Source organism: Sylvia atricapilla, chromosome 18 (assembly GCF_009819655.1).
Source record: "Sylvia atricapilla isolate bSylAtr1 chromosome 18, bSylAtr1.pri, whole genome shotgun sequence".
Taxonomy (NCBI): Eukaryota; Metazoa; Chordata; class Aves; order Passeriformes; family Sylviidae; genus Sylvia; species Sylvia atricapilla.
The window spans coordinates 2,859,846-3,087,573 of record NC_089157.1 but is presented as its reverse complement, the minus strand read 5'-3'; the positions used below and the strand labels follow the sequence as shown (position 1 = coordinate 3,087,573).

General features: G+C 52.9%; 9 protein-coding genes and 1 long non-coding RNA gene across 24 annotated transcripts; 7 read left to right on the top strand and 3 right to left on the bottom strand.

Moving 5' to 3' along the window:
- Positions 1 to 13,298: 13,298 nt before the first annotated feature.
- Positions 13,299 to 29,592, top strand: CYGB (cytoglobin). The gene is made up of 4 exons (XM_066332060.1): positions 13,299 to 13,843; positions 23,933 to 24,164; positions 24,861 to 26,667; positions 26,702 to 29,592. The coding sequence occupies exons 1-3, from the start codon at positions 13,701 to 13,703 to the stop codon at positions 25,023 to 25,025; spliced, it is 540 nt and encodes a 179-aa protein (XP_066188157.1). The 5' UTR covers positions 13,299 to 13,700; the 3' UTR covers positions 25,026 to 26,667; positions 26,702 to 29,592.
- An 8,728-nt stretch (positions 29,593 to 38,320) lies between these two features.
- Positions 38,321 to 58,018, top strand: RHBDF2 (rhomboid 5 homolog 2). Of its 2 annotated transcripts, XM_066332059.1 has the most exons (19): positions 38,321 to 38,408; positions 48,008 to 48,115; positions 49,657 to 49,806; positions 49,895 to 50,001; positions 50,292 to 50,484; positions 50,556 to 50,768; positions 51,319 to 51,444; positions 51,781 to 51,914; positions 52,150 to 52,362; positions 52,479 to 52,590; positions 52,922 to 52,996; positions 53,334 to 53,495; positions 53,652 to 53,752; positions 54,212 to 54,275; positions 54,401 to 54,495; positions 54,716 to 54,791; positions 55,142 to 55,242; positions 55,435 to 55,588; positions 56,175 to 56,730. In XM_066332059.1, the coding sequence occupies exons 3-19, from the start codon at positions 49,681 to 49,683 to the stop codon at positions 56,592 to 56,594; spliced, it is 2,472 nt and encodes an 823-aa protein (XP_066188156.1). In that variant the 5' UTR covers positions 38,321 to 38,408; positions 48,008 to 48,115; positions 49,657 to 49,680; the 3' UTR covers positions 56,595 to 56,730. The 2 variants fall into 2 exon arrangements, with proteins under 2 accessions (XP_066188156.1, XP_066188155.1); XM_066332058.1 differs by lacking the exons at positions 38,321 to 38,408; positions 48,008 to 48,115; positions 49,657 to 49,806; ... (2 more) ...; positions 50,556 to 50,768; positions 51,319 to 51,444 and having other exon boundaries at positions 51,579 to 51,914; positions 54,162 to 54,275; positions 54,691 to 54,791; positions 55,458 to 55,588; positions 56,175 to 58,018.
- A 1,085-nt stretch (positions 58,019 to 59,103) lies between these two features.
- Positions 59,104 to 60,775, bottom strand: AANAT (aralkylamine N-acetyltransferase). The gene is made up of 3 exons (XM_066332057.1): positions 60,619 to 60,775; positions 59,775 to 59,929; positions 59,104 to 59,430 (listed from the first exon to the last, which is right to left on the bottom strand). Exons 1-3 carry the CDS (start codon positions 60,773 to 60,775, stop codon positions 59,125 to 59,127), a joined length of 618 nt encoding a protein of 205 aa, XP_066188154.1. The 3' UTR covers positions 59,104 to 59,124.
- Positions 60,776 to 71,155: 10,380 nt separating this feature from the next.
- Positions 71,156 to 133,352, top strand: UBE2O (ubiquitin conjugating enzyme E2 O). The gene is made up of 18 exons (XM_066332056.1): positions 71,156 to 71,570; positions 104,358 to 104,417; positions 109,473 to 109,583; positions 110,260 to 110,357; positions 111,805 to 111,868; positions 113,554 to 113,697; positions 114,331 to 114,440; positions 115,216 to 115,366; positions 116,142 to 116,647; positions 119,329 to 119,483; positions 120,377 to 120,489; positions 121,569 to 121,694; positions 122,678 to 122,767; positions 125,049 to 125,706; positions 126,573 to 126,709; positions 127,219 to 127,422; positions 128,083 to 128,140; positions 129,581 to 133,352. The coding sequence occupies exons 1-18, from the start codon at positions 71,199 to 71,201 to the stop codon at positions 130,333 to 130,335; spliced, it is 3,912 nt and encodes a 1,303-aa protein (XP_066188153.1). The 5' UTR covers positions 71,156 to 71,198; the 3' UTR covers positions 130,336 to 133,352.
- Positions 133,353 to 135,195: 1,843 nt separating this feature from the next.
- SPHK1 (sphingosine kinase 1) lies at positions 135,196 to 142,374 on the bottom strand. The gene is made up of 5 exons (XM_066332041.1): positions 141,840 to 142,374; positions 137,606 to 137,755; positions 137,261 to 137,355; positions 136,913 to 137,028; positions 135,196 to 136,401 (listed from the first exon to the last, which is right to left on the bottom strand). The coding sequence occupies exons 1-5, from the start codon at positions 142,357 to 142,359 to the stop codon at positions 135,627 to 135,629; spliced, it is 1,656 nt and encodes a 551-aa protein (XP_066188138.1). The 5' UTR covers positions 142,360 to 142,374; the 3' UTR covers positions 135,196 to 135,626.
- Positions 142,375 to 142,401: 27 nt separating this feature from the next.
- Positions 142,402 to 146,959, top strand: LOC136369298 (uncharacterized). The gene is made up of 2 exons (XR_010744992.1): positions 142,402 to 146,245; positions 146,399 to 146,959. It is a non-coding gene; the product is annotated as an uncharacterized lncRNA (long non-coding RNA).
- A 1,014-nt stretch (positions 146,960 to 147,973) lies between these two features.
- Positions 147,974 to 174,890, top strand: PRPSAP1 (phosphoribosyl pyrophosphate synthetase associated protein 1). 13 transcript variants are annotated; one of them, XM_066332046.1, is made up of 13 exons: positions 150,227 to 150,361; positions 151,761 to 151,911; positions 152,207 to 152,315; positions 156,290 to 156,386; positions 158,141 to 158,193; positions 159,860 to 159,926; positions 164,317 to 164,489; positions 164,899 to 165,014; positions 165,710 to 165,765; positions 166,270 to 166,415; positions 172,329 to 172,399; positions 173,070 to 173,216; positions 173,813 to 174,890. In XM_066332046.1, exons 4-13 carry the CDS (start codon positions 156,334 to 156,336, stop codon positions 173,969 to 173,971), a joined length of 1,041 nt encoding a protein of 346 aa, XP_066188143.1. In that variant the 5' UTR covers positions 150,227 to 150,361; positions 151,761 to 151,911; positions 152,207 to 152,315; positions 156,290 to 156,333; the 3' UTR covers positions 173,972 to 174,890. The 13 variants fall into 13 exon arrangements, with proteins under 13 accessions (XP_066188140.1, XP_066188148.1, XP_066188141.1 ...); XM_066332048.1 differs by lacking the exon at positions 156,290 to 156,386 and adding an exon at positions 153,196 to 153,251; XM_066332047.1 differs by lacking the exon at positions 151,761 to 151,911 and having other exon boundaries at positions 150,229 to 150,361.
- Positions 174,891 to 187,493: 12,603 nt separating this feature from the next.
- On the bottom strand, positions 187,494 to 192,514 carry UBALD2 (UBA like domain containing 2). 2 transcript variants are annotated; one of them, XM_066332038.1, is made up of 3 exons: positions 192,303 to 192,514; positions 191,646 to 191,708; positions 187,494 to 188,666 (listed from the first exon to the last, which is right to left on the bottom strand). In XM_066332038.1, the coding sequence occupies exons 1-3, from the start codon at positions 192,420 to 192,422 to the stop codon at positions 188,346 to 188,348; spliced, it is 504 nt and encodes a 167-aa protein (XP_066188135.1). In that variant the 5' UTR covers positions 192,423 to 192,514; the 3' UTR covers positions 187,494 to 188,345. The 2 variants fall into 2 exon arrangements, with proteins under 2 accessions (XP_066188135.1, XP_066188137.1); XM_066332040.1 differs by lacking the exon at positions 191,646 to 191,708.
- A 4,051-nt stretch (positions 192,515 to 196,565) lies between these two features.
- On the top strand, positions 196,566 to 218,174 carry RNF157 (ring finger protein 157). Its single transcript, XM_066332037.1, is given in 20 exon segments — positions 196,566 to 196,762; positions 201,825 to 201,943; positions 205,880 to 205,968; positions 206,402 to 206,548; positions 207,069 to 207,186; positions 207,294 to 207,360; positions 207,517 to 207,560; positions 207,929 to 207,976; positions 208,237 to 208,308; positions 208,807 to 208,966; positions 209,131 to 209,243; positions 209,524 to 209,762; positions 209,851 to 209,959; positions 210,157 to 210,268; positions 210,696 to 210,904; positions 211,037 to 211,102; positions 211,404 to 211,452; positions 212,928 to 213,038; positions 218,064 to 218,131; positions 218,133 to 218,174. Coding segments are annotated over 20 exon segments (2,064 nt in total). The 5' UTR covers positions 196,566 to 196,674; the 3' UTR covers positions 218,169 to 218,174.
- A 4,452-nt stretch (positions 218,175 to 222,626) lies between these two features.
- Positions 222,627 to 227,161, top strand: FOXJ1 (forkhead box J1). Its single transcript, XM_066331820.1, has 2 exons — positions 222,627 to 223,440; positions 226,168 to 227,161. Exons 1-2 carry the CDS (start codon positions 222,943 to 222,945, stop codon positions 226,966 to 226,968), a joined length of 1,299 nt encoding a protein of 432 aa, XP_066187917.1. The 5' UTR covers positions 222,627 to 222,942; the 3' UTR covers positions 226,969 to 227,161.
- The last annotated feature ends 567 nt before the right edge of the window (positions 227,162 to 227,728 follow it).

The following is a 227,728-nucleotide window of genomic DNA, read 5'->3' as shown; positions in this document are numbered from 1 at the left end:
GTTACGTGGTGTGAGAGTCAGAGCCAGCCTCTCTCCGGATCTCTTCCTCTCCCTCGGAGTGCCTGGGGACAGAGGAGATGGGGTGAGTTGTGGGCAGTGGTGGTGATCACAGCCCCTGTCTAAAGGGAAGTGATAACTTGCTCCAGTAAGGGGAAATTTTTGCACTAAAGAGCAGAACCCTCAGTAACAGCAAACCCTTCTTTTCCCCACATCCCCCCTGCTCTGCAGAGCATCATGCAGCAGCAGGGATGAATCTCTCTTACAGGGGACCAAGAAGCTCAGCTCCAGTCCCACAAGGAATTGCTGCAGCACAGTTTAGCCTAAAGTATGCTGATTTTATCCAACAATTCTTTTCTTCTTCCTTTTTATTTCCCAGGAAATAAATAAATCATGCAAGCCTTCCATCACCCACTCTCCAGGCAGCTGTCCCCGTATCACGGCCCATGCTTCCCCTGAGCTTTGGAACTGGGTCAGTGAGCTACATCCAGCACTGGTTCTTCCCACTGAAATTCATAGAAAGCAGATATGGCCCCTGGCTGCTTTGGAGTAACTTTGCCTTTTGAGCACAAATCTCAGCCAGCCTGGGGTGGGCTGGAGGAGAAGGCCATGCCCAAGCACAACCCTCAGAGGGATCAGGGGATCTGCCAGCAGCACTTCCCTGCATCCCTCTGCCACACTGGTGCTCATGGCTTTGGATGTTTGCTGCCTGGTGGGGAATGGACGTCTTTGAACTTCCATCCCCTGCCAAACTTGCCAGAGCTCAAAAGCAGGCTCAAAAGCCATCTGGGGGAGCAGGCATGGACAGACACAAACAGAGCACACAGCACTTACTGCTGGGGAAATGAGGCAAAAGAGGGAGTAGCTTCATCCTGTGATTGTGGCCCTGCTCTTCTGACAGTTTATTCTCTGCCCTGTTATGCCCCATGGTAAAAAGGATTTTGTTCTCAGTGGGTTGTAGACCAGATCTTGGGACAAAGCTTGTCTCATCATAGGGAACGTGGCTGAAACAAGTCCAGAGACCTCCTTAAGCTGCCAAAGCAGCCCTGCAGAGACCAGAAGGGTGTGTAAAGCCTATCCCTACCTCCAGATACCGTTGGCTTTTCCACTTGTGCTATTTTGCAGTGCTAGAATTTGGGGTCACTTTCAGTAACTCACTCCAAAATCAGAAGGAAAAGCCAGAGACACTCTCTGAGTCACTGGCATGTTGTTACCAAGGACACTAAGGTTCCTGATTTTGAAGAAGAGATTAATTACATTCTACAAATAGACATTTTATCTGCACTGAAGAGCAGCAAGAGCAAGTTCTTTTAGCGTGGCTCATTATGTATCAGCAGGTAGTATTGTGACAGATGTAGGAATGCAGTCGTATTGTCACTGGGGTTTAATCATCAGAGAGCTGTCTTCCCCAGGTCAGCTCTCTGTGAGGATTTGTAATATTTACATAGCACTTGGGGCTGGCTTCTTTATTGCTGGAGTCTGTATTCACTCGTCAGTCTCTCATTATGCATGTGCCAGTATTAATTGCATTTAGAAATGAGATTCTAAAGCAGAAGTGAGAGCTATTTAGACCTCCATTCAGCTTGAAAGACAGCAGCCTTCTGTGTGACAGCTCTCGAGATGTTCTTGTGCTCAGCTCTCTCCCCAGCTGAAAAGCAGGTGTTGGAGAGAGTTGGTGTCAGAGCCACTGTATCAGCACTGCCTTTTGTGCATGCCCAGACATTTATATAACCAACAGGATAATGACTCCACAAAAGTGGCACAGAATTGACCCTTCTGGTACTGGATTGAAAACAGCCAGGGAGAGAGTGGATCTGCTCAGCTGCTGTGCAGATATGGGGGAAAGCAATGCTGAGCCCTATCTCCTGTGGAAAGAAGAGGGGTGTTCCTTTGGTGGTGGGTTTGGGGGTTATTTTTCGGCTCGCCTGTGCCTGCAGCACTTTGAGGTTGTGTTTGTGGCCTTGCTAATGTATTTAAAATGTACAGAAATTTGGCTGACACTTGTTTGTGCCTGCCTGATGCGAGCTGATTGCTCCAGCCTGGAGAAGCAGAGCTGTGTGCCACTGCTGCCGGCTGCCAGCCGTGCCTGGCCAGTGGAAATGAGGAGGTCACGTCCTGCTTCCCAGAGGGAAATAAGCTGGAAGGTTAATCTAGATAATGCCAGGCTACCGGCTCTGTTTTCTCCAGCCTGAACTGCAGAGGGTCTGGTCTTGCCTTGCAGCACAGTGTGTGGGGTATGACAAGGGTGTTCTGGGGGGAGAGCAGCACAGGCACTAAGCACTCCCTCTCTCCATGGCCCTGGCTCCCAGTCCCAGGAAAACAACCCCTCTGGGCCCAGGGGAATCATGTCCAGCCTTCTGGGAGGGGACTCAAAAAAACAACAGTAAAGCAAACCCATGTTTCTCTTCCCAAAGCACCTCTTTTGCTTTGTCCAGCACTGTCCCACCAAGTTGAGACTCCCGAAGAGCTCTCCATGGAGGACATCTCACAGACCTGATTCTTTCCAGCTAGCTTCTTTGTGTGACCTGTGCCCCTTTGGGTGCTCCTGTACTCCCTTGTGTGCTCAGTCCCCAGCATCCCCCTGTGCTGGACCAAGACCAAACCCCATGTTCCATGCCAGCAGCATCCCTACCTCCACAAACCCAGGAGCAGGCGGTGAGCTGCTCCTGCCAAGAAGAGACTGGAGGGGAAGAGCATGAGAAAGGCAAACAGAGCACACATCCATAGCCAGCCCTGGCGCCCAGCCAGGACCTTCTCGTTAAATATCACACAAAACAAAGAATAAATCACTTCTTGTTGAGGAAATCCAAGCACTGGAGCCCAAGGAGTCCCTCTTGACCTTCTTGTCCCTTGACAGCAGGTTAGTCCAGGATAGTGTTCCAGTTTGCTCTTCAGCTCCAGCAGGGGATGGGGATAGCAGACCCTACAGCTGGGATGCTGGGAGGAATCCCTTCAAACCTCTCCGTTTGAGGTGGTGGCAGCCAGCTCCAGTGGCCAACACTAATCCCATGGCTGAGCCCCCAGCTCTGTGTGGGTGGGCCAAGGACAACCTGTGCCATTCCTGGCAGCCCCAAGGTATATAAATAGAAGACAGGGACGTGAAGGAGGTCAAGTGAGCAGGGGATTTCACATAATCTGATCTTGCCGGTGCTGTTCATTTGTGTCCTTTGCTCAGGATGCACGCCCTGCTTCGCACACAGGGACGTCAGAGGCAGAGGGTTGATCCTTCACCGAGCCAGGTTTATCCTGTGGAACATGTGGGCTCCTGACTTTTTCTTCACATGTGCTGTTTCTCAGGGATGTCTTTAATCCAGCAATCATCCAGAGCAGTGCAAATATGGAAAATTCTGGTCTTTTTTCCTGTACGGGGTCCTGGTGCCTGAGCAGTCTAAGCCTGGTCATCTAGCTGGCCAAAATCCAGTTGGATCAACACAGTACTGAAGCTCCAGTGCCTCAGGTCTGTTCCTGGTCCTGAGGATGCTGCCTGCTCTTCATGAGATCCACTGTGCCTTGGTCTCCTGTACCACTTCTCCCCAGTCCCTGCCCAGCAGCACATTTTTCTCTTGCTTCTGCTGCTTTCCTTTTCCAGGACATGAAAGTCTGGAAACAGAATCTCTCTTGATGTAAAGCTGTCAGTGGAACAGCTCTGATTTATGCCAGCGCCAAGCAAGGCGAGTAGATGAATGTCCAAAATAGATCGAGTAGAAAAGCTGTTAATAGCCCCTGGTCCTTAATGGTGAGAGCAATTAATCACCAGAAGAACTAATCTAGGAGTGTATGGCTTTTCTATGGGCTGCATCCAGACCAGGTGCCTGTCTGAAGACTGCAGCAGGGCTTGGAGGAAGCTTTTTCTGGCCATCCAGCGCTGAGTCTCCCTCATGCTCCCAGGTCGATGCCATGATGGGAACCCTTGTGCTCATTCCAGATTTTGCTGTTGGTGCTGGCACCAGCCACATTGTCCCGCTATGCTCTGCTGCTTCTGATGATGATGGTGATGAAGCCATTGGGTGACAGGACTGACCAGGCTACAGGCCCACAGTTAAAATGTGATGGAAGGAGTGCCAATCCTGCCTTGAGTGGAAGTCGCCAGGGCAGCACCATGCCTGTCCCAGCCCCAGCCTTTTCAGCGCCAGGCTCCTTCCTATCTCCTCATGCACAGATTTGTGCTTTATTCATTGCTTGCTCCTGCACACTGACCCTGCACACTGCTCCCCAGGCAGGGCTTTTGCTGCAGCTGGATCTGCCTGGCCAGGGCTGGGGCACTGGGCTGTCTGCACACTGCCAGTTCTGGTGCCATCATCCCAGGTGATTTGTCGCCCAGCCAGGTACCTGCCCATTCCTCCTGCAGCTTCCCAAGGGATGCACCTGCAGTCTGCCAGCCTTGCCAGTCACCCCTGTACCCTCTGCCCAGAGACAGTCCCCACCTCTGCAGCTCATTTGCACAGACACTTAATGAGTGTTTAATTCAACCTGTGCAGCAGGTAGCACAGGGACAGCCGGGGGCACAGAGGCCAGGAGGTGCCTTCCCTGCTCTGAGTCTTGTTTCTCCCTTCCCTGACTTAATCGGCTCATTAAGTGCCAATTTGACCTCCCCACCTTCAGATGTCTCCAGTCTCCACTGGTAAATAGATTTGTGCGTCTCCAGCGGAAACCTCCTGAGCTGAGCTCGCTGTTGGAGCAGGCGGCTGCACGGCGAGCGGGGGCGATGCTCGGGCTCGCCGTGAGCGCGGCCCCGCTGCCACCGAGCTGGAGCCAAGCGAGTGCTGAACGGCAACGAGACTCCCTCCCAAAAGACACGGGGAGCTGCAGGTAGTTGGAAGCCGCAGCCGCCGGCACCGTGCCCATGGTGCAGCGGGGATGCACCGAGCAGGAGGTGACCCTGCCCTCCTGTCGCAGCTTTGTCATTGCCTTGGTGTGGGACTGCAGCAAGTCCCTTCCCATCTGCTCCCTGCCTTCGCCTTGGAGCCAGGATGAGTGTGAGCGTGTGTGTGAACACGGAGCGCAGCGCAGCAAAGTGTGGGGTGGTCGCTGCTGACTCTTCTCAGAGCCAACATTTAGCTAATGATCTCCAAGCATTCCACATTGCCAAACACTCATCCAACCTCCCAGAACTGCGAGGATGCAGTGGGACCTCCCCCGGGCTGTTTAACACCAGTTGAGTATCAATGTCAGCCTGGTGATGTCCCCACAGCTGAAATCACTGCTCAATCTCCTCCCAAGGCGAGGCATGAAGACAGTCAGACAGCCAGGCTGCAGGACTGCTCCATTTGAAACGCCTTGATCAGTGCGTGTAAAAGCATCCCAGTGGTTCATCCCTTTGCACCAGACAAACAGGAGGACCAGTCCTGCATTTCCTCCTTACTGGCACTGGTGAATCGGAGGGGAGGTGAGAGCACATCACAGACGGCTCCTCTCTACCCAGCTCAAGCGAATGTTCTCCTGGTGTCATCCAGAGAACCATAACCAGAAGGAAGCCAAATATCTCCATGAATACAACATAGATTGAGGAGTGAGATCCTCCAACCCAGCCCCCCCCTCACCCTTCCATCCCCAGCCCCAGAGCCCTGAGGGGACAGGAGGGGGACAGGAGAGGACATACGGTTCGACTTTGTTGCAGAAGCGCCGCCGCAGCAGGAGGACCAGTGGACCCAGGATCAGGATGGTGGTGCACATGGCGCTTCCTCCATCACCACCAGTGCCCACAGCCCTTCACATCCCTCTGGAGGCACTGCTCAGCCCAGGGCTGTCATATGTGCCTGGCTGGCCTGCCACCCCAGCTCATGGGCACCTCTCCCCAGCAGCTACCTGAAAGCTCTCAGGGAAGGTTTTAGGAGGAATTAAGGCAGGATCAGATGTATTTAAGAGGTAGCAAATGAGGACGCTCTCTTCTGACCTCTGGAGAGGAGGGAGCCCTGGAGCTGGTCTGTGACCCCTTGAGCATTTAATTGGTTTTGGTGTGGGGTGCTCCTGCCCTGGCTGGTCCCAGCCCATCACTTTGGCCAGGTGGGTGCTGGGGGTGACGTGTCATGGACCAGGCAAGTTGCCACTTCATCCACCCCCACCACACAGCACCAGGGCTGGGTACTCCCCTCTTTCCTCTGTGCCTCCTTCCCCTCAGTGCCCACTTTCCCTTGCTCCTCTCTTTCCCTCCAGCTCCTCCATCCCTCCTCCTGCCAGACCTGCCTCAACCCACTCCCCCCGTTCCTGGCTCCAGTAATCTGACAGGCTCAGATCTGCCTGTAATTCCCTGCGGAGTCGTCTCAGCCAGCTGATCCCAAGACCTTGTCTGCATCCTTTCCTCATCCGGGCTGGGTTTGTCTCCCCCTCCCTGTTCTCCTATGGCTCAGCAGCACACACACCTTTCTTCACAGAGCTGCTCTAGCCATGTGCTCTCCCCCAGATCTCCTTGCCCATTCCATGCTTTTGCCAGGGAAGCCTTTCCCTCCACTCTAAGCTCCATGGGCAGTGAATCACCTTCACTGCCCACGAAGCCCAGAAATCACATCTTGTTCCAGCTCAGCCCTTTGCAAGGCAGAACACGTTCTGGAATGACTTTGTGGGTTTGGGCTAAAGAGAACAACTGGGAAGCACCTCTGCAGGAGGGGGAAGGCAGCAGAGTGTGCCATGCAGATCTGTGGATGCACACATGGGGCTTGATGGTGGTGATGGTGCTCAGCTGCAGAGGAGCCCTGGAGCAGGCAGAGAGCTGCAGACACTGGCTGTGGGGTTTTCCTCAGGTGGGGTTTTGCCACGAGGGCCCTCCAGTGAATGCTCTCTGCCTCCACCCCCAGCACTGCCTGTCCCACATGGACACCGTGGCAATGGGCTCTGATTCATGGAGTCTAACACTGTTGCTCATCAAAGTTGGGATGTGCCTCCCTTTGGGGCTGTGCACACAACCCTGAGGGTTCTCCTCATGCCCAGCTCCATTTTGGCCCCAGGGCATGAGACAGGGGTTGACATGGGATGGATATTGGCCTCAACAGGGCAGCTGAGAAAACCTCCAGTTTTGAACATTCCCAAAACTCTGACAGAAAACAGCTTTCTCCTGCAAAAGGGTTTTGAAACCAGAGCCAAATCCAAGCAACCTGGATGAGTCCAGGTTCATTGAGTGGTTGGGTCTGAAAGAAAGCAAAACTGAGCTTTCCAGGAAGCCTGGCTTTCCATCCCCATCCAACCAGGGCCAGAGATGCCCCCTAAGTCCAGCCATGGCAGGGGCCTGGGACAGCTGTGGTTAATTCTCTCCTGGTGGACATGTCCTCTCAAAGAAATCCAAGCCCTGAAAATAATAGTCTCAAGAAACACTTGAAATGTCAGTAAAACCAAATTCCTCTAAGGTTATCCAGTAAACAGGCCCCATTCCCGAACTTGAGGGTCGGCCGAGAGCAAAGGGGATGGACCTGGCCTCGTTACTGGCAGCAGCAGGATGGGAAACCTTTGTAAGAGTGGTGGAGGAAACATCCCAACTGTGTCCTGGAGCCAGATGGAGACAAGAGTGAATAATTCCTTCCTGAGTGTAAGTCAGGCCGGACGGAGGGTGCGGAGCTGCCTTACGCAAGGCACCAGGGAGCGCGTGGGGTGGCCCAGCCCCGTGTCCCAGCCAGCCGCCCTGGAGCACGCTGAGCCCCCAGGAGCAGGGTCCAGTATGCTGTGAAGTCATTGGAGCCAAATAAACAGTGGCTTCTGGCTAAGCTGAAGCCCAAGAGGCTGGAAGGACCTTCTTTTCCCTGGCAATCGGCAGCCTGGGTTTCGTAATCCCTGGGAGGACGTTGCTGCTTATAAAATCTTCTCCCCTTGCTGAGACCCAGCCAGGCTGATGCCAGCAAAATCGCCATTCTTGCACCCCAGATGCTGCCTGAGGCCCTGAGTTTTGTCCTTTAGGGACTTGTTTATAACCAAAGAGGGCACCATCACTGGGCTGCTCAAACACTGCCCTGTGGCCACGAGCCCTGGGTGCCCGCTGAGTGTGAAAGGCAGCCCAGTGCAGCAGGCAATGCTTGAGTGCTGGCCCCTGCACTCACTTGGGTGACCTCTGCAATGCAAAACACTTCTTCTGGAATTGATTAACTTTGGCACTGAGGTCACTGGGTGACCTTGGCAGCTAAAACTCACCCCCCACGCAATAATGTATCACCTCTAAACATTCTTGATTGATGCTGAGAGGTGCTTGGTTCAAAGGCAAGGTAATGTGAGCAGATTAGTTAATGCTTCTTGCCCTGGCCCTTGAGAGCAGAGCTGAAATGACAGGGCAGGCAATGGGTTTTGAAGGCTTTTCTTTTTAAGATATGAATCAATGAAGCTGTACAAGGAGCATGGATAATGTGATCAGAATAAGAATCAGGGCTCGTCTTTGAACCAGAGCGAAGTCCCTGACGGTGTTTACTTCATGTCCTGGCATCAAATGTGAGATGATATGAATATATTAGCTTATTGGCTTTCCTGAGCAACCCCTGCCATGCTCAGACGAACTTCAGGAAGGAAAAGAACAGCAAAGAGAATCAGTTTGGAAGTGTTGACTTGTTTCCCAATAACCCTGTCACCCTTGCTTACCAATGAAGGGTCTGGCAGTGACAGGGACAGTGCTTCAGGGGGGAAGAGCTGGGCACTGGGGGTGAAGGGGAAGGTGGTGACACCAGAGGCTGTTCAGGATCTGGGGAAGTTTACCAGCTGGCTAATGCCTTGTTCATGGAGCTCTGTGGTGCTCGATTTGTCATCTGCTTCCTGAGTGTCTCTTGCTTCATGTCTCCCAGTTGCATCATGAGGTTTCAGTTTCTTCAGATCCCAGTGGGGAGCTGGGAGTTTTTGCAACATTCCTAGCCCAGGAACAGGTTGGTCCGTGTTGGAAGTGTTCTCCAGGGTTGTCTTGGTAGTGTCTCACCCTGCCCTGCCCTGTCCTATCCTGACAGAGAACCCTGGGCAGCACCAGCCCTGCTCCCAGAGTTCCTTTCTTCCTATTCCCCTGGATTTCCTAATCCTTGGGGGTTTTCAGATTGTGTAGGTTGGTAGGGACTTTTTGGGAAGGAAGCAAGAAAAGCTGTCATAAGGTTTAAGGTCATGGGAAGGCTGTGTTGCTCCCATCACACCCAGCACCTCCACCCTGCCTGCTGCTGCCAAGGGTCCTCATCCCATACTCCCTTCCCAGGCATCACCTCAGTGCCGCTGCTCTCCCAGTCCCCAGCATCCCACACCTTCCTGCTCCCACACATGGGGGTGGTGAGCTGAGATTGGAGTGGGAGTTTGGAGTCCCCTCTGGGAGCAGGGGGTCTGGGGCAGAGTGCCACTGGAAGGTTTGCTCTGGTGGCACCTCGGTCTGCAGAAAGCCACATTTATTGGACTTGTACCCCAGAGCAGAGGAACCCTGTTCCCATATAAGAAGGGGCTGGTCGTTTGAGCACATTCCCCACAGCTCGGGCAGTGTTGCCTGCAGGCTGGATTCCTTCAGCAGAGGAATGTCTGCTCCTGGCTTTGCCTCTCACCTCAGCCCAGGTATCACAGAGCTGCTCAGGGCTGGGAGGGGACAGCAGCTCCTGTCATTGTCACTTCCCTGGCACATCTCTTCCCAGTCAAGCTGAAGACATGGAACTGGGGAAATCCCAGTTTCTTGGTACTTCAAGTCTTTCCGAGTAAATTGGTGACACAGCCTTCCAGCAATGTGGACAATGACTGTGATTCAACTGGGATCACCCCCGCCTTGGGCTGGAGATTCAGGCAGCAATCCAACCCCAGCTGGATCCGTGGGGTGGGTCCTGCTACCTGCAGCCCCTTTTGTTCTCCAGCCTGATCCTGCAGAGATGGCTCAGGCCACAGGTACTGCTGGCACAGAGCTGGAGCAGCAGGATTGCACACAGGTCTCCTGAGATCAGAGAAGCTGGGGGAAGGAAACCTGCAATAAGCACAGAGCATTTATACAGGCTTTAGGCTAAATCCTTCCCTCCCTGAGTAGCAGCATTGCAAAGCCAATTCCTAAAGTCTTGTTATTCCTTTTCAGGCCGGGACTTTGCAGTTGGCAGCTGGGCTGTATTAGGAAAGAGAGGCCTGGACTGCTGAGGGCATTGCTGGGTGAGCTTGGCTGGCAACCAGAGGCTTTGTTTCAGCAAAGGTCAGGGTGACAATCCAGTATCTCCAGGTCAGATACTGCAGCAGCCCGGAGTGGCTCTGGGAGGAGAATGAAGGAGGAATACCCAACCTGGCGTGCACCACACTGGTGCCTTCAGCCTTATTCTGCTCACAATCCCAGGACTGCTCCTGTTCTGGCCGGGTTAGTGTCTTGAGGTTCTGGAGAAGGGATCCTCACTGCACCCCTGGAATCCCACCAGCACCAAGGTCTTGGGGCAGCTCCTGCAGCTCCTTCCCAAAGCACTCCCTGATGGATCTCATGTGTCTTCCTGGGACCACCCCAAGTAATGGTGTCTGTCAGAAGGTCCCAGGGAGCTGACATTGCAAGGGACACAAGAAGTGACCATTTATTCTCCAGGAACCATATAACAAGGCTGTCCCCACATACCAGGAAGGGCGGACTCAGACCCAAAGGTCTGGCTTTAGGGTGTCTGCCTTCACCCAGAGACAGTGGAGAAGTCAAAGGTGGGGATCTACCATCATCCACATCCCACATGCTGTGCAGCTAAAGTCCTGGGTTTTTTTGCCTTCACCTCCCACTCAAGGATTAGGAGCCAAGTACATTTCTCATTGCACCCAGCACATGAGGAGAGGAGAGGCAACATAGGAGGGCACGGAGGAGTGGGAGAAGCCATCAGCAGGTGGGTACAGACCCCTCAGGACCATGGCATGCCACAAACAGAGGCTTGGAGAGTCTGGAAACCCATCCTCACCTTCTGCAGCCGGGATGAAGGATGGCTTGAACAAGCACTTGATCTCTTCCTGCTGTGCAGAAGCTCAGGCAGAAGCAGGCTCAGGCTCAGCAGGGACAGGGCAGCACATTGTCACCACATCACAGGGACAGGTCCACAGGAAGGAGGTGGAAAGCAGGAGGGCTATGATGCTCTGCTGGTGAGGGGAGAGAGATCAGGGTGTTGAATCAGGATCAGAGAGAGATGGATTGATTTCTTCAGTACTGATTATGCAGGCTGACCCCATCTCAGTCTCTGCACTGGCCATGGGGACCAAGTTCTCTGTTCCCCTCCCTGAGCCCCATGGTCCTGGACTGCCCCCCAGCTCTCCTCTGGGCCAGCAGGCAGCAATGGTGTCAACGCAGCATCTTTCTCCTTCTGGAACAAGTCGCCTCCTAACCCCAAGCCCTTGAGAGCAACAGTCATGGGAAACCATGGAAACGGGTGGCAGGCACGTGACAGCGTGTGCCTGCACTCCTGCCCTTGATTTATGTCCCACGTCTGGGACGAGACGCAGAAATGCAGGGCTGTTGGGATTTTGAGGCAGCGGAGAATCACCCCTGCTTTACTCCCCATCTCCTTTTGTGGAGCAGGATGGCAAACGGGAACGGGGCTGGGCTCCTACCAGGGCCAGACATGATGAGCCCAGAGAGGGAGGCAGAAACCTGGAAAAGGCTGGGGGATTTCTCACTTTTCTAATGTTTTCTAATATTTTTAAATCGAGAATTTTGAGCTGAGACTTTTAAGTCCAGGCATTTTGACTCCTGGTGCCAGGCAGTGAGGAAAAGCACCTTCTGGTACCCAGGAACCACGTGCCAGGCTGTGAGCCTGGGGTGGACTATGACACCAGGTACAATAGCTCAAAGATTTCTTTTCTTTAAACACACAGCAAGCGATAACCAATGCTTGGCCCAGGTTATTCCCCAGTGTTCATATTGGTCAGTATTTGATTTTTCCCCTTTTTGAAAGCACTTGCACTGCACTGTAATTTTGCTCTGGGTTTAAGCTGGGTCTCTGGGCTTAAGCTAAGTCTAAAGCACCTCTTCCCCTGCACATCAAGGGAAGGTGATAAGCTTGGCTGTGCCATTCCACATCCAGAGGGGTTTGTTTCTCTGGGGGCCTGGTGACCACCTGGGGACATTGTAGTTAATGTTTGAGCTGGGGCTCATGGCCGTTCACCCCAGCGGCTAATGAGCACAAGGTAAATCCACACTTGGTGAAAATCTGATGATTCAGCAGCTGGTGGCGGTGTTATTGAACGATTCCTAACCTCTGGCCAGGTCAGGCTGGCCACACTCATCGGTTGTCACACTGGTGGGTTCAGCAGCTCGCAGCTGAGTTTTGTTCTGGAGCCAAAGGGGTTCACAGATGTGTGAGGCTCCCAGTCTGTCCCAGCACATGTTCCCTGGGGGACCCACAGTGGGGGATCTGTGGGCAGCGTGTTCTCCACCAGCTCTCATTAGCTCTGCAAGAGCAAATTTGCTGACACCACCAGTCTGGCGGCTGCTAATGGGGGAGGTGGCCAAGGCTGGTTTGGAGGAGAAATACAGCAAAAAGCCTTCACAGCTCTGCAGTAACAAAGCTCCAGCCCCTCTAGGGGCTCGGCCACCCCCCGGCCTGTCAGAGCGGCCCCGCAGCCCGTGTGTCCGTGTGTCCGTCTGTCCGTGTGCCCTGGCAGGGTGCGCAGGCTGCGGGAGGCGGCGGGGCACACTCTCTGCTCCGCTGGTCTCTGATCCCCCCCTGGGGGACTCGCGGTTATTACAAGGCTCCGTCGGATTTTCCTGCTCTCTGTGCAAATGGACTGTGCTGTGAGTTTAACATGCCGGATTGTTAGGGAACTGGGAATGGCAATTGGGTAAAAAAACCAGCCCCAAAAGCACACCCACGAAGGCGGCGGGAAGCCTGGAGTGGAGGTGTTCCCTGCCAAGGCGCTGCCAGGAGCGATGCAATCGACAATACCTTCATTTCACAAGTGCCTTAACTCTGGATGCCTTTCAGCTGGGTCCTGCCACAAGAAGGGAAGGCAAATTCTCAGCATTAAAGAAGTCCCTATGGGACAGACCATGATCTCTTTTGGGGGACAGAGATTCCCGCAGTAGGGAAGCCTCATGCTCCCCTCTGAACTCCCCTCTCTTTGCAGCCCAAGAATTGGAGGTGAGGGGTCTGTCCTTCCGAACACCACCTCCTGCAAATTCAGGGAGTGCAAAGAGCCCAGCCGGGGCAGAACTCGGCGCAGCCAGCGCTTGGGCTAACTTTAACTCGGCACTCTGGATTCTGAATTTCCTCTGAGCTGTTTACGAAGGGCTGGAAAAAAAAACTTCCAGCACTACCTCCCCCCGCCAGCCCCGTCCTGATGTTGCCCAGACCATCTCTCTCATCTCTCCCTTTCAGGGAGGGAAAAGAAAAGAAAAAAAAAAAAAAAAAAAAAAAAAAAAAAAAAAAAAAAAAGGAGGGAGGAGTGGGAGAGAGGAGGAGAGAGGGAGAAAGTGAGCTCACGTTCACACATTGGTGAAGAGGCTGGTCTCGCAATGCCTTTGAATATTTTACTTTTAGGCAGTTCCTCATCAGTCAGCCACACACATCCGAGGCGAGCTGAAGCTAACTACAGCCATGGACAGCACTAGGAGATCTCAAATCTAATCGCACGCATCATTCCTCCGGGATATTTTTTAAATTCCATATCTAAACACGCTGACAGGCAGCTGCACTCACACACACACTCACACACACACACACATCCACACGTCGCAGAGCTGCCGAGCAAACACCTTGTCTCCTCTCGCAGGATATACCCGCTCACACACATCTCTCTTTATCTCCTCCTGGCTTCCCGGAGGATCCTGCCGGCTGTTTTTCATGGAGAAAGTCCAGGGAGAAATGGAGATTGAGAGATGGGAAAGAAGTGAAGAGATTTCAGACGCAGAAAAAAAGGTTATTCAAGAGATATGGAGCAGAGTATATGCAAACTGCGAGGACGTTGGGGTCTCCATACTCATCAGGTATTTAAAAAACAAACCAAAAAAAAAAAAAAAAAGAAAAAAAAAAAAAGGAAGCAGCAAATCCAACTGAATCTCTTTATAGCTGAGAGAGGCAGAACAATATATAGAACTGAGTGGAGATGAATGACAGCGAGTGGGGAGCTGGCTGGGTGTATTTGCTGCCTGGGAGCAGGGAGGGATTCACAGCGCTCCTCGGATTCCCACACCTTTGAGCCGAGTGGCAGCGGGAGCGGGGGGAACCTTGCCGGGGACTTTGAGGGAAGCTGCTTCCATGCAAAGGTCACCTTAACCTGGGGCTGGGGGGCGGCGGAGGCGGCGGGAGCTCAGCCCCGGCTCCGGGTGGGTTGGGGGTCTGGGGGTCTGGGGTCCCCCCCCGGGGAGCGGCGTGCGGATGGCACGGGTCCGTAACAGGCTGGCGGGTGAAATAATGCAAGTTGGGAGCCAAGATAAAACCCAAGCAGGTGTGTCTCCGAGGGCACCATCTGTCCCTCCGGCGGCAGCGTCGGCGGGAAGGAGAGCGCTGAAGTTGGCGGTGGAAGGGGGCTGTGGGGGGCACAGGCGGCAGAGGGGGGCAGGGGGGACAGCAGCCCCCAGAGGGGCGTGCAGAGCATCTCCCGATGGCAATGGGGCACAGACAGCACCTCAAAGCTCTGCACCTTCAACCGGAGCAGGGGAGATGCTCTGGAGGGGGAGAGCAGAGGTAGGTAGAGGTTCTTGGGTTGTCCGGGAGTAAAACCATGTCCAGGTACACTGGGAAGGTGCCAAGTAGAAATCCCACAGGGTGCCACTGGCACTGGGAGTTTGGGGTGTCAGTGGGGTATGGCACCAACAGACCATTTCCCTCATTTAGGAGGGGATGGGAGGACGGGCAGGGCGAGGAGAGGGGCAGGTGAGATGCCTGCAATGACCTATTGGCAAAGAGCAAAGGTGCTGCCCAGAGAGCCACACCACTCATCCCTGGGGTCAATAGTGCTGGGTTGTCCCCGGTCAGACTCCCACCTGGACCAAACACCAGGCACCCCAGGTAGGAGACCTGAGACTAGGTTGTGTCCTTCCCATTTTCTCCTGCAGCAGGGGACTGTGGGTGCACAGGGAACCCCTTGGATGGATGTGCTGTTTACTACTAATAATCTGAAAGTTTTCCAATTGACTGAGCTAAAGCCCTGAGCTCACGGGGTCTGCAGGGAGCAGAGCCTCCCTGGACATCACAATGAGCAGAGCCAGTTCCCCTCCAGGCTCACTGCCAGCACTGCAATGAGATTGTCTTACCAAGACCCCTTTGCAGATTCCAGAATGACATTGGAGCGCACTCTCCACCTCCTTCACAAGTATTTCCTTCTCTCAGAGCCAGCTGATATGTGAGCCCTCATGGCCCCTACCACGGGGCAGTCTGGGCAGTCAGGAGGTGTGACAGCTCCATGGCTGGGGACACCGAACCTACCTAGGCTGGGTTTGAAGCAGAAATGGCAAAGATCTGGGGGTTACAAGATTTCCCTCAGCCCCAATGAGGTTCAGCTCAGGGCTTGGCCACCAGCCCCTTGCCCAGCGCCTGGGTCATGCCATGACCCCAGCTGCCAGCACTTCCAGGTGCCCACTGCCCACAGACACAGGGAGGGTGGCTGTGTGCCCACGGCTGGCACCAGGGAGCTCGTGGCAATGCCATGGGGGATTCACCCAGGGTAACTCATTGCTTTTGGAGTCCCCATGGTGCTTGGAGCAGGGCTGGGCATGAGGGGAATTGAGGTGTGGCAGTGGGGACTGGGGGGCTGAGCTCTGGTCCCAACTCAAACTTTCCCAGCAGAAGTTTTTGATCCAGTTTGGGTTTGTTTTTTTTAATCCAGGCAGAGCTGTGCACTGTGGTGAAGGTTTTCTCCTGCTGTGACAGCAGGGCAGGACAGAACTCCCTGCCAGGGTGAATCCTGGCTCTTTGGAAGCCTTTACATCCTTAGTCATGGCACATGCCCTGGCACATCCCAGCTAAACCCACCACCTGCTCCCTCAGCCAGAGCTTCCCTGGAAAACTTAAAGCGAGGTCTGGCATGTCCCCGGGGATAGTGATGCAATCCGGGAGAGATGCCATCCGCTCCAGCAGCACCGCTTGGAGCAGCACATCCACCCGCACCCGCAAGGCACAGCTGTCCCCCGGTGACAAACCCCGCTGTCCCCAAAGAGCTGCTGGCCTGAGCGGTGAGCTCTGACTGCGCCTGGGCTCCCCGGGGCAGCCCGTGCCGGGCGAAAGGCGGGCAGCCGTGGCCGGGGCCGGGAGCCGCCGCTCTCTCAGCTGCTTTGGCAGCTGGCAGCAGCCGCCGGGAGAAGTGGGTCATGCGTGGAGGCCGCCGGGAGCCCGGGCCGGCGGCAGCCGCTCCCCAAGACATGATTCAGCAGCTCCAGAGGTCGGGGCTGGGGAAGGGGCAGTGGGCGGCCGCTGGTGGGGTCGGTGCGAGGTGACTCGGCCGGCACATTTTGGGTGGGCGCACACGCAGCGTGCCGGGGGCTGGGAGCTGCCCCGGTCAGCCTGCTGCACCAGTGCCCGCCTGGTGCTCCTGCTCACCTAGCTGGGGAAACTGAGGCAGAAAGGGGTTTGCGCAGGTGTGGCCAGGGAGAAGGAAGGGGGATGCGTGGCTGTGGACCCCTCTTTGGTGCAACCCCCACGGGCAGAGTGGTGAGAGACAGGTAAATCTGTCAGCACTTCTGTGGTCGGGGTTGTGACCAGGGACTTGGCTGTGTCTGGTGGCAGAGGGTCTCTCTCTGCTTACCTGCTCCATCCTCTCTCCATCCCTTCAGAGCTGCTGAGGGTAGGGAATTACATTTTCCCGTGTGGGAATGGTTGGGGGTTTGCAGCGCTTCTGAAATTAATCTGATCCTGTGCCCCAAGGGTGGAGGCAGGGAGGCAGCAATGCCCCCCAAAAGGTGATGGGGGGTGTCTGCAGTGCTGCCATCCTGCAGGAGCCCAGCCCAGCTCCCTCTGCCCTTAACCACCATCCTACCCCTCCATCCCCAGCCTATCCGTGCTTTGCAGGTGGGGGAACTGAGACACAGAGCTGGGCATCATGTTCCCATCCCTCGTGGCTGCTGCTGGTGCTTGAACCCACAGCAAGCCCCTGGGGTCCTGCCCTAGCACGATGGGTCCTTGATCTCACAGAGTTCTGGGACCCCGGGGGACACAAACAAGAATAATGGGGATACGGCTGAGCAGCCACCGGATCCTGGGAATCTGCGCTCTGTGGTTAAAACTATGTCGCTAATTGACAATTTCCTCGGTGGGGAGCCTCGCCCCGGAGGAAGCAGAGTCTCCTTGCCACGCTCATCTTCCTCCTCGGGAGCTCAGGGGCCTCTGCAGGCTCCATCTCACAGCTGCCTTAACCCTTGCTGGAGCTGGAGCCTGGAGCTGCTCATCTGGGGCTGTGCCTCCCGGCTGAGTGGTTCCCAAGTGGCCCAACTGGGAGCCCTGGGCTGAAGCTCTTCCGTAGCCTCCCCATGCCCCTAGGCTCGTTGCTGCTCCTCAGTTTCTCCATCTGTTATTTAGGAATCAGTTCTTTCTTAACCCTCGCTCACCACAGAGCTCACAGCAGGAGCAGAGCTGCCTTCAGAACCTGCATTAGCCCTCACTGTGCAGTGCAGGAGCCCTCCAGCATTCCCCTGTTTTTCCTTCCAATAGTTTATAGGCAATACTCTGAGACAGAGCTGAGGGATGCAGACACCCGGGGGTTGCTCAGCTCTCTGCAGCACACAGGGGCTGAGAGCACCCAGGGATGAACATCAGAGGAGGTTTGGGACCCTCTCTCCTTTGCAAGCCCCTGCTAAGCCCAGCACCCCAGGGCTGAAACCACAGCCTGTCCCGGCCAGCGCTCCCACACCCACACACACGTACCATAGGCACAGATGTGAGACCACAAAACTTTATGGATTCCATCAGGGGATAAAACCCAGGGATAGTTTCTATGAGATCCCAGGAGAATCTGGACCAAATGTTAATGCCATGCCAAGTGCAGGCAATGCAACCTGGCTCAGCCACCACAGGCTGTGCTCTCTCCACAGGGCTTCTCCATCACTGTTCCCTCCGTCTGCAATTCAGAGCCATCAGCTTTCCAAATTTCCACCTTCTCCATCACTCCTGATGTGCTCTTTCCCCCACAAGAGGTGTAGAAGGGGAAGCAAAAGGTTTGCCAGTGCAGGATCGGGTCCCTGGATTTCAACAGCTGCTTAGTCTGAGCAAACACACCTGGATTCAGACAGTTTGCAAAGATCTTTAAAATATGAAAGCACTCCTTGGATGTCAGACATTATTGAGGAGAGTTCTAGGTTAAAATAGCGAAAAATCTGAGTAATGAGTCTGGCAATGCAGAAAACCTTCTTTTTTTCCAGCTGAATCAAAAAAGTATGGGTTGAATCTACCCAAAAATAGCATTTAAAGAAGGGATTTTGCAGCTGCCCCCAAAGCCAACATGTGTTTTGAGGAGGCGTCCATAGGGAAAGGCTCCATTCCTGGCTGCTGAAGGACACATTTCAGGGCAAAGTGGCTCAGAGAGATGCAATATCTCTTTTTTTTTTTTAAAGGCCAAGTGAAAAGACCATCAGCAGCATCCCTGTCCCCCGCTCACAGAGGGTTGTGGTCAAGCTGGGGAGATGTTTTTGTGGGGACAAGGAGAGTCAGAGAGCAGCAGGGCTCTGCTCTGCTGGCACAGACAAGCGTAAGGGACATTTCCCAACCCAACAACCACTCCATGAGCAGTGAGGGGGCGAGTGAGGGTTTAATAAGCTCAGCCTCAAAACAGCCCCTTCTCCTACGACTGCGTTGTCTCTGATCACAGCTCCCGGGACCAGCCCTTCTGGCTTCCTCATGGCCAAGGCAGCTGTGTGGGGATGCCTGTGCCCCATCCTGCACCAGCCACGACTTCAGGGCTGCCAGCAGCTCTTGGGACGTCCAGACAAGAGCCTTCCCCATGTCCCCTGTCCTTGTCCTGCTCTTGCATCCCTTGCCAGCCACGTGGGGGTAGAAAAATCCCACTCACCACCCCGAGAGTTTGCCCCGTGACCACGGCAAGCAAGGGCACAGAGGACGAGCAGTTTCCCCAGACAGTTTCCCTGGCTGTGGCTAAGGATGGGTGGGTACCAGCCGTGACAATCCCTTCTCCAGAGCAGGTGGCAAAGGCGAAACCGCGGCTCCACCAGCCGGCCCCATTAACGAGGCTGCGGCAGAGATTTAGGGCTCATTAACGAGCGGCCGGGAGATGTCGGGACTGCCCTGGCCCGGCTGGCGGGCGCTGGGTGTCCCTGGGGAGCGCAGGGTGCCGGCTGGGTGGTGGATGGCCTTGGCCGAGCACAGGCAAGGCTGAGCCGGGGCCGCTGGAAATGGCCAAGGGATGGGAGAGGTGGTGGTGGACACCAGCAACACACAGGTTCACAGTTGTGGTGGAGCATGGACTACATGGTGGAATATGGTCCTTGTGGATGTGTGTCACCCACCTCTCTGCCCAACCAGGGTCTTCTTCCAGCTCCAAGGGAGGGAGGTCTCCAGAGACACGTGGGAAAGCCACTTTGGCGCTGTTAAATTAATTCTCCCGTGAAACTGTCCTTACCCCTACCCTAAAGGTTCATCTGTGCTGCCAAGTGGCTTTGGGCTGAATCCACATACGTGGTGGGAGTAAAGAACAGCAATGAGGACTTGGAGATGTGAGTTGTGCACACAGAAGTGAGCAGGACATGTCCCTGGGGGTTTCTAGCACCTGTATTTGGTGGAAGCTTTACTGCCGAGTCCACTCCCAGCCTCACTGGGGTGTCCTGGTCCCTCTGCCTGGGGCATTGGGATGTTCGAGCCTCTGAGCACGGTTCAGTGTTGTGCTGGATTCTACTCCCAAGGCTTTGCAGCGGGATGTGGGCTTCACATGGAGGGAGGCCAGCGACACGTTTCTCTCAGCTGTAGAAGGAGTTGAATTTAGCATTAGTGTTTGGATGGGGGCTTGGCCCTTTTCCCTCCAGTCCTGCCGTGACAAAGCTGGAGATGTTGCTCACCACCATCTCCACCTGTCCAGCAGCTTTCAGAGAGAGGACACAGGAGCAGCCTGGCACCACCCTCTTCCTACCCATTAGATTTTGCCTTTTTCTGTCTTGCTGAGCTGTGGCATCAACACGGCCGAGACCTTCCTCGCCCTGGGCTTGGTGAGCACCCAGGCAGCACCCAGCAGCGTTTCCCGAGCCTGAAAAGGAGATGATGGGCTACAGGTGGCTGTGAGGAGCAGGGGGAACATGCAGGCAAAGCGGTGAGACAGCCCTCGGCATAATAAATAGCAGCATCACACACCACCTGCCTACCCATTATCAGCTGCTTTGTGGGCACCCGAGCAGAGAGGAGTTGGAAGGAGAGGTTTGAAAAGGGACACGAGAGGCTCCAGGCTGCCTTAGAGTTTCTCCCACGTAGAGGGACGAGGCGAGAGAAAACATGAAAGCATTGGTAGGTTGAGTCACCAACCCTGGAGGGATTTACGAGATGTGTAGATGTGGCACTTGGGGACGTGTTTTAGTGGTGGGCTTGGCAGTGCTGGGTTAAGAGTTGGACTTGGTGATGTGAAAGACCTCTCCCAACCTAAATGATTCTGTGGAAATCTAGGAAAAAAGCAGTCTCCAAGTGCTGGCTGGGGGTTCAGCTGAAGCCTCCCAGCAGATGGGAGGGTTCACGAGCATTTTCACCCCACAGTTTGCAAACAGGGGAAGTGAAGTATCAAGGGTTTAGGTGCTTGGGGGGACCAGGCAGCATCCAGGTGTCATCTTTCCAGCTGGGGAGGCAAGGAGGTAGGTGGCTGAGCCTGAGGGTTTCCTCCTTGCAGGGTTTGCTCTGCATGCTCTGGGGAGAGGGAGGAAGGTGGGGGAGATGGAGGAGACACCACTCCCCCCTAACAGAAAACAGGTTTCCAGTAACTGCAGTGGGTTTGCACCTTAATTATTTCCTTTGGCTCTGCTACTGGGAATGGTTGTGTCCTTAAAGTTGTTATAAGGGCAAAAGAGAGAGGCAAAGCAATCCTGACATCCTGTCCGCTGGGTCCAGATGTAGCTGGCAGAGTACAAATTAGCGGGTGGAGAATGGAATCGCTTAAAAAGAAATTTAATGAGATCGGTATGCAGGCATCTGGTTCCTATCAATCATCATTTTGTGTGATATGCAATGGTAAATATCATCTTTTAATGACTCTGATGGAGCAAAAAAGCTCAAACCACACACACACACATGCATAATGATCCGAAAAACTTCCGGAGCCTGAGAGGTTTGAGCTCTCAAAATTTTCTGTAGATGGAAAAACCCCAACCAACCCCTCTTCTAACTCACTGTTCTTGGAGTTATTTTATTTCTTTTGTTTTTCCTCCTTTCCTCTGGTTATATTTAACCTTTGTGTTAAATTAATCTTCTCTGTTTATTAACAACTACCACGGAGTATGAGCCTCCTTCCCTCTTCTCTGTGGTTTGACAGCTCAAATATTTGCTGCAGGCAGAAGTTCTTGCTGCAGGCGCCTGCTGCCAAGGAGAGGTGGCTGCAGGTCTCTGGCCATCCATGGGTTTGCTTGAAGCAAAGATGTTTTAGGGCTCCTCTGTTTCAGTTCTCCACCAAAGAAATCCAGCAGTCACAGGATTGGACACATGAGCTGGGGGTTTGCTGGTTTTACATCCCCAGCACCGCTGCTGCCCTGATGGCAGATCCCCTGGGAAAGCTGCTGGGCTCAGCTCCTGTTCAGGCCTGAGGGTCTGCAAAGCAGGGAAAGGTTGGAGACCAAGTATTGGGATCCTTCATTGGCCTCGTCGTACCCCTGGTAGGTTGGGGTATTTTGAGGGTTTAACCAGTCTTTGCTCCTGGCATATCTGGCCAGAAGTGGGGAGAGGTGGAGGTGACGGTCTCAGGGTCTCCTTTTGGCCCTTCTCTTGTTGGGGACACACTGTTAATCGAGGAGATGTAGAGGTCAGTCCCCCCCTTGCTATTCCCTTCCTAGTTCAGACCAGGAATTTTTCTCAGCTCATTTCCCATGCCTTCAGAACATCCTGCCCTTCAGCTGAGATAAAATACAGCTTTTCAGGGAGCTCCCTGTGGTTTGGCGTTCAGAGGCTGAGGCATGCAGGGACCAGCTGGCAGCCTCCATCCCCTGGCTGGGGCAGCAGCTCCTACTTCCAGTGACATCCCCTGCTCCCAGTGTCTGAGGGCAGCATGTGAAGGGGAAAGAGCCACTAGCAGGGATGGTAAAACCCTTAGCTCTGACCCCAGCAGGATGATCCCTGTTGGAGCTGGAGGGCTTTGCTGGGTGACTGGAGCTGCAACAGCTTGAGTAGAGGTGGGGAGGGATGGGATGGGGGCAGGAGTCAGCACCACTCAGAGGCATGCTGAGTCCAGCTGGAGAAAAATGGTTCCATTAAACCAGAGTGAAATGTTTGCCCTTCTGTGGGGAAAAGTCCAGCGCAGAAGCCTTAAATCCTGGGAATGATGTTATCTGTGCAGCTCTGGCCAGCTCCATCCCCCAGCACGGCTCTGACAGCTCTGAGCTGAAGGACCAAACATCTCTGTGGCAGCAGGAGCTGGAGACAGCCAGGCCTGGGAGTGATTTCTCCTGACAGGGACCAGATGTGTCAGGAGGAGCTGTGCCGGGGGGAGGAGGCTGCACAACAACAAGAGGAGTTTTGTCATGGGTCCCCTCTGAGTTTTAAAAGCAGCACCTTGTCTCCCCCTTCCACCTTCCTTCCTCCCTCACTCTTTCTACTGCACACTCTTCACACCTCCAAAACCTATTTTGGGCCATCTGATGAATCCCAGATGCCTTGGGGAAGCAACAGAAGTGGTGGTGTACTCCAGGCGCTGCTTCACGCCGCTTCCTTGGCAATGCCCCCAAGCTTTCACAAGCCAAGGGAGCGGGGGAAGGAAGGGAGGGAGGGAAAAGGAGGATAACAAATTGGTAAGGGAGCCTGGTACTCAATATTGTGATTATTCATGGAGTGGTGAGTGGGGAAGAGGATCCCACCTGGTTCTGGAGAGAGGTAGTGATGGTTGGAGAGAGAGGTGGAATGGGTTCGGGTTCCCATGGTTTGGGATGGTGCTTGGGAAGGGGAGCAGACAGTCTGCTGGGAGCCAGGAATGATGAGGGACAGCCTGGGAGCACTCTGCTGCCTCCTGAGCATCCTCCACCAGTCCAGGAGCCAGGGAGAGCCCTGTAGGAGGGAGGCAGCTGGGTGAAAGCAGGGAACAAACACTGACGTGGTTCTCTTCTGCATAAATTAGGTGGAAGGGGGTGGTTAATGTGACTCAAGTGTCAGCCCCAGCTGCAATCCTGGCATGGGTGGTGTTGCCATTGGTGGCTCCAGTCCTGTTCCCTGTTACCTTGTGCCCTTCAGCTCCCTGCCCCCTCCAGCCCTCCACCTCCCCGGGGAGCTCAGCATACCAGCTGTGACCACAACTTCATTTCTTTCTGCTGTATTTCATTGGGGTTGATTTCATCCTGCAGAAAAGAGGATCCCCAGGCATACCCACCCCCCAGAGGGTGGAGAGTTTTTGGAGTATCCTTGTGCTGAGAAAAATGTCACAAGTGAGCAGTGACCTCAGCTCAGGTCCCGCTGGAGACTCTGGTGGGGTCTTGAAAGATGGGGCAACTTGGACTACAGGAGACTGTGCTGTGTGGCAACGGAGAAATAAAGCCCATGGGAGCAAGGAAGAGGGGCAAGGAGAGGCTGGATGGGATAAAGAGAGGTTTTCATGCTCATCTTCAGCTCTCTGAGGCAGGATGTGATGTTTTGATATATGTGGGCACACATCCAGCATCTGGCACGCCTGACTGGCATCTCTGGGCATCAAGAACTCAGTCTTGCTTCTGCTTTGTGAATATCCAGCTGTGATGACCTTGTAACAGATTTTAAACAGGGTTGGGGAAAAAGGCATCAACCTTCTGGTTTTCAGACAGCTGAATGCTGCAGCTCCTGGGGAATTTGATGGGAAAATCAGCCCTGGCTGTGTGAGATGCAGGGGTTGGCTTCCAACCAATCTCCATCCCTCATGCTTTGCTTTGACCCCTCGGCCTGCTCTCCCCCTCCTGATGACATTTCATTTCTGTTCTTTCTGGAAGGTTTTTTGTGAACTTCCCCTCGGCCAAGCAGTACTTCAGCCAGTTCAAGCACATGGAGGACCCGTTGGAGATGGAGAGGAGCTTGCAGCTGCGTAAGCACGCCCGTAGGGTCATGGGGGCCATCAACACTGTGGTGGAGAACCTCAACGACTCTGAAAAGGTCTCCTCTGTCCTGGCCCTGGTGGGCAAGGCCCACGCCCTCAAGCACAAAGTGGAGCCCATCTACTTTAAGGTAAAGGATTAGGAGCAAAAATAACCTTTGGGCTGCTTTAGGAAGAGGGCAGGGGAGCAAGAGCTGTGGTGAGCTGGTGCTGCCTGTCCTTGGCTGGAGAAGCTTGGCTGGATGTGGGGCTGCTCCCCACACAGCTGGAGTGTCCCACCGTGACACTGTCCTGTGGAGACCACCGTCCCCACATACAGCCAGTGCCAGAGGAGCCAGTACATCCCCCTGCCCAGGGAAACCCACCTGGCTGTGTCCATGTTTGTGGCTCTGTGCCCCTTCTTTTGGAAATTTGGCACAGTAGCAGGGACTCAATTAGTCGGCTGATTAACTGGTTAAAGTAATGACACCAAGATCACAGGTTTGATCCCCATGTGGCCATTCATTTAAGATTTGGAGTTGATGATCCTTATGTGTCCCTTCCAACTTGGAATTTTCTGTGATTGTGTAAATAATTTGAGGTGCCCAGACTGTGGAGATGTTTCAAGCTGCAAACAGCTCCCTCCTCGTGTCTGCGTCTCTGCCCTGCTGCCTGGGCAGGCTGGTAACCTGTCCTGTCTGCTCCCAGGGTGTCAATAGACCTCCAGGACATCTGTGTCCTACAGACAGCAGCAGGGTTCAAGTGTTTTTGTAGGAAAAAGCTAAATTTGCTGCGAGCATCTCCCTGGAGAGTTACTAATCCCTTGCTTGCTGTCTGCCTCCCCTCAGAAACTCACTGGGGTCCTGCTGGAGGTCATTGCTGAGGAATACCCCAACGACTTCACCCCAGAGGCACATGGAGCCTGGACCAAGATGAAGACCCTCATCTACACCCACGTGACAGCAGCCTACAAGGAGGTGGGCTGGGCTCAGTACCCCACTGCCACCCTGTGAGCGCCCAGGGGGCCACGAGAGGGGCAGGGAGGGCTTCGCTCACCCCAGGACTTCACTCTGGTCTCTTCTCAAGATCTTTGCTTGGTTTGGGGCGCCCGGTAGGGCCAGTTCTGTCAGCTGCCAAGTCACAATTTGATCTCCATGGGGTTTTAAAACAAACTAAATAAGCCAAAAGAAAAACCACAGAAGCATGAAGGGTGTGGGTGGGTCGGGTGAAGCAGTTGCAGGGGACGCTGGAAGGAGATGCAGAGGGCGAGGGGAGAGCGTTGGTTGTTGGCTCCATCTTCCTGTCCTGGCCTGTCCATCACCACCTCCCAAATCCTGCACCTCACTTGCACCATCTCAAAGTCCCTTGTTCAAGTGCTGCTGCCCCGTTCACTGACGAACAACACAACCCTCACTTTCCACGCGAAGCCCTGGGGTAAACCTGGCTTTTGGGGGCACACATGGAGACCTCCGACTGGCACCGAGAATGCTTTGCTTTGCACTTTCTCTATCACCTGGCAGGGTGGCAGGGCTGACAGCCAGAGCCACGCTGGGTGCCCATCACCCTGTGCTCCAGGTGGGCAGCAGCCCTCACCTCTCCTGTCCCCCACAGTCCCTGTCCTTGGCTGGCTGCTGCAAACCCTCCTGGGGTGGGAGAGGAGCGCTCCCACAGCACCAGAGAGTGGGAAGGAGGGGGACGCCTTTGGGCTGCCTCCCCTCGTGGCTTCAGAGCATGGTGTGTGGGTGGGATCCCTGTGCCATATGTGGGGAGCTGGTGAGCCCACCCACTGCCCTTCAGCTCCCTGAGGATGGGCTTGGGTGGCACACGACGTGGCACTGCCCTGGGAGCTGGTGGGAGTCAGTCTGTCTGCCCAGCTCTGCCCTCTCAGTGAGAAGGGAGATCAGGCTGTAACCAGGAGGAGGAAAGCTGGCACTGACGTATCAGGAGGGATTTCTGGCTATGAGGAAAGGTCCCTTCTCTGTTAAAATTAATAAATACCTTGTATAGAGCATTCCTGCCCCCGTGGTAAAACTGGGTTCCTCCAAATGAAGTGCCTGGTAGAAATCAGCTCACGCAGGAGCTGTGTCCCTCCTGGGGACAGCAGTGCTCCTGCCTGTGCCTGACAAAGGCTTCTCCCACACCCCCCAAAACGTGGCTGCAGGGCTTGGAACACTCATCCTGCCTCCAACACCACTCCTCCTGAACCTCGGGGTGAGTCTGCCTGCCTTGTGCCTCAGTTTCCCCTGCAGTTATGAAAAAGGGAAGAGAAGCAGCCCCGTTGCCTCCTGCCCACATGTGGTTGGATTTATAAGATTTCTGGGAACTGAATAGCAAAGGATTGAGGATGAAATGTCAGATGTGCTGGGAAGCTTTGGAATCCTTGCCACCCAATATTTCCCTAAAGGCCTCTGCTATTTTTAGAGCTGTAGCATTAAGGGCAATGTTATCTGTTGAAGCTGGAGGAGGGTTCCCTTCTGAGATTTCCTCTGGCCTTGCTCCACCACTGTCCTGGAGAGCTGGCAGCTTCCTGAGAGAGAGCAGCTCCTCTCCTGGATGCCAGCTGAACAGGCAACAAGCCCACAGTTCCAACTGGGATCCCCCCAGCCACCTTGGGGACATCCCTCCACTGTGGGGACACTGCTGGAGGGGGCAGTGGTCACTCTCTCAGGCTGACCTCCCTCCTCCAGAGCAAACAGAGAGAGAAACTCCTGCTTTGCTCACCTGTGCTTTTAATCATCCCCAGGAGCAGGTTTATTATGTCCCAAAATACCCCTAGGACTCCAATAATGTCACTACAGCCACTCTTTCCTTCCTACATCCCACATTACCACTGATGGAGAGGAGCAATGGAGCCAGGAGCAGTGGCATGTCCTGGGCATCCACAGAGGGCTGGGTGGCAATAACAGCTTGGGCACAGCTGTCTCCTTGGCTCGGCAGCCTGCAAGATCCGGGGGGTTGTAAAAGGAAGGCACAGGGTGACAAGTGATGCTGCTTTGCTCATGGGAGGGGCTGTCATTTAGAGTCAGCACCACCAAAATTCAGCCCACCAGCCTGCACTGGGGAAGGTGCCAACAGCTGCTGCCTCCAGCTCCCACTGGAGTGTCACAGCGGCCGCTCATCCCTCGAGGGCCAGTGGAGGCATCCCTAAAAACCGCTGCTGCTGCCTGGGGCAGGGGTGGATGGGGAAAACCTGTTCAGCCATTGACTTCCCTCCAGTGCAGGACTGGAGAGGGATCACTTGGATCAAGACTGTTAGATGATTGTTGTGTGTGTGCACATCACGGGACTCTCACGAGCACGGCTTTACTGACTCCTGCCAAGGCCTTGAGGCCAGCAGCACATATTTCTGATGAGTTCATGTACTCCCTGTGCTCCGCGGATGCTGGGCCGGGGATGTTTCCATACAGGGATGTTACATCTTTAGACAAAATTTGCACATTAACCTTTGAGGTTAATAATCTCCAGGTGGGATTTTTTTTATTTTTGCAGCGCAAAATAAAAATTCCCCTTCCCACAACCAAAACTGGGCTCCCAGTCCACAGAGAAGCCACTTTAGAGTGTCTGGAAATTCTCCATGTTCATACCTTCATACCCAACCTACCCGTGTGCCTTGGCTTTTGGGGAGCAGCATTAGGGAGGTCCCCCACCTCCCCATCGATCAGTGCTTTGGTTTCTCCTTTCTTTTTTTACATCCCTAGAAGAAGCTGACCCGTGGGCTCGTGCGCCCACACGTGTGCACGTGCTGGGCTCGGGGTTTTTTTTCCAGGCACTTTTTCCTAAAGCAGATCCAGATGTGTGCAGCTGCTGTCCCTCGAGGAGCACCCCCCATCAGCCAAATTGCAGGCCGCTCCAAGAGATGCAAACGAAAACATGTTTATTTTTATCAGCTTCCTAGGAAGTAACATGAAGCAGGAGGGCAGCCAGGGCAAAGCTCGGGAGGGGAGGAGATGGAGATAAAACGAACGCCCCCTCTTTGCCGCCCACAGCAGAGGAGGCATTGCTTAAATCCAGGAACATTCTCATCTGGGGAGAGATGAAGATCAACAGAATAAGGAAAAAGTACCATTCCAGAATGACAGGGCTGATAAATGCCATGTGGAAGAGCAGAAAGGGGGGCCATGTCCTGGCTCTGTGCGTGGCTCTCTGGCACACACACATCCTTGCACAGCCATTCCCTGTCACTGCCAGCCCACTGCTCTCCCCCGATCCCACCACAGCTGACTGGGGGCCCCTTTAGCCCCGTTTTGTTCGGCTCTTGCTCTCTGGGGCTTGACCTTTCACTTCCTGGCACACTGAAGCTGCACTGAGGGCCCTTTGGGCTGAGCTTTGCTCTCCTTGGTGGTGGCAGGTAGGGACCAACTTGCAAAGTCTTTTCCCCAGAACTCACAGGTGGGAAGCTGAGGCTGAGGGCATCATTGCCAGCACATGTTGGGGGCTGGGGGGGTCTCTCTCCCGCCCTGTGGAGGACCCTGTGCCCCCCAGACCCAGCCAACCCCTGGCTCAGCCATTGGCATTATCAGGGCTGGGCTTGCAGGTGTGATCCAGGTGGGAAAGCCTTTGTGCCCTCTGCCAGAGGCAGAGAAATGCTGAGAGAGGGGGGGATTCACTATCCCTGGGGCAGGGTCTCCCTTGAGCACCTTGTCCTGGCTCTCTTTGGCAGCACCTGCTCACATCAACCAGCTCTTGTCACCTGCCCTGAAGGTCAGCCTTTGGCCAGAGGGGGTTGAGCACTGGAGGGAACCGGAGGTGCTGGGTTAGGTTGGGGCACAGATCCCCCCCACCATGTCTCCCCTCCCATGGCCAACATTCATGGCAGGTTTAGCTCTTCAGGCACCCAGCTAGAGACCCCCCACCCCCCAACACCACCAGAACCCTTACGGGCCTCGTGCCACCGACCTCATCTTCTCTTGGGGGGTGACAAATCCCCGAGGCAGCCGAGCCCTGAGCTCCCCCTGGGGAGTCCTCTCACATCTCTGCCACTTTGTCCAGGAAAGAGGTCGCAGTGTCTCCCCGCTGTCCGAGGGGATGCTCAGCGACTTCAGGGGGGACCAGATTTCACCTGGCTGCACTCTGGTGCCAGAACTCAGCCTTCCCTGCCCCTTGCCATAGGGAAGCTGCCCTGGTGTGGGGATGTCAGAGCGAGGGCTGCTCAGGGCCAGCACCATCAGACAGAGGGATAAAAGGGAAACCCATGTGCTGACCTTGGACCAGCTTAGGGGAAGGGAGGGACAAAACCACCCGCCTGGCTCCGAGCTCTTCGCCAGGCTGCGGCGCTGATTATTTTCCATAGCTGAAGTTGTCTCTAATTGTGAGTATGTCTGAAGCAGCCCCAGCGTGACCCACAGACATGAGTGTGCACGGTCTGATGTAGCTCCGTGTCTTTCCTGTTCCTGCTGCAGACCCTGTTCATGTTCGTGTTCCCCGGCGCTTCCGTGCTGGTTTTATACCTGCGTTCCGTGTATATGGGTGTAACTTGTTTTTTCTTTTTTGTAGGTTTTTAGTATGTTTGTAACCGGACAAAATGGTGTTATTAAACTGAAACTTGTATCTTCAGTGGATAAATCAATCAAACTCCCTCCAGCTCTGCTTGGTTTCTTTCTGATGGGGTGGCTGGAAGGTGAGGGGGTGTTGGGGGGCTGCTCTATGGCTGTGTGGGTCTGCAGGTTCCTGCTCACTCTGAGGGGGGTTTCTGGCTGGAAAGCAGCAGCAAAGGGAGTGGATGTGCCCACCTAAGGGTGGTAGAGGTGGCTGGAGGCATCTTAGCAGTGCACTCAGGTGGGGAGGGAAGGGTCTGCCCCTCCTCCAGACTCTTCACTTGATTTCCAGGTATGTTGTACAAACCAGCTCTCCCTGGATCAGGAGCGATTCCTGTGCCTTTGGTAGCCCAGCTAGTCCAAAATGTTCGCTGATGGCCACAACATGCCACGACCACCAAGGACTGTGAGCCTGTTCCCAGCCTGTAAAAATAACAAACAGCTCCCTGAGCAGCAGCAGCCCAGTGTTCTGCATCTCAGTCCCTGGTGGCTCCTCCTGAGCCTCTCACTGAGGCTGGATCACGTTGCAGGGGGATGGGTTCAAGAAGGGTTGGGTCACTTTGTGGTTTCCCCCCATGGGTCTTTCCAGCTCCCTCGTTTGCAAAACAGGCCCTCTGAAGTTCAGTTGACACTGGCCAACCTTTCCAAAGTTGTTGGCAGAGGATGGATGGACAAACACACTCATGCTATGGTCCCATAAGCTCCATTGCGTGGGATACAAGGCTTGGAAAACAAATTCAAACAATCCTGTTTATCGTGCTCCTCTTTACCCTGAGTACAGAACAGTCTTTCAGGGATGGGAAAACCCATCCCAGCAGGGTTGTAGAAAACACCAGCACCTGGCCACAAGCAATTTTAAGGGGAGCAATTCCAGTTTTAGACTGAAGCTGGGGAGAAACAATTCTGAGAGGGAGGAGGGCAGAGATTAGTGCCTTGGAGGCTGCTCAGGGGTCTTGGGGAGGCTGGTGTCAACTTCTCCTGTTGGCCTGAGGGCAACAATGCTGTTCTCCAGCCCTGCATTTAGGAAAAAAACAGCAGTAGAGTGGTAGTTTAGCATGGGCAGGCACTTGAGCTACTCTGGAGTCCCTAAACCACAATTACAAGGGTGGCCTTGCAAGGGGAACCTTTTTTATTCCTTACAGCTTCACAAAACTGAGCCCAACCAGCCATGGCCACAGAGAAGGGATCCAGAGAGAGGTCTACTCATGTGGGGAGGGGAATAACTGCCTGGTTCAATCTGTGGGGTAAAAAACCACTTGGTGCTGTTAATGTGATTAAGAAGCCATCCTTGGAGTCCCTGCCACATCCTGCACACACTTCCAGGCGGAAGTGAACAGTCAGCAAAGCCTGCACACTGCTCTGCTCCAGATGGGAAACAGCAGCTGGGAAACCACGAGCAAAAGGACTCAGCTCTGGAGTGAGGAGGCTGCAGTGGGGACCTGAAGCTCTCAGACCTTTGCACGCTGAGCTGAGAGTAGCCGGGACCAGCAGTGGCCAGAGGGTGCGAAGATGGGGCTGTTTTTTCCAACAGCTTGTTGAAAAGGAGCAGAGAATTTCAGCATTACCTTGCAGGGAGAAAATATGTACACAGCCCTTCACTTCGTACTAATATTTACCCCCAGATCCTGTCACGTCAGGGTGGCTGTGACGATCACGCCGTGACCCTGACCCTGTGGCCTCGCCAGTGCTCTGCAAGTGCTGGTGGAAAAGGAGATGGTGGGAGGTGAGGCTCTCACCACAGCAGAAAATTGGCCCAGGGGTTGGGACAATGGGTTCACACCCTCACTGCCCTGGGCTCCTGGAGTGCTAAACGCACCCTGTTCCCCAGTGTCCCGGCCTGGGGGTGCTGCTCTCCAGGAGCCACCCTTCGCCCAAGGGTGCTGGTGGAGATCCAGCTCTGAGAAAGCACCTCGGTGGCCCCGGTGATGTTCTGTGGGCTGGGAGATGGAGGGAAGGAGGGATTTGACAGCTAAGGCAGGGCACAGGGCGTGCTCCTAGCCCACTTGTCATGCCCCAGCTCCAGGAAAGCCCCTCCATCCACACCAGTAGCCCCAGGTCCAGTGCTCCTGCCCAGTGCCTGTTACAAGCTGGGGGAATGATGGCTCCACCACCCTGGTGCTGGGGTCAGAGGGGACACATCTGCACCGTGTGTCTGTTTCCTGCTGGCACCTGGTGACAGCTGAGGGCAGGGCTGGGAGGTCACTGTGAGGGCCAGGCAGAAATACAGCTGCAGGAGGGAGAGAATATGCAATAACTGCGCTGCAGTTTTTAATATGGCTATTGAAATTCCTGTGAAACCCCATCCCGTGGAAGCTGGCAGTAAGGAGAAGTGCTCCCATGGGTGTGGGGTGGCACGGGGTGAGAAGCCTTGGGAGACAGAGCTTGCAGATTTCCACCACCTTGAAGGACACGTCCCTTCTTCCTATCTCATGATAAAAGCCAGCAGCTCCAGGCTTCATTGTATGAACCCCGCCATGGCCACCTTCACCAGCGTGGCAGTTTTGGTGGCTCCTCGCTCTGAGTAAAAAGCCCCCAGGGAGAAGAAAAAAGGCAGGAAAATACCCTGGCAGCCCAGGGGGGCTGACAGTGAGCAGGAGCCAGCCCTTCCTTCCGCGCCCGGCTCCTCTTCAGCTGCGCCGGCTGATATGGTTTATCTGAGCAGCGCTGAATGTAAACGCTGTCAGCGCCGGCCGGGATTAATTCCCGGGAGTTTGGCAGCCGAGATGAAATAACAGCGCTGCAAGGGAGGGGGCAGAAAGGGGGGAAGTGCACATCTCAGACTGAAAAATCCTCCCGGGTAATTTACAGCCGGGTTTTTCTTCTCCCAGGCACTCGTGAGAGAAAGCAAAGCCGGGGGCAGAGGGAGGATGGGGAGAGGACCAGGAGCAGGAGGAGGGTTGCTGTAGCAAAAGGCTGGGATCCCAGGGAGAGGGGAGGACTGTGAAGCCACACTTTCCCCACGGGCAGCAGCTGATCCCATTCTGCCAGGGACACGGCGGGGGTGGGGGGCATGGCCCGCAGCCCCCAGCCCAACCCAGTCACCCTCAGGAGCCCCTGGATGCTGCTGGAGGGAGCAGAGCCAAAGGCAGCGGGATGCTCCAGGACACCTGAACCTCGAGAGGCGGCACCGTGCCCGGACAGGAGCCCCCTCTGCTCTCCTCCTCCTCCCAGCCCCTCTCTGACAACACCCACTGCCCCCTCCTTGGGGAAAAAAACCACCAAAAAAATCACATTCCCACTGAATATCCCCATCTCTCACCAAACAGCAAGAGATCACCCAAGGATTTTGCTGCTGGGGGAATTCCCAGCCCAAATTAGGTGGAACTTTTACTGCTGTTCGTTACAAATCTTTTTCATTAATTGAGAAATGTATTTTCTTTAAGGGAAATCTTTGGAAAACTGCCCCACAGACGCTGTTGCTTCGAGGCTGATGTTCCAAACAGGTCCTGAAATAAAATAATCATCTTTGCCACATTGCTATGGTTTATAGTTATACAGCAGAGGGATTTGGTTTGAGGATACTTTTCTAAGGAATAGTGTGGTTTTCATTTACTTTCCTTGGACATTTAAGTAAATAACCACAAATGCTTTCACTTATTTTCATTGTTTTCTTGGTAGAGGATTGGTTGGACTAAAAGCCCAGCAGTGCATGGGCAGATAAATTGATTTATTTTGAACTTAGGAAAGCCCATGCCCCATCTGTCTGTCAAGAGCTTTGCAGCCAGCAAATTATGATTATACTCAGGATTTAATATGTTTTTATATATTTTATATCTATCAACATAAAATGCAGTCCCTGGCCTGGATCTGCCAGGGCACTGGGTGACATCCACACCAGGTCGAGAGGTGAAGAGAGGGTGCAAAATGCAGGAAGCAGATCCTGGAAGTGGTACTGTCAGCTTTGGGAACCTGATTGAAAAATAATCCTCATGGTGGTGGCTGAGTCAGTGAGACAGTGGTGGTTCCCTGCTAGAGGAAAACCTCCCCGTGCCATGGTTCCCTTTTGGATCAGGGGCTGGCAGAGGGTTTGAGGCGATAAGACAAGGGTTGGGATGTCTGCAGAGGTGCTGTGCCTACGGGAACTGGGGTGCCTATGGAGAGAAGGGGCTCTGGCAGACAAGTGGGGGCTGCTAACGATGCACAGGGGAAGTGTCTGCCTCGGCAGTCCAGCCGTGCTCTCTACCGAGCCTCCATCTCCCCGGGATGTTGAAGCTCCGCTGGTGCCCCGGCCAGGAGGGGCTGATGGAGCTGTTCCCACTCCCGCCCCAGCGCAGCTGCTGGGGGCAGCTTGGCTCGGCCCCGGCGGCAGGCTGGAGGGTGTCCGGGTGAGTCTGCAGGTAAAGTCCTCGCTGCAGCCTGTGCCCGGCCAGCCGGGGGTCCGCCCAGCCCCGCACACCGGCAGCCTCGGCAGGAGCAGCACCGGGAACGCTGGATAAATAGCAGCGGGCGAAGAGGATCGCTTCTCAAAGGTCAGCGCTTCCTCCGCGCTGCTGTCAACTCGCCCACTTCGATCCCTCCTCCTCCTCTCCAGGGCAGCATCCTCGGCCCCAGCCCCGCTCCCAGCAGCTCCCGCTGACCCAGCCCCAGAGCCAGGGCAGAAACAGGTCCTCACCCAGCCAAGCTATTCCCAGCTTCTCATCGGACTGGGCAGTCATTAGAAGGAAAATTCCCAAGGCTGGACTATCCTAGGTTATTTCACCGAGTCACAGAATCACAGATTTTGCTGACTTGAGGGAACAGGCAGCTCCCAGCCTCCTGCCCTTTCCTGCTCCACTAAATCACTCGAGTCCTCCCAAGTGTTTATTCTTCGAGAAAGCAATAAAAGAGGAGGAAACCCCAGAAGACAAACTCCCACCAGCCTGCCTTTGATTACATTGGATATTGTTTTATTTCCTAATGCTTTCCCACTGCAGCCGGCCGAGGAAGGAGGGAGGGCCAGAGGGCAGGAGGAGACAGTGCTTGAAAGGGGTAAATACACGACTTTTCCCACTGATATCTTTGGCTTAGGGTGGCTCAGTCAGGATCTGAAGGTATCAGTGGCTCTGAGGATGGGTGTCAGGGTCCTCCAGTTGCCCAGACTTGTGAACTTGAGGTGATCAGAAGCATCCCCATCTCTGCAGGGTGCCAGGGCATGTGGGCTGCTGCAGAGCACGGCACGAGTGGGCAGTGGGTGCCTGTTCCCATGTCCCAGCCCCTCGATGGCTGAGGCAGAGGAGCAGCAGGGACAGGCAGGTGACAATGACACCACAAGCTCCATCTGCCACACGGCCGGGTGGCACCGCCGCCACCAACTCAGAGCCACAGAATCACAGATTTGTGTGATACAGTGGTGCCGGTGGGAAGCTCTTGGAGGAGCTTTTCCGTGGGCTCTGTCCCTCCAGAACCAGACCCGAGTTGCCAGTTTGCCCGACAGGAAAAACTCCTGTCTTGGCAAGAGCCACGTTGTCCCCAGGATGTCACCAGGAGCTGGGCAGGGGTGACAGCTGTAACACCCGGCGTGGCACCAGCAGACACTGCTGAGGAGGAGGTGAGAGGGAGGGAAGGGAGCGCTGAGCAATGGCAGAGGCCGAGCATCCCCTGCTGCTGCCGGAGCAGCTCCCAGGCGCTCGGAGCGCGGCCGCGGCCTGGCCTCTGCCGTTCGCAGCGGGAACAGCAGCGCGGCACATCCAGCTGTGCGGCCGCAGCTGCACAGCCCCCCCAGGGCTCCGCTGTCCCCTCCCTGCAGGATTGTCCTCCCAGGTTGTGTCCCGACAGAGCAGGGGATGAAGGGATGTAGGGGACAGGTGCCCGGAGGGGCTGTGGGGATACAGACCAAACCCATCTGCCTTCGTGTGGGAGCAACTCAAAACAACCAGAGGGGTCTCGCATCCGTGTGGGGACTCATAAAAAGCCAATATTGGGGAAAAGAATCCTGGAGAACCTGGACACTTATGGAATAAGTTGGAAAGACTGGAAAACCTTGGACTGCAGCCTTGTGATGGGAGTGTGGAGTTTTTACAACACAAAAACTCTGAGGCTGTGGAAGCTGGGATCTTTTGTCCCAAGCATCCTTGTGATGCTTCCTCTGAAAAGTCACTGGAGTTGATTTAAAGCTCCTGGAGCTCCTCCACATGTGGGAGCCCACCCAAAACACCATTCTCCCAGTTCCATCCAGTTCTAGCACATCCCATAATGCTGGTCCTTTCCACTTGTGTCCCCCAGACAGGGCTGGAGGTTTCTGGTGAGGGGGAAGATCAAACCCACACGATGCAGAGCTCCTTTTCCACAGGGAGCAGGAGCCTCTCAGCTCCACCAGCTCTCCCAAAACACGACAACTGGGTTGATGCCACATGTCACAGCCTCACTGGCCCCTGGGTTGGTTCAGCAGCATGCTTGGGAAGAAAAACTAGCTGCCATGCCTTCTTACAACATACCTGAATAGTAACAGAATCATAGAATGGTTTGGGTTGGAAGGGACCACAAATCTCATCTGCTGCTACAGGGCACAAGGCCAAGGAAAGTAGGGCTCAGTTTGCCCTTAAAAATCCTCTTTTAAATCCCCTGAAACCTTCCCTCTGTGGTTTCTAGAGAAGCCTGATGCTGCTCAGATCTCCTGCAATGCTCCTCCACACCCAGGGACAGAACCTGCCCCAGCAGCAGCCCCCTCCCAGCTTTGGGTGGGCAGTGAGCAGCAGGACCTTGCTGGCTCTGGGCTGCCTGGGGACAGATCCCACCCTAGAGGGTTCCATGGCATAAAAGGGAGGAATGTCTCTTGCTGAGATATATCCCAGCCCTGGGCCCAGCACATCACTCTGGGGGCTCCCAGCACCCTGCACAGGGTGGTCTCCCAACACTGGGATACACAGGGCTGTGTCCCCTCCTTGCTTTCCTTGGAATACAGACCAGCCAGAGCACTTCTGGTCAGGCTGTGGAGCCGTTTGCTCCAAAAAAGGGAAGTGCTCTGCACAGCGTCTCCCCAGCAGTGACGCAACACCCTGTCGATGCCGCCTTGGGGATTTTCGGTCATTTATTTCCTTCCTTATTGCTCAATGCTCAGCAGAGTTGGCACAGGTGGCGGTCACCCTCCTCTCTTCCCCTCGGTGGGCTTTGCCATCCCACCTGGCTCCTCCGTGGAAGGACACATTCTACAAGACTGTAGGAGCAGGTTGGAGCAGGATGCCCAAGGCAGGGCCACAGCAGTGACGGTTTTTTTGTCAGCCGTTGTTTATCCCACCCAAAGGTTGTTCTGTCCCTTCCCAAATGCAGGGAGAAGACCTGGTACCTTGGCACAGGTCCCTGCTTGCCACCTGCACCTCACCCTTTGCTCACCCCTGAGTCACGGGCAGGGAACACTGCCAGCCCCCGGCAGTGCCCACGTCGGGCTGTCTGTGCCCAGACACTCAGCCAGCACCTGCCGGGCTCTCCCTTCTCCACCCGCTTCAAACCACAGCTTCAAAGGAACCGGCAGGAACCAAAAGCTTCCTCCGCCCTCCTTTCTACCAGGAACCGGGAGCAGATTTGCTGAGCACAAAGCCGTGGAAGGTGGAGGGCGGATGAGAGCACAAGCTCAGTGCCCTAACAGGCATCACTGAACCCAGGCTGCACCACCCAAGGTCAGGTTTAGCACAGTGGGTGTGCAGGTAAAAAATAAATACAAGGGGAAATTGTAGTTTTGGATAGTGAGGCATAAAATTCCTGGTCCTGCCTGGTCCCAGCTGTAAATTCAGCTGGTGCTTGCATGGAACCTCTAGCCAGTTGTGAATCAAGAATTCATTCTGTGGCAAAATCCAGGCCACATTGTCCTGTATAGACCCCTCAGCGATACTGCCGTGCCAAACCCGATCTGCAAAGGTGTCTCCTCAGCCCCCACACGGTGCCAGCACCGAGTGTCCCCCTCAGGGGTGGAGGGGAGCTGACTGTGAGGCTGTTGAGGAAGAGGCGCAATGCAGTGCCGATGGTGATGGAGCAGGTGCAGCTCCCGAGGGCTGAGCTCTGCCAGCCCCGGGGTGAGTCAGGCTGTGAGAGCGGACAGGACCGGCCCTGCGGCCGCTGCCCCCTGCCCCAGCCGTGCGTCACCTCGGCCAGCGGGGACACGCCTGGGCCTGCAGAGCCCTCGGGGCTGTGCCAGCCTCCACCGTGCCTGCCACTGCACCCCGGAGTGCCCATCGCTTGGGTGCGGGCTCAGGGGCCATGCCTCAGAGTCCTAATGCTGGCCAGTTCTACTAGTGATCGGTCCTAACAATGACTGGCCCTAATACCGAGCAGTTGTTATAGTGACCAGTCCAAATGGTGACTGGTCGTAACAGTGATCGATCCTAAGAGTGGCTGATCCTAACAGCGACCAGTCCTAATAATGACCTGTCCTAATGGTGACCAGTCCTCATAGTGACCTGTCCTAATAGTGACCTGTCCTATTGGTGACCAGTCCTCACAGTGACCTGTCCTAATGGTGACTGTTCATAGGAATGACCACTCCTAATGGTTACTAGCCGTAATAGTAACAGGTCCTGAGAGCGGCCAGTTCTAACAGCGACCAGTCCTTATGGTGACCGGTTGTAATAGCGTCCAGTCCTAACAGTGACCACTTCTCACAGTGGCAGGTCCTGATAGCCCCCAGCGGACAGTGCCGGTCCCGGCGGTGCCGCCTTCCAGCGGGCAGAGACCCGGCCCGGCCGCAGGGGCTCATGCCCCACGGGGGCTCCCCATAGCTGAGGCCGGTACCCGGAGTGGAGACCCCGCCCCAAGCCACGCCCCGGACACGCCCCCACCGAGCCACGCCCCGGCCACGCCCCAGGCCACGCCCGGCCCAGGTGGAGGCGGTGGCGGCTGCCGCGGGACCGGCACCGGGAGTGGCAGCGAGGGCAGGAGCGGGACCGGGCCGAGGTGAGCGGGGCCGAGCAGGGGAGCGGAGCGGAGCGGGGCGGGGCGGGGGTCCCGGTGCCTCCCCGCCGCTTCGCTCCGTGACCGCCCGGTTTGTTGCTGCTTTGTGAGCGCCGCGTCCCGCCAGCTTCCTCCTCCGCCCCGCGCCTCCTGCCCGGCCCGGCCCGGCCCGGCTCGGCCCCGCGGGGCTGGCTGAGCGCTGCCCCTGCCCACCCCGGACCCTTCTGCGGGACGGGGCCCGAGCGAGGATCCCCCAGCCCGGGGCCGTGCCCCGCGCCCTGCCCGGCGCCTCCAGGGCGGGCACCCGGGCGGATGGCGGGGGCCGGGCGCTTCCTCCTCCTCCTCCTCCTCCTCCTCTCCATCACGGGGGAAGTGGGTGCGTGTCCCGGAGGGGTGACCCGGCCGGAGCGAGGACCCTGCCCGCTCCCTGGCTGGGGCAGGGAGGAGAGCTCTAACCTACTTTCTGGCGCCGATGGCCCGATAACCAGGCGGGCGGGCGGTTTTTGTTTGTGTTTGCTGCTTTTCCCGCTCCCCAGGTGAGCGGGGCTGGCGCCCGTCGGGACCCGCAGCAGCCTCGGCGCCGCAGGCGAGGGCAGGTGGGCGGTGGGGATGCCGGGTCCCTGACCCCGAGCATCCTCCCGCCCGCCGGGGCTTTGTTGTTGTAGCTGCTTTGAGGTTTGGTTAAGGGCTCTGGGACGCTCGCACGTGCTGCCTGGAGTGGCGAGTGCTGCCCCCAGCCCTTTGCAGGCGAACAAAACCCTTACAGAGCAGGGGCGTCGGGTCATCCTCGGTCCGTGTGTACATCCCGCCAGGAGCAGAGGGATGCTATGCTTGGGTATTTTACTCAGATTTTTGCTGTAGGTCCTTCAGGTTTGGGACGAGAGGGGTGAGGCTGAGCTCTACCCCGTGCTGCCCTGCCTTGCTGCCAGGCCAGCAGGACTAGGCAGAGACCGTCCTTCCAGGCTTCCTACAGCCAGGTTGTGGTGCCCACGGTGATCTGAGACCCTGCAGTTCTTGCTCAGCCCCCCAGGCCCACGTTCTGCAGGGGGAAGGGGACCTGAGAGGCTGCATTGTGACCACTGGGTCCCTGTGGCAAGAGGAAGTGTCTGCCTTCTTCCCCAGCTTGGCGTCATCCTCCGTGCCACGAGGAGCCAGGACATTGTCCTGCTTGCACATTTCCAGTCCCTGGATGGCTGCTCCTGGGGATTTCCAGGGTGAACTCATCATACTGCTGCTGTGCTGGGCACACAGCCTCCAACCCAGCTGGGGAATTGGGGAGGGCACCCCACCACGGTGCTGTGGCTGTCCTGAGCAAGGGAATGCTGCCCACTCAGCTCACTCCATTGTGCCCTCTGAAGCAACATCCTTTGGCTCCTGCCTTTTCCCCGAGTGGGAAATTACCAGCTTGGAATTGTCCCACCTCCAAAATGAGCTGGAGGGTTCCACTGCAGCTGAGCCTGGCAGAAACCAGAGCTGCCTGTGCTACCCTGGTCAGCTCTGCCTTCACGTGTGGCTCCCGGGCTCCCACTTGCTGCACCTGGGCTCTGCCCTTCCCAGCTCCTTTGCAGTTAATGGGGTGATCAGCGTCTTTTGCCGCTTGCTCATGTCAAGGACAGCTTCTGCCAGCTCTGCTCCAGTTTGCCATAAAGCAGGTGACCCTCTACCGCTTCTCTGTGGTGGGGGTTCTCTGGCACCGCTGCAGCTGCACTGAGGCACCTGGAGGTGCTGCAAGCCCCGGAGTGAGAAAGGGCAAACCACAGAGTGGGGTTTGACACCCCAACAGAGCCTTGATGTCGATTCCGTGAGCGGGGCCGAGCTCGGCGTTGGCTCTCAGAGGCACGTGTGGGTGCTCAGTGTGTGAGAGCGGCGCTGCCGGAGCGCGGCGGCAGGAACAATAGATGCCTTTGGATGCTGGGGATGCCGAGCACGGAGGCGTGAATCCGGTGGGGAAGAGACTGCCTGGGTTGCCTCAGGGAGAATTCGCTCATTGGGATGCGCTGGGGGACCTGGGGAATGTGGGCTGTCTTTGGGCTGCGATGAAAGACAAGCATGTGGCTGTCCTCTGGGTCCGTGTTTTGTTCTTGGATGCTGCTCCTGTTTGGCTCTTACAGTGAAGCTGAGGGATCCCCCAAAATACATCCTTATTCCTTCCCTTAAGTTGTTCTTGAGCTGAAAACAGCCCTTGGGACAAGCCAGGAATCAGAATGGAGCCCATTACCAAAGAAAGGAGGAGACAGGTGATGGAGAACCAGCTGCTGGGGGAGTTGCAGAGCTGCCCAGACCAAAATGGGGCTTGTGAAGCATTTCCACATTTCCCACAGGCATTGGGAGTCCTGCAGGGACCTGACCTGGAGGAGCGAGTGCAGGCTTGGTGCTGTCAGGGCCTCAGCACTGAAGGAGTCAATTAGTGAAAGCTGAAAATTAATTACTTAAATTTCTATGAGCCCACAAGTGATGGGATCATGAACTCTCCTCCTCTCGAGGAGCTTTTTACCTAATGACTCTTGGTTTCCGCTGTCCTGCCGGGCTGTGAGATGTCTAATAACACAACAAGCTCCCAGTGGGGGTAGGCACAACTCCTTTTAATTACAGGGATCCAGGAGTTATGGTCATTTGGGAGTGTGCAGTGCTTTGAGTTATGGTCATTTCCTGGCCTCGAGAGCTCTGTGTGTGCTGCTGGCTGTGGAGGAAACCCCAGGCACTGGTACACCTTTCCCCCACTTATTCCCTGTTACTTAAAAAAGAAACCAACAAAGAAGGAGTTATTTGGTGGTTGCTGTCATAATGAGGCATTTAAGGTGGAGAATGGACCCAGGCAGGACCAGCCCTGCCCTCTGCTTGCCCACCACACAGGAGCCCTGTGTCCCCCTTGTCCTTGGGGACTTCCACTGCAGGGTGCTGGCCACATCAGCTGAGCACAGGACGGGGCAACCCCCAAATAACTGCTCTAGGAGGGCAGGGGAGCAAATATTTGTGGGGTTTGCATGGGAGGGCTTCCTCCTCCACCCTCATCCTCCAGGAATTAAAAACTGGGAGAGCTGTGTGGGTTTCTGTGGAGTAGGAACCAGCTCCCTGCCTGTGGAGCAGCAGCAGAGTGAGGAGGCAGGGAGCCTCACTGTATTGCAGTGCCTCAGTTTCCCCCTTATGAAATGGCACAAAGGAGTCAGAAAGCACAGAGGTGTCCAGTGAAACCACAGCTCATCACCTCGGGGGCAGTTGGTGCAGCCACAAGAGCAGGGCTGATGTTGTGGCTGTGCCTTGGGGGTGGGGATGTGCAGGTATAGAGCAATCCACTTGATGCTGTGCTGCCAGAGGCTGCAGTGGGACCTGGGACACGAGGGAGCAGGACAGTGCCCAGGGATGCTCCTTGGCCTTTTTCCAAGCTGCTGACTTTGGATGGGAGGAAGAAATCCACCAGTGTGGAGGGCACATGGTCTCTGTGCTGAATGTCCAGCCCTGTGAGGAGCCATTCAGACGGGTGGTGTGTGGTCACTCAGTGACCTTACAGTCATCCCACAGGACCATCCCTCCCATCTGCAGACACCTTTTTCAGCTGCTCTAGCTCCGAGGGCCATGGAGCCCACCTTCAAGCAGCCTCTGTTGGCTTGTGTTTTATTGATTTCATGCTTAAAAGTAATATTTCCTGATGTAATTCCTCTGGTCTGACCGACTCACTTGGGGCAGAGGAGATGTGGCCAGTGTCCCTCAAGATGCCCAGTGTGCCACTGCCCCCTCCCATGCCATGGGGCTGGTTTCACTCCCTGTGTGTCGTGCTGCAGCTTGTGCTGAGGGTCTGGTAGAGTTATTCCTGTAATTTGCCAGCCTGCAGGAATGCCAGGCAGGGCTGGGAGTGACCTCCTGTTATGTGTGTGCCCGTGGGCAGCCACAGAGAATCCCCAACCTTTGGCATTGGCATGTCCTGCCCAGCCTCAGCTCCTCCATGGAATGAGCAGAGACTATCACCAGGGCTGTGCTGCTGTCATACAGCTTTTTCCAAAGGTGATTCCCATAACCAGGCACCTCTTGTGTGTGGTGACTTAACCCAGTCCAGGCTTCCCTGGGGAGGACACAGAGGTGGCTCCTTAAAAAGCAGCATCCCTGTGCTGAGCTGCTGGCTTCCCTGTGGGTGCAGCAGCCCAGGGGTGGGAGGGCAGGCAGGAGGAGGATGAAGATGGCTGAGCAGACCCCATCTCCAGCTCTTGGCAGCTGAGAGGCTGCAAAGTGCCTGGCTGGCACAGCTCCACGGAGATGCTGTGGTGGGAAGAGCATCACATTCCACAGGTAGCAGTGAGAGGAGGATTCCCTGTGCCAGGCTTGCGCTGTGCTGCATGGGGATGAGCTGATCCCAGTCGGGCTCTCCTCTGCTGGGTGTGGGTCTGGGTGCTGCAGGCCTCCTGCAATCAGGAGTGAAAGGAAGGAAGCCGAGGAGTGGCCCACCCACGCTCCGCTGCTGCTGGCTGGGAGGAGGGAGGAGCAGCTTCCCCCAGTTGTCGTGGGGCCAGGGAGCACTGGGGCTTAATGGGGTGTCTGGGGGACAGCCTCCAGCCCCCTGCCTGCCAAACACAGCCCAAAGGGATGCCACAAGGTCCTTTTCCCCTCTCCTCAGGGGAAAAGGGCCCTGGAATGGGAAAGAAGGAGGCTGCTGGTGTCCACTCAAGGTTCCCCCTTCGCACAAGGGCTGTCAGGGCAAGCAGCACTTTGTACAAGCCTTGGAATGGCTGTGTTGAGATAAGGAGTCTGTTCCCAAAGATAGGGAGCTGCAGCCAAGGGGGCTCATCCTGCCTCCAGCCCAGGGCTCATCGTGTCCCTGGGATGAGCCAAATTCCTGCGCAGGGCTGAGTGCCACCTCCCACTGCTACATCCCACACAGCATGGGCATGGTCAGAGCCCAGTGCAAGGGAGCCCTCTGTAAATATGGGGCATTTCTGCCAGCCCTGTGCTGCTCTGAGTGGCTCAATGTGCTCTGAAACAGGCGGCAGGGGACTGGGGAAGTCTGCAAGCCCAGCCAGAGCCCTGGCACCAAGAGCTGCTGGGAGAATGAGTGTTCAGCAGAAGAACCAGAGGGAGGAATGTCCCCTCCAGCCCCATTAACCTTTCAGACAAAGAATTTTGCTTCGAGGAGGGAAGTGAGAGTGAACTCAGTAATGACCTGCAGCATGGGGATGGCATGTCCCCTTCCCTTGGGTAAATACCAACCTGGGACCCCGCAGCTCCTTCCACAAGGTGCAGCCAGGGCTGAAACACTTGTACCATCATGTCTGTGCACTCAGTGTTTAAGCCAAGCTAATAAGGAGTTGGAGTAGATTTGAGTAATTAATCAGTTCTTAGATAAAACCAAGTTAAATCAATCCTCATAGGCTGGGGAAAAACGGAAAAGAGCTTTCCTTGTGTGTGCTGTGACCCTGCCTGTGGAGCAGCTGACCCCTCTGCACATTCACCAGTGGAGCTGCTGTGCTTCTCTCTCTCCCAGAGGAGACTTTGGCCCTTTGCTCTCCCCAAAGCCCTTGAGTGACTCAAAGTCTCCCTGTGCGTGTTGCTCACGTGGCTGGAGCCTGAGGAAGGGACCAGTGGGCTGAGGGTCCCCTTGGGCAGCCACAGCCCCTGCAGCAGCACCCACCACCCTGGTGTGCCTTTGCAGGAAGCAGAGAATGGGTTTGCACGGTGCTGACCAGTTGGGGTTGTGCTGGGAGAGTGTGTGGACCCCAGGGAGGTGGCGAGATGTGGGGTGGGTGGCCAGAGGGACCCCAACCCACTGGGACTTGCCACCCACCCCAGCAGGTTGGGAAGCCTTTGGGTGTCTGCTGGGCTGGGTGGGCGTTGTACTGGTAAAAATTAACGTGGGAAATGAGCTGTGCCTGGGATGTGGGAAATCCTCCACCCTCTCCCAGGCCATTGCAGGCAAATCCTTCCCTCTCCATGCCGATGGGAATGGCATCACCCAGGGCTGCCAGGGAGCCCAGGGCTGCGTTCCTGGCCCTCCAGCCCTTGCAGCAGGGAAGGCCAGCCCGGGCTGCTGTGTGCAGTGGTGCGAGTGGCCCCACTCTCAGTGTCCCTCCCGCGGGCAGGGCTTATCAGCAGGCCCAGCACAACTCCCCCGCCTGCCATGCTCCATCTCCCCAGCTGCTTTCCTTCCTCCTGGGGCGTGCCCGGGCTCAGCAAACCTGCTGCCATTGCCCAATGTCCTTCCCGACAGAGGAAAATGGGAGAAGATGTTCTAATGGTGGCGTGGGTGAGGTGTGTGCTGGCTGCCTGCACACCCCAGGGATCTGATGGGATCTCAGCACTCATCTCTACCCTATCTTCCTACCCTAGCCATCGTGGAGATGTGGATTTAAGCCCCTGTGGGTGTCCATGCTGACCGTGTTGCTCAGTGATAAGGGTAACCATACCCTCTGAAGTGAAGAGGGCCTCTCTGAAGATTCAGGGGGAAATCCTGTGTCTCGCCATCCAGTTCTGTTGTGACAGGGTTGGGACACGCGGGGAAAAAATGGAGCATTTTTCTTTTTTTTTCCTCTAATAATATGTTTTTATTTCAAGAGCTGTTTGTGCTTTGACTCCTTTTCTCCGGACCTGAAACTTGAGACTGCAAAATGGCAAAAAGCTTTTTGAAAGGGAGCAGAAGCAGAGGAGGTGCTGGGTCTCTGCTTGGCTGTGAGTCCACAGGAGCTTGATGCTCAGAGCAGTTGCACAAACTGAGTTTCCTATCCAGAGCTCTTAATAACTGGGAGCACCTTTTAAGGCGGCTCCAGCCTTGAGAGAGGTCTTTAACGTGCTTGTGAATCATTTATGGGCAGCAGCAGCAGCAGCAGCTCTGCCTGATGGGCTCTTGGGTGCCAGCCGTGGCAGAGGCTGTGGGGGTGTTTGGGGGCTCTGTGGCATTGCTGGCCCCTTTTTTGCTGCCCTGTGGAGGTGGAGAGGAAGAGCTGGGGCTCATCGTGCTCGGGGTGATGGGTATGATGGGTGCTCATGGGGTACCCACTCCCTGCCCCACAGCCTTGGGTGGCTCAGAGCTGCCTTGTCCTCCAGCTGAACTGCACCAGCCTAAGACACTGTTATTCCAGTAATGTGCCTTCCCCCAGTGCCAACAAGCCCAGGGAGAACGATCCCAATCCTTCTCCAGGCATCCATGAACCCACTGCATACACCTCCCTCCAGCCAGGGCTGCTCTGCAGGGTTGTCTCTGCTGTCTTGTGCCAGGGCTGGGCTTGGCTGCCCGAGTTCTGCTCAGCTGACCTTGCTGATGGTCCCTTTGTGTTGCTTGGACCATCCCAGTGTGTCCTGCGGTGATGCTTTGTATGAACCACATCATTTTCTCCATCACTTACTTCCTTGGGTGTGCTTCCTCTGGTCAGTGCTTGTGATTTTTCCTGGGGCTGGGAGCCAGCCCTGCTTATCATTACGATTTAGGACAGTTCATGTAACAACACATAGAACTCTGATTTCTTCAGAGGGTTTAGAGCAAAGTTTGTTGAAAGACAGATTCTTTTTATACAGTGTTTCGGTACAACGAATAGGATTGGTCCTTTAGGGCACCACCTTTTTGTAAGCATCTCTACCAATAAACAAAGTTGGAAAAGCACCAGGTGTCAGGAGGACAGTATCTATAAGATTGTTTTGGGCTCCTCCTTGTGATTTCCCAGGCCAGACTGAGAGAGTTCAGTCCTTGGCTTTCCCACAGGCTTCAGTGCACTGCCTGGAGCCTAAGAATCCATGTTCTGACCACTGTCACTTCCCACACCTGGACACCTTCCTTGTGCCTTTTTTGGTTGAAGGCTCCAACTCCTCCCAGTTGGTCCCCAGTGACCCCAGCACATCTGTCCTTTTGGGAAAGGGTGGGGCCTTCACCCCCCGTGCTGCTGCTGGAGCACAGGCTGTGTCCCTCACTGCTGGACATCAGACTTTGGTGGTGCCAAGAGCTTTGGGAGGGGGGATGGTGATAGTGGGGGATCTCTTCTTACCAACCAGACCAGGTGCTCCTCCCTCCACACCCTGCCCATTTATCGTGCCCATTTATTGGGTCAGCTATGGCAGGAGCCACAATGCATGGAGATATTTTCCATCCTGAAGTGACAATGTGCTGCCCCTAGGACTTTTCTTCCAGCCCAAAGCACAGCTCTTACCAAGCTCAGGACATGCTTGTGGCTGCCAAGTCCCATGCCCGTCACCTCTTGCTGCTGTGACTTCCCTTGTCACTGCAACAGGGCATGTGCTCAGCCACCCTCCCATGTCAGCTCCGCACGTCGCCTCTCACTTCCTTTTTCTGTCCCCAGGACAAAGCTACCACGTCCACCCTGAGTGTCCAGGGACTGGGCTGAGGCTCCCTGGGGACCTGCAGCCGAGCTGTGCCCTGTGATGGGGCAGCTGGTGCCAGGGCTGCCGGGCAGGGAGCCATGCTCCTGGTGACAGAGCTCTCCATGCTTCCGTAGGGGGTGACAGGGACCTGGGACTGCAGGGGATCTAGAGGGCCAAGCCTGTGGCAGGCTGTGTCTGGGCGGAGGCGCCGTCTGGCCCATTCCCACACTGAGCACACCAGCTCCAGAGGGCCTGGGTGCCAGCAGCAGGCACGTGGTGAGCCGGAAAACACTTCCCAGCACCGTCCACTGGGGATTTCTCCGCCTGGCACGGGATAAGGCTCCTGCTGGCTCAGGATCTGTGCTCAGGGGGTGGCTGTTGCCTCCAGCCAGTGTGGTAAAAGAGCCTTGAGCCCTCGGGGTCCTCTGCCCCCCTCCCCCTCAATGCCAAAAGTGCCGATGCACTGACCGTGACAAGCGCTCCGGCCACGCCGCGTGACCGTGACTGGACAGCAGGTGCCTGCCGGGCTGTGCCAGCTCCCCTGGGACTGAGTCACCTCGGGGGAGGCTGGTCCTGCCCTCCACATCCCTGCACGGGGAGCTGCTGGGAAGTGAGACCAGGATGTTAAACCTGCTGCAAACCTGCTCTGCTGGGAAGCACAGAGGTCTGGGGCTGTCCAGGGTGTGATGGGAGCGACTGGGGATTGGATTTTGGGATGCGGGTGTAAGAGTGGGGCTGTGTAAAAGTTTGGCTCCAGTTTCTGTGCTTCAGGCTGTGCTGGTTCTCACCACTTGAGCCATCCCCCCAGAGCTGGAGAAGGATGAGGGTGCCCCAGGGATTGCTCTGACCCCAGCGTGTTCCCGTTCCTGGCTCTCCAGAGCAGCTGCCATCCCGGGCTCATTGCTGGCTGCCCTGGGAGGAAAACAAACAGTCTCCAGCTTACCAGTGGGACGGAAAGTTTTACTTGCTGGGGGCTGGCACTCTCCCAGTTTAGCAGCTATGAAATACCCAGTGAGGCACTCATGTTCCCTGCCTGCTCTTCCTGGGTGTCTTGCTCCCCAAGACAGCAACAGGGGAAACCTCCCTGCCTGCCCCATGCTATTCCCTGCCATGGAGCATTGCTGTAAATGGGGGATTTTCCTCCTGCTGCCCTGTGCCAGCGGCTGATCCCTGTCCCTGGTGTCCAGCCACCTGCAGCCCTGGCCCCAAGGTCTAGGGAGCAATGAGCTCAGCTCTCCCTCTGCCAGGATGTTCCGCAGCTCTTGCCTGCTTTCCCATGCATGGCTTTTCATCACAGCCTCTCCCCACAGGAGAAATTCGGCCGTGTCCCAGGGCTTCTGTGCGTGAAGGACGGAGGCAGAGGAAGGCTGCCGTGGGAGTTTGCCATCACTGCACAGGATCCCTGTCACTCTTATGAGGTGAGGAGACCCTCCTGAGGACCAGCACTGGCTGAGCCCCCAGGGGGAATTTGGGAGTTGATTGCTCCCAGCACCCATTTTAATGCAGGAGCAGAAGGCTGTCACGTGGCCCAGGAGCTGATGGAGGGCAGCAATTCCAGCTAGTTTTGACTGCAGGTTTTCCCATTCCTGGGGAGCTGGGTCTGGACTCCTGCATCCCCATGAAGCTGGTCCCTTGGGCACCCCATGCTCCTTAAGCCAGGCTTTGCTTGTAGAGTGGTCTAAGGGGAGGGTCGTGTTCAGGACTCCAAGTGCTAAGGGAGCTGCAGAATTGTTCCTGTCCCTGATTCTTGCTTTGGGAATGGGCTGCCAATGGGATCCTGTTGCAGAGGGGACTGGTGGGACCTCAGTCACTCATCTGGTTTGCTCAGGTGATGTTGCCTAAGGAAAACAGAGCTGTAGAAGTCTGGTCGTTGGGATCTTGAGCAGGGAGAGCAGGCATTTTGCAGCCAGTGGCACTGTGCAGACGTGGCAGGTGACACTATTCCCATGGCCATGGGTGTGCTGGGGGACAGAAGATGGTTGTGGGACTTGTGTGAGTCCCCTGGGCACCGACACATGGTCAAGGAGGACAGGAAGAGGTCAGAGAGGGCTGTGCCTCCCTTTTGATTACCCTCATAGCCCCTAATAGGATCTGGGACTTGTTCTCTTGCACTCAGATGGAATTACTTTTCCTGCAAAGCCCTACCTGATAGAGCTGGCTGCAGGGACCCTCTGGAGGGGATTTCTTGGGGAATTAACCACGTCTTGGCTGTTAAGCTTCCCTCTCTTTGCACGTGGTGCCAGGAAGGATTCAGTCTCCCAGCCTGGTGTGTGCCTGCACGTGCCAGAGGGGAATATCCTGCATTTCCCCTTCACGGGGCACCCCAACACATGGCGGGTCCACATGGGAGCTGTGGTGCATGTGGGGATGTGGATCTGGTGTTTTCAGGCCTTATCCACCCCCTCCCTTCCCATCCTCCCCAAGCAATAGGAGCTCTTTGCAGACTTCCCCTGCAATCTCCCCTTGGCTCCCTTGCCAAACTGGGAGGGCTGGTGTTCCCATGTGCTTCAGCTGTGTGCCACGGGCCTGGCCAGGGCTTGCTGGGATCCCTCATATTTTTGAGACACGTGGTTAGGCTCACCCTGGCAGTGTGTGAAACCTGGGTGTTTCACAGGCATGTGCTGGGATGATGGGGATGCTCTGACCTGGTCACTGTTCCATCCCTGCCCTACTCCCAGCAGGTGAAGGGGTGATGTTGGTGACCCCTGGGGACTGGGACTGAGTGGTTAATATAAGCCTTCCTGTCCACCCAAACTCGGGGATGGAATGTGGATTTTGGGGATGCAGCAGCTGGGTTCATGATGGCAAGGTCTCACCAGCACAGCTGGGGACACGGGGCTCAGTCTGGTGACGTCCCACTGGTGAGGCCCCATCTCCTACTGGGACCCAGCCTTTCCTCACACACAAGCTCCTGGGGGAATACTTCTCCCCCTGTGGCTGAGTCCCTGCGCTCTGCCAGCCTGCCGACCACCACCGGCCCGAGATGTCAGCCGGGGACAAGAACGGGGGCAGCCGCTCCAGCAGCAGCCGCCTGCAGAGCAAGAAGCCGCCCAACCTCTCCATTGTCATTCCCCCCCGGGAGGAGGAGGAGGATGGTGCCCGCAAGGAGGTGAGTGGTGGGGCTGTGTTCGTCCCACGCTGGGCTCAGGGGGCTGCCAGGTGCCATCCTGTCCCTAATGCCCTGCTCTGCCTTCCAGCCCTCCAAAGTGCCCATCTACCGCAAGAGCAAGAGCCTGCAGGAGCCGCGCCCGGAGCGCCGGCCCGGCTTCCGCCGGCAGACATCCCTGTCCCAGAGCATCCGCAAGTGAGGGCAGGGTGGGCTCCAGCCATGGCTGGGTCACTCACAGGGGACCATGTCAGGACCTTGTGGGTACTGGCAGAGGATGTGGGGTGGGGTTGGAGAGTTGTGTCTCGGAAGAGAGTGCAAGAATCACTTTCCTCCACTTCCCTTTGACTCGTAGCCAGGTGAAATCTACCCTGCTGCAGGCTGGGCTGAGACATCCCAACCACCTGCCCGAGGGGACCCCTGGGTGGAATGGTGGTACCTGGTGTGGGGGACCAGCTGTGTGACAGGTGTGCCCACCATGTGTCCAGGGGCACGGCGCAGTGGTTCGGCGTCAGCAGCGACTGGGAGGGGAAGCGGCAGCAGTGGCAGCGCAAGAGCCTGCAGCACTGCAGCATGAGGTACGGCAAGCTGAAGCCTGCCTATCGTGACATGGAGCTGCCCAGCCAGGAGGTGCCCTCCTTCCAAGCCACCGAGTCGCCCAAGCCCGCCAAGATGCCCAAGGTAGAGCTCGGGGTGAGGGGTCTCACTCCCAGCCTTGCTCTCCCAGCGCTGACACCTCTTCCCTCCCCTAGATCGTGGACCCTCTGGCCAGGGGCCGTCCCTTTCGCCATCCTGACGAGACCGACCGTCCCCACACGCCCCACCACGTCCTGCCCCCGCTCACCCCCGGCGTTGTCTCCTTGGCATCCTTCAACAGCGTCCGCTCGGGCTACGGCCGCCTGCCGCGCAGGAAGAGGGAGTCTGTCGCCCACATGAGCTTCAAGGCGGCCGCAGCCCTTCTCCGTGTGAGTTCTGGGAGCGTGAGGGGGATCATCTTCCTAAGCTGGGTTTCAGTTCTGTCCTTCACCCATCATCTTTGTTTCTTGGCTGTTTGCTATGCATGGAGACTGCTGTCTCTCCAGGGCGGGTTTGAGGGAGGACATTGGTTTTTTTTTAACCTGAGCTCTACTTAAAAGTAGAAGTTTTGGTGAAAAAGTGGACAATCTGAGAAAAAAACTACTTCTGGATTCCACTGCTTAGGAGCAAGGAAACCTCTCCAGCAATTTTCTTGCTTCTGAGGAGCCCTGGGCAAACCTTGGGGATAGGTTTGTGGGTATGAGACCAGATGAATTCAGAGGTCACTTGTCATGCTGACTAACATGGCAGTGGTCCAGTGCAGATTCTGAGGAGCTAAAGGCAGCACCATCTGCCAATTCCTTCCCACACGAGGGGCTATGGTGGCTGGGATTTAATCGTTTCCACTTGGCTTTGGAGAGGGAAGATCTGAGAAACCCTCAGTGCTGCAAAAACTGAGGGCTTCTGGGTGCTTACCTTCATTTGCTTGCACTGCCAAAGGGGCGCTCTGTCCTGGAGCCACTGGCTCCCAAGCGGAGGAGCAAGAGGAGCTTCCTGTACCCCAGCTTCATGGATGAGGACATGGTGGATGCTGCTGATACCCTGGACTCATCCTTCTTCAGTAAGGCAAGCGACATTCCATGCTGGATGCTGAAGCTGGGGCATGTTCCAGTGCCCTGCACGGAGGGTTGGGTGTGGAGCAGGGCTCTCACAAGGACCCTGTGTTGGCACTCCACTCAGCAGTGACAGAGGCATCTGTGGCTGCTGTGCCCCAGCCTTGGTGATGGCCCTTGGGCATGACAGGGAATGGTGTTGCCATCTGGGCACATTTCACACCCTGTGATGGGCCATTAGTGGGATGTCACTGGGGATCACCCACTCCCCCTGGGCAAGAGGATGCTCAGTCAGGGGGCTTCTGGCCCATCACACTTATGCAAGGACAAGTATCCATCCCTTTTCCAGATGGACATGCACGATGAGACATACTCCATGCCCGATGACGTCTTTGAGTCACCTCCTCTATCAGCCACGTACTTACGCATGCACCAGGTGGGGGAGGATGCCAGGGTGTCCCCCGAGGTGGAGCAGCCCACCCCGTGAGTACCAACCCTCAGCGGGTGTTGCCCCCGAGGCTGCCCAGGTGCCCTGCTGCAGGCAGGACAATGTCCCCAGCCACCTCTGCCACGGGCACCAGGCACTTTGATGATGATCCTGGGAGAATGGAGCCAGGAGGTGCTCAGAGTCTCATCTCAGGGCATCCTCGGGGCTGTGGCCATGGGTATTTCTCAGCTGGTCCATTTTGGCAGGTGTGGTGGGTTTCTCTCCCCGCAGGCGGGACGGTGTCGGGCTCAGCTCGGTGTCGGGCGGTGCGGGCGCGGCTCCGCGGCGGGGCCGGCGCATCGCCTCCAAGGTGAAGCACTTCGCCTTCGACCGCAAGAAACGCTACTACGGGCTGGGCGTGGTGGGCAAGTGGCTGAACAGGACGTACCGGCGCAGCCTGAGCAGCATCGTGCAGTCCCAGCTGGAGATCACCGACAGCCACCGGTGAGGGCACCCGTGGCACGGGACACCGTGTGTCCTCCTCAGTGCTTGGGGATCAGGGGTTGGGGGACTGCAGTGTCCCTTTGACCAGCTCCAGTTTTGGTTCATGTCCCCTCCAGGCCGTATTTCACATACTGGATCACCTTTGTCCACATTCTCATCACCCTGCTGGTCATCGGCACCTACGGCATCGCCCCCATTGGCTTCGCCCAGCACGTGACGACAGAGTTAGTAAGTTTAAGAGCCATCTCTTGGCGGGGACTGTAACCACCAGTGTCCCATGGTGTCATGCTCCCTGTGAGGACTGGGAGTATCTTGTGGAGCTCCAGCATTTGAGAGGCTCTGTGAAATAACCAGGGCAAGGGGACGAGCAGCACCGTGTTGCAGTGGAATATGTGGTGGGAGCAGAGCTGTTCTGCTGTCCTGCCTTGCTGGTGGGACCCAGCAGCCCTTCCCCTCGGATGAAGGGGCTGCTCAGCCCCTTTTGAGTGGAGGGAGACGGGGGTGTGCCCCCTCAGCACTCGCCCCTTCAGTGGCAGCTGACTCTGGCCTCTCTTGGCAGGTGCTGAGGAACAAGGGTGTCTACGAGAGTGTGAAGTACATCCAGCAAGAAAATTTCTGGATTGGGCCCAGCTCAGTAAGGACCCTGCCAGACCCTTGGCCCCTGGTCTCACACTCTGCCCTCTGCTTCCCATGCCCTGAGCTGCGGGGGTTCTCTGAGGTGTTCCTCTCTTCAAGGGGACACAGCTTGACCTCCTCACTGCAGCCTGCTGTCCTGGGCCCCTGGGCCCCCATCCCACTGGGACATGTGGCATCACAGTGGGATGGTCCTGCCTTCCCTCCACTGGGATGACAGAGATCTTTGTCTGTTGCCTGTGGAGACTCCATGGCCCTGCTAAACTCTCCCTGGGGATGGCTGGAGCAAAGGGAGGTGCTCAGACAAAGCATCTTCTTTACTGGCATCTCTCTCCCAGATCGACCTGATCCACCTGGGAGCCAAGTTCTCCCCCTGCATCCGGAAGGACCGGCAGGTGGAGCGGCTCATCCAGCGCGAGCGGGACCGGGAGCGTGGCTCCGGCTGCTGCGTCCAGAACGACAACTCAGGCTGCATCCAGACCCTGCCACAGGACTGCTCGGTGTGTGCCCCTGCTGTGGGCACCAGGGAGGGCTGGGGATCCCTGGGGAAAGCAGGGAAAACTATCTCAGCCCTGCACTGCACCAGGGCCAGATGCATGTGGGGTCAGAGCCGTGCTTTCCCTGATGCATCCTCAGTCTTTCCATGCTCCCTGCAGGAGACACTGGCAACATTCATCAAGTGGCCGGGCAGCAACGCACCAGCCATGGGCTCGGGGGAGAGGCGGACCTCGGGGGCTGTGTGTCACCAGGACCCCAGGTAAAAGTGGCAGCTGGGTAGAGGTGGCCCAGTCACCTGGCTGTGTGTGGGACACAGCAGAAGGGGCTGCCTTTCCAGCTTGGATGACTTGAATCTTCTTGTCTGAGGGGATGGGAGAATTTTGTACACTGTAGGAAAGTGATAAAGAAGAGGGAACCAGTGGGGAAACTGAGGCAGGGCCTGTGCTAAACACAGGCAGCAGCAGGTGATGCTGTTATGTTGTGTTAGTCCCTGTCCTGCTGGGATGAAAACATTCGTGGGCATTGGTGGGATTGTCCAACAGTTCTGAGTTTTGAGGAGTTCACCTGCAGAAGGAGCTGCTGTGGGGTGTTGTGGGACCCCCCACTGGTGGGCAGGATCCAGGCAGGTCCCAGAGCTGTCTGTGCCTGAGGGGGTTACTGGTCTGCAGGGGGGATGTGTTGGGGGGACCTGCCGGCTTCACCCTCCTCCTCCTGCCAGGACATGTGAGGAGCCAGCATCCAACCCACCTCATGTGTGGCCAGATGACATCACCAAGTGGCCGGTAAGAGCCCAGTGCCACCATCAGCTGGTGACTCCATGGTGGCAGTGGCAATGCGCCTGGCAGGGGGCTGCAGGGACAGCCTGGGGCCAGACTCTGACCAGAGCTCCTTTCCTTCCTGCTTCTAGATCTGCACCTACGAGACCAAAACCAACCACACGGGCTTTGCCCACCTGGACTGCGAGATCAAAGGCAGGCCCTGCTGCATCGGCACCAAGGGCAGGTGGGTCGTGGCAAAGGGGGCACCTGGCTGGGCTCCCCCCTCTGCACTCCTGCCTCGTGTTGTCTCATCAGTGTCCAGAGCTGTGCCTGGGGGGAGAGGGAGGTTGCAGAGCCTGGAGGGGTGGGAAGCACAGTGGCGGCAGGCTGGGAGCAGAGGGGGATGCTCAGGGGTGTCCTGAGTGTGCCCTGTCCCCAGCGAGCCCCCTCCTGCCCCCTGCCAGCTGCGAGATCACCACGCGGGAGTACTGCGACTTCATGCACGGCTATTTCCATGAGGAGGCTACACTCTGCTCACAGGTGAGCAGGGCCAGGGAGGCATGGCAGGGCACGGGGGATACAATGCTAGCAGCCATGCTGATGCCAACGGGCTTTAGAGTATGCTGCCAGGAATGGGACGTGGTTGGGATGGATGTGAGCAAGGGTGATGTAATGTGCAGGGACTTGCCCAGCTATTGGCCGGGCTCCTGCTGCCGTGCCCACCTTCCTGGTGTGAGGCCAGAGGCACCTTTTGCAGCACCATGGCCATGTGGGTGCCCCACACCTTCCGGAATCCCCTCACAGCTGCCACATGGTATCACTGGCAACCCATCCCTGTGACCTATCCTTTGCTCCCTGTGGCTCTGGGGACAACCCACGTGTCTTTGCAGGTGCACTGCCTGGACGAGGTCTGTGGGCTCCTGCCCTTCCTGAACCCGGAGGTCCCTGACCAGTTCTACCGCCTGTGGCTGTCCCTGTTCCTGCATGCCGGGTGAGCCACAGCCCCCATATCCCAGGGCTGGGGGAACTGGGCACTGGAGCGCCCGTCGGGATGGGATGGGAGAGAAGAGGGAAGGGCACTCCCAGACTACACTGACAGGTGCCTTCAGTGGGGGTGTCTTGTGAGCTGTCTCATGCCCCGGTGCACTGGGCAGGGGTCTCTAACACAGAGCCTCTCCCCCAGCATCATCCACTGCCTGGTGTCAGTGACGTTCCAGATGACAGTGCTGCGGGACCTGGAGAAGCTGGCAGGCTGGCATCGCATCTCCATCATCTTCATCCTCAGTGGCATCACGGGCAACCTGGCCAGTGCCATCTTTCTACCCTACAGGGCAGAGGTGAGGGTTTGGGGGCTCTGTCTCAAGTTGTGTCAGCTCCCAGGGACCAAAGGACACCCCTCTCCATCCCCATCCTGGGCAGAGGTCTGGGGAATGGGCTGGAGCACAGATTCTGACCCTGTCAGGGTTTGCTGCAGGGAGAGAGGGAGGGGGTGTCCCTGCCCCACGTGTGGTGTTGGCACATGCCATGTGTGTCACATGTCACCACGTGTCCGTGAGCGTGTGAGGTCCCTAGGCAGGCAGATGGCTAATCTGCTGCCAGCCAAACCCTGTCAAGCTTTAAATGAGGTCATGCCAAGGGCCCTAATCCCCTCATGGGTGTGCCAGGATGGGGCTGTGGTCTGGGAGGGAGCGATACTCTCTGGCTGCTGAGTCACAAAAAGTGTCAGCTCTGCCCAAACAGCACCACCCTGCTCCCCTCCTCATCCTCCAGTGCCAGGGCTCCCACCCCTGAGCCCCGTGCAGGATCCTGCTCAGGGATGCAGGAGCCAAATGCACGTTGCTAGGGGAGGAGATCATCCCTGGGGGACGTGGGGTGTGTCTGAGGTGACACAGTGTCCAGCCCTGATTTCCCCCACCCCTGCAGGTGGGCCCTGCCGGGTCCCAGTTCGGCTTGCTGGCCTGCCTCTTTGTGGAGCTCTTCCAAAGCTGGCAGGTGCTGGAGAAGCCCTGGAAAGCCTTCCTCAACCTCTTTGGCATCGTCCTCTTCCTCTTCATCTGTGGCCTCCTGCCCTGGATCGACAACATTGCTCACCTCTTCGGCTTCCTCAGCGGCCTGCTGCTGTCCTTCGCCTTCCTGCCCTACATCACCTTCGGCACGGTGGACAAGTACCGCAAGCGCGCCATGATCATCGTGTCCCTGCTGGTCTTCGTGGGGCTCTTCGCCTCGCTGGTGGTGTGGCTCTACGTGTACCCCGTGAACTGGCGCTGGGTGGAGTACCTCACCTGCCTGCCCTTCACCAGCAAGTTCTGCGAGAAGTACGAGCTGGAGCAGGTCCTGCACTGACCCTGCCGGCACCGACGGGGCTGGCTCGGGAGATGTTTTCCGTGGGGTGGGTCCTCGCCAGCCTGTGGGAGATGGTGGTGGCTGCTCCAGGATGGGGCAGATCCTGGGCATGGCTCCATCCTCAGGGATGGTGGGTTTGGGGTACCCCTTGCTCAACGCTGGGAGTGCAGGGCTGAGCCAGCCCTGCCTTTGAACCCTTCTGGGGCTCCATCCTGATGCTGGAAAGCCGTAACTGGTTTGGGGACTGACTCTGGCTGCTGCCTGTGTGGGGAAAGGGCTGAGGGAAGTGGGATTTTGGTGTATCCGTGGCCAGGCTGGACTCCCAGTCTTGGAGTGAAGTCGCTAAACTCTCCAGCCTATGCCCCTGCCTGCCTGGGGACCCATCCCACCTCGGTGCCCTGCAGCTCATACTGTGAACACAATCCCCTTTTTGCAGGGGCACTTTTTTTATCCACAGCTCTTTAGGCCCAGGGCTTCCCCGTTTTGGGCTCCCTGGAGTCTCTGTCGTGGCTTCAAGATGTTCAGAGCTGAACTTTAAAGATATTTTTCAGTCCTGTTCCCCCTGAGGCCCCCAAGGAGGCTTGTGCCTTCCCACCTGGCTCCTCACTGGATGGAAAGGCAGGACTTGGGAAAGAGGAGTTTTCTTTCCCTTATTTCAGAGAAATTCTCTGTTCGGAAGGGAAGCAGTGGCAAGGACCACATTTGTAGTGCCATGGTGGGAGGCAGACATGGAGAAAAACCCCCTGGGGGGTTTCATGTGGCTGCTTCTGGAGCCCACAGACCTCTCAGGAGCTGTCAGTGCTCCCACCTTCTGCCTTGAGTCTCTGCTGTTTCCCCTTTCCCTATTTCAAAGTGTGGAGACCTGGGTAGCCCTCTGTTCCTCCAGTGGTGCTGGTCAGATGGAAAAGTGCAGGATGGGGCAGTCACCTTCCCTCTTCTCTGCCCGAGGCTGCACATTCCCACCTGCCCCCAGCCCTGGGCTGCCCTCCTGCTCCTTCCCACCAGCGCTGGCACGAAGGCAGGTCCTTCCTGGGGTCCAGGTGACCCCTCTGGGCTGGTCTGGACCCATGCTGGTGCCAGGCTGTCTCTCCCCTCAGATGTGTTGCTTTGGTGCTGGAGGCCTCAGTGCTTCTAAATGGGGGCAGGTGGGAATCCCCCAGTTGGGATGTCGTGGGATAAATGTTCAAGGGCTGAGTGCCTGGCTCCCTCTCCACAACCACTTGCTGAGTGAGCCCAGGAGCATCTGCATCCATCCCTGCATCCTTCCCTCCACCCTGGGCCAGTTTTCAGCCCCACTCTGTCCCTTCAGTTGCTGCTCCAGCCAAAGACAGACACTTCACCTCATTTGTCTCTTTTTGATACTTTTTTTAAAAGCTGTGGGTTTTTTCCCTCCCTTAATAAATTTCTACCTGTATTTAATGAGATGCACGAGGCCTCTTCTCCGTTCTTGGGCGTGGGGACACAGCATTTTTTGGGAGTTCTGGTTGTTTTGGTGATGGCTGGTGTGGCAGGGAGGGAGGACAAGCTGGGGCTGGTGCCCTGATGGGTAACTCAAACCCCTCTCTGAGAGGAGACGGTTTGGAGGGTCTCAAAGCAGAAGGAGAAGCCAAACACTTGGATCCCTGGAACCTCCTGATCCTGCCTGAGGGCAGACATCCCTGCTTTTATCCCACCCTTCACTGAATGACCCAAGGCTGGATTTGCCCCTTCTCCCTTGAGGCTGAGGTGTCCCAAGGGGTCCTGGATTGCTCCCTTCATACAGCTGGTGTCCTCCCTCCGGCCGTTGTGATGAGGTCATGATCAAAGCAAGGCAGGAACACACATGGGCTGTGTAGAAAATCACCACCACATCTTTATTTGCTGCTTTCCAACAACCTGAGTTGTTTGCAGAAGGCTTGTCCTGGCCTGGGTGTGGGTGTGGGTCTGGGAGAGGGAGGACCAAATGGTTTAGACTGGTTCCCTGGGGAGGCTCTGCCATGTGCAGCTGAGGACGGCCATGGCTGGGAATGTGCTCCAAGGGGTCTGGAAGGATGTCTGTTGGCAGGGGGGTGGCTGCCAGGGCCCCTGGCTGGTCTGGGAGCTGCTCAAGGAGGACTTGGCCATGGTGTGCTCCACTCATGGTGGTGATGGCGGGATGGGGTGCCAGGCTGGGGCACGGGTTTGCAGGGGCTCTACTGAGTGTCTCAGCAAACTGCTGTGGGTGGAAGTGCCTTCAAACCAGCAGAGCCTCCAGCCACTGCCAGGGCAAAGCCTTTCCATCCCAGGGGTCTCATAGCCCTGCAGCCCACTCAGACCTGCCAGCGCAGCCCTGGCCAAAGCAGAGCCCAGGGAGTTGATGCTTCCAGCAGGATCTGGCAGGAATTTCTGTGCCCAGCCCTGCAGGGATGGGACGGGGCCAGGCTGATGTGGCTGGAAGGCAGATGTGGCAGAGGGAGTAGCTGTAAGGCAGGACCAGCCCAGGAAGATGGATCACAGCTATGGGAAGGGGTCGCAGCCTCTCACTCCCCGGGCAGGCCAGAGCAGAGGGCCCTCAGCAGCCGCTGTTCCTGCGCATGAAGGCGTGTCCCCGCACGGGGTGCTGCATCTCCACGAAGGCCAGGTCCCCCACCGTCACCTGGCAGGGCCCCAGCGGCTCGAAGCCGCACTTCTGGTAGAAGGGCACGAGGAAGGGCTCGCACATGAGCAGGGCGCGGCGGGCGCAGGGCAGGCAGCGCAGGTGCTGCAGGTAGCGCCACATCAGGATGGAGCCCTTGCCCTGCTGGCGCACGGTGCGGTGCACGGCCAGCACGTGGATGTGCACGGCCGAGCCCTGCGCCTTGTGCAGGGTCAGCGCTGCCTGCGAGGAGGGGACGGGGGTTAGCAAGACCCGGGGGTCCCATCCTGCTTCTTGTTCCCCGCCCCAAAGGAGCAGGGTGCACATCCTCCCCGTCCCTGTTCACCTCCCTCCATTATCCTCGGAGGGTTTTTAATTTTAAAATGAATGTTGAGGGGAATTACTTGGCGTATTTTTTTTTAACAGCTTCGTTTAAATTAATTAATGAGAAGGTTCATTTCCACCAGAGCAGCCAGTCCTGGGAGAAGATTTTGGGAGTAGCCTCAGGGCCCCAGGGAGCTTCTCCTGGTCCCCAGGCCCTGGCAGTGCCTCTGGCAGTGCACAAGGTGGGAAGGACTTGGTCTTACCTGGCTGAGCCTCTCCTGGTCCCAGAGGGAGCCGATGATGAATGCCACGAGCCGCCCTTCCTCAAACCAGCCGAGGGACAGCTCCGGGCACAGGTTCAGAAAGTGGCGGATCTCATCCAGGTGCAGAGGACAGTCCCCAGAAACTGATATAAAGGCTGGAGGGGGGCAGTGGTGAACACGGTGAGAGAGACAAAGCACACCCGACCCAGAAAATCTCCCGGCACTGATGTAGAGGAGGGAAAGTGGGATGTGATGGGGAGAGATGGCATATGTCCTGCTGCCTACTAAAGCAGTTCTGAGGGACACAGATGGTTCCAGAGAGCAGTTCTGCTTCTCCAGAGGCAGTTCCTCATGGCCCAGTGACCAGCTCCTAACTGCTGATTGCAGAGCTACAGCAGCAGGTGCTGAATTGAACCCTCCCTCTCAGCATCTCCCTGGCTGCCCCTGACCTTGGAGAGGATGAAGAAATGAGCTGGGTGAGTCTGGCTGAGGGAATGTACCATGAAGGGAACAAGGAAAGGTTGCCAGGAGTGTCCCTGCGCAGTAGGAGGCAGAGTGGAGTATCCTTCCTCCCACTTCTCCTTTCCCTATTCTGTCTCTCACCTGGTCCTACACACCATCACCTCCCCCCATCCGCACCCCAGGGTGAGCTGGGGCCGTGGTTCTCCAGCTCATTAACCACACATCCTCCAGCTCCTTAGGGAGCCCGTGGTGACCTGGCCACAACTCTCGGCCACTGCATCCCTCCCAGGAGAGCGCACAAGAGGGGAATTCGCCGTGACAGGGAGCACAAGAGACTGCAAACAGATGCAAAGCTGCTGCCACCAGAGAGGATCCCCTTTACCTTCGCGCTCGATCTCGAACACGCTGACGGCGTCCTCGGGGCTGAGGCAGCGGAACTCGCTGGCGGGCAGCGTGTGCCGGCGCTGGCCCCCGGGCGAGCTGCGGGGCGAGCGCAGGTGGACCGGCTTCAGGAAGGGCAGAGCACTGAGCGCCGACATCCTCCTCCTCCTCCTCCTCCTCCTCCTCCTCCTCCTCCTCCTCCTGCCGGGCTTCCCACCGCTCCCTCTGTTCGGGGCAGCCTCTGCCGGCTCCCACGCCCTTTATCCCAGCCAAGCTCCTCCAGCACTGTTAGCCAGCGGGAATACCTGGTGTTCACAGACAGGATTAGGCTGCTTGTCCCCTTTTTCCCGTAGATGTGTGTATACAGCGAACACCCGCCCACAGTGACACCAGCTGCCCTCGCTGTCATGGGGAGCACGGCAGGCTGGCACCGGCTGTGAGCTGAGCAGAGCCCAGGGATCAGGGGACAAAAACACTGTGATCCAGATGGTGAGACAGAGCAGGAGAAGGGCCAGAGCTGTTAGAGCTGGAGTAGGTGAGGGGCTGAGCATCCTGCCCAACATCGCCCAGCCCATGACAGCACCAGGCTGTGGGATGGGCAGGAGAACTCTGGAGAAAGTCCAGCTGCTCTCCTGGGGACAGGCAGGGTGGGATTTGCCCATAGGAAGCCAAGAGCTGTCAAACAAGCATCTATCTGTGTGAAAGTTGCCTGTGATGCTCTGGGGTCTGTGGAACAGCACAGCTGGGCTGGAGTAAGAGGTCAAGGCCAGGCCACAGAGGTGCCCTGCCAGGGATACACGTCAGGCAGCCAGAGCCACCTCCTCCAGACAGCACAAACTGACAGGATTTACCCCTTTCTCTGACTCACTGAGTGACACAGCTTAAACTCTGCTGGCTTCTTAGGCCATGTCCACACTCACAGATGTGGGTCCCTGGCAGGGCTGAGCAGGTGACTGAGGCTGACAGCCTTGGGTGTCCTCCCTGGTGAGGTGCCCTCAGGCTTTGCCCTGTGCCCCAGGAGCTTTGGGTAGCAGGATCCCACCAGACACAGCCCAGACCAGGACACTCCAACACAGGCTCCCCAAGAGGGTCACCAGCACCCAAGGTCATCTGGCAGCACCCATCCTGCAAAGCCCAGACAAATCCCTTGACCTGGATCAGAGCCTGTAGCTTCAATCTGCCTCTGCTTCCACGTGCGAATGAACCGAGCTAATAAACCCAGAGAGAGCCATAAACTGAGTGAATAACTTCACTGAGCATGTGCACCTGCAGACAGAAATAGTGGTAATGGCTATCAGAGCCATCCATTCAACCATCCATCCAAACTCAGACCAATATGCAAGCAATTTCCAGCGAAGGCAGAGCAAAGCTGGGTCATTTTTGATTATTGTTTCAGAGGTGCCGGCTTTCCCTTCTAATTATAGGCTTGCCTCCAGCTAATAGGATTTATGGAAACAAAAGCATTACCAGCACAAACATTGCACAGGGCACAACCAGCGCAAGCTGGGAATTTTCCATCCCAAAATGCCAATGGCTGGATGCTTGAAATGCCAGTCTTATCCAGTCTGAGGTGAGACAGGGGGGTCTGGGGATTTATTTTCAATGAATCGCTGTTTTGGCTGTGGGTGTGTATCTAAGGGATCAGATCCATCAAGGAGAGAGGGTTTCCTTGGCAGGGGAATGTTTTAGCATCCCCAGTTCTCATTCCAAGGACTGACTGACTGAACTCATGCTGGGAATGGGTGGTTCATGCTTCTGCAGGAGGGAAATAAAACAGAGTGAGCAGGAGGGGAGAGTGGGGTGCTGGGGGAGTGGGGGGTGGGTGTAGTGTTTGTAGAGCTTATTATCAAATCTTCTGGAACTCCTCATCCTACTAATTGGATTAGGGACTCATCTGCATGAATAAATCCCAGAGTAGGCAAGAGGGTAAGCTCAGGGGGCCTTGGAAATGCAGTGGTGGTTTGGTCCTGGGGGGTGCTGAGTGCCTGGGGTGAGTTCTGGGGATGCTACTGGATCAGGCTAGAGATGGCTGTGCAGGGATGGCAGGGCAGAGAGGGCTGTTGAATATGGCCTTAGGCAGGGCTGGCATTTCAGTTGCCATGGGAATTATGGATTGTGGAATCATAGAATGGTTTGAGTTGGAAAGGACTGTTAAAGGTCGTGTAGTTCACCCCCCTGCAGTGAGAAGGGACATCTTCCACCAGCCCAGGTTCCTCAGGGGTGTTTGTTCTCCAACAGCCACCAACAGCAAGTGCTCATTGGCCAAGAGCAAGTCTTTATCCCAGAGCATATGAAGGCTGGAAACAACTGAGTCACAGGAAGTCTCTACAGGGACATCCATGAAGCTGAAGTGTTCAAAACCTCGTCTTTAAGTGGCTGCTCCAATCCCATTAGAGAAAACTGGTAAAGGGCAATCAGATCCCTCCAGCTATTTTTAGAAATTGCCTGAGACTCCAACCAGCAACACCCTGGAGCAGTAGCGAGAGAACGGGAAAAGTTGCTCCTTGTTTGTTTTCCTTGTATTTTTTCCCCTCCAGCATGTTATTGCTGTATAACCTCCCAGGTTATACAGCTGAAGGACTGATATATTTACGTTTGCTTTCTGGAAATGAACTTCTTGCTTTACTTCTCAGCTCCCTAAAGAGTCGAAGGTCTTCTGGGAGGGGGAGGATGCATAGAACCTGCAGAGCACAGAGGAACCAACAGTGCTCCCTACCCCTGGAGAAAACCACAAACCCTACACAGCCATGGGGGTACCATGGGAAGCATCAAACCTGCAGAAGTGAAGGAAACTCTGCCCAGGTCCCCGAGTAAGTAATAAACAGTGATGAGGAAAATTCTCTCTCCATGGCTCATGTGTCCTCTGATGCTCCAGCAAAGCTTCCTGTGTTTGTTCAAGTCACTTATACCACAGGCTGAATTTTGTGCTGTGACTCCTTGCCAGACCTGCCTGAGATGAGCCCACTATGTCTGTGTATCATAGCAGTGAACCAAAAGCTTGATCTGTAAATTTTCCTGTCATTACTTGTGTTTGTGCATCAGAAATCAGACAATCCCCATGGTCCAGAGAGATGCTCACAGGTAAATAAACAGGCAGGTGCACACTACCCCCCTGGCAGCATCTTTTACTAAGTTATGAATCGTCTGCCTTGGTTTGGAGCTGGATTTTTAAAATCAATTGACAGTATAGAGTTGTTCACTCAGTCTTAAAGTCATATACTCTGTGCAAAAGAGCTCAAGTTCTTCCCACGTCCAGAACATGGATGGTTTCAGCGAGAAGAGTCCCTTCAGCTGGGTTTTGGAAGCACATGTTGGAAGCGTAGGGGTGAGAGAGGAGCTGGGATGAGAGTCACACCCTTCCCTGTGCCCAAACCACTTCTCAGCAAGCTCAGCTCTGTACACCGACCTCCCAGCCCTCTGGGGAAATTCCCCCGCCCTGGGCTACAGGAGCAAGTCACAGTGGCCAGGGGAGCAGCAGGTGTCCCCAAGGCTGTCGGTACCCCGGGGTGTGACAGGGATGGAGGTGCTTACCAGCCGGGGACCCCGCGGCGCTCCCTGCCCGCCTGCCTCCAGCGGTGCTGCCTCGGCGCCGGCAGGACAGGAGGATCCGGGGGTTTGCCTCTCCTCTGCCTGCTGCGTCCTCCACGGCCCCTGCTTATATATATTTGTTATTTATGGAGCACGTGATGACATCCTAAGGAGTTTAAAACTCCGATGAAAGACAGGGAGAGGTGAGAGGCTTTACGGTGTCAGGCCAGCAAGGGGATCACCTCGGGCTTCTTTTTTTTTTTTCTTTTTTTTTTTTTTTTTTTTTTTTTTTTTTTTTTTTTTTTTTTTTTTCACTGGCGTGACTGGCTGCAGAGGGATAAAGCATTTAGCTGATTGCTCTGCGGGCTGGGCAGGGAGAGCAGGGGGCTTAGACAGGAAAGGGAGCACTGTCCTGTGCCTGATCCTGACCTCTCCAACAGCATCAAAAGCCTGTAGGAAGCCAACCCAGAGTGGATGAGCTTTACCTGGGGAAGGATGAGGAGGTTGCTGGTTGTTCCAGGCATGATCATTGCTTGGGCTTGAGCAGGGAGGAGTTTCTCAAGGGAATCAATTGGCTCCTCGAAAGATGGGGAGTCAGACCTAAAGTTTCTCGCCCAAGGAGCTCATTCCAAAAACCAAGCATGTCTCCCCCATGCAGCCCTCTGTCCCTGGGAGCTGTTACATAAGAAACTGGACAGGCAGAACCAGCAATGTTTGTCCCCGTCAGGACACGTGTAATAAAAGGGGGATTATCCCAGGCAGGAGCATGATGTTGGAGCATCATCATTATCATTGGGAACCAGACGCAGCCCTGAAAGCCCGGAGCAGGAGGCAGAGCTGGCTTTGTTCCACTGGAGACATTTCCAGGGCAGCTCTGGACCTGCTTTAGCTTCCAGCCATGGGCAAAATAACCTGGAGCTACGCCCTTATCTCTCTCTTTTAAGTTTTTTTCATGGAATCAAAACAGAAATATGACCCAGCAGCTTTTTGCTCTTCAGAAATGGCATTTTGGAGCAACTGCCAGCCATTAAAACAGCCCAGCAGAGCAGAGGTTGGCCCGTGGCTGGAATAGTCAATCAGGGATGCTGCATTCCACAGTTTTAGCTGGGTCTGCCTCTTCCTGCTCCCACACAGCTGCAGAGGGTCAACAACTCCATTAAATTAGAGCCACAGCAGCGTGCCTAGATTTGCATATTTAGCAGCTCTCTCAGCATCTTCAAAGAGCCCCGAGCCGTGCCAGCGGCCCCGCAGCCGGGCTGGTCCCTCTGTTGGAGGGACACTCAGGAAAACAGCAATTATCTCCGGGTAGGATTTGCAGCGAGGGGCGACATGTGGGAGGCAGATGAATCACGGCTCGGCCCCCCCCTGTGCCAGGGCTTGGGAATGAAGCCACGCACACACAGCTCAGGGCTCCTCAGCTGCACCGGGCTGTGTCCCCGGCCCCGCCGCCGTGCCCCATTAGCCCGGTGCTCAGCGGATTAAGCTGCTTGTGGTGTCTGCAGCCCTCTGGCTTTGAGGCTGGCTCTGCCATCACGGGATTCAGATGGCGTCGGGATCCTTCCCTGTGTGACGCCATTGGGGAGGTTTCTCTCTCAGGCTCACGTAATTGCATAATTCCCAAGCTGGACATTGTTTTTTTACATCCCTGTTTAGCACCTTTCTCTGCCTTGGCCATGGAGACCCACATTTCCAGGAGGGTGATGCTTTTCTCCTGGCAGTGACCTAACAGCAGGGCTCTGCAGTTTGGCATTGCTGCAAGGTTCAGCTGTGGGCTCTAATTTCCTTTTCCCTCACCTCCTTCCTTTTCATCACTCGTGCTGGTGCTTGTCGTTGCTGTAACTTCCCAGCAGGATGTGGCTCTTTGGACATATCCAGTATTCTCAGCACTCGCCAGGTTGTTTGCCTGCTGCTTCTATCCCCCAGTGCTCCCTCTCAAGCTGCCAGGAGTGGTTTTAATTCACCGGCAGCTCCTGAGAAGCCAGTGTGCTTCCAGTCTTTCCTCTGGAGCAAGACATTGTGGTTTAGGAACCTGCCAGCTGCTGCTCTTTCAAAATAGCAATACAGAAGAGTGGCCAGTCCCCAGCCCCACGCTCTGAACAGGCCCTGGAGGGGCTAGTTTGGCCCCGTGCTCTGAAGTGTTTATATATATATATATATGTATATATATATATGTATATATGTATATATATATATAATATGAATAACATGCAAATATACATGTGTTTCCTCCGGCATATTCCCTTTGGCCTGGCAGTGGTGGGACTGATTCATTCCACAGACACTTTCAAGGAGCTGAGGAAGCGATGAAAGGATGCAAGGATAAAAGGATGCTACTTCACAGCTTATTTGTGTTCTTAGCAATGGTTAGGGGAACAGGCTTTGAACTCTGGCTTTGACCTGCAGTAGATAAACACGTGCCTTTGCAGGGCTGGTGTGTCTTGCTGCTCTTCTGCCCTTGAGAAAGGAGAACAAGCAAACCTGCCAGACAGTTGCAGCCATGTCTGCTTGGCCATGGCAGCCTCAGCCAAAAGCTGGAGATTGGGTGCCAGGACCCAGCCAGGAGCTCTTTTGTCTCCTCCCCGGAGCACAGCACTGCTGGTGATTTACCTCCTCTCCTCTCCGTGATCTGGGGTTTGTAACTAGGTCATGGCCACTCCTGGCACAGTCCTTGGGGAGAAGGGGGTCAGTGGGGGCTGCAGGAGCTTCTCTCGGAAGAGAGGGCTGGGGATATGGGAAAGAGCTCAGGAGAGGAAGCCCCACCCTCTAGACCCAGGCCTCCAAGCGGTTTAGAGCAAGTCCAGCTTCGGGAAGAGGAGATTCCAGCAGTGTGGCAATTGTTGGGGCACCCTGTTTCTTACAGGAGCTATCCTGCCCTCGCTCCAGCCCTAACTCTGGCACACTGCTGCTGAGAGCCACGGTGACTCCTGGAAATGGCTGGGGACCAGATGCCACCCACGGAGAAGAAAAATCCTGGAGGGCAAGGCTGAGCCTGGACAAATCTCATTGGGAGGGTTGTGAGGTCTTGGTCTCAGTGAAAAGGGTGAGAGGAGGGAGCGGGGGAGGATCGTGCTTACAGTGAGTTGTCCATGTACAAGGTGATGCTGCTCTGAGTGTTTTGTAGGAGAGCCAGCAGTGTTTGGTCAGGGCAGCAGAACCGGAGAGGGCAGGGCTGGGTAATCACGATTCCTGCGGGATCACAGAATGGCTTGAGGTGGAAGGGATCTCACAAACCATCTCATTCCCTGCCCGCCCAGCCCCCGGAGGCTCTCCGGGATCACGGAGACAGGATGAAGGATTTTGCCATATGCTGCATCACTCGCTCATGTTTCTGTTCCCTGATGTTAATGGGGACACAGGGACTCCTGCTGATCTGCTTGTCAGCACGATGATGAAGATTAACCCCAGGCTCTCCCTGTGGGACGGTCTGGGAGCATTCCCTGCGCCACGAGCTGCTCTGAAAGACCTTTCCTGAAGGCACCAGCTCTTGCCAGCAGGGAAAGGACAGGGACTCCGTGCCTCTGCGAGGCAGCAAAAGAGGGAAATACTGGGAGGATTGGCCGAGGAGGGGTTACAGAGCGCTCACCTGCACCTGAGCGCCGAGCGGAGCTGCTGCCCCTGGGGACCCCATGTGTCATCCGCTCCCCCGGCAGAGCGGAGCCACCGGGAGGCGACAGCCCACGAGGTGGCACCAGAGCCCCGCCGCAGCCCGGCATCGGCACCGACAGGACAGCGCCCGAGCCTGCCAGCGCCGACCGGGCTCCGGCATCGCGGCACCCTTGGGCGCCTGGCACCCTCCGGGAATCCTCAGTGGACATCCCGGCACCCAGAGGTCATTCCAGTCCCTGTGGACATCACAGAGCCGGGCAGACATCCCCTACAGCCCGCAAACATGCTGCTGGCATCCTTGGCACCTGCCGCGCCTCTTTGGATCCTGTGGGTATCCCCAGTACCTGGGAGACCCCCCAGCACCCTGTGGGCACCCAGCACCTGCCCTTAAACCCTGTGCAAAGGTGCCCTGTGAGAGAACCATGGAGGAAGGACAGGGCTGGCTTTTCACCAGGATCTCTACAGGGAGATAAAGGATATCCTGGGTATCCCAGCACTTGCTGGGCATCTTGGCACCCTCTGGGTATCCTGGCACCCTCCGGGCATTCCGACACGCCCTCTGGGCAGCAGTATCTCAGCAGGGAGACGCTGGTGATCTAACCTAAGTGCCATAAGGTGGTTAGATCACAGGCACAGCTTGGTTCCAGGGAGGATGTTCTCCTGCAGAGCAAAGGCCGTCCCTTCCCAAAACAGCCTTACCAGCAAGAATTGTCCCTAAACTGGGCAGGGAGGCTGCTTGACACATGTCACTTTGCAGAAGTCCTGCGTGTTTTGCTGGGTGGTGTGGACTTGCAGCGGTGCCTCAGTGGACATCTGAAAAGTGATGTTAAATAGGAGATGCTCATTTTGACACCCAAGCACCGGAAAATCTGAAGGCTGTCAATATTGTGACAGAGCAGGCCCTGGGCTGCTGTGTCCTAAAAAAGCAATCAGTCCTCCTTCAGAGCTGATGGATATCAGGGCTCCAGCTGGGATCAGAGTGCAAAAACACACCCTGCTCCACTCCTGCTAACGAGCAAACAGCCCTGACTTGTCCCCATTATAATCCCCCTGCCGTGAGCCCGGCCAGGGGTATAATGTGATTGTTTTCATGGCTATTTGTGGCTACCTGAAACCCCACCACTGCTCTTCAGCACATAATTGCCCTGAAGAGGGACAGTTTCCATCTCCACACATGATGATGCCCATTACTGTATCTATATTTTATTAGTGGCTGTTGCAATGTACATTAAGGAGATGATGAGGAGCATCACTGTGCTGGATAAAGCTCTGCTTTGAAACCTCAAGACATGGCATCAGATTAAATGATGCGTTTCTCAGAGGCCTGATTCTGCTTCCACAAAGCACAATTCTCCCTGGCTACAGAGGGAGAGGGCGTGGTACCTTGTCCACAGCTCCAGGTGGGCTGGATGAATGCCCTGGGGAGAGGTGTCATACTCCCCTCTCCAGCACAGCCATGGGCAGAGGGTGAAATCCTCATGCCTGAGGTACTCATGTGCTTTAGAAATTCTGAATGCTGCATATCAGTCCTACACCTTGTCCACTTCACAGAGATCAGGGCATGTGGATGCAGGTCTGTATTCCCAGGAGCACATCCCTAGAAACAGCTGTAAACCCACAGTGGCACTGGCTGGATATTTAAACTGCCTCTCCCTATGGGGCATGCTGCTATTTAGCCACCCAATGGTCCCTTTTAGCTCTGTTCTGTTTCTTATCCCTGGGGGTGAAGCCAGAAAACGCTCCAGCAAGGAATCACATCAACACGCTGCCTTTCTGATTAACAGGATGCTTTGGGGTGTGATTAAATGTGATTAAAGGTGGAGGCTGGATTGGCCTGGGAGAAGACAGGGGCTGGAAGGCTTCACTGCCTGCAGGTCCCTGATTTGGGGGCAGGACAGGGAAAGTTTGTACTTCTCCATCCCTTCGAGCATCCTGCTGCCCTGCCACCCACTCAGGGGTAGTGAGGAGCTGGGCAGAGCTCCCAGTGCACCCACCGCCCACAGACTGCCTGCCCCAGCCTCTCCTCAGCTGCTGCCCAGGGCTTTAGGGCCGTTTGCAAGATTGGAAAATCCCAACCTTGAGGAGAAGGTTCCAGAATTTAGGAGGCAAGCATGGGCAGACTTTTACCCAGGCTGCTTTTCCTTAAAAGAGAAACCTTGGAAGGTGGACTGAAAGGCAGCTGGTTGATCCAGCCAAGGTGGAGCAGTCTGGGAGGGAGAGGGCAAGGGGGAAAACACTGCTCTGCTGCTTCTGGGGTCTTTTTTGGAAGAGAACAAATTAGGCCGAGGATTTCAGGCATTTTCTTGATATACAAGCCAGTGTTGCACAGGCAGGAAGGTCTAGGGAGAGAAGAGGCAGGATGTGTTGTGGTAAAATATAGGCAGTGAAGGCTATTTTGGATTCCTTTAGTCCTTTGCCTGCCAGAGCAGCAGGACCTGCTCAAAAAAACTTTTCTATTTACAAAATCTCTGCAGACAGAGGGGAAAAATCCTTAGAGCCGATGAAGCCAAATATTCAGCTCATTTGCACACCCTAATGAGGGCTTCTAGGAGCCATGAAAAGCAAGACCAGGCTTTGATGTCAGCTGGAGAGCAGCTCCCAGCATCGAGCAGTGCCCAGTGCCAGGATGGCCCCCCAGCTGTGCCCACGCAGAGGGATCGGAAAACAGCACAGCCCCGATCACTGGGGAGCGGGACATGATGCAGGGCAGCCCACGGTGACTGAGAACTGGGGCATGATGCAGTGCAGTGTCCCCCCATCACTGGGGCTCAGGGACACTGCAGTGCAGCCCCCTCTCTCCGGGGATCAGGATAATGTAGTACAGGCTCCTCCATCCCTGGGGACGATGCAATGCAGCCTCTCCTCCCACCCCTGGGGGTCGTGGGATGATGCAGCAGTGCCCTCATCCCTGGGGTTCAGAGGATGATGCAGCCCCTCGGCCATCCCTGCGGGTGATGATGCAGTCGCCCCTCATCCTTGGGGATGATGCAGAGCAGCCCCACATCCCTGGGGGTCAGAGGAGGATGGCGCCCCGCATTCCTGGGGACGATGATGCAATCCCCCTATCCCTGGGGATTAGAGGACGATGCAGGGGCCCCCCTCCTCAATCCCTGGGGCAATGGCGCGGCGCAGCCCCCATCCCTGGGGAGGATGCAGCCCCCATCCCTGAAGACAATGCAGCCCCTATCCCTGGGGACAATGCAGCCCCCATCCCCGGGGAGGATGCCGGCCCCCATCCCTGGGGACGATGATGCAATCCCCCGATCCCCGGGGATCAGCACCCCCCGGCCCCGCCCAGGCCCCGCCCTCCCCTCAGCCCCGCCCCAATGTGGGCGTGGCCCGTGGCGCTGTGGGCGGCGCTCCCTGGCCCCGCCCCCGGGCCGTTACTTGCCGCCCCTCCCCTGCCCTCCCCCTCCTGCCGGCCGCGCGCTCCCGCTCACCGGCGCCATGGCGGAACAGCCCGAGGAGGGGGCACCGGCGGCACCGGCACCCCCGGCTCCCCCCGCCGCGCTGCCCCTCTCCGCCCCGCCGGGCGGCTCCCAGCGCCTCCTCTTCTCCCACGACCTGGTGTCGGGCCGCTACCGCGGCTCCGTGCGCTTCGGCCTGGTGCGCCTCATCCACGGCGAGGATTCGGAGGAGGACTCTGAGGAGGGCGGGCGCGGGGCCGCGGCCGGAGGCGCCGCCAGCTCGGGCGGCTCCGAGTCGGGAGGCCCCGGCGGCGGCGGCGGGGAGGAGGGCCGCGCCAGCCCGCTGCGGCGGGGCTACGTGCGGGTGCAGTGGTACCCGGAGGGCATCAAGCAGCACGTCAAGGAGACCAAGGTAACCGGGGCGAGGGGCGGCCCGCGGCCTGCACGGGCCCGGGTCCCTCCCCGGGGGGCTGGCGCCGGTTGCGAGACCGCGGCGCCGCCTTGGAGGCCTCCCGGGGCAGGGCCTGCTCGGCCTGCGGGGTCGGTGCGCTGGAGGCTCCCGGGCAGGAGGTCGCTGCCCCGTTTCCCCCGTGACCGCCGTCCTTGCCCGCCCGTGCAGCCGGAGCGGGGACGGGGGACGGGGTTCTCCCGAGTGTGAAATCCCCGTCCCTCCCTTCATCAGCTCCCTCTGGCAGCCCAGCATGGATGCTGCTGCTGCCTGGCGCTGATGGCAGGGCACGGCTGCTGTGCTGAGGCAGTGGGGCTTGCTGGCATGAGGAGAAGCGTGCCTGTGAAGGTGATTTGAGTGAACTTCCAGACATCTCTTACTTGCTGGAGTTGTAGGCCAGTATCCCAGCCTTTATTGCACAGTGTCGTCATCGGCTGTTCTAGGGGAGTCAGCAGTCGAGCAGGGAAACCACCCCTGGATAAAGATTTCAGCAGGAAGCAAAGACGGTTTGGGTCTGCCCTTGTTTACGTGAGCATTTGCCCTTTGCTAATGAGGTGCGCGTATATCTGTGGCATCTTAATTATATCTGACGAGCCACAAGGTGTAGGTCTGCACTGGAATATTCCCACTTCCCAAAGTTGCTCTGGCCTGGGGTTTTAGCCTGGGGTTTTAGCCCGGGCTGACTGACAGTTCAGAGACAAAAGCGGGCGAGAGGGGCACTGTAATAGAGCACAAAGGGGCTGCCAGGGATGGGCGTTGCACTGAGCAGAACCGGTGCCTGCACTGTCCCTGCAGGGTCCCCCTGCTCCTCGGGGCTGGCAGGGGGAGGCAGGAGGCTTCTGGAGAACCGTCTGCTTTGCTGTTTCAGACACGGCCCCACAACACTGCAAGAGAGAGGGGAGAGTGAGAGGAAGAAAGGTGTGTTGCAGTCCTAAAGGCATCGCTAGGATTGCCAGTGCTACAGAATGAGCTAAATTTAGGTGGTAGTGTCATTAGACACGTGACCGCTTGGAGATAAGGAAAATGAAAACAGGTATTCTGAAAAGATACTGCTACCTAAAAAAAAAGCCTCTTTTCTCTAAAAAAATACCCCTCCATAATTCCGTCACTGCAACCTTCCAGTAAAATCTTGGTGTGTTGTTGCAGCAGAAATTTGTCCCAAGTTGAGTTTGCTTTTCAGCATCTAAGCAAAGCTGCCTCCATTTGGGTGAGTAAACACAGGTTTAGTTGGTGCTGTTGGGTTCCCAAATCCAGGAGTGTTAGCTCTGACTTCAGTCACTGGTAACTGCACCCATTGCAGTGTTAGAAAAAGCTGGACTGAGGAGCATCAGAAATCAAAGGCAGTTATGTAAACAAACAGTCTGTCTGTCTTCCCTTTTAGTGCTTCTGCCGTGCTGTAGGTGCCTTTACCACTTGGGTAATGGACCCTGGGGAGAAGTTTCCTCAGTGCTTCAGAAATTTAGGTGTACTTCTATTGATTTTTTTTTTTTTTTTGGAAAGCTGCCCACTAACCAAATTGAGAGGCGTTGTGTACAGTCTGCACTGCAGTTTGGGGTTGCTGAAAACAAACCTGACACCACTGGAAACATGCAGTGAGACTGATCATGGTTTGGTGGTTATTAATTGGGCATTTTAGCTGCCTGCTGAGCCAGCCCCTTTTGGGTTCCACTGATGTGTAAGAACCAGCCAGGTAAGCCTGGCATGCTTGTCATTGTCTGTGCTGGGAGGGTACAAACCGTAGGCATTACATGGTTATCCTACTAAAGTTTGTTGGCTTTTTGGTGCTGTTACCTACAGGTACATCTTTTGGCTGTGCCTGACTCACTAGCATCTTTGGCTGTGAGAGTCTTGTTTGATGTCCTTAAAACATTAACATGTTCTGGTGACAGCTAAACCCTGGACTCCAGAGGATGTTTGTTGCACTCTTTTATTTCCCTTAAATCTGAAATGGGCAGAGGGTAAAGGTGCCAAGGCTTTTGTGTGTCAATTTAGTGTATCAGGTCCTGATTCCACACAGAAAGCTGGCTGCATGTCTGCCTCTTGTTTGTCAGGTGCTTCAGGATCTGGGAATCCTCGTGTGTATGTTGGATAGAGCGAGTGTTGTAACTGAGGGAGAAATAAAGTTGTTGGAAATTTTCAGTCCAGGGAAACAGCACCTTTGGCTTCCAGTGCAAAGGTCAAAAGCAGCTTTCTGTACCCAATTATAATCCTCCAGCTTTCCTGTCCAGTCGTGTTGCATCTGGAAGTTCAACACTTGCTGTTGCTCTGTCCTGTTGGGAATGGTAGGCAGAATGCCACTTAAACCCAGGCACACAATTATTGATGTTAATCAATAACAGAAACTTTTTCTTGAGATAGAGCTTAGCAGTTGATGCAAAGCCCCACCAGCTCCTCCAAGAATTGTGTATGTGAGCACATTCCTGCCTTTGGTTCCCCTGTTGATAGTCATTAGCCACACAACAATGATGTGAATAAAAGAAGAGCCGGAATTTCTTTCTCTCTGGCTTCAAGTGCTCCTTTCCTGCTTTCTGTGGCCATATCAGCCATTTAGGACACTGGGAAATAACTGTTGCTGAGTATCGTAAAACCTAAGCAGACCTGGAAGGAGAAAGCTTCCCTTTCCAGATAGATTTGCCATCCATGTCTTTCCTGACCCAACAAATCTGCAGAGCAGTTCCTCTGGCTGGTTAAAGCTAAATCTGAATGTAATTTGGGAGGCAGGTCTGGAAGTACTGTGAACTGCTGTGAACACCTGATGCTTTTTCTAATGAATTATCAGGAGTACTTGGGACCCAACTGAATTTTAATTTCAGGATATCTCTGCTGTAGTCCAGCATTCCTACTGCACATTTGAGCTGTCTTTGAGAAGTTTATGGAAATGCCTGAACATACTAGGTATTAGTCAGGCTCTGGGGACTTTAAAATGCTGCTGCCCTTCCTCCTGCCTCTCCCCTGAAAGCCTCAGAGCTCTCTGCCACCTTTCATTTTCACAAAGCTCTGGGTGAGACAGATAGGCCTCTTGTGCAGCTGGAGGAAATGGAAAGTGCAGGTGTTGTGTTTCAGCACCTTATCTGAAGGCCTTCGGCCAGCCAGGCCTCCCAAGTTCCCTGTGCCTGCCTCTGGGAGTGAGAGCTTGGTGTGATGCTGTGATCCACAGACAGTGCTGGCTGATCTATGTGTAGGGACAATTGCAGGACCCCAGCTTTGCCTTAAGAGTCCAGGTGCAATTTTAAAGCAGCCTTTTTTATAAGGTCCGGAATACGGTTTAGCTTGGATTACTCTCTTAACCTCATTCAGCTTTGCTTTGGAAACAGATTCAAACTATCAGGACTTCTCAGACATAAGTTGGTGGCTGATAAACTCATTACCTGGAAATTGCCTGATGTTATCTCCAAAAGGCTCTCCATGAATTCGGCTCTGCTTCATCCTACAAAGACCTTCTGTTCTTTTCCACCCTTCACTTCTGTAATTTCCTGACCTCCAGATATTGGGTCATGGATCTAATACAAGGTCACAAGAGGAGTTTCTGAAGATCCTCAAGGTCTGTGTTTTCCCTCTGTCCATTCACAGCCACTCTGAGCCCTCACTGCTGGGATCCCAGCCCCTCAGCTTGTGCCCTTCAGATGTTAATCCTAGCTAGTGACTCTGCAACTTATTTACAACTGAGGCATGAAAACAGCCTTAAAAATGTTCCATCTTCAAGCCTGGCGAGGTGTTGGCCATCTGGAAGTGTGGTGATGCAGTGTGGGTACATTGGGCAGGTGAAGAGGGATAGCAGGATCCTTTTCAGGGCCGTGAGGAAATGCTGACCACAGTGCCAAACTCTGGTTCTGTTGCAGCACACCAATTCCATGCCCATAAACTATAAATAGTGGGTTTTACTGAGTGAGGAAGCTGTGTCTAACCCTCTTCTTGCATCTGACATTTCAGTTAGTCTCCCAGGGGAGTTCTTTGAAACCACCTGATGTTTGTAGCTGTTAGAGACAGAAGAGAAAAGGCTTACGGGAATTTTTGCAGTTCTGCATAACATAGAACCAATTACTGTGTGACCTTCCCATCCTGTGAGTATCCATTGCAAGGTTAGGTACCCTTGGGTCAATTCCCCATTTTGCTTTGATTTATTTGGCTCTTGTGATATAGACTTGGGGATCGTCATTAATATTTTACTGCAAAAGTGGAATCCGGCACAGTTCACAGTGTGGAGGTCTCAGGAGTACTAAATATTGTACACAGTTACTGCTTTGTGTACTGTGTGCAGAGTGAATTGGTAATTCAGGAGTTGAAAGTGGCCATCTGGGCTAAGCCATTTTTTATAATTATTCCAAATGCAGACAGGAGTGTTATTTTTAAAATGGATGAAGCCTGTCCTCAAGCAAAGCAGTGTTTGTGCTGTGCTCTCTTCCAAGGTGTGCTCCCTTTCAGTGTGCTGCTATAGCTTCAAAAAAAACCCCAAACTAAATTAGTAATGCTTTTAGGACTAGTAAACAAACTAATGTGCACTAAAAGCTTTAGAAGGAATCAATCAATGCCCATGACAGGCTCTAAAATACCTGTGTGGGTGAGACATTTTACTTCAGCTTTCTCATACAAGTTTATTTGCTGATGCGATGCAGCTCGGGTGCAGACTTTGGCAAAAAAAGGGACTTCAGGCAATTTTATAAAGTTTCTTTTTTGGCTGCAGATTCTTTATTGAAGTTAAAGAGCAGCAGCTTTGGCAGATGCATTTTGGGACAAGGTCTTGCTTGCTTATGGCAGCTGTCCTCAGCACCTCTCCTCTCTTCAGAGGAAAGACATTTTTAATGTTCAACATCTGTGTTGGTATGGGAAATAATTGGTGTTTGGAAAGCTAAAAGCCTCTTCTCCTTTGACTGTTTAATTGCTTGGGGGATTTCAAAGGCTCAGAAGGTGATGACACCTTCCTAAATGCTACTTAGGAAAATCCTGCCTCATTTTTTCCATTCTGCTGTTACCTCCCACCATGTGCAGGGTCTTTGCCCAGAGGGACCTGTGTTTAGGTCATCCTAAGTACAGGAGCTGATCATTTGAGCTGAAATCCTTGTGCTTGCTTTTGAGGTTGGCAGTTCTGACTTTCCTGGAACTGAGAGATGTGAGATGATGGCTCAGCTTCTGCATTTTACATGGTTCTCCAGAGTACTTGACCTGTAACTCAGCTCAGACTCTGTGTTGCTGATGTGTCCCATTCCTGAGACCTTTAGACCTGTGGCAAGGTATGAGAATGCTAACTCCTAGGGGGAAAAAAACCCCAACAACTGAAGGGAGACTCCATGGTAATGTTTGGGCTTTCTTCCATCTGCTAGTAGGCTGCTAAATAGAAATGTGCATGTTTATATCTGAATCAAAAATATTCTGCTAACCTGAATTTGTGAAGTTAAGCAAAAGTAGTTTTCTCTTAATGACAATGTCCCAGGACTGGGATAGGGCTTTTTCTTTCTGCATGTTAAATGCTTCTTCTCTAAAAGGAGCAGGAAACTTTGAGGGGGTAATGGTTGTTAGGGAAGATTAAAAACATCAAATACTATGAACAGCGTGTGGTTTTGACAGTAAAGATGCTTGGGGTTGCTGGTTACTGTAATAGCTGCAGCACTTTCAGATGTGCCTGAATTTCAAGTTGACAGGTGTCTTTTTAGCTTTAATGCTGTTTCTGGTCTGTGCTGACTGAATTTCAGAAGATGCTGTGTGCCTGTGGTGGTACAGCTGGGGACTTAGATACTTGGATGCATTTCTTGATAGCAAACATCTCTTCCTGTGCGTTTCAGGGTTATTGTTACCTCCTGTGTGTGTTTGACTGCACATCTGGCCAAAAGAAAGGGATGGAGTCATATGTCTGCAGTGCTTTCTGCCCCGTTTTTGTGAGCTCTTGAACCAGGCCATGGAAGAGGCACAAGAGAAAATTGTGAACATTTACTGGGCTCAAATCTTCAGCATGTGGTGTAGATGGAAACAAGTATGGTGGTGTTGGATGTGGATTTGATAACTATGTTGGATATGGGTGTGTGCAGGAGAGGTCAGGGGAAGTATAGATGATGTTCTCTTTGTTTTCTGCCCTTAAGTGTGTTACAGTTTAGAGCAACTAAATGGAGAGACAGATCCAATAAGTTCCTGCACATGGAATTTCTTCCTCTCACAGAATGACCTGTAGATCAAAGCCAAAACCATGGGTTGAGAGTGAGCAGATTTGAAGAAGTCTGTCCCTCTATACATGTTCTGGATTGCTTTTGAAAGAAAGGGCATCACTTTTATGGTTTGTTCAGCCTTCTCCATCAGTCAGGTGCAGGTTTTACCAGAGAAGCTCTGACTGCAGGGTGCTGCAGTTCAGTTCAGGTCACTGGGAAGACTTAAGCTAAATAGTATTGATGCTTCTATGAGTGTGCACCATGTACTTGCTGACCTAAAATTTAACAAATGAATAGTTAGCGTGTTGAGGTGGTGTCTTAAACCAGTATCTTGATGAACCTCTGTAGTTTTAGTGGGTTTTTGGATTTGCTTGGTGTGTTACCTGCTGGCATGGTGTATGAGGTTGCTTGGATATACAAAGTGGAAGCCAAGATACAAAATGCAGTTTATGCACATATGCTGAGATCTTGAAAGTGGGACACATCAAGCTACACCATAAATAATCTGTCCAGTTTTTCAAAGGGTTTGAACAACGAGCTCCCTGATGATGTATGTTGGATGCTGTAGGTAGCTAGGCTTCTTTGGGATTGCAAAGCTGGGTTTTTTCCATGCTTTTGCCATTGTCTTTAAAATCATAACCTGTTTCTTTCCTTAACAGCTGGGGCTGCTGCTCTCTGTGAAAGAATGGCCAATGTGAAAGCTGTTGGCAGGAGGTGAGACCAAGGACTGGCAGCAGAGCAGGCCAGGAGAGGACAGGAGCACTTGGTATCTCACTGTAGCTTCCAGGCCAGGAAAAATTAAATTCACAGGAGTACATTAGGAACAAGGAAACCATGCTCAGCTTGCATTTGCAGTGGTATCACTTCACAGCCTCTGGTTACAGCCTCTTGAGTTGAAGAGAAACTGCATAGCCATACCCTTGGTCCATTAAGCAGGATTGGTTTTGTACAATAAAACTGCAGCAGTGGTACCGTGTGGTTCTGTATTCAGCACACATCAGACAGTCTCAGTGGTTTGCTCTTACTGCTGCCTGTAAAACCTTTAGCTTTCCTGCTTGTGAGGGAGGGGTTTGGAGACAGACAAGTGAAGAGGGCTATTTAATCACCAGCTGAAAAGTTGAGGAGCTTAAGGCTTCTGAATATTTTTCTTAGCCTGGAGCTGGGGGTTCTGGTAACTTATTCCTGTGGAAGTGACTGAGTACAGTTGTCATTTGTCAGTGGGTGATGAATCTTCTGCTTAGTAAAATACACTAATACGGTGAGCTGGAATTAGTTCCATCATGACTGATTTATTTTTTACCTACTTTTGAAAGGATATAACTTCTTTGAGAATAAAAGAACTTTGTGTCTGAATCATTTGGGTGTAAGAAATGGTGCTGCTTTTCTGCTGATAAAGGATACTTAGCAAATAAGTAGCACTTTTCATCTTCAAAGCGTTTTCTGGCCTCTGATGTGGCAGTGGGTGTTGGAAAGGTGACAAAAACTCTCCCCTCAGGTGACTCTGGGTAAGACAGCCAGCATCAGTGCTGCCAGGTGGTGTTTTACTGGTGTGTGCTTAGTGCTTTTTCTATTTGACCATTTCCAGGGCTCAAGAGCATGAGCTGGCTGCTCAGTGGAAAAACTTTGACATTCCTCAGTGCAGTTACAGCTAGAGATTTATCTGGGGAAATTACTTCAGGCAGAGCCACAATACGTTGGTTATTTGGCATATGTGTGAAATCGGATGTTTGGGAACTCACCACTTGGCATGGAGTAACTCAAGTTTGATTTGGTTTCGCTTATGTGAGGAGCTAAACTGAGTAACGCAGTGTTTTAAAAGTTAGTTTAGGTGTAAATACAGTGAGCTGGAGGTTTTGCAAGGCTGGTTGAGAAATGTAATCAGTGAAGAGCAGCCAAGATTAACTCTTATGTTAGCTCACAATGGTGTTTCTTGAATCAAGTGGGGATTTCAGACCTCTTAGCTCAAGATCTGTTGTTAGAGAACTGGTCTTAGGTCTCAGTCCTCAGTGAAATTGCTGGCAGCAGCTATACTGAAACAGTTGGAGCCTGAGTAGTACTGATCACCAAGGAACCTTTGCATTTTCCTTTACCCTCATGGCACTAAAATGACCATTCTGCTTGCCCTGCTGCTGGAGAGGGGTCAGAGATGTCAGTGAGGGGTGCTGCCCATCCCAAGTGTCCAGTGCTGCTGCTCTGCTCTCTGCCCGCACATCTCTGCCTTTCAGTGTTTGGAGTGAGTGTGCACAGAGCACTGCTTAATATTGTTGTTGTGAGTTGATGGGATTTCCAGCAAGGCCCTACTTGTCATTTGGCTTTGTCTGCTTCTGAAGATAAAAGTTGGGGTTTTTTTCTCTTGGAAGTTGGGTTATGTATCTAATCCAACCAAATAAATTTCATGACTATTGCAAGTAATATTTATGCTTCTGTTCAGCCTCTGAGTCCAAGTTCCTTGAAACAACATTAGTCTTGAGACAAAATAGCCACATTTTCTAAATATAGAGTTACTACACAGTTGGATAACTGGCTGGAAATGATACATCATGAACCGCCTCTTCAGATTTTTGTCCTTAGCACATGCAACTTGTGCCCGAAGTCTTTTCTCTGGCCTTGTGCTGCAGGTTGTTGAAGTTGCTCTGGTTTTCCGTGCTGTGGTACTGCCTTGTCTTAATGAACTGTCCATGGGTTCAGTGTAAAGCAGAAAATGGGAGCAGGGAAGAGAGGAATCTCCATCCTTTGTTTAAAATGTGCCTTTGTGGTTCTTGGTTCTTAAAGTCTGCAGATGTGGATGATTCATTTGCTTCCTGTAAGGGGTGGTCTGGCCGACTTTTCAAGTGTATTCCAAAGAGCTTGAGAAGTTCTTCCTAGTTGTAGTAGTACATAATCACAAAACTTCCTTGACTGTGCATCTCTGTACATTCCTGAAATACAAGAAAGAAGAGAGCACCCTGTGGAATGCCACAGCAGGGAAGGTGACACTGTACAGGAAACACCAGCATTCCTGGCTGCATAGTTGAGGAAGAAACTTCACAATGGCTTTCTTAATTCATTAACTGATATTATCATCCTGATGTCAGTGTTGTGGGATCTCACTTTGTGTTAAAATTGGACAAGCAGATCCAGAGTGTGTCATTGGCTCAGCATGGACTCAGTAACTACTTTTTCACCCACAACATCTGACCTGCGTAGCTGATTCAGCTTTTTGTTGCTTTAGACTCTGGGGCCAGAAACGTCCTCTGTTTAGCTTTGTGTGATGGTGAGGATTGTGCTGGTACATGATGGAGAAAGTGTCGTTTGGTTCACAAATGGAATCTGCCCTGTAATGATAAAGCAAAGCACAGGGTAACTTCATTGTAACAAAACGTGTGCTGGGCAGGAGCTCCCTATGAGCACTCTAGGTGGGTACTGCTGAGGGCATCACTGCAGGAGCAGCCTGCTCTGTCTCTCAGAGAAGTTCTATTAAAGAGTTAACTCTTTGCTTTGATTCCTTGAATTAGGAACCTGTCCCAGTCTGGATGAGAAAAGTTGTAATTTCTCGCATAAACACGCAAATAGTTTACGCCCATCTCCTCTGGTAAAAAGCAAATCTAACTCCTAAATAGCTGCTTGTCTTTATAAATGTGCTATTATGTGCTCAAGCCCAACTCTTTTCTCCCTTTTCACCCTCAGACTGTGTGTATATCACTAACTTCCTTCCCGGAGAGGCTCTTTCCCCTCTGCAACCCTTGTCCACGCTTACTCCAGCTCACACCGTGCTTTCTTCATCAGAGTTGGCTCTGGCTGCCCTGAGCAGTCTCGAGTGCCTTGTTGAATGCTGTTCATGTTCTTTTCCTGAGCCCAAGTGTTAGATGAAAACAATTCCCACATCAAGCGCTCTTTGTATTTCACAGGAATATTATGTGATCTGTTCTCGTGTTTCTTGTTCTGTTGTGGAGCTTAGAGAAAATTTAATTTATAGAAAATAAATATCACCCATATGGTAATTGCTCTAGTCACTTGAGTGAATGTGTAAACTCTTTAGTTAGAAGAGTCTTTCTGGTTTTTTTCAGTGTTGACACTCTGAACTTTGGAAGAAATCCAGGCTGAATTCCTGGCTTCCTCTTAATTGTGCTGTCTGTATTTTTTTTCTATTTTCAGTAACATAATTTAGTACCAAATTACCATCCATAGGTATTGGTTACCATTTGAAATCTATTCGCTTGTGCACAATGGTTAAAATAATTATGATTTGAATTTCCTCTTATTTTAGTGACTGCAGCCCGAGTGTGTGTATTGCACTAATTCCCTGTACTCTGCTGCTTAATTGGCACTGAGTGCAAACACACCACGTGTGTTCACACCTCATGTCTCCCTCACAGGGGTGCTTTGGTTTCTTTTGTTAGTGCACCACGCAGTTGCTTTCTCTTGAGCTCCAGCAGTTCCTGATTAGCATATATACAGCCGAGCAGGGCAGCTCTGGAGGAAATGCTCTTATCTGAGAGCTCCCAAAGCTGCCATGCTCGCTCTGCTCTAAAGTGTGCAGTGCAAACAGGGAGCTGCAAAAGTGATTTTTTTTTTTTTATCCCTTTAGTGGTTATGCCAGATTGGAAACTGGCAGTGCTGGAAACCCGGCCTGTTGAATTTGACAGTGTTTGACTTTGGCCATGATCAGCTGGGTAGAGAGGTCTCATCACCCACCGTACCTCTCATAGTAACCATTGAGTGCACTTTACTGTCCTGGTGACTGACAAGAACCTTAACTTTCTCTTGTGATAATCTCTTCTAATCTGGCAGTGATAAGTGCTTGCTGTCCGGAGAGCTTTGATGAGAAATGAAGGGACTAAAAAAATCAGCTTTGAAGGTGGTGTTTGTAGGGCAGATTCCCATCTCTCTGCTCCTGTATCTGTGTCTCTGAATGAGTGTTGTGCTCTTGTACTGCTGAGAGGGCAACAAACTCAGGGTGGAGAGTTCTTTTCCAGAGCAGGGATCTTTGTGGCTGCTTGGTACTGTTTGGGCTAGCAAGCTGTTCTATAAAAGCATTTATGAGCAGTCTTGGAACTCTGCTGTTTCCTTTCTGCATCTTCTTGGTGCTGGAAGAGTTTGTGATGGTGGCAGCAAACTGAACACCCCAGGACCTGAGGAATTCATGATAGTTTTTCTGGAAAGCAGCCTAAGGAATCTTTATGAAGTGCCAGTTATTCTTGTTAGTGCTGCTAACTTAGCCCATCTTTAGCACGGTTCAGGTTCCCTGCCTCTGATCTGCAGTGCTGGCAACGCTTGAATAAAGCCTTAAAATAAAAGATCAAGGATTAGAGGCAAAATGATATTCAGAGCATCACTGTCCAACCTGTATATTTAACTGAGCACGGTAGAATAGACACCAAATAGCAGTTCTTAAGTATTTGGTAGCTGGGCTCTTGGCTCAGCTGGCTCCTGCTGTGCTGTAAGAGGATCAGGTACTGCTGCTGTACACAAAAGTTTGTTGTTGTAGCAGGTTGTTTTTTCATAGCTCTCTCTTTCTTTGGATTTTGATACCATTTGGCTGCTTCAGAGCTCCTGAAGTGTTCATGCCCTTTGATTAGGTTTGGTTTTCTCTCCACACCTGGACAGACTCAAAGACCCTTTCTTTTCACATCTCTTATCTCTGCTATTTTCATTGTTCTCTGGGAATTAAGTTATTCAGGGCAATAGCATATTCATTGCTCTTGAGAGCAGTCCCTTCCCTGCTCTGGGTGGCTGGCAGGCCATCCATTTGCCCTCTCAATTTTCCAGTTTCATCAGAAAAAGATCCCTAGATATTCTCAAAATGCTTAACTGGTTAATTATGACCTTCTAATCTGTGAGTGTTGCGTCTGAACCGAGGAGTGATGCTGAGCTGAGCTTTTAGGTTTTCCTGCTAGTGAACAGCATTAGCACGTGAGCTAGAAGGGCAATCCTCCCCCCCACTAAATTGCTTTAGGGTGTATAAAATGAAGCAGCATTATCTGTATTCTGAAGAAGAATAAAACAAAGGATGTTTCTTCTGTTCTCATGGAAATGAGGCTCTGGGAGGAACATTGCAAGGTTAGTATGTGCTGTGTGCATACCTAGTGCTGCTGCTTAAGCTTAGTCTCATCCAAACAGTGCCTTTGAGTTTATCTCCTGCTTTCAGGAAAACCAGGCACCTGCCATATTCAGCTGCAGTGTGATTTAGCAAAGTGGCAAATCTTCATTAGAGACCAGGAAGAGCTTTTAATCAGAAATGACAACATGCAGTCTGTGATTTACACCCAGGCCTCGAGTGATGGGTGAAATCACCCTTCTCAACACCCACCTTGCTATAAATAGCTGTTTTCACTGGAGGCAGGTGCTACTGAAATGTCACTTGGGTGACATCTGAGTGGTGTGTGTCTCAGAGCTGAGAGGCATTGTCTTCCTCGGATGTACTGAAACGTGCGTGTCTCTGCCAAGAGATGTTGTAATGGTGAGATAGGTATCGATCAGAGCTACTCTTGAAGTGTTTTGAAACTCTGATCCTTCCTTGAATCATCTCAGTGCTTCCATTCACAAAAGCTGCTCTTGTTAAAATGTCACACTGTTCAGTATGTCTTGGTTTTATCCCACCCTATTCCACCACCATAAGGGATTTTTTTTTTCGGGAAACTCCATACTTTTCCAGTTCCCTACTTTTGTGCACATCACAAGGGTTTATTTTCTCCCCATTGTTATGAACAGAAGTGTTGTTTGAGTGCCCAGACAGTTGGTAACATCTGGCAGTCTGCTTTTTAGTGGAGTGTTAAGTATCTTCAGAGTTCTGTTTTTCTAATTGTCCTCTGAAAGAGTGAGCCATGGTGACTTTCCCAATGGAATATTTATCTGTCACGTGCTGTCTCTGCACTGTTGTTGTGGGACTATACTCCTGACACTAATGGCTCCTGCAAGAGGAAAATTAGTTTGTCTTGTTCCATCCATTCAGCCCTGGAGTGTTCCTTGAAGTTGGTGGAAGGGTTTGAGATGGGTACACGTATTAAAAGAAAAGCAGGATTCAATTGCACATTGCCATTATTACAATCACTTTCTGAGATGAACTCTTATCAGTCATCACTTGGTCTTGAGATGAGAGCGGCAGCTTCTTTTTAAACTTCATTGCCATCTTTTTTTAAAAGCTACTTTATGAAAAACATCTTTGATAGATGAAATAGATTTGGGACTTTTGAGTTACAGGCTTTGATTTTAAGCAGACTTCAGAGCTTCAGGCTATTCCTGTTAAAAAAGTGCATGACACTTAAATGCTTTAACACTGAGGCGTCTGAGCACCTGGCTGGAGAACTTGGACACCCAAAGCCCATTGAAGTTTTCCTTGTGTTGCCCTGCTTTTGACTGTCAAGGAGTATTTTAATGCAGCAGCCTGTGTAGTGGCATTGTGGTGTCAATGTAATCCTGAAAAGGATCTGGAGCATGGTGGTGGCAGACTCAAGCACTGATGGGCAAGTGTGTACCACACCTCTGTATAAATGATTTAGAGTAATTCCTGGTTTTGTCCTGCCATCTATCTCAGGCTGGCCTCATGACCAGACTGAAAGCTATAAAGAGCTCTGAATTTGGGGCTGAAGCAGCATGTATGTTGTACAGAGTGAAGGTGCCTGCTTGCACACAGCTGGGTTTGGGAGTTTTGTTTCATTTCCCCGAGTTTGGCACACAGGATGGAGAAGTTTTAGAGTAGGTGCAATGCTGAACAGCACCAGGAATCTGAGAAGTGCTGGTGCTGCAGTGAGGGGGTGGATGTCGTAGAAATGGTGTCTGTGGTGCTGGGTCCTGCTGCAGGGAGACACTCAGGTCTGTCCTGCCTTAGGGAGCCTGGATTTGGATGTGGTCTGGCTGCCAGACTTGCCTGACCGCTGCCTTAGTAGTTCGTTTCACTCATATTTCCCAGCCAGTGTCTCAGAAGAGCTGCCTGAAAAAAGGAAGGAGTTTATACCATGAAAAAGGAGAGGATGTGATTGTTTCCTTCCAATTACAGGGAACCTTTAGCCTGATCTCTCTTTAGTTTGTTCTGTTTGGAGTGACAGGAACCAGAGGAAAAATCATGGGATTTTCTTCATCTGTGATTTTTCTTACTCCGCCCCTGGTGATCTCATATCTGTTTAAATCAGAGACCTATTTCTGTGCAACATAATCCTTGGTTTGTGACAGCTTATTGTATGTACATTCTGTGTGTATCTCCTGCTCTTAACTGCTTAGTGTGTACCAAAGCAGGAGTTATTTTTACTGCTGTCAGTGGTGTGGAGCTTTGCAGCACTGGGCGTGTCCTGTTCTGCCTCCTGCATCCACAGAGCAAGCAGCCTGCAAAGGGATCAGGGACTTGTACTGCTGCTGGTGATGGAGAGGGCAGAAAAATGGTGAGGTTCAGCCTGCAAAAACCATTGGGTTATTGAATGTCTAAAATTGATCTGAGATTGAAAAACGTATCTGAAACAAATTCCAGTGGGGAAAATACACTGCTCAAATGTGTGTTTTCCAAAGGATGTGACAGTGAGGTGTGTCATTCAGTGCTTTTTCTGCCTTCTCTCTGTTCTTATTGCATTCTGATGACCTCAGTGTGAGCTGCTGTCCCTGATGCCCTGCTGACAGACAGTGGCCATGTCCCTGGTGTGCCCAGGGGAGGCTCTGAGCAGCTCAGGCTGCAGCTCTGAGGGATAGGCCTGGCTCCCTGGATATGCTACCCCAGAGCAGCTTTACACAAATTCCTTGTCTTTTGAACTTTCTGTGTTTCATTTTTGGTTTCTTGGGGACTTTCTTAGGGACTGTGTGTGTTTTGGGGGGTTGGTTTTTGCTAGATCTGCATTAATAGAGGCTGGATCTTGAAAGCAGTTTGAATTGCCCAGAACTTTTGGAACGCAAGGGTTAGGTGTAATCTTTACACGTGAATTCCTGTTTTTTGAGTTTTGGTTTTGTTTTTGGTTTTTTTTGTATTTTATTGCAGCCCATGAGTCTGCTTGTCTTTGTTGTCTTCACTAATGGCTCACAAGCTCCTTTCCTGTGGAGACAAGAAGTGAGCTTGCTGAGTACCCCAAAGCCACCTTCTGAATTTGTCTTCCTCCTCAAATCTGATCTGGACTGCAGTTTCTCCAGGAGACAAGCCCTTGTCCCACAAGGTAAAGCAGCTGGCCAGACTCACTGGTGGCATGTGGAGGCTTTGGTCTTTGTCAGTCCTGATGGTCTCTGGAGCAGAGGGTGCCCATCAGATCAGATTGCAGGTACTGCCTGCCATTATTTGAACCTGGCAGCTTTTTTACCACTCTCTCATGGAGCTTCTGTGAGCTGTGTTATCTGAAGAGACATAAGGCCGCTCCATCCATCCCTGCTGAACCCTGAAAAAATGCTGGAGCTGATTAAAGAGGCACATTCCCTCTGGAGATGGGGCTTCTTGGAGCAAAGGAATGTAGGTCATGGTTAAGTATATAAAATGAAGAACTAGTCCATTATAGTGGCAGCATGTCACCACAATAATCCAGTAAGGTCCTTGCACTAGTAGAAAACCTGTTCTTATATATATATGCTATTTAATATGACTCATTAAGCAAGCCTAATTAAACAGCAGCTTCAACCTTACTGAATAACACGGCACATACAATCCTTAAGGCTTTAGTGTTGGCATCCTGGGCAGTTCATCCTCCTGCATGCCATGTTTTGCCTATCCAAATCACAGTTCTCTGGTGTCAGAGCCCCAGGCCAGGGTAAAGGAGAGCAGTGAGGTTTGAGTCTCCGTTAAGTGTCTGATAGGATAAAGGTAACATTGCATCCCTGGCAGTCTGAGCCAGGCACAGAGCTCCGGGGTAATGAGAAATTAATCCAAACGGAGGAATTAAGTGGGATGGAAGCTGGCTGTTTGGGGAGAAGGACGTGCTCTGTGGTCACTGCTTGACTTTGTTGCAAAGGCTTGTGTTGTTACATGCAGGGGACCACCTAATGCACACCTGGTAAGGGATGTATCCCCCAAAAAATTCTGACAGGAAGATGAGTAATGCCTGTCAGCAGTAAGCCTCGAGATGGTGGTTGTCATGCAGATGTTCATGGTTGAGGACTTTTCAATAAAGATTCTCCTGCATCAGGTGCTTTCTGGATTTTGTGGGTCAATTCATATTCCTAGCAGAAGTGTCGCTTTTGTGGCTTTTTCTTCATGGTTAAAAAGCATGTATACTCAGCATGCTTTTTAATCTTGACAGTATCTTGAGTACATGAGTAGATACTTGAGTATATGCAGAGTGTTCACCTTTGCATGGAGAAGTGCCATTTCCTTGGTGTATTGCTGTCTCCAGTTTAATAGTACACCCGGTTTTTCGTAGGTGCCATGTTCAACCCCAGTGCTGCTGGATTTCAGTGGCTGATGGCACAGTACCCTGCATATGCCTGCAAAGCTCAGCAACCTTTTTTAAGTAAAAATCACTGTTGTAAGCCTAGGAGTGTCCTGACAGAGCCTCGTGTGACTTGGTTGGAGTTGCTGCTGGGGGTTGCATCTCCTGCTCAGGAGCCTGCCACATCTGGGTAGTGTACAATGGCAGTTAATGAGCAGGGGCAGTTTTAAGGAGGAACTTAGTTTGTGTGTTTAATTAGGGATGACAGGCCATATAATGCAGCCTAAGGCTTATCTACCCATGGATCCTTCCCAGAACATGGCTGGAGCTCAGCACCTCGGAGCAGTTCTGCTTACGGTTGTGCTATTGCTGTTCAGTTCATGCCATGTGACTTTTCAGCAGCTCTGAAATCTGCTGTCCAGTCATTCCTTTCCTCCATCACAGGCCTGCAGCTTTGTCCCTGTTTCAAGGCTTTTCAGAACAGTCCTGACTGTGGCATTTTGTCAGTGCTGGGTAAAGACAGAGTTCAGTTAACCTCAATGTTTTTAGAAGATGAAGAGGCAGAGCACTGTTCCACCTGTCAGGAGAGCAGAGCCCTCTCAATCATCTTGCAAGGGTATTTTTATAGTGTTTGCAGATCTGCTCTACCTGTGTTTATGGCTCAGTGTTTCACTGGGGTTGTGATGGGCTGAAATCCCTCTCTTAGAGCTGAAGTCAGTAAAGCAAAGAACACGTTATGTATGTAAGGCACATAACAGAATCTGGTGTTAAAGCAAAATACCCACTTAGCTGCTGTATATGTGCATAGCAATATATCTTCACAAAAGGTAATTTCAGGAAGTAGGCATCAAGTGGATTATAGTTCCAGGAAATATGGGGCTCACTGTCAAGGATAACACTTGGCTTAAGAAGGTAAAATTTATTTTGCAGAGGAGGAGACTATTGATTAGTTGTTCACCAGACTGTTTTTGTTGTTTGATGTGTAGATGCAAAGGCATACAGATGTACAAAGCATGCACTTGGAGTCAAGCCACTGCAGGGACAGGGATCAGTGACTTTGTAATGGATTAGCTTTATGCCCTTAGTGTTTTTTCTTCTTGGTTAAGATACTTGCTGTTAGCACAGGTACAGTGCAAGACTCTGTATTGCATCTGTGCTAGGACCTGGTACCTTTCTGCTCTGAAAGGTGCTCTGGATGCTTGTTTTAGAGGGGGGAAAAAAACAGCCTCTCACTGCCTGGCCATGTGGCCATGTGGAGGCAGAACTGCTGACTTTGGGCAAACGGTTTTACTGCTTTTTGCTTGTGCTGTCTAGAGTGAGCACTTACTCCTCTAAGGGCATCTCAGTTGAGCTGCTTACATGCAGTTAGGTTACACCTGAGAGTCCACAGAGGCAATGAAGGTGCTTTGGATGAAAGACCTTGGCTCATCTCAGACCTTAGGCTGAGCTGGCACATCTGAAGGAGGGGCGGGAAGGACAGAAGGGAAGCAAGTGCACTTTGTAAATATGAAACATTTGACAGTTTCCAAGTCAAACATGACATCTCCCATTGCTATTTTAGTATCTTCTCTAACCAGCTCTGCACTGAAGTACCTTACAGGTGATGTTACTGTGTGATGTTTGTGACATTGGGCCAAGAAGACACTAAAGAATATTTTTTTCCACTAGGAGCGGCTTCTTGATCTGTATGCAAGGTGAGGGATGCAGCAAAGCATTCCTTAAAACAGTTTTAAACCTCGGTTTGGAAAACTCTTTAGTCTTTAGTGGCTTTAGTCTTTGACATTTATGGGGAAATAGGCAGCTTTGAGGTGAGTTCTGCTAACAATCAGTCTCACCTTGCATGCCTGTAAGGGGTGACCTTTGAGAGATGTTTTTCAGAGTGAAGGGGCAGTTCCAGGTCTCAGAAACACTCCTCTTGTTAAAAATGGAAAATTTCACAGCTTCCTGGTTGGTCTAGAAGTATGTTACTCCCCTGGGGACTCTTTGGATGCTGGGTCTCCTAAACACGTAAGTCTTCCTTGAAAACTGGATTTGAGTATTCTGGGAGATTTTTTCCCCAGTAATTTGTGGTTGCTCTATAGCTGTTGGGCTGTAGAGCCTGTGCAGAGAAGAGGAGCATAAAGATGTATTTGTACAGGAAGTTTGTAGCTGTCTGTGTGTTATGTCCAGAGGAAAACCACGCTGGCAAGGATTAATGCACATAGAATGGATTTTGCCTTAAAAGATAGGTAGAGGAGAACTTAATAATCTGCCTTCAGGCAGGTTTAGAATGGGAACTGTGTGTACCTTACACAGAACTGGGGAACATCTGGGTTGATTGCTCCTGTGGTTCCTGTGCCATTGCTGTAAGTGCTTGCTTAGACCAGGGGCTCAGTGAGTTCTGTGAGCCATCTCTAGATGTGCTGCTTGGTTGCTTAGTTCCCAAGGAAGAGATGAGGAGAAACGAAGATTCCCCGAGCTATAACCTTGAATTATTGTCGCATCAAATATGCTGCTGAGTAACTGAACCTGCAGAGTAATGTGGAGAGGAGAGTGGTGTTTCCATGCCGATGTTGGGTGTTCTGCTGGGCAAATCCTGTGCTGTCTCAGGCTGCTGGCAGAATCTGGAGAGCTTACAGTAAATGGTTCAGAAGTCAGCCAGGAAAACACCCAAAGGCAAAATGATACAGGAGTGTTGTATGATGGCATTGATGAGTTTTAAATATGGCATTGAAAGCTTTGTGTTCTGGCTGAGATGGGAAGGAAGAAAAAGTCAGTCCAGTAGACTTACCTGGGCAAGGGGGGAGAGACAAAGCTGTGCTCCAAGGGTATTAAGTCAGACTCTGCAGGGCTTTTATATTTCTGTCTCTATTGTATCATAACTGTCACCACTTCTTGTTGAGATTCTTCTCAGATTTATTGAAAGGAATTGAAGGTTGGTTGCTTTTGTATAATAGAGTGCATAAGCAGAAGGCAGTGAATTAAACCTGCTGTGGCTGGGAGATGTTTTAGTCTTCCCTCAGCCATTCCGCAGGTGGTGGATCCACCTCTCACAGAAAGGGATGTCACAGTGCAGGGATTGCAGAAATCCAGTCGTTAAATATCTGAGCTTCTGCAGCTTGGTGTATGGATTCAATAGGGGCTCTTCCTCCTTTTTTGTAATGGCCAATACAGCATTTATGTATGTGTTATGTATTTATGTATGTGGGGGATAACCGAAACTCTTTCAGTGAATAGAAAATGCAGCTGAGGTTTTTTGGGCAATGATGCAATTGTGCTGCATTGTCCCAGTAGCATTCACATACTCTTCTGCAGTGTGAGCTGGGGGAGTGGCTTTGCTGTTTATCAGGAATAAATGCATGCACGGGGTACCCACGCTGTCCCTGAATTTTGGGTAGATTCTCTCTAGCATTCCAGAGGTTGCTTCAGCTAATGTAAAGGCTTTGATTATTTTTTTTTAAGTGATGTCTGACTTAACTGTAGATAACAGCTGGCTCAGAGGTGTGTTAACAGGAAGCCTTTGCAGAATGCTTGCTCTGCCTTGGAGCAAGCATTGGCCATTGTACCTCTTAAAGCAGTGTTTGCCTTTGCTCTGTGCCAGGAGGGAATGAGGTGACCCCAGACCTCTGCCCTGGCTGTGTCCCCACAAGGAGGCAGTACCACTGGTTTCCTTGTCAGCTAAATTTGAGTGTCCTCAGAGTGCTCTTAATCACTAGCTGTAGAAACTGCCCCCAAGGCCAGCCTGAGCATCCTGTATTTCTCAGCTAAGCCAGCCAGGTCCTGATCCACCTCTGGAATCCACTGCCCTCCCTCTTCTCCTCGAGCTGCAGGCAGCCTGTCTGTCCATACAGCATTCCTCCTGTGTAACAGAGCACTAAGGCACTGCAGTGTGTTTGGGGAGTGTGTTCTGCATGTGAGATCTACCAGGAATATTTCTCCAGGGGGATGTTCTGATTCCAGAGCAAGCATGAAACTCACAGAAGGTACAAGGGAGGCTGGGCAGCTTCATGGGCTCGCTGCCTGGGATTGACTTGGGAATGTGGCATGACACAGCATTTGCTGTGCTTTCAGCTACAGCTATTTATACATTGCTTTTCAGGGTTATTTTGTCTCCTCTAGGAGTTTCTGTACTTGATAAAATATTCTTGCTCGAGTTTATTAAATTTGCTGATAGTCGTTAGACCTATTTGAGTATTTTGGTTCTGTGGCAGTGCTCTAGCTCTGAATCCAAACAGGGCTGAATGTGAGGGAATTTTTTCCTTAAAGATATATCTGGATTCAGTCCCCTAAAGTAATTTGACCTGCAGACTGGACTTGCATTGAGTCTCATATGTGAACTAAAATAGGCACACTAGGGATTTAAAGATAACACACTAATGTCTTCCCTAGGAGAGAAAATTGCAGCAATTGTGAAACATTGCTGTCTGTGGGGGAAGGGACTCTTGTGAGGGTGGTAGTGGAGGCTCTGGGTGAAAGAAAGGGAAAGGAGAGTGGGCTGTATTACACTAACCATCCTGTGTCAACCTCCCACACTTGGGTGTCGCATGGCTGACATCCTATCAAAGAGCTCTGGCTGTGTCCAGAATTTTAAGCAGCTTTATAAATAGTGTTGCTCAAATTGCCTATGTGTGCAGGGACTGTGAACGACTGGGGTAGACCAAAATATTATTGGTTTAATTTTTGATCCAGTCCAAAAATGGGAGCAGGAAAGAGTAGAAACCTGAAGTGTAGAAACACCCATGGATTATCTCCTTCCTCTGCAATCTGGGGGGTCTGTGAGAGAGGCAGCATTGCTGGAGATGGCAGGCTGTGAGACTTGCAAGGCATGAATATGTGAATCTTGTCAAGGCATCTGAAACCATTCTTTCTCTCCTACTTGCCTGACGTCTTCCTGCTTGCAGGTTATGCTGTGTCTGAATAATTGTGAACAATTAGAAGCTAATTTAAATGGCTGGTTTGTATTCACAGCAGCAGCAAATGAGCTAACCAGCTGGAAAGCAGACACGGTGATTTTCTGTTGATATGTCTCCCTCTTGTTGTTCCCTGGCAGTTTTTGCAAGGTGGATTTTTTGCTGTGGGCTAATAAGGAGTTTCTGCTGCCAACCTGATTGCAAAGGAGAAGGAGTGTGCTTTGTGTCCTAGCACAGAGTTAGAACTGTTTAGTTCAGCAAAAGAGCCCACTCTGGTTTGCTCCAGGAATGTGGAGCGAAGAAGTATTTTTTGTGGATACACTCTTTACTTCTGCTCTCAAAGATGTAGAAAGGTGAGGTACACATCTTGTGCCTTGGGAGTGAATTGGCCAGCAACAGTCACACAGATTTCCTCACAGTGTCCTTTTTATCCTCTGAAAGGCAAATGGAGGTCTGAGCAGCCCCACTCTTTCCTCCAGACCTGGCAGTATGCCCCACATGCAGCTCAGAGTGGCCAGTGACTAATTTCTGTGCTATTGATGCTGTCCAGATGGCATCCCCATCCATCCAGGTCCAGCCAGAACCTGAAAAACCTGTTGCATAATAACTGCCATCTTCCTCCCAAGACAACAATTTGAGGAATTCTTTTGCTTCAGGTAAATGAAGGAGCTACTGGACAGACTATTTTTGCACACAAGGAGGTACACAGTTTAATTGGCAAGTTAAAACAGTGGGCTGTGGGGAATCCTGGGAATCCAGACTGGAGGCTTAAATGGGATTCTCTTTCTTCCTGTCACACTGGCTGCTGTTGGCATCCATGTGAGCTCCTCAGGGAGTTTCTTCTAGCAGTCAAATGCATCTCCGTTAGAGCTTATCAGATGCTGCCAAAAGAGCAGCACAGCCACTGCTTTCACCTGCGTGCTCAGAGTTCACCAGGGTCTCTGCAGCCATTCCTTAGGTCCTGTTGGAAGCAGGCACCTCTTAAAACACCAGGCTTGAGGGTCTGTGGAGCTGCTGGGTTCCTCACATTAGTTTCTTCCTGGGGAATTGCTGGCTCTGATTTGTGCTTTGGGCGAGGCTTTACTGTGGGAACAGTGTTGGCTGATGTATAGGCAAAATGTTGTCCACTTTCCTGCTTACTTCTGTCAGACAGCTTCTGTGCCTGTTACTCTGGTCTCCTGTGGTTTTCCTCAGGTAACAGTGCCATCTGGTGCTGGAGCACTGCTCTTGGTCAAGCTTTCCTCAAATACTTAGGCCGAGGTGATAGGAGGGTAGAATTGCTTTTACTCAGCCATCTTACTGTAAGAAGCTGGAAGAGGGTTTCCTGTAATAATCTCTGCTTTTGGGACATTACAGCTGGAGATGATCTTTTTGTCTTCTCTATTTAACAGCTGATGTTCCCAGAGCTGCTGTACCCAGAAGACTGTGTACATGAGACAAGAACTGTAAACACTGAGAAGGGAGATAATTTTTTACTATAAACTGCTGCTAAGAATGAAAATCCAACATTTAGATTAAATCCTGTAACTGAGGACATCTGTAAAAGATTCCCTGCAGGATTCTAAGTGACTTCCTAGTCACTAAATATTCTCTTGAAAGATCTTTACATGTTTTTAATTAGAGCCATGTACTTTTAAACTGAATCCTTCTATATCTTTATGCTGAGCATCATTACATTCATGCATTCTGAATTATATTTACGTTATTTTATTCTTTTTATTTCCTCTAAAGTTTTGTAAATCTTTTTGCAGACATAGGATTTGATTGTGTTCCCAGCTGAAAGTCCTGGCTCTTGGTTGATGGGAGTGAGTATGGAATGTACTATTTGAACAAACAGCACTTGATGACAAGGTTGGCAAAATTCAAATTCTTCTGTAGTTTTTCTTTAGATACCAGGTTGTCTTTGCTGCTTATACCTTTTTTCAGGCATCCAACCCAGGCTGGCACATGGGGCTGCGTGGTGATGTCGGGCATTTACACACCAGATAGAAATGTGAGGCTGAGGATACTGAAAAACTGAGAGTTGCTGTCATTTATGCAGCTTTGCTTTTCTGCCTCCAGGATCCTCCTCTCTCCCAACCACATTCTCTCTTCTGGGAAATGCTCCCAAACCTACTTATTTTCCTTTAAATCATAACAACCCAGCAGCCTTCCTGTTGTCTTATCTTCTTCCCTTGAACTTCTGCCTTGTACTTCATTTTCAGAGTTGTGCCTTCACTGGATCAGGGAGTCTGTGTTGTAGTGTTTTCCAGTTTCCAATGCAGAGCCACAGAAGTGATGTATTGCCAGTAAAATAAATAATACTTGTCGGACAAGGGAAATCCAAGTATAAGATGTACTTCTACTTAGCAAAAAAATTCTGTTGTAGTGAGGTTCTTCTGCTCCAAAGCACAGCATTTACCCATGTTATTATTACAGTAAACTTCGGTGTCATCCAGTGATTTATTCAGACTTTTTAATCAAATTCTACCTCTTGGAAAAGGAAAATAGAATCTTTCAGTGTCTTTCTGCCAGGAGGCTCAAAGGTGATATTTGTTGGGAGGAGGGGAGGATCCTGCATTGTTTGGCTGTGACCGAAAGACCAGAACTTTGCTGTGGAAGGAGTTTTGTACTTTACTGCCCAAAAATAAAACCAATAGGTTGTGTGGTCAGAAATATGAACAGGAAGAAAAGTAGCTACAAATCCATTGTGGATCAGTGCGAAAATAGGGGAGACTCAGGGAGCTTCAGGCTGAGGTTGGAAGGGACTCAACTGAGTGACTTCAGGTTTCTGTGTCTCCATAATATGTCATAAAGACAAATTACAGAGCTGTCACTTTGTCTTGGGAGAGCTGCAGGTCGCCAGGGAGACTTCACAGCACTGGGAGATTATCAGAACTAATGACACAGCTGGATTTTGAAGCTGCTGTGTTACAAGTCTCCCTGCACCTCTAGCAGTGTCAAAAGGGAATAGTGATGTGGAGGAAGCAATCTGGTTTTCATTTTTCAGATTGCCTGGTCTCTTGTGAGTGTTGCAGAGGCTTCTCTTCTTTGCTGCCTGCCACAAACTCACTTGTTGTTTACTCAGTGATTCTACATGATGGCAGGTGCTGCCTGGCCCTGGCAGCCCTGGATACAGCTTGTGTGTAATTAGATAAAAAAATCATGTTCCCTTAGTAAAGGGGTTTAGAGTTTTGTAGACATTCAGCTGGTTACAGGCAAGTGTGTGTTAGAGCAGTGTGTGCTGGCCTGGGGCTGGAAACTGCTGTGTTCATCCCTACCACTGATGGAGTCTTCATGAGCTAATTAGGAAATTCTGCTTTAGGCCATGCCTTTTTCTTGTTTTCTGCAAAAAACTGTTGTGTTCAAACTGTACTATTAATCCACAGTAGTTTGCAGGTAGCCCAGACCACTTGGGGTTAGCTTAGTGGTGAATCTTAGTTTGTGCTGCTGTGGATGTGCTGAATGTTGGATGATTGGCAGATTCAGAGCTGCTGGTTGCATGAACAAAAGAATTGTAATCTGTGATCAGGTGACTGCCTGCAGGTAGAGCTGCTGCCATGCAAAGCTGTCTTGGTTTCATCTTAGCCTCTGTGAAGGGTTTTAAAGCATTTATTTCAGATCAGGGGAGCATTTTAGCACCCCTGCTGCCTACCTCTGTTCTGTCCCTCTGTACCTGAAGTTAATCATCAACCTGACCTTTCACAGAGGGGTGTTTTGCACTGCCCAAAGCAGCCTCATGAACAAACTTTTGGAGTCTTGCACAGAATACAGGAAACAAAGATCCTGCTCGCTGTCCTTCCCCTGCTTTGACCAAACCAAATGGAACTGTGTGTTCCTGACTCACTCAAGGCTCTTGAGAGTTAGTTCAGTTGTTCATATTGAACAAATTTTTAATCTCCTGATGCAATTCCTAAGTAACTTAAATGTTTTCTCCTTTTGTGATTCTTTGAGTGCTTTCAGATGACAAGCAATATCATAACATTATGAAAATGCAGAATGATGCCAGAGTAAAATGGGTGAAAATCTCCATGTCTCTACAAGTTGCCCAGAGAAGTTGCTGCTCCTCTGTCCCTGGAAGTGTTTATGGCCAGGTTGGACAGGGCTTGGAGCAACCTGGGGTAGTGGAAGGTGTCCTTGCCCATGGCAGAGGGTGGAACGTGATGGTTTTAAAGTCTCTTCCAGCCCAAACCATTCTGTGAATTAAAGGTATGAGTTATGTGGCAGAGCAATGACCAGCTCAGTTCTGTGCTGTGTAGGAAGCCACATACTACTCTGACATTTAATATTTCTGCAGGCAAAAGTTTAGGCCTTGCTCCAGAAGGGTTTAGTTCTTCTGTAAGTAATGCAGGAGTCTCCACAGCCTCCTGTCTCCAGCAGATTTTGAATTTTTTGTCTGGAAGGGCTGCAGACTACTTGTGTTGCCATGTAGGAGTAGCCAGGAGGTGTCACAGGCAGAATTTTTGTACCAATGAGTGCAAAAGATTTATTTTCATATTTTTGCAGCTGCATCCCTCAAGGGCGGTTTTTAAAACCCTTTGTATTGTGTAGCTCATTGTTCAGCTCTTCTGGGTAGTAGAATTTTAGTTCTCAGGAGTCTAAAGTTTCTAGTAGTCTGTCTTTTTTCCCATTTGCCCATCTTTCCCATAAAAACCCAGCATGGCTGGAAAACCCCAGTTAGAAGTGACACAACATGTGCCACTTCAAATGTCACAGTATGAATCAACTCTGAGCTTCCAGAGGATTCTCTGCTATTGCTTTATCTTCTCTCCTCTTGCTTTTTACAACTGCTCATGTGCAATGCAGTCTGATCAATGTAACACAAGTCCTTCACGGGGAGTGAATTTGGATATGGAACATATTTTTCCAAGAGTACTATGTGATGCCATTGGTAATGTGTTGATACTGAAAAGATATTAAAATAGCTTGACTTGAGATCTTCTGGGTCATTGAATTTCTGGACTTCTGGCATGTAACTTGGTGTATCCCTGCTATATTTAGACAGCTCACTTGCTTTTTAGACGCCTCATCTAGATGTAAAACAAAAGCTGCTTCTGAGTTGATTGCTATACTAATGTTGTAGCTGCAGTGAATTTGGGTGTGTAATCAGACCTTAAAATTTAAAAAATAAGATCTGTGGGATGCTGAGTTGGGTTGGCTGTTGCCAGTTGCGCTCCCTCCTGCCCATTTCCATGAGCACCCATCCCACAGCCATTCCAGTGCCAAGGCAGCTCTGGAGCTGCTTTGTTTTTTCCTACTGCCTGGGGTGGGAACTGGTGGTGGCCAGCAGCTGCTTCATGTAGTAAGGAGGTTTCCTCTTAACCTCCAGTAAGAGCCTGGCAGTGGTCCCAGTCACAAACCAGTGCATCTGCTGGAGGTTTCCAAGTCACAGCTTCAGGACTGGATCTATTTGCTTTCAGGTTTAGAAACCAGGCATGGGAACTGTGGTGCATCATGTCCTGTTTCAGGTGCTGAGAGGCTCTCCAGGTCTTTGAAATACTTCCAAGGAGCCTGTCAGTTCAGTGAAGGAAGGTTTTTACCTTTTCCCAGCATCAGGCATTAGTTTTAGCATCAGGATTTAGTTTTAACTGGCTGTGGAGTGTAGTACTGAGGTTTGGAGAGGTCTGTTGTGCCTTCTTACTTGTTGGTGCAGTAGTTGCTTTGCCTGTGGTTTGCTCTTAACCTGTGTGTTTTCTTCATCTTCTGACCACTGATGTTACAAGTTTCCATGGTAACTTCCAATCTCTCCAGTAGATGCTGTCCATTCAAAACAGAATGCTGATGTGGGGAGTGTGGGACACTGACAGTCCTGGTGACCCTGGAGGAATGTCCCTGGGAGTGGATTAATTTTTAACTCCAGAACAGATTCAGGTGTTGACTTGCCAGGAGAGCTCTCCAGTGCAGCTTTAAAAACCTCTCCATCTGTGGGAGCCTAAAGTCCTAACTGTTGATGTTGGATAGAAATCAGGTACCTAGTTCATGTCTCCTCCATCACAGTGTTTGTCCATTGTCACAAAAAGACAAGTGTGACATGTTTTCTATGGATACAACATTGGCTTGATTATAAAGGAGGCTAGAAAGTTATAATACATCTAAAAAAGGCGTTGTTATTTTTCCCCTCACATTTTCTTTCTTAGTCCCATTGAGAGAATTCAAAATAGGCTTCACAAACTTGCAAGTAATTTCTTCTTTTTTTACTTTTTTTGTTTACAGTTGTAGGCGCAGAGCCTGGGAGCAGTGCTTTAAATGAGATCAGTTACACAAGATGTGCAAGGGGAGGGCTGGGACCTGTGAGATGGACAAGAAGCCCAGACTGAATAGAAGTGACAGGTCTGTGCCTGACCTCTCTGCCCTTGTGGTGGTCACTGTTGTCCAACTCCTTGTTTAAGTCAAGAGGCAGGAGCAGCTTTCATAATAGATAATTCACTTTTGAGTCAGCTGGATAAATGTGTCCACCATCATACAGCAGTTCAGGTCAATGTGCAGGGTTTCATATCCAGTACTGTGCTTTTTTGTGGTGCCTTGTATTCTCATTTTTATAAGCAGATACCAATGTGTGCTGCTTTTTCTCCTCCATCTGTACGAGCTTGTTTCCAGAGCTCTTGTTTTGGAGGATGAAATTCAGAATGGGTCTGGAATAGACAGTGACGTTGTCACCACAGTGATTGTCTTGGAGGTGAAGGCTGTGGGATCACACTATCACCCTTGAGCAAATGTAATTCTTCATTGGTCAGACATTGGAATTCTTTAGGTTGGAAAAGACCTTTGAGTTCAGCCATTAACTCAGCACTGCCAAACCCACCACTAAATGATGTCCCCAAGTGCTACAGCTGCACATCTTTTAAATCCCTCCAAGGATGGTGACTCTGCCACGTCCCTGGGCAGCCTGTGCCAGTGCTTGACAGCCCTTTTGATGAAGAAATTTTTCCTAATACCCAGTCTAAAGCACTCCTGGCACAATATGAGGCTGCTTCCTCTTGTCTTGTTACTTGGGAGAAGAACCTGAGACCCCCCACCTGGATACAGCTCCCACCAGGGAGTTGTAAAGAAGGAAGAGATCCCTCCTGAGCCTGCTTTTCTCGAGGCTGAGCCTCCTCTGCTGCCTCAGCTGCTCCAGATCCAGAGACAGCACTGGCTGAGCATGAACTTTAACACGGGGAGTTGGCATTGGCAGTCATTATACTGGATCAGTCCCCTCTCCCACAGGCAGGGTGCTCTCTGTTGCTGGGCAGCTGAGCAGAAATGCACCTGTAAAACCATGACTGATCTAGGTGAAAGGTGTGCCCCCTAAATCTGTGTGTAGCTGAGTGTTGAGTCACAGTGCCAAGGCCTCCTGTCCTTCCTGGTGTCCCAGTGTGGGTTGAACCTGCAATGCAGCTCCTTTGAAGGAAGGTCTGTCCTGGCATATTTGAGATTGAACAACCCAAGGACTCTGTGTTGATGCGTTCAGGTTCCTGTGTGTGTTTAAACTTGTCCTCAGCTTCTGTTCTTGGGATGTTTGGAGCAGTTTTTTCATCCCTACCTCCTTTGACAGTGTTGTCTACCTGGAGTGCAATGTGGCAGTAACAAACCAAAATGCCATTTGGAGGCAGAATTACCACCTGCTGTTTCTCCTAAAGTGAAATACCAGGACTCCTGCCCCATGCAGAAAAGAAACTGTGTGTGAATAGGAAGGGATGGTATGTGCTGGCAGTAAGCATGAATGAGTTGCCCTTCCTCCTTTGTTGGAAAAAACATTCTGAGGGATGATGACACCGGTAGCTGGAGCCAGTGTGGAAGTGGTTTTATCCACTGTTGGGTACCAATGATGTTACAAGCAAACCTAAATTGCTAGTTAGTGAATTTAAGCTCTGCTTTAGGTATGCAGAGAGACCAGGGATTTATGCCTCTACTGAGTATCTCCAATATTCAATTTGTTTGTATACACACCACCCTGTATCAATCCCAGCTGGTTGTCCTTGTATCCAGCCCAGAAACTCCTATATTATTTGCCACTGAACTTGAGAAATAATTGTTGCTTGTTTACTTGCCACAATACATGGCATTTGTGGCTAGTCCAGATTATCAAAGTAAATTGTTCTGGTTTTGAGCTCTTGTCAGCAGGGAGTTGTTGGAGAGGAAAACTGGCACTCTATCTTGAATTTGCTCAATGGATTTGAGAGATTACACCCAGAGAGTTACAGTGGGAGTTTAGCCCACCCCTGCCCAGGAAAGTTTGCACCTCACTGCCAAATTGTTTACTAAAGTGAGGATCCAGTTTTCTGTCACAGACATCTCTTTCAACCTGTGCTGTAAGTTTAAACAAACAAAACCCAAACCACAAAGATTTTGTTTCAAATTACAAGTTTGTAATAAAAAATTAGGCAAGTGGATGAAAGCAGAAAGCTCCCAAGGCTTAGTAAGTTAATGTTCAGTGGAAATGTCTGTCCTTTCCCAGTCTGCCCCGTTCCAGGTGTGAGCCCTCATGGCTCCCTCATTTCATGTGAGGTGAGATGACTCAGCTGAGCAGGGGAATGTGGCCCCATTGGTGTTTGTTCGTTATGCAGAAAATCAGAATTTGTGTACCCCTCCTGCTGTGTGTGGTTTGAGAGCATCATCAGCCCTGCTGAAGTATCAGGTGTTCTCCAGATTGCAGCTGCTGCCTTTTGATGAGTAAATTTGCTGTGGAGCTCAGGCACTGGTTCAGTGCTGAGCACCAAGAGAACGTCTGAACAGCAAAGGAAATAAATGGGGGCCAGAGCTATTCTGCCACTTCTTTTTGCAGTCAAGACTAAGGAACATAACTGACCCCGGGGTGGGTGTGTCATCCCTCTTCACCTGGCTCAAATGTGTGTGTAGTGATGAGTGTCTTTGGTTTGCCTTATTTAACGTGTGCAATAGTGAATTATTTTTTAAAAAAAAGCAACACAGAACACATCTGGCATTTGAGGAGGAAGCTCAGCTTGGCATACAGGAGTATAGGGTTCCTCAGAGCATCTCTGAGAAACTGTTTCTCATTCTTTGGACTATTACTGAGGTGCATGGCTAGGACATAAACCCAGCCATGTTAATACTGACTTTCATAGAGGTAAATATAGCAACTGAGCTGTGAGAACCTATTTTTAAAGTGCTTCTGCAACAGAATTCCCTCAGTGCTGCGGGACGGGGCTGTCCCTCAGTTGATGATCACATTGCTCTGGGTGTGACAGAGGAAAGGAGGAATGAACTGTTGTGTTCATCAACAGCCATTACAGTTTATTCTGGTTGGTTTCTTGTGGGTTTTCAGTCTTTTGTGACATGACAGACCTGTGAAGTATTTATTGTTGATGCTGGCATTCTGCCTGCTCCTTGGCTTGCTTTTCCTCGCAACTGAGACAGGTGGGTCTGGCACATGAAGCTGAAAATAGTGCTGTCTTTAAAAGCCAAGAGACCTGAAAATAGGTTAAATATAGACCCTCTGTAGAGAAAGCGTTATGCTTTGCTTTGGGAAGAATTTGGATGATTATATTCTTGAGGAAGGATAACAAAATGGGAATGCTGCTGATTTACAGCTTCTGTGATTTACCAGCATTGACTAACCCAAAGATATTGCTGCTGCTGCTGGGTAACAATCGAATCATCTTCATGATCCGGGTTCTTCAGAGGCTGCATCATAGGGAACAGTGTGGCTCAGTGATGTGTTGAAACATAATGCATCAATTTAAGCCCTAATGCATTTTAAAATGAAACTATCATCATACACTTGAAGCTGTGCAGTGAGAATACTTCAGATACAATACCCCAACTGCTGCTCATGCCTGAGTACTTACTGAAATGTGGATGTTGCAGCCTGATTCTGAATTTTTAAAGGCTGCCTATACAGTATTTACTTCAACAAATAATTTTAGAAAGCTGTATAAAAATTCATAGCTATCTATATACCACAGTGGGATGTGGGAGGCAGTGAAAACACTTCTACAATCTGGAAAAGTACTGTGGGCTTCAGGTTTCCCATTCCAGTGTGGTTCTGACTCCAGAAGCTGGGTCTAAAAGCCTGCCTGGCTGGGTCTCTTCCTCTCTTGCTGAAACACACAGTCAAGAAGATGATAAATACTCAGGCCCTTTGGTTTGATTCCAGATCCTGTTCTTGGATTATGGATTTGTCTAATTTAGTAAAGCAGGCTGTAAGCCAGGGAGTGGGTTTGGATGAAATGCTGACAAAGCACAGTGGAGTTCAGGTTGGGGATGACCAAGGAAAAGCCAGGAATGCAGCAGCAGTGGCACGGTTGGTTCTGAAAGTGACACACGAGAGAGGCTTTGTCCCTGATGGTGCATTCATGTGGCACTTCCCAGAGCATGAGGTGTGTAATTAGTGTGTTTGCAGGGCTCAGAGCAATGTACCAATGCAAATAACTTCTGGACCACTGAAATGCAGATGAGGCTTCTCCCTGTTCAGCAGAGGGAGCTTTTAGCTGAGTTATTGGGAGGCTGAGCAAGCCTGAAATTGGAGTTCAGTCTTGTGTCCTCCTGTAGGACATCATCCCTAATGTAGCATTCCAGTGTATTCAGTGGCAGCTGCCTTTTGTAGTTTTAAGCTTGTTGAAAACACATAATGAAACAGCCTGCAAGTAGTCTTGAGGTCCCTGAAAGGGATGGATGAAGGACATCACTTGGTTAATCACTGGAGATTGATCAAGTGATACATTCCCTTTCCAGGAGCACTCCTGGTGCCCACAGGTCTGTGTGAGCTGCTGTAGGGTAGTAAGGTCCAACCACATCCTTTGTTGCCAGAATGAGCTCTTTGCCAGCAAGTGCTTTAGCAGGGGCTGGAATAAGCAGTGCTTTGACTTTTTCCGTGGTCTTATTGATGTTTTGTTACCCGTGTGTACCTGAGAGCTTCTAGGTGCAGAAACAGCCATTTCTTTTCATTTTTTTCCAAGACAAATGCTTGCTGCAGCAGATTTGTCACCTATTTTTTGCCAGCCAAGGCTGACTGTACAGGCCCTTGTTTTATGTGTCCCAGGCCAAACAGGCTTTCCACAGATATTTGGGGGTATCTTGGGTGAAAAGCGTGCAGGATGAGACACAGAACTGTGGTGTCATGTGCTGCTTCATGTGTCTCCTGTCTTCTCTACTGCACTGACTGGATGTGGGTAGGGAATGATGTGTGGTGCAGGCAGAGAAAGAGGAGAGGGAGACTTAAGGGAATGAATGAGTCAATGTCTGCACCCTTTTTGATGTGTCTGCTGACTTAGAGCACAGTCATGGATGGATCCCCTGGTTGCTGATGTCAGATCTGTCAACTGGATTTTGCAACTGTGCCGAGGGGATTAACTCTGTGTACAGAAGTGCTTCAGCATCCTCTGCTGCAATCCTCCTCAGTCTGGAGGGTTGGGATACTATGCATTTGTATTTGTCATGTTATTTCTGACTGTCACCTGGGGTCATCACTAAAGCAAATCTCCCTCTCTCTCTCTTTAGCTGAAGCTTGAAGATCGCTCCGTGGTCCCTCGAGATGTGGTCAGACACATGAGCTCCAGTGTAAGTGGTTTTTTTTTTCCTTTGTCCCTTTTTTGATTGTGATACTGCTGCATGGTTTTCTAAGACTTGCCAAATTGCCTGGATGGAGCTGGACAGTAATGCTTTGAGCACATTCTATTTTTAGTGTGTTGGATAGACTTAGCTGCATTCAGTGAAAATGGAATTCTGTTAAGGCTGCCTCTCTACAGTCGCATATCTGCAAAGGTCTCCTGAGCAAGCAATCCTGGTCATGGTCAGGGAAGGAGACAAGAAGCCTGTCCACTCTGCCATTCTTAAAGTTTTACATGAATCCCTTCCGAGATGTGGGGACTGTGGATCTGCTCTCCCAGACCTAGCAGGGAGGTTGGAGTGGGAGCAGATCCCAGTTCCACTGCTTGCATTTGCCTCTTTGTGTGCTCTGGTAGAGAATTTGGAGGGAATGTTTTCTGACACACCTCTCAATATGCAGTAAGCAGCGTCTTTTCCAGCTTCTCCCAGAAATGCAGCAACGCTGCTGGAGCATCCAGCACAGCTAGGCTGACATAAAGCAAGCTGGTTCTTAAACAGCAGCTAATAATTGTTCCCTTTGCTCTTTCTGGATGCTGTTCTATGTCCCAGCCACTCTGTTCTAGTTGTATGACACTTGTGTCTATCACAGATGCGTGGATTTGGGTTTTGTGTAGGGAATACTGGGGAGATTGTTGAGTATCAGTGATCAGGGGGGATGTGCTCTCTTTCGGAGCTCAGCAAGGTTGGCAGTTTTTTGCTGTGGCTCAGAGCTAACCTCTAACCCTGAGCCATATGGCCCTGCCATGTGCTTGCCTCTGCCTTCCCTTGACTTGCTTCCAGCAATGTGGCTACCAAGGCTGTGATGAAGGAAGCAGCTGGCCACTAACTGCTGCAGTTGCACCACATGGTGTGTAGCCTGGTGCAGGGATAGAGAAGGCTTTTCTCTGACCTGCCTGGCTTGTTTGGGTTTTTGTTATTTTTAAATAAAGCCTTTTTTTGTCAATGAATAAAAATAAACCCACCCCCTTTTTCAAGAATATTACAAAGGAAAAAAAAAAAGGAGTGAAAAGCTTGAATGATAATTTGAAAATTGCTGAAGCAAAGTATTTCCTGAAGATATTTAGTGGTTGTTTGAAATACTTTTCTGAAAATGCAGTTTTATGAAAGACTTCTCATCTGAAACAAAGAACAGGTAGAAACTGGAATTATCAGCTGTTCACAGTGTTGTACCTGGCACAGCTGGAGCTGTCAGTATATTCTTCTCACTCAGGGGGATGCTTTGAGTCCTATCTCTCAACTGTTTGTTATCCAGTGCTTCTTAAAGTCATTTTAAGCTTTCAGGACAGCAGGTTGTTCTCCTCTTGGCAAACATGGATGTGCTGCTTTTGTTTGCAATTTCCATTCTCATTTGAGCAGAAATTGGCCCCCCTGGCTTATTGCACATGTTTTGGTAGATATGTACCCAGCAGTTGTCTTGCACATTCATTTTTGTTGGTTTGCATGTTTAAATGGTATATTTTTGACCCTTGTGCACAGTAACTTTTTTTTTAATTGATGGAATGGTGAGATTATAACTCAATTTCTCTCTTTGTTAGAAAATGTAACAAATCTGATCTATCTCCTCACCCTCAAATGTTTTTAAATTAAACTATATGTGGTAAATTAAACAATAAACCCCCTTTATCCCAAAGAAAACCTTCACTTGCTAACAGATATATTCCAAAAATTGCAGGAGCATTTAAAATAGAAAACCTGCAGGTGTCAGCCTGCCAAATTCAGGATGTGGGATGGTTGCCCTGCGCCAGTTGGCCTGGCAAACGGAGAGTGTGGAACTTACTCTGTATTCAACACACTCTTAAGGCTTGTTTTTAACCTTGAGCGGGAAGGACTCAAAATCCTCTGTTCCTCAAGAGAGGAGGAGAGCTGACTCAAAACCGTGTGTTTCTCATTGAGCACTGAGTGTGGGAAAAGACTGCTTCAGGGGGAAGTGCATAAAATGAGGTCATTTTCACTGAATGCAGTTGGGCCTGAGAGTCTAATGCAGCTGGATGAGAAGCAGGAAAAGTGGAAAGTTAATTTTTCCAGGTGATGCTAATTTGGGAAAAAGGTAAGAAGTAGATCTGTAATCTGTCAGACCTGGATTTTGTTGCTTCAAAGGATGCTGGGCTTACTGTCCCTTTTAAACAAAGGAGTGAGGGTGGTGTAAAGATCCTCTTAGTAGAAAAGAGATTGCTGAGGGAAAGAGTAGAAGGATGGGAGGTAGAAGATAGGGGATTGAAGGCTGTGTTTCCAGAGCTGCTGCACTCTTGGATGGGAGTTTGCTGGTCTGCCTTAAAGCCTTGTGTCTGATGGGGAAGGAATCCATTCACTGCTTAAACATTCAGTATCTCCAGTGTGGTGCTTTATGTCAGGGTACCAGAAGCAGCAGGAACAAGGTCTAGGGGGTGCACTCAAATTGTGGAGTGTGGCTTGAACTCATCAGCTTTCTTCATTCAGTTCAGTCACCTCCGTTTTCCAGTTCTGCTGTTGGAATTGATGGAAATTGATTTTGGTAACAAAACTCTGACATGTCAGCTCGTTTCATTTGGCCCCTCCTTTAATGGGATCAGCTAATGAAAGGATGGGTGTGTTTGTGTCCTGGATGATGAGACAAGTTGGCAACGTCTCTTACTGGGACTGCACTGCTGAGCACTGCTATACACTGAGTGATTCAGCAGAACCCCTCAGCCTGCAAATCTGCATCCTCTGTTGCAGGCTAATGTTTTACTGAACCTTCCTTTATTATGAGTTTTACTTTTTTCCCTATATTTCATGTAGGGAAATAAGTAAACTCATAGTAACTGAAGGTTCAGTGGCAGATGAGGGATGAGAACTGATTCAACAGCCCCATAGGTCCTGGGGTTGCTCACAACATTGATCTTTGCTTTCTTAACCACAGAAAGGGCTCTGCACTTGCTCAAGCATTTTATAACTAGAAGGAGAAGCCAGCTGAGCTAAACCTGTTGCTCTTGGCAGTGACAAATTGTACCCAACTGTGTTAGGTGGGAGGCACCTTTAGAGTGGCAGAAGTACCTTCTCCATGGAGAAGCTCACTTAGAGAACAAGCAGAGGGTGCTGAAGCACATCAGTCACTCCAGTCCTGGTTTTATTGCTTGCTATACTTTCATAATCCATTAAAGGGGTTTTAGACCAGGAGACAGTATGATCCACAGAAATCACAGGTGTTGAGTTGTGTCCTGTCTCAGAGCTGCTGTCATGTTGGCTGCTGATAAAGAAAAAATTAATTCTGAAATGCTAGTGTGGGGCAAGGAGTTTGTTTCTGGAGGGCTTTCGGTTCTGACTAAGAAACAGTCTAAAATACAGTGCCTGAACTGCAAAGCACAGCTAGAGGATGATGTGGGTATGCTTGTTTTAGCTTACTCTGGAGGGAAAGCAGGGCGGGTGGCTGTGCTGTAGCCTGCAGAAGCTGTGGGTTTGTTGAGCAAGTGCCACTTCTGAGCAGGCCTCACTCATCCCACTGCTCAAATCATGCTGGCAGCAGCTGTTGTGAAGCCAGTGTAGTTCTGGCCAACCCTTTTCAGGTGAGAGTGATGGTACAGCTCTGCTGGGCTCTTTCCTGGCAGCCTGTGCAGACAGCAAGCATAGCTGCAGTCTGTTGTGATGGAGCTGAAGCTGGGAAAGGCTCCCTTTACTTCCCAGCCCTTCTGGAAAGGAATGGGAGTGATATGTGGAGCAGCTGGAGGGAAGGAGCCTCTGCTGCTTTGGGGTCTGCCAGCCTGGCTCTCCCAGCCCCCCAGACTGTGCTGGCACAGCTCTGCCTGGGGCACATCCCACTCTCCTGATCCCATTGCCTTGGGAGCCTCAGTGCTGCCGGGAACTGCAGGGCACTGGGCTGCTGTGGTGTGAGGAGAGAACTAGCAGCAGGCAGGTGGAAAGCAAGCCAGCCAAAAGGGCTGAGTGGTCTGTCCAGGAATTACCCTGGACTGTCTTTGTTCCAAGTGCCAGTCCTCAAGATGAAACTGAATGAGTTGAGCATCAGCAAACTCATGAACTCCCTCACGGGCTGCCCAGGGCTCTCAGTGAAAACCTTGACTAAACATTTCCTGTGTTTGAAAGAACAGAACTGAGCAAAGAGTTCTTGAGGGTGTAAGCCCTTTGAGTGTTGTGCTCAAGTCCTGCTGGAGCAGAGACCTTGATGTTTGAGATAAGGACAGCTCATACCAGGGCATTTGTCATGCTGGTCCTCAGTCAGCTTTGATAATGGACTTGTGGTCTTTAACAAATAAGAATATCGATTGTCCCAGCTGTCAGGAGGCAAAGGCAGCTGCTGCCTTTGACAGTGTTTGGGTTAGCAGCCCTTCTTTGCAGGCCTCCACCATATGTGTGAGCAACATTCACATTGTGTGCTCCCTGCCAAGCTGCCCCCAGAAGGCTCCTGACAGCATGCCTTCTTTTCTTGGGGGCAAAAAAGATTAAAACTTCGTATAAAAGTGAGGGAGATAATGACAAACCATGTTATAATTAGACCAACTGTAAATTATCTGGCTGCAAACGTTGAAATTTGACCACAGGTGCCAGATTTTTTTTTTTTTTTCAGTATGACACAAAATAAAGACCATTTATAGCATCCTGCAAGATTATGTGAGTTAAAGTCAAAAGAGCTTTAAAGAAATTCTGGGTTTGTTGCTGATCTAACCCTGCTGACTCACTGTAGTATCAGCACAGTGGTCCTGTGGAGCTGGGATCCGGGCAGATTTTTAAAGCAAGTAAATACTAATCATCTGATATAGTATGGTCTTATTTGACCAGGTGCAGGAGTCTCTGCTTTTGCAGCCATTTCAGATTCTAACTGGGAAGAAAACACTACAGGTCTGTAATAGTGAACTCACCTTCTGAGCTCTCATAGCATTGTGTCAAATGGCCCTGCAAAACAAGGACATGAAGGGTAAGAGGGGATTTAGTCTTAAAGTTTGTCTCTGAACTTAGGACTTGTACACAAAACACATCCATTTGTATATGTAGGACCTTCCCTAAGTAACAAACCTTTTTTCCCTTTTGTGTTTTCAGGACAGTCAGTGTGGAACCGTGATTGACGTCAACATTGAGTGTGCTGTGAAGCTGGTGGGAACCAACTGCATCCTTTACCCTGTCAACAGCAAAGACCTACAGCATATCTGGGTGAGAACACAGCCAAAATACACAAGAGCCGGGGCCTGGTGGTTTGGAGGGATGCTGCTGTACTTCAAGTTTCTCTTGAAGGCAAAGCATCCATGTAGTGCAAGATGCATCTGCAGTTTGGTTTTATTTTAAACTTGCTGCAAGCCACCTCCATGGCAGAAGATAATGCAGCATCTCCTCGTCTGCCCATCTGTTCTGTGTTTGTCATCACATTGCTGAGACCAAATTGTCTGGGCCAGACTGACATTAAATTTTGTGAGAACTCCTGCACTAAGTGTGGAAAGCTTTTATGGCAGCCTGACCAGGGCAGCCCATGGCTGTGGTGCAGCGCTGCTGAGCTGTGACATCACTGCTGTTTAGAGAGGCTATAAAAGTGCTGAGATGAGTCAAGTGTGTTTCTGTTGAGCTGGAACAGTCTCAAACATATCTGTTTCTCTCTTTGAGTGGATAGGTGATTTCCAGAGACAAGGTGGGGTAGGATTTCATCTTCCTTTTTCCTCTGAGATAAACATAATTGGGGAGCGGAGAGCAGAAATGTCATAACTCATCCCAAGTCACAGCCTGGGGGAAGACAGTAGGATGAGCTCCTCTGGGATGAAAAATTAGTCTTAGTGATAAAAATCGGCTCCAGCTGTAACAGTCATTTATAAAGATTTGTTTCCTGTTTTCATCACAGCCTTTCATGTATGGTGACTACATAGCCTATGACTGCTGGCTCGGCAAGGTCTATGACTTGAAGAACCAGGTCATCCTCAAGCTCTCCAATGGAGCCAGGTACTTCACTCTTCCTATGGAAGACTGTCCCTCCTGGCTTTCACAACTCTGATCTGTTTTAGGAGAACAAGAAATAGTTTGGGCTTCATTTACATAGTGATAAGTTATCTGCTTTGCATAATCTTCAGATGTAGAGCAAGAGAATACATCTATCTCTGAAAACATTGAGATTCATTCACAACCCTCTGGAAAACCTCTAGTCTGAAAAGTGACAAATTTTTTCAGTCTCAGCAGATCAGTGCTCCAGAATTAAAGCACATTGGTCTCAAACTGTACTTCTCTCCTGCAAAAGTAGCTGTTTAAGATGGATGGTTGTTCCAGACTGTTACTCAGTAGGAGAGCATAACTTCACCAAGCTGCAGGGAGAATTCTTACCTTAAAAAAGGGTCTGTTAAGTGGTGGAAATTTGAAGTGGTTTTTATCAAAGTGTGAAAAAGCAGCCCAAGATAGAACACCTTTCTTTTTCACTGGAATTTTTATAAATGAAAACAATCCAAAGTCTGGAGAAAGATTTAACCAGAGATACTGAAAGAAATACATGGTGAAATTTCTGCAAAGCCAGCAGAAGGATCTGAACTCTGTTCCTCTTGCATGTGATACAGTGACTTGTGTGCTAACCCTTATGAACTCACTATGTTCACTCTGTTTACTGAGACCTGTCTTATCCTACAAAGCTCTTGGTGCGAGGAAAGGAAGGAACCAGTGGAGGGCCAAGAGGGGTATGGGCCTGGCAGCTGGGGAATAACCCATCTGTCTTGTAAATTGAGTGTTCACATTGATGTTTAAAACACAACAATCAAATCCCCAATCCTGCAGGCAGCTCTGAGTCTAAGAGAAGTGACTAATGTGGGAGTTATAGCAAATGATTGGTGGATGCATCTGAGACTTTGACTGTGTTACTATGCAGTTAACCCAGGCTGGAAGGTTCTTAGGTGTATGTTAAATTAGGAGTGAAAAATAGTCCCACATCTCTGTCTGTAATTCCTGCAGTTACTGGTGCAATTTAAAACTTTGACATCTTGTACCAGCTCCTGAACAGCTGTGTAAAGTGAGGTACTGTTTGCAAAACCTCTTCCTAATGAATCATTTGAAATGCCACCAGAAGTTCATCTGGAAATGAAGCTATTACTGAAGGAAATATGGCCAAATTGCCTTTAAGTCCCCGCATGGCATGAGTAACAAAGGGACCTTTGCAGCAGACAGATCTTGTCCAGCACCCAGCCTGTTACTTAGCATGTTTTTTGACATGTTGAGTGGGATCTTTAGGTACCTTTAATGCTTTTACAGTTTGTCTATAACCAGTTTTTCTCTGACCCTAAAAGCTTGGTGATACACTGCTGGGTGTATGGCCAGATGTGCTCAGGCAGTGTCAGTTCCTTGGATGCTGCTTGCTTTTGGGGTGGATGGCTCTGGAAATGTGACCATGTGTCTCCTGTCTGCTTTCCAGGTGTTCCATGAGCACAGAAGATGGAGCCAAGCTGTATGACGTTTGTCCCCACGTCAGTGACTCGGTGAGCTGCTGGCTCTCCTGAGGGTCCTTTTGACCAACTTTGTCTTGGAAACTTTTTGTTTGGGAGGGAGGGAGAAGACAAAATTCATAAGCATTTGTTAGTCCTAAGAATGTATCAGTTACAGTAACAGTTTAAAGGTAATGTTAGTGATGAGCAGGGTTTGAGGAGGTATTACAATTAACACATCCAACTGGTTTCTTTGTAAACAACTTGTGTAACATGCTGTCAGATGGCTGGTGTCAAGGCGCTTCACTCACTGCTCCTATCTGCACGTGCTTCTAAAGGCTCTTACTCCATTAACTGCTTTAAAAACTGCTCCTCTTCTGGAAAAAGGTATTTTGTTTAACAGGTGTTCTGCTAGAAGCAGGTTTTCAGGTCATGTAAAATGATGTCTCTCTTTACTGCAGTCCATGGCATTTTTTGAACAGAGAGCTGCTACCATACTGGCATTTTCCAAATCACATGGCAGGGAAGGTTTTGCTGGCTTTTGGGTAAAACAGTTTGCTGTGTGATGGGATCTAACCTCTCTCACCTTCAAAGGCTGATGACAGCTTGCCTGTTCTTCCAAAGGGCCTTGCTGCACTCCTGGCAGCAGTGCTGGGAGATGACAGAGGATGACGTGTGATTCTTAGGAACTAGCAAAGCACTGAGCTCTTATCCTTCCCAGCCTTCAAAGCAAAGGTCCCTTTGATCTAAAACTGCACTTCTGCTAATACTTGATGCCAGCTTGTTGAAGAGTAAATGGAATATCAGTTCAATAGGATGTGCTGCTGTGGTTTTCTGGTTCTGTACAGAAAAGGAGTGGTCTGTCGCTCGATATCCTTCAATACCTCAATCTCTGCTACTTTGGGTTGTGCAGTGTGTTTTCTGCTTGCTAAATCAATGTTGTAGCAACATTCAGCTTCTGGTTACCCAATTTTGAGATGGCTTGTTTTGAGTCAGGCTGCCTTTAAAGTGTACAGAGTCCTCTGGGGAGATTCAGCCAGGACTGAATCACAGGCTTTTTCCAGTGTTACTCTTTATCCTGTACTCAGAATTGCTGTGTGTTAGATGCTTTCCTGACTTAGATCTTGTCACACTGCTCTTATCCCTTCTGACAAATTACAAGACTCGATGCAGTTTTGTGCTCAGTATTTTATCTACCCTAAACTGCTCTGTCCGCCCCCACACTCTGAATCTCAGTATCAGTGGGAAGGAGCTCTAGGAAAGCAATTGTGTTTACTGTCCTGTTTTTGTTTTCAAAGAACTGTCTGTCATATTAACTAATCCACCTGAGACAAGAATAATACTTACACACTTAATTTGACAAGCAGAGTGTGAAGGCACACATCTGAAAGATGTATATGCTTGAACTAGAGCATGGAAGAGAGAGATGTCCTTGCCCAGCTGACTTTGCCTACCTTGTTACTGAGAACCTCTGTGTGGAAATATGCATCTTTTGTTTCTTGCAAGCACCTTTGCTTCTCCTGCACCAAGTCCTGGTCCTGTTTGGGTGTGTGACAGAGCAGGTTGCTATAGGAACTGCTGGGCTGCCTTCAGGAGAGGATGAGCTACAGGAGACGGGCATATTGCAGACTGTACCTTCATAGTTAATTTTACTGATCACAAAAGATTGAAGGGAAATGCTGAAATATTAGATCTTAGAGTCCTTTATGCTGTTTTTCTCCCCTCCATTTTTCCCACAGGGTCTCTTCTTTGATGATTCATATGGCTTTTATCCTGGACAAGTCCTCATTGGGCCATCTAAAGTGTTCTCCAGTGTGCAGTGGCTCTCAGGTGTGAAGCCTGTTCTGAGCACAAAGAGCAAGTTCAGAGTGGTGGTGGAAGAGGTGAGGACTGACACCCTGACACATGGCCACCTTCTGCCTTGCATGGTCCCTGGCTGGCTGTTTGGAGCAGAGTCAGTTTGCCATGGTAACCTCCAAAGAGCAAATGTGCTGTGGCTGTGGTGTTCTGAGGTGACAAATTTCTCCTTGGGGACTGGCAGGACTTTTGAGCATCTAGCAAGGGTCTCTGCTGGCACCCTGTAAAGTGATCATGTGTCAGCACACTCAGAGGGCAATACTGCTGATCATTAGGGCACTAGGAGCACATCTTCTGTTGAAACTTAGTGTCACATGCTGTCCAAGAAGGGAGAAATATTGCTGACTCTTTGCTCAAAGAAGGAGCAGCTCCAAGTCCATTAGCACATCTCTTTGTGACATTGGACTGCTGATTTATATGTACCATAGCTTCCTTCCCAAGCCACCTTTCCTTGAAGTTAAAAGCTGTAGGATCTCTGTTGTCAGGGGTCAGGTTATGATTGTCTGGGATTGTCCTGGATGTGGTGAAACTGCCCTTGCCCATGTTAAATGATAAAAAGTAGGCTGGCCACTTTCCTGTGTGTAAACTTTCAGATCTGAGATACTGGTCTGGGAAAGTCTCTGAAATGTTAAATTTTCTTTTCTGTCATGACATTGTAGGTACAAGTGGTAGAACTAAAGGTTACCTGGATCACTAAAAGCTTCTGTCCTGGAGGTACTGACAGTGTGAGCCCTCCTCCCTCAATAATCAGTCAGGAGAAGCTGTCCAGGTGAGATCCCTTGAAAGCCCCTTTCCACTCCCAGCACTCAGGCCTTGCAGACTGTGGGTGACAGACCTACCAAGTGATGAGACACAATGCTGCTGTTTCCAGCATATCCCAGAGCTTCGAAAATACAAGAGAACAACTTCTAGATTAGTTTAGCTAATACTTGAGTTACCAGCACGAGGGCAAGCATCCCGCTAATGCCAAGCTCTCTCCAGCTGGCAGGTGCACAGAGCAGTGTCTGGTAGCAGCTTCCTTCTTCTTCCCCTTTGACTCCTGCCTGGAGCAGGCTGCAGCTCGGGGTGGGGCTGGCTGGGGCTCAGGGGCGCGGCTGCAGCCGGGGCTGGTGCTGAGGCAGTAACTGGTGCCCTCTGCAGGCTGCAGCTGCCGGATGGGCTGGGTAAGCTCAATAGACGAGTCAGATGAGCAGCAGCGCTGTCACTGTGGGGCCTGCCTGGAGCTCGTGTGCTGGAAGGGAGCAGCTCTCAAATTACAGCAAAAAACCCCAAATGCCTCTTTGGCAGCTCTCTCTGGGAGGAATGGGAGAGCTGCAGGGAGAGGAGTGACTTGTGTCCTACCCAAACCCTTTGTATCCCCACCCAGTCCCTGGTGAGATTCCCACTCCTCCTTTAGAATAGTGTGCCTGGAAATGATTTGGTGTGGTGCCACCCCTGAAGCAGCACTGTTGGTGAGAGGCCATGCCAGCCTTGTGAAGGCCCTGGGCACTGCTGGGTTCTGTCACTGTTACTGTTCTGTGCTCATGGCTCTCCTGTTCTGCCAGGGTAAAGCGTCTGGGGTGCTTTGACCATGCCCAAAGGCAGCTTGGAGAAAGATGCCTCTACGTGTTCCCAGACAAAGTGGAACCTGCAAAAATCACCTGTGAATGCCCAGAGAGGAACTGTGTCCTGGGTGAAGGATCAGTTGCCAAGAAGGTAAGTGGAGGGGTCGAGGGAGGCGTTGACTTTTCTAAGCATTTGTGGTCACTGTGGCTTTTAAAGCAGAGATCTTCCTGGTAGTCATGTGGTCTGAAATGTAACTCCTTAAGTGGTTGTGAAGAGCAATGGCTTCTTGTTGCCAGCAGGGAAGTCACCTTGTGGAGCAGTCTGACTGCTCTGGGTGAATGCAGCTAACACCTTGAGAGAACATGAACAGGGCCTGAACACAGAAGTGTCACCTTGCAGGGGGTCAAGTGTGCTCTGACAGCTGGGACTTAAAAACATGTTGTTTTCCTTAGCATTCTCATGGAGCTGAAAGGTTCAGTGAAATCCTTGCTACAATGAAACAAGGAAGTTGTTTTTGCTTCCTAGGCTAAGTGAGTCATGTTATGGTCTGTAGCTGCTGGCTGTAGAGCTGTGGTGTTCCTGGAATAACAGGATGTCACCAGTGTTTAGGTGGTGACCTCTCTGCATGTCGGTGCCTGTTACATGGATTAACTTGTGCAACTTCTTGTGACCTTCCATAACAAAAGAGTTCCAAACACGCTTGAAATAAGCTGAAGGAGCAAAGCTTACTTTACTTGGGCTAGTGCAGTGCTGCTCCTGCACAGAGCACTGTGAGATGCTGGTTTGCAGAGTAGTCTGGGGCAGGTGAAATTTTCAGAGTCCCATGGGTGCTGTTTTTCCCTGCACAAAGTTGAGTATTCCCCAGGCTGGCTGGCAGCCTGCTGAGTGTCCAGGCACAGCTCTAACCCACATCTGCTCTCTCCAGGTGAGACGGCTGCTGAAGAAGCAGATCGTGAAGATCATGTCGTGCTCTCCGGAGTCCCAGGGCACCAATGAAGCCCCTGACAAAGAGTCTGCTGCAGCTGCTGACCAAAAATCAGAAGAGCTTAAGCCTGAATCCAAGTGTGAGCTGGATGAGTCTTCCAACAGTGCACCAAGTCCTGGGGAGAGAAAGGAGGAGCCGCCTGAAGAAACAGGGAAGGAGAAAGGAGGAGCAGCAGCTCGGCAGCAGCAGCAGGCTCCCTTTCTCCTGAAGGATGAAGGGCTGCCTGACTACCGGCTTCAGTCCATGGAGCAGGATGCTGATGATGAGGCAGCTGATGACACTGATGACACCAGTTCTGTCACCTCTTCTGCTAGCTCCACTGCCTCATCCCAGAGTGGCAGCGGCACCTGCCGCAAGAAGAGCATCCCTCTTTCCATCAAAAACCTGAAGCGGAAGCACAAGAAGAAGAAGACCAAGGTTTCACGAGAGTTTAAGCCAGGGGACAGGTGAGCTGGATTTCCACACCCACGTGTAATAGCCAGAATCTCCCTTACCCAAGTGCTCAGCTGTAAAGCACCACCTGAACTCGGGTGCAGGATGATGAGGACTTTGGGCACCACTTGATAGTAACTGGCAGCAATTATCTTGTGATGACTGTGCAGTGGCCTGTGTGGAATCAGCTTGGTCTCATTCCAGCTTCTGATGAAACTGGGGCCATGTGACCTGACACTGATGCTATTCCATTTCAGCTGTGCCTTGGGGCATGGACAGCATATCTGTGCTGTGTTAGACTCTGTGTGCAGGGAAAGAGGTGAATAAAGATCACACAGCTTAAACATGACACTAATTGGTTACCTTACTGGCAGCTTCTGCAGAGAGGCTGAGGACAGACCATGCTAGGAATGGACAGCTTATCCTAGAGAGCTGTCTCCAGAGCAGCATGAAGCTCTGAGCTGGCAGAGCATGGTCTCTGTTATCCTGGCCTTGCTCTGCAGAGATTTGCAATTTTTGCCAGCACTATACTTCTTAATATTAGAATTTTTTAGCAAATAAATTGCACTCACTCCTTGAGACCCTTGGAGGAATTGATTTCAGTAGCTTAGGGGAGGGAGCACTGCATGTATCTGCCCATTTCTAGATAAAACTGGATCTCAGCAGCTTTTGCATTTAACTTAGGGATGTTTAAACTGTTTTCTTGGGATGCAAGGACATCTGACAATTGGTCTGCCTCTTTGCTGGCTTCCCTGGGTTGCTTAGTTGTGTACAGATCCTGCATCAACTGGTACAAGAGAACATGTGAGAATCTTCCCAGGAAAGTGACATTATCAGAGACTATTCAAGAGATCTAATAGTTTGAGAATGTCTTGAACTTCATTCACATTTTTTATAGGTATTTAACTTTGCCTGTATGCAAAGGGAGTGGTTCTTGTTGTCCTTGTGAGTTCTGGAGAAATGAGATTTGAAGGTCACAAAGCCCAGCAGAGCAGTATCCAAGTGTGAGAAATAAAATGGGAGTGTGTGATAGAGCTCCTGGGAATGGATTCTTGTTTCACTCTTCATGTCTCACTCCCCCACTGAGTGTCTCTGTTTTCCTGAAGGTTTTGCTAAGGAGAGCTTAGCTAGGGCACCTGGTGGTTCCCTGCACCATACAGGCAATGGAGAGAAATTCCTGTGGCAGCTCCAAGAAATTCCAGTGCAGGATCAGGGCAGCTCCATACAAGGAAATGCAGAGACAGCCATGACACAGAGAGTAGGAGATAGAGGCTTTTTCAGCACAGACTGAGAGCCCCCAGCTGATGCTGTGAAGGGTGCATGTGGCAGCTGGGCACAGCTCAGTGTGAAGGGGCCAGTGCTGTTGAATATTCCTCTGGGGTGCTGAGGCCATCAGAGATGTTCTGCCAGGCACTGCTGAGAAATGCTGAGTGCTTGGGCTGCCTGCACTTGGTCACCACATGTGATTGTGTCAGCTCCTGGGCAGTCTGGCTGCAGGGGCCAGCTCAGCATGTGGCTTTGCTGTCAGTGAGTGACCTCCTGCAGCTCTCTGTGCAGCACACAGACTACTGGATATCTTTTAGTGATGGTATGCAGGAATTTTTATCAACATCAAGTCTTGATTTTTGTTTGAAACCACTGCTGCAGAAAAGAGTGCCTCATTTCCTTGCACACTCTTTCCTCTCCCATCTGCAGCTGCACATGTCCCCCAGAAGCCATCTTGTTGCATATCACACACACACTTGGCCTGTTACAGAACCTTCTCTGATAATTTCTGCTATTGAGTGCTGGCCCTACTAAAAACTTCAGCTTGTTTCCACTTAAAAATATTTCTCTGACATTCATAAAAACAGGGCTGGTGGCAAACAGCTGTATTTGCCCATTGTATCTTCTTTCTGATTTGGTTCTGAAACCAGCATAAATCCAGCACATGTGTTATTCTGGAAGGCCTGGCCAGCAAAGTAAAGGGAAGATTTAAAGCCAGTGTGGGATTTGGTTTGTTCTGTGCTGTAGGAGAGATTAAATTAGTGGAGGGTGTATTAGAAGAGTGTCCAGCTAGGCTGTCCCTCCTGCCACAAGCACTTTTGCCTTGTCAAGCCCCACAGCAGAGAACCAGCATGTGGTCCATTGTGGCATGTTTGGGTTTAATTTCTGAGCTGCAGAGACACACATGTGTTTGAACAGCTGGGAAGGACATTCTTCTCTTTTAAACAAAATGCTTTTGCTTTACCCACATTCAGTGTGTTGCCTCTTTTTGTTTTGTTTTAGTTTTTTTTCTCTCTGGAAGGGCTGTGGTGATTTATCTTTCCAGTCATGTGTTCTTCTAGTTTCAAAGACTCCTCAAAACTGTCCGGCTGGACAGTGCCCCAGTAGAGAAGAACTCAAGTTTCAAACTATTTGAAACTCCTGTCAGGGGCAGAAAGTGGGTGCTGGTAGATGTTAATTTGCCTCCATAGGAATAAAAGTGAACTCAGCAGGAGCTCCCTGGATAGTCAGTCCTCCTTCAGCAGTGTAACACCTGCAGGGGTGGAGAACCCATCAGAACAAAGCCCGCTGTGTAGCTGCATCCATGGGCTCTACATGGGGTTTCCTGACTTGCTTCCCAGCCCCCTGATCCATGTACCTTTGTGTGGCTGTAGTCCATCTTGATCCCTGATGTTCCCTTTGGTAACTCGGTGCCTTTCTGTGCTGCCAGGGTTGCTGTGGAAGTGGTGACCACGATGACTTCAGCTGATGTGATGTGGCAGGATGGCACCGTGGAGACAAACATCCGCTCCAATGAGCTGATCCCTGTCCATCATCTGGACAACAACGAGTTCTGCCCTGGCGATTTTGTGGTGGACAAAAGAGGTATTGGGTGTCAGAACAATGCTTTTTAATTGCAAAGTATTTTTCAGTTTGGATCCCCTAATTTGCTCTGTAGTTTTTAGTGCTCACTTGAGGTAGGCACCTGACAGGGACAGCAGTGATTCAGCTGGTTTGGTGGGAATGGCAGCAAAGAACCAATATTTACATACCAAAGGTGAACTATGACAACAGGAAGGATGTGGGAGGAATGAATACCAAGGAGCCAAACTAGGATTTTCAGTATTTCTGCAGAGCAGGGGTTCCCCACCTTGAAAGGGCCAACAGCTCTGAGCTCTGTCCTAGAGTGAGGGGAGAAACAAACAAAGTACCTCAGGCTGTGTTCTCTATATGACTGATCTATCTTGACCCTCATGTTTTTTTCATGGAGAGTTTTGGGATCCAGAGGCATCTTCTTGAATTCCTTTTCTTCACCAAACCAATTGGTGATGCTAGTGAGGGCCATGGGACCAGTTCAAGGACACTTACAGGTTTTGGATATGAAATATTGATGACACCATCTGGCTCTCAGCTCTGTTTCTAGCAAGGGTAGACCCTCAGCAATGGGGACCAGGAGACACTCAGGTTGGGAAGCAGGAAAGCTGGCTTAACATAAATAGAGGCTGTTTTATGTGGGCATTTCTGATGAGTAATAGTCTGACTGGTCTTCTGGGTTACTCGTAGTCTGTGGAAACTAAAGTAACCCATCCGCTCGAGCTCTACCATTCTAGTTTGGCAACAATTTTCACTGTGTAGGAAGAAGTGTTTTTCCTCATGTCATTCACAAGTGGAAGGCTTCAGCCATGAAAGCCCAGGAGCTGACAGCCTCAGTCACTGAGCAAAGTCTGTGATCCTTTGCCTGATTTGTCTGTTTTCTTCCCTACCATTTTGACCAAAAGCTCAGAGCTCCCAGGATCCTGGGTTGTATGGAGTGGTGCAGTCTGGGGACCACATCGGCCGTACCTGTGTGGTGAAGTGGTTCAAGCTGAAACCCAGTGGAGATGATGTGGAGGTAAGTGCAGAAGCCAGTGCCTGCTGCAGCCAGCTAAGAGAAAGCAGCCACAAAACAACACAGGCCTCACAGATAAACACAGATAAGCCTGGAAATCAGCTCTGCATTGATTGTTGGTCCTTGAGGAAGGGAACAGTGCTTATGGGCCTGGGAGACTTAGCTAGAGCTGATGTCAGTCCATATTTGTAGATGCCTGTGAGGTAGCAAAGACCAGGCAGATATTTACATACCATGGTATCATCAGGCTCTGGTATGGATGAAGTTTTTTGCTAAAGTCACAGAGAGTTGATTTCTCGAGTTCACAATAAGAATTTTTCCTCCTCATGTCTTTGCATTGCTCATAGAAAGAGGATCAATCTATTGCACGTTGTTGTGCTTGCCTCTGCAGGTACTATTGCCCATGGTTACCTTAATGCCTTTTCCTTAGGAAACACTTGTAGGGATGCTGTATTTTCCAGAGTGTTGATAGACTGCAATCTAGTTGGAGATGAGAGGGAGGAGCCTTAACATTGCTTTGTCTTAGCCTGCTAGACCACACTGTCATAACTGAGCAGGGCCCTTCACATGCAGATGCAGAACATGAGTCTGGCCTGGGGTCGTGCTCCACTTATTTCTCCTAATTTGTGAGCCCCTAGCTCTCTTTTCTCCAGGAGAAATCAAAGGAAAGATGTTTCCCGTTAAGTGACAAGTTTTTTTGTCATATACTTCCTGTTGCCTTGAATAATTTCAAGAGTAAACTCTCTCCCTTTGGGCCCCAGTGAACTGTTGTGAGAAATCTGGATGTTCAGAAGGGAGTAAAACACTGTGGTTGCATGTCTCCTTGTCATGGTGACATGGACCCTGAGGTAAAAGTGAGGGTGAGCACATGAGATAGAATATCTGCTTCCTTTCATTGTTGTGCCTTGATCCACATGCTGCCGGATGACGTGACAAAGAGAGACAGCAGCAGCCCCTTGCAGGCTGTTGGAGCAGCTGAAAAGGGACAAAATAAAACCCCAAGTGCTTTGGAGCACTGGAGGTGTGTTCTGGGGGTCAGTGCAGCCTCCTGGGGCTGACTGTTGCCCTGTGTCTGGGTGCAGCTGATCGGGGAGGAGGAGGATGTGAGCGTGTACGACATTGCCGATCACCCGGACTTTCGCTTCCGCACCACCGACATCGTCATCCGCATCGGCAACTCCGACGGCGCCGCGGCCAAGGAGGATGAGGTGGGTCCTGCCACAGTGCTGTGACCATCCTGTCACCAGGTATTGGTGGAGACACTTGGAAAAGGTGATAGGAGGGCTTCAGGCCCCACATGGGCATCCTGCACTCCCTAGCTTACTGATTTTGTATTGGTGTCCCCTGCTGCCATGAGTAGCACATCAGATCTTTGTCTGGTGGAGATGTAACCTTGAAATCCTTTGACCTTGATGACAGTCTGCAGCAGAGCAAGAGTGAAGCCGAGACAAGAGCTGAACATATGCCTGAGGGCTTCTCATAAAACTCTTGCTTAGGATTTCAGAGTATCTTGTAATAAAAGGATATTCTGTGGGCTCCTGAGCAACTGTGAAGGTGGATTTGTCATGAAACTTGGCAACAGAAGACTGGGGTTCAGCTATGGCGACTGAGCTATGTTCATGTTATTGACCTGATTGAGCTCCTTGGGGGAAGAAGGAACAATTTATATGGTAGAGGAAACACCCCGGGAGAGACCTCCAGCTTCTGAGCCTGCTGCCCTAAAAAAGTATTAAAAGGTGTAGTGTGGCTCTTACAGCATAAAACACATCCCAGCCTGCTCAGATGACCTAAATAACCTGCCACAGACAAGGTGCTCCTGCACGCCCTGCACGAGTGTGGCTTGTCTGTTCATGCCTGTGCTCTCTGGGGAGCCCCTGGTGCTGGGTGTTGGGGGGGCTGAGGGCACCCCACTAGAGGGCAGCCCCATTCCGTGGACGACCTGTCTCTTGCTGGCACTGAAGAGCCACTGGTCTTGTCAAAGATCAGGATTTCTTGCCAGAGCAGCCCTTCTGTTCCTTGTGGAGAGGAGTTCTCCCCACCTCCGTGGCAGAGTTGTGTGGTTTCTGTACGTAGGATGCAATTGTTGCTCTAGGAGGTTCTCCAGCTGGGGAATGTTTCTCAAATCCTTCCTGCTCTGTACTGAAGTGCCTGGGGAAGAAAAGGGACTGACAAACCACTCTTGTCTCCACAGCCTTCAGTTGGACAAGTGGCTCGTGTGGATGTCAGCAGTAAGGTGGAAGTGGTGTGGGCTGACAATTCCAAGACTATCATTCTGCCTCAGGTGAGGTCCTGTTCTGGCTCCCAATATCACTGTAATTCTTAGCTGAATGACAAGACTTGAATTTAAATTCTGTGTGTAGAGAGATTCACTGGGTAAAGGACACCTGCTCTGTTGATTGGAGCAATGCCATATAATAGGTTAGCACAGGAAAATCTTTTTGTCAGGAAGTCTGGGCAACTAGTTGGTCATAACTGCTCCCTAATCTAGCAATTAGGAAAGACTGGACAGGCTCTTTGTGCCTTCACAAGTGCACTGCATGCTCTGCCCAGAGCCCTGCTCCTGGCCTCCAGCTCCTGATGCTTTGCAGAGCTCAGGGCTGATCAGTTCTGTCTGGAGCCCAGGTTAGTGCATTGCCCAACCAGGGCACTGCTGAAAGATGATTGCATGTTCTGTCTCTCTTGTGAAATACCACCATAGTGGGGTTTTTGGCTAAAGGAACTCCTCCAGAAGCTGGGCCAGAGCCACAATTTGGCACTTTAGCTGTAACGTAGGGATCAAATGTAAATCTTATCCCAGGGAGGGAGAGAAGGGGTTGAGTGCAAGCTGAAAAATACAGATGCAACTATGCTGCTAATCCACTGCACCCAGCTGATTTGTCTGAGGTTCTTTTAAGGCTTTTGTCTTGTACTCCTACTTGCTGCTCCCCGTACAGTTTCATCCCTTGTCTTCTCTCCTTGTTGCCTGGAATGAAGGCAGACAGCCTAAAGAAACAAGACAACCTACATCTGTAGGGTTCCATTCTGTCACTGGCAGGACAACCACTGCCTCCACTGCAGAGATGCCTTAGCAAGTACTAAGTACTTGAGCAAGATTCCTTTTTAAACCAAGCAGCTCTGCATTAATTACAGTAGAATAGTCAATGCCTGCACTATGGCAGTGGACTGGGGCGTACAAAGCAGGCTGCTGTCTCCCTTCCCCCTGTTGTCACATGTGCTTGGATCACAGGCACAATCAGAGGTCTGATGTGTGCTCCACAAAGGGCTGTTCTCACACTGCAGTGCTGGGGCTCTGCAGCAGCTCCTGCTGTGTCACGCCAGTCCCTTCGATTCTGCTCCTCTGCATAATTATGGGAGTTAGGGAAATGTCAGGAGCATGAATTATCAGTTGGTAAAACCATGATTTATCAATGCCTGACCATGTGCCCAGAGATGAGCTGTCTGGATGCTTTTTCACAGCTCTAAAAATAAAGATGGCATAACAGGCTAATTAACTTTCCAACTCAGATTTGGATTAGCTTTGAGGGCAGTGAGTTTTGATGGCTTTTCCTGCCTGCAGTCACTTGTGTTGAACCCAGCTAACCTCTGCTGGGTGCCTGTCTCTGGGTGGTACAGGACTGGCTCAACAGTGATGGTTCAGTTGAAGGCTTTGACAAGATGACTGAGGGCCCCTGTGCTTTAGCCTCTGGGGTCAAATCTTGCAAGATTAAGAGGATTCTTGGGCTGTCAATCAAGTGTCAGAAGCTTGTGGATAAAATGCTCCCATCCTGTAACTGCAAACACAGCCCTGTAAAGGTGTTCTTGCTCCCCTGGTTCTGTGTCGGTGCTTAAAGCTGGAGGAGGTCTGTAAACCTCTGCAGAGAGACTTCTTGAAATGTAGCATGTGCCAAAGCAAGTTGTAGGAGGCGAGGCTGGATGGAGTGTGGATGTGTTCAGCTTCCAATAGTGAGAGGGAAGAGAGCATTTTATGTAAGAGCTTATTCAGCAAATTGGGTGAGGCTCCATTGTCCCAGCTGAATATTAAGCAGTAGCCACATATAACAGCTAAAGCAGCCTAGCAAGGATCTGTCAGCAAGTATTGTGTGCCACAGGAGAGGAGAGCTGCTGTGGGAATGTGTTCCTGGTTCCAGCATTGTCTCTGTGGCAGGACAGAGTGTGGAGGCAGCCAAAACAGGGCTCTGTGCCAACACAGTTGCTGGTGCAGAGGCAGGACCAGAAGTACCAACTCCTCACATGATACAAAATACTTTCTGAGCTCTGTGTTCTGAAACCCTGGGGCATCCAGGTAGCTGTGGGGCACCTGCCAGGTGCTGGATCCCAGACAGTGGGAGGATTGCAGCCCATGTAGAACTTGCCCTAGTTTTACCCCCAATGCTGTTGTTGGAAAAGTAGAGGATGAGGCTGTGTGATTTCATAATCCGTGCCAGAATAGATGGAATGGATTTAAACAGCCCAACCAATTCCAATGGATACTCCTTTTTCAGTTTTCAAAACTAAATAATTGTTTTAAATACAACTAAAACTCTACTTCAGCTTAAGTCTTGTGTTACTCTGCTTTCCTTTAGCATTTGTACAATATTGAATCAGAAATTGAGGAGTCAGACTACGATTCTGTTGATGGCAGTACCAGCGGGGCATCCTCAGAGTGGGAGGATGAAAGTGACAGCTGGGAGACAGATAATGGCCTCATGGAAGATGACCACCCAAAAATTGAGGACTTTGAGCCTGAGGAGCCAGCAGCAGAGGAGGTGAAAAAAGTAGAAGAGCAAGTCCAGGGAGCTGTGGCTATGGCAGTTGCAGATCTTGCTACAGAGAAAGCTGGCAAGGATGGAGCCCCAAAGAGCTTCCGGGAACTGAAGGAGGCCATCAAGATCTTGGAAAGCCTGAAAAATATGACTGTAGAGCAGCTGCTGACTGGCTCTCCCACCTCCCCAACTGTGGAACTGGAAAAACCCACTCGAGAGAAGAAATTCTTGGATGATATTAAAAAGCTGCAGGAAAACCTAAAGAAGACCTTGGATAATGTGGCTATTGCTGAGGAGGAAAAGATGGAAGCCATGGTAGAGACAGAAAAGAAGGAAGAAAAAGCAGAGGCACAGACACCAGTGAGGTCAGAGTGGCCCAGTGAGACCCCAGTGCTCTGCCAGCAGAGCGGAGGGAAGCCTGGAGTCACCTTCACCAGTGCCAAGGGAGAAGTGTTCTCTGTGTTGGAGTATGCTCCAGGTGAGCATGGGATACTTGGTCATTCACTGCTGTCCTGCAGTGTTTCTTTATCCAAAACCTTTGCTTCAAACCTTTTGGTTTCTGTATCCTCTCTTCTTAATCCTTTTCACAGCTCATTAACTGGAGAGGAGAAATTAAGCCAACTTCTGTAAGCACAGTGTGTTCTGGGACATAAGCATGGCTTTTAGGCAGCATCTCTAGGCACTCTTGCACCTTCCCAAGCCTCTTTCCCAGGGTGATGACTAACATTGGAAAGCTGCAGTAATCAGTTGCTTTCCACTGCAGACATTTCCTTGCAAGTTGCAGGGTTTGTTCAGGCTTTTGTTCAAGGCTGCATGGGTTCAAAAGCAGAACAAAACCAGCTGGTGTTCTAGTGCTGGGTGTCCTTGGTGAGGGAGTGTCCTTATTCACTGGCACCAGTGTTAATGGCCAGAAATAAAACGAGCATCTGGCTGTGTGGAACATTGGTGACAGTGAAGCTCGAGGTGCTCATGAGCCAGCCAGGCCAGACCTGGGAGGGAGAGGAAGGGTGGCCAGACTGTTGTGAAGCTGCAGACGTGGGTAAGGGAAAGTGGGGAGCTGTTCTTAGGTTTGGCAGAGAAAGGGCCATTGCTCTGTGAGATTGTCCCAGCAGTGGGACAAGGCTCCTTGCTGGACCACAGGGGACAGTGAGAACAGGAGATGCAGGTTGTGGTTGCTGTACTGTGTGGGAAATAATCTCTCCTGCCTCCTGGCTCAGCACCAAAGCAAGTTAATTCCTCTCTTCCACATGATGCATATTACACATGAGTAGATTTGCCTTCATGAGGAACCTGTGGCAGTTTCCAAAGGCAGGCTGTTATTCTGTTGTCTTCCTTGTCCCACAGATTCCCATGCCTTCAAGAAAATGGAGTTCCAGCCCCCAGAAGCCAAGAAGTTCTTCAGCACCGTGCGGAAAGAGATGGCTCTGCTGGCCACCTCCCTGCCTGATGGCATCATGGTGAAAACCTTCGAGGATCGAATGGCAAGTGCCTGCTCTCAGATGCCTTTGTGGTAGAGCTGGGCTCAGCATCCGGATCTCTGTCTTTGGAATTCCCTGCTTAGCCCTAATCCTTTGCATTAGGGCTGCAGGAATGTGTGCAGCATGTGAAATAGGGCTGTAATTACCCAAAATGGCTGCTTTTGCTGCTTTTGCATTCCCTGAGTCAGGGTGGCAAAAAAGGAGCTGCTGATTGCAGGGAGCCTGTTCTGAGGGCTGAGTGGGAAGACAGGCGGGCAGCCAGCTAGGGGCTGTGTCAGCAGGGGGTAAATTTGGGAATTTTTGCCCTCCTTGAAGCCCTGTTTCAGATGCAAATGTTCAGTTCGCTTTCAGGGTGCAACTTCTGGTGGGGGAAGGTGCCCTGAGATGTGTTGCTTGAGCTGCCAATTGAAAAGGCCGAGTCAGTCACATCCCAGCTCTCCCTCCACGTACATACAGCTCTGCCAGGGTAAGAGGGTGTTTCCCAGTGCCTGACCACCTTCCTCTCCCCACAGGATCTCTTCTCAGCACTTATCAAAGGGCCCACACGCACACCTTATGAAGATGGCCTCTTCCTCTTCGACATTCAGCTCCCCAACATCTACCCCGCTGTCCCCCCTCTCTTCCGCTACCTCTCCCAGTGCAGTGGGAGACTGAACCCCAACCTGTACGACAATGGCAAAGTGTGTGTCAGCCTTCTCGGGACCTGGATAGGCAAGGTAATGTCATCATCCACCTGGCCCTGGGGAGCAGGGCTGCTTTTGGGAAAAGTCACTGAGAGACCTGGGTGACTTCTGCTCTTGGATGGTGCTTGAGCTGGGCTGGCTTGGGTTTTGGGCTCTGGTTTAGGTGTCTGGAGCAGATAACTGGTGTAGTTTGGCTTTTTCTGGGTCTGTATTTGGCTCAAGTGCCTGTCCTCAATGAGAATTCTGTTGTTAGACCAGCTGCAGCAGAGGTGCCAGCACCAGCATGGGGTGTGCCTGTGGGTTAGGGCTCTGTCTTCCACACTCTGGACAAATCAATGTAGTGTGGTACAAAGTCCAGCTGGAGACTTGGAATGAGCAGAGCTAGCGAAATACATTCTGAGCAGGACAGGGCAGCTGGAGAGGGGTTGGAGCTGATGTGTGTAAGGTTACACAGTTCCAGACAGAACTGGCCTGGGGGTGTGGTGCTGGTAAAAAAATAACGGAGAGATGTGTTGTTGAGATGGGACACCAGCACATCACGTGCTTGTGGAGTCAGTTCCTTGTTCCTGCCATGAGCCACAGGATGTCAGCAACAGGAATGCAGTGCAACTGGGGCCTCACTTCATCTGACAATAGTCACAGAGCAAACTGATGGTGCTTCAGCCCTTTAACATATTTGTGTGTGCATTTCAGGGGACAGAAAGGTGGACCAGTAAATCCAGTCTCCTTCAAGTACTCATCTCCATCCAAGGTAAATGCTCCTGCCAAGCCTGTGGGGCAGGAAAAGGCAGAGGGAGGAAGGGATGTTGGCTTATGGGGGGCACACAATTGGGATCTGCCACCCCCATTGGGTTAGTGCTGCCTTTTGCTCTCACCTTGCTGGACAAAGCAGTGTCCTTATCTCTCTGCTTGAGCAGTGGAAGCAGGTGCCAGCTTTTCTCATGCCCACAGTTCTGGCTGTGTCTCAGAGCTCTGACACAATGCTTTCCATCTTCTCACTGCAGCTGCCAAGCACAGAGTTGGCTGCTTGTTACTCTGAGCAGACAGGTGAACCACTGTGTCCTCAGCTTGTTACCAAAGTTAGGTGAAGTTGCTAAACTGGGCCTCGTTGCAGGACTTTTTTTTTTATCCCCACTGAGTCACCCACCCATCCTACCTGGGGCATGTTTTGCACATGATGCTGGTGTTTATGCTCCTACCAAAGCAGGGAATAATCAGGGGTGTGCCTAGACGAGCCCCAGGGCTTCCTGCCATGGGGCTTTGCTCTGCACTATCCAGTTTGGGAGCAGACAGACTAAACCATGTAACTTCCTCATGGGCAGCTTTCTGTGCAGGGAGCTCAGGCATGTGATGAGAAAACTTTGACACAGACCAAGGGTTCCTGCTGACTGGAGGCATCTCCTGCTCCTCTGAACTCCCACAGTCCACCTGTATCCTCCTGTGGGGGAAGGACGCCACAATAAAAGCCTTTTCTCGTTTCCAAAGCCAAGGATCCAAATTTAGAAAATTAAATGCTAAATGTTTTACTGGAGCAACTTGGTGTTAGGGGAAAATCTCTCCTGCTGCCTGGGTTTTGAGAGACTCATGATCTCCCCAGCTCTAATGCAACTTGTGGCAGGCTGCCAGCAGCCTGGCAGTGCTGGTGCTGTTGCTACATACCTGTAATTTCATTAGACCAGAGGTAAGCAGGAGAAATCTTGGTAAAGGTGACTTGTCAGTCTTCTGTGTTTCAGAACTGCACTGTCTGATGGGACTCAGCTGGATAAAACAGAACATGGCCAGCTTCAAAGCCTGTTGCTGCAGTCTGGCCTTTGTTCTGATTAAGAGGAAGAGGGGGGAAAAAAGCTTTTGTTGTTTGTGGGGTTTTCTGCAGGAGGGAAGTGAAAGGAGCAGTGAAACCTCTCCCTTCCTGCCCTTTTAACCTCCTCTGCTGTTGTATGCCCTCTCCATTGTGCTGGCAGAGGGCTGTTCTTGCCAGCCAAGGAACATGGGTGCCACTCCCTGCAGAGTCTGAGGTCCCCACACGTCACACTGTGCTCCCGTTGCACCACCAGTGCTTCGCGTCCTGCAGGTTCTGGGGGTTCAGCCTGGCCTGTGCTTTTGACCCTTGATCTTGAGCCTCTTGGCAGGAGTGCACTGCCAGGGGATGGTGTTCCTGCCTTAACCCCTCAATGTCCCGTTCTCCTGGCAGGTCTCATCCTGGTGAACGAGCCCTACTACAACGAGGCCGGCTTCGACAGCGACCGGGGGCTGCAGGAGGGCTACGAGAACAGCCGCTGCTACAACGAGATGACGCTGATCCGCGTGGTGCAGTCCATGATGCAGCTGCTGCGCCGGCCCGTGGAGGTGTTCGAGCACGAGATCCGGGAGCATTTCCGCTGCAACGGCTGGCGCCTGGTGTCCCGCATCGAGTCCTGGCTGGAGACCAACGAGCTGGTGGAGCGCAGCCACGAACAGGCCAACGGGGCGGATTCTGCCTCCCTCCTGTGCGCCGGCGGCAGCCTGGCCGAGAGCCCCGGGGACACGGCGGGGGCGCTGGCAGAGGGCGGCTCGGAGCAGGGGCTGGCCGCCGAACTGTCCGACTCGGCGCTGGACGGGAGGGAGGAGCCGGACGAGTCGGAGATCCCCAGCACGGCGCCCGACGCCGGCGACCTCCAACAGTACTCAGACTCGGAGAGCACAGGCCAAGCCAGGGGGGACCTGGCCAGAGACCGAACGGACGAGGGGAAGGCTGCCCAGGACTCTGCCTCGCAGCCCAGTGTGAAACCAAAGAAAAGGAGAAAGAGCTACAGGAGTTTCCTGCCGGAGAAGAGCGGTTACCCTGATATTGGATTTCCCCTCTTCCCTTTGTCCAAGGGGTTCATTAAAAGCATCCGCGGTGTCTTGCAGCAGTACCGGGCTGCCTTAGCAGGGGCCAACATCCCAGAGTGGACAGAGGACAAATAAACCATCAGGTTAGGGACAGGCAGGTGCAGGGGAGAAGGGAAAGCAGCAGAAAGTAAATTGGCAAATGCTGTTACCAATCAACTGGCTTCTCCTTCCAGCTTTTCTTCCTCAGCTTGGTTTGTTCCAAAGAAGGTGGTAGGCTCCTCTGAGGAAAGGTTGTTTAAGCATGAATAACTCTTTGCCCCCAACCCCTCTTCTTCCCCCTGTCCCATGTACGTGCTCTTCTTGCAAGTTTGACCCTGCAATGGTAAGATTTGAGACCTGCACAGAAGCAGTCTTGCAGCCACGTTCCCTCTGCACTTTCATCTTGGGGCACCTTTCCACACAAGGACTCTTCTTACCCAGCACTACACCCAGCAGTTTGTTCTGGTGGGGTTCCAGCCAGGAGAAGGGATTGCTGTAGTTTCTGGAAATGAAGGGCAATGCCCTCCCAGTCTTTTCTTTTTCTCAGCATTCCCACAGGTTCTGTGAAGTCTACCCCAGCTTATCTGTACTTAGACATTGGATTGTGTTTGCATTGGAGTTGTCTACACCATACGGAGTTGCTCTAGTCTTAGTTGTTCACCTGTAGCTACAAGGTTCTTCCAGTCGGGATTGGTAGGCACGGCCAGAGCTCTGCACTGGCACTTGTGCTACCCTGGGAGTGCTGCAGACTTTCCATCCAGTTCTGCAACTTCCAGGTCAGTCTCCTGGAGGCAAGTCTAGCCATCCCCACTTCTTTTTCTCCAGAGTGAGGCAAACTTCCCTTTCCCCACCATGCATGCCTGTCTTCTAGAAATACATGGGATTCAGGGTTCTGCCCTTGTTACTTGCTTAGGTATCCGTGTCTTTTGTTCCCAGCCATCCCGGCTGTCACACAGCACTACACCCACCCTGGATCCCAGCCTCACCCGGGCAGGCAGCAGCAGGGGATCCTGGGGCCTGTTGTAGATCTGGATCAAGGTGGTATGGCTGCTGCTCCCTCATCCAGCTGTCCACGGGTGTTCAGGAGCTGTGGGAGCCAGGGTCTCCCCAGGGAAGCCGTGTCATGGCAAGGCCCTGTTGTGGCAGTACCAACTTGTCCCAGTTCCTGTGCTGTTACAGCAGAGCAGTTTTGGGCTGTTATCAGGTCCTTCCCTTGCCAGCTGTTTCCCGTGGTGGCCTGGCTGTGGCCAGCAGCGCTGTGGGCACAGTACTTCCCATCTCTAATCCCAACCACGGTGCTGCTGGATGCTCTGGGAAACACCTGGTGAGGGCAGCCTGTGTTCCACAGCGTGAGCTGGTGACTGAGCACTTTGAAGCAGAGACTTGTCAGAGTCCTCTGGTCAAGTCCTCTTCCTGAGGGGTCCTCTGGTCCCGTCTGCACACGCCTTCTCTCGGAGCTGGGCAGTCACCCTCCAGCCCTGCTGCCTTTGCCCAGTGTTCAGGCGTTGGAGAGGCACCCACGTAGCATCCATGGGGTGCACAGAGTGTCAGAGGCCTTCCAGCTGCACAGGGAGGAGTGGTGCCAGGCTTCTCAGGGAGGAGTGAGGCTGAGCAGATGGCTCTGCCAGAGGTAAGGATGGAGCCAAAGCTCTCCCTTGCTCTTGCTCAGTATGGCTGTGGTTAGAAATGGAGAACAGTGGGACAATCTCAGCGCGTTGGTGCAGTGCTCTTTGCTCCCAGAAACACCAAAGGGCTGCACCCACCAGCCCAGATCCACCTCTCCCCCAGCTCCCTGTGCTTTTCCATGCCCCCATGATGCTCCTGTGCCAGGGGCTGGCTGCACAAAGTCCTTCTCCTTCCCCCATCCACCCTTGGGATTTTGGAAGACATGTCCTTCTCCCAGTGCTCCGGAGGATGCAGGGCTTGCTTGTGATGAGGACCTGGGCAGCAGAGCTCTCCAGACACTGCTCTGAGGGTGGATCAACTGTGTAGCAGCTGTGGCCCTGCTCCAGGAGCCCTCCCTGCCTGGCAGGTGGGAAATCGGGCAGAAGCCAATTTGGGGTGCAGAGGGGGGCAGGGCAGGGCAAGCTGGAGCTGTAAGCATGGCCACGTTCGGGAGTGAATGGATCCCTTTGAGTGGAGCACGGGAGCGTCTGGGAGAGCTGGGGGCAAGGGGTGAGGCCACTGCTCCAGGGAGGGGAAGAACAGACAGGCTGATTCCAGCACAGCCACAGTTAGTGATCCAGACACTGAGACCCTCTGTCCCCAGAGCCAGGCTGTGGCTGCCCCTGGGCCCACACGACCAGGGACAGAGGGAGGGAGAAACCCACTGGGGATGGAGGAGCTGTAGGGTTCCCCTTCTCCCCTCCTTTACTCCGCAGCTCTCATCTCACAGGGCACGGTTGGGCAGGCACCACGTCCTCCCCTTTGCCCAAAAAATCTCTGATCCTACACAAGAGCTTTTGCACAGGCTGGGCTCTCTTCGAGGAGGTGGATGTTGACCTTCTGGAAGGGGACACTGCTCACCCTGGCACCACTCGCTCTCTCCAGCTGTCCCAAACCCAAATGTGCACAGAGGTTTACAAATTTTCTAAAGCTTTTGATAATGTGAAGCTCCTGGGTGATGAGGTTGGTGGTGAGCACACTGCAGCTATGTAATTTTTGTGTATGTATGTAATATTTAAGGGTAACAAAATTTAAGAGGCTAAAACCTTTAAAAAAATTTAAAAACACACAAAAAAAGCCAAAGCATGATGCATATTGTTAGCCTTAAAACTGGCTACACGACTGTGTGATGTACAAATGAGAGCAGCCTGTAACTGTTTTAAGTGCTGGGGGAGGGGGAAGAAGCATTACAAAATCAGTTTGTAGCCTTGATTCTGTACAGTATTTAATGAATTAAAAAACCACAAACCTGACTATTGAGGCCATGCTTAGAGGTGTGTCGTTCACGTGCAGATGTGGATGCTTGGTTGCTTATGATATATGTATAAAGTGCTGTGTGACCATTAAAACTTTTTTTACCTGCAGATTTTTTTTTTTTTTTGTTTGGCTAACCAAGGTGTAATAAAGGAGGGAAGATGACTTGCCATTAAATTTTGCCTCTGTGAGTAGTTCTGTGAGCTGTCTCTTTCTTTTCCCCACTACCCCCTGCTGCGCTTCTGGCCCTTGCCCGTCTCCGGCACATCCCTGTGCCAGCCTCGGGGCTGGACGGGGTCCCGCTGGCTGAAGCCAGGTCCGGAGAGGTCTGGGCAGGGATGGGCTGCCCCTGTGGCTGTCTATAAACTCTTCCTCAATGCCCCGATTTACAGGGGGCATCTGTCAGGCCGGGCTGCTTTGTTTTCTGTGGTCCTTGCAGGTGGCTCAGTGTGTGCCCCAGTACAGCTTCCGGCAGCCCTGGTGATCGTGGTCAGACTCAGCCAAAAAAACCCCTTTTTGTAGCCCCTCGGCCTGGTGGGGTCCCTGGGGGCTCTGCCCGTGACCTCAGCACACAGGTAAGTGTGCGATGGGTGAGGGTGGTCACAGCCGTGTCGGAGCCGCTGGCGGCCGAGGGCATCGCGCAGCTGCCGGGTGCTGCTGGAATCTGGAGCAGTCATGTGCACTCCAGAGTCCTGACTTACATTGTGTCCCCCTGGGGCCCTCCCCGGTCCCTGTCCGCCCGCAGGAGCGGCTCGAGGTGCCGGTGCGCGGCACGGGCAGGGTCCCGGTGCGCTGGAGCTGCTGGCAGCACCCTGTGCCCCCTCGCTCGGGCCGGGAGCCGTGCGGGAGGAGCCCGGTACTGCCGTCCAGCAGCTTTCGGAAGCAGATGGGTGATGGCAGAGCTGTGCAGCGAAACCCGGGAAATGGAGGGCGAAGGCGATCCCGGCCAACCTGCTGCTGCGAGCCACAGAGGAGCCCGGGAGGAGCCGGCAGGGAGCCTTTCAGGGGCTGTGAGCCTGAACGGCTCCGCTCTGCTGAGCACCGTCCCTAGACAGAGACAGCGAGAGCTCCGAGCGCATCCGCTGCCATGGGCTCTCCCTTCAGCAGCTCAGCAGGGTTAGAGAGTTATTGCTCAGCCTGTTTTTACACCTGGCCCGACGCCACGGGGGAAAATAACTTTATTTTGGGAGGTGGTTCCCAGCTGCTGCCTGCCCTGCTGGCTCAGGAACAGGGCTCCTCTCCATGAGCAAGTGAGGCCATGGGGGAAGGACAATCGTGCTCTTCTTTCCCGGATCTGCCATCCTAATTGCATAGTTTGCAGTTGAATAAATGCAAACAGCCACCACTGTTTGCTTTTCTGCTTTGTACTTGAGCGCCGAAAATGAGGTTTAATTACTGCAATTTTATACCAAAGAGGCTGAGTAATCCCCCCCAGGCAAGCCCCAGGGCAGAGACCTGTAGCAGGGCTCCAGCTGGCCCCGCGGAGCCCGAGAAAAGGGATGCAAGAGCCCCCCAAAGGGCCCCTGCTGCAGGCAGAAAGCCAAACCCCTCAGCTCCAACGACCCCTCCTTGAACCTCCTCCATGAGCCCTTCCCTGCTCTCGCTCAGAGACACTGAACTTTCCCCAGGATGTCCCCAAGTGTCACCGCAGGCCTGAGCTCCCTGGGGCTGAGCAGGGCGACATCGCTGCACCCCAAAACTGGGGATGGGTGGTGGCAGCAATGCTCCGTGTCCTGCGTCCTCAGCATCTCTCCTGGGACCGTCTCCGGGGCCCCTCGTTCAGTGCTGCTCCTGACCGCAGGATGTCAGAGCAAAGGGCGGCGATGCTGACCTGAACCTGTCCTGCCGTCCGTGTCGCGGGGCCGTGGGTGAGCCCAGCCCCTGACAGCAGCCCTGAGCTCGGATTCAAAACCCAGGGAGGAGATTTCAATTTTTTTTTTTTTTTTTTTTTTTTTTTTTTTTTTTTTTTTTTGCAAACGCTAGATATTTTTTTATTTTGCATTTCTCACAAGAATAAACTCCGCTTCTACAGGGAGCTTTGGGTAGAAACATTCTTTAAAAAGTCGGTTTATTGTATTAGATCTATTGGTCCTGACCCTCCCTGGGGGTGGCACTGGCTCCGGGGCGGGGACACAGCAATGCAACTGTCCCCGTCCGAGCCGGGGAGGGGACGGGGCTGTGCCGGCGCAGCCGCCTGGGGGCCGGGACCTCGTACCAGGATAAAACACGCTGGCATCTCGCCGGCACCGAGTACCTGATGGGGCTTGTGGCTCATTTTTGGAACAGCACTGCTGGCCGTCCCAAGGGGGGGTAAAGCTAAGCGTGGGGACAAGCGAGGGGATGAGCCCCACGCCCCCCCAAGACCTATTGCTATGGAAGGAGGGGTTCCTGAGTGGGAGGAAGGCTCTGCCACCCTGGCGCCGGGCCGTGCCGGCAGCTCAGCGCCGCAGGGAGGGCCAACGGGGGGCTCAGGAGCCGCTGAGGACGCGGCAGAGGCGGGCGTGCACCTGGCCCTGCACGGGCTCGCAGGCCAGCGCCTCCCCATCCACTGTCATGATGCCCGCGGCCACCCGCGGCTCCAGGCGGAATGCCCGGACAGGGACGTAGCACAGGTGGGGACAGTTCAAGTCCAGGTGGGTCCCCCTGGACATGGCCAGGAAGAGCTTCAGCAGCGTCACGCGGCTGATGCCCGCCTTCATGTAGAAGAGGTGGATGCAGCCGTCGTGCAGCCGGGCCGCCGGTGCCATCAGCAGGTTGGTGCCCAGATGGGACTGGTAGATGGCATAGACCAGGACAAACTCCTCCTCGGGGACCACGGTCCAGTGCGCCGGCACGGGCTGGCCCAGCGGCACCAGCAGCGAGTCGTGGGGCGGGGAGCCGGGCGCCTCTGTCCCCGCCGGCTGCGGGATGTGGCCGTTGGTGACAGGCGCCTGGGGGTCCCGGGGTGCCGGGGAGCTGCCCTGCTCTGTGCCCATGGGCAGGTAGGACAGGCGGCCCTGGTACACCCGGAGCTTGGCCAGGCACTGCAGGGTGCCCAGGGTGAAGCGGGCGCTGCCCAGCCAGCGGTACTTCTCGCTGTCGATGTCCACGTCCGAGATGAAGCCCCAGCCAAAGCCCAGGAAGGAGAAGAAGCGCTTGCCCGAGGCCGTGCTCAGCGACACCAGGTCCATCTGTGTGTACAGCCCCTTGCACAGGATGAAGGTGCAGTTCGTCAGCAGCTTTTTCTTGGCAACGTGGTCGTAGCTGTGAGGGATGGAGAGGGTGAGTTTGGAGCTCAGGACCCCTCCTGCTGCCCCAGCATCCGCTTGCAGACCCCACCCTTGTGTCATGGTTGGGACATGTCCCAGCTGGGTGACGGTGTCCCTCAGGAACAGCTGCTGGGGGTAGTTTTGCTGGGGATGGGAGGGATAAACCAGTTTCTGAAAGAGGGAACTGAGTCAGGGCAATCGTGGGGCCTCACACAGTGGGATTTGCTGTCCCTGGGGTGGATCCTTCGGGTTACAGCTTTACCAGCCTCTGAACCCAGAGAAAGGGAGTGGGGGGAATAGGATACAGAGGGATCAATCCCTTGCTCACAGATGGGGCCGTGCTGCACCAGCCTTTGGGGAGTGAGGACCCTGCCAGGCACCCCTGAGCATCCCAGCACCCTTCCCTGGGCTGGAGCCCCACACAGCCTTTGTCTTCCCTCATCGCTGCCTGGTTTCAGTGCAGCCCTGCAGGGGGGCAGTGGGTGCCCCACGGGACTAGGACTCACCCTGCGTAGTAGTTGATAGAGGCAGCCAGGGCATTCCCAGAGCCTCCTGGCAGGATGCACAGCGGCTTCTTCATGGCCTCCTTCCAGTCTGGACGCTCCATCAGCCCATTCACCACCTGCAGGGATGAAGGAGCCTGTGGCACCCAAGGAACCCAGAGGCCCAGCTGGGGGGAGCAGAGCCCACGGTGCTCCTGCCCAGGGCAGGACAGAGGCAGTGGCTGCGTTGCTCTAAGCTTGGTGCCATCCCTCCTTTGCCATTCCCTGCCCGACTTTGTGACTCAGAGCTTGGCTCCTGCCCCAGGCACCCCCTTCTCCCAGCTCTGTGCCCAGCCCCAAGGTGCCCCTCACCTCAAACAGCAGCCCGTCCCCAGACATGACCACCAATGTGTCCCACTGCGACAGGTCCTCGTCTCGCACCTTCTCATGAGCATGGTGGGGTCTTTCTGTTGGGGAAAGTGGAGAGATTTGCAGCACCACCCTCCATCACTCTGCCCTTCCTGCTGCCCCAGATGGTGACCCCAGCCAGGGATGCAGGAGGCAAGGCAGTCACTCCTCAAGTGCAACATCCTGCAGGACTCAGAGCTGTGCTGATGCAGCGAGTCAGAGGCCCCCGGAGGAACCCATCCCCATGTGGCAGGGCCCAGGTAGGATCCCAGGGAAGGGAGAAGGAGGAGGAGCTGCTCATGGACTCACCAGTGACGAAGACAGTGGTGGTAATGTCTGCCTCGGCCAGCATGGGCTGCACCACTGCCTGGAAGTCATCAAGGGCACGGCCAGAGCCGCTCTGCGGGTTCAGCAGCACCAGCGCGCGGCAGGGCCGGGGCAGCACCCCATAGCTGTCACCTGCGGGGGGACAGGGGGGCTCAGGGTGCTGGCTCATGGCCCTGCCCAGGGAGGGCTCTGCCAGCCAGGGCAGCATTTACCAAAAGCAAAAGGGGAAGCGGAATTAGCCCTCCCTCATCCTCACAAACTGCCTGGGCTGCATCCCTATCCAGCGGCAACAACGGTGGGCAGGGATGGAGGGTCTCTGCTGGGAACGCTGGGGAGGTGGCAGAGACAAGACACAGGGGCCTGCAGGATCCCATTTGAGCTCCCCTCACAATCAGCAGAGATGTTCACACCCAGGATGGAGCCCTGCAGCCCTCCAGCCATACCAGAGTGGGGGGATGAGAACTCCAGGTCCTAATTCTCCACATCTACCCAGATGGAGCGGGGCCAGGACAGACAGTTGTGCTGGCAGACGGACGCTCCTGCTTCCCCTGCTCCCCACGGGGCTCAGGTTTCACCTTCCAGGGCCTGGGCTGGGCTGTAATTACAAGCCTGGCAGGGGTCCCATCGCCCTGCCTCCCCAGTTGCTTCCAGCCTCTCCTTCCACAAGGCCAGTGGTCCCCATGCAGGGGGACAAGGGGAGGCCACTGGGCTTCCCTGTGAGGGAGGCACGGGGAGGAGGAGGAGGGCAGGAACCCTGGGTGCAGCTGGGCACCCCAAGCCCTGAAGTGAGGAAGTGGAGCAGCCTCAGGCTCCCTCAGCACCTCAGGAGATCCCTGGCTCTGCAGGGAGGAGCCAGTTTTGGGGTTGTTGGGGATGTCCCCACCAGCTCTGTGCCCCCCTGAGCTGTGACCTGGGCCCAGGGCGGTGTGAGTGCCCACCCAGCATATGGGCCCAGCGTGAGGCTGCACCTGCTGACTCAGCATGAAAAGCTGCTGAGTCAGGACAACAGAGGCCTTTCCCAGCACTCTCCTGGGCCAGGAATCCCCTCTCAGCCCCCTGGCACTGGGGGTACCCCCACCTCATCTGCACATGTGCAGTGCTTTGAGCTGTTTGAACACATGAGCTGGAGTTCTGCAACTAAACCCCTCCTGCCACCCACAGTGGGGAGAGTGATGGGGAGAGGTGAATGTGGGGCCATGGAGAACACCACATGTGTCACCTCCCCTGGGTGACATCCAGCATCACACCAGTCATGGCCGTGAGCTCCACAAGCTGCTTGGAAGGAGGTGGGACTGGAGCATCCCATCTCCATGTGTCCCAGCCCTGGGAGCACACAGAGCTCTGCTGACTTCATCACCACCAGGATTATTTTCTGGCCCCATGGATTGACCCAACGGTGCTATCACCCTCCAGGACATGTCCTTGTTCCCTTGCCAGCAGCTTGGGACCTGCCACCAACTCCACAATAGAGATCTGCCTGTGAGAGGCCCAGGGCTGAGCCTGGCTCTGGGTGCTGGCTCCAAGCTGGTTGTCCCCACTGCTGCCACGGCCAGCGGCTCCCCCCACCACCATCCTCCCCAGCCCCTTATCAGTGGGTTCCAGACACAAAGGCCAGCTGCCCTCAGGGAAAGCAGTGAAGCACCCAGAGGAGAGGCCACTCCAGCTTGAGTCAGGGATAACAAAAAACAACTCCAGGTCTAGGCTGACCCTTCTCCGAGCCCTTCAGAGCCTCCCCGGTCCCCACAGGGACTAAATCTCCTGCAGGACAATGCAGACAAACACCCACACAGGCTTGAGCCCAAGCCCCAGCTGCTTTCTCTCTGGGGGGCTTTTCTCTCTCTTTTCCCCCTCAAGCCGTGGATATCAAAAAGCAAAAGCCAAAGGCACTTCAAAATGCACTTTTTAACCCCGCAGTGTTAACCAGGCACATCATTTCTCACACACACATGGAACTGCAGCTGAGTCTTGCCTAAAAAACCTGCCCAGGCCTGTGGGTGCAGCCCTGTGGCCTCCTCTGGGCAGTGGGGAAAGGCTGGGACAACAAGGATCAGCTCCTTGGCTGGAGGGGGAAAACAAACCCTGCTCAGGGGACAGAGGGATGCCATGACTCCCTCCCAAGGGACAGATTGCTGGTACCAGGCTGTGAGCAGTGACAGGAGTGACCCCAGTGTGGGACTGCTGACAACAGCAGCACCAGGCTCAGCCCTGTGCTGGAACTGGAGGATGCTGGATCACAGCTGGAGCCCAGCAATGGTGATGCACAGGGAGATGGATTTCAGCAGCATCCTGACCCATCCAACCCTTCCTGTTGCACAACACTGGCCAGTCCCTGGCATCCCAGCAAGACTCCACTTCCCAGCACAGTGTGGTCGCTTTCAGCCTCAAATGCTGAGTAGAGCAGAATCTGAGTCAGCAGGAGGAAGGGGCTCCAGCAACTGCCACAAACTCTGCCCCATTCCCTCTGCCCACATCCTCCCATGTGATGTGTCCTGGCTGTGTTCAGGCTGGGACCACACTGCCACAGCTCTGCTGTCTGCAGCCCAAGCCACTGCATCCCTGCATCCTTCTGGAAACTCTCTGGGCACAAAGAGCAAGCGTGCCAGGCAGAATAAGGCTGGGGCTGAGCTTCCCGGGGCTGGATTTCTCTTTTGGGACACAAGCCTGGGGGAAGTTTGTTCCCTCCTGGATAGCTGCAGTTTGGGACACTGCGGGCAGACCCAGCTATGGGGTTATCAGCTGCTGAGAGACTTTCTGTTTATCCCTTGGGGTGAAACAAGGAGGGGGAATCATCCCCGCTGCAGCATTCCGTAGGGCTTTTATCCCAGATGCTGGAGCTGCGACAGCACCAGGATGGGCTCGCTGGTGGCTCCCCAGGTCCCCTCCCCATGGGGACAATGTGACAGGACTCTCTGCACGGACTCACCCGCAGCTTCCCAGCACGGCCTTATCAGCCCGGCACAGGCCTCTCTGCCGGCACGTGCGAGCCCAGGGTGTGGACGAGGGGCATTTTTACCTCTGTCCCAAACTGAGCGAGGAGGATTGCAAATCCTGATGGCCCTCAGTGAGGAAAGTGACTGCAAAATTCTGCACTGCCTTCTCCCATCCTCCTTCCCCACGCTCCCCCGAGGGCCCTGCGTGCAACCAGCTGCTCCTGCTCCAGCACCCTCACACTGCCTGCTCACAGGGTGAGGGTTGGAAAGCGCTTGGAGACTTCCAGTTGCAGAGTTCAGGCTGGAAATAGAGTTGGGAAACTGGTTCTGCCCTCACCCCATTCCACTGGATTTTTTTGTAATTCTTTAGGAAGAGAGACACAAAGTTGTTTTGTAGCTGCAGGTCATGTAAAAAAAAGAGCTGCATTTTAAAATCCAAGCAAGGAAGAGCTGGGCTAAATGTGATTTGACAGGATCCCTCTAACCGCATGCCTCTTAATTTCCAAGTCTGATCAGAGCGACTGGACAGCCAAATAAATGAAGTAGTGCATATAATTGAATCTCTGCTCAGATGTTCAACTATCTGCCAGCACGCCCTGCCCTGCCTGCGGGAGCTGGGGGACACGGCCCCCGAGCACCACCCTCCCCTTCCAGACACTGACAGTTCCAGAGGGGAGCAGGATCAAAAACACAGACCCCGCCAGGCTGCCCCGACATCCCGCTGGACCACAGGGGTCCTGGGGGGATCTGCCTGCCCCCAAATCCCAAGTGATGGATGGGACCTGCTGGGGACAGTGCCTGGCTCCCGTCCTGCCTGCGTCAGCAATGATTACTTTTTTTTCCTTGGATCATGCTGCCCTTTGGAGCTTTGGAGTTATCGAACGAGAGTAATGGGGGGGGGAGGGGGTGTGTGCAAAGGGCCCCCATAGTGTGACCACGTCCCTGCTGCCACTTCAAATTAAGGGTGAAAGGCGAGAGAAACAACCGACCCCTGCCAGGGGCTGCGAGCGGGAATGCCCCTGACCCCCCAGACTCGGGGCAGGGTGGGGGTCGGGGGGCGTCCGATTGACCCCACGGGGGCGCGGGTCACCTCCCGTCTGCGTCCCCCCCCGGTGCCCCCGGAACGCGACTCCGCGCCATCGCCCGCGGCCCGGGCACAGCCGTCCCGCGTGGGGCCCGGCGGCGGAGCGACCCCGACCGCGACCCCGAGCCCCGCACGGCGCCGGCGGAGCCGAGCCCCGCGGGAAGCGGTGCCGGGAGGTGCGCGGGGGAGGCTCGGCACTCACCGTCCTGCGCGGGCACGGCGGGCACGGCGAGCTCGCGGATGCGGCGGCTCCAGGCCTGGGCGATGCGCAGGTTGCCCTCGGCGTCGGGACCCCGGGAGACGCGGAAGGTCCGCTCCAGGCGCTGGCGGGAGGGCGGCCCCCAGCGCGGCCCCCGCAGCGGGTAACACACCAGCGAGAAGCAGGCGGCGGCCGCGGCCGCGGGGAAGGCGGCCGAGCCCACGCAGTCGGCCAGGCGGAGCGCAGCGTCGGGACCGGCCGAGCCGCCCGGGCAGCCGCCGGCACGCCGCACCTGCAGCTCCCGGGCCGTCAGGGACAGCGAGCAGGCGGCGGCACCGGGGGCCGGCCCCGCGCCGAAGATGCCTTGAAGTAGCACCGGGCCCCCGCCGGGCTCCGGGGGAGCGCGGCGGCCGGCGGCCATCGGCGGAGCGGGCGCGGAGCGGAGCGGGAGGCACCGGGGAGCGCCGCCCGCCGCCGCTCGCTGCTGACGCCGGGCGATGGCAGGCGGGGCGGCCCCATTCATAAAAATTTAACCCACCCACCCCCCCAGCCACCTCTTCCCCCGCCGAGGGGGGCCCGTCCTGGGGCTGGACCGGTACCCCCCACACCCCCGCCAGCTGCCTCGGTGTCCCTAAGCGCCGCCCCGCGCTCGGGGCAGCGCTCCGCGGGGGAACCGGCTCTGCAGACGGGCGGGGGCAAAGCGACGCCGTGGGTTTTCCGCGGGTGGTTCGGCGCTGCCGGGGTGGGCGTCTGGCGTGGGTGCTCTCACGGGGCTGGGGATGGCAAGGAACAGACCCACGGTCACGCCGGGAGAGGGGAGGCAGAGCACCCGGCAGCCATCCCCGCCCCAGTTACCGCACATCATACCCAGCAAGGCACGGATGGGTGCTGGCAGGTGTCCCTGCAGCCCCCACGTTGGACTGAACAGCGTTTTAATACCGTATCTGCATCTTTCCAAGTTCGAGAGGAGTGAAACGGGGGCCTGGAGAAATCGAGGCGCGGCGAGGGGTAAGAACAGTTGGCAGACGGCAGGGGACATTTCCAGGAGGGAGGATGGAGAGGAATGATGTCCTACCCATTACTGGTGGGTTGCCGTCAGGTATCTGTGGGGGTTGGAGGTTGCTATGGGCATGAAGCCCCGTGGAGGGAGGTGGGCTGTCCTGTGAGCCCCACCTTAGGGTACAAAGCTCTGGGGACAGAACCCAGGGGACTTGTCTGGAGGGTGCCAGCAAGGCTGGGAGCTGCTTTGTGTTCACGGCAGCTGACAAAACCCATTGACAGCAGTTTTTGCTGGCAACAGGACTGACCTCACCCTCCCAAGGGACTGCTGGGCTCCAAAGGGTCTGGCCCAGCTCAATAAGGATTTTTGTTTGCCAACCAATTCCCCAGGGATGTAACTCTGTCCTAACCTTGAGCTTGCACCTCAGGGAGGCATCACTCCTCACACTTAGGGCAGTTTAATTAGCAGTGAGCCCTCTGTCCCTACTTAAACCTTCTGGTATTGGCCAAGAAATTGCAGGGAGGGCATGGGATGACCAGCTGGGCAGATAACATGGTTGAGTCTTGTTTTCCCAGAGCAGACCTGTGAGGAGAGCCTATGAGATGCTGTGACTTGGAGCATTGCACTTTCCACAAAGACTTCCCTGGGTGCTGTGGGTACAAAGGGGCGCTCAGAGGGGCAAACCTGCTCCCAGCCCTGATGCTTTTGGCTTGGGAACTGCAGCACTCGCAGCTGATTCTGGGTGAGATTCGAGCTCAGTCACTTCCCCAGCCACTGCCATGACACAGTCCAGCGTTTGTAAACAGCCCGGAGGTTCCTCAGCAAGGTGTCATGGGAGGAAATAGCTGGATGCCGGGGAGTGCAGCGTCCTGACCTGCCCCTCACCCTTCTTGGTGACTAACTCGCTCCCAATTTCCGCTCAGGAAGGCATGAGTCGTGTTGGGAGGATGTGAGAGCAGCTGTCCCACTGCTCCTGGCAGGTGCCATGGGATGATGAGGCTGCTTCGGGCTCTGTCCTCACCATGCTACATCCGTCCAAGGCCCTGTGTCCCTGTGCCACAGGGATCCCCCTTCGTCCCGCCAGCCTGTGCTTTAAATAGGAGTGGAATGTTTGTCCAGGCTGTGCTGGCCATGCTCGTGCTGTGGGGGAAGGGGCTGAGAGTGGCTTCATTGCGAGGTGTCAGGGCTGGCAATGGGTGCAGGAAGGGTTGGGGAAGGGCTGCTCATGGTGGGGATGCAGCCAGATTTATATCAGATGGGGGAATGGGACTGACACAGGCTCAGCCTCTGTGATGGCAGGGGAGACACAGACAGGCCTTTTCCATCTCAGTTCTGGTCTGTGGGAACTTCCCAGAAGACTGACCTGATGCTGTATCACCCTTGGATGCCCATTCCATGCTGTGACCAGCGTGGTGGCCACCACCAGCCCCAGGCGGATCCCTTTGCTCTCCGCAGCCACAGGCTGATCCAACCCAGTCCCACACGGACACCACTTGTTTGCCTCCAGACGTGATGTCTAACGTGGAAGCAGGATCACTTCCTTCCCCATGCTGATAACCAGTCGTTTGGGGCTATCTTAATTATGAGAGCCTTAACGAGGCCCCTCGACCCCAAGGGCAGCCTACGGGTGCTCAGCAGCTCCAGGCTGGCGACTGCTGGTCGGGTTTGTCCTGATCAGCTCCATTCCCGCCCGCACTGCGCTGCTCAGGCCGGGTGTGTGGGAGGGAAGTGCAGGACGCGACGTGGGGACATGGCACAGAGCCGGTGTGATGGGGGGACAGCCCGTGGAGAATCCCCCACTTCCTTCCTCACTTCAAAGGGGACTCACCCATGGAGCAGAGCATCCAGTCCAGCCATGGCCACCAGTCTCCCTTCAAGAGCAAACACCCCTCCAGCTCCTGTCCCAGGAGGGTATCCCAGACTCCACAGACATCATTTGGTGGAGAAGATTTGTATATTTGAAGCACCGTGCCCGGGGTTCGCTGGGCAAGTTGATGTGTGCCCTGAGATTGGGGAAACTGAGGCAGAAACAGCAGACAAAGTTTGTCTCGACTTGTGCAAGAAGCCAAGGGTTAAATACATCAATAACCTCCCCCAGCTCCTTCCAGCCCAGGGCTCCTCCTGCTCCTGCCTCCAGCTGCTGGAGGAGCTGATTTGCACTGGGAGTTACCCTGGGAGAAGAAAAGCACAGAGCCTGGGGGCTTCCCACGCCTTCATAACCCTTCATGCCCCCGGGGGCTGCAGCAGAGACCTGGGGCTCTGGGTGCCAGGGCAGGCCCGGATTTCAGGGTCCCACTGCCACATCACAGCCTCGGAGGAGGCGTGCAGAGGACGTGCCTCTGTTGCAAGATGAACTGCAGCGTTTCCCTTCGAGGCACACAGCTCCTCCACATCCCTGCCTGCTCTGCTGTGCCTGGCGGCAGCCACCCGGGCACGGGAACGGGAGGGGGATGCACTCCTCCCGAATCCATCTCTTTTAGCATCGCTCCCGCTGCTGAAGGTACATGTCTCAAGGTGGAGCCAGAAATAGCGCGGCTGGCGCTGCATCGGGGCTGGCAGGGCTGCAGGCTTGGCAGGGGGACAGGCACCGACTGCAGCAGTGGGAACTTTCCAGGCAGCTCCTGCGGGAGCAGCGGGTGCAGAGATGGAGCCGTTTCCATGCAGACCCAGCCCCCGGACTGCGGATCAGCCCCTCTCAGCGCTGGGGCTGACACAGGGGGCCAGCACGGAGCAGGAGGGGACAGAACTAACAGAGATTATCTCCTGGAGGAGAGCGACTGGGAACACATCCCACCTGAGCTAGGACACAGGTCTGGGCTCTGCCACTGATTTGCTGCAGAACTCGGGAAAGTGGCTGCACCTTCTACCTGCCTCTATGACCCAGGGGTGGCAGATTTTCCCCAAAATCCAGCTTCTCTCAGGGCCCAGGGAGGATTCTCACCCTCCAAGGATCTCAGGGGTATTTTTGCAACAGCTCCCAAACCACAGCCAGGCTCTGCAACTTGTTGGGGGCTGCTCCCCAACGCTGACCCTCCACTGAGCTCTGGCAGCTGCCGGCCCAGCCGGGGGCAGCAGGGCTCACCGGGAGGCCCTGAACAATGCCGACGAGCTGAGCTCATTCCTCCCAGCTGATAATTTGCTTAAAAATATTTCTGAGCTCAGGCCTCCTCAGGGAAAACACTCCCAAACGCCAGGCAAAAAAGCTGCTGAGTCTGGAAGAACCACACACCCACCACTCGTACCGAGACGTCCCCTCGATGACAAGCCCTGGCGTCAGAGGGATTGAGGCCAAAGTCTGCCGTTTGATCCCCCCTTCGCTGGGGGAAGCCGAATTTCAGGCCGTCCAGGGTTTTTACCACTTCCCGGTAGCGGTTTCCTGCCGTGACGCGAGCGCAGGAATTTTTGGGAGGTGAGTCAGAGGCTGCAATGAGAACCACCTGGCTGGGGCTGGCCTGGGACGCTCCATCCAGATCCAGGGGTGATCCCTGCTGCGGTGCTCGATGCCTGCGGGCAACATTCCCAGAGTAGAATTACTGACGGGGCACACAACATCCCATCACAGACCCTATTTCTGGCCTATTCGCTGCCTCAGTTCCCACGGCTCCTCCTTCCTTGCCGGGCTGGGATCCACGCTGCGGCCACCCCACCCGGGCTCCAGGGAGAAACTTGGGTAAGAATAAAGAGCGAAACCTCGTCCAGCTCTGCAGGAAGCCGCCTGGAATGGCTGTCCCGCCCCAGCACCGGCTTGTTCAGAGCACGGAACTGCCACAAAGCAGCGCAGAGGCTTGGTTTTCCCTGGGGAGCAATGCAGGAGTCGGCGGAGCTGAGAAACTGCCCTCCCTGGTCTCTGAAATTCAACATATGAAATGAGTTCCTCGTAAAGGAACCTCCCAGGTTTTGCCTGCTGGGCTATTAAAGCTCCATGACCCCGTGCCCACTCTCTCCCCAGCATTACTCAAACCCCTCCGCACAGAGAATAAGTGAGTCGAGTCCAGAGAGTGAGACTGAGCCGGGATAAGCCTTTGGAAAGGAGCTAAACCTGCTCAAAGCCGGCACTGTTCCCTGACCCGCCCTCCTAATCCTGCTTGGCTGATAATGGAATAATAAAGGGCTGCACAGCCTCGCTCTCTGCTGCTCTGTGGGGGAGGTTCCGGCTGCCTCGGTACATGCCAGGAGCTGGGATATTAATGACTCTCTAAGTAAACAGAATTGCTCCTTTCTTCTCCTTTGCCTGGCTGTAAAACTGAGCATGACCTTCAGCCCGCAGAGAAATCAGAGTCGCTCCCCTTTGCAGGAGAAAGGCTGTTTGTGGCAGTGATAACACCGTGATCTCTGCCTGCCACCCCTCCCAGGGCTGATCCCAACCCTGCAGCTTCAAAAACGATCCCGGTGGGACTCGCAGGGCCACCCTTGGCAGGCTTTGGCCTCTGCCGGCAGGGATGAAGCCGGTGATTCACTGAGGGGCAATCTCAAGAGCACAGAACGGGGTGTTTTGGGACACTCAGCCCCTCCAAGGTGTGCACACCTTGTCTGCTGTGCCGGGGGCTGCCCTGTAGCAGAACCTACAAAGTTGTATCTCAGCCTCAGCAGCTGGGAAAAGGGCAGGGAAGTGACAGTGCGGATGAGATCCATTCCCGATGGCTGGGATGGCTCTGAGCACCTCACGGGACAGCAGGAATGGTGGCAGGAGGAGCTGGAGGGCAGAGCACAGGCTGAGAGCACTCAGAGGCCACAGCATCTTCCCTGGGCCGCTGTGCTGAGGCTGCTGAGCAAGGAGCAGCTGGGAAGGGGATAAACAGCCCTTCCTTCTCTCCATGTGCCTGATTCCAGGCAGGGAAGGGCTTTACAGAGAAGGGCAACAGCAGGTCTCTGGGAGGGAGTTTGGTGGGAGGCTGAGTGCTGTGCAGAGGGATGTGTCATGGCTCCTGCAGTAGCAAGATTCCCTCCTCACCCGTTGGGCATTGCCCTCCTGCTTGGGGGTCCCTGCAGCAGGATGGCCCTGGCTCCTCTGGGAACAGCCATTGCTCTGGTGGGTGCAGGAGGGTCTTTGGGAAGCAGCCAGCTTCCTACATCACAAAAAGTCTGGCTCCCACCAAATTTTTTGAAGGACAAAAACAGCAACTTGTGAGGAGTGACTGCTCTCAGCCTGGGCTCAGGGGGCCCAGGAGGGGTGTTTGGGCTCTCTAGCTGATAAATGTTGTGGATTCATCTCAGGATGATGCCAATGTGAAGTACTGATCAGAATCCCACACCTGGCTGTGCTGCCTGCTCAGAGTGAACTTGGGCAGCTGATGCTGTCAGCTCTCACCTCGCCTCGGGGGAATGAGCCAGGATGTGGGAGTTGAGCTGGAATAGCCCCTGCTCTGACAAGGCACAAATTTTGGACCTGCAAGAAGCACAGCAGGAAGGAGATGTGGGGCTGGAACTGCAGGAATAGGTAAGGTATGGGAGGATGTGTGGTGGAAGGAGATAAAACTCTCCATCCTGGTCCTTGGGCAGTGCTGGCATACAGAGGGGACACAGACAATTCTGTCTCGTTTGCCTTGAGGATGTTTGAGAGAGACAACGTTTAATGAAGTGTCAGTGCAAGGGGGCTGATGACAGTGCTGCAGCTCCCAGCTGAGTCTGTGACAGGGAGTCACTGCTGAAGGCACCGTGGCTGTCACGTGCTGGAGCAGCTGGAAAGCCACTGGGTCACGGAGGGGAACCTCATCCATGTCCTGAACAAAGCCCACCTGGCCTCCTCCTCCCTCACTCCCAGCTGACACAGGCCAAGGGATGATGGTATTGCACAGCAACTTAGACAACTGCCAGGAAAAACCTCTCCCCCCAGGGGATGATGTGGGGCGATGCTGGTGATTAAATTAATGCAGTTTGCCTTCCCTGCGATACATAATTTCTGTCATATACCCTCATTTCTGGTGCACTGTGGGGTGCTCTGATCCATCCTGATCACAGAGGATGGATCCAGACACTGTTGTCACCTTCCATCATTTTCCCAGCTGCCAAGGCTCAGACATATATTGTACATATACAAAAAAATTTAAAATGCAAATACCTACATATATCTTTTTTCGTTTAGCCAAGTTTCACCTTCCCTTCAGATATATCAAGATATATATTCTATGCATATAACATATATAGCATACAACATATATTTTCTATACAATTACTACACACATTTATATAATATGCATATTATATGTGATATGTACTCTACATATTATGTTATATATTTAATATTTTACATGTGCCATGTATTTTCTCGATAAAAGTGTATATTATTTATATAATAATATACGCCTTAATAGATTTAATTTATTATAAATGTTATATATAAGCACACACTGAGTGCATGGAAAGGTCAGCCCAGCGCTCTGCCAGAGGAGGAGCTGAACTTTCCTTGTTTAACTAAGCCACCGAATGCGTGTACCCGTGAGGATTCCAGAGCGGACAGCGGAGCGCCGGGCACGGAGCGTTCCCTCGGGAGAAAGGCGCGGCAGCCGCGGCCCGGGCGGATCCTCCCGGCGCCTCCGCCTCAGAGCGGGGCCAGAGCGCCGCCGCCGCCGCCGCGCTTCCGTTTCCCCCGCCGCCATCTTCGGCACGGGCACTTCGGCCACCGCCGACACCCCGCGCCCCTCACCGCCGGGCAGGAGCGGAGACGGCCACGCTGCGAGCCGCTCTGGGGCAGCGGGAAGCGTACTTATCCTCTGAGGGGTGACGTTTCTGCCGCCGTCCCGCCGAGGTACAGGCGCGGTTCGGGCGGGCGCTGAGGGGACGCCGACACGGGGGAGGGTGGCGGCGGTGCCCTCACCTAAGATGGCGGCGGGGGCGGGCTCGTCCCGCCGAGAAGATGGCGGCGGAGGGAGCGGCGCTCTGGCCGGGTGGCAGAACTCGCTGCGCTGGGTGAGGGGAACGGCGTGGGACAGTCCGCCCCAAAGACCTCCCCCTTTCACAGGGACTCCCTGTCCCGCCACGGAGACCTCGGTTCAGCCCTGCTGCATCATAGAGAACTCCCCCAGCTTTTCTCCCTCAGCTCACCCGCACCTCCTCCAGCCAAGCGAGCCGCTCTCCGCCTTGCTGCCGCCCCTCATTTTGGGGTCCTCTCTCCCCTGCTGCATGAGGGGCCGCTGTGTGGGCGTGGGGTGGGGTTCCCCGTTGCCTGTCTACCCCTCTACTCCCTAGGGTAGCTGCTACTCCATTTTATTTGAATAATCGTAATTTCCACCTTCCCTTTCATACTCTGCCGTAGGCATGGACCGGCAAATCCATAGGTAGCGGAAGGGTCCCCACCCTCCTCTTTGCCCTCCTCCTCCCCACCCCTTAAGGGGCGGTGATCCCGGCGGAGAGGAAAGAAAAGGATGCCACGGAAGCTGTTGTTGCCTTATAAATCTGTTTTTTCTCACTTTCGAGCTCCGCGGGGGTCGCATGACTCTTTGGCGATGAACGCGGCCAGAAGTGGCTACCGGGTCTTCTCGGCCAACTCCACCGCAGCCTCCACCGAGCTGGCGAAGAAGATCACGGAGTAAGTTGCCTTCTCTTTCAAGTTTCTTTCTCCCCCATCGCTCCCCGGCGCAGGCAGGAGCCCTCCCAAGCGGCTGGAGAAGCTTCTGGCATTCCCCCACTTTCCCAAGGCGTCTCCTGCGAACACCTTTGTGGAGATTTTGCACTGGGAATCTTCACCAGCTCTGCCTGCCCCAGCGATGGGAATGGACCCGCCGCTTTCTCCCTTGGACGCCCATTTCACTGCTGGAAAGGCTGGGCTACAGCAAAAGCTGTTACTTCTGGGGAGAAAGGAGGTGAAACTTGCCTGGACAAACCTCAGAAAAGCGGTTTTAGCAGTTTTGGGAGATGCTCAAAACTTTCTCTGGCTCCTGACCTTGTTTTCCCAAAAGCTTCGGTGCCTGGGGCGAGGGGAGTGTCCATGAGCGCTTCGGCACAGCACCTTGCACTGACCAGAGTGGGTTTGGGAGAGCTGGGCAGCCTGTGCTGTTTGGTATAGGGTAAAAGTCTGCCTCGTTTTCTTCAGCCCATCAATTTAGGCAGAGTTTGACCTTGTCTTGTCCCGGATGGATGCGCTGGGTCCTGCTGAGCGAAGGGTGTGACAGCTGCCCCCAAAATGAGGCTCTTGGTGCACCGAGCTCTGAGTTTCCCCCAGCACTTGAACTTCGGGGTTGAGTGTGTTTGGTTCAAATTGGGGCAGTCCCATATGAAGGGACTATTCTGAGGAGGACATCTGTGTATCAGGCTGTCATCTTAGAACAGGATCCGGATTTTCTTTATGTTGTTTCTCAGCTACAGTTTATAGGCAGCTGATCCCAAAATCGAGGGGTCTCAGTGCTTGTTTGCCTGCTGCAGCTGACAGCCCCTCAGTTATCCTTGCTAGGCATCTGCTGTCCCATTCCCATCTCCAAGGGTGTGCTTAAACTGGAAGTAGGACTTAAGTAGAGGTGTGCTGCCACCTTAAACTGCAAGCACACTTTGTTTGTCCTGCTCACTTAATAAACAGTGTTCAATCCTTAGCACAGATTATCTCCACGGAGCTGACTTGGCTGTTTGGCTGGGAGGTGTGTTGGATAATAGTGATGGACTTCTTTAAGTGTGAGGCTAGGAGGAAAATCCTTGTGTTTGGTAGTGGAAAGCCTTTTTTTTTTCTTTTTTTTGGCTTATGTGTTCTTGCTATATTTGGTCAGTTCTGTTCCACTTTCCCTTCACTGAACTCTGAAACTGATGTATCTCTCTATAAAAAAGTAAGTTTTGCTGCAGCAGATGGGACAGAGTTTTACAGGGCTTGTCCTATTGCATCAACACAGCACAACAGAATTCCCCTGGGGACTAGTTCTGAGTTCTCAGGACTGGAGGAGCAAACGGGCAATGCTTCTTCCTTGCTCTTTGTCTTAAAAATAACTCTCTTCTTTTTAAAGATGAAATGAGAAGAGACACAGAGAGGCTTCCCCAGGCTATGGCGCTGGCTGGGATGATGTGCTGATGTTATCCCAAGGATGCTCTGGGGGGGAAAGAAGCAGGATCTGGGTCCAGAATGACCTCCTGGCTCCCTCCTTGATCTCTCACCAAGTAAATTTCTAATAGGGGCAATATGGGGTTTTTCCCTTGGCTCTGCCATCAGTGGGATGTTGGATACTCTGGTGGTGGCATGAGCCCTGTGACACCCAGCTGCTGCTTAACTGAGACTTAAGGACATTTGCCTTTGTTGTGGGTGCAAAATCTGGATCTGTTCACAGTACAGATTTGCCCACAGTAAAAAAATTAAAGGTATTTTTGGCATCTAGTGCAGTGGTTTTGCACTGCCTTCCCTTAGGAGCTTAAGGGCTGTTTCAACTGATCTGTAACACATCCCTTGTTCTTTCAGATTGCAAAAGATGCGTGGCTGCTGCCTTTCCCCCGTCTCACATCCCAGCCTGTTCTTTGCTGGGGAGGTCAGTTGCACCTTTAAATAGAGTTGGAGCAATCTTACAAGGGTGAGTCTGTCCTCTAATATTGTGCGTTCTTTTTAAAGTTTTTTTATGACCTTGAGTAAAAGTAGTAAAAGAACTTTAAAACAACACTCAATATTAGGAGGGCCTCTTGAGATGCCTGTCCATCTGGGCTCTGTTCTTTAGCTGTAGGTATGAGCTTAACATCTCTACTTGAGTAGTTCTGACTTACTCTTTTTAAAATCTCAAGCCTGGAAAGGAGCAGTGTGATGCTGAGCAGCTTTCAGACACCTGATTTATCTCCTTGCTTTTTTTACTGCAAAACGTCCAGAGCTACTTTTGTTTCAGGCTCTGAGCATCATGTTCTGGCACAGTTCTGATCTTCATGATTCCTCTTGAGCATTCTCTAGTTATGGGACAGTGACTAATGGTCAGTCTTACTTTCACTTTAGGTTTTCAGAGCTTTAGTTGATAGTAGTGACTGCCAGGGAGAGGAGATTACGAGGACCTTGTGAAACTTGAAATAATTATGATGTTCTTAGATTCAGCGCCACTGCAACATAAATAAACCCACGTATTTACTTTTCTCTTATAAATTGAGAATGATGATTATTATGTTTTGAATTCTTTCCATGATGGAAAGAAAACTCTTGCTTTAATTAGGACACTTGGCACCTGATTACCAGCTGCATTTTCAGGGGAGAAAGATAATTTCTGTGACCAGTGCTGGTCCCTAATAGGCCTGTGTGCTGCTGGGGAGAGGGAGATCTAGGGAGTCTTTCTGATCTTTAATCCAACAGATGCATTCAGATCTCACTGTAACTGCAGTGCTTGGCTCAGCAGGTACAAATATTACATTCTACTCACTGCTTATGTGTTTGGCTTGGAGGGGGTTGGTGATTGAATCTTGCTAATGCCTCCCCAGTGCTCCTGCAGCTCTGTGATGTGGGATGTGATACTGCCTCACTGCCAACTGTGGATGTGAGTATTCCAGAGATTCACTCAGTTCGCAGCGTGGAAAATGCTGATGATCTGAAGATAAAGCATTGCCATGAGCCTAAACAACATTGATTTAGAAAAACAGGGGGATTTGTGACCTCTGGCTGCAGGGAGCTGGGTCACAATGCCAAACCCAGGGTGGTGGTTTCTGTGGGTGGGAGGTGAGCCCTGCTTTGGATGAAGACAGTACATTCAGGGGACTTGCAGCAGCCTGCCTCAGCTGAAGGAGGATTTTTGGTAGGAAATGTTTTCTTTAGGTCATCTTGCCAGTACATGAGAGGGTGGCAGAGTGGAGTCAGAGCATCTCTGTGCAGTTTAGGTAGAGCACAGAATGTGGCTGAGCAGGCTGGGCTCATGTGGAGCTTTCTGTGCAGGCCAGCACAGCTTTAGGGGAAGTTCCTTTACCAGGGGTGGGCTGGTAGGAATAGAGGAAGATCTGCCTGGTATTTGCTGGTAGTTGGGCTGCATGGCTTTGGTGTGGCTGAAACAAGTGATTCCAGTGGTAGATGAGCAGTAGGGACTTTTCTTCAAATATCCAGTCGTGCTGGGTGGATGGAGAGAGGCAAAGGAGAGCTCAGATACTTTTAAGGATATCTAAACAGATTGTATCCAGGAAGCTGCCATTCCCTTTCCCTTTCCTGGCTCTCCTTGTACTGGGGGATTAGGAAGTGCACTGCAGAGCTGCCATTGTGCTGGCTGGAGCATGACTGATCTTTATTTAAAGATTTGCCAAAGTTTGAAAAGCAATTCAGAGTCAGGCTGTGGCTTGATTTGGTCACAGTCAGGCACAGCACAGACCCTCTGTCCTCTGCTCCAGCTTCTGAGTCTGCACTGGTTCCTGGAGTCCATAGATGTGGGGAGAGTAGGGAGTTTGCAGAGCTGACACCAGGGAAAGTATTTATCATGAAGAGGTTATTGCCAAAATAAGATACTGTAATTAAGAGCTTTGTGTGCAGATTTCTCTTCAAATTGAATGTGTGTGCTGTGAACTGGCCAGAAGTTCCCTGTGGATGTAACCTGACAAATGTCTTGGATTCTGGTCACAGAGGAGGAGAAGAAAACACAGCCTGGGCTGAGGGCACTTCTCAGTGGCACTGAAACAGGCTCTGATAGCACAAAATACTGTGAGTACATTTGCCCCTTGAAATTTGATTCAGCTGAATGTTGAGTCTCTTTGGCTGCCCTTTGTCTTGAGAGCCTGGTACTGTGGTTTTTGACAGTCTTCAGTGGAGCATTTTAAAATACAGTCTGATAGAGCCTCACAGTGTTTCCTAAAATACTGCAGTGTGTCACTTCCTCATGAATCTATAGGTGAGTCCTGAGCTGTTTGCATTTAGATGTGAATTTGAAAAAGGTTTTATAAACACTTTTGTATTCACAGCTTAATATCCTCTTGGCATGTTTTGAGACTGCAGAAAGTTAGATCATCCCTCCTGGGCAGTGTTTACAGAGATTCCAGATCAATAGGAATTTTTACTGGCCAATTGCTCTGAGTAGGGCTTTTAAAGCCACAAAGAGGGTTTTTTTCTCTTAGATGCTATCATGTCTCAGAGGAGTTGGATTAGTGATGGAGCTGGTGTGAGGATAGCAGCTCATTTTGCTTGGAGATGTGATTTATCTGCAGGACCTGAAGTGTTATTTTTCCCAGAAGCAGCTTTATCTCTGCTGGCTGTGTGGTCTGGGTTACCTGCAGTGGCACCTTCTCTGTCCTGGGGTAGGTCTGCCTGTGTCTGCAGATGAGTGATCAGTAACTGTGGTAGTCCAGGTTCATGTGATTATGCTTTTAGTCCTGGAGCTGGATGAAAACAGTTCTTGCTGTCAGTTCAATTCCTCTATCTCCTAAAGCTACAACCAGTTGGGAGCTTTGGGATGGAGATTTTGAGAGAAAAGAGTTTGGATGGAAAAGAAAACAGGAGAGAGGTAATAGGAAGGGGAAATTTATCTTTGAACTCTGGCTGCTGCCAGGCTGTGTGGTCAATAAGGCTGTGCCCTGCCCTTGACTTCCATGCAAATATCCCTTTTGATAAAAGTCCTCTGGAATTTGGTGCTTTACAGCAGGAGTTGTACCAACAGTCCCCTCTTTATTGTCCTTGAGTCAGCCAAGATTTATCAGACTCTCTCTCTGGCTGATATCTTGTCTAACCAAAGCCTCCAGGAAGGGCCTTGGTGCAAGGTGTCCCCCTGGGGTGCACATACCTCAGCTGCTGTGGGGGAGCTGCCTGTGGATCCTGCTGTGCCTGTGGCTCCTGGGACTCTGGAGCGCTGCAGGCAGGGCTGATCTGGGACTTTCATGGGCAGTTTTATCTCTTATCCACTGCTCTTGTTTACTTGCAGTCAATAGTTGGAACAGAGCCGGGATTTACTGTCTGACCAGAGCCGCTCATTTCTCTAAGTTGGCATCTCTGTCCTCTCTTCTGCTGCTCCCTGCACCCAGGTTAGACAACTGAGCTGTTTTAGTGCCCCAAGCCAAGCTGTTTTAGTGTCCCTCTTGCTGTGAGGGAACAAACTTGCACTTGAGATTTCTTGTTCCAGCAGCACACAAACTGCATTGCTGCTGTATGCTGAGTAGGAGACCATTTGGTCTGGTTTCTGCTGGCCACATCATGAAGTTGGAAAAGACCTTGAAGACTGAGCACAGCTGTTAACCCAGCTCTGCCAAAGCCACCACTAAACCATATCCCCATGTGCCACATCTACATGTCTTTTAAATCCCTCCAAGGATGGTGACTCCACCACTTCTCTGGGCAATGTGTTCCAAGGCTTGACAAACCTTTCAGGGAAGAAATGTTTCCTAACATCTAATCTAAACCTCCCCTAGTACAACATGAGAACATTTCCCCTTGAGCACCACAAATATGGCTTTCTTTGCCACCACTTAGCACTGAAAGTGCCACCTTCCAAGGGATGTTTTGCTGAGATGAGTCTGACTGGACTGCTTTTGAATCTTTCTTTCCTGCCATGAGATTCAGCGCTGACTTAGCACTTGCACAGTCTCTCCAATGGTTTTTTTTTCCCCCCAGTGCTGAGGGAGGATTGTGCTGTCTGCAGTGAAGTAAGGGCGCACATGCCTCCAAGGGGAACTTGCAAGACTTGCTATGCAGTTGTGGAGGAACAAGTGTGAGTCATTAAACATTTCCCACCACACACTGCTCTGGGGTGGGTGGATGTGTGTGTATGTTTCTGAGCTTGTTTGGACTTGGCTGCCTTAGCAGTGACTAGGACTAAGCTTGGTGGTTGCAAATCCCAGACTATCCTCATCAGGACAGCAAGATCCCACCTGCAAAACTCACCTCTGGTGTCGGTCTGTCCCTGAGGTGCCCAGGGTTGCTTTTACTTGACCAGCTGCCAGCTCTTTTTTCAAGATACTGAAGGTACTGAGGATGCTTTTGCATTGCAGCTGCAAGTTTTAACCCAGCTGGGCTGAAAGGAGCCCAGTTAGAGATTTGTGAGACTTGTCTGGCCTGGGCTGCAGGGTGATGCTGCAATTGGTACCCGAGCAGGGCTGGTGACAGTCTGGCACGTCCAGCTCTCGAGGTGACAGTTTAGTCACCAAGCCCAGCCATTGCAAAACGTGCTGCCAGACACTCAGTGGGGAGGGTGTTTGTGCCAGAGACGTGCTTAGGAGCCAGCTAAGCAAACACATCCCATGGCATCCGAGTGTCTGTTATCTCAGCTGTCCCAGGCACACTCTCCAGGCCAGCTTCTAGCTGGGACCTCCAGCTTTGGCTCACAGCTGAGCCCTGCAGTTGCTGATGGGACAGAAGCATGCCAGGGTCAGGCTGTGTTGCTCTTTCACTTCTGAAAGCACAGATCTTTGTGCCAACTGAAGTGCAAGGCCGAGTTAGAGTGTAAGGATAAGGTAAGGTAAGTGGAGTGAGACCAGCTGCTGGAGGCTGTAGACCAGAAAGAAAACCAGGAAGATACGGACTCTTCTATTTAGGTTTAGTCCTGATCTGCAGAATTTTGGCACATATCCAAGTAAATACAGTACAAGTGCAGACAAGAAACTGCTGCCATAATCAGCGTGGTGAACAAAGGTATATTTCATAAAGGCATAAACTTTCCTAATGCATTGTGTGGCCATGGCCACAGAGCAGATCCTGGGAGAGGAGGGAATTGTCCTGGCTCCATCTCATGTGGCCCAGGCATCTCACTGGTGCAGGGTCTCACATCTGAGGCTCTGGGTTAAAGCACAAATGCCTTTAAGTACTTACTAATGGATTTCTTGTCAATACAGTTAAATACTGAAGTGTCACCTGAGGGAAAAGTCTGCGTTTTGGAGCCTTTTAAAATGCTCTTCAAAGTGAGTCTTTGTTCTGTAAGGAAGAAATTAAAAAGAGAAGGAGGATGACTAATCTTTGTTGTGATGAGTGTTGTAGATCTGTTACTTGAGAAAAGGAAGGAGTAATTTGGAAAAATAAAAAAGTTAAAATCTCATTAATCATTTGAGTTATTTCAGAAGGAAAGTTCAAGGAGAAAAAAAGGAAAAGAGGTGGGAGTAAAAAAGATGTGACTCAGGTGCCGTTAATTGAGTTGGAGTAAATCATTCAACTCTAGCTGCATGTCAAACCTGCCCAAGGGGGCATTGGGATGTCCTTTGCCATCAGGAGTCACAGCCTGTGGTCAGTGACACAGGCCTTGGGTACAGCAGTGACCTGCTGCAGAGTGGTGTGTGCCAGGGCCCTCTCAGGGACATCAGAAGGAAGGAGACCCCCAGAGAAGGGGATGATGTAGCTCTGCAGCCTGGCTGGCTCACTCAGCTCCCTCCTGGGCAGTGCTGTGTTTTGGTGGTGTGTAACGTGGTCCAGTCCCTGCTTTGCAGCACAGACTGCTGCATTCCTCCATTTCTAACATCCTTTCTTTCTTTGCAGGCGTCTCGGTGCTGAGCTGGGGAAATCTGTGGTGTACCAGGAAACCAATGGAGGTGAGAGAAATCTCTACTGTTTGCAACTATTTTGAGGTGATCTTAGAAATGCTGGCTAACTCCATTGGCCAGACCTGCCTAAGAAGTGCAGTGATTCAGCTGTGCTGTTACTGCTGCTCCTGGCAGTGCTAAACCTCCATGTCTGACCTTGGACAAGGCAATTAAACGTGTTCCTTGTTTTCCCTGGTTATCTTGTTTGTTTGCTTACCTGCAAACTCTCCTCTGGAGTCTTGCCTCAGCTTTTAGCTGCTGCCAAATCTTTTATGCTCCTATGCTGAGCAAAACATCTCCAGGTTTAAAATTAATGCCCTGCTTTTTCAATGTCTGCTTTGTGAACCTTTAAATTATTGCTTTATTTCTGCCCTTCTCTGCCACACAGAATTTACAGCTGTCCTTGCTTTTAAAAGGGCAAATTCGTTGCTGTGCTGGGGAAAATGACTCTCAGAGGTTGCTTTTGTTTTTAAGGAGGTTAACACTCTGCAAGTGTCCATTTTCAGATGCTGGGCTAAAACACAAGGATATTGACCAGCAGAGTTCTGTGGCCAAGAGTGATTTAGTGGTTCAAGACCTCTGCTACCTTGTTTGCAAGAGAGATTAGGACCAAAGAGCTGCTACAGATTAGAGGAAGGGATGGAGGATTTGGGTAGTGCTGCTGCTGCTGTTGTAGCCCGAATGGGCCTCGCAGTGGGAGAGCTGCTGTGGTTTGGTTGGGCTGGCTGGTGCATTCCTGCCCAGGAGAGCTCACTGCCCTTTGGGGTTGATTTTAAATCAGGTTGCTTGCTGTGAGGTCTGAAGTCGTTTTTCATTGCTGCACAGCAAATCAGTCTGCTCTCAGCAGAGTCCTGTAGGGTCACTGCCAGGGCAAGGCAATTAGACTTGGAATTCCATAGCTGAGGAGCTGTTTCTCTCCTTTTCCTTACCCCTGTCCTCTGGGTTATGACTGTGTGGGAAACGAGTGGCTAAGGCAGGCACCTTGGGAAACCGGGAGTCATTACCTTGGCTTTGCAGAGCTGCTTGGGACTCAGCTTCTGCATTTGAGTCAGGGACCATAGGATTGGTGCTCAGCAGAGACCCAGACTTCCAGCCTGTGTCAGTTAAAATGTCTTGACCTTGATAGTGAAACTGGGGAGTTCTTGCTCTGAACTCAGTGCTGCTGGTGTTGCCTTGAGCTCTCCAGCCAGCATGGAGCTGATCCCATGGTAAGCTGTGAAAGAGCAAAGTGCAGAAAGTGCTGAGTTACCTTCTTGGAAGTAGTGAAGGTTGTTCTGCCTCGGGTGGTTAATTGCTCACTAATGAATGTGTTGTTGACAGCTCTCAGCACTCCGTGGAAGCGTGAAAAAGATTTCTCATTGAGAGTTGGGAAATCGTCTTCTAAATTTTAAAATTCTAAATTCTAAAATTCTAAATTCTGTAAAAAAACAGATATTCAGTCTGCTTTTGCTTTGTAAATACAGCTAACTCGCTGGTATGTCATGCCAGCTCTACACAGGCTCAGTTTTTGGAAAATTCACTTGGCTCATCTGTATATGTGCATGCACAAAGGGCAGAGGAGCAAATCCTCATCTGCCCTGACCAGGGGTCAAGGTTGCTGCTATGACATGCTGTGTTGTCACTGTCAACCTGATGTTTGGAAAAAAAACCTGACTCTGCTTTCCATCCTTTTCAGAAACAAGAGTTGAAATAAAAGAGTCTGTCCGTGGACAGGATATCTTCATCATACAGACAATCCCCAGGTGAGGCACTTGTGGTTCAGTTTTGCACCTGGGATGGGCTTTGATGGATCAGCAGATGGTTCAGTGGTTTGCTGGCTGTAAACCAGCACAATAACCAGTGGGACTCATGCAGTGTTGTCATTGCTCTGACTTAGATTTAAGGCCTCACGTAGTGTTAAGCTGTTAACATTCCCAGGGGATTGAGTGAACACTGAGATGCTTCCCATCAAATAGCTGGAGTGTGTCACTTGAGGCAGGAGCAGGAGTGACTGATGGTTTGCACTGAAACATCCCTGGTCTGTGTGTTGGTGGCCTTTCAGGCTCAGCTGTTGGGTGATTTCTGACTGGCATTCCTATCCCAGGGTGGGTGATTTCCCCTGTCTCCCAGCCACCAAGCAACACAGCCAGCATCAAACAGCAGCTGCTGCTTTCATTGCAGGCTGGATTACTCTTCCCCTTTTGCTGTAGTAATGTGAAACTGAGCTCAGGTGGAGGCCCATAGCCTCCCTCCTGTACTTCTACAGTTATTGATGATGGTGGGCCTTTTTGGGTTTTATTTTGGGCTGTTCTAGGCTTGAAGTAAGAGAAGTGCCACAAGTAAACAGGGAGCTAGAAAACCATCTGTAAACCCAGGAACCTTGCTGGCTCAGGGAGAGTAATGGGACAGCACTAGGATGATGATAGGAAGGGAGCCTACAAATAAATGGTAACTGCAAATTGATCTACTGTGGGTAGGGGAGGTGCTGTTTTCAGAGATGAGGTATTGATATTAACAAAACAAGGATATTCCTGTTCTGATAGCTTTTTCCAGGTTACCGAATTCTGCTCAGATTTTGGAGATCACAAGAAGTAGTAAGTTAGCAGAGCTCAATTGTAGCTCAAAAATAGCAGGGAGAAGAATTGCCTGGACACAGGATATTTCCTTGCTTGCCAAAGAAATAGAGCCCACTGAGAATTCAAGTTCATTTCCTCTGTGAAATGCTTGGCCTGTTGTAAAGAAATCAGTAGGACTACTAGACCAGCTTACTCGCTTCTGGAATTCCTCTTGCAGGCAGAAGCATTTTCCTGGGGCTCATCTCTCTCCAGAGACATGCCCCAAGTGTTTCCTCCCTCAGGGAGCAACTAAATCTCTGCAAGATGAAAATCTCCTGCTGTAGGATTATGTTTCGGGTGAATGGTGTCGTTCTGTTGTCCCTTGTGAAGGAGTTCTCTTGAAATAACTTGTAACTGAGCACTGTGTAAACATGAAACAAATCAAGTGGTCAGAGAGAGCTAACTCGGAGCGTTAGGGACAGGAAGGGTTTTGGGAGGGCAAGACCTCCCCTTTGGTTTTGACTTGTTGATCCCCTTGTTCTTCCATTAACTGAATTCCTTGTTTTGGGCCAAGAAATGGATCTTTTTTAGCCGGAATGTTCAAGCCCTCCAGGTGAGGAGCCAGTGTTGTGCAGCCAAATCATCTTTCATTCCTAAACTGCAGCTGTGCCTTGCTGCATTGCTAGAGAGGACAGGTTCAAGGACATCTCAGTTTTGCAGTGGGTTTCAGGGAGCTGTTCAGGAGAGTCAAAACAACAACTGTGTGGAATAATTTAGGACTAGGACTTCTACAGTCAGTAGTGGTTTGAAAAGAAAATGTTAGGACTTGTTAGTAGAGAGAGAAACAATCTTGTTCTGCTGCAGTGTGAATTCAGTTTGCATCTTAAATGCACAGAGAGGACAGGATACAGGCTCTCTGTCATAAAAGCTGTAACACAAACAAAAAAAAGGTGACAAGGACAGTTACCATCCAAGACTGGTGCGTGACTAGCATTTGCGTGAGGGAAAATCAAATAGCTGATGTTTAGGTGGTAGAAAAACAAAGGAGTTGGTGATTTTGTGATACCCTAAAGGCAGAAGGAGCCTTTTAGTGCCCAGTGTTGGTGCTGATTGTTGCAAAGTCTATGGACAGTGTCACATAAGGCGTTTGCTCCAGAGCAGGGGTATCCAGGGATGGCCCCCACAGAGATAAGGAGCAGCAGGGGAGGCTCTGGGGTGGTAAGGTCGGTGTGGGGGATAGCTGAGCTGTCTCTGAGTGTCCTGGTAATGAGCTGCCAGCCCCTGTGTGAGGTCTTGGCTCAGCCCTCCCAGCAGTAACTAACTGAGGACGGCTTCAAGGCCAGAGATGGGGAGGGCAGCAAGGAGCCTGGGATGCTCTCTTGGGTACCTGTTTTGGAGATGCTGGGGCTGGGATTCCTCCACCAATGTCATTTTTCTCCAGCTGGTGCCCTTGGTTGGGGTCTGTGCCCCTTGCAGAGGAGCAGATCAGTGATGGCTCACCATGAAGCCATCTCAGCCCTCCCACCCTGGGCTCTGCTGGAAGGACAGACACATCCCCTGTGCCTAGTCCCTGTGCCAGCTGCTCTGCCGGAGCTTCCCCAAGCCCAGCTTGGGATCCTGCTTGCATACTGGGAGAAGTACCCTCCTTGAATAACTTCTCCAGCAGTATGGCTACTGGTGTCCTGCATCAGCACCAGAACTGCTGGTGCCTTTTGAAGTCGCAGTCTTGTTCTCTATCTGCTTTCCAAGTGAATATGCATGTACTTTCAAAGAGTAAGTTGAAAAATAATGATGAAAAAGACTAAGTTTCTCAGATGAACTTTAAATAGGCTTTAGTTTGACCACTTTGGTTTTATATGACACTGATAGTAGCATCTTTTTCTTCTCTCACAGCCCCACTGGCACAGCTAAATCACCAAAGGGAAGAAACAGTTCTTTGTTTGCGCGTTGTCATGTGTGGCAGGGGGCTGTGTTTTATGTAATTCTTGGCTGGGTGCTCCAGAGCCAACAAAGCTTTCTTGTGTGTAAATGGCATTGTGTGCACGGACTGGCAGGGCCAGCAGGACAGCAGAGACCCAGAGCTCACAAAAGAAGAGGCACAAGTGGAGGTTAATTTCCAGAGGAAGGGAGAGCAGTGAGGAAATGGAAATGGTCAGAGGTTTGTCATGGGTCATGTCTCTGGAGAAGCTGTCTCTAGTGGCTGTCTCAGAGCCTGAGCAATGTCTGGGTAATGTCCAGAAAGCTCTGCAGAGCTTAGGCTGCTCTGTTTACTCCTCTGCTACTGTGTGGAGAGATGGCCCAGTCAGCCCCTGCCCTGTCACCATGGGCTGCACAGCTGAGCCACTCCAGCACTGCCCTCCTGCCCATCCTCCTGGGGATGGATGTGGTGTGTCCCTGAGAGCTCTCCCTGATGGAAACCCCCAGGCACAGGGGGTCTGTGTTTCCAGGGGTGCCTGTCCTGCCATCTGAAGCACGTGCTCTTCTGTTCCCAAAAGTTCTTGTGTCAGTCTGTGGTGATGCAGACAGTGTCTTTTGGTGTTGGTCTTAAGAACTAAAGGGGAACTAAGGGCTTAGCTTTTTTCCCTATCCCAAAATTAATTAAAATGCTAAATAATACACTCCTACTGGGGCACTCCAGTCCTTGTGGGGGAGCAAACTGTAAATGGGATATTCCAGTCTCATGACCAGTGACAGGACTCAAGGAAACAGAACGAAGCTGAGTCAGAGGAGGTTCAGGTTGATATCAAGAAAAGGTTTTTCACCCAGAGGGTGGTCAAGCACTGAAGCAGGCTCTCCAGGGAAGTGGTCACAGCACCAAACCTGTCTGAGTTCAAGGTGCACTTGGGCAACACTCTCAGGGTCAAAATGGGATTGTTGAGGTGTCCTGTGCAGGTCCAGGAATTGTTCTCGTGATCCTAATGGAGCCCTTCAAACTCAGCATATTCCATGATTCCTCTGCCTATGTTACTTTTTTGTTGGGTTGTTTTTTTCTTTCAAGAAACAGTCCTTTAGCATTTTCTGTGCTGTTGTTCCTTCCACCTCTAAATACACTAGAGTGTGGAGATGCTGACCTCCACCAAAGTGCTATGTCTGGAGTTTGTACTGCTCCAATTGCAGTATTTTCTTAAGGCAGGAAAAATAACCTGCCTTATACTGTTAAAGAGGGAAATACCCTAAGAAATACAATGTGGATGAAGATGTGTTGGCTGCATGTGTGCTGCTTCTTTAAGAGAACATTTTATTTCAAATTGCACTGTATCAAGTGACATTTGTTCCCAACTAAATTCTATACAAAGCCTTTTTTTGTCAGAAGATGGAGGGAAATCATCATACACCTTATGTTGGAATATTAAATCAAATTCCAGTCCACAGCTCTTGAGTGCTAGTGTTGTGTCCTGTATGTTTAAGAGTTGATTGTAATTTGTTGTGGCATGGTGGAAGGAGCTGTATGGCTGCAGTCTGGGTCTGGCATACATTAGCCTGAGATGGAGCATTATTTGTGTGGAATTTTGGAGAGGGGTGGTCTGGGTATAAATGGAAAAGGAGTTGCATTGGAAAAACACCTGCTAATATTTGGAATTGTGTTCAAACCTCCTAGAGATGTGAACACTGCTGTCATGGAGCTGCTGATCATGGCCTATGCATTGAAGACTTCCTGTGCCAGGAACATCATTGGGGTCATCCCCTACTTCCCCTACAGCAAACAGAGCAAAATGAGGAAGAGGGGCTCCATAGTCTGCAAGCTGCTGGCTTCAATGCTTGCCAAGGCAGGTGAGTGTCCCAGGGAGCAGCAGCATGGCAGGTTTGGTGCTGCTGGGCCTCCCAGAGGTCATCTGTCCTTCCATTCTCCTGTTTGATGTGGGGATGTGTTGCTGAGATCTTGAGCCACACTGGAGGAGTTAATTTTCTTCAGCTTTCTTGTGTTTCTTTGTAACTTGCACCTGGGGAAATGGCCTACAAATGTTATAGTGAAATACAGTGTCAGCCCAGTGCTGTGGCATCACATGCCTATTCCTCATTATGTCTGTAGAACTTTCTGTGTTAATCTGTTTATGATTATTTTATTACGTGGCATAATAGTTTGAGTAATAGCTAAAACAGCCTGGAGAATGGAGGTGTTGAAGGAGCTCCAGCCACCTGGGAATATTTTCAATAAATTGTTGTCTCTTTTCCCCCTTAGGTTTAACACACATTATCACTATGGACCTTCATCAAAAGGAAATCCAAGGCTTCTTCAGCTTTCCAGTGGACAACCTGAGAGCGTCCCCTTTCTTGCTTCAGTATATACAAGAAGAAGTGAGGTTACTCTAGTTCTCTGTATATCAACTTGTCTGAATTCATTTTAATGTGATGGCAGCACTGGGCCTCTGCTTAAGTAGAGGTGGTGGTGTCAGTCTAGGTCAATCCTGTTAATGAATTCTTTCTCAGGGGGTACTTATTGCATGTTTCATGGAAAGATGTTACACTTCTCTCATTGGATAGAAACTGAACTGCAGCTTGAGCAGGAGAGGAGCTTGCTCTCTGTGGAGTTAGTGTCGTTTGAGAGATGCTACTTGTGCTCCTCTAATCACCCCTGATATCCTGTTAAACTGCTTCCCCCCTCCCTTTGTGCTGTGCTGGATTTCTGACTGCTCTGAATTATTGAGAGACTTTGTCTTGGGCTGAGTGTAGGAGTGCTGAGCACAGCAGGGCTGGGAGCAGGGCACGGAGGTTTTATTCTCCACGTGCAAAAGGTGATGATCTGTTCCCACATGGTGAGAGCAAGGATTCCCCATATGGGGAGGGTTAAACATAGTGAACATTCCTGCCTTTGCAGAATACACAAATACTGGTGTTGGGAGCAAGTGCAGTTGCCTCTCTAGTTTCTTGTCATGGAATGAAAATTTGGTTCTGGGGAGGAGGATGGGTGAAATCATTCAGCTATATATCAAGCCAGTTACTTCCTAGCAAGAAGGTCTTTTTTAAATTAATTAACTTTTTATCACATCTAGATTCCAGATTACAGAAATGCAGTTATTGTAGCCAAATCTCCTGGTGCTGCTAAAAGGTAAATGGATGCTTTGCTAGCTGGTTAAAAGTTAATTGGAAAATACCTGAGCTGGTGGGAAATATACCAGGGAAAGTTTGGGAGGGTGGCAGATGGATTGACAATCTGGTCGTAATTCCTTTGTGGCTGGAAATGGGATAGATGTGGTGCAGATAGGCAGCTGAACTTTGTATTCCCACCCCCATGGGAGTAAACTCTGGTGGTCTCACTGCAATTGTTCACCTGGGGTCAGACTTGCTGCCAGAGTTTCAGCAGTGCCTGACCATCTCAGAAAGCATTTCACATGTGGAGGAACACAGGAGACCCTGTGGTGGAGCCAAGGGGTAGAGTGGGCTTTGGGATATTAATGAGGAATGAAGAGTCACTTCCAGTGAGGTTTCCTGCAGAGGAACAGCCACAGAGGTGCAGCCTTTGCTTGCTGTTGGTCTGGGAGAGACTTGCTGTAGTGGGCTGTGAAGCTGCATCAGCCCAGCATCTTCCTGAGAGGCTGTTTTTGTCTTGCAGGGCTCAGTCCTACGCCGAGAGGCTGCGGCTGGGGCTGGCAGTGATCCATGGGGAGGCTCAGTGCACAGAGCAGGACATGGATGACGGGCGTCACTCCCCTCCGATGCTCAAAAATGCAACTGTGCATCCTGGCCTGGAGCTGCCATGTAAGATCAAGCTTCTGTGCTTACCTTTGAGGGGAAAAAAAGGAAAGTTTGGTGGGAAGTTTCTGTTGGTTTATCTGTGTGAGTCTAACCAACCTAAAGGCAGACCAGTGGAATTTTTTTCATGGAAATATTGATATAAGTGAGTTGTGGGAGAATCACGGGAAGGGTTTTGTTTAATTCTTTGTGGCCATGCAGAGCCATCAGTATTTTCTCCTTGGCTGTGCCTGCTGCATAGTGTTACACTGACAAGCCTCTGATAAAGGTGGTGCTTTTACAGTGTTCAGTAATAGAATTCATTGAGCTGATATAAAAAGGGAGATGTAAAGGTGTAAGTAATGAGATAATAACCACTGAGACAAGCTGTTGGCTCCTTTGGGGAGGGGAGGCTCTTTGTCTTCCCTTCTCTGCAGCCATTGTTACTGGAAATTTTCTTCACTTTGACACCCAGGTGATCATAGTCCAATGTCTGTTTTGACATGGTTCTGATATTTATGTGGCTGGGGTGAATAGGTTCTCCAAGAGCATTGTTGACCTGCTTCCTGAGCTCTTGCCATTGATTTGGGAGCAGAGAGCAAAAGAAAAAGAGGAAACTTGTATTCTGGGAAATGCCTTCCTCAGGATTGCTTGTATTCCTGCAGCAGTCAAATAACAACAGCACAATCAAAATCCAGCTCTCTTTTGGGAGGATTTAGCTTTCTAGGCAGATGGTGGTAGGACAGAAATTGGAGCAGGAAGGTGCCTGAGAAGTGCCCGTGGGAAAGGCTGTATGCTGCTCTGTGTGGCAACACCAGCAGTGGTTTGGGCTACTGATAATCATCTAATCTTTGGAAATTCAGGGAGAACATCCAACCAGTTTATGGGCAGCTTGTGGAGGAGAGGCAAGTAAGACTGCAGGCATTTTACGTCACCCCAGTTGTCTCACTGGAATGCAATCAGTTAAACAGTGCTTTTGTTGCTGGTGAAACTCCTCTTGGGCCTTGGGGGGCAGGTGGGGTTTGGCAATGAGGTTTGGGACTTTATTTTTCTCCTTCTGACTAGGGATTTTTTTTTTTTTCATGCCTGTCCAAGAAAGCAGGAATTTGCATGGTTATTCTTCACTATCTCCTTCCCCTCCTATTCTGAAGGCTGCTGTCCTCCAGCATATCAGTAGCTGACATTTGTCTGCTACAGAGGAATTGATGTGATTGTATTTTTATTTCCAGCCATGTCACTTCAAAGAAGCTCAACTGTGGAAGGTTGTGCTGCTGGAGAGCCCTGTAAATGGTTGCTCATACAGAAATGTGCCCTTGTCTAGTTTAGTTACAAATCCAATGGAAAACTGTTTTCAGTCCTCAGCTATCCAAACACGAACTAATTTGCTGTGTATCACCACTTTCTTATTTATCTTCTGCTGCACAACTCGGCACTTGACCAATGACCTTACATGCCAGCGTCCCTAAGGCACAGTGTAAAACAGTCAAGCTGTGGCTTGGCAGCTCTCTGTCATGGGATGGATTGTAGGGCAAAATTGTCCAAAACTCTGAGTAGAAGTTGCTTTTCTCTGCTGTTTTCTAACCTGAGAGATACCCGGTTTTAAGTGATCAGGGTTCTGGAGATGCCGAATTCTGAGGTTATCCCTGTCTAAAAGCAGTCTGTGCATTCTAGTTGTGTCAGTCTCTGCCAGACAGAGGTGAAAGTGCAGCTAGGATGGCAATGCTGCAAGTGTCTGTGTTGACCCTCTCTGCTGTGCCTTGTTTCTTGTCTAATTCAGTCATTTGAAAAGTATCTTCACACCTCAAATGTCACATAATTCCAAACCCTCGTTCAGCTCTCCCTTCCTGGTGAAGAAAGCTGTGAGGACAGAGTGTAGCAGGGTTCAGCAGTGCGCTTGGTTGTGAAAGGTCAGACACGTGCTGCTGCTCAGAACTTGATGTTCCTGACACCAAAACTGTCCCCAAACCCTCCGACTGTCAAAACAGAAGCGTTCTGTGAGTTAGCCTGGCTCAGCAACCAAAACTGGGCCTGGCAGAGAGAAGGTTGGGGCCGTTCCTGGGGAGCAACTGAGACTTCTTATGGAGCATCCCACTCTGGGCTAGAACCAGATCAGTGTGGAGCATCCCAGACTTGGCAATTGAAGCTCCAGGCAGTTGTGTTAGAGCCAGGAGAGGTGAAACCTGTGTCTAGGAGCAGCCCCAGAGCAGCCCCAGAGCCCCACCGGGAAGGCTCGTGCTTTGTGCCATTCTCCATGGGCTTCCCCGGGAATTGGCCAGGCTCCTGCGTCCTGGCATGCACCTTCTCCCCCTGTTCTAGCAGGGATCATGTGCCTCTAATTAATGAGTGCTAGGCAGTGTAATGGCTTATTTATTGTCCTGCGAGTGTGGCCTGATGTGATGTTGTGATTCGTAGGGAGCCACAACAGAAAAATGCCAGAGGTGCTTCTAATTGCACTTAAAATGCTGCGCTTGAGTGGCAGCAAGAGCCCACATCACTGCAGCCCCTGAAATCAGAGCCGTGGAGACAGGATGTCACTCCAAGGTTATTCCCTTTGATTGTGTGCTTTTGTGTCTCAGAGCTTGCAGCTGGCTCGGGGCTGTGCCTTAACAAATGCATGAGGACTCTTTGCATGTTTCCTCGAGAAAAAGAGTGGAGCACCATCTGTTAAATCGTTTCAGTGGCTGTGGAATTCAGTACTTTACACAGAGATAATGGTCTGCTTGATTCCCGGAGTCCAGCAAACTGCACAAAGGGAGTTTGAAGGAAAAACTGGAGTGACCATAGGTCTGTTCCTACTTCCCTACCCCCATCTTGTCTGTGTTTAGGCTGGGCACAGGGATGTTTTCGGTCCTTCCAAGGTTATCTCTACACAAAACAGTTCATTCTTGAGCAGCCTTTTGCTCCCAGGCTCTGTTGTAAATGCAGCATTATATTTCTTGGTGATTGTCACTTTAATTCGCACTGTCAGCTCCAAGCAGAATTTATTTTAGTGTTTCTTAACCCGTTTTTGACCACTTAATTAAAGCAAGATGTTTACACACCTGGGAATGTTCTTTTTTTAGTGCCAGTGATCCTGCCTTTAACATACGGTACTTTGGTGTATATTGTGTACATCTGAATGAAAGTGTTCTTTGATATTCTTGTTTTATAACATATGGTGGTTGGTCTAGTTTTTTCTCTTTTATTTTTCCCCCTCAGAAGCTACAGATACCACAAGCATCTTTTCTTCCTCTCCAGAAAATGTCAGCAACTCTTTAACCCAAACTTGTACATGATCCAAGAGGTTACACCAGGCAAAAGTACCACCATGGCTTATTTCTGTTACCCTCTTATGTCTACAAACATAGAGGGTTTGTGTCTGGGAGGAAAATGTTCTTGATTATCTGAATCATTTTTCAAGGCACCTCCTCCTAGCAGTTCTGACTTGCACATCTTGATATGTCCAAAGATTTTGAAGAAGAAGCTGGCTGCACTAACCCTTGTGTAGACTCTCATCACCTTGGAGCAGTTAAGATTTGATGTGGTTGTGGGTAGATCTTTGGCTTGCAATTTTTTTTTTCTTTTTTTTGCAGAGAATATTGAACAAGGAAAAGGGAGAACATCTCTTTAAGATCCGGGTAGGTCGACACGTTGCCTACCATTCTTTAAAAATAAACCAAAATGGAAATACAGCTTTTAAAAAACAGACAGAGATGCAAAGCACTGCTAATGTTGCTGGTTGCCATGTTAGCCTTTAAGCATAGCAAGGAATGTGTCTGCTTCTTTCATGGAGTAGAAGGGTACTGATTTGCTGAAAGTCCGTATCTCTGTGAGTAAAATAGTGCTGAATTTCAGCTCCCCAGGCCTGTTCACCATTTATGTAGAAAAGTTTCCCCTGACCTGGCTGTTGTAAACAGAGATGGCACTCATCAGTGGATACACAGGGAGGCTGGGATGGCAGCCAGGTGGAATCCTTTTGATACTTCACTGCTCCCACCAGGAGCTCTTTTCTGCCCAGACTAGATAGTAAACTCATAACTAATCTAAGCAGGTCAGTAGTGCCTGTAACTGAAATTTATGATCTGCTTATATCTTGTGGTGCTTAATCTTCATTTATTACAAATAATCTTCCTTCTCATAAGAATATTTTTCCTTCAGGATTTAGACATGATTTTGCATTTGATAGGAGACTCAGAAATAACCATGCAAGGGAGGCTGAGGAATCTGTGCCATGAAGAGCTGTTGATTAACTCTTCAGCCCAAGGTAGCAGTGAGTTTAACTGCAAAACCTGGCAATGAGTGATGGGACTTTGGGCAAAACAGAATTACACCTTTTATACAGTTTTGGTAGGTTTATGGAAATTCAGCCTGTGGAGTAGGTCATGGATGTGAAGAGCAGCTCTACACAAGAATCTTCGAAGTTGTGGTCCTTATAATTGCTTTCATCATATCTCTCAGTGTGACTCATTCACCCACCTGTGCTTGCACTCTAAGCATTCCCAGGCACTGATGAGATATGGGAGTAGTACTGGATCATCCTGCTGTGCAGGATGGGGAGTTTAATGTAAGACTTTTTTGATGAGGAGAGCGAGAACAATATTCAGACAGGCTTTTTGGTGGGCAATGGCTTGTGTTCTGCTGCTCAGGTATTACATTGAAGTGGATCATCCTAAAAGAGAAAACCCTTGCTGTGTCTGAAATCCTTGAGGCACTTGAGAAGCCTCTACAGCCAGAATCCTGCCAAGACCTGAGCTTACAAAACAGGGGGCACCAAATGCCTTGGTAGGACACCTTGCACTCACTATGGAGAGTACAGAATAGGGGTGTGGGGTGTGGAGGTGGGCCAGGTAAGTGTTACAAAATGCTGAAGGTGCCTCTTGGCTTCAGTGGTTAGATCAGCCCAGGTTGTCACCTGTTGACACGTGTCTGCCCACCACAGTGTTCTTTCCATGCTGGAAGTTTTTGTACCAGCACCCCATGACAAGTGAGAGGTTTGGCAGATGGACACCAAGTCCCTGGCCTGTACTGGAGGTTGGTTGCTGTTTGATGTAAATCTGAAGGCTGTGTTACATCTGGACACTCTCAGTGCATCTTAGTTCAGATATCTGGTATTTTTATGATGCTACTGGAATTTCATCAGGATGTGGCTTTGCATGAATCCTGTCAGTGCAAAAGTAGTGTCAGGAGGGAATGGAACCTTATTTCCCAGTACATCTCTTCACTGTGTGCCAGGTAGCACAGCTTGTCAGTGTATCCTTTGATCCAATTGCTGCTTGCACTGACCTTGTTGAACTGAGTTTCAGCTGGATTTTACCCTACTCTTTCCATTAATCCACTTAAAATATAATCAGCAAATTTGCTTCTGCAAACTTCCTTAAGCTTTCTTTGCCTGAGCAGGTGGTATTAAGGTTCTTACACCCTCTCAAAGACCCCTCTGTGTTTGGTGATGGGAGAAAGCAAATGAGCTGCAGTGCAAGTCTCTGATCCTACAGATGATTTACTGAGTCCAAGAGGTGAAAATTGCACCTTGTAAAGCACCTGCCCTTTAAAAGGTGCTACTTGGAAAAGCCCATTTGTTGTTCCCAGTTATGGAATGGACCCTTTTTCAAGTCCTGTGCTGGAGCACAGAGCAGGTCACTTATATTGTCCATAAACCAGGTGCTGATTTATAACTCTTTGCACAGGGGTCTATTAGAGTTGGAATTGCTTTCTGTTTCTGAGGTCAGTACAAAATTCCCACAGAAACAGAATTTCCTCTTTATGCAGCAGTACTGTTTATTTGAGGAGAAGAAGGATGGTTAATGAGGGCTTCTTACTTAGGTGGGTGTCAGGATCGTGTAAAGCGCATCTGTGTCTGCACCAATGTAAGATGTTTAATGATTCAGCCTCTTGTGTGGTGGAACTGTTGGGGTTTGACTCAAACTTGACTCACCTGGACTCTTTTTTTCCCTCTTTCTGTAGTGATGATGGCCAAGGAGAAACCGCCAATAACTGTGGTTGGAGATGTTGGAGGAAGAATTGCCATCATTGTGGTATGAGTGTGAGGGGAACAGGTTGGGGGGGCTTCCTCACAGCATCTTTGCTTCAGCTGTTCTATCCCTGGGGGTTGAAGGGATGGCTGGGATAGAGTGGGAACATGTTTTTTAGACACTCTTTTCTCCAGTAGTTCTGGTGACTTTAGCTATTTCAACTTTCTGTTGTAAATCTTTTGCACTTCAGCTGTTTAAGTCCTAAAATCTCCTTGCTGCCTTGATCCTAAGTGTCAGATGTCTGCAAGTAATGAATGAATCCAGGGCACACAGAGAAAACTCCTGAAGTGTTAAAAAACCCCAAACAAACCAAAAACTTGCCAAGCCTCTCTTACTTGCTATGCCATGCTGCAGTGTAAGTAATCAGCATGCAGCTCCTACCCCATGAAAAAATACATCTTGCTGACGATAAACTGCAAGTGCATGTGCAGGGACTGATTTGTTTCCAAGACACAACATTTGTTCTCCACACTAGCAAAAGGGTCATTAAACCAGGGAAATAGCATTCACAGATTAGTCATGCACATGGCTGTCCTCATCAGCAGCTGAAGTAGACAGGGATTCTATTTTTCGTCTGTGTGCATGGCCAAAGCTGCAGTACCCTGCAAGATCCACTCCTGCCCTGCAGGCTCTTTAAACTTCTGGTTTTGGTGTTGTTTCTGTTTCTGCTCAGGATGACATCATCGATGATGTAGAAAGCTTTGTAGCTGCTGCAGAGATCCTGAAAGAGCGTGGAGCCTACAAGATTTTTGTGATGGCTACTCATGGGCTCCTGTCAGCAGATGCTCCCCGTCTCATAGAGGAATCCTCCATTGATGAGGTGAGTCTGCTCTCTGCTCTCCAGACTGCACCAAACCTCACAAATTGATGTCCTTCCTATGGCACGTAGCTCATGTCTGGAATTACTCATCTAATCAGGTGCTCTCAGTTAGCTGTTTCTTCAGTGGAACAACAGAAAAAAAAGAAGTGTGTGTGTGATTAATACTTGCTCAGATCAGATCTGCTTCTCTGAGTGTGTTTTTTCCCTAATGCAAATATTAGTCATCCCTGCCTGGACACTTCCCTCCCTGCAGCTGGGGCTGTGTGGCTGCCATCTCACTGTGCAGCCCCTCTCCCCCAGCTGGTCAGGGGCTGCTGGTACATGAAGAGGACAGGATTTCAAACCTTAGTAGTAGATCTTGTGATCTGAATGGACCCATCAGCCTATTGGAGAGCGCTGGTTATGTTGGCCCCCTCAACAGACTGTTACAGAGGGGAGAGCATTTATTTTAATCTTTTTTCCTGATACGCAAGGATTTCTCCCCCTGAACTGTGAAACAGCAGTACACATCCCTCCTGGAGTCAGTCCAGGGGGGCTGCTCAGGGAGAGTGAATGTACCAGCAGCACAACTTCCTTTCCTTTCTTGTCCTCCGTAGGTGGTGGTGACCAACACTGTTCCTCACGAGGTGCAGAAGCTGCAGTGCCCCAAGATAAAGACTGTGGATATCAGTTTGATCCTGTCGGAAGCCATCCGGCGGATCCACAACGGCGAGTCCATGGCCTATCTCTTCCGCAACATCACTGTCGATGATTAGAGCTGAGCCTGCCCCATCCTGGATTCCACAAGACAAGGAAATCTGCATGGAAAGGCAATACCATTAAACATAGGCATAACACAACTGTTTATTTTTGTAGGAGCGTTGAGGTTTTCAGGGTCTTGAGCCATGAGATCTAATAGAAAAAAAATCAACCTGACCAGCACTTTACAAGTGAATAGAAGGGGCCACTGGCAGTGGGGGGGGATTACACCTTAATTAAGAGAGATGGAGAAATGAGGTGGTGTTGAATTTTTAAGTTCCTTTAATGATTTTTTTTTAGTGTGTTATCTCTTGCCTTGTGGAGTGGAAAGAAAAGCTAAACAGAAGTAGCTGTCAGCTTGTGAGAAGGGAACAGAGACTGTTCATTGCTGGGCAATGAGAGCAGCCTTTAGTGTTGTTTCTGCCTATATCTTGCCCCAGAACACGGAAGGGAATGTTCAGGCTGTGCTGGTGGCAGAGCTGAGCCAACAGCAGCTCCGTGCCAGCTCAGTGGCCTCTCCTCTCCTGCACAGCAGAGCAGGGACTTTCATCAAAACTAAGTTAGCGGAACATCCTGAAAGGACAGCTTAGGGCAACCCATTGGCAGGGCTGCTCCCATCCCGGGGTCAGGGAGCTGGGAACAGGCTCACGTGTGTGTCCCAGCAGAGCAGGAAATGCTAGTTAATGTGTTGGCCTTTTCATTTTGTGTGCTTTGGATCGTTATTGCTCTTCAGTGATGAGTCACGTGAGGGTCTTGGTCCTCACTGGAACACTTGTCTGCACTGCAAAACCAGGCTCGATTTTTGGAGTTGCCTGGGGCTGGGTTTGTGGCAGAGTTTTATGGGGAAGGGAAGTTGGAACAATATCTGCTTCTAATGCAGCTGTGCTCTCCAAAACACTAACACTGAACCTGCAATAAAAAGTGTAAGATTTTTCAGCTTTGGTGCTTCCTGTGAATCCTGTGCCCTCTGAAGAGCTGCTGTGTCTATTCAGTGGGGCTGTTGCTGTGACAAGGCTCACTTGGCAGCTTGCAGCCTTCTTCCATGGGGGAGTAGGACTGGCTTCTTTCTTGACTGACATTAATTTTTGGGTGGAGGGGACACTTAAGGAAGCAGCACAAAATGCATGTGGAGGGCTTTGTCTCCAGCATGATAAAAGGATAAACTCTCTTAAACTGATCTTTCCTCTTGATGAGACAAATACACTCCAGAAAAACCTACACCACTAGTCTGCTGATGTGAGGAACAAATAAAAGCTGCTGGAAGCAGTTGTTTCAACAGCACAGGAAATGTTTAGTTGTTTAGTTTTGGTTATCCTTATTCTACACCCTTCTATTCCACTCCAACATCTAAAATGTGCCAAGGGGACAGCAGTGACTAAGCAAGACAAGCCTTGAACACCGGGCAAACAAACAGATCTTGGCATGGAGTGCTTGGACCACCTTCAGTATCCAGCATGGATTAAACCTCCACGCCAAATTCCATGAGGGATGTCCAGGACTGGATGAGGTATCAAGGCTGTTGATGGGTTTTCCTGCATTTTCAAACTACCACAGAGAAATCTCAGCTGTACTCTGTGACCACAGCCTGGCTCCTTGGCCTGGAGGGATAACATGATGTTGTACTGCAACTATTGAGTGGATCATCTGGAGCAGTGGAGTCCTTGCAGATGTCTCTGCCCCCTTTTCTTCTGAACCAGTGCTGGACAATGCTCTTCATTCTGGAAGCCAGTGTTAAAACTGTGAGCAGTATTGCTGTTCTCTCCCCTTCAAAGTGCTTGTCAGACATATCATGAGCAAGGTTGGGGTTGTTGCCCCGTTCAGGCTTGCTTTTGCTGGGCTGTATTTGGGTACAAACCATGGAATCACAGCACCACTGAGCAGAGGGTTATGCCTGTGTGCCCTGGGCCATTTTCCTGAGTGAATTTTTTTATGGATGCATAAAGAATCACCAGCAAAGGTATCGGCAAAAGCAGGTTTAGTATAGAAGTGAAAGTTCCACAAAGTTGTTGGCAAGGGTCACTCTACTACTTACTATGTGGTAAAAGCGAACTAAAAATCTAAAACCAGTCAATCTAAATGCAAAATCAATCCAAAAGTTTTCTACATTGAGGCTGGGGAGGGGGGAAGGGGAAGGGTAGGAAAGGGCAAGGATATAAAGGAAACACAAGATGAGTCACCAGGCTCAGAGTAGACCCCCTTACAAAACTGAGCCCCAGACTTGACCAACAATTTAGGCCCAAAGGTTTAACAGCACTCAACAGTGTGAGGTGTTCAGCTATTGCTCATGCTGAAGTTAAACAATTTAACAATTTCATACTTCATTTACTTAAAAATCTAAAATACTTCAGAATCTAGGAGAGCAACATTCATTATAGCACATTCCCACTCACAGACCTGAAGGAGCCTATACAAGGTACCTCTGAATAATTCCCCTTGAGCTCCTGTGAATGCTCACATTGGATGTCTTTGCATCTTCTCAACAGGCAAAGGGTTGAGCCTCAAGGAATGGTCATAATTCCCTTCCATCCTGGCCACAGTTCAGGTCAGCAGCTGTCTTTAAATGTGTGATAACAAAAAAATTGTTCCACTTGGGTTGTTCAGGAAAGAAAAATAATTTTCCAAGGCTTTTTTGTTTGTTAAAAAACAGGTTCTTGTTAGCACAAGTTCCTGGGAGCAGACAGTGTTTCTGATAAGATTGAGAGTTGCTCAGCCCAGGTGCTGTTCTCAAGGCCAAGGCCTAACAAGCATTTCTCAGATCATAGTGCAGCTCAAGAGCTGGGGGGGAGGCATCACCAGAATCCAGCAACAAGAAAAACAACTTTTCTTACTCCACAGAGTGGCCATGTGGTCACCTCTTGCCTCTGTGCCTAAAAACAGGAATTTACTTTGTCCAACTTAAAATTTTTGAGAAATTTTTGATCAGGTTAGCTAAATACTGTGATTTTTAAGACTGTTGAACATGCTGGAACAATATTATGTATGCAAGGACATCTGTAGGACAGTGCTACCTGTCTAGGTAATATAAGCACTCTAACCTATAGAACACTACAGTACGTTGTCCTGGACAACATTAAGCATAAAATGACAGAAATCAGCAAAACTACAGCAGGATGCAATGTTAGTTCTGAAATTCCTGTTGCAGTGGGTGACCACCCAAACACAATCCCATCAGTGATGTTCTCCATTTCTCATCACATGATTTATCTCTTCTGTATTTGATGAATAGTGATTAGAGCTCTGTGTCCATTGCTTCAGACACCTTCCAGCAATCAAGAGAGCTTGTCATGCTGCACTAATTCTTCCACCAGTTCGTTCCAGTGGGGGTGAGCAGGAAATCTTGCTGGGATGTGTAGGTGGATTGTAACAATTCATGGGTTGAGACAGAACTGAACAGTTGAAGTCGTATCCCCAAATTTTGGAGAAAACTACAAACCCCAATGTTTGAGCAGTGGCTTATTTCTATAGTGGTGTGGTCTCTATGGAATCACAAATACTTCTTACTCTTCCCAATGTATATAAGTACAGTTTCAAGCATTTCAGCAGGACGTATTTTAAAATGACAAACATTTTGTTCAGTGCCAAGACAAATGTCTTGGCCATTAATGGTGTTACTTTCACAAATAAATTCCTGTTGTTCCTGTACAACACACACATCAACAGTGACAGCTTGCCATTTGTTTCCTATTTTGTTGGGCCCATACTCTGTGTTGTACTGGAAATAATTCCATGGTGATTTAACCCCAGTGCAGTGGTTGGGTTTATAGGGTTTACCAAAGCACTGTGTATTGTTCAAGCAAAAGCTATGGCTTTACTGTTGGTAGGGTCAAAAGTGACGTTAACTAGATGCCACCGAGGTTGAAATTCTCATTAAAATTTGTTTGCATTATGCCTGATTATCTTTTACATTTCAGTGGTCAAGGTGTTTCTGTAGCTTTCCCTTATAGTTGCTGCTGCAGTGAATTGTCTCCAGCACTGAGCTTGGATGCAGCTGTAGACAGGGAGAGATGCAGGGTTCCAGCACCGTCCCTGGTCCGCTCCCTTGGGATGGTGAGTGCCCTCCCAGCCCTTGTCCCTGGTGGAATTTATAGACTGGTCTATGCACGGCCTCATTTTGTTATTCTGAACTTTGCAGAGCAGGGCTGGGGGTTCTTGTGGTTTCAGATGCAAGTGCAATTCTGTCTCAAACTTGTTCTTTGAGATAATTACCAAGATAGGAACCTGGTCCCAGAAAAGTGCTGTCCTGCCTCGATACAATCCTCTTTGCCAACTGAACCTTCTGTCAATACTGTGGTAACATTCCTTTTCTCTTCTGTCTGGTCTTTGAGCATTAGCTCTTTCAGGTTTACATTAACTCTTTCAGGTTTTCAGTCCCTCACATTTATCCCTTCGCCACATTGGCATTCCATTAACTTCCCACTGGTTCTGCTTCCAAAAGGGAAGCCGTTCAGTACATCCTTTAAATACAGCATGAGGTGGTGGAACTGCCAGGCAAGGTCTTCATCTGACCCCAGAGAGCACCTGCCCACTTGTCAAGGGTCACTGGTCCTCTCTGTACCTTCTCACCTCCCCAAGAAGCCAGGCTGTGTCCCTGGAGTCCCCTTGCTGCTCCTGGCCTCAGGCTGTGTTCCCAAAGTCTTCAGCCCCAGCTCAGGGCTTGCCCCATGTGGGTACCCATGTTCGGAGTGGGGGCTTGGCAGGGGCAGCCTGGCCCCTGCTGCCCTCCTGGGAAGAGCAGGCAAAGGGGAATGGGTTGTTGGGCAGAAGTGCAGCAGCAAGGGCAGTCCCAGGGCCCCTCAGCCTGGCCCCAGCCCCTGTCTTTAAGCCCCTGGCTCATGGAGCCAAACTCAAGGACCCCCTGAGAACCCAAAGGCAAAAACTGCTCACCCCATGGAGATCCCCCATAACCACAGCACACCCAGCCCTATTTTGGCCTTGCCACCAGCCCCAGGTCCCACAGGACTGGGCTGCTGGGGATGCCCCTGAAGGAATTCCCACATCAGTGTGTTTGGGGAGCTTCCCTCTGTGGATTCCCCATTGTCTAATATGAGCTTGAGTTTTTCGTAGGTGAGAAACCACAAACAGCCCATTTCCCCCACAGCACCTCCATCATTTTGTAGCCAGCCAGTGGTTTGGACTGTGCTGGGGTGGTGGGGAAGAAACCAGGTTCAGCACCCCACAATTCCCCTGAAAATGCCAGTACTCCCTGCAGTGCTGTGTCCAGCCCAGGAGCCAGGGTCCCCTCAGGAGCTCACCCAGCCCTCCTGTGCTCAAAGCTCCTGAGCTTTCCCAGAGCAGGCAGATGTCAGATCCCACTGCCTGGTGGTCAGACCTGCACATTTAAAAGGGAATTTCTAGCTGATGGTTTTTGTAAGAATTTGTGTGATGGACCACTCTGGTTCCAAGGCTTTTCCCAATGTTTGAGTCCTTTACTTCCTAGGCTTGGATGGAGGCTTGTGTTTATCTGCTTTCTCCTGCTTGTATGGCTCTTTGCTTTGAGTGAGGTGCTGAAAATCTGTATATTGATAGAGTCAGCAGCAGCTTTCCACTGTTCCCACATCTAAGGGAGAAGGGAAACTCTCATGCTTTTGAGACCTAAAAATGAATGACTGGAGGTGCTTCCTCTCTGGGGCTGGTCTCCTCCTGGAGTGTTCTGGAATGCTCCAGGCTGTGTGAGAACATGGATCACCTCTCCACAGGGCACAGCCCTCCTGGGCAGGCTCAACTCACCCTGTGAGCAGCTCCTGGGGCACCACCTGCCCAGTGTGAGCCATCCTTGGAGTCGTTTTGGAGTGGTAAAAAGTGGTAAAGGCTGGAGGTGTTGTGGCACATGGTCCCTGCAGGTGCTGTTGGTTGCTGGAACCAGGACATCAGTGGGAGACAATGGGGACATTCCACATAGGACCGAGCCATTGCTGTGTAACAATGGGCATTCTTTGCCAGGGCAGGGGAACACCGTAAAGAGGGACACAAGTAGCACAGGCTCCAGAAGGAGGGAGGGGAGCTGGCTGAGGAGGAGGAGGAGGAGGAGGAGACTGAAGAGAAAGGATCCTGCTGGCTGTGCACCTCTTCCTCTTCCTCCTTCTACCACCTTCTGCCACCACCTCCCACCCTACCTGCTCCTCTCTGGAGCAATAGCACAAGAGGCTCCTGTTCATGGCAGTTCTGTGCTTTCGGGCAGGTCAGCAGCAATGGCACCGGTCACTCTGGGCCACATGCTGGAGATTGCCCTCGGGTCATCAAGAGCTGGAGCCGTTGACTTCGAGCAGCTGCACAACCTCCTGAATGGGTTGCTTTTACACCTGGGTCTGCGGGATCTGCTTGTCCAGGAGAATGGGGAGCCACTGGAGGGGGCCGAGGAAAGCCCTTTCGCTTTACTTAAGGATTTAAAGCAGAGACTGGAAGCCAATGAAAAAGAACTCGCAGAGGTAGAGGCTCTTCCCAGCCCCTGGGTGCTCCCCTCAAGCCACCCCCTCCTCTGGTGTCTGAACTCCCTCATGCTGCTGAGGATGTGCTGAAGGCCGAGCACTGCCCAGGGCAGGCCCTGCACAGCTCTGTGCACACCGTGGTGGGTGTAAAGGACCTGGGCCACAGGGACCCTGCCCTGGGGCTCACCCCACCTTCCCCCTCTCCTAGTACCGGACCCTCTGCCAGGAGCTCCGTGAGGAGGTTACTGTGATGAAGGCAGAGCAATCCCGCATAGCAGAGGACATGCAGAAGATTATGGATAATATCGACGTGGTGAGCTGCCACTGGTGCCCTTGGGAGCTGCCCCTCACTGCGCTGCCCTGCTGCCCCTGCCCTGCAGCCCTTGGAGGCCCCCAGCGTGAAGGGCACCAGAAGGGATGAGTGGGAAGAGTGTCCTAAGAGCGGAATGTGGGCGCTCATCCCAACCCACTGGAGCCCCCCACTTTCCTTCTGCCAGCACTGCCCCGGGGAGGGCAGAAGGGCACCACTGCCCGCAGGTCAGGCTGGTGGTAGAGGTCACTGCCTCCCTCAGACAAGGCTGCTGAGGCATTTGCAGACTAAAAAGCCATCAAAAAAAGTAACCTAGGTCCTGGGAAGGTGGGGAGACAGAGGTCCACCCGTGAAACACAGCCACGGCCACTTGGGATAGACATATCCAGGATCCCTCTGTCTGGTGTCCAAGTTAATTTGCAAATGTCCCTTTTAAATCGTGCTCCTGTGTTCTGACTCCTGTCCCTATCCTCGCCCTGCTCCAGGAAAATTTCCAGAACATGCTGGAAGACCTCCGTAAGCAGCTGTTGGAGTCTGTCATGGTACGTCCTTGAGCACACCCAGGGCCTGCTCCAGGGCAGGGTCCCCCTACATCAGGGCATGGTCCTCAGAAATTCTTGGGGGAGTCAACACTCCTCTGGATCCCATCCTGCCCCCAGTTACACGGATGGCTCTGATGCCTTCCTTCCCAAAAAAGAAGTCTGGGAGAGAGGCTAATGTTCTCCCCAGCCCCAGAGGAGGCAATAAAGAATGGTGTACTGGGATGTACTAGAGGACTTCCTGGTGGTCAGGAAAGCAGGAGAAGGAGGAGGAAAAGGAGGCCAAGGTCTAGCAGTGGAGCAGGATTGAAGCCCCCTGCACCTCCTGCCACTTGCACCCCAGCGCCCCTACCAAGGCTGCTCAGGACTCCTCTTCCCTGTGCATCCCACCAGGAGAAGGATCTGGCACAGGCTGAGCCAAGGCAGCTCCTCAGCTGGCCTAATGTGTGCTCCCAGCTTGTCCTCTGCTCAGAAAGGGCCATGTGCAGGGTGGTGAGAGAAACAGCAGGAGCTGGTACCTTTCTGAGGCCAAGCTGCATTGACATCCCACAACAGCCCCTCCTTGCTCAGCACCAGGCAGGACCATGGCTCCCTGCCCTCTGGAACACTCTGGAGCAGTGGCTGGGATCGGAGGACAGCAGAGGGATGCTGTGGGGCAGGTCTGGGATACTGACTCCTGTTGCTGGAGGGAAGAATGCCTTGCTGTTGTATTAGATGGCATCATTTAGGTGTTACCTGATCCCCTGGGTTGGCTGTTAAAACCATGGTCATGGAGGTGCCCAAAGGACTAAACTGGCTGGGGAGGAACATTTTGAAGTTCAGCAAAGGCAAGCACAGGGTCCTTCACTGCAGAGGAACAGCCCCAGGCACCAGCACAGGCTGGGACTGACCGGCTGGAAAAGCAGCTCCGTGGGGAAGGAGCTGGGGTCCTGGTGGACAATGAGCTGTCCGTGACCAGCACTGTGCCCGAGGGGACAAGATGGGCACTGGTGTCCCGGGGCGCTTTGGGAAGAGCATTTCCAGCAGTCAGGAGTGATGCTGCCCCTCTGCTCAGCCCTGGCGAGGCCTCCCCTGGAGCAGGGTCCAGTTCTGGGCTCCTGGAGCGGGTCCCGTGGAGGGACACAAAGATGATCAGGGGACGGCACCATCCCTGTCCTGGGGAAAGGCTGACAGAGCTGAGGCTGTTCAGCATCAAGAGATGCTGAGAGGGAACAGAGGCTGGGAGGGTGATGCTGAGCATCATGCGGGGATCTGTGCCTCAGTTTCCCCAGGAAGAGCTGGGTTGGGAGGCTGTCTTGGAGACCCTGAATGCAGCCTGTTATGGCAGCCATCTCATGCTCTCCTTCCCAGTCTGCCATGAAGGACCAGGGCGAAGGCTGGCTGAAGGACGGTCACGGGTCCACACGCTCGTGGGATGACCCAGGACTGATTGTCATCGGCAACGAAAGTACCACTGGACACATCTGGGGAGGGACTGGAGGGTGTGAGGGCACAGCAGGCTGGGCAGAGGGCCTGCAGACTGCTGGGCTTTGCCCCAGGCTCTCCTGGCTCTGGGGAGCTCCCTCTGGTTTCTTCTTCCAGTTACCCTCCTGGAAAGGACACCCATATCAAGACACGGGGACCCCCGGCCCACCAGCCCTCTGTCCCCCAGCGCCAAGACACAGGGCAAAGAGAAGGATTTGCCAGAGGCAGCCAGCAGCCACTCAGTCTCCTCCATGGAAAATGACTTGGGAGAGAGTGACATGGGACGGAAGAGCACGGGATGGAACGCGAGACAGATTGGCAGGGGACAGAAGGGCAAGGGATGGAATGTGCGATCAAGAGACACAGGACAGAGTGACATGGAAGAGAATGACATGGGACAGATCAAGGATGGAGAGATGAAGATGAGCATCTCCAAGGTAGAGGCTCTTCCCAGTCCCTTGGGTGCCCCCCTGAGACACCCCCTCCTTTGGGGTCTGCACCCCCATCTTGCTGCCCTTACACTACGGTCTGGTGTAGACCAAGCTGGTTCAAGACCAAGCTCACAGTAGCACGGGGGGATTCCTTGATGGAACAGGGTGGAGTTTTGGGGACAAGAGCTGGGGCTGAAGCTGTGCTTTTCTTGCTCAGGCTCCTCCCCACATGCAGAGAAGGACTCCAAGTGGCAGCTTCACCGCCTCGAGAATGCATCCAGGAGCCCCTGGCACCCACCTCCCAGGCCAGCGGGGACAGTCAGTACCAGGCCGACCAGGGTCCCAGACCCCCTCGATCCCACCTGAGAGTGTGGCTGGGACTAGCAAGTGAGTGTCGTAGGGACAGCAATGGCTTTAGGGACAGCACTGGCCTTGTTCCCTCCTGCTGGGCCCTTGTGGTGCCCTGCCATTGGATCCATTTATTCCCTGGTGGAACCATGGGGATGCTGATGATGATTTCCTCCCACTGGCACTAGGCTCCCGACATCCAAGGAGGCACACGGAGAAGGCAGCTCCAGAACAGAGCCACTCCCAGCTGAAGATGGACTGTAGGTGCAAAGGCTTTTGTGACAAGTGTGGGGGACAGTGGCTTGTCCCCTGGCAGGGCTGGGACACGTGGTGCCAGAGCTGGGTCATGACATGTCCTCCTGGGAGGGCACAGGGAGGTCCTGGGTGCTGATCAAGCAAGGACACAGGTGTGAGGGCTGGTTGGGATGGCAGGTGTGGGAGCCTGTGCCCTCCACCTCCCATCCCTGTGTGTCCTGGGCAGCCACAAGCAGCCACCACATTTTGGAGGTGCCAGTGGGACCAAGGTGAGAGTGTCCCAGGCTGGGAGCATCCCATCCCAGCAAAGGGTACAGGAACCCCCCTCTTTGACCTTGCCGCCAGCCCCAGTTCTCATAGGACTGGGTTGCCCCTGGGAGAAATTCCCATAGCAGTGGGTTTTGGGAGCTTCCCTCTGTGGATCCCCCACTGTCTAATATGAGCTGGAGCTTTGTCCCAGGTGGGAGTGCACAAATAGCCCATTTCTCCCTTTATTTTATAAGCAGCCAGTGGGTTGGACTGTGCTGTGGTGGTGGTGGAGAATCCAGACTCAGCAACCCACGATTCCCCTGAAAAACTCCCTGCAGTGCTGTGCCCAGCACTTGGCTCTGCCTGCATAGTCAGGGCTGTGTCCCCAGGAGCCTGCCCAGCCCTTTTCTCCATTTTAGGATGCTCCTAAAGGTGCCCTCTTCTGAGTACTCACCTTGTGACCAGCTTGCACAGTTGGCTGGCCGGTAAGTGGCACCAGCACTGGTGCATCGGGGGTGAGACAGGGGCAGACGGGTGCTGGCAGTGCCCTGCCATGTCAGGGGTGGCTCATCTGGCCCCTGTCACCCACCCGTGGCCCCTGTCACCCTTCCCAGACACTCTGAGGTCATCCTGTCCACGCCACCGCCATCCCCCGGCCTCTCCGGGCGCCTGCCTCGTGCTACCAAGAAGTCCAAAACACAGGAGCAAAGGTAGGGACATGGGGACACATCCCTGGCCCCTGGGGCCTAAGGGAGCAGTGTCCCAGCAAGGACAGCTCTTCCCTGGGTGGGGTGGAAGGGGCCAGAGGTGCCTAGGCAGAGAGGAAGTGCAGAGGGTCAGCTGGGCTTGTTTTACAGCCCTCCATGCTGTCCTGTCAAGCCCTGAAGCTTCATGTCAAGCCTGAGCTCAGGTTTGGTGGGATCCTGGTGCCTCCTGTGAAAGGAGTTCCCAAAATCAAGCCCTGGAGCTGGGACAGCCCTGCTCCTGCCTCCTGGTGACCCCTGCAAAGGGCACCAGGACCTGTCCCGGCCATGGGCAGCTCTTGGGGCTGTGGGGAAAGGGCAGATCCTGCAGGGCTGGGTGGGCAGGAGTCTCCTGCAGCAGCTGGAGGACGGGGAGCACCCCTGAAGCCCTCCCTGGCATAGGAGGTTGAAGCACAGGGTGCCAACGGCGCTGGGCACTGAGCATCCCTGTGCTCTGTCCCACAGGGAGCAGATACTCGAGGGCTATTCCCGCAGATCACCGATGTACTGTGGGGGCAAACACACCAGCATCTGCCCCACGCAGCCCCTGGAGCCTCTCCTTCCAGACCCCAACAAGGTAGGGATGGAGAAGGTGGGGATACAAACAGGGGACACCGGGGCTGGGAGAGCGAAGCCGAACATCTGGGGGAGGATCCATGCCTCAGTTTCCCCAGGAGGAGCTGGGTGGGCGGAGTTGTTTGGGGATGCTGGGTGCAGCCAGGTGTGGCAGCCAGCCCATCCCTTCCTTCCAGCCCGGCGTCATCGAGCTGGTGGGCACGGACGGACTCGTGTACCGCGGCCGGACTGCCCCGGGGACGGACTCACCGCGGGACACCAGCCCGCAGAAATAAAGGGTGACAGAGCCTGTGCCTCCTGACTGCAGCGGGATCTTCCCTTCGTGCGTAAGGACGGGAGATCCTGAGAACAGCCCCTGTGGAAGCCCTGCCGGGGTCTGTCGGGGTCAGCCCCGGTGCCGTGCCAGGTGAGCCTGTGGCCCGAAAGGGAAGCAGCAGCAGCAGGAGGAGCTCGTTTGCTGCTGGAGAAGGGGGAATTAGGGACCTCAGTGGGAAAGGCAGCAGCAGAACAGTTTGATGCCAAAAGCAGATCCCACCCCAGGCCGTTGGTTTCCTGTCGTTTATGCCCCGGGATGAGCTGAGCTGCCTTCCTCATCTCCAAGCGAAGAAACTCCCTCTGTCACCTCCTCGTCCCTGTCGCAGTGCTGCCGCTGATTGAAGGCAGACACCCTTCTGCTTCCCACCTCCGACCAACACACCACAGCCGCAGGAGAGGGACACGTCCCCAAGGCTTGGGGCTGCTTCTCCCCGGCCCCCCCGTGCCGCCAACCCCTCGCCGTGGATGGGAGGGGGCTCCAGGGTGTGCTGAGACCAAACACAAGTCGGGTCACAAGGCAGGGAACCCCCGATCCCTGGAGCAGCACACGGGCACTGAGGAGTGTCACAGCTGGGGACACACGGCTGTGTGTGCGCGGAGCTGGGGATGTCCCCTCTACACACAGGCAATGACACTTCCTCTGGGGGACACAGAGCTGGAGGCACCTCTCGGGTGAGTGGGAGGCTGAGAAACTCTGAGGGGAACCCCAGAGGAAGCTGAAGGGAACCCAGAGCTTATGGGGGACATCCCCTGGGGGCTGCCCTGTGGAACCCCTCCTGGTGGATGTCCCCAAACCTTCCCCCCACAGGGACAGCCTCCATCCGTCTCTGCTCCACTGTACTCCACAGGCATCTTAGTTCCCAGGGAGTTCCCCCTGCAATGTTCCCCCCGGTGGGTTTGGTTTTTCAGGGGAAAACCAGGTACTCAAAAGCTGCTTTGGTGGACACAGCAGGATGTGGGATCCCCCCTGTGCCACCTCCTGTAGGATAACTGGGAACATTCTGAGCAAACCACTGGGCACCAGAGCAGAGCCCACAAAGAACCATCCTGCACTCCTGGTTGGGTTTGAGTGGCTTAAAAACAAACACTTTTGGGACCAATTTGGAGCATATGGCCCAGCTGGGGTCACCTCTCTGGTGCTGATCATCCCCCTGCCCCTTTTGCTGCCCCCAGGATCCAGACACACCTTACAAACACCTCTGCACCCCCTGAACACACCCCCAGTCCCAAAACCCCCAGCCTCGGGTGTCCTTTGGGGCAAGTAACCCCAGATGAGGAATTTTGCCTTTTCTCCTTGGAGTCTGTGCCATCCTGGGGAACCTCACCACCCCTGCAAGAAGCTTTGGACTGTGCCTTGAGCCTCCCTGTCTCTCCTGGCATTTCCAGAGCTGCTGTGCTCTTGGTTTTGGGGTTTTACCCCTGCTGTTTGTTGTGTGAATGGAGTGGCCACGGGCCCAGTGAGCTCCCATATCCTCTGGCTGGGGACCTTTCTGCAGAGGGGGACACTCAGAGGATATTGTCCCCTCCCCAAGGGTCCCTGCAGTGCTGAGGCCAGGGGGGCTCATCACTGGGTGGGTGATGGGGCTGGGGGCTGGGGGGTTTTGCACGCTGTGAGATTCTGAGGGGACAGACAGACAGACAGGGGTGTTGCCTGCACCCCCTGGCACATGGGGGCTCCTCGCTGTGCTGGCACAGCACCCCCATGGCCCTGGGTCTTCCCTGCCCTCTGACCCCCCTACTTGGGGACAGCAGTGGTGGCTTGTGGAGGCAGGGAACAGACTCAGTCCCCACTGGTGACACTGCCTCATAGGGGAATCACCCCCATTTTCAGTGCCCTGCCAGGGACACCCTCCCAGCAGAGAGAAAAGGCAGGGACAGCTGGTGTTAAAAAAGTGATTTTTTTTTAAATTTTTATTATTTTTTTAAATTAATAAAAAACCTTCAACCTTTTTTTTTTTTTTTGCTGAGTCTTTTTTCTTTTCTTTTTTTTTTTTTTTTTTTTTGGTTTGTTTTTTCTGTTTGTTTTTTTTTTAAGCAACATTGATTTGAAAACTAAAAAACCCTCAGCTCCCCCCTGCCTGGAGAAGCGCCATGTAGGGCGGTCACAGGGACAGAGGGACATCACTTTGATAAACCCCCAAGCCCTGGAGGTGCTGAGGGAGGGAGGACGGGGTTGGGGGCAAGTCCAGGGGGAGTCTGTGCAAGAAGCCGGGCTGAATTTCAGGAGCCAGAGAGCTGCATTTGCTCTGGGCACTGCAACAAGTGCCCAGGGAAGCCAGAGCTGGGGAGGGTGTCCAGTGGCTCCGTGTCCATGTGGCCACGATCTGGAGTGCCAACAGCCACCTCCATCCATTTATTTTTGTTATTCCTGTCGTCCTCTTCCCTCTCCTGCCCTGATGTAGAGATGCTGGGTGGGGACAGAGCCATAGGGAAAACCTCCCAGACACCCAGCAGCTGCCTCCACGCTGCTGCTCCTTTTCTCTGGATTTATATACATTAGATATATTTATATATTATAGTTATATATTTTTCTTAAAAAAGGGGAGGGGAGTAGAGAGCAGCCAGAGGCTCTCACGGGTCAATGCCCTCCCTGGCAGCATGTGCTCCCCCTCCCCCCCACTTAAAAATAATAATAAAACCTAGAAAATTATTCCAGTGCGTTTCTCGGCGAGCCCCTGCTCCCAACGCCCCGGCCCGGCCCCCCCTGACCCCCCCAGCCCTCCGCCAGCCCCAGCCTTATCTCTGACCATCCATGGTGGCCACGGCTTTCTGTGGGGGGGCCGGGGGCGGCGGGGTGGGCGGCCAGGAGGGCTGCGGGTGGTGCAGGTGGTGGTGGAGGCCGTGGGTGGTGGGCGAGGACGGGGGCAGCCAGGCGGGCTGGTGGCTGGGGGGAGAGGAGGCCCAGAAGGGGCTGAAGCTGCCCGGGGGGGAGCAGGCCATGGAGGTGATGGGGCTGTTGCTGCTCTGCAGGCTCTCCGAGGTGCGCAGCTTGGAGAACATGGCCAGCGCGTCCGGGAAGTTGGGCGGCGTGGCCGGCGTGTTGCTGGGGGTGCACATCTGCGGGGCACAGGAGAACGGGGCTGTCAGCTGATTCACACGGGGGGGTTTTGGGGCTCCCAACCCGCCCACAACAGCCAGACCCGCCGCTGAGCATCCTGCCTGTATCCCACACCTGCCAACTCCCCACGTCCATGGGCTGGTGCGGCCCCCAAGGCGCTGGGTGGCTCCCCCAAAGGTGTGGAATGCCTGGGGAGAGGCTCCAGCCAGTCTGGGAAGGACATTTGGGGCCATCCCAGATACTCAAGGCCCATGGATGAGGCGGGTTTGGGGAGCAGCACAGACAGGGTTGATGCAAAGGGGTCCTAGTAGGGTGGGTAGGGAGGGTACTGGGGTCCTACCTGGCCCCAAAGGATTCCCTTTCACCCAGTTTCCTCGACCTCTTCCCCTTCACACCCCATTATGGCAGAGAGAGCAAAAGGCAAGCAAGGTCCCCCCAGTTCCTGGTACAGCCCCTGCCTTCTTGGTACCCAGCTAAATTTAGCAACTGGACAGTGATGGATCTGTCCCTTTTTCCAGCAGAGGAAAAATCCACAAGGGAGGACCCAGCTCTGCACTGAGGCTCAAGGGCTGGTACAGGGACCCCAAATCAGCAAACAACTGGCTGAACTGAGAATTGGGGAGGTGGTAGAAGGGGGATAGGGGTGGGTATGCAAATCCCCATGAGGCTGCACACACAGGGAAGGGCTTGTGGGCAGGGGGATGCACTGGGACACCGGGGTGATCTGTGCACAGGCAGACTCCACCCCTCTAGGTTAAATCCATCCCAAATCCTTCTTGCCCTCCTGGAGCCAGTCCTGATGGATGCCTGTGGGGCCTTTGAGCAGAGTTAAGGGACTTGGACAGTGTGTCTACTACCTTTAGCAATGGGGGACTGAGATGTTTCTGGTGGGGAATAGCTGCATGATCTCCCCCTTCCTGGGGCTTATCCCAAGATTCAGCCCTGGCTGGTGCTCAGCAGCCCCTGCTGCTCCCCAGCACAGGCCAACATCTAAATCACTCTTACAGTTTCCTCCTCATCCCCATCCCAGCCACCCTTAGTGATGCTGGGATCAAGGGAGCAGCAGCCAAACTCTTGCTGGGGGGCCCAGACCCCTCAAGTTGGGGTGCTCCTCCAGCCTGGGGAAAGCAGCAGCTGCCTCCCATCAGCCTGTGGAGCTGGGACACTCCAAAAAAGCAATCACGGCCTGGCTGGCACTGAACAGGTTCATAGTTAACCAGGGATATTCCTCCACAGAACTCATTTCAGAGCTCAGCTTGAAGTGGTGCTAATCCAGCTTTTGGTTTTTAAATTAACCTATAAGTTTGGCAGTATCTGAAAAGATACTTGTTGAAAAAAAAAAAAAAAAGAACCAAAAAACCACCAAAATAACGAACACCAACACTCTTAAATTTGCTGTTTTGAAAAAAACCACCACCACCACATCCAGACCTGGAATGATGCTGGACACAGCTCTGAGATTCTGGGGTGACGTTTGCCAGATAATTTGAAATATTAATTAAAAAATAAGAATTTCCATGTAATTGTTGCCTTTCTCCTCCTCCAATATATCTTGAGGAGAGCACTTGGCTGTCAGAGGGTCAGTCACTGACACCCCAAACAGCTCTGGTGAGTCCTGGCCCCACAGCCTGGAATCTGTGGGGGCTTGGGGAGTGTGGGGAGCCCCCCAGGGAGTGGGGGTGACAGGGACGAGCCCCCCCATATCAAACCACAGCCGCGCTCGCAGCTTTGTTCCCTGACGCTTGCAAAAGAAATAGAAACTGCAAGCACCAAACTCATCTCACGCCTGCCCTCAGCCGTGTGGGGCACTTCAAACTGCACAAATCAGGATGCTGCCAAGGGGGAGGGAAACATTAAAAAATATTCCCCGAAACACGAGTATCTGGGGAAGAGGTAAAAGGTATTTTAACACCACGTGGAGCACACGGTGTTACAAAAATGTTGCTGGGGAGAGGGAGAACCGAGTGGCTCCAGATCCCCTGTGCTGGGGGGGAATGAGGTGCTTGTCACGGCTGGAGTGGCTGCTGGATCCCTGCACAGGGATGGGGCTGGGATGGGTTTCACCAGCCCTGCTTTGCATCCACCCCACTTCCAGCGGCCGCCCGACAGGAACTGCCCCGCTCTGGCTCTGGGGGTGGAAGCAGTAAGGACTGGATCCTCCAGCGGCTGCCCCGGCCCCTCTCCCTGCGGGAACGCGGCTTTTCCAGCACAAGACCCTCTGCGACCTCCCCGGGGCAGCACATAAACGTGCGCCGTGGGGAGGAATTGCAATAAAAGAGGTTTTTAGTGGGAGCTGGCTGACAAAACGATTTTCTCCGAGGGAAACAGAGCGCTTGCTGTCGGCAGTGCCGGGCCGGGTGGTGATACCCCATGAAACGAGAAAAGGGGGAAAATTCGGCTAAAGGCAGATGCGCTCCTTCCCCCACGCGCGGCACCATTTAGTTCCCTCAACACTGGAGCATGGGGGGGGCGGAAGAGGCAAAACAAGAAAGAAAACCCTTCAAGAAACACAAAACAAAACACCCGGAGGGAAAATAACTTCCTCCCTTTGGCCGAGGGGATGTGCCCTCGGCCAAGGTCAAGTGCAGTGGGGGGAAAGGGGGGCCAGCCGTGGTCCCCCGGCCCGGGGAGCCCAAGTTGCAGCGCGATGCTCGCCGAGACAAACTATTTCCTGGCAGACATTTTAGCTCGTGTTTACATTCTCCGGCTGCGTGTTCCTGCGGGCGCCCAGCAATATGGCTGGCAGGGAGCTGACAGCTCCCAGGGCTGGGGGCTGCACCGCCTCGGGGGGCTCGGGGGGCCTGGGATGGGCGGGGGCCTTGTCTGGGGGGTCGTGGGGTGGGTGGTGTTTGCAGGGATGGGGGGGGATGCGGGATTGGTTGGTGCTGGGAAGGGTTTAAAGGTGTTTTTGGGGCTGGGGGCGTTGGGGAGGGGATGGGGTGCTGCAGGGGTGAGGGAGGGGCTGGGGTCCCACTTACCATCTGGGGGGGGTGGTGGCTGCTGGGAATGTTGGTCTCCTGGAAGAAGGCGCTGAGGGCTGTCTGTGGGGACAAGGCTGTCAGCTCCAGCCCACCCGAGACAAAGGGGGAGGGAAAACACGGGTCCCCCGAAGCTCACCCCGCAGCCCCCCGCTCGCTCCCACCCCCCTGGGACAGCCCGGGGTGCCCCAACCCCGCCGGGCCTAGGGGCTGCCCTTCACCCGACCCACCGGGGATCGTGTCCCCTGCTCGCCCAGGGGCTCCCCACGCCAAGGGGACACCCCAAACGCCGTGTTTCCACCCCCGCCCCGCTCCCAGCGGCACCCCCAGCCCCAGATCGGAGCGCGAGGGAGGGGCCGGGGCGCTGGGCCGCAGCTCGGGTTACGGCCCGGGTATAAATAGACCCGGCGGAGCCCGGGGCCGATTCCCCCCACCCCGGGGTGGGTGCCGGGGGGGGGCGGACAGGACCCCCCAAAACCCGGCCACGCGTGTCGGTGGGCCGGGGCCGCACAGGCCTGCCCCCGCCCCCACCGCCTTCCGCCCCGCGGCTCTGCGGGCAGGCGGGCGGCGGGCGTGCGGATCGGGATCTGCGGCGTCCCGCTTCGCGTGCGGGTTTATCCCGATCCGTGTGCCGGCGCGGCCCGTCCCGTCCCGTACCTCGAACTGCCAGTGTGCCGCCTGCAGCAGCTGCTTGGCCTGGTCGGCGGCGCAGCCCGCCGCCAGCACGAACTGGTTGATCATCACCTGGTGCCGCAGCTCTTCCATGTTCACGGACATGGCGGGGCGGCCCCGGCCCCGGCCCGCACCGCCCGGAGCGCCCCGCGCCCGCCGCGCCCGCCGCGCTTCACCGGGGGGAGCGGGGGGCGCCGCCGGCCCCGCCCCCGCGCGCTGATTGGCCACCGCCGCGCCCCGCGCCCCGCCCACCACAGGCTTCGAACCTTCCAGCTGCCCCGGCGCCTCCCCATTGGCCGGCGCCTGTGTTTTGGCTGCAGACGGCGTCGCGATTGGTTGGGGATCGCGGAGGCGGGGCCAAGCGGAGGGGGAAGGAGAGGACCGGCCGCTGATTGGCTGCGTGGGGGTTTTATCGTGAGGCGTTGGTGACGTCACGTTCATTGAGGAGGTTCATTGAGGAGGCGCGGGAGGGGCCCATTGAGAGGGTTCAGTGTGGGGGGCGTCCATTGAGAGCAGCTGTTAAGGGGGGGAATATTGAGAGGGGCTTTAGTTAACGAGGTTCATGGAGAGGGGGCCATGGGGCTTTCACAGAGATGGGGGACTCTGCCCTTCTCTGGATGCCCCTGCTGGGGGCCCACTCCTGCGGGGGCTGCAACGTAACCCCGTGCCTTGGCTCCCCAGCCACGCTCCCTCATTCCCTTCGCAAGGCTCCTCTCTTCCCTCAGCAAAACTCTCCCAGCACCCCGTCTCCTCCTTCTTGGGGACCCTCTTGCCCCCTCCGGGGGTTCCCCCTCTTACCCCCTGACTCCCTCGGCAAGGCTCTCCCAGCGCCGCCCTCCCATCTGGGAATGGACCCTAACCAGATGCCAGGGGCAGGAGCAGGGACCTATCCTCTTCATCCCCATGCCCGACCCATGTAAAGGCTATGGGGCTCAGGGCAGCTCCCAGGTTGCAGGGGTGGGGGGAGAATTGGAATTTTTTGTTTATGGTTAAAATCCTGATGTCAGCCTGCAAGGATGAACTCTACCCTGGTGTGCTTCCTCCGCACCACATTTGGGGACCCAAGTGCAATTTGTGCCTTGAAGTGTTTTGATTAAAAAGGGAAAATTGGCGTTTAAACCCTGAACAAATCAAGGGACTTTACAAATGCCTGATGTGAAAATCGGCTGATCTGGGCAGAGCCATTGGAGGTTTGGATGTGGCAGTGGTGACCAGCTGGCCAAAGGAGAGGGAATGAGGAGGCAGAGGGATGGAAATCTGAAGCTGCATCTACAACTGGTTGCCCCTAGCAGTGAGGGCCTCTGTGGGGCTTCTGCAAAGCCCTGGTGGTCCCATGGAGGTGAGGTCCAGCAGTGGCCATGTGTGCTTGCCCAGGCTGGATATCCTCTTGGGATAATCAGGGGGATCCAATCCCTGGGATTCAGCGATGGGGATGGAGGGTCCTGCTTGCCCAGTAAGATTTTTATAGCTTTGTCTTCTTGGAGCAAAACCAGCCTTGAGCCAGGTGGAGGTGTGATGGGAGCAACTCCAGACGCAGGGATCTGAGACCCACCTGCATCCTGCACACAGCCCTGGTGAGATCTCAGAACCTCCTGCTTGCCAAAGCCACCCACTCTTGTGCACAGCACGGCTTTGAGTTGGGAGCACTCACTAGTGCCTGCCTGGGACACCCATGGGAGTGCAGCTCACGGGCCCTTGGCACCCAAAGCTGTGACCAAGTAGTGTTGGTGACATTTGGAGAAGTCAGCAGGTCTGTGAGTTCTTCAAAATGAACCCTTTTGGGGGGCAGGGATTGCCGTCACCTCTCCGTGCTGAGATGCTCTTGCAGATGTGCTGCCCTGACACCGCACTGGGAGCCGGGGGGTCATTCCTGGGGGTGGGTCCCCAGCACCTTTCCACGGAGCTGGGGAGGCCTCAGCAGCCACCAATGAAGGGTCACCCCCAGCCCAGCCATTGCCACTGCTGGCGGGGCTGCACAGAGCAGAGGCAGCCCAGCAGGAGAGGGGCTGGCGGCCCCACAGTGTGTGCCAGCGACTGCTGGGGGAATTCAGAACGGACCGGGTGTACTGACAAATGTTTTCTGCAGTGGGTGAGCTACACACCCTCCTGTTATAACATTAACTGCTGCGCTCTACCGTGACTCTGTTTCCCTTTCAGCACAAGGAGGCAGGATCCTCTCCCCGTGTCAAACACGCATCCCAAATCCCACAGCCAGGCAGCACGAGCTGCAGACTTGCATCTTGCCCAGCAACACGTGCGATTTGGGTTAAAATCCATTTTCTCTGGATTCCCCCTCCAGGTGACCGCTGCTGGGGTTTTTCCTGCCTTTACGTGAGCTGGGATGTGCAGCCGGGCAGAACCGGGAGGGGACCCTGCCCTCGAAGCCGTATCGTCACCCAGCTCCTGCCAGCGCTCCCGCGCTCCACTGCGGCACTGTCCTACAAAATCCTCTGCTGCAGTAATCGCTGGGAAAAAAAAAAAAAAAAAAAAAAAAAAAAAAAAAAAAAAAAAAAAAAAAAAAAAAAAAAAAAAAAGGCACACACGAGCCGTGCATGCAGGCAGCAGCTCTGCGTGTAATGACTGCCGGGTTATGGATCTGCACGGGGATAACTTTGAATTATTATCTGCACTAAAGCCCTGCATTCTGCTCTGTGCCGGTAATGAAATGTGCTGGCTCCCTCTCCCAGTTTCCCGCTGTCGGTGCTGGCTGGAGCGAGGCAGGGGAGTTGGGCTGGCAGCTCAGTAATGCTGGGCTGTGCTAGATTTTTAAATTATCCATGTGTAGTACAGGATCCCCAAAAGTGTGTGTTGGGGGGAGCATGGATCATTTCCTGGGGTCTCAGGGCTCCCAGCTGGATGCCAGCGCTGAGAGCTGGAGCAGGCTCCAGGTGTGGATGCTGCCCTCGGCTCCTTCTAGAATCATTTGGGTTGGAAAAGACCTTTAAGATCATGGAGTCTAAATCCTTCTCTTCTGGAGCCAGTGCCCCAGCTGGCACCCAGCCCAGGTGTGACACCCAGCAGCATGGACATGGTGTCACTGCTGGGAATATGGGTCCCGGTGTGACAGTGACAGGCTGACAAACAGGGTACAAAGCCACCCCGGGCTGCTCTTTGATTTGGCTTTTCTCAGCTGCCTTTGGGGCTGTGTGGGTAGGAAGCACTTGGGAGAGTGTGTCCCTCTGCAGGGAGGGGATAAAGGGGGGAGCCCCAGGGATGGCCTTTGCTCGTCACCGCTGAGTAGCAGAGGACATCAGGGCAGCTGATCCGCCTCCGTGCACATCTCCCGTTTGATATTTATAGCACCCGTGTTATCAACTCAAATCAAAATCATGTGATGCTCCACTAACTGGCGCTGCCGGACTAATTAATCACCGGCGGGTTTAAGTGCGCGGTCAAAGGGTCCATCCTTCCACTTCGGCTGCGAGTAGAAAATGAGTAGGCGACCAGTGCTTCCCAGTAATTTAACGCTGGGGGGACTGGGGAATCTGTTGGGGTGCACTGGAGCGGACGGGCAGCTCCCTGCCTCCAGAGGCTGCGGCCGGCGGATGCAGCTGCTCCTGGTGTGGAGCGGGGCTGGGAAGGCAGGACGGGGATGATGGAGATGTGCACTGGAGGGGCTTTAACCCGGCCCCTCCCCAGCGCTGAGCGCCCCTGAGGTGCTGCTGGAGGGGATCAGTCTCTGTGCCAAGAGCTGAACAAAACCCTTTCCTCTATAACCTGTCGGGAAAAGCGAGGCGCTTGTCCTTCCCCAGGGGACACGCCGGCGGCAGGGGGTGCAGGGACAGAGGGACCATGCCCAGTCTGCCCCTGGGGGTCTCTGAGCTGGAATTGCTGCTCGGTGCCACCCACTTGGAGGGGCTGGGGACAAGCATTGGGAGGAGGGTTGGCCGTGGTGGACAGAAGTCACTGAGGGGTGCCTGAGAGTGGCAGATGATGGCGGAGAGAGCCACTGAGCCGTACTGGGGGCAGCTGGGGTGACACTGGGGTTGGCAGGTGGGTGGCACTGTGGGTGCGCGTGTGCCACCGTGGGGGGACAGGTAAGTAGCACCTGAAGTGGGACCCCACTGGGTGGGTGGGGGACACCGGGGCAGGAAGATCCGGGCAGGCAGCGGCAACATCTCGTCCCCTCACCCCACCGCCGAGCCGGACCGAGCCGGGGCGGGTCGGGGCGTGCCGGCTGAAGGCGGCCCCGCCCCGAATGTCGCAGCCCCGCGGTGCCGCGGAGGCGGCGCCGGGCGCGGCGCAGAGCGGAGCGGAGGATGCTGCGGGCGGGGGCCGCCGCCAGCCCCGCTCCCGGTCCCGGTCCCGGGCGGGAGGACTCCCCGCCGCCCCCCGCCCGCTGAGCCCCGGCCCGGCCATGGGGGCTCTGACCAGCCGGCAGAACGCAGGCGTGGAGGAAGTGGATATCCCCGCTAATTCTGTCTACAGATACCCCCCGAAATCCGGTGAGCCCCCGGGGGTCTCGCGTCCCGGTGCCGCCGATGGGGAGGGAAAGAAGGGAGCGAGTCGGGCGGGCACCGGGCACGACCTTGCTCGGGGCGGGGGTGACCCTGCGCACCCCAAAGCAAACGCGGACGCGCAGAGGGGACACCCCAAATCCCTGCGTTTGGTGCGGGGTCTCAGGAGTGAGTGCGGCGCGGGAGGGATGGGGGTCACCCTTCTCCGGGCGCCCCTTTGCCAGTTCACCCCGCTTCCCAAACTTGGCTGAGTTGACGCGACTTTAATGACATTATTGTTATAATTATTTCTGTAGCCGTGGTCTGCGGCAGCGGGCTCCGGAGACGCTTTTGGGAGGCGGTTACTCCGGTGCTGGCTGCTCGGGAAAATCCTGAGTTTAAATTCCCGGGAGGATGAGGGAGGCTGGGGTGGGAGGGATTGGAGGGGATCCCTCCTTCCCAGGGCTCTGCCCCATCGTAGCACCCCTGCCGTGGGGAGCCTTCGCCTTCCCGGCTCCTCTCCCTGCCTCGAGGCTTGCTGGTGATGCACCTCCCGCTCCCCAATCCGGCCCTGTCTCAAACCTTGTGCGTGACCTTGGAAAATCCGTCCCTCCCCTCTGTGCCTCACTTTCCCCTGCAAGGGCCGGGCTGAGCGGGTGCCCGAGGGGGGCACGCTGGGGACGGAGGGGTGATGGGGTCCACCCTTGGGTGGGCAACGCTTCAGAGCCGCAGAAATACCGGCGCCGGTGGGTGATGCCCCGGAGCACCGTGCGTGCGTGTGAGGAGATTGCACAGCATCCTTGCAGCACTAAATATTATTAATAGGCAACTATTTTGGTAGTTAATAGGATAAGGTAAACGGTCGGATCGTTAGCGCTGTGGCAAATTACTCACTAATTACAACTAAAGACCTCCTTAGCAAGAATTACAGCCAACACAAACCCGGTGCCTGTCCTGAAAAGCTGTGCTTGTCTTTTTTTTTTTTTTTTTTTTTTTTTTTAAATCTAAAATAGGTTGCACAGCTGGCTGGAGATGGCTGATCCTTGACAGCCTGGCCTCCTGCAGGGCTCCCCTGGCTCTCCTCTTTATGTGGTTTCAAGGCCTCTGTCACTTTGGTACCAGGCTGGACCAGCCCATCCAGGGGATTGCTCTTTGTAGGGATGGTGTCTCCATGCATTACAAGTTTTTCCCTTGGCACTCCATCTTATTTAGGGGCTCTTCAAATATCTGGGGATGAAGCTGTGGAGGGTGCAAGTGCACCCAGCTGAGCACTTCCAAACTCATCTCAGCTGGCAGAGGTCACCGGGCTGATATTTAACTGGGCTTTCAGGGAGAGCCCAGGGCTCCTGGCGGTGCTCAGCTGGCCTGGTCTCACCACAGGGCTCTGGGCAGAGCTGGGGGGGTGGATTGGTGTTGCCCAGGGTCCTTGAGAAGGGCGAGAGGTGCCCAGGTGACACAGCCATATGGACTGGGACAAGGGCAGGCTGGTGGCCCTGGGAGATTATGGCTGGTGTGCCTTTAATCCAAGAGGGATTTGTCCTCGGCGCTGCCAGCAGCCGAGGGAGGACGTGCTGGGCAGCAGAGCCAGTTCCTCTGTGCAGCAGTGCTTCTCTCACCTCGAAACCACCTGGAAACAGCCTTGGAAATGTGGTGCTGGAAGGGAATCTCATGGGATTTGGGGTATTTCCCTCTCTCTGTGAATGTGGCTTTGGCTCTCTCGGGATGGCCAGTGCAGCCCATGGGAAGAGGGCAGCTGTGTCTTGTCCCAGTTTAGCATCTTCCCATCCTGAGGGTCCCACCCCCTTCAGACAGGGTGTCAATGGGATTAGTTAAACCACAGTTTTTGAAACAAGGGCTGAGAGTTACTTCCGTGGCTGCCACTGAGGGAGAGCCAGCAGGGCTCAGAGGGAGCCCACTGCCCGGCTGCTGGGATGGTTTTTGGGGCAAGTGTCCAGCTTTCAGCCCCTGGCCCCAGCTGAGATGGGCACCGAGCTTCCCTGGGGCACATGGGCCTGTGAGCAGGGCCCTGGCTGGGGACAGGAGCACAGGGATTAATCCAGCAGTGACACCCCCAGCCCCAGGTGGTGGCAGAGCCATGGCGTGTGAGTGCTGACGCAGCAGAGCTGTGGACAGGTTTGGCGTCAGCTCCGGCTGCCGCTGGCTCTGGCTGCCCACTTCAGAGCACAGAATTAAATAATGGGCTGCCCAGGGGCAGAAGCACCCAGAGCCTTTAACCAGCCCATCACAGTGCCCTGTGCTGGCAGCCTCAGGGTGGCCCTGTGGCAGTGCTGTGCCATGGCCACCCATCTGGACTGACCACAAACTGTGCAAACCCGGTGCTTCCCTCACCAGGAGCGTGTGGGTGAGCTGGGAAAGAGCTTTTCTGTTTTAGCAGCTTTGGAGAGTGAGGCTGTGACACTGGAGAGCCAGGGGCTGCAGTACAAGAGCCCAGCAGGGCAGCTATGGCTTGGGGCACAGTGCAGGATGTGTGTCACTGCATGCCAGGGCCACGGGCACAGCACACATGAGGGTCTTCACCCTTCTCTGTCACCTGGACAAGGTGGCATCACTGGCACTCCTGGGGAAAAGGAGCTGACAGCTGGTGCCAGATGTGTCCCATGTACTGGTGCCAGCAGATGTGCAGGACACAAAGATTTTTTTTTTTTTTTTCTTTTATTTGCCAAGAACCTCAGACAATCTGGGTTGATTCCTCCTTTCCAGCAGCCACCCTGTGCAGCCCTCCCTGAGATGTGGCTGTCCTTGACCAGCTCTCCTTCCCTGGGAGTGGGCGTTGGATTTACAGTCAGCCCATAATAAGGTGGCTGTGTCTGGGAAGGTGCTTTCCTGCCCTGCCCACCAGCCATGTCCAGGGAGTCACTGACACACTCCTGCCAGTGCCCTGGGCTTTCCTGTGCTGGTGCTTCCCTGGAAAAGCCTGGCATGACTCAAGCCTCTTGTTTAACAGCAAAGAGGACCTTTCCTGGGAGGGAGCACAGAGATGGTTCTGCCTGCTGTCAAGAGGGAGTTGAAGCCTCTGGGGGATGTGCTGGGAGCCTGCAGCACCCAGGGATGCTCCTAACTCCTGGTAGGGAGACTGGGTGATGGCAGCGTGGTCCTCACCAGCTCTGCCCATCTAGTGAGAGCCCCCAGCACGCACTAAATTGCAGCAGGGCCAATCACAAAGAGCCTGTGCTCCATTTCCCAGCTTTTTCTCAGTGCTGGGGTGGCTTTTCTCCATGTTTAAATGTAATTTTTTTGCCATCTCCTGCTCTTGCTCCAAGTCAGTGTCAGGAAAAGCTCTGGATGTCCCCATTGTCCCCTAGCTGTGCTGTTGCAGGCAGCTCCGAAGGCACTTTGCTCTTGGGGCTTTTTTTTTTTTCCACGTGGCCGAGTCTTTCCAGGCGAGCTGCCTATAAATTATGTACGTGGAAAATGGGACCTGAAAGCTGCAGGCATCAATAATTGATGGTCGACGTTTGCCAACGGGCTCACTGCATCTGGGCATCCCTGTGCCATGGGGCCTCGGGACAGGGCTGGGTGATCCCACTCATCCCTCCTGGCCTGAAGTTCCCCCCGACTCCTCCCCCTGGGCTTTGGGCTCCATTCGGGGTTTAAGTGCAGTATTAAAGCCTGATCCAGCCCTGCACAGTCCCTGCCTCTGCTGGAAGCTGATTGCAAGCTCTGACCTCAGTACCCACAAGCAGAGCTGCAGCCCAGGCTTAAACTCCTTTATCTGTGGTCCCCAAATGTTTGGGTTTGGGGTATCACACTGGGGGGGAGGGAGAGTGCAGATAGATCTGTGCTGGTGAGTTTGGGGTTTTTTTAAGCTAAACTCTATCCTTGTGGCCGTCAGGATGCAGGACACTGTGTCTCTGTCTGACTGACTTCTGTGCTTCTGCTCACCCCTTGCTGCTGCCCAATCCCTGTCCACCTTTCCCTTTCCCTTTTTTCCCCCCTCAAGTCCCGGCCCTCCTGCCTGGCCAGTTGCTGTGCCACAACATGCTTTCCCCATACAACCCAGATGCCACAGACAAGGAGCAGGAGCTGGTTGGCTCCTGGCCAGGCTGGAGGAAATTCTCTGATGGAGAAATGCCTGACCTGGGGGCTGCTTCCAGCGTTGGGCTGGGACATTCCAGTGTTTTGGCTCTGTGAGGAGAAAAAGAGACCCTGGTCATTGCCCGGTGCTCATCAGAGCAATGTGGAGCACTCTGCAGGGCAGGTGCTGACCTCTTGGAGGGTCTACAGGATCCCAAAATCCTGCTTCCTGCAGGTGAACCCTTCCTAGGGAAGGCTGAAGGGTGAGAACTGAAAAACTCGGTTTAGGTGTGCTCTGCCCACCTTCCTGGCGGCAGCTGCAGCCAATCTGGGCAGTGTCTGGCTGTGGACGTGTTTGCCTTGGGTGGCACATGAGGTCTGTGGCATCCTTTGGGCAGGAGCAGCCCTGCCCGTTTTGAGGGCTGTATGCTGGGTCCTTCCCAGGAGCATCCCCAGGGATGTGGGAGCCAGCCTGCCTCCTGTGGGCTCGCAGGGTTCTCTGGCAGGTCAGGCTGTGCCCCTGCCTCCTCAGGGCACGAGCTGTAGTGTATGGCCAGGATTAGCTCTGCTCTGCTGCCCCAGGAGCCCTCCTCTTCCTCCTCACGGACCAGGATCCGACCAAGGTCAGGGTGACCTTGGGTGGCTCAGCCACACTGGGGCTCACAGGGATTTCCCAGGCAGGGAAAGAGAAGCAGGCACCGGTAAATCCCACGAATAGAGAAGGCCCCAGGGGCAGCACCGCCATGGGGCTGGCCCCCTGCTCCAGCCTGTCCCCATCCCGGCTCTGTGTGCCCAGGCGTGGACCGTGGGGATGAAGCGGGTGGGATGCAGGAAGAGGGGAGTGCAGGCGAGGAGTGTGGCTTCTTGGCAGCCTCTGCCTGCCTGGGGGCTCTCAGCGTGTGAGCTGAGCCATCAAGGTGACCCTGGGGACAAAGTCACCTCCGAGCCATCGATCCGGTGGCTTCGTGCCGCTCCATCGCCCGGCTGAGCCCCCTCCTCCCCCTCCGCTCAAGCGCTCGCTCTGTTTTCATTCCAGGGAGTTATTTTGCCAACCACTTCATCATGGGCGGGGAGAAGTTCGACTCCACGCACCCCGAGGGGTACCTCTTCGGCGAGAACAGCGACCTCAACTTCCTGGGCACCCGGCCCGTGGTGGTGGGTACCGGCGGGGCCACGGGGCTGGGGGCATCCGGAGCTCAGGCACGGCCCTTCCCAACCCCTGCTGCCTCTGTGTGTCATGGGGAGTGCGGGACAAGGCTGCTGGCTGTCCCCCTCCACGGGCAGAGCCAGCCAAGCCTGCCTGGAGCAGCTGAGTGCGTTCTCTGATGGCTCATAGAAGGGTTGGGCTCCCACTGCAGCCTGTCCTCCCTCCAGGACTAATGGTGAAGGGGAATTGGGCTGATTTAATCCAACTTCTTTCTCATTCCCTCGCCAAGAGCTGTGTTTTCTCTTGCCATCCCCATCTCATCCAGGAGCCATAGCCCAGAGAGGAGGGCACATGGTGGGGGGCATAACACACAGACACTGGTGTGGGTCAGGGTAGGAGAGCAGCTTGGACAGGAACATATGAAATTACTCCCCAAGCTCTAGCAAGAAAGGGGAAGAAATAAAATAAAAGTGAAAAAGTGGGGGTAGGTTGAGGCTGGGGATGGCATGGATGGGTTTTGCAGTGCTGGGTGCTGCCAGCTCCAGCTGGTCTCAGAGCACAAGGGAACCTGGCTGGAGGGGGATCCCTACGCCCCAGGCTCCCGGAGATAGTTTTTGTGCTTGCTACCTTTGGAAAGAGAGGAAATGAGTGCAGGGGTTCAGCCTGGGAGTGATGTCATCCTCTCATCCGGGTGCCTCTTAGCAGTGGGAGAACTCACCAGCACCAGCTGGGAGAGTTTGGGGGGTCAAGTACTCAAAAGATTCAGAGTGACGGCTTAAAAGTCACTAAGGCTTTTCTGTTAAGTCGAGATAAACTTGCCTGGTGCTTCGGCAGCTCTCAAGCATTGCCTGCTGCCAGCAAGGTTCCTGTTTCCTCCTTGGAACAGGCTTTGGTAGTGTTTTGGCAGCATCGTGTGGTCCTTCAGTAGGGAAGTGTCCAGCCCTGGGCTGTGCCAGAGCAGGGATCCTGGCAGAGCCAAGGTCAGGAGCACCCACAAAGCACAGAACACTGGGTGGGCAAAGGCAGTTCCTTTCTCTCCATCCTCTGCACTTCCCTGGAAAATGAGAAATCAGCACTCAGGATCTCTACCAGCAGCGAGTGTTGAGAAATCCTCTTGATTAAAGTAAAAGGCTCTAAACTGCCCAGTGAGCAGTTCCCATGTCAGCAGCACCGACAGCAGAGCAGCAGGGAAGGCAAAGGAACAGCTTGGAAACAGCAGAGAGAATTAATACAGCATCACGAGCTAAATTGTTTTGCTCCGGTTTAATTACCGATGGCTCTGGGCTGCAGAGCTGTGACCAAGATCCCGTCCCCCTGGGGAGCAGGGGGCTCTGAGGCTGCACTTTTGGGTTGGGCCAGTTCTGGGGGCTCAGAGAGGAGCTGGGGGAGGATCTTTGTTGGTTGTGGTCCAAGCCTGTGTCCAGGCAACACTTGGGCCTCTCTGATGCTCCATCCAAGTCCTGTCCTGTTGCTTCTTGGCTGTGACACTTTTGCTTTCTGGCCTTCTGTGAGAGCCCTGGTTGGGCTGGAAACATTAAAGATGGCCACTGCTTTTTGGTGGGACATTAACTTTGAGTTCCTTGAGGATCAAGGGCCAGGAGATCTTGGAAGAATTGCGTCCCAAGCCCTCTGTGAGCAGAGAACTTTGAGCTATGAACAGCACTACTGCGACATGGATGTGCAGGGCAGCCAGAGGCTGTGCAGGTTCTCCCCTCCATGGATACATGATAATCTGGATTTTCCAGCTGGGAGCAGGTTCCCAAGGGGCTGGGAAGGGCGTTGCAGGTTTAAGTAGCTACCACCATGCAGGGGCAGAGAAGCTGCTGGAGGCACTCAGAGAGCACAGGGGAAGCCAAGAACTGTTGAAATGTGCCACTGGGTTTCCCTGCCCACGCAAAGCTGCTGGGGTTTGCTTGTAGAAAAACCCCAAGACAGACTTTTGAGGGTGGTTTTTATTTTGCTTTAACAGAAGCTGGCCTGCACCAAATGTTGCTGTAGGCACGTGGATGACATTCTTAACTTCACCGCAACCATTATCCATTCTTTTTCTGTTGTGTTTCAGCTTGATTTAAAGTGAGGAGATGCAAAACATCCTCTGAATAGCCCCCTTCTGATGTGCAAAATCTGGCTTGTAAAATTTAAGAAAAAAAAAATCAAATCCAACCACCCCCAGAAAGTGCTTTTCACTCGTGGGAGTGAAAGAGCCCAAAGTGGTTTCTGCAGCACAAAATTTGCCTGCGGCACTTCCCCATCCTGCCCAACGGCCCCTGTGGGTGGCACCCAGGGGACCTGGCTGTCCCTTCCCTCCTCTGTCACCCACTCCTGGCTGCTGCAGCAGGAGGGGGTTGCACCCATGGGTGCTTTCCCTGCCAGGGCTGGATTTGGTATGATTTGACTGGGTGAGGTGTAAAAAAGCAATTTTGGATGACTGCATTAGTTTGAACAGCAGGGGATGTATCACGACATGGCACAACATGTCCTGACAACGGCTCAGCTTCTGCCTGGAGCGTGTTCTCACTCTCTCCCCTCCAGCTGCAATGGGTGACTCTGCAGGTGCTCCATTCTGCAGGTGCACATTTAGTGACTCATAAAAAAGTTCGTTAGCAGCAGTTTAATGACTCTGCTGCCCTTTCCCCCTCCTGGAGACACGACAGCAGCAGTTCCACAGTGCTGGGAATTCATCTCCCAAGCCTCTGATGCCATCAGCCATGCTGTGTCCAGCCTGGCCTTTAATCTGCCTTTAGTGGCCCCTGTGGGATCAGAGCTGTGAGGTGGTTGGACGTGGTGATGGTGCAGCAGGGATGGGACAGAGCAGCACTGAGGGGTTCTGCCAGCTGTCCCTCTGTCCCATCCTGTCCCTCTGAGCCCAGCACGGGCCCCCAGTCCCATCTATCCTGCTCTGCAGGGCTCTGGGGATGGGAAAGGTGATGATGGCTTTGAGGACAGGTTAGGGGATGGTGTGAGAGCACCAGGGACATGGGAAATGGGCATCTGGCTCGCTGCATGGCGTCCCCAATTCAGTCTTGTCCCCTTGGTATTGGGGTGCAGTGGGTGTCTCAGTGAGGGACAGTGGGACACTATTCCCTCTCCAGTGGCAGCAGTTGAGGCTCTTGGACAATCTGCCATCCCTGATGGCACCTGACCCCCTCCTGGCTCTGGCTGTCCCCTGGCACATGGTGGCAGCTTGCCAACAAGCTGGGCCTTAATCAGGGCTGATCCCTCCTGGAGCTCAACCTACCTGGGAGATGGAGATGGAGGGGGGAGGTGGGTCTTGCATCCCTTCCCCACTGCCCTCAGTCTCCTTTGGGTGACTGCAGTGCCAAGGAGAGGGTGTCCCCTGGGTGCCAGTGTGTCCCCTCTCCCCAGGGAGCCCTGTAGCCCCTGTCAGGTGAACAGAAAGGACTGGGAAGGACAATGTCACCTTGCAGGAGGGATGCTGCTGCCTGCCTGCTCCTGCCCAGACACGTTGCTGGCTCTATGCTCTGGGCATGGGGCTGGCAGGGATCCCTCCACCCAAATCCCATCCACCACAGTGAGGAAGAAGGGACACTTGTGCCTGTTTTTTCTTGGCTGGTGGGCAGGGAAGGAGCTTCAGCCTCTCTCTGCCCAGCCTCATCCAGCAGCATAAAAGTCCATCAGCAGCTGCCTGCCCTGTGCCCCACACCCCCCTTGCCCTCCAGCTGAAGGGACAAGGGACTGTGTGTCCCCTCCCCAGTGAAACTGTCCCTGCTGTCCTGGCCTTGCTGTTTGTGGAGAGATGTCCCCGTCATCATGCTGCCTGGTCCCAAATGCCAGCAGGAGCTGCAGGTGCTCAGCACCCCTCAGGATGCCCAGGCCACCCCAATTCCCACTGCAGGGCGTTGGGTTTGGGTCACTGGGGGGTCCACAGCCACCGTAGTCCCCCCCGTGTGCATCTGCCTTCACCGGTGTCTCTCTCATCCTAGTTCCCTTACGCTGCTCCACCTCCTCAGGAACCCGTGAAGACCCTCAGGAGCTTAATCAACATCCGCAAGGACACCCTGCGCCTCGTCAAGTGAGTGGGGCACCCAGGGGAGCGGGGTCCTGCTGCTGCCCCCAGGGATGGTGGGCACGGGCTGCTCATGGCAGCACGGGCAGAGGGAGGGATGAGCCTTCCCCTCCTGGCTCCCGCATGCCAGCACAGGCAGTGCCGCAGGATTAAAGGAGCTTAGCGCTGCCTTTGAAGTGCTTTGCTTCTTCTTCCTCCCCCACTTTCCAAAGGCTTTGCTGGAGGGAGGCTGGGGATTGCGGCAGGGCCCTGAGATTGGGGATTAGGGCTGCAATCTGTCTGCGGTGCTTCCCAGCCTGCAGGCGTGACCTTGGGCATGCCAGGCACTCTCCGTGTGCCTCGGTGTGCCCTGATGGAGGGCAGCAGCCCCTTTTGGTGCCGAGGGGATTAGTCCTGGCACACCCCAAGGGCCGTCTCTTGGACCCTCTGTGCTCCCCAGGTGCTCGGAGGAGGTGAAGACCCCGGGGGAAGAAGTGAGCAAAGCCAAGGTGCACTACAATGTGGAGTTCACCTTCGACACGGACGCCCGTGTGGCCATAACCATCTACTACCAGGCGACGGAGGAGTTCCACAATGGAATAGCGAGGTGAGGGGCCCCAGCCAGGGCTGTATCACCCCCCCAAGCCTGGTGTGTGTCCCTGGCTGATGGACATGGAGCCTCCCTCCCTGAGCATCTTTCCTCTTCAGGACAGGAAACAGCTGAGGGTGGTGCTGAGATTGGAGGGGGGCTCCTTGTTTCCCCAGGGTGCCACCACCAAGTCCTTGCCAACCCCTGCCGCCTCCTTCCCTGTCACATTCTGCTCCCTCTTTTTACCTTTGGATCAGAATGGAGATCAGGGGAAATAATCTTCCCCCCAAACCCCTCCAGGTTGGCTGTGGAGTTGTCCCTGTCCCCTACTATGTTGGCTGCCCTGTGTTTGCTTTACCCTGTGGATTATTTCAGCCCTTTTTAGATCTTCTTACCTCAGCCCTCAAGAGGCATCTGAGAGAGGAGGTGACACACACACACTCCTCCCATTTTCCTGGCATCTCCGTGATCTGGGGAGAGCAGGAGGAGTGTGGGAACACCCATGGTGCCCTAACCCTGTCCTCTCTCCATGGGACAGCTACACCCCCAGGGACAACAGCCTGCAGTCGGAGACGGTGCACTACAAACGAGGGGTGTGCCAGCAGTTCTGTGTGCCCTCCCACACCATCGACCCCTCTGAGTGGAGTGAGGAGGAGGTGGGTCCCCCCCCAGCCCCAACATCATCCCATGGAGATGGAGATGGAGGTGGGATGAAGCCTCAGCACTGCTCCATCTCACCAAAGCCCCCCCTGTCTCTCTCCAGCTGGGCTTTGACCTGGACCGCGAGGTTTACCCCATGGTGGTGCAGGCAGTGGTGGATGAAGGAGAGGGTGAGGAGGGGGTTCCCTGCTGGAATGGCCTTTCCCAGTTGGCTGGCACTGTGATGCCAGCTGGGCAGAGCCTCCTGTTTTTCCTCACTTCTGCTGTGGCTCTGCCCGTCCCCTTGCGTGTCCCCTGAGCCCTGTGTGTTCCTTTGTGTCTTGCAGAGCACAGTGGGCACTGCCACGTGCTGCTGGCCACCTTTGAGAAGGTAAGTGCCAAGCTGGGGCCATCCTCCCACCTCCATCACCCACCAGGTTCAAGAGCCTGGAGAATCTCTGGGAATCGGGATGGTGCTGCTGGGCTGCTCCTCAAATCCTGGGACTATTCCCTCATTTTAAGCATCCACTTCTAAGGCATTTGTGCTCAACTCCATCTTCCTTCCTCCAGCAAGTCTCTGGCTTTGCAATGTGTGTGACCTCCCAAAGCTACCTGGTGCTGGGCTGTCAGGAAGAGCCAGAATTCCTGCAAAATGGGCTTGTTGGGAGTGGGGAGGGAGCAGTGACAGCTACAGGGTGGGTGAGTGCTCTGGCACAGCAGCCCAGGGGTGCCCAGCCACGTGCTCTTTCCTCCCTGCAGCACAGTGATGGCACCTTCTGCGTGAAGCCCCTCAAGCAGAAGCAAGTGGTGAGTGTTGTGGTGTCCCCAAGGTGTCTCTGCACACCCTGCAGGGAAGGAACTGAGGGGTTTTTGGGAGCCCTAAAAGCCCCAAGCCTCTCCCAGCCTTGGCCCTGCCTCCCAAGGAGTGCAATTTCGAGGTTATCAGTGCAAAGAGAATCCCGGTATGTTGGGGGGAGGAGGGCTGGCCCAAGCAGGAGGCTGGCTGGGAGCTCAGTGGCTCTGGGCAAGGAGTCTCTGCTCCTCACCCCTTCCCCTTGGGATTGCAGGTGGATGGTGTGAGCTACCTCCTGCAGGAGATCTATGGCATCGAGAACAAGTACAACACACAGGACTCCAAGGTGTGCGCCTGCATCCCCCTGCCTACATCCCAAGCATCTTCCTTCATCCTTTCTTCCCTTCCCCAAGCACAGGTCTGCCCACTGAAACATGCTCAGGGCAAGAGTCTGCAGCACAGAACAGAGCTGGGGCTGGCTGGGGACACTGTGTTGGCATCAAAGCTGCTGGAGGCAGAAAACTGAAGGAATTGAGCTTTTCTGCCCATCCTTTGTGGTCCCGTGGGGGAAGGGTGATGGCTTAGATGGGGAGCTCAAGGCATGGGATGTGCTCATGCCCTGCTCTAGTATGTAAAAACTGGGGTGAAAGTTTGGGTCTCTGTTTCCCTTGGCCTCCTGGAGGAGAGGGATGAGGTCTCAGGGGGGCATTTCAAGAGCAGGCAGCCCATGGACACAGGCAGAACTCTCTCTGAGCACCCAGCCAGTATTTTAGAGCACCCACCCTGGTGCCACATGGGCTGGTGACCCCCGAGGCCGAGCAGTTCCCTGCTGTCCCTTGGGCAGGTGGCCGAGGACGAGGTGAGCGATAACAGCGCCGAGTGTGTGGTTTGCCTGTCGGACGTCCGCGACACCCTGATCCTGCCCTGCCGCCACCTCTGCCTCTGCAACACCTGTGCTGACACCCTGCGCTACCAGGCCAACAACTGCCCCATCTGCCGCCTGCGTAAGGCCCGGGGCAGGGCTGGGGTGGGCATTGCTGGGAACGGGCTGGCATCTCTCACCTTCGAGCTCTGCGGCCTCTCTAGCCCCACTGGGGATGCCCCTCTTGGGAAATGGGGTGTCATTTTTTTCAGCCCTCCCTTTGTTTTTTTTCCCCTGCTGCTGCAGCTTTCCGAGCCTTGCTTCAAATCCGAGCCATGAGGAAAAAGCTGGGCCCGCTCTCGCCCACCAGCTTCAACCCCATCATCGCCTCGCAGACCTCTGATTCCGAGGAGCACTCGGTCAGTGCCTGGCTGAAGGTGGGACCCTGGTCTCTTCCACCAGGATGGGGAGGTTTGGGGATCCGTGTGTCTCTGAAAACAGGGTTTGGTTATTCATTGCAATTTCGTCTTGCAAAAAATGCAGGCTCGTTATTACAAAAAAAAAGAAAAAGGTTTTTTGGCAGAGTGTCCATCCTCTAGGTTTGAGCTTCTTCCTGGGGCATCTTGATCCCACTGGGAGTGAGGGGATCAGCAAAAATGGCCCAGGGAGGATCCTCACCCCATCTCCCCCTCTCCCCAGTCGTCGGAGAACATCCCCCCGGGTTACGAGGTGGTGTCACTGCTGGAGGCCCTCAACGGGCCGCTGACGCCGTCACCGGCCGCGCTGCCCCTGCGGGCGCTGGGGGACCCCCCGGGCGTGGGGACCCTGCCCTCCTACGGCAGCGACGGCCCCCTGCCCACCCTGAGGGCCCTGTCACCCCTCGAGCGCCTGCCCGACTGCGGCCCCCCGGGGCTCAAGCTGAAGAAGAGCATCTCCAAGTGAGTACTGGGGTGGGTGTGAGGGTCTGGGGGTGCTCCAGGGGGCTGGGGGCTGTGGTGGAACACTCTGCTTTGTGCCTTTGTCCAGGTCCATCTCGCAGAACTCCTCTATCCTGCCTGAAGAGGAGGATGAGAAGTCATGCACTGAGTCAGAGCTGAGGGTCTCCAGGAGGAGATCCCCAGCCCGGCACGAGGAGGTGAGTGCTGTCCAAAATGTGCTAGTAAGGAGCTGAGGCACTGGGCAGGCAGCAGGTCTGGGAGAGGCTTGGGATCAGAGAGACTTGCTGGGGTTGCCCCTCCTGGCTCCTCCTCCATCCACACGGATGTCTGGATGAGATGGGCCATCCATGCTGAATATCCCCCAGCCTGTCCTTACCACGGGCTCCTCTTCCAGGAATGTGGCGCGACACCAGAGAGTGAAAACCTCACCCTGTCATCATCAGGAGCCATCGACCAGTCCTCATGCACTGGGACACCCCTCTCCTCCACCATCTCTTCCCCAGAAGGTACAGCATGGAGGGGCTCATAGGTGCTGGCAAGGCAGGAGAGTGGCATTGTGATCTCAGGATTGTCACACTGTGGGGGGATGCAAAGAGGGGTGGGCATGGCCCCTTCTTACCCTGCCACAGACATTGGATGGAGCCACAGGGCATAACCTCTGCTTTGCCACCTGTAGACCTGGAGATGGGGATCAGGGGGGCACTGATCATGCCTGCTTTGTCTCCCTGTAGACCCAGCAACTGGGGGCTGTGAGCCCTGGGGACCTGCTGCTGGCAGCTTTCCACCCAGCACATCTCTGTGGCATGCAGCCAGTCCTTCCCCAGCACCCCACACCTCCTCATTAGCCCCTCTTCCATTAGTGGGTGCTGTGCCATGACTCCCACCCAAGGGTGGGGGGGTCCAGCAGCCCCCTCAGCCCCTGCTCTCCCCCAGAGCCCGTGAGCAGCAGCCTGGCTCAGTCCGTCATGTCCATGGCCTCCTCCCAGAGCCAGCACTCCCAGCTCAGCACCGACACCGTGTCCTCCATGTCTGGCTCCTACATTGCCCCTGGCACGGAGGAGGAGGAAGAGGAGGAGGAGGAGGAGGAGGGGGACATGCTCCCCTCACCTACGGCTGCAAGTGCCACAGCCTCTGATGGAGAGGTAGGGACTGGGGGTTGTTGGTGGAGCCCAGGCTGGAGAGCTTCCCCATGGGATCTAACTTCTTCTCCTAAGTCATTTGCACCAGACCTTTTTTTTTTTTCTCCTTCCATCTTTCCCACCTTCCTCCTACAGTCAACACCTGTGGAGTCCCCGGATCTGAATTTTGTCAGCATTTCTGCTGAGGAGCGTGATGCTGAGGTAACCGTAACTATCCCGTGAGGAACTGGGAGCTGTGGTGGCACCGTGGGGGGATCCCAGTTGTGCCTATAGAGGGGAAGCTGGGCAGCTGGCACCAAATTCCCTCAGGGCTGGGCTGGGGAAGGGGTTGCCTACTCATCCATTTCTCTGTGGGCTGCCCTGGGGATGGATGGGGCAGTGGGGCTGTGCCCCACCGAATCCATGGAATCCCCAGGGCCGGGGATGTTCCCCCAAAGGGACCTGGGAACAGCCCCTGGCACAGCCCTGGGCTAACACTCACTGCCTCTCACCTGTGCCACAGGGAAATGATGTGCTGGAGGACGAGGACGCCTCTCCCACGCAGGAAGACGGTAAAAAGCTCTGGGTTGTTGTTGTCCTCTCGCTTTCAGCTCACTGTCACCGCGAGTGGGGGCTCTGTGCTGTCCCTGCTGCCATCAGGGAGAGCCCTTGGGGACTCTCAGAGCACTGGAATCAGGGGAACATCCCTCACAGCAGAGACACCCACGGAGGGGCTGAACACCAGTGGGTGGGGGGAGCCAGCCAGCCACAGGGACCCCAGAGAGCTCAGTGTGGGACATGGAGCACACGATGGTTGGTGTGTAGGATCCATTGGTTTTTCCAATGAGCCAAATGGGAAAGAGGCTTCTCTCTCTGTGCTTTTCCACTCACCGAGGTCTGTCCCCAAATCTCTGAAACTTTCCCCTGTAGAAATCAGTGTCTGGGCTGATTCCCATAGGAAGGGGCTGCAGAGCTGTTCCCTCTGGGATGCTTTCCTCACTTTCTTTGGCCTGTCCTCAGTGTGCTTTCACAAGTCAACACGCACATCGAGGGCTCCTCTCGCCTCCTCCCTTGAGCTCAGACAGCCAAGGAAAGAGGTAGTCACCTCTGTGCCATTGGCTACCAACTGCCCTGGATTGCTTTTGGGCAATAGGGAGGTCCACAGTGTGCACTCTCCCACATTTCCAAGTCTCTTTTTAGCAAAAATACAACAAAACTATTTCCCCACCCAACCTGGATGCTCAGCCAAGCTGGAAAGCAGGAACACCCATAGAACACCCATCCCCAAGTCATGGCCTCTGACCTGCAGAGAGGCTTGTGCTGATGGGGAGATTGAAGTATAACAAACAGGAACAACCAGGGGCTGTGGTGGACATCCACGGGCATCCCAACAACTCTGGGAGCAGGATGGCCTCTCTCCTTAGGACACAGACCTGTGTCTGTTCTTAGCAGGGCTGCTGGCACATTTGGGAACATCCCTCCTGAGGTTTAGTCACCTGCATCTGATGGATGCAGGTAAGAATCTGGAGGCTGCTCTCTTGTAGAAGCGATGCTAAGAAGCAGAGTTACTTCTCTCATCCCCAGAAGCCTCCATCCCCCCTGCAAAAGCTTGGCTATGGCTTCTTTTGCCCCACGCATCCAGCTACTGCCTCTTCCTGGCATCCACGCAGCTCTCACTGCACTGCTGGTGCCAGAGAGGCTCCTGCAGGAGGTGATGGGTGCCACCACAGCCTGGCTGTGCCAGAGGGAAGGTTTGGCTGAACCCTGGGCAGGTTCATGCGTGTGCCCGTGGCCGCATCGTCGCTGTTCTGCTGCCCTCCGATGCGGCTGGCGCAAGGGAAGGAGCAGCTCGGGCCGTGCCCAGGCGTTATTGTCCACTCTTCACCCGCTCCCACCCAAATGCATCGTTTGTGTGTCATTTTTTTTTGTTTTGAAAGAGGCTGGGGAGGGGAGAGGAAAAGCCCCAGCAATCCCACCCCCCAGTGCTAAAAAGGCGACGTCGAGCCCCAGCGCGGCCGTGGCGTTAACTGCCTTAACTCCCTTCCAGGCCCGAGGACAGGCGCTTTCCTCGGTCTGAGGTGTGACAATAACAATGACATGGGCATCGCACACGTGAAAGCGCTGGACAATAAACTGTGCTCTGAGGCCTGCTTACCTGGTGAGTGGCCGTCTGCTGAACATGAACTTGGGGTGGGGGGGACAGTTCCGCTCTTCCCTGCATCCCCCCAGCCCTTTGCATCCATCCCTCCTTTCCCATCACCATCATTCCCACCATCCTGGCCACTAACATCCCTGCCAGGTTGTCCTCACTGCACTCCTCCACCCGTCCCTCCGTGGGGCTGAGCACCAGGCACGTCACCACCCCTAGGTCAGGGTGGCCTGTCCAGACTGGGCTGTCCCCAGGGGGCTGCAGACCTGCTTCACTGGGACTCTCTGTCCCTTGGCCAGGGGGCTGCTGGCACCCCAGGAGGCACCAGTCCTCCTTAGGAAGGTGGTTGTGTGGCACAGCTGTAGCCTGCTACAGGCTTGTGGTGGGCCCAGCAATATTTTGCACTGGGATGTGATCCACAGGCAGTCCAGCTGCACAGCAGGAGCTGCCTGCCTTGTCCTCCTCTTCCTCCGAGGTCACAGAGATGGGGTGTGTCCATCAGAGCCCCAACATTCATCCATCTTTCCCATTTCTTCATGCTTTCTCCCCCACCTTCCTTCCACTTTTGTTTCCTCTCAGCCTCTCTCCATCCCTTTTTTTTCTTCCTTCCCCTTAGGCTCCTCCGTCTGCGTGAAAGTTCATGTTCGCTCTGTGCCAACACGGTTTTCTCCACCCAAGCTTGTGCCCCTTCCCTGCCCAGAGTTGCCCAAAGGTGACAAATGTATTGAACACCCCTGGCCCCTGTGTGGAAGGGGACAGTGGGCTGGGAGCCTGCCCAGCCCTGCAGGCTCTGCTCCCTCAGCCTGTGTGTGGGGAAACGAGCCAAAAGGCCAAGACGACACCCTCCATGGGGTCTCTGTCAATACATTTGTTGACAAGTTGAAAGCAACTCTGTCCCTGCCTTGCCCCTTCCACAGACTTTGTGGCAGGTCCCGGACCTGCAGCAGGTGCTGGAGAGCCAAGAGGGTGGGTGAAACCCACTGGAGGGAGCGGAAATCCTTTCTGCTCCCCTGCTCCTTTGGGAAAGCCTCCTCTCCTGCTGCCTTGCCTGTTCCTGGTGGTTTCTGTGCTGGAGAAACACGGCTGAGGCTCTTGGGGAGGAACAGGTGCCTGCCACAAAAGCCCTGTGTCCCCCCCATCACCCTCTGCCAGCAGCTGGCTGAGTCCTGCTGGGCTGGGGAGGGAGCTGGGGGTATCCCAGCAGCATCTCTGCTTTGCTGGAGGGCCTAGCAAAGCATCCCTTGGCTGTAGCAGTGGCCAAAACCATCCTTGACTGCATCCTTCTTGGTTGTGCTGGGGGGAGGATGAGGAAGGGAGAGCTTTGCTGCCCAGATGGCTCCGGCACAGGGTCAAATTCTTGCTCTGCTGTGAGATGTGCACTGGCCTCGTCCCCTGCCTGGGCTGGGGTGCAGGAGCTGATCCCTGGGCTGAGCCCAGCCAAGGATGCCCTCTCCATCCTTTGGCCACCACACCTGTCCGTGTGTCCAGCAGCTGCCGCCCTCGGCACAAGCTGTGCTGTATGAGAGGGGTGATCTAGTCCTGGCATTTGTGAGCAAAAGCAGAGGGCTGCCCCTCGTGCTGGGACCAGGGGCAGAGGAGGTGCAGACTGGGGGTTTGGGGCTGTCCATGGCCCCCTGAGAACAGCAGACACGATGTTCTCTATCCCTTTTCACTCGCTGTAGGATACAAGGTGTTTTTTCCACATAATAATGGACAGTAATCAGTGTTTTCTGACTTTCCTTTTTGAATTGTACCAGTTTGTGTAGATCAGGATGTTCCAGCAGTTTTTAACCAGGGTAATGTCCATTCCAGTAGGGGTTGGAGACAAAGATAACATATCTAACCTAGATTTTGGTGCACAGTTTTTGGTAGGGAGTAGCTGAACTCACACTTGCTGTACAGGTGGAGTTACAAAAATGGTTCAAACGGTTACACAGCTGTATCTTTGTGTCCTCCACTGTTAAATTGTCACAAGGGGTTCTTAGACACACATACCATTATTCTGTGGATGCTGGGGTGGATTCAGGGTCATGATCAGAAGACATTTTGAAATGATAGACACAGTTTGGTGTCCAAACACACAGCTTAGGCTCTCAAAATATTACTTTCACATATAAACCCCTGTCATTCTCTCACCACACAACCATCTACATCAGTGATTTGCCGTGCACGTGTATGATTGTTCTTAAAAGCCCATGCTCAGTATTCCAATGGATCAAATCCCATTCCTACCACAAGGATTTGGTGCTTGGTATATACAGAAGCACTACATATTGCTAAGACAAGCACTGTGACCTTTCTGGTGATGGGGACATAAGAAAAGTTGATTAAAGACTGCCAGGATTGAAATGCCCTTTTATATTTCAATGAATAAAAGTCCTTTTTCCCATTCAGTGATAATCCCAGCACTGGTAGAGTGTAACCACAACTGAGCTGGAGCATAGCTGAGTGCTGAAGACACTGCTTTGAGCAATTCCCAGACCATCAGCCAGTTGGTCATTAGCATCTGGATATTTTTGATATTTGAAGCTGACCACTGTGTACTTCCAAGAGTGGATTAGGAAGACCTTAAGAGCTGATCCTTAGTGTTCAAATTATTAATGGTTGCACCCAATTGATCAGTCAGAGTTTCAAGACTGATATTGTTCAATACTCCTGTTCCAGTTCCCAATGTATCAGTTAGATGTGCAAGGTAACAGCCTCTGGTTTAGCCAGGAAAACCACCCAGTAGAGGAGGTACCTGTAAAAGATGAACGTTTTGGTCTGATAGCAGAAACATTGGTCTGCAACTCTTTAAGGACTAGGAGTAAACAATATTTGTTGTTGTTCAACCAGTTTAACCTTGAAATGTTCAGAGTTGGTTTTACAGGTTTTGGAGAAGTTTTTGGAGCAGTTATAGAGGGTATGCTGGGCACCCTTAAATCTTCTAGGGTACAGTCAGCTTCTATATCATAAGGAGTTAAGATCAGCATTGTTTCTTTAAATTTACAGTCCTTTAGGCTCATGGTGAGACAGACTGGGAGTGTTCCATATTTTGTGGGGTTTTTGGCTGTATCATTCATAAAATTTCTCAGGCTTGTACCCAGTTCATGGCAACCCCATTCACTGATTGTAGGGAAGGCAGTTGCATCCTGGCCCTTGAGATCTGTGATGCTCAAGAGTCTACATCTAGGGCAGTCTCCAAGCTGGTGACATTTGATGGTGATGTTTTTGTCCTCTCTGTAATGGATGAAGGTGTGGGATGTGGTTCCTCAAAGCTTCTTAGGAAATCTCTGCAGATTTCAGTCTGGTGGGAAAGAGCTCTGGGAGGAGGCAAAAGTCTCCACCCCAGAGATTTTAGGACACAAGGTTTAGCTGAAACCTATAGATCCGTGTCCTTGTGTGGATCCTGCAGAGCCCAGGTTACAGGGGCTGTCTCCAGGGTTCAGAGCATCCTCTGGCCACAGCCAGAGCCTCTGCTGGGGGCAGAGTGATAAAAACAGCTTTGGAAAGAGAAACTGGGGAAAGGCATCTGCCAGAAGGCTGGCACTGAGGTGGGGGTGCTGGGGAGCTGCTGTAGAAAACACGATATGCCCTGAGGGCTCTTGCTGATTTAAAGCCACAGATGCTCCAAGCTGTGAGCAGTGGGCTGCTTGGGTTTCACCACGATGGGATTGGGGAGCTGCTCTGCCCAGGTCTGCCAGCTGCTGACGGCAGGGGAGAGCCCTGGGGTGGGAGGTGGGTGGGCACAGGGCTGACACCCTGCTCCAGGGCCACACCACGTCCTGCTGCCCCAGCCCTGCTCCTTGGCAGCCTCACAAGGGTGCGCTGAGCAGAGCTGGGTCTCTGCACTGGAGCACAGCAGTGACTTAGGCAATATGAAGCTCTTAATGGGATTTCCGTGTGCATGTACATGTGGTCCTGTTTAATTACCCATTCCCTCCGGGATCTGCAGACTTAACATGCCTCGCTCTCCAGCCTGAGCTCGCCATGAAAAGCCAGTCGAAATGGCAGCTGTCACCTCCCATAAATCAGCAGGCAGCAGGATTTTGTTGCTTCCCCTCTGAGAAAGCCTCAGCCCTTGGCCTTGGCACGCCCTCGCACAGTCCCTGTGGCTCGGAGCTGCCCTGGGCACAGGGGTTAACCTCGCTGGAGGGTGCAGCCAAGCTGCCTGAGGGGTGCACCCCCTTCCTAAGGGCACCACGCAGCCTCTGATGGGTTTGGTGGTGGGACACAAGCCACGGGCTGAGCTCTGCCATCGCCCTGCCCCAGCTGAAGGCTGCTGCCTGAACTGGGACCCTGCAGCCGGAGAGGAGGCACGCGGGGACCCAGCTGTCCCCGCACCACAAGCATGTCCACCCCTCGGTTCCCCTTGGCACGAACCCCCGGGAGGCTCCACGCATGGGGACCCCTCGGCCCTGGCCCGGACCCCGTTCGCAGGCGGCGAGACCCCCCCCAGGCCCTGCGGTCACCCTGTTTGCTCGCTCGTGTGCATGTCCCCGTGTCCCCGTGTCGCCGCTCCGCTCCCGCCTTCACCATGTGCCTTCTGGTCTCTCCTGCCACGCAGCCGCCGTGCCGGACTCCTGCCCCATTAACATTGAGGAATAGGTGAGACCCCCAGAGCTGCCCCCCACTCGTGCCCCGTCCCCCGGGGGGTTGGCGCTGGGTTGTCACCCGTTGTTGGTGGCCCCCTGACTGCCCAGGTCAGGGGGACATCCCTTCGTGCCTGACCTGCAGCCCGCAGGGCTCCTGCATGTGGCCTCTGGCTGGGCAGAGGGGACACGGGCGGCCCCCTTTGGGTTATTTAACCCAGCGATGGTCGCGCTGTGCTTCCCGCTTTCGGCCCTCGGCATTCCTGAGCAATTGGGGTTGGAGGGGCTCCCGCAGCCCGGAGAGGTAAGTGCAGGCACCCCAGCCCTCAGCGCAGCCAGAACCCAGCGGGAGCCTGGGGAGGTGGGCCTTGCTTTGGGACAGTAAATCGGATCCCCCATGGAAGAACGAGCCGAGTGCACCAGTGGGCTTTGGGGGCCCCTAACTCCCATTTTCTCCCCCCAGGCGCAGAGGCAGCCAACAACAACGTGGGGCTGCAGCAGACGTGGCCCCGCCGCCCCCCCCGGCCCCCGGGACCCGGAGCAGGCAGCGGCCACCCTGCCCGTGTGAGGGCTCAGCCTCGGGGGGACACGGAGCCCACAGGGACCCTGGTGTCTGGGCACCGTGGGCATCGCCGCCTCCACCCCTCAGCTCTATCAGCGCTGATTTTCAAAAGAAAAGACGGTAACCTTGTTTTCCGTGGGGGCTGAAAGCCATGTGCATCACTTTGGAGTCCCCCACTAGCACCTTCCCATTCTCCAGCCCTAACGGGGACGGGCTGGGGTCCCCTCCTGCCCCCTCCCCCCGGTCATCTTACACCCCCAGGCTCCTCTCCGATGTGTGGAGCAGACGGGACAGGGTCACCTCACCAAGGGGGCTTTGGGATGTGGATGGCTGGGGACAACGGGACGATGATGTTCAGGGCTGTGGGTTCAAGGATGAGTGTTGGGATTGGCATCCTTGGTGCATGAGCTGGTGACTTTCATGGGGGGCCGGCCCCCCCCAGGTTTGCTGGCCCCATGCCCCTGCCCTGCCGTGTGCTGTCCCCATGCCATGAGATGTCCCCATCAATGCCCTGGCAGTAATGGTGCCCTCATAGCTCCCCCTCCCTCTGCTCTCCTCCTGAGCAGCACCTGGGCTCCTGGGCCTGGCCCTGAGCTTGCTTTTCCCCAGGGCATGGAGCAGGGTGGCAGGGGTGGGCAGGAGACCTGGTGCCACCCCCCAGCCCTGTCACCAGCCCCTGGGGCATCGATAATTTCTCCTCTCTGTCTTCCGCCCTGCTGTGAGCTCAGGGCTCTGGAACAAGTGCCAAAAGTGTCACCCCCATCCCATCTGTCCTGCCCTTCTCATAACACTTTGTAGCAAGGGGTGGATGAGGGTGTGGGAGCTGTCCCCCGTGTCCATCCCCGTCCCTCTGGCCAGCATTGGCCTGACAGCATAAGTGGATTTTGCTCCAAGGGCAGACACACAGGAATAGTAAAGAAGGAGGGATAAAGCCACAGACCTTGTGGGCCTGGTTGGGACCACTGGCACAGGCCAGGCTCCACTCCAGAGAGCAGCAGGGACAGTCAGAAATGACTTGCCAGGAGCATCAGACCCTGCAAACCAATCCACCAGGCTCTGGAGCTGTTTGGGGCAGCCCAGGCTGGGAAGCTGAGCCTCCCTTTTCCACACCTGGTTTTGTCACATGGCTGTGGCAGCAGAGCCACCTCCTCTTTGCAGGACACAGCTGCGTTTCAAAGCCACCTCAGCACAGGGATGTTCATGCACTGAAAGCAGTGTCCCTGGAGGGGTGTGTGTGGGAAGCAGGTTCTCAGTGCCATCCCCACGGCAGAGCCTGGGCTGTGCTGATGATGGCTGTGGCTCCTGAAGAGGGATGAAGCCCTTTTGGGAGCTGGGGTGTTTTCTCTGCCTGGCTCACAGCCAGGGCCACGGTAGCTGCTTGCTCTGTGGCCCCAGTGTGGGTCCTGCCAGAGGTGGGTTTGGAGCCAGCCATCCCTCTGCTCTCTCCTCTGGGCTGGCTGGCTTCTCTAAGCTCCCAAATTCCTCCCTGGGAACCAAGGGCTGGGTCCTTGATGTGAGGGTGTGACATCTCCAAAACACCATCCTGTGGCTTGCAAGGTGGGAGCTGCAAACAGCAGGGAGGGCTGAAGTGGTGGGGACAAACCTTGTGCCCCACGTGCTGGGTGTCCCAGTCCCAAGGAGCCACAGCACCACACAGGGAGAGCTTTGGAGGTTCACCATCATGCTAAGCTGAGAAAATCACAGCAGCCATCTCTTCCCTAAGTCTCCAGCACAGGCAGGGGACAGAAAATCGGACTCTCGGGGCACCTCGTCTACCAAAGCCCAACCTTCCTCATGGTTTCAAAGGGGACAAGGACAGCTGGCCTGGCATCCTGGCACAGGGTGCTTGTGGCTGCCAGCAGAACAAGGAGGACTTAGGAGGGACCGTGAAGGTTTCCTGGCTTCTCTGAGTGGTGTCCCCAAGGCTGCAGCAGCGGGCAGAGCAGCTCACGGGGTGGCCACAGAGCCGGGGTGGCTGTGGGTGGCACTGCCCCTCGTTCAGAGTGACCGCGGCTGCGATCGAGAGGAGCCGGGAGGATGCTGCGGCCGAGCAGCGCTGCTGCCTGGCTGTGAGCAAAGAATCCATCCTCTGGGTGGCACAGGAGAGACGGGATTTGGGTATGAGTGACACCAGTGCCGTCCTCGGCCACCCAGAAGGGAGAAGGGGCAGGCAGGAGCTGCCAGCGCAGCGTGGGGTGGAAGGTGACAGCCCCTTGTCTCACGGGGCAACTCCTTGTTCCAGTGACCCACGTGTCAGGGATTTAAGGAAGGAAACCAGATTGCTGCTTATGATTTTGCTTTGAGCATGTTTTGGATTTTAAGAGTATGTTTAATAAAGGGTATCTTACGTCGACAAAGTGTCCAGAGTAATTTCATGGTTGCAGGGTGAGGGCAGTCGGGGTTTGGGACTTAGTGTGTATAAATCCATTTTGGCTGGGAGCACACATTCACCTGTCACCCAGGTACCTTCTCCAAAACAGCCCAGCTGATTCAAATGTCCTAAAACACTTCCCACAGTCCCTTCCAACCTGCACTCCCAACTGTCCTAAATCCTGCCAGGATGGAGAAAGGGCAAATGCAAACTAAACCTCTGCAGGAAGAGTTTGGCCTGGGGTAGAGGCATCTTCCTGGTGTGTGGTGTGGGTGAAGACACCCAAGAGGGAACTTTCCTGGGGGAGAAGAGGAGCAACAAAGAGCTGGGAGCTCATGCAAGAGAAATCCCTCCAGTGGTAGGGAAGAAAATGTGTGCTGGGAGCTGATGTCCTGAAGGTGAGGCGGACTGTAGGGCGGGTTATAATTTGAGTTTAGTAGAAGGGGCTGATGATGCAGGGGGGAAAGCAACGTGTAGCTGAATCAGAGTCAAAATCAGAATCAATCAGATTGGAAAAGACCTCTGAGGTCATCGAGTCCAACCCATGACCAAACAAGCTGGGGGGAATGGCTTGCAGATGGTCAGATCCTTCAAAGGGATCCCTCCCTGGCCTCTGTTAAAGCTCTCAGAACAGCAGTTACGAGGCTGGGATATCTTAGAGAAGCCTGTGGCTGTCATTTTTTTATATTACATAAAGGCAGACTCCATCCTTTATATTTTTGGAGTCTGCCACCCCCCTTCAGCTTTGCCCCCATCGCTGTGGATGCAGCAGGAGTAAGAAATAGGATGGGGGCACAGGAAAGAGGAAAGGGCTGGGGTTGCTCCTGGAGGGGCAGGACACAGGTTGACATGGAATCACAAATGGTTTGGGTCAGAAGGGACATAAAGATCATCCAGTTCCAACCCCCCACACCAGAGGGAAGGACACCTTCCACTAGCTCAGCTTACTCCAAGCCCCATCGAACCTGGCCTTGAACTGTGGATGGGGCATCCACAGCTTCTCTGAGCAACTTGTTCCCCCACCCTCACAATAATTTCTTCCCATAAACCAATCTAAACCTACTCTCTTTCGGTTTGAAGCCATTCCCGGTTTTCCTATCGCCACCCGCCCGTGTCAAAAGTCCCTCTCCAGCTTTCTCCCCGCTCCCTTCAGGCGCTGAAAACCCTCGATAAGGTCACCCCAGAGCCCCTCCATCCCCCCGGTCCCCCAGCATCCGCGGGTACCGCCCCCCGTCCCCATGGCAACGCGCGGGCCAATGGCGTGCCCGGAGGATGTTTACGGGGCGTGGCGTCGCCGCGGCAACGCGCGAAGCCTCCCGGAGCCGCTACTTAACCCCGGCGCGGCCGCGGCTCCCGGCGCTCGGCGGGCACGGCCCGGCCCGGGCACACGGCACAGGCCGGCGCGGGCACCCCGACACCCACGGGGCTGCTTTTGCCCCTTCTCTTTTTTTTTTCTCCTCCTTACCCCTTATTGTCTTTTTTTTTTTTTTTTTTTTTTTTTTTTTTTTTTTTTTTTTTTTTTTTTTTTAACCTCTCGACTCCTGGTTTTCCAGAAGCTTCTTGCCCCTGTCGTGAACTTTGCCTGTCGGGTGGTGACACCGGGACGGGGTAAGGGGATGCGGCGGGGTCGGGAGGGCGATGGGACGGGAAGAAGCCGCCGTGAGGGGCGGTGGGTCTGCGCGGGGGAGTGGCTCGGGTTCTGCCCCCTCCCGGCGCTTTCCCGGCCCAAACACTCGGGATTTCGGGTTTGCATCCACATCCCCGACACAGGACTTCCCAAAGTCTGAAGCTGCGGGCTCCCTCTGACTGCTCTGACTGAGGGTGTGCTTGGGGTAGACCCTGCCTGTTCCCTCAACCCACCCCTGAGTTGTTTCTGGGTACCACGGGAAGGTAAAAGCAGAAATAGCATCAAACTGAGAGAAGCTGGCTACAAGGGGGGAAACTTTAATGTATTTTGTCCTGGTGTGGAATACTGAGAGGGAGTCCTGTGAGCACCAGGAATCCAGAGATGTGTGTTCCCAAGAAACAACCTCATTTTGTGGGATGGCAGGGCTGGATTTTGGTAGTTTGAGGGGGTTTTGGTTTTTTTTTTTTTAATTCTTTTTTCAGCCAAGAATTTGCTGGGCAGCAGGTCAGTGGGTGATACTGAGGTGTAGGAATTTGAGGGAATTTCCCCGAGGTTCAAGAGTGCTAAATCCCATCGGGGCAGGCATTGCAGGTCCCTTGCACAGCACACCAGGAACGGGTCTCACCCAGCTGCTCCAGGGGCACCCAGGGCTGGCCTGGCCCGGCTGTCAGAGAGAGAGACTGCACCTTGGGGAACCTCACCCCTGTCCCTGTTGTTATTGCAGGATCTGCCCCATCCCTTCTCTCCCCTTCACGTGCAGCTCAGGAAGCACTGAGGGAGACATGGCGTGGCCGAGCCGAGCACTGAAAGCCAAAGGCAAATTGAAGTGCGTGGAGGAAGACCTGGATGACAGCCTGCCAGACCTCATGTGGCTGAGGGACTTCACAGTGGCCCAGACTGGCCTGCCTCAGTTATACTCTGGCTCAGACCCCCAGGACTGTTACACAATGAGTGAGAGTCTGTTCAGCCTGGTTGATTTTGAGTCCCCCTGCTCTCCCCTGGCTGCTGACCCGGCCTGCAAGGGCACACGCCACACTCCCTGCACGCCCGTCTCCTCCTCCACCTCCTCCACCACGCACCACGACGTGGCTGTGCCCCCTCATCTCGCAGGGGACATCGACTACAAGACCAACCCTCACGTCAAGCCACCCTACTCCTATGCCACCCTCATCTGCATGGCCATGGAAGCCAGCAATAAACCCAAAATCACCCTCTCTGCCATCTACAAGTGGATTACTGATAACTTCTGCTACTTCCGACACGCTGATCCCACCTGGCAGGTAGGAGATGTGGAGCCTTGGCCCTTCTCTCTGCAGGGCTGAGCAGGGCTTTCCACAGCCTCCACTCTGCAAGACAAGCCCCTGCAGGGATGCTGGATCCCACTGGGAAAAGAGTGACCCCGCCTGCCAGTGGGGAAGAGCTGGAATGGGAAAGAACTTGGCTGGGCACAAATGCCATGGCCACAGGGGTGGCAGAGGGAAGGAGCCATCCTGAGGGAGAGCCCAGGAACATTTTGGGAGCAGGGAGGTACTCATTGTGCTCTGGCACCTGAGACTCCTCTTGGCTTCAGGGCCTCTCAGTCCCCACATTCCTGGAGTTCTCAAGGGGCCCTGAGTCCCTTGGGGTTGAGCACACGTGGAGAAGTTGTCAGGTCGAATATCCTTGGGTGCTGAAAACCAGGCATGGGAGAAAGGTGGAGATGCCACTTGGTGGACAAGTCTCTCACTGGGGAGGTTCTGAGCAGAAATGCTGCTGCTTTCCAAGCAGGGCAGAGTACTGGGCTCCTGGCCTCAGGGACAGGCCAAGGAGGCTCCATCACTGGGATGAGCTGGTGTGACCTGCAGAGGGAAGCCCAAGAGTAGTTAACTGGGGCTGCTATCCCCAGCTAGCACGAGCATATCCTCAGTGGGGAAGAGACAGCCCCCAGGCTCACCAGCTTTGGGGGCAACCTGAAGCCCAGGGGCTTTTCCCAGCCACCTTGGCTTGCTGCCCTCCTCTGTCACACGAGGTGACCTCTGGCATGTGAGGTTTTCTAGGATATGGCAGGGCTGGAGGGCCCCGAGGGGCTCATCCCTCCGTTGGAGTTATTCCCATCCCAAATCTGCAATGCATCACTAATCCCAATGGCAGTGCCCACCCAAGCAGGGCTGCAGAACCCCACTGCAAAGCCCAGGCATTGCCCACCTTCTCTCCAGGCAGTTTGGTCTCCAGTGGCTCCTGAAGCCCATCTCGGGGAAGGGGAACCTTTTCTTGTCCTCCTCCATGGCCATCTTGGTCCCCCTCTTACACTCAGGGGACGTATGAAAGTGATTTGGAAGCAGGAGCTGGGTGCCAGCGGGTTGAGTTTCTCCTGCACACTTCATGGCTGGGCATTCACAAAGTTTTTAATTAAATGTGTTCATTAAAGAAAGAAAGAAGGTTTTCAATCCCTCTCTGCAGAGATGCAGGGGGTACCCTGGACCGTTGCAGGCAGGAATGATAAATATGTTGACTGGCTGAGTAATAATTCAGCCTGGGCTGAGGGAAGTTGGGGATGGGGAGGAGAGATGGGCAGCAGAGAATTCAGCTTTCAAGTCTCTGATCCTTGTAAAATTTCATTACACAGTAAAATTGGAGTTACCATAGCTTGGATTGTGTGGGGGAATATCTGTGTTCCTGCTTCTTCTTTCTTCTCTTTTTTTTTTCCCCTTCGCCATTTTTTTTTTAATCTTTTGTTTCTTTTCACTTTTTTTCCCTTCTTTTGTTTTTTTTTTTTTTTTTTTATTATCTTTCTTGTTGAGGCTGTGTTCTCATCCCCTATTCCGATTCCCGTACGTGAAGACAGCCTGGAAAGGTCATGCCACCCATAGTCTGAGGGGGAGATGGATATATTCCTGTGGGAGCTGAGTGCTTTGGAGAGGAGCCAACAAACCCAAGGAGCTTCAGCCCAGAGGAGGGTTTTGTTGTGTGTGTGTGTGTGTGTGTGTGTGAGTGCATGTGCATGTTTTTCAACAGCTCTAAGCAATTGAGCCTTGTTTTTCCTATTCGGCACTACAGATTATGGATGAATAAGCATAAAGATATCCAGGCAACATTAAAAAAAAAACCCCACCTCTACCATATCCAATCTCTTAGTACAGTCCTGGCTTTGTGGAGTCCAGTGCTGGGTTATTTACCCAATAACTGAGTTTCCTTTCTGATTATTCACATCACTCCAGGCACATTCAGGGTTTCAGAAGAGCTCAACGGGAGCAGAAACTCCTCCTTTTCTTCCCTCCCCACCTTTTCTTTTTTCCCCTCAGCTTATTTGAGCAGTGGCTGATGAAGATGCAGTGATTTCACACCGAGCTTCCCTGGGCCAGGAGGCACCTCTGGGGACACACAGGGTGGAACAGCGCACGTGTCTCTCCGTGTTCTCCCATCTGATTTGTACCAGCCTGGCTGGGGGAAGGCATGGTGCCTATGTTTTGTCCAAATATTTTCTTCTCAACACTAACAATAGACTCGGTTGAGCTGGGGGATGCCAGCAGGGCCCTGATTGCCATCCCTCCCACAGTGCTGCCGCGTGTTGCCCCTTTTAAAGGGGCCATGGCCACATGGGTGTAGAAACCCACCTCTTCCTCCCTGGCACAAAGGAGAATCCAATCTCCTCCATGCCTAGCTCCATGTCTAGAGCAATTCAAGCCAGTTTCTCCCAGTGCTCTGCATGATCCAATGCCCCATGACCCCAATTTCCAGCCAAGGAGAGCTGCCCAAAAGCTTCCCATTGGATGGCAAGTCCCAGCTTGAACCCCTTGGCTCCTGCCACCTTTGGCTGGATGAGACAGGAGGAAGGAAAACTGCTGGAGACTGACAGGGAAAGGGGGTTTGAGGGACTTTCTGCTGAACATGTAGCCTTGTATATCTGGATGTTGCCAGTTCTGCTTTGTTTTCCCAAAGGTCCTTGCTGAAAACCTCCACCAGCCCACCCAGGCAGGTGGAGCAGCAGAAAAGCATTCAGCCTTGGTCTCTTTCTCTTTTGGCTCCAGAACTCCATCCGGCACAACCTCTCCTTGAACAAGTCCTTCATCAAGGTGCCTCGGGAGAAAGACGAGCCAGGGAAAGGCGGATTTTGGAAGCTGGACCCCTACTATGCCAACCGGCTCAAGTACGGGACTTACAAAAAGCGGAGGATGTCTCCAGTGCAGATCCACCCGGCCTTCTCCGGGAGAGCCCAGAAGGAAGCACGGCACGTTGTCAGCCCAGCCACCTCTTCCTGTAGCTCCAACAGCATGCTCGAGGCCAACGTGGCAGCGCAGCAGCTGCTCAAAGAGTTTGAGGAAACCACCAGCAGCCAGAGCTGGGACCCAGCGGGTACCAAAGCGGAGCAGAAGCACAAACAGCCCTCGCCCCTGCCCACGGCCAAGGTGTCCCGGCTCCCCAGCTCAGCCCTGATGACCCAGGAGGAGCAGACCGAGCTGGGATCGCTGAAAGGTGTCTTTGACTGGGAAACTGTCTTTAACACCAACCTCAACGGAGATTTCTCCACTCTGGTGGATATGGAGCTTCCGCCTTCCATCAACCCTGTCACATGCGACCTGGACTGGACAGGACAAGGGCAACACATGGAGTGTCCCCAGGGGCAGGAACAAGTTGTCACAGAAACCAACCAGTACAGCCTGGACTTTAACGAAACCCTCATGGCCACAACTTTCTTGGAGCATCCCTGGGATGAAGGGACAAGTGATTACCTCTCCAACTGTGTGAACATTGACCAGGTGTTTGAAGACATCGATGCCTCTTTGCTGGCAGATGTCATCAACCTGAGCAGTCTGGCACGCCTCTTGTAAGGCTTTTGTAGGATGCTCTCCCCAAGCTGGGACTTACAAGGGACAAGATTTCCTAGAGATGCCCATGGTGACTTTTACCAGCTTCATTGTAAGGTTATTCCCAGAAACACCAGGGGAAAATAACCACCCAGGAACTGTCTGCTGTGTCTTCAAAGGACACCTCAGAAGTTTCTTGTTTTCTCAAGAAAAGAAAGTTAACACTATGTATTTTTTTACATTTTCCTTTTAAAATAAGAAATGTGAATTGTGATGGGTTATTTTCCATCAGGGTTAAAATTACCTATGAAATCCCATCTAAGACATGAGATTCCTGGTGGCTTAGGATTTGATAGACTAAAGTGCAATTTCCACACCTCTTTGTCTCTCTGTTTCTCTCTGTCTTTCCTTTTTCTGTCTCAGTGCAGTCAGTAGATACAGTGTGATAATTAGCTGGTAAGAAAATACAGGTCCCTTCTGGATTCTCCAAGTTCAACATCCCAGCTGACTTGTGCCTAGGGAAGAAGAAAAGGTTTATAAACTCAGCAAGTGTGCCTCTTTAGATGTTTTTATATGATCTATTATATATTATATATTCAAAGAAATCTATATTTTTTAGCACTAGAATTTCTTAAGGGGGGAGGGGAAGACTTGAAACGCAGTTTGAGAGTTGTTTTATATCTTCACTGTTCAAAGGTTTTGTGTTCACTGTTCTGTAAAACAAGACCACACAAGGAAGGACTCCTGCACCAACAGGTTTTGTGAAGAATCCAGGAATTGGCCC

What these genes read in the sequence shown, in the direction of transcription:
- CYGB (XM_066332060.1), top strand. Translation starts at nt 13,701, where the DNA reads ATGGAGAAAGTCCAGGGAGAAATGGAGATTGAGAGATGGGAAAGAAGT. An exon ending in GGGGTCTCCATACTCATCAG is followed by an intron (nt 13,844 to 23,932) that starts GTATTTAAAAAA and finishes TCTTTCTGGAAG; the next exon opens with GTTTTTTGTGAACTTCCCCT. An exon ending in TGGAGCCCATCTACTTTAAG is followed by an intron (nt 24,165 to 24,860) that starts GTAAAGGATTAG and finishes GCCTCCCCTCAG; the next exon opens with AAACTCACTGGGGTCCTGCT.
- RHBDF2 (XM_066332059.1), top strand. Translation starts at nt 49,681, where the DNA reads ATGTCAGCCGGGGACAAGAACGGGGGCAGCCGCTCCAGCAGCAGCCGC. An exon ending in GAGATCACCGACAGCCACCG is followed by an intron (nt 52,363 to 52,478) that starts GTGAGGGCACCC and finishes TGTCCCCTCCAG; the next exon opens with GCCGTATTTCACATACTGGA. An exon ending in TCCCTGTTCCTGCATGCCGG is followed by an intron (nt 55,243 to 55,434) that starts GTGAGCCACAGC and finishes CCTCTCCCCCAG; the next exon opens with CATCATCCACTGCCTGGTGT.
- AANAT (XM_066332057.1), bottom strand. Translation starts at nt 60,775, where the DNA reads ATGTCGGCGCTCAGTGCTCTGCCCTTCCTGAAGCCGGTCCACCTGCGC. An exon ending in GTTCGAGATCGAGCGCGAAG is followed by an intron (nt 59,930 to 60,618) that starts GTAAAGGGGATC and finishes GCCCCCCTCCAG; the next exon opens with CCTTTATATCAGTTTCTGGG. An exon ending in ACCAGGAGAGGCTCAGCCAG is followed by an intron (nt 59,431 to 59,774) that starts GTAAGACCAAGT and finishes CCCTCCTCGCAG; the next exon opens with GCAGCGCTGACCCTGCACAA.
- UBE2O (XM_066332056.1), top strand. Translation starts at nt 71,199, where the DNA reads ATGGCGGAACAGCCCGAGGAGGGGGCACCGGCGGCACCGGCACCCCCG. An exon ending in TCAGAGTGGTGGTGGAAGAG is followed by an intron (nt 113,698 to 114,330) that starts GTGAGGACTGAC and finishes ATGACATTGTAG; the next exon opens with GTACAAGTGGTAGAACTAAA. An exon ending in TTTTGTGGTGGACAAAAGAG is followed by an intron (nt 119,484 to 120,376) that starts GTATTGGGTGTC and finishes TTTGACCAAAAG; the next exon opens with CTCAGAGCTCCCAGGATCCT.
- SPHK1 (XM_066332041.1), bottom strand. Translation starts at nt 142,359, where the DNA reads ATGAATGGGGCCGCCCCGCCTGCCATCGCCCGGCGTCAGCAGCGAGCG. An exon ending in CGCCGTGCCCGCGCAGGACG is followed by an intron (nt 137,756 to 141,839) that starts GTGAGTGCCGAG and finishes GTCCCCCCGCAG; the next exon opens with GTGACAGCTATGGGGTGCTG. An exon ending in GGGACGGGCTGCTGTTTGAG is followed by an intron (nt 137,029 to 137,260) that starts GTGAGGGGCACC and finishes TCATCCCTGCAG; the next exon opens with GTGGTGAATGGGCTGATGGA.
- PRPSAP1 (XM_066332042.1), top strand. Translation starts at nt 150,198, where the DNA reads ATGCCACGGAAGCTGTTGTTGCCTTATAAATCTGTTTTTTCTCACTTT. An exon ending in GTACCAGGAAACCAATGGAG is followed by an intron (nt 158,194 to 159,859) that starts GTGAGAGAAATC and finishes CATCCTTTTCAG; the next exon opens with AAACAAGAGTTGAAATAAAA. An exon ending in TTCAATGCTTGCCAAGGCAG is followed by an intron (nt 164,490 to 164,898) that starts GTGAGTGTCCCA and finishes TTTCCCCCTTAG; the next exon opens with GTTTAACACACATTATCACT.
- UBALD2 (XM_066332038.1), bottom strand. Translation starts at nt 192,422, where the DNA reads ATGTCCGTGAACATGGAAGAGCTGCGGCACCAGGTGATGATCAACCAG. An exon ending in CGGCACACTGGCAGTTCGAG is followed by an intron (nt 191,709 to 192,302) that starts GTACGGGACGGG and finishes TTGTCCCCACAG; the next exon opens with ACAGCCCTCAGCGCCTTCTT. An exon ending in GCCACCACCCCCCCCAGATG is followed by an intron (nt 188,667 to 191,645) that starts GTAAGTGGGACC and finishes TGTGCCCCGCAG; the next exon opens with ATGTGCACCCCCAGCAACAC.
- FOXJ1 (XM_066331820.1), top strand. Translation starts at nt 222,943, where the DNA reads ATGGCGTGGCCGAGCCGAGCACTGAAAGCCAAAGGCAAATTGAAGTGC. An exon ending in ACGCTGATCCCACCTGGCAG is followed by an intron (nt 223,441 to 226,167) that starts GTAGGAGATGTG and finishes TTTTGGCTCCAG; the next exon opens with AACTCCATCCGGCACAACCT.